Source organism: Stegodyphus dumicola, chromosome 11 (assembly GCF_044657685.1).
Source record: "Stegodyphus dumicola isolate Sdum_Otavi_A_Nest chromosome 11, ASM4465768v1".
In the NCBI taxonomy this organism is placed as follows: Eukaryota; Metazoa; Arthropoda; class Arachnida; order Araneae; family Eresidae; genus Stegodyphus; species Stegodyphus dumicola.
In genome coordinates this window covers 69,643,701-69,932,058 of record NC_140778.1, presented here as the reverse complement: position 1 = coordinate 69,932,058, position 288,358 = coordinate 69,643,701, and the positions used below count along the sequence as shown (strand labels likewise).

Below are 288,358 nucleotides of genomic sequence, written 5' to 3'. Positions count from 1 at the left end.
TTCTAGAAGAATCTGGAATAGCTGCTAGGATTGTTGCAATGCTCTCAAAAGACACTTCTGAAATTTTTTTCATTTATGTCGCCTTTTGTTTATCCCAGGTACTAAACATAAAATTAAGATAAATATTTTCTCATTAACCATTTATTTCTTTGCTAAACAATATACAAAAAGAAGTAATTTTAGGATTTGCTTTAAATACACAAAAATAAATGAAAGAAAATGGTATTTAAAGAAGATCGATGTGCTTATTTTTTGCTATATAACAAATGAAATCTTAGTGTAGTATTTGACACTGTTTGACATAAAGCATATTAAAATTTAATAATAGTTTAATTCAATATGCATTAAAGCTGAAAAATCACTTCACGTAAGTATGTGATGCTGAATGGCAAATGAACATTCAGAAATTTTCGAAAAGTCAGTTCCAGCTCCAATCCAGAATACAGTCTAGGATTTTTGTGGAAACTAGTTCTAAATTTTAGTGACTCGAGCTCAATACGTTCCTCTTATTCTTTATATGTAAGATGTTCAATCTCATTAATGTTGGTCAAAATATTCTTATTTAATCCAAGGTATCTTTTTTAAATCAAAATTTGATAACAGTTATTTGAAAAACTGTTTCTGTGTTTTTTAAATGAATGTAAATTTTGCAGTTACTTTTTTTTTTTTTCCTCAATAATAAAATTGTCAACAGTTGAAAGTATTTCGAATGAAACATTTCCCATCCTATGCTGCCAAATGTTGATCATTTTAATAAAATCAATTTTATCATTTGAACTACATATATTCTTAATGTTTCCTCAAAGAGACAAATTGAAATAATTTAGTATGTAACTCAAAATTGTCTGACAAAATGAAGTACATATATTGCTAATTTTTCCTGGAATAGACAAGTTAAAATATTTTAGTATCTCAAAATTATCTGAAAAAATGCACAGGTTTGATAGCCGTGAATTATTTTCAAATAGAGCAGCACGATCAGTTTATCAAATAGAGCAGCACGATCAGCACGATCAGTTTATTGTTTAGTTAAAAATACAATAATTTTATCTTTTAATTATTTTAATCTTTTTAAGCTTCACCCTGTTAACATTCGTCTTACTTCTGCATGTAATAACAATAATTGTTTTTACATTCCATGTCTTTACATAATTTGAAAATAAGCATTTGTTAAGGGCACTGTTATTTGTTAAGGGCCTTCAACTTCTTGGTATATGTCATCTCTTTTTGTGTTTTTTTTTTAATAATTAGGAAATAATAATTCTTGAATGATATTTTCTTTATAAATGTATCTGACTTATACTAACAGCTGAGCTATGTTTGAAATATCAATCGTTTCATCCAGATGAACTGTAAATTTGGGTTTTCTTTAAGCCCAGTGTAAGTTGCTTGAATAGTCGTGCTAAGTTGCTTGAAATGTTGTTTGCTAATTTTAGAAATTTTATTGGAGTCATTTGATAGAGGAACCTTGAGGAATTTTATATTATATTTACCAATTTAAAACAGCAAGTAATGCAAGATCCTCTCCAATGGCTGGTGGTTTAGACCTCTCTATACCTGTAGTTTGACTTGGTTTGGATTTGGTCCTGAGGGAATGGAATGGGCTTTCTGCATAGTTTAGTAATAGCATAGTTAAATAGTTAGTATTTGTGTTTTTTGTTTTTCATGTCTAATCAGTATCCTGTTAACCATGCATAGCGTGAATATTGTTAGGAAATTACAAGCGCAGTGCTCTCCTGCAAGGCAGGTGTGGCGACACACTGCCTTTCTGTGGCAACCCTAAAGAATGTGCCCAGATGCATCATTACGTCTACGTCTGCTTTTCTGCTTGATAGTTAGTTGCACTTAAGAATTTGTAGAATTAGAAATGTCGTGAAAATAAATGTTGGTGTTTTAAAAAAGTGTCGGCTCAGATTTTCGAACCTATGATTCACTTCTTAAGCAAAAAATTTGGCGAGCCAGCCAGGATGAATGTCACAGGGTGACATTATCGATTTCGACACTTCATAATTTACGAAAATAAAAGAAGTTCCTAGGTGCAAACATGGATGATTTAGAAACACTAAAACAGAAGCGGAAAACAATTAGGAGTGTGTAGGGTTTATATTTATTTTAACTAACATTTATTTTAAGTTTAAACTATCTTTCCTGTCAAGCCTTACTTTCCCTTGGAACTGCCAATGCCAGAGTATGTAAATTTTAGTAGAACGCGCAAGAATTCAAATTATCAGCGGAAGTATTCTGAGTTAAATAGAAAGGAAACGAGTTCGAGATGTGCTGTTCTTACTTCACGAGCGCGGAAATAGTTAGCCAAAAATTGAAGAACCCCGCTTTTCGGCCTGTGTGCTTGCCTTGGAGAATTGTTAATCGTTCAACGTGATATTCAAAGTTTGCTGAATTAGCAGCGGTATTGTAAAACGCGGTGAGGTTAGTTACTTTTAGAGAGCCTCGTAATTAGAGTCTTGTTATTATTTCTTTTCAGGTTCTTATTTTTATTTTACCGCCGGGACGGCGTAGTTTGTGAGCGTCAAGAGCACCCAATTGTAACTTCTTAAGTTGAATAAAAAGGGACTTAAACCCTTAGCAAGACTCTGTCTATTTTCCAGTTTCAACAGTCACCTCTTGGTTGCGTGCAAGTTGGAGGCGCGCAACTCTACAAGTGTATTTACGAAAACAGCTAATAAGTTAGAAGAACTGATACGATCAGATTCTCCGGATTTGGACGATTTAGAAATTTATTCAGATCAAATTTCAGAGAAGTATAAAACTTTCCGAAATACGGATGACTCTTTTTTGGAACTTCTACAGAAAAAGGCTGTATTGAAGAAGAATACGAAAGAGAATTTAGTGCAGCTCAAGAATATTACGATAAATTATCTACGTTGAAAGTAAAAGCCAACAGGAAAAAGGATAAGTGTTCACAGCCTTTTACTGGTTCACCGAATAGCGGTTCTTCATCAGGAATAGTTACGGCCGCAAAACAGAAATTGCCAGAGATCGAACTGGTGAAGTTCGATGGAGACTCCCGAAAGTGGTTGACGTTTTAGACAAGGTTCAGTAAAATAAATGAAGATACTCGCATCGACAAGAGAGACAAGTTTCATTATCTACTGCAATCTACGAAACCTGAGACTGCGCCTAGAGCAGTAGTGGAGAGTTTTCCTGCTACGGAAGAAAGTTACGAAAAAGCCGTGGAGTATCTCAAAGAACGATTTGGAAATGAAAATGTTTTAATTCAAATTTATGTTAGAGAGCTATTAAAACTGGTAATCAATGACAAACAAAAGATAGACTTATTAACTCTTTATGACAAGTTGCAAACTCAACTACGCGCATTGGAATCACTCGGTTTAAGTAAAGATAAATTTGCAGTTGTTTTATTTCCTTTAGCGGAATCAGCACTTTCTGCTGATTTAATACAAATTTGGGAAAGACAACGAGGTATGTCTCCTGAAACAACAGGTAAGAGTGATTTAGAGTCATTAATTGATTTTCTAAAAAGGGAAGTAGAAACTGAATTTAGAGTTAAACTTACACGTGATGTTTTGGGTTCTAATAAAGTAAGTAATAAGAAAAATAAGTTTTTTGACACAAAACCTGTTGTTCCAACTGCATGTGAACTAATTAATGCAAATAATAGTAATAGAAGTAAGTGTAATTGTCATATATCGGTCCTTTGATCAATTCATATTTGTCGGTTCGTTTTCCATCCACTTATGAATGTTATTAGTCAACTCTATTTGCAGGAAATAAACTGGGACACTTATGCAGGTTTAAGAATAACATGAGCTATATTTTTCATTTTTGTAAATACACATTAACTTTTCACAAAGTATTGCTTTTATTCACATTTACATCAAATGCACAAGTAATACATTGCATCTCTCAGTTCTTAACAAAAAAAAAAAAAAAAAAAAAAAAAAAGGACAAACTCTACTCTCGGAATACAGCCAAACTAATTTTTAAATTTTTTCTCACGAGCATGCCGTTCTTCTCGCATCAAGCACGTTTCTTCTTCTCGTTGCCAGATATTTTTCCCTCTCCTTTCAGATAAACTGTTTATTCACACGAGCATGCCGTCCTTCTCGCATCAAGCACGCATCTTCTTTTCGTTGCCAGATTTTCTCCTCTCTCCTTTCAGCTATAAGTCGTTGGCTTTCAGCTATAAATCTGTTCTTCCGGCAGGTTTGGTCGGTAGCATAGAGTATGTGCATGACAGTAATGATAATTTTCAAAAGTATAAAAAGTCTGATACTTGTATTTTTTGTGAAAAATCCCATTTGTCTGAAAGTTGTAAAGATGCATCTTTAATGAGTTTAGAATGTAAGAAAGATATTATTAAGAAAAAGAATGTTTGTTTTGTGTGCCTTAAGAAAAACCATAGAGCAAATCAGTGCAGAGCTAAACATAGGTGTACCTTATGTAAAAATCGACATTTTGTGATTATGTGCCCTGATTTGCCTTCTAACAAAACAAAAAGTGTCACAAAGTTAGGGAATGACGAAAACAAAACAAGAATTCTTAATAACTATGTTAAGGTATCAGATGTATATCTTCAAACTTTAATTGTAAAAATTCAGAATGGTTCTAAAGAAATGTTTGTACGAGCAATTTATGATAGTGGTTGTATGAAATCATATTTATGTAATGGTGTTGCTCAAAGGTTAAATTGTAAGCGTATTTGTGAATCAAAAATTAAGCAATTCCTTTTTGGTGGAGTTGAGACTTCAGAAAATGTATATAAAAACTATGTTATTGAAGTAAGAAATGTATATAGTAAATATAAGTATAAATTAGAGGTACTTGGTCAAAACAAAATTTGTTCTGAAATTAAGCAACTCCCATCTGGTTCGTGGTTACACGAACTTAAGTCACATGGTATCAAATTAAGTGATTTAGAAAATGGTACATGTAAGGTAGATAAAGAGATAAAATTACTAATTGGTGCGGATTTTGCTGGTAAGTTGCTAACTGGAAAAATTGTTCCCCTTACGTGCGGCGTCAGCGCGGTGCATACGCATTTAGGCTGGACTGTTATGGGTAAATTTACTGGCACTGAGCCAACTACGATAAATACTGCATCCCTCCTAATTTCTTCTCTGTTAGTGAAGGGTCAATGTATTAGTGATCTCTGGAAGTTAGATGTTTTGGGTATTAGTGAACTTTCCGTAAGTAAAACCAAAACTCAGTTACAGGAGGATACGCAAGAATATTTTGAAGAGACTCTTACGGTAAATTCAGAGGGAAGGTACGAAGTAGCATTACCGTGGGTGTCGGATAGCTCGCTTTCACCCGAAAACAAAAGGATAGCAGAAAAATGTCTTGTAAGTACTAAAAGAAAATTAATGACTACGGGAAATTTTGACGCTTACGGAGACGTTTTCCAGAACTGGTTAGCATTCGAGATAATTGAAAAAGTACCGGATAAGAATAAATATAAGGGTGTACATTATTTACCTCATAGAGCAGTTGTTAAAGAAAATAGTAGCACGAGTATAAGACCGGTGTTTAATGCAAGTTCTCATTCGCCTGGTTACCCATCATTGAATGATTGTTTATCTATTGGACCAAATTTAATAGAAATTATACCTTCGATTCTTAATCGGTTTCGCAAGAATTACGTTGGTGTCACTTCAGATATAGAAAAAGAGTTCTTGCAAATATCTATAAGGGAAAAAGATCGAGACTTTTTGAGATTTATGTGTTTCAGTAGGGATAATAAAGAACAAGTTGAACTGTATCGGCATGGAAGGGTAGTTTTTGGTATTACGTGTAGTCCGTATTTATTGGCCGCTACAATACAATATCATTTGAGTGTAGTTCCCGAAAGCTTAAGTCATACAGCGGAGATTTTGAAATCATCCTTTTACGTAGATAACTGTGTGGCTAGTATGAATTCAGAAATAGAAATGAGAAAGTTTGTAAATGAATCACAAATAATTATGGCTTCGGGTCATTTTAATTTAAGATTCTGGAAATCCAATATAAGAAGTGTTGTGCCAGAGGAAGATTCCTCCACGGAAGGAGATGTGTCTGTTTTGGGCCTTGTATGGCATACAGTTACAGATACTAAAGAATTACAGATACTAAAGAAGTTACAGATACTAAAGAAGAAATTATCTTGAAAAATAAGTCAAGATATAAAATTGGATGACCCAGTTACTAAAAGACTAGTTTTAGCAGTAGCTCATCAGGTGTTTGACGTTAAGCCGTTATCACATTAGCTGTTTGTTGCCGGGACAAAACGTTTGTAGCTACAGTTCTGAGAAAGGGCCTTTGGCGAAATAGGGTTACCATCTTCACTTGGCAAATAGGCTGAAAGCCAAACAAGAATCAGTTATCGCTCAGATTGGCGAAAGTGACGTTTCCTCTCAAGTGACATTCACTTCTTCGTGTTGTTTTGAATCGCTCACACGCTTTTCGTTTTAAACTTTATTGTTAGTAATGGAAGATAATAGAAAGGTGATTGCTATCAAGTTAATCACTTTGATCTCCACTCTGGCACTTCATGTAACAGATAAACACACTTCTGGTTATAGCAATCAATTACATCAGTAATAGCCAAATTCTGTATACACTCTAAGAATAGTTTACAAACATGTGCTGGATAAGTCTATTTATCACACATCGCTTATGTGTATTTTCTGTTGAGACAGAACTACCAGTGTTCAACGACGCTTCGGCCACTAGTAGGCCCGTGCACTTAATTGGAAAGTGCAATTCATTATGTAAACAGACATGAAGGTGATAATCAGTTGAGCGCTGTTTTAAGTAATCAAATGTTATAAATGCACAGCTGTTACATTTCTTATTATTTATTAGTCATGTTTTTATTACGTAGATCATACGTATGATATAATTATGAATTAACCCAATAACAAAATGTGTACACTCTTTAGTACTCAAATACTCATCAATTATTTTTCAACTGATTATTACATACCCATAATAATTTGCAAAGAACTGATAACTATATTTGCTGCCAATTACATAATCGTTATCTGAATTAAAAGTAACTTCAAATAAACTTCTTTGCAATGTTCATTTTTGTATTCATACATACATATATATATACACATCTAATAAGTCATATATTTACATACAGATAAAGAGATGCGATGTTTTAGAAGTTGTTAATATGTATTTATTAGTATTAGTGTAATGAATAAGATTTATATTAATGAATGTATATACAAATGTTTTTCATCATGCATAATAATAAATCCATAAATTTTCAATGTTTCAATATGTAGCATTTCCAATAAAAGTATAGTTTCTAATGTATTTATAATTCAACTAACATGAAATAACATAATTAATAACATGAAAATAATAGACAAATTTAATGAGTATTCTCATTATTACATAAGCTATGCTTTTCTTTTTTATGCATCTTTTATGCTGTTTAAAATGTGTCACTGATTATGTAGTTAACAATTTAAAAGATAAGTAATTAGGAGAAAAGCCGCGCATATACAAACGGATTTTAAAAAATAATTCAACTTAAATTTAAGAAATAAAATTCTATTATATAACAGTGTTATAATACACGATCAGCACGAAATACGACAAATTTGGCGAACTTTTGGCTACGAACAATTTGTAAACAAATCCGAAATGCAAGAACGTCGTAAAATAATGTCAACTCTGAAATTTCCACGAATATATATTTAATGAATATATACACATTTAAAAATGACTCAGGCAGTTGTATTACAACAAAACAGCAATAATTAAATCGGCCTCTATTTCCACCGTCCATCACTTCACAGTGAGAGCCATCGCCATATTGAAAGTTACCCGTGATCCTTCAGAAGCTGACCTTTCGTCTGATTGGTTGAACGTTCGAGGAACACGTCTCCAGCCGGAACATTTTGGGAAAAGTTTTAAAATGTTGCTCGTAGCCGGGACACGTTCCTCCTAGCTAGACGAAACATTTCTCGGAAGCCTGCCGCTTAAAGCCATACTACTAGAATCTCGTTTCTCGGAATTGTCCCGGGTAAGCGCGCGTGTCTATAGATGTGATAACAGCATTATAGGGTATACGGCTCCTGTAATGTTGATTCCAAAACTAATTTTACAGGAAACTTGGAATTTAAGGCTTAAATGGGACGATGTTCTTCCCGATGAATTAGTCAAAAAGTTTAGGTTTTGGCTTAAAAAGTTCTACTTGCTATCCAGTATCCAAATACCTAGATGGGTAGGTCTCAAATCTATTAATGAAGCTGTGAGTATACATCTATTTTGTGACAGTAGTAAAAGTGCATATGGTGCATGCGTCTTTTTAAGACTACAGAGTGGCAAAAAGGTGAAGGTTAGTTTGATACACGCAAGATCGAGAGTAGCTCCTTTAAAACCTATTACGATTCCTCGATTAGAACTTCTTGCTTGTAATATTGGTTCTAGGTTATTGTCTTCAGTTGTTAATGATATTGGCCTACATGAAGTTCGTATTCATTGTTGGACTGACTCCTCGACGGCTTTAAGTTGGATACGGCGAAATCAACGTTGGAGGGCATTTGTTTTTAATCGTGTACAGGAAATCAGGTCGTTGACCTCCCCCACTGTATGGCGACATGTCCCTGGTAGTCTCAATCCTGCTGACCTACTTTCTAGAGGTTGTTATGCATATCAATTAATAGAACGAAAATGGTGTGAGGGACCTGATTGGTTTCGGGAAGATGAGGCAAATTGGCCTAAATCTAATCAAGAATCAGATGAGGATTTGGTTAATTCAGAAATACGTAAGACAGTTATTGTTACGTTGGCAAAGAGTGATAATTGTATTGGGTGGTACTATAAGTATTTCTCATCATTTAAGAAAATTGTAAGAATGTTATCATGGATATTCAGATTTTATAATAATGTACGTAAGAATAATAATAATAACAACCATTCTAAGGATTTGACTGTATCTGAAATAGAAAGGGGAGAAATAGCTTTAATGTTATTAATACAAAAAGAGTCGTTTAATGGTGAAACAGATGATAAGCTAAGACGACTCAGACCATTTGTCGATAGTCAGGGTCTAATAAGAGCTAAGTCTAATGTTGCTTATCGTGACGACTCTAACAGCTTTAAGTTCCCCATCATATTACCTTCTGAGCATCCAGTAGTCAAATTATTGATATTAAGTGCACACAAAGATTTGTTGCATGCAGGTACTACATTATTGATGTCGCATTTAAAAGAAAGATACTGGATCTTAAAATCACGTAAAACTAAAAAGGAACTGTATAAGAAAATGTGTAACATGTCAGAGATTTAAGGCTAAAAGAGGTGAGACAGTCCCAGGCGTTTTACCAAATGATAGGGTTCGTGATTCAGCCATTTTTGAAATCGTAGGGTGTGATCTTCCCGGACCTTTGCATTTAAAGGATGGACGAAAATCGTATATTGTGCTCTTCATCTGTGCGGTTTATCGTGCTATCCATATGGAACTGGTTACCTCATTAACAACTGAATAATTTTTTCAAGCCTTAAGGCGTTTTATCGCACGTCGTGGACGCCCTACCACCATATATTCCGATAATGGGAAAACTTTTGTGGGTGCAGAGAGAGTTCTGCAAACCATTGACTGGGACAGCCTCTGCTCCAAGGCTACTGAAAAGAGAATACAGTGGAAATTTAATCCTCCTTCCGCCGCTTGGTGGGGTGGATGGTGGAAGCGTTTAATACAAATTGTAAAACAAATATTAAGAAAAATTTTAGGTCGTGCTTCTCTTGGTTATGAAGAGTTATTCACTGTCTTGTGTGATTGTGAAAGAATTGTCAACTCAACAGTCATGAAACTCCACAGTCGGGTGTACCTGATATTGACAATGTGGACAAAGAAAAATTGAGTAGAAGAGCGAAGTATCTCCAGAGAATGAGAGAATTGTTAAGAGATTTCGCTCTGAGTATCTAGGGCAGTTAAGACAGCAGTCTACCAGAAATTGCAAAAATAAACCTCTCTCTGTAAGAGAAATTGTCTTGCTGGAGGATCAAAATAAAAACCGTGCATATTGGAATTTAGCACGCGTTATTCGGGTGACCCCTGATCGAGATGGCAACATAAGAGTTGCTCTTGTGGAAAGTAATAATTCAGAGTTCTTGAGACCAATACAGAGATTGTTTAGATTGGAACTGGATAATATAATAGATAATACTCAAAATGATCAAGTTCCTTTCACCACCAGTAGTGGTAGAATTGTAAAATCACGAATAATGTAATTTATGTCTTTGAGTTATTATAATTTAATTTTTTGTGCTATTATTGTTGTATTATTCCTCAGTATTAATTTTGTTTTCAAGTAATATGATTTAAGTATTAAGTAATTTTCTTTGTTTTATATAACCATCATTTATACTGATGTAAGTTTTATGTTTTGAGTGTATAGCCATCCACTCAAAAGGTGGGAGAATTGTGGCGACACACTGCCTTTCTGTGGCAACCTTAAAGAATTCGTCTGTCACGAGGATCACGTGCCCAGATGCATCATTACGTCTACGTCTGCTTTTCTGCTTGATAGTTAGTTGCACTTAAGATTTTGTAGAATTAGAAATGTCGTGAAAATAAATGTTGGTGTTTTTAAAAAAGTGTCGGCTCAGATTTTCGAACCTATGATTCACTTGTTAAGCAACAGCAGGTTTAGGGTTATTAAATAGCAAGGGAAGGCAGGGTTGCCACATTTGGCGATAAATAGCCTATTTGGCGACAAAATTGATGATAAGCAATGGACGAATGGAGAACCTTTTGGAGCAAATTCTTACCGGTTTAGCCCAGAATCTTCTCAAACACAAGCCAAAAGCTATATAAACCCTGCTGGTCTGCACTTAGTTAGTGAAAAGCTAGACTCTTCCCCTTAATTGCTCAAAACAGTGATAGATAACAAATCCATAGATAACAAATTGCTCATTTATAAATCCATTTTTGCGTCCATCACTCTGTTATGCATGCCCTGTTTGGGCTTATGCCTGCAATAAATATAGAGGGAAACTTCAAATTGTCCAGAACAGTATGCTCAGATAAATTGTAAATGCCCCATGGTACATTAGGAATCATTGCATACATGAGGAACTTGGGGTATGCATGCTAAGGTCTTTCTATTATAAAATAGCAAAAAAGTTCCATGAAAAACAAAGTACCTTGGAGAACACAGCTATTAAAATTGCTACATATGGTTACAATAACCTCGATAACAAGGATAGGCCATTGGCTATTTTAAACATCTGGATCATGTAATTACTGTCATACATTTACTGTAAATGTGTTTTATGTGTTTTTGTATATTGTTACTGTATCTATTTATCTGTCAATGTATTACATTACCTCATTAATACGCTTACCATTTGTGTTTCCACACTTGATTATGCTCCCATTATTGTACTACTTGGCACCAAAATTCTCACACTTTTTTCTTGTGTATTAACATCGTGACTTTCTGGACACATTCACCAGCTCGACTGCTTTCTGGCCTGCTGATAAACAAAAATTCAAAGATTAATCTTTGATCAACCAAGTAAGTCATTCTCCTTAATTCAAAAATCTGTATAATAAGTAAAAAATACATATTCTTGTAACATATATATACTCACTATTTGAGTTTTTTGGCTAACCTTAATGTAATTCGCAATGTCTTAATTATTCTACATGGGGAAGTGCCTTGGCACAGGTACCCAGGTGTTCAGAAGCACCCTTCCACTGGAGTCACTTAGTGTGCCGCCACGTCTAGCGAGTTAATAGTCAGTCATTGAGCGAGTGTCTCGAAGTCTAACGCCGAGTTGGTCGTCAAGTGCATCGAAGAGTCTCTTAGTGTATAGCGGTTAGTGCATCGTCGAGAGAATGTGTTAAGCTCCGGGAACGACTGAAGAGTCAGGAGCTGTGCTCTGTGTGTCGTCGAGTACATCGCGAGTTGTAGCGTGGAGAGTCTCGAGAGTACGTGGAAGTCTAAGAAATTTCGAGCAGAGTCGGGAGCTGTACTCTGGGGCTTTGCAGCGAAGCTGTCTTCACCATTATTGCCTGACAGTCTGAAGGCTGTGTCGCTGATTGTTCCAGCATGTTTATAGTAGATCTTCGACGAATGTAAAAGTGCTTTGGAGCTTTCCTGATTAATATTGGTAAATAAAGTATGCTTCGATACTTCATCAAGTGTCGTCGTAATTCACTCCAAATCTACGAACCCCGTACGAACGTGAAGGAAGAAAATAACGTAACAATATTTTCCTGTCACGGAAATGGCTCACACTAGCCAACTGGTAAAATTGAGAAATGCTGGTCGCTCGACTTAATTACAAATCCCAGCAAATGGATTGACTGCATAAGAGTTTTTGTGGCTTTTCCCATGTGTAACACGTAAGCGAGGAATTTTCCTTATAAAATCTTTCACAAAGGCATCCCTCTTCTAAGGCAAATAGCTGTTCAGTCCTTTGTTATAATCTAAGTAATACAGTGTTAATTTGTAAATATAATTATGATCCAAACAGAATTTTGTAATTTTAGAAATAAGAATACTTTGTTTACAAACTGTAAAAATTATGTTAAATATCAAAAGTGCAAAATAATTTCTTTAAAACACGCGGTATCATACACTGCTGCCCACCTAAATTGTAGCACCAAGAAAGACGAGATATCACAACAAAATTTATTTAGTAGATAACATGTTGACCAAGTATCAAATGATTAAATTTCTAGACTTCTGTGAAGTGTGGTTCCTTCCAGAATCAGTAGCTGCCATTGTTGGAGATAACCGCTGCCTCGGTATTGATTCAAAGAGACTTTGGATGTATTCTTGGGATACAGCAGACCAAGCAGCTTCCACACGTTGCCAAAGTTGATCTGGTGTGGCAGCTTGGGATGTAATCTGGGTCAGTCGTTCGACAAACATGGACTACATGTTTTCTATTGGCAAAAGATCCCGAGAGCGAGCCGGCCAGGGAAGCAATTCAATCTGGCGATTGACGAAGAACCCTTGGACAATGCCTGCCACGTGTGGTCGCGCATTATCCTGTTGAAATGTGGCTGTGAGCAAGCCTTGAAGGTAAGGAAGGACAACTGGCTCCAACACCTCGGAGATGTAGCACTGCCTGTTTAAAGTACCGGCAATGCGTACTAGAGGAGTTCGAGAGTGATATCCAATACCACCCCATAATACCCAGTGCAGGACCAGTGTGGCGGTGCATAACGCAGCTGTTCAGCATCCTCTCTCCACGGTGTCTCCAGACTCGAATCCGACCATCATGGTGTTGCAGACAGAAGCATGACTCGTCAGTAAAGACAATTTCATTCCATTCTACCGTCCACATCCTTCTTTCATCGCACCATTGGCAGCGGAGACATCCGTGGTTCCGCGTCAAGGGTAGATGAAGCAATGGACGTCTTGCGGACAGACCACTCAGCTGTAAACGGCGTCGAATGGTACGCGCAGACACTGGGTGATGCGTTACAGACTAAATGTGCTGTGCTATTATTCGTGATGTGACTGAGCGATCCGTCAAAGCCATGCGCACAATGTTCCTGTCATCACGTGAAGTGGTGCACTGAGGAGGATGCGATCGAGTCGGTCCGTCGTACCCTCCTGCATCCAACGGTCACATATCCGTATTAAAGTTGTTTGGTTTCGTCCAACATGACTATCGATTTCCCTGAAAGATAATCCACACTCTTGGTAGGCCACTATCCTTCTTCTGTCGAACTCGGATACTTGATCAAACGATGATCGCTGTTTACTACGATGCATAATTGATCGTTTTATTGAAAAAAAAAAAACCACAAGAAGAACAATTGTTGAACTTGAAATCGTTGAATACTCCAAGCCTTAAGTAGCGCTTTGAAGTGGCGCCACAGGCGCGCGTGATGTGCGTCTGCGCTGAAATTCTAATCATTTGCATATCTCACCTCCGTTAATGCATGTTGTAAATTTCATGTTATTTGCATGCTTCCTGCAGGGTGTCGCATTTACGATGGCCAGCAGTGTATTTCCGTCCAGAATTTGTACTGTATAAACAGTAATGCAATAGTAATCTCTACATATAATAAAAGAAAGAGTCTGCCTGTGTGTGTGTGTGTCTTTCGTTCGCGCTCGCGTAAGCTAATAGACCCACGACTACGAAATTTGGTACATAGGTGCATCTAGACAAGAGCCAGTGCACCTCGAAGCGATTTTTTCGAAATTCAAATTCGAATTTTTTTTTATTTTATGTTTTGTGACGAAATCGTGTCATTTTGAGACATAATGGGCTATAGGAAAGCGAGATTTTACTCTGCACACTCCCTTTCCACATCGTCATGAAACGTAGGCACTTAGCTATTTTACGAACTTAAAATAAATTTCGTGTTCCAATAAATCGATTAAATACGAATTTATTTAACAAAGGGAGCTTAACACCTTTTCAACAGGATTTTTTCTAAAAAAGTTTATTTTTAAAAATGTACAGTTTATTTTTCTTTGATTTTTGGACACGTTAAACTTTCATCCTTGCGACTACTTTTACAAAAATATTTTTGGAAAAATAATAATATTTTGTATTTTTAAAGAATTTTTTAAATGAAACTTTTGAGTATACTTCTCACATCTTTAAAAATGTGATTTTGGCAACAGTCTTATTGTTGTTGATAGATTTTTGATGAAATCGCATCATTTTGAATAGTTTCATTCTTTTAGAAATATGGTTTTGGCAACAATTTTTCATCGTATTTCTTAGGTCACTCTTTTTAAGAGATTGGCATATTTCATTGTCATTTTTATATATATATAATGCATTTTTATTTTCATTTATTTATTTATTTATTTATTTGATAAAGTGGTGTCCGCCGATAACATCGTGGCAAAAACATCGCGAATGAAAACGTCGCGGAGAAAACAACGCAAGGTGAAAACGTCGTGCTACAAAACATCGTGGGAGAAAACATCGCAAAGATAAAACATCGCAGTCTTAAAACATCGTGGTACAAAACATCGTCGTCGAAAATAAAGCAGTTCAAAAACTTCGCAGTTTAAAAACATCGTTGTCGAAAACATCGTGATAAAAAATAAAGTATCTACAAATCATCGCATGACGATAACATCCCAGATATGCTTTTTTCAGGCTTTAATAACTGTAAGTGGAGATATGGTTCTCATAAGGATTTGTGAGCGCAAGATGTAAAGAAGGATAATTTTTACTTTCACAGTTTTTTATTGACTAATAAATTTTTGTTGAAAAAGTAAGAAGGAAACTTAAGCATAGAAAATTAAATGCAACTTATAGATTATACTTTTCATAAAAAGTTACCAGTAAAAACTTTATTAAAATTATTTATTTATGGCCTTTGTTAGTTAACTATGTCGGTTTAAAATTCTATTGAGTGCTATAAGTTACATTAATTTTCTATGCTTGAGTTTCCTTCGTATTTTCTCAGCAAAAATTTATTAGTTAATAAAAAATATGAAAGTAAAAATTATCCTTCTTTCCGTCTTGCGCTCACGAATCATTATGGGAATATCCATTAACAGTTATTAAAAGTCTGAGAAAAAGCATGTCTGCGATGTTTTCGTTATGCGATGATTTGTAGATACTTTATTTTTTACCGCGATATTTTCGACGACGATGTTTTTAAACTGCGAAGTTTTTGAACTGCTTTATTTTCGACGACGATTTTCTCTTTGCGATGTTTTCTCCCACGATGTTTTGTAGCACGACGTTTTCGCCTTGCGTTGTTTTCTCTTTGCGATGTTTTCTCCCACGATGTTTTGTAGTACGACGTTTTCGCCTTGCGTTGTTTTCTCCGCGACGTTTTCGTCCGCGATGTTCTTTCCGCGATGTATTCGGCTGTAACCGATAAAGTTGTTCTGCAGAGTGAGATTCTGCACGGCATTTTATGTTTTTTGAGTTGTTTTCATGTTACTTTCTGCTTATTTCACTGTTTGTAAGATATTGAAAAGTTTTGCATGATTTTTTTTTTCTTCAACGGAAAGTTGGTTAATTTTTTATTGGGATAATTAATATTTGTATTAAGAGATATAGCTTATTTCATTGTAATTTTTTTCTCTTGAAAATATAAGATAAAATATCATTAATTATACTTTGCTTTTCAGAAGTTTTTGTTTTTTGTATTCTTTTAAGTTATTTATTGCTCATTTCACTGTTTTTAAGATATTGAAAAGTTTTGAGTGATTTTTTTAAGGAAACAAAGTTCTTAACAACTTTTATATCATTTGAGTTCTTAAGATTTTGCAAAGGGAAGTTGGTTAATTTATTTATTAGGATAATTAATATTTGTATTAAGGGATATTGCTTATTTCATTGTAATTTTGTTATACGTAATAGCTTTTTTTATGAAGTTGTTCTGAAGAGTAAAATTCTACGCAGTTTTTAAATTTAACGTCTGGTGTTTCCTTCAGCCATTTTTCCGGTACATTTAAAAGCCAGACGAAGGCTAGCAGCGAAGCTGCTAGTCATATAATAAAAGAAGGAGTCTGTGTGTCTTTCGTTCGTGCTGCGAGTAAGCTAATAGACCCAGGGCTACGAAATTTGGTATATAGGTGCATTTAGCCAAGAGCAAGTGCACCTCGAAGACATTTTTCAAAATTCGAATCAGATAATTTTTTATTTCATCGTTTCGATTTTATCGTATCATTTTGAATAGTTTTATTCTTTTAGAAATGTGGTTTTGACAACAGTTTTTCATTCAATTGTATACTGAACGCATGTTCCTAAAACGTACTCGCCGTACCCCCTGCTGTGACAATGCTGAATCACTATTGGCTGACCTACTTGCTACGTAAAAAACGTCACTTGTTTTGTCACGTGACAAGCCGATTGCATGGATTCTGAAGTGTTGTGAACCGCAGCTCAGCGGTAACGAGCGCGGGAAAAAATCGCAGGTTTCTAGTGTAATTTGTAGTTTGCTGTGTAAGACGTAATAAATTTTGTATGCATATACAATTCTGAATTAATAAGAAACCACTAAAAGGTACAGCTGGTAAAGAATATAGAACACAAACCTCTTCAGACATAACGCTTGAAGTATTTTATTTGGACGGCATAAGATATGTTTACTAGGAAGACAAATTTCGGCAAACAAAATATATAATTATGCAAAAGAAATTTCGTTACCGGAGCATAATGAAGTGTCTGGTGTGCAAATATAGAAAAATAACACTTCTCTGACTCTTATGGAACCAATATTTTATTCCTTACGATGTTATAGATTCTTATTCATAAGATTTATTTACATTTTACATGCACGTAGCATCGCGTGACAAAAACTCGAAGTTTACTTCGTTCTTCGCGGAGACTAGGTGTTGCCATTCCGCTTTAATTAAATTTCATTAGAAACTTAACGGAACTGAAGCGACACTACACAACCCCTTCCTAGTGACAGCGATTATGGAAGATAGTCTTTAAAGTGACTGGGGAACTTCACATGTCTGCCGGTTCTAGTAGTCTTGGTTTTATGATGAGTTTCTGAATTTTCTTCAGTGTTCTTGAGTGCAGGTGTTTCCCCAAGTTCCGCTTTCTTGGAATGGGAGTTTTGAAAAGGAATATCAGAATCTTGCACTAGGAAACATGGCTTTAGTCTGTCTATAGAAACTCTTTTAACTTTTCCTTGGATTTCAATATCGAAGTACTTATCCTTTCTTGCTCTTACAGGATACGGTCCAAGATAGACAGGCTGTAGCGACGAATTATTAATGTTGTTGTATAGGAATACGTGAGAACAGTTGGAATGATGTTTAGAAACAAAGACTGTTCTATTTCCATGGGTGGTGGTAGAACTTGGCTTCATAGCTCTTATTATTTTCTGAAGGTTTTGAGAAAATTCAGACTGTTTCATATGAGGTACTGTTGAGAAGAATTCACCAGGTAATGCTAAAGGGGTTCCGTATCCAAGTTCTGCAGATGAGCAACCTAAGTCTTCCTTGATGGCAGATCTTATGCCTAAAAGAACGAAAGGCAATGCTTCCAGCCATGATTTTGATTCGAGTAGATGACATCTGAGACTTGCTTTTAAAGTTCGGTGTTGTCTTTCGATCAGGCCATTTGCCTGTGGATAGTACGCAGTTGTAGTGTTTGTATGAAAACCAAGATATTTTCCTAAAGCTCGAAAAAGTTGGCTATCAAATTGCCGACCTTGGTCAGATGTTATGCGGTTCGGAATTCCAAAGCGTGAAAACCAAGTATAAACCAAAGCTTTAGCAATAGATTCTGCTGATTGATCTTCTAACGGTACCGCTTCGATCCATCGTGTATAATGATCGATGATGGTTAGAAGGTATATCAATCCTTTGCAAGGAGGTAGCGGACCCACCAGATCTATGTTTAAATGCTGGAATCTGTGTGGAGGTACTTGAATTCTCCCAAAGATGAATGTATATGTCTGTGAACTTTAAATCTTTGGCAAGATAAACATGCTCTAGTCCATAGTTGGCAGTCTTTATTCATATTGGGCCATATGAAACGTCGTGTTATCAATTTTATCGTGGATCTTATTCCAGGATGAGATAAATTTTGGATTGAAGAAAATATTTTCTGCCGAAACTTTGCAGGGATGTATGGTCGATTATAATTTGTAGAAGTATCACAGTAAATTTTCTTGTCGCTGTCCGGTATAGGGATCTGTAGGATTTTTAAGTTTGGGTTGTTTTTTAGTGTCTCCAAGTCGTCATCTTCTTGACAGTCTACTATAGTTTGTAAGTCTATTGCAGATGGTACAGAAATGGTGTCTATGCGAGAGAGAGCGTCAGCGACGGTATTTTCATTCCCTTGTATGAATCGGATATCGGTTGAGAACTTATATATGATAGTTGTCTAGCTTGTCGTGGCAACGCTTTTTCCAAATTTTGTTGAAAGGCAAATGTTAGTGGTTTGTGATCCGTGTATATTGCAAAAGTTCACCCTTCTAAGATGTATTTGAAATGTTTTACTGCTGTATAGATGGCTAAGAGTTCTCTGTCGTAGGCACTATATTTTTGTTGTGCTGATGTCAAATTTCGGAAAAAGAAACTTAAGGGTTGTTTTGCATTATTCACAATCTGATATAAAACGGCTCCAATGGCAGTATCGGAAGCATCAGTTGTTAGCGATATTTCAGCATTTTCGGATGGGTGAGTTAAGTTTGTGGCATGAATAAGTGCATCTTTTAAGATCTGGAAGGCGTTTCTTGTTTCTGCCGTCCAGGTTATTTCTTTTCTGCAGTTCTTTTTAATACCACTGTGCATTGTTGTTAAAGGTTGTTGCAGTTTTGCACAATTTGGTATAAATCTGTGATAAAAATTCACCATACCTAAAAATCGTCTTAAACTAGTAAATGACTTCTGGGAAATTTTTGATGGCATCAACTTTCGTTGAAAAAGGTTTAAGTCCTTCAGCTGACACTTCGTATCCCAGGAATGCAAGTTTTATTTCACCAAATTTACACTTTGCCGCATTAATACACAGGCCATATTCGTTTAGTCTCTCGAGGATTGCTCGTATATGTTTTCGATGAGTTTCTTCATCTGGAGAAGCTATTAGAATGTCATCCAAATAGCAAAACACGAATTCTAGTCCATTCAACACACTGTTCATGAAACGTTGGAACGTTTGGGCCGCATTTCGTAGGCCGAACGTCATGAATGGGAACTCGAATAAGCCAAAGGGAGTGAGAATGGCCGTTTTCGGTATATCTTCTTCGCGAACTGGAATTTGTTGGTACGCTCTAATGAGGTCTATGGATAAGAAAACTCTTTTTCCAGCTAAAATCGAACTGCAATCTGTTAAAAATGGGAGAGGGTTTCTATCAGGAATCGTGACGTTGTTTAACGCTCGATAGTCTCCACAAGGTCTTCAATCACCTGATTTCTTCATAGGGAGATGTAGTGGGCTCGACCAGTTACTTTTGGATGGTCTGCATAAACCCATTTGGAGCATAAATTCAAACTCCTTTTTAGCCGCTTTGAGTTTCTCAGCTATAGTCTCCTGGCTTTAGCGAAAACTGGTGGACCTCTGGTTTCGATATAATGTTCGATGTTATGATTTTTAACTTTATTATTAACTACATTCAGTTTCAACAAATCCGGAAAATCTTTAATGATACGTTTATATGGATCATTTACGGCATTTAAAATCAGAATATTATTATTGTTATTTTGAAAACAAGGAGTTCCATTGGTTGTTAAGAATGTAGTACCATCAATCAACTTGCGATTTTTAGAATCCACCAAAAGGTTAAAATTTGCAAGAAAATCCATGCCTATTATCGGTTTGTTTACGTCCGCAATTACAAAAAGCCATGTGAATGATCGTCTGAGTCCAAGATCAAGCTTGAGTAATTTTTGGCAATATGTTTTAATTTTCGTACCATTTGCAGCAAAGAGTTCTACTTTTGAGATTTTTTTTTATTTGCAGGCAAGGGAGGAATGACAGAAATTTCTGCCCAAGTATCTATTAAAAATTGGGTAGCCGATTCTTTGTCGCTGATGAAAAGACGACTCAGCTGCACCCCTTGTCCCTCCGTCGTCAATGAGAGACGGGGAGCTGGTTTTCCGGACTATTTGTCTGTGATGTTGATGAGTAGTTGCAGGGTTGTTTACACTTAAATGACTTATCACCGAATTTTTTTATGATAGTAACAAATAGATCTGTTACCACTGTAACTCCTATCCCGTGATTTGGATCGGTTACGACAATAGGGACGACTGTGGCGTTAATTGTTTAAAGCAGAAACTTGTAAGCTAAGTTCACTAACCTGTTTTTGTAAACTTTCAATCACTTCCGTTTTTACCGTTATGGATGATGCAGCAGCTATTTGGGGAGTAACAGGGTTTAATTCCCAAATCTTATCGGCCATTGTAGCCACTTTTGACAAATCTTCACTACTAACAGATATAATGCTACGCATATTAACGGGTAAACGTTGTAGCCACAATGTTTTTAGGAAAGTATCTGTTACTTTATCGCCCGCCAAATTACGCATCTCACATAGCAATTGAGATGGCTTTTTGTCACCCAGTTCTAACTCAGTAATTTTTGGGTTTTTTGAGTCTCTGAATCAGCATATAATGAAATTAGTCTATTTTTAATTGCCTCATATTTATTATCTTGTGGTGGACTTAGCACAATATCAGATACCTGTGACAAAATATCGGGTTCAATGGAACTTATAACATAATCATATTTTGTTTGATCTGCACTAATTTTTGCATTTCTAAATTGTGCTTCTAGTTGAATAAACCATATTTTAGGATCTTCCAAAAAGGAGGAACTTTAACGCTTACCTTAGCGACAGATGGAGTTGTTGCTTTAATTTCGGTTTCGTCTTCGTCAGCCATTGTAGAATTCGATCACGCCGGGATACACCAGTGAAGTGTCTGGTGTGCAAATATAGAAAAATAACACTTCTCTGACTCCTATGGAACCAATATTTTATTCCTTACGATGTTATAGATTCTTATTCATAAGATTTATTTACATTTTACATGCACGTAGCATCGCGTGACAAAAACTCGAAGTTTGTTTACTTCGTTCTTCGCGGAGATTAGAAGGTGTTGCCATTCCGCTTTAATTAAATTTCATTAGAAACTTAACGGAACTGAAGCGACATTACACATAAAAGTATCTATTATTGTACTTTAGATTTTCAAATATCAGAGCTTATGATATAATGTAAGAGAATTTTGATTTAATATTAGAGATTCAATTTTGAGGGAGTTGGAGCTTGGCATGAAGGGATTTTTTTATTTATTTTATAATAAAACAAGATTGGTTTTGTATTTTTGAAAATTTTTGGCAGAAGAACAGTTTAATCTTTTAATATTTCATTGGTATGTTAATATTTTCTGGAACTAAAATTAAAAAATGGAGGACTGTTAATATTTGCAGTAATAACCGATATTCTGAAAAAGAATATCGTTTTCGATTATTTAAAAATATAGAGCAAGTTCTGATGATGTCCGTCTTTTAAAAAGGTACAAAAAGGCAAACTAGAACACTACTTTGTCATTGTCACTAGTAATGTATCAAAAAACATTGTTTTAGTTTTGGATGTGGGTATTCAGTTGCATACTAATTTATGTGAATCACAGGAAAAACATAAGCAGCCAGGATTGTTGTCTATAGAGAATGTGGATTATCGTTCTGTGATATCGCCCGTTGCACTAGTCGACATCCAACCGCTGTTAAGCGAATATGGCATGTATGAAATGCTGAGGATTATACTGAACGGCATGCAGGATCTCATTGCCGTCCCATGATTAATACCCGAAAGGACAGGCATATTGTGAGGTCAGCCCTCCAAATTTACAACCACATCACAGACCATTAGTCAGAAAATGGGTATATTTGCAGCATGCCCAGTATCTGCTCGTACGGTGTGTCAACGTTTGCATCAGCATGGACTATCAGCACAGTGTCCATTACTTTAGCTTTTTTTGACAATGCAGCACAGAGAGAGATGGCTACTGTGGTGTGTCCAACAACAAAGCTGGATATAGGAGGGGCACAATGTCGTCTTTTCAGACGAGTCCCGTTTCTGTGTGCATTATTCTGATGGTCGTATAAGTGTCTAGAGGCTCCAAGGAGACCGCACATCGCCTGGTTGCATTCAGTATCGGCATAGGAACCCTAATGTGATGGTATAGGCAGCCACTGAGCACATGGTACACACATCTTTAGTTCGGATCGATGGTAATTTGAATGCGAGATTGGTACATTTGTGACATCTTACATCCAGAGGTTATGCCCTATCTTTGAGGCATGCCAAATGCAATCTTCCAACAGGATAATTCAAGACCACATGTTGCACATTGTGTTCTGACCTTCCTCTGTATGCAGTGTATTTGATTGCTGCCCTGGCCTGTATGGTCTCCAGATCTGTCACCCATTGAAAATACCTGCTCATGGTTTGCTGAGGACTGGCCTAGAAAACCTCTCCATCTAATACGATTGATGAAGTGTGGCATAAACTTGAATCAGAATGGAATGAGATGCCGATTTCTGTCATTCAAGTGAAATTCTACTCAGTGCCTAACTGGATAAGGGTCGTTTTAGCTGCCAGGTGGAGCAGTTGTTTCGACTGATTTCGCACCCTTGTAAACCCCCAAGCTGCTTACAAATTTAATCATTTTGTCTTCATGCTATACTATTTACGCACAACAAATATTTTTTCTTTATTTGCTTCCCTTCGTGCTATAGCAATTTTAATGGCTATTAGCGTATTATTGATTAACAGTTATCTAAGAGACTTCAAGAGTAAGTACTTTACATAGTTTATAAAACTATTGCATATTTCTGTATAAAAAATTATTGATGCAGGATAGATAGCACCTAAAGACTTCATGCAGCCGTCAATGGAGTTGACAACACATTCATATTAGATGATTTTCTTTTATACTTTTCTCAACCACCAGTAGATTGCAAATAAAAAACAAAGCGACTTACAATTACAACATAGCTAGACTGTCTTGAAGTAAACATTAACATTATATACAAAGCCAAAATAATTATATTCGCATAATATGTGCATGACACTTTGTTACTAATAAATATCAGAGCGTCTTGGATCAAATTAATATTTGAAGAGATGAAAAATTAAGTTTGACACTATCATAAGCAACTGCAGTTTTTCATTATCATAGTGGCAGGGATATCTTTGAAGATATAATTAATAGCATCATTACAACATGGTGAAATATAGTAAAACCACCCGCTACTAGACAATTACAGGATTGCTATATATGTGTACAGTGGTTCTCTGCTTCGAAATCAGGAACTCTCTATTTAATGGGGTATATCTGATAATATGAAGTGTGCATTGCTGGAGGCTCGACTTACATTATCATCATGTTGGGAAAATATTTTGCATCATGACATAATTTATGTGCATGATAAGATACATAAAACTGTTTTGAGTGACATCAGCTGTAAATTTAGAAAGGCACTTGGTACACTCCCTTATTAAAGTGGCTTTTATTAAAGTGGCTTAGGCATTGTTTAAGATTACATAAAGCAGTTAAGTTGATTCGTGATGAATTACTAACTCTATCTCAGATTTTATTATACTTATGAAAGCTACAGATCGTGTTTAATAAAAAGCACCAGAAATAATCACTGTCTTATTGACTATCCATTTAGTCGCTCTCATACCATTTGCCATTGTGCATAATGATATAAAACTAATGCCTTAGTAGCATTGCTCAGTCAACATCATGATATTCGTGAAATTTTCTAAGGGATAAATCAAACAAAAATGTAAGCAAAAGTCTTCTAAAAGATTATCTTTCCTAGAAAATACCAGCCAGATTTAAGACAAAAATACAGCATGTCTTATCAGGGTCAATGTTCCTTCTTACCTTCTTCGGGAACATACAAGGACCTGACTCGGAACAGAGAGCTTACTAAAGCTATATTCACTAATTGTGGTAAGTAGACAGGATACAGACGAAGGGTATACAAAACCCTTTATTTTTCTCTATATACAATAACTTCCGTACTTCGGAATACACCGACCCGCTACTCGGGGTCTAACGTAAAAGTATAAAAATAAAACTAAACTCTAATTTAACTTTAGAATAATAAACGTGGAAGATTGGCCTTATATTAACAGGAAGGCGTATGTAGTACAGATAACTGAGAACACTAGAATACGTTTAAAAGTTATCAAGAGGATTAAAACCTCTGGCCTGGAAGGCAACAAGCAACTGCGTAACTTCTAAGGTAAGCGGCCTGCTTCGAACTCACTGCTTCCTCTCTCTCGCTTGGCAAAAGGCCACAACTTAAATACTTGGCGTTCGCCAGACAACTTTGCATAAAAACCTTAACGCTTATAATTCTGGCCGGAAGTAGAAAATAAGAAGTGATAGTAAAGATTTAAAATAAAAATAAAGGTTAGTAAAACTTAAGATCCTTACAGTCTTCTGAGAAGAAAATAATTACTTACAAAATCATGTTTCCAACACTAATAAAGCACCTAATTATATATTAAAATTTCAAAAGATCTACACAGTTGATATTCAACTAAGTCTTGCATATCTATTATTTGGCTTCATAAAGTAATATGTTGTCTAAAATGAAGTAGTCATATAAAAACATATTAAAAACAATATATTTTTCTTAATGATGGTTATATAAAATTTCTTAATAGAATGGTTTTTCTGAGTAAATGAATTAGAGTTTAAAACAATAAATATAATAGTGCTGTAATAAAGCTTCGTAGGACTAAGGCTGGATTTCCTGCTAATTCGTACTTTAGATTTTTTTTTCTGCTTTGTGGAACTTTTCTCGTCTTCATAACATCATGCTTTTAATGTACCTTTAAAAGCTAATTAATTAATTTTGACAAGTATTTTGCTTGAGAGATGCTCTCATGTAAGCTACTAAATGATATTTGTCTCATACCTGCTTTTCTGATTAGAAAATACATGAAAGACCAAGCCAGCCCTGACCTGCCTGAGATCAGTATACAAATGTTTTGTGTCTTTAAATATGAAGCTAGGTAAAGTGATGTATGTTTAGTAAAACTCTTAATCTTTATAATAAAATATATCATAAATATATTATACCTACGTAAATATGTATCACAGAACATTTGCTTAGATACAGCTAGGATAACTTCTCTTGTTAATGTTATTTTGCACAGATTTTTTAATCAAAATTGTCTCTAAAGTAATGTGCTATAGATTTGTTTTGAGATTTAGAATGATGTCAGATGAAACTGGACAAACTTTATATTTTCCTAGATCCAAATTTTCCAAATTAATGGAAATAATGCTTATTCATCACATGAAGTAAAATTCTGAGAAGGAAAAAAAACTTCTGAAAGCATTTTAATGAAAAATTAATAACAAACAGCAATACCGGTTTCTAGGAAATGATGATTTAAGTGAAAGAAATATTAATTAGAAAATATGTAAACTGACGTTTAACATGTATGTTACAAAAGTGCATAAAAGATAAGTTAAGTAAAATGTGTTTCATCAAAGAGTAAAATCTTCTATTAATGATTTACTATGAATAAATTATTAGTAGTTATGTGTACATTTGAGAAAGAGTATGAAAATCATCAGTACAGCGAATATGTTCTACTGATATTATCACTTAACGCAGTTACCATTTGACTGTTAATAGACAGAAATATAAAAATTTTCCCAATTTATTTGCAGAATGAGTGTGGATGAATCTAAACAACATAGGAACATTTCTTTAGATCAGGGGTTCTCAACCGGTGGTATACAAAGAAGCAAAGTATTTTTAACTATTAAATTAAAAATTAAAACCCAACATCCTGATTGAGTTTTTTTTTCTAATACTCGTAAATTTATGTGATTTGAGCTTTGTTCAGGAGTGGTGGTGGTATTAAAGGTTTTCAATTTTTGTTTAGATGGTACGCGTTAGTCAAAAGGTTGAGAACCGTTGCTTTAGATTAAATATTAGAAGAAAATGATAATTGTAGTTTGTCTAATTTGTAGATTTCCACAATGATTTAATATTTTGGGGGGTTAACAGTAATATAAATAACTGCTGTAATCTTAAAACACTGATGGCCCTTAAAAGCATAACATTATTGAAGACAGGAGATAGATTCATATTTATTATACAAATAAATTTTAATACATGGTTTAACTGTACATGTGTAAGCAAATCAGTTAGACTTAAAGTACATGGTTTAAAAAACAGTTAAACTGTTAAAAAACAGTTACCACCTCATACAGCCATTGCATAAAGATAAACAGATACTGGATGTGCACCTAGAATATGTGAGAAAAATAGATTTCAGTTATTACCAGTGTTCAGCTGATGTAGCCATGGGTAGACTGTGGTACGTTAGTTTTTTTATAATCATAGGCCAGATATATTCAGTAGATAACAAATCTGATGAAATCATAGATCAAGGGATTAATAGATCAATAGAAAAAATGGTGGGAATTTAGGAATTTTTCTCTGTTATGTGCCAGACATTCCTTGTTGATCACTAGTTCTAGACAACCTCTAAAGATAGACAGCAGTGAGCTTCCAAAACATCAGAGTAATAATAAATGATTCATCACATTTTAAAAACACTGCCTTTTCAAAAATAGTGTACATACAATAATCAATTTATAGAAATGAACTGGAAACTAAAAAATTACTTCGCATGCTACATACATTTTATGAACATTGATCACATAGCACACTTCCAAATGGCTATTGATTTCACATTTTTTGTACGAGTTTCCATGCTGCATCATCTATCACATTTGAAGTCTTCCATTGGGCAAACATTAAGGAGTGCATTTTTGTACATAATGTACTGTTAATACATTATGTACAAAATGCACCTGGTGCTCGCATGGTATTTTTGTACATAATGTAGCTAGTGCTCACATAACATACACAGCAAAACATTTGTTGTACGTAAAGAAAATTTGGATAATTTCTCATTCTGTACTTGGATTCAATCATTATAATATGCATAATATTTTGGATATTAGAATTTTTAAATCTGATAAATCATTTACAGTAGCCTTAAACAATGGCGCCTGTTCAACTGCACATTAAACATGGAGGCTGTTTTTTTTGGGGGGGGTGTTTAATTTATTTGATTACAGTATAGTAACTTGGCTAAGGGTAGAGATACTTTCATGGAGTACTTTCAAAGAAAAATTAGCTTATACATATTTCATATATGCGGAAAACAATGAAAACACACGTGCAGCCAACCTGTTCGCCAGAATGTAAATTCAGGTCGAATTATCAGTATTCAGCTACTTTACTGCTTGGCTGCTAGCGAAGCCAGAGCTAGATATTTTATCACCTAATAGAATAACTGCTGCTTGCAAATTATGCCTTCCAGTTCCTGATAAAATTCTAAAAATTTTGACGCTCCTATGTCTTGCTGCCCATTGCACTCATACAGGTTGCCCTGGCCACCGATGAGCATTAAATGTGAAGGCAACTGGAATATAATGGACCATACGATTACACTTGGTTTCAGACCTGTATGGGGATGCATAATGCATGACATAATGTGGCATTTTTTTTTATGCAGACCCTGGATGTGATCCTTGATGGTGTTGATGTATTAAGATTCATCTGGAAAAAATTAATTTATATTATTTATCCTTCTATTTGCAAAGTTCTATGCACAACTATAGCTGTAGTCACTTATAATGTTCTAACGAGGGTTTGGTTAGGTTACTTGAACATGGCAAAGCATCTAAGGGCTGCTTATTTTTTCTACCAAAGTTAGCTGAAACAATGGTCACTTTAAAAAAAACTACTTTAACTTTTTGCTATGTAGCACTTACTTAGTTCTGAACTGAAGAATAATATAACTGTAACAGCCATACATACAGATTATGTTACCTTAATCAATGAGTCAAACTAGTGAGTTCATTCACCAGCTCAGGTAGGAAAACCAGATCAAGTATGACAGTGCTTTTTTTTTAACATAATTAAGTATCAATGTGCTTTAAAAATGATAATTCAAATTGTGACAAAGGTATCTATTTATTATTAATACATCTCAGATTTTTAGAGGTAGTTATTTCCCAGCAGTGATGTCTGTGCGTTTTCTTTGGTGGTAAAATAAAAATCTCATAGATTGAAATAATAATCATTCCAAAAGCATATTGCAATAGTAAAGTTCTGATATATGCAAATAAATCATTATGTGGAAGAAAGGAAATTGGTTTGAGGGAAGGACAGCTTATTAATTTTTGTTCATCACAGTTCTTAAAGTGTATAACTTACTCAAAATAATTTTAAAATGATGAATTTTGGTACTTTCTAATTTTCTGAACCTCACCAGAAAGCTGTGAAAAAGTATTGATGGTCTAAACCATGCTGCGAAGAAAAATTTATGTGGCTACACATGTCACTAAAAATCATTTATATGGCAACCCAAGTATACACATAGCATTCTCCCAGAGAGCACTTCTCCGGATATTTTTATCAGTGTGGTTGCAGATTATGATCCCTCCTATGGGAATTTCAGTACTTCAGCATTCGGGTGGACCACATACCGCAGTTTCTGTTGTCTCTGGTAAAATCTTTGGCGATGTTGCTTTCTGCATGCATACAACATAAAAGGCATCCCATGCCTCTCTTTCCTTTCTCATTTTAGGATTCTGGTGCCAAAATTTTGCAATTTTCTGATTTTTTTTATTAAAAAGATTTATAGGGAAAACAACGGTGAAAAAAAGCCTAGAATTGTGCGCGTCTTGTATTGAAGATGAAGAATGTAAAACAATAGGTGGTGGTGGATGCATCGTTGAAATAAATTTAAAGATATGCAAACAAACATCCCTCTCCTAACTCACCAACAAGTTTGCAAATGCTCTTCAAAGTTGCCAATGAGTTCATAACTTACCACATCTGTGGTAAGAATGTAAATTCCATATATTTTATGGCTCTTGTTAAAGATGGAATTAAACACAGGAATTTTAATTTAATAACTTATATTATTATATTTGTTTCCCTGAATGGGAGAGCAAACATAAATATTGGTGCAAAATGTAGTTTAAAATATTAATGGTAAATTTAAAATACATTCAAAATGCAATTTGTCAAACTAGGTCATCCATCATCTTTAAAAAAAAGAGAGAGGTTATGAAGTAGAAATAGATAATGGAAATTACACTGTGTATTTTAAAATATAAATGAAAATTTAGGATAATTGAAGCAATGTTTGTGTGTCTAAAAAGTATATTCCTTACTACCTAATGCATACTAAAGGTTACTGATAGAATTAACTGACAATAGTTACTTTTAAAACAAGAATAATATTAAGAGCGATTCAAAGGTTATATTTAATTTAATGGACAGTAGGCAATGTAGGCATATATGTTTTGCTGTAAATTGATTGGCAAATGTTATTCAGTAAAGGAAAAGATCCCACGTGTGCTTTCTCTATATAACTACTTTGATCTAGTCCATCGTTAACAATATTTTTCCTGGGATTCCATCTCAGAGTGAAAACAGATAAATTTAGGTGTATAATTGTAAACTTTGTAATATTGTTCTTAAAAATGTGGTTGTATCACGATAAAAGATTAATAAATTATGTTAAATATTGTTTTTCCAACATTCCATTAGCAAAATGCAATATGGATATAACCCTCTCAAGCAAATAACCCATTTTCCTTCGTTTGTAATGATCCGGTATTTCTCAAGTGTGTATTGCATAAAGTGAAAATATATATTAACATATGAATTAATTCAGTTGTACATAAAATCACCTCTGACTTCTTAACTGATTTTTTTAAAGGATTAAAACTTAACCGCCGTACGCAATCCGATAGTAACAAGTATGGTTGGAGTACGAGAAGCTTTACCACGTGACAAAACAAATGACGTCGAAAGCTTTATGTTACGTCTAAATTCTTCTAACCAGTAGCAGCGAAGCAGCTTTCACAGCAGGAGGTACAGCGAGTACGTTTTAGGAACATGCATACTGAACAGCTTATTGTTGAAAATCAGCACTGTTGCCACTTGGAAAAGTGAGGACGATAATTCTGTGCATTTTTTAAATTTAATGTTTTCTTGGATACTGGACGTTTGTTGAGAGAAGGCGACGGGAAGTTGGTTCATTTATTTATTAGGATAATTAATGTTTGCATTAAGAGATATTGCTATTTCATTATAATTTATGCAATATTTTTTTTTTTTTTTTAAATTTGTTGTGTGTGTGTGTTTTTTTTTTTTTTTTATGAAGTTCTGCAGAGTAAAATTCTGCAGTTTTTAAATTAAACGTTTGCTGTTCCCTTCAGGCATTTCCCCGGTAGATTTAAAAGCCTGACGAAGGTTGGTCGTGTAGCTGCTAATATTAAATACAGTAAAAATTGCTTAGCAGTACATAACAAATTTTCCAAGTTTGCTCTCGGACCTATCACATAATTGTAGATCTTTAGTTGCTAGTTCACAGTACGATTTTCATACCTTAGAATTAATAAAATATGATTTAGTTATGGAGATTTCTCATGAACTATCAAACAGAAGTATTTACAGACAAGATAATTCATGCATAGTGCAATAAATTCTGAAGAGACTGATTGTCTGTTTTGTTACATTATTTTATATAGGCTAGTCAAGATTAGATTACAAAAGGGGATATAATACCTGTTTCGCACGTATAAAATTTGAGGAAATTCTTTATATACCGCAAGACACGTTTTTGCGGAATTTTTTATAGTGATTTAACTAAAAATATTTGAAAACCTTAGTTCTACCTTGGCACCAAATTGCTGTAGAAATACATGCTGATTGTCTTTCAATGTATATGCCAGTTACCCCACTGTCATTGTGATGCATGTGCTGTTGTTAGTGATAGTTCATTTGAACAGTTCTTATAAATATTATTAAACATTATTCATTGCAAATATTCATGATTAAAGTTACATTTTGGTTTCCACATTCGTTGAATATTTTATATTTAAATGTTGAAACAGTCTTGGATTTCTTTTCTCTTTTGTGGCTTTGAATTTTTTTTTTTTTAATAAGAAAGAAAAGAAAATGCATTATGCATAAAAATTGTCATATAGCAAATTATATAATATATTGGTTTGCTGATTATGGCTATGTCTATTAAGATATAATTTATGCGATGGCGAAAATAAGAGTATGCAAAGAATGCCCTCGCATAGGGGCCCAAAGGCTTAGGGGGCCATTGAATGTCCTCCAGAACTACATTTATATGTTTAAACTTAAAAGACGATGAATTCTTATATATATATATATAACAGAATCCGTCTTCGTTTAAATTTCCAGGGGCCCTCTGAGTTTTATGCACAGTTAGGGGGCTCTTGGAAGCAGATAAAAATGCTGAATTCAGTGCTACACAGACCAAATTTTCAACTGAATATGAAGTAGAAAAGCTATATGCTATATGCTTCTATTTTGATTCCCTTCTAGAGGAGAGCTTTCGCCGCCCAACTGGGTATAGTGGTTAGCGTCGCTGACTGTCGTGCCGAAGTGCCCGTCTTCGAATCCCGGAAATCGGTGCAGGCATGAATGTTTGTAAATGTATAGTGTCGGTGCGGCATTCTAAATATGCGGCGAGTCAAAAGTCCTCTCGTGTAGTTTGATGGAAGGGAAGAGGGGTGGAAGACCCTCGAACCCCCTGCCCCCCGAGGGTAATCTAGCAAAATTGGGGGCGGAACTCAGCAAATTCGCACTGTCACCTGTAAGGTGCTCAAGTCTGTTGCCAACGACAGGCGTAAACTAGCGCTCCTTGCCACGAGGTACTGTAAGGCCACTAGGGTCTACATCCCAAAACGGCAGCCAATGAGAGAGGCGATTCTATTATTTTCATCGGGGAGTTAGAATGGTTTTCTGAGGAATGCAACGGCAGTGGACTATATGTTCGCTTACATTTGGAAGTTCAAAAAATTGTTAAGGTGGATTGCCTTAGTTTCTACGGTTACTTACAGGGAAATATTAGGCAGCTTTTTCGGTTTGCGGGCAAATAGACAATTTACCTTTATAATCCGCGTTTATCTATTTAAACTTCAGAAGATTTAAGATGAAGCGAATATATTTAACATAATGGAGCACAATCTTAAGACTTGTAAATCTTTTAAAAGACAACAGCAAATTTTTAAACATTACTGTAAAAAATATCTTCTCTTCTAATTATAATAAATAATGAGATAACGCATGAATGAATTGTTAATTATATGATAACTATGCATTTATAAAATGTTTTTAATAAGGAACTATAAATAATATTTTTAATTATCGATGTATTGTTTTTAAGATTTACAAGTCTTAAGCTTGCGTTCTGTTGTGTTAAATATATTCGCTTCATATTAAATCTTCTGAATTTTAAACAGATAAACGTTGATTTATAAAGGTAAATTATCTATTTGCCCTCTATCAGCAAACCAAAAAAAAAACTACTTAATATTTTCCTGAAAGTAACCGCAGAAACTAAGGCAATCCACCTTTGCAATTTTCTGAACTTCCTAATGTAAGCAAACATCGTGCACTGCCGTTGGCGTTCCTCAGAAAACCATTCTTACTTCCCTACTCCCCGATGAAAATAATAGAATCGCCTCTCTCATAGGCTGCCGTTTTGGGATGTAGACGCTAGTCTGTACGGCCTCGTTCAGACGAGGGCGTAAGGGGCATAAGTGGTTAAAGCCGAACTCCGTAAGGCAACCAGTCTCTGCTACGTCACAGAATCTGGTTTACGGCTCGTGGCATAAGGTTCAAAGTTTTTTACTTTACGCCGAGTTTGGGATAAACGTCGACCAATCAGAGCGAAGCTAAAACGAAGCAGCTTTCTTTAGACGATTTCGCTGTTACATCAAAGGCGACGTTTTTTTTTTTAATATGGAACACATCGTATCCGAATGAGTTGTAATAGTATCCGAACGAAATAATGAGTTGTAATCGTATCCGAACGAAATAAAGAGTTGATCTCGCAAGAAATCTACGATGATGACATGCATTTTTTAATGAGTTTTTCAATTTATATTGAAAAATATGGATGAAACTCGTAAAGCGAAAGTTAAACTCAGGATTATGCACGCTGTGTATGATCCTGTAGATGATTGATCCCATCCAATATTTTTCATTTTATTGTGAAAATTCTTTAAAAAAATGCATGATTGCAAAAATTTTATTTTTTCTGTGTAAATTATTATTATTACTTTTTTTCTGTCTATAATTGTAAAAAAATTATTACTATAATTTTTTATTATTAAATTATTACTATAATTTTTTTCCTGTTTAATTATTTTTGAATTTAAGAATAAATTTATTGAAAAAGCTGGAAATATTGTATTGCTTTTTGCTTCAAATGCTGATTTTCTTTCCAAACAAACTTCATGAACTAATTTTACTAAAACATCAAATCAATATCAAGAATATGCTGTTTTTTTTAACAGTAAAAATATTACTTTAAAGAAAAAATTATTTTCACTCATTTAAGAATAGTCACAATAGTAAATTCAATAGTGTAAGCTTTGTATAAGTAATAAAAGATTAATCTTTTGAGAAAATGCTCTTATGAATTCCCAGAAGGAGAAAATGTAGTGAAATATCCTTAAAACAGTCAAGAGTCTAGACAGTTTTGTCTCCTGTTGAAGTTCTGTTCTGTTTTTTAATTACGTTCTCCATGAAAGGAATTTACTTTTAATGAAACTGAATAGCACACATAATTCGTAACATGGACTATAATTTAATGAATAGTATTTATTATTATTATCCATTCTTTATTACTATCATTTGAATGGAATTTTGATCATTAAATTCATGCTATTTCTCTGGTAGAAATTCCTGGATAACGTATGAATGTTTATAATTTTGATGTATTTGAAGACTTGGGTACCTAAAATTTGTCAATCTGAAATTACTTTTGAGATTTGGTCGTAAATAGAAATGACAGCATATGTTGAAATTAAATTCAGGGGTGCGGCTTATACATGCAAATTATTAGAAATAGGTGTATACAAACAGCTGGTAAGACAGCAAAATGTATTTAATGATTGAGCATAAAATACATTGTTGGATGAACGTTTCCTAGTATTGTACTAGTTGTGTTTGCTGGTCATTGTGACCAGTTGTGGAATACTAGTACTAGTGATAATTGATACTGGTAGTGCAGCAAACTATTATAGTGATCGACAGGGTCAGTGAATAAGGAGTGCTAAGCACACATGTTTCACTGTCATAGAAACATGTTCCTTTTGATTGAAAATAAAAAAATAATAATAATAATAATGTAAGTACTGTTTTTAGCTTAACTGCTTTCACACCTGCAAAATGGAAAAATATTATATACAGGCTATTTGTTAGTTATCCTCAAGATTTTTTTTAATTAGGCATATTTAGAATATCGTATTTCTCCTAAGAGAAATTATATATAAAAATTGAAGGTTTTATATACTATATAAATATGTATGTGCATGTTTATAGTATAGAGAATACTACAGTACAATGCAGAAATATTCCATACTGCTTTGCACAGAAATATATGTGCCAACCAAGTATTGGTCTTGCAAAAAAATAATCTCTCGACAATTTCGTTCTTTTTCGTTTTTCCTCCGTTGCCTCTTGGCTAATGAGAAGGGCAAATAAGAGATCATTCTGTTGAGCCAGTAAAACTTTGTGGCGAGCTGAAAAAACCATTACTCAACAAAAAAAACAAGCAGAGCGAACGCGGGAAATCTATCGAGTGGGAGACCAGCGCGGGAAAGTTGTAGACATTCCACGCATGCGCAAATTTAGCTTCTCTCATTGGCCACTGCTTACACCTCGTTCTCGCAGGTGTGAACCGGTCTCCCGTATTTTATGCCCTTATGACTATGCCTCTATGCGCTTTACGCCCACGTCTGAACGCACCTTAAAGGCCCTTATTTTCGCGAAAATGAATATATCTGTGATTTCGCGAGTTGAAAATTTCGCTAATCTTATATGAACAGAACCAAAAGTTGAAACATTTTAAAAGTACCTAAGTAAAGTTGAGAAAGTTGAAAAATTCCAAAAGTACATCTTTTGCATAAAGCATTTTAAGAAACTTCCTTTTGTCCGAAAAGTTCGTCCCCCCCCCGTTCCGACTAAATGGCGAGTTCAAGCGTTTGCTCAAGAATGAGTTCATTGAGTGGTATTCTAATGAGCTTCAATTTCTAGAGGAAAAAGAATCTGTGGACTTGCGAATATTACGACTAAAACCGATTCACGTTTCTTGGTTTGTGCGCGTATTTAACGGTATTGAAGCCAAACATGAGGTAATTTTGAATGGCTTCAAAGAAGCTGGTTTAAATAATATTCTAAGTGATTCTATTAATTTTATTGCTTTATATTCGAGAAATATAGTTGTATATTATTCAAAAAATAGTTATAAGAAAGAAAGTTGTCAAGAAAAAACTTGTAACTGCAATAAATCATTAAACTTTGGGTAAGTGAAAAATTTCTGATATTTTATTATTATTTGAAGCGGGAAAAAAAATATTTCGCGAGGCTTAAATTTTCGCGATTACGACGGGCTCGCGAAAATTAAAGCCTCGCGAAAATAAGGGCCTTTACAGTATTAAGTAGGCTTGGGTTGATGTTACGGCAACTGAGCCGAAGTAACAACAACAGTAGGAGAGCTTTCAAGTGATAACTGGGAACAGACTGCTCCTCGAGTTTATTGTGAGCACAAGTCCTTAAATTTTTGAGGCCAGCATGTTAGAAAGATGGCAAAAATTAAGGACTCTTGAAGTCCACTAGAATTCTCACTTTTTGGCAACGATTTTATATTGTAGCCACATGTCATATTTTCTCGTAAATACAAAAAAGAGTGAGTTGGCTGAGGGTAAGAATTAATACTTTTCTTGCGCACTGTAGACTTTACACCAATTATTGTTTTAAAGATTGGTTATAATTAATTTATTTGCATAAATCTTACGATAATGGTTTAATCTCGAATAAAAGTTTGAAATCAGCTCTCCTCTTTCTTGCTTTCTATTCATGTTTCCTATTTATTCACAGTTTTGAACTTTTTTTCGTTTGTCAGATTGATATAGTTTACAACTTTGACGCGCATTAATTTCAGAGCTAGCGTTCGTGTACATAATTTTATGATAATGAAATCTTATTCGAATATTTAACAGGGTTCATAGCCACATTTTAGTTAAAAAAATAAGCACCTATAAGCACTTTTCAAGCACATTTTAAGAAAAAAAATAAGCACCTGCCTAATTACATCATACACAACTGCATAACCTTAAAAATTAGACTTGTAATTTAAAATATGAGAAATGAAGTACTTATTAAGAGAGAATAAGCATTACCTCAACCATGGAAAATAATTACTTTTTTTGGTTTTTAATTTTAAATAATAGTTCAATTTACAGAACTAGTTTAGAATGAGAGAAAAAAACTATGAAGAACTAAACTATATTACAAGATTTAATGATGAAATTTCAGTTCAAAATAGAGAAAATAAATAATAATAAAGCATATTTATTGTATTCGCTTGGAACCTAATATTAAATACAATTTATTTTCCCACTCATATTGCTATTTAAATAATTTAAATCTAAATTCTGAACATTTTCTAAATTTTCATTGTATATCAGTTTTCTCTTAACAGATATTGCAAGCAAAGTAATTTAAGTAAAAAAGAGGAACATTTCTGAAATCAGAAGACAGAAATTTGCTTCATGCAGTCATCTTTAACAGTAAAAGCTTAACTAACTCGCATACTTGGAAATTGGCGAATATTCGGACAGTCGAGCGTAACTTGAAGGAGCGGAGGGGGGGGGGGTAGACTGTAGCCGCTCTTTACATTTTTCCGCTAAATAAATGCTTTTGACATTTCAATATGTGCATCATATAAAAATAAGCCAACCAAACTAAAAAATATTCCGTTTAGTAAGGACAGTAAAACTCTTTTAAGTGCTCATAAACAAATCTCGGACTGAACATCAAAATTAATTATCTCTGCAAAATATCGCAAACGTTATTGCCCAATACGTGCGCCGTAATTCTTCCCTACGTGATATTACGCAATCGGAATCAACAACTGCCGGTATTGAGAGAAAAAAAGAACTAAATAACTGGAGTGTTTTTCATTCTAATTTTCAACAGACGGCGTTAAAATTCCGGAATAGAATCATTCTTCGCTTGGGTTGGTAGACCGCAGAACTTTTAGTCCTATTCAATCGAGATTGGAAAGTGACCTCCCCCCCCCCCAAAAAAAAAAGAAAGGTCCGTTGCTTGTTTTGCAGCGAACTGTAACAGTTTCAATATTCAAGATTTTGCGGAGACAGGGGAGACATCCCAACCTTCGTACTGTTTAATGTATTGGCCAAAAAATATGAAACTATTTTGACTATTCGATTACTTTCCCTTTATTTAAGCCATTCCGAATATTATTCCTTAGAAAGCTAATCTGTGTTAAAACACAACCATTTTTGGAAGTTTACTATACTTCAGCAGTTACTGCAACTATGTTGTTATAAACATTCATACATATGCTCATAATATAAGCATAACGATCATAATAAACACGAATATGAACTGACCAAGCAGAACGAGAATGCAAATCTTTTTAAGATCTTGATATAAATTCAAACGTGTGTAGTATTTGGGTGGGAGGAAAAGAATGCCAAATATAGCGGAATTTTCTACTGCTTTCGCAATTCTTTGACCAATAGAACGACGGGCATCTGTCTGTACTCTTCGTGCACACCAAAGTTATGTTAATGCAGAGAAAGGGGGAAAAGCTATTTCCGGGAGTATGACTCACCATCTGACATTCCATATTAGGAAGAAAAGTTGTTTATTTAATTTCGGCTTTGTTACGGCGAAAATAGCACGTTCATTAAAAAAAAAAAAGCACTTAAAGCAAAAAATAAGCACTAAAAACAAGAAAATAAGTGCTTTAAAGAAAAAGTAAGCACCTATAAGGGCCTTTATATTTTATTTTCAAATATAAGGACTTATAAGCACTTATAAGGACCGCTACGAACCCTGTTTAAGCAGTTAATATTTGTATTTAATTTTTTTCGTTTTACTTATAAAGTTTATCCGTACAAATGTTATGTATACTAATTATTAAACTTTTTCATTATTTTAAAAGCACTTTCATGTATTATAGCTTTCCTCCAGCATCGTGTAAGATTTCCTCAGCATCAAATAATAAGAAAATTAAAAAATCTGATGTGTACACCACATGACTTCCTTATACGGAATATTAAATTATACGCATTTTTTTCTTGCATTTCATTTAAACTTATTGGATTGAATTAAATCTACTTCGACGACAGCGCATAAACCACAATAAAATAAATGCATTCTTTAAAATTCACTTTGTTTACCATAGCGACACTCTGGGGCTATGTTCACTTAACAGTATTATATTTCGTTCATATTATAACTCAGAATGCACAAAATTTATATCATTTAAAGAATTATCTAATCGTTGCCACATGTTCTATTCAAATACTATAAAAAAGCTAGAACCATGTATAAAAGAAATTAAGCAAACAAAACAAAAAAGAAACAGTTTTTCACAGACGATTAAGTATTTGTCATTCAATTATTACAGTTCTCACTTCGCAAGAAGGCAAAAATACATAAAAACTCAAAATATCTATATTAAAAATTACGAAGTAAATCTTAAAAACTTATTTCCTCGAAAAAATTCCAGAAAGGATTAAGCATGATTTAATTGGCAATAATAAATGAAGGCGTTATCTTTGTTGTTGCGAAGCTAAGTTTCTCTAGATTGGCAACAAATCCACTAGTCAGCTGTTTCAAATGTAAACAATCAATGGCCGCCATAAAAAAAGGCTTAGTGGCTCTTAAACAACTTTAAAATTGTTGATATTTCTAAAAATATTGCATACAGATTTACTAAAGGAATAAAAACCTTAACCGGAAGATAAAAACAACATAATTCAATAATTTTTAAAGCAAAAAATGTACAATTTACAAACATATAAGAGTAAAGAAACTGAGATTACTGAGCCGGGTAACAGAGTGGATATTTATATAAATATATTTATATACGTTTGGTGCGGCCGATTGCAACCAAAATACGAGGTGCACATCTACATGTTATAGCAGTCCTATATACAAAATTTCAACATTCTGAGGCTACTCCTTTTTGAGTTATGTGAGATACGTACGTACGTACATACGTTCGTACAGACGCCAGGAAAAATTCTCTTCAGAATTAATTTTAAGGCAGTTTTAAAATTTTTTTGAAGGAAAAGAGTATTTTATTCTGTCCTTACGTACAGATATCACGCAAAAACATCGTTAAATTGCAGTCTAAATGGATATTTTCGTTGAAATATACTGCCTGAAACTTTTCGCGATTACAATACTTCCTTTTTACTTCGTACAAAGAAGTAAAAATGAAACGGCGTGAAGATTCAGTATCGGCGATTAGCATGGAAGACCGAACACAACAAATCTTATTTAATCTAACAATCTGGTAATGTGGCTTCGAGAGACAGAACTCGCTCTTAGACCTCATCTTAAACACATGCGAGCTAATTTGCATTCTGGCAAGGAAACGGAAAGAAAGAATGACAGTAAAGGTCTAAATCATAAAATAACTAATTAATTAACATAAAGGAATTCTAGGACTTACCTAAACAGAAAAAAATAATATAAATTACGTATTAAATTTATATTATTATTTCCTGTCTAATCCAATAACTGATAGGTAAAAATGCTTCTAGCAAAAGTTAAAAACTGCAGTACGAAATTTAGTTATAGTATAGTTCATTTCTGGAGAACATTAACATCATATTTTGTTTTACGAAGCAAAATTATTTGTGCGTTTATTTAAACAAAAGCATGAAGTGTAATTTAATTCACTTCTAATTTATGGCTTGTTAAATTTCAAATAAAATTCTTATACACATGTTTTAAAGCTGTGAATGATAAAAAGAGCGATTTCTACTCTAGATATTGTTGTCCTTATAGACTCACGAAGTTGACATAGTGTTTGTTCATAAGTCAATTATATAAAAGGGCGAGAGAGCTGTCTGCTTAGTGGAAAGAATGGTCTCTGAAAGTGGTGTGGTGTATTTAATTATGGCAAAGCACACTAGGGCTATCTGCCTAAGGGGAGGGATGCCTTCGTGGAGGACTTTCTAAGGAAAACTGGCTCGTATACACGTTACACATGGGGAAAACCACGAAAACGCCCATGCAGCCAGCCCGTTCGCGGGATTCGAACCTCGGACCGAACGACCAGTGTTCAGCGACTTTACCGCTCGGCCGCTAGTGGGCCAAGGTCTCTGAAAGAAAGTATCTCGCATTTACTTACATAGGAAAAACTATAAACATGTTTATGGAATTAGGTCATTTCTCTAGGTTTCGTACGTAGGATGAGCTAGTACTGTTTAGTGGTCTTAATCATTTGCTGTATTGATGAGGCAGTCTTAATTTTAGGTCACGCAGATGATAGGTAACGAAATGTTATGAGTAAATAAATTATTTAAACTAATATTTAGGTTTCAAATGAACGTAAAGAAAAATATAAAATAAATTGCTTATCATTTTAAGAAACGATACAGAATATACTGTTTTAAAATAGGCATAAAATACTGAATGATACTATTAAGCTGCTGTTCTTAATTTATTAAAATATGAATTAAATGATTTACTCTACTTATATGCCTTTTTATTTATAAACTATCACATTAAAAAATCTTATAACATGGAGAAAAAAGCTTTAAATGGGGCGCAAAAAAGAAGGAAGTAAAAAGAATTATGCAATGCTTTTGAATGTGCAATGAAGAAAATCAAAACTGCTGATAAGTACTTCCGAGTTGGAAATTCTAGTCAAGAAGAATATCAGGCATCAACTTTGAGCTCACAGAAACAGCCATCAGAAATTTGCGATTATTTAAATGCAGCATCAGACTGTTCGAATATAATTTTAAGAATTAAAAATGTACCAGAAAATATTTAGACTGAAATCATCGAAGAAAACGAACTATCAGAAAATATTTCAGCTACGGTCATAAACAGTTATGAAAGGTCAGACAATATTCTGACCGTTTTTGTTTTAAATGATGAAAAAATGTTTTAGCTTTTTCAAATTTAAAAAACATAATTTTCGACAAATAACGAAATTTAACTTTTCATTCGGCCTCCCGGTTCCTATGGGAAAACCGGGTTCCCGATTGGGAAAGTTTTCTACTCGTTACGAAAAAATAAATTAGAAGACGTTTAACTCTCGTAAGACAAAAAACTGACTGGGGTATTTAATTCAAAATTTGCAATTTTTGATGTCATTTTCAAACTGCCTTGAAGGATCGGGTAATTAAGTTCAAATTATTCGAGGAAACTACTTTAAATGAAATGCAGCAAAAAGTGTGTATAATTTAATAGGCGATTATAAGGAAGTCATGTCTATCCATATCAGATTTTTAACGATTAAATCCTGATCTGATAAAAATCATTATCAAAATGTGCTCCTGGAAACCTCGACTTTGGGGTGGGTCAGTACTGTAAATTTATTGGGGGAGGAAGCTCAAGAATATTTTTTGCATATTGGTCCTAGAGTTCTAGTTCCGCCACTGAATTTATGTCTTTAAAACAATTTTTTCCTGCATTCTTATATATCTTTAGCAATTTACCATTGCAAGCAAGCATCTTACTTTCTAATAATCTTTTCAACTAAAGAAAACTAATTCCATCTATACATACGTGAGAATTAAAATACAGTAAGACCCCGCTTAACGCTGTTTCGTTTACCGCTGTTTCGGTTTAGCGCTCTTTTATTTCAACCCGGGGATTCCACGAAATCGCTCGCAGCATACGGGGATTCCCCAAAATATTATGCAGCGATAGGTTTCAAATACATATCCGAAAGAGTGTACTTGTATTTCTTGTTTGGTGCGGTATTGTACAGACATATTTTGAAGGGGTAAATGTGGAAGATGTCGAAGAAATAATTCAAGAAGCAGCGGCTAGTCTTTCTAATGATGAGCTCAAGGAATTAACTGAACAAGAAGAAAACAAAAATGTTGACAGCAGTGATTCAGAAGAAGAGCAAAAAGAATTTTCGATGGCGTTTGTAAAAAGGAATTTGTCTACCATAACTGAAATAATGGATCAATTCATTGAAAATGATCCGAATTTTGACAGGAGCTCAAAAGTAAGGCGTGGTGTTAGAGATGCTCTATCCGTTTATGAAGAACTTTTAAGAAAACAACGCAAAAGAAAAAGGCAAACAACATTAGATGCTTTTGTCACAAAAAGGCAGAACACTGAAAACGCGGAAGGCTAACTAAATATGACTGAGAATTTTATTTTATTATTTTTTTTTTTTAAGAATATTCGTTTTGTTATTTATATTTTGTTTTTATTTTTGCAAGAAATAATAATGTGATATTAATTCGGGCTTTAAGAAATAAATGTTTGGTTTTATTTTTATTAAAAAAACATACTTTTTAAATTTAATACCTAACCAATTTCCTAGCCATCTTCCCTAACCCCAATATTTACATGTAAAGATAGCCTCGTTTAGCGCTGTTTCGCATTACGCTCTACTTTGATGGAACGTATCCACCGCGTTAAGCGGGGTCTTACTGTAATAGATAATACGAAATCAAGTTCAATGACAGAAATGGTAATGATGAATGATGAAAACACAGAAAGTAAAATGAACTTTTGATATTATGTGGATAAAAAAAAACATTCCTGGCACTGCCAAACATTATTTCGCAATTTGGCAGCACCTGCATTTAATTTATCTTTCATAAATCAATCGCCTATGCGTTTGGTATCCCTTTTTTTTTTAACATTCAGAAATGCAGTGTTCCATAAATGTATAACAAAGGCAACACTGCGAAACAAAAGTGTGTTGAAGGCCACATATAAAATCTGATATTTATTAATTTCTTCAGTTTCACTCATATTATTAAGATGAATTTTTGATTAACAAACTCAACGAGTTCAGAGCGAGCACTGTACGGAAAATAACAGTTTTATCTCCAGTGAGGAAATTCTAAAAATATGCTGTTTTCAAATGTATGTGGTTTACGGCCGAAGAACATGATATTCAATAAATATAGGTAACACACAAAACTTTAAAAAAAAAGTTCCTTTTGGGCGTAATATAAAATCTGAGTGCTTCTAGATTTTATTTTAGCTTTTTTTTTTTTTTTTTTCCCCGTCATTACGCTCAGAAAATTTTATACTCCGAATTTTATGGATTATTGAAGTAACTAATCCACTTTAATGTTAATAATTTAATGATGATATAATCAAATAAATATGATGCTTTTGTAATGCTATTATAGTTTGGAAAATCACTGCCTGAAAATGTTCATTAAATTTTTAAAAAAATTTATCAGATTTTGTTTAATTTTACCTTATTTATTTCAAAGCATCACGTACTATCAATCTTATTTAATTTACTCTTACTTATTTAATTTACTTTTACTTTAAGTTCATAAATTTTGTGATTTGAGTTTTCACCGTTTTACCAAAGTAAAGATGTTTGTACGAGAATTACGCGTGAAAAAAATGTGCGAAATGCACTGAAAAGTACTCTAATGAGATACATTAAATCCTATCTGGAAAACACTGTGGCTTTCATAACCTCATCACTATACAACGTATCACATTTAATAATTAAAAAGAGTTATGTGATACAAACGCCATAGGTTTCAGTGTTAAAGTAAACCAGATCGTCCCTACTCTTTCTCGCCGACATGTCGGTGACGCGCGCTCCGCCCACTGGGTTAGTCTATCTCTTATAAGGTCCATGGTAGGCCTCGATACAGTCGGCTATGACGCAAAAAGTCAGGACCACGTGACCTCCCTATGCGTTCAGGGATTTAGCGCCGACCACTTGTTCTTATGCCTGCTTAAATTTCTCTCACTGCCATTATCACCATACGTGTTCAGCAATCCGACAGTCTCGGTATGGATTGGACTAACACCATATGAATTCTGCGTGAATATTTTAGTATTTTGTAATAAGTTTTTTATTTTATAGCAGTAAATAAATGATAAAATAGACTAAACAACTTTTTATGCCTTATGGCATAATACATCAAGTATTTAAAATGTGTTTATATTTGTAGGCTATACGCAGTTTGTCTACTAGTTTACTATAGCTTAAGACCTATAAAAAATGTTTCATTTATTGAAACAACAATGAACTAAAACAAAATCCCTTATAAGCAAAAATGCAGTTTAGATCTCAACTGCATATCACATTTGAGCACGATTATACTGATTTAAAGCCTATCATTTTGCCAGTAATTGAGTAAAACCTGCATTTGAAGACGTCTTTCTTTTTAGAAACTGGTGGTTATTTAATAGTGCCTAACTCAAACGCTGCTTAAATAATGATCAAGATGCCATTATGGATTACCTCTAAACTATATTTATGTTCATGTTAAACATGGGTTTTCTGATTAGCTAATATGTACAGGTGGGGTAGGAATATTTTTTGTAGAAAACGTTTTAAGGAAAGTTATGTTAAGGAAGTTAAAGTTCTTAAAGTAATTTATGTTACACATAAGAATAACCATAAAAAGTTTGTGTAACCAGTCTGCTGCCAGGATTTGAATGTGGGTCGGACTTGAATGGTCTTCTCCATGGGTGAGCTCATTAAATACGGGAGAAAGGGACAGCTATCAATAGGCATTAAGCCCACCTACAGATGTGATCGGCTCCGACACCGTGGTGGAGGTGTTAAATATGTCAAGCGGTCTCCCACGGACAATTCCAAAGGCTTTGAAATTATATGTACAAATGTAAATATTTCTGTATTTTCTACATTTAATATAAATATTAAATGTAGGCAACGTTAGATTCTGCGCAGTTTATAATCCCCCTGACATATGCATCACAGAAGACCTGCAATACTATCTCAGTAATCAAACCCCCATAATAATTGGAGGTGACTTCAACACGAAACATGTCGACTAGGGATGCACCAAAATAACGCAAATGGGAATGTAATTCACCATTACGGTGGAAAACGAACCTATTTATATGTTTGTACCAGATAAGCCGACCTATTGTCCAAACACCTTCAACAGACGCCCTGATATATTGGAAATCTTCAATTCAATCTTCCCTTCTCTATGGAAGTAATTACGGATCTATCTTCGGATCACGTACCTGTACTAGCAAGACTCGGTGTTAACAAGCCCAATTTCAGTCGCCCAAGGAAAATAACAGATTGGAAGCATTTCTATAATATTGTATTGACATCACCAATTAATATTGGGAACCTAAGGACTGCAGAATATATTGACACAGCTGTGGAAACACTTCTCAGAAAAATTGAATGATTTCATATTTCAGACCACAACAGAGAAAATCGACTCCTACACTTAAGGCACCCTCTCCTCACACCTCGGATCAATCATCACCCTCAGAAATAATACCAGGAAACAATTTAACTGCACTTGGAACACTGTTTTAAAAACTAAAATTAATAGACTGACCAAGCTTATCAAAAGAAAATTCCAGGATATTGCACTGAAACTTTGAAAGAAAAAATTGAAAATTTAAATCTAGAAGACAGTTTATTCTGAAACTATCTAAGAAGAATCAAGAAACCCTCACACAACATCCCACCAATCAAAAAACAGACGGCTTTGCCTTCACAAATCAAGATAAAGCTTATGATTGTTTTCGCAAGTCACTTATCTGAGCAGTTCGTTCCGAGCGATACTCTTTCCGATCAAGACTCGAACGCCGCAATTACTAGTCACGTTAACAACTAGATAGCAACTCCTACTTTGCACAAGATCATTAAACTTGCTACTCCCAGAGAAGTCTGTGGAATTACAAAGCACTCTAAAAGCAGTAAAGCCCCCGGGCACGACAGAATTACAAATAAACTGGTGAAAAACATCCCACGCAGTGCGATCTGCAACGCGTATCTTACTAACTCGCATTTCCCATCAGTCGGGAATCACGCTGATATCTTTCACATTCCCAAGCCCCCCCCCAAAAAAAACCCACCGTAAAAACCTTCAAGTTATCCCCCTATAAGCCTCCTTTCCTCAGTGGGAAAGATTCTCGAAAGTCTCATCTATAACAGACTACTACCACATCTACGATTTCTCCCAAATGAACAATGCAGTTTCAGGGAGGGTCTTTCTACGATGCATCAGTTAATCAGGATTTCTGAATTTATTGGCTCCGCCTTGCAAAACAAATTCAGTATTGTACTACTCGTGTTGGACGTGGCAAAAGCATTTGGCCGAGTCTGGCATGGAAGTTTGCTTTACAAGTTCATCAAACTTCAAATTCCTCGTAAAGTGATACTCATTGCTAAGTCTTTCCTGGAACATCTGACTTTTTCAGTGAGGCGAGGTGATATCAGCTCTGATCGTGCTGAAAATCCACAAGGAAGCCTTTTAGGTCCGATATACTACGTCACTTATGTGCACGACTTTCCTAAGTTCTCCAGTGATCACAGTTTCCTGCTCGTATGCTACGCAGGTTATACTGCCTTCATCCAAAAATCAAGAACACCCGACAATGCAATCCGCCAATTGCAAGGGAAAATGACAGAAGTAGAAGATTCATGTCAGGCGTGGAGAACACACATAAATCCTGATAAGTCCCAGATCCTCCTTATCAGAAGATACATGCGCAGGGATACTATTAGTAACTCGGTTTATCTCTTCGGAAAACAAGTTCCTTCCATAAGCAGTGTCAAATATCTGGGTCTCACCTTTAATAGATCCTTCACTTGATCAGCGCACATCAGTACTACCAGGGGAAAAGTCTACGCTATCATGCGGAAACTTTATTTTATGCTCTCAGAAAACTCAGGACTCAGCATGAACAGGAGAAAGCATATGTATACTACCATCATCTGTTCCATCTTTTCATACGCCTTGCTTGTCTGGACAAATGCAAAACATTACAAAATTTAAAAATTGCAAACCATCCAAAATAAATTTTCACGACTAACTACTGGATCAACTTAACTCATCAGAAAAAAAAAATCTTCATACAGATCTGAACATCGACTACGTTAAAACATACCTCAACAAACTGAATGAAAATTTCTACCAAAAAGCCATCCATAACCACTTTGCTAATTTTTCTAAAGTGCTAAACTATATAATCATCGACGATGACTACTTTGCTCGACCCTTGACAGCTCATGTCTTTAATATTTTAAGTCAAAATAGTTAAAACTATCTCATCTCACTTCGGACGCTTTCTACAGAAAAGTTCCTGATCTGCTTCTAGTCACTTCATTATTTTCCCAAAGGTCGAGCATCAAGAGAGTACCGAACGGATAAAGCATCCACCTACAGATCCGCAGATCGTCAGTTCGATATGCAGCGGTTAACGACTTTTGGAAATACTAATCTTTTCAACTTCTACTGTTTTTTTGAACTTAATTACATTATTACGACGTTCTGAAACTGAATCTGCATTTTCCCTGCCACTTGGATTATTGTTATTAAATTTTAAATAGACTACTCAGCATCCCTTTCTCAACTATGGCACCGTCTATTAGAACCTAGCTATATTCATCCTAGACACTATTATGTGCCTCTGAAATTTCCTCCAAGTCCATACCAGCTGATTCTTCACTTCCCCATGCCATGGCTTTGGGCCATTTTCTTTCTTTTGAATGCTGATTTCCCATCTCGGGATCTACTCATATAAACCTCATCACCATGCCCATCGTGGAAACACCTCAGGTTGCAGGGAAGTACTGCGGTGCATAATCACGTTCGTATCAAAGTAAGCATTAAACCAGCTTCTTCCACTGTCTGGAATTGTTGCCAAGGGAGAACTGTGAACATTTTGCAATTTTTTAGTCATTCCCCCACATGGAAATTTATGGTTAGTTGATCTAAATATATTTCTAAATAAACATATTTGGATCAACTAACCATAAATTGCCAATTTTAATTCAGGAAAAGATATAATTCATAATTATTTTTTTTCTTTTTTGCAGAAAATAAAATGTTTTTTTAACAGAAAATAAAATGTTTTTATGTTTTTTTAATAAAAATCTTTAACCTGATTGCTTTAGCATCATGGAGTTCAACTTTTTTAACACACGGGATGTATTAAATGCTCAAATAATAGATTTTAGATAATATGTTAGATTATGAAAATTGCCCATAACTTCTACCAAGTTTTCATAAATATCAGTTCAATGGATTTTACTGATTTATTGAATTCAGACTTTAAACATGCATTTAGGAATTTTTTGTTTCAATAACAATTTAATTTAGCATATCTGTATCCGTACAATATGTTTAATTAATAAGTATGCAATTATTTTGCATCAATAAATATAAACCTTGACAGCATGATAATAAGCAGTTTTAATTTCTACAGTTACAAAAATTGATTGTGTAACATTAAAACTGAAACTCCCTTTTACAATTAAAGGACTATTTTATTTCTTAATTCTAAGACTCAAAATAACCATGAATAAAAACATGCACTACAAGAGCTGAAATACTGTTTAAAAAATCACTAATTTTTATAAATTCAGGACGAGAGGGGTACCCCACATAAATAAGATCATATAAGTTATGCATTAAAATATATTGCAGAAAACAAATTAAAATGTGAAGGAAGCAAAAGCAATAAAAATATTGAAATACATTGCTGAAAGAAAATGTAATTATTTCTAAACATTTTAATTATTAATTGTATTCTGTTTGTAAAAATATTATTTTGTAGTACTATGTAAAATTCTAATTCTACAGTTTTATTTAGTATAATAACAATCCATTTAACCCATCAAGTGAATTTTACATTAAGTTTTTGAAATCCTGTTTCTTTTATTAATGTATTTAATGTTAGCATTAAAAGCTAAAAAATATCTGAATTTTCTAAGCAACCAACTTATGTATATAGTCAGGAATTTTTTCATAATACTTTTGAGTAAGTACATACACATTCATCTTGAAATGTGTGCATTAGGCAATATATCAGAAAGAAAGGAATCTTGGTTCAAAGCAGTGGGGGCATTTTGTAATTATAATCAAGCAAATATATTTTTCTCCTGGCATTTTTGTAAAATTCTGTGCTTGGGTAACAAATTCTTGGCAATTTGGAGAATTAAGAAAGCTTAATGAACTTGAAAAAGACAAAGCAGCTGATAAAATTACAACAATACTTGATAACACAAAATGGGCACATGCCCTTTTTAAATTTTTGGTGCATTTTCTAGCCTTTTATTGGCCATTATGACTCTCTTTGCTTTAGGATTAAATAGAAACTATATAAATAAAGACATGGTTTATTGATCAATGATAATTAATTTGATATTTACTCAAATATATTCCTAGTTCATATGAATTAAAGTTTAAGAATGAAAATAAAACAATATTACAGAATATTTAATTTTTCCTGCTATATATACACTAGAAATGACAAGGAACAGAATTCACAGTTTTATAGTTTATTATATAAAAATTTTAATAGATGTTTAACAGAAAAACAAACATTTTCATCTTTACTTTTACAAAGATATGCAAAGATATACCTAAATTATTGAATATGTTTTTAAAAAGTCTGTTTAACCCTTTCAGGACGGGCATCCCATATAGCCATTCCCTAAGAACGTCTCTTACAGCCGGGCATCCCATCCACGCATCACTCGAGACTGCATTCAGAGGACGGGTGATGCGTATATGAATTTTTAGCTGGAATGTTTTTCTGAAGACCACTAGATGGCATCCTATGTCCATTACTTTTGAAATGAACACAGTTTTAGGTTCCTGACCTTGAGTTCGATATATTCTGCCTGAGTCTGGTATTTTACTCATCAACTGTTGCGAGAGTGTGTGTGAGCGTAAACAGAGGTGGGCTCTTTAAATTGCCGCATGCTAATACAGTCAAATACCGAAAATACGCTGACCTGAAATCCGCGTTGTCTCTCGGAATATAAACATTCAGTTTATAGGTTCTGGAAACTGCAACATTGAGTACAAAATATCGAAAAAAAAAATACTTACCGAATAATGACGTCATAATTACCAAATAATAATGAGTCAAAACAGAAATACTAAATTATTGATATAAAAAAGTAAAAAAAAATACGATAAGTTTTTTCCCTCTAATCTGCATCGAGGTAAAAAAGCAGACGATTCACTCAACTCTTTGTTCAAGTTTACGATTCACGTTGTTGTATTTTCTGAGCTTTGTTATTTCATTTCATGAGATTGTTTAGTGCTGCCTTTTTTTAATCCGGATATTTTGTGGATAAATTAAGAATATTTTTAATTTCAGCCCTTTTTAATACAATGACAGATAAGAAATGCACTTGTGATTTTACTGCTTGCAACTTTGAAAAACGTAAACACGTTGCATTGATGGTAACGCAAAAAGTGCAAATTCTGCAAAAGATGGAAGCAGGTGCTACTCCTCGATTTATAGCAGAATGGTATGAAATTGCTACACGATTATGTATGATATACCGAAAAATAAAGAAAAGCTGTTGAAATTTTACAGCAACAGTGATTCTAACACCGGAATTCTTTGTACGATGTGAAATCAGCAAACCTCGATGCTGTGTACATATAATACAATGAATAATATATTCAATTTATATATGTAATAATAATTTAATGCATATAATAAATTACTGCATGCATTAAATCATATAATATAATAAATTATTGCAATAATGTATATAATAATTTAATTAAATGTATCTAATACGCCTTATTCATTTTGCACTTTTAGTCCGAATATTATGCTTTATCTTTTCTGTCCTGAAATCCGCAAAATCCGAACAACCTCTGGTCCCAAGCTTTGCGGATTTCTGGAATTCTACTGTATAAACATTCGCGTGTCTGATTTATATCCAATTCCTTTTTTAATTCTATTTTTTCCCTCTACTATGTATGGTCTTTTAGGGTTACTATGTGAAGTTCCGTTACATTTTGCATTGCCTTCAGATATATTTCCATTTCTTCTCTTTTTATTTCAGAAAGCCTCACCTCCAGTCTATTATAGCAGGAAGGCGTTATTTATCAGACGAAGAATACCCTTGTATGGTTAATGAACCATTTACTAACACAGATGCAAGTGATGATTCATTTTCTAAAGAGTCAGAAACTGACACTTTTTCTAAGAGTTTGAAAGTAATACTTCTCCGTGCTTCGAGAGTTACTATATTCAGTCTTCATTTTAAATTAACCCTTTCAGGACTTTAAGATTTTAAATTAACCCCTTAATTTTAAATTAACCCTTTTAATAAAGCAGTAGTCTTTATTGTACTGCTTTATTAATTTTAAACTTTATTGATGGATTTATCAATTAAAACTTTGGAATACTTTGAATAGCGCTTACGAAAATTATTTTACAAGATAAGCAATTTTTTAAGTATATTTTCATGTAAAATAAAGAAAAAAATCTGATGTGTACACCACATGACTTCCTTGCATTGGAATATTAAATTATACGCATTTTTTCTTGCATTTCATTTAAACTTATTGGATTGAATTAAATCTACTTCGACGACAGCGCATAAACCACAATAGAATAAATGCATTCTTTAAAATTCACTCTAGTATTTGTTTACCATAGCGACACTCTGGTGCTAGATTCACTTAACAGTATTAATAATTATATAACAGTTAACTTATATAATAATTATATAACGGACACTAAGTTAACTGTTATATAATCCAATAATTATATAACAGTTAACTTATATATTTCGTTCATATTATAACTCATAATGCAAAAATTTATATCATTTAAAGAATAGAATTATCTAATCGTTGCCACATGTTCTATTCAAATACTATAATAAAGCTAGAATGATGTATAAAAGAAATTAAGCAAATAAAACAAAAAAGAAACAGTTTTTCACAGACGATTGAGTCTTTCTCATTTAATTTATTCAGTTCTCACTTTGCGACAAGGCAAAAATACATAAAAACTCAAAATATCTATATTAAAAATTACAAAGTAAATCTCAAACACTTATTTCCTCGAAAAAATTCCAGAAAGAATTAAGCATGATTTAATTGGCAATAATAAATGAATGCGTTATCTTTGTTGTTGTGAAGCTAAGTTTCTCTAGATTGGCAACAAATCCACTAGTCTCCTGTTTCAAATGTAAACATCAATGGCCGCCATTAAAAAAAGGCGTAGTGGCAATTAAACAACTTTAAAATTGCTGATAATTCTAAAAATATTGCACACAGATTTACTAAAGGAATAAAAACCTTAACCGGAAGATAAAAACAACATAATTCAATAATTTTTAAAGCAAAAAATGTACAATTTACAAACATATAAGAGTAAAGAAACTGAGATCACTGAGCCGGGTAACAGAGTGGATATATATATATATAAATATATTTATATACGTTTGGTGCGGCCGATTGCAACCAAAATACGAGGTGCACATCTACATGTTATAGCAGTCCTATGTACAAAATTTCAATGTTCTGAGGCTACTCGTTTTTGAGTTATGCGAGATACGTACGTACGCACATACGTTCGTACAGACGCCGCGAAAAATTTTCTTCAGAATTTATTTTAAAGCAGTTTTATAATTTTATTGAAGGAAAAGAGTATTTTATTCTGTCCTTATGCACAGATATCAGGCAAAAACATCGTTAAATTGCATTCGATAGCGGTCAAAATGGATATTTTCATTGAAATATGCTGCCTGAAACTTTTCACGATTACAATACTTCCTTTTTACTTCGTACAAGGAAGTAAAAAGGTTATTAAGTGCTAATTTTAACATATATAAGTAATAATCTAAAATGATACCAAACATTATGATGCTAGAAGTTAAACTTTTTTTTTTTTCTGATTTTTTTAAAAATAAATTTAGGCTTAGCGATGCAACACCTCCATCATGTACGGTGACTGCCTTCAATTCCCTTCCAACCTGCACTAGCGTCTTAACAAAGGCACGCCGTGGTGAAAGGGTTAATAAGACTATCATATGTGTTTGTATGTATAAGTGAGTCACATGCAATAAGCTTCAAAACCATACAAAACAAATAATTGCTTCTAAAAATTATAATTTTAATAAACTGTGTTATTCATTCATGCACTAAGTCTCCAGTTGTTTGAACATAAGCTAGCATTAAACTCAAATTTTGTATTTGTTTAACACAGTGGTTCTCTATCTATTTTGCCCACACACTCCTTTCAAAACAACTACAAAATCATTCAGACCCTCGATCGAGGGCTCGATAAATTAGAAGATTGCAGCATAGATCTTATCTGTGTCATAGTAACTTGAAGAGACCCCAATGCATAAGTTCGCAAAAAGAAATAAAGGATACAGCTTTCAAGAAAAGAACACACTAATTTATTTTTGAACTTTCTTGCAATCCAATGCACCCCACAATTTTTGCATGTAGTAGCTTACATCTTAACACTGAACAGAGCAAAGCACATTTGCTAGCACCAAGCAAGGTGGGGAAAAAAGGTATGCACAGTTCATTGCAGTAGTATTTATAATAAAAATTTATTTAATCTGACTTTCTGAGATTTAATCGCATTAAAGGCATAATTTCAAGACCAGGTTAATTTTGAAAGACATACTTTAGAAAAAGTTATAACTATTTTTAGTATCGAGAGGGAAGTAACTAAATTAAAAAGAGGAATTAAGAGGCTATTGCTAATTTAACCCTCTGAGCGTTACGGGTTTAGCCCTGAAATTTCAAAGTTCCTCAAAATGTCATGAATAAATGATATTTTCTTGATTTTAATTAATAAATGACTCTCTCATTTTGTACTTTGATTCCTTTTCTTCCAATATACATCCAAACCGAAATCAGATACATTAAAAACTAGCAGAAATTTTCATGTATAAGGAATATAGAAGGCAGCCTTCTATGCTGAATTTTCCAGCCGTGACGTTGGGAGGGTTAAAATATAATTTATAGTTACATATTTTTTATCTTGTATCGATATTTTACATAAATATAAATTATAATTGAAAATAGCAACATTCCCTTAAAGTTCAATTTTAATTTGAGTATTTCCCCTTTTTATTCTGAAAATAACAATAACTATGTCCGGATTGCATTAATTCTAGATCAATCCATAGATAAGACTTATATAATGCTAATGATGTAGCTAATTCAGAACTGAAATTTTCTCTTAATAAGCTGCCATTTTGAATAACTGTGCAATTTTGTTTCTACCTCTGTTGCTGCAAATACTGCTGCTTACTGCCTTTCCTTCTTCTTCCACAAAGCAATATAAAAAATGTAACTGTTCTGGAACGGGCAGGATTAATATGCCAAGTATTTGCAGCCAGAAACGTCAGTTGAAATAAATGGAATATTTAATCTACTTCGGCTGCCTAGTTTGCACTAGCGTCTACGGAGAGAAGGCAACTTTTGGGATCGTGATCTGATCCTCCCGTGCGCATCTCAATTTGCGCATATGCTGCCGTGCACTTCGTGAAGTTTTGTTTATTTACGTGAAGTACTTTGTGGTTTTGAAATTTGCGTCATGTGTTGAGAATGGATGAAATTGTATTACATCTGTATTTGATCTACAGTGAAATACAGTTCAATTAATAAATCGGTGTTTGTTAAAAAAATTAATATATGTTTGGAGATAAAAAAATAAAATTTTTGCTAATGAAAGTTATTAAGTAGTGCACTTTTCATTAAAAAAGTTTATTTCTTTTTATACATTAAATAATAATGAAATATTACCTATGATTGTTGTTAATTAAGCATGCCTATCTTCTGTAAATTATTGCTAAAACATGTGCAAATAATGAGGAAATATACGTTATGCTAGTTTATTTCTTAGCAGGTAATCACAGGACCATGATAGAGAGTGTCTATTATTTGTTCCTGAAATTTCTTTTTTGCTTATACTAAGCTTATGCGTTAAAGTGTATTAAAAAGCTTATTTACGACACATATGAGCACATTCTGTTGCATCAGCTATGTGATAAGTTGGTGTTACAACTGGCATTTCAACTATGAATTAAATTATTGACATTTCATCATCTGTACAAGAGCAATGAAGTGCACTGTTTTTCCATATATCCTGACTGTACTGTATTTTAATTATATCATTAAGTCGTGCATGTGAGACAAATGCATTAAATTGTTATTACAATAGTGTGAAAACAAGAAAATTAAAGTCAATTTCTTTGAAAAAACTGTTACTTTTCGGAAAAAATAAATACTTTAGACATTCATATTCATCATGTTATTCTCAATATATTTACAATGTCAAGCTAATAATACCTAAGTATTATTTGTGATAATTTATCATTTTAAAAGAGGTATATTATATGTCAAGGACAAGGTTGACAAAGAAAGTATAAGAATTCTTTCTGTAACTAAACATGATTCACTACTCAGTACTAAAATAAAGAGGTTTATCAATCCATGAATAACATGTTTTTATGTACATCATCTTACTGGATGGTTGCTGCCAATGAATCGACTGTCTGTGTAACAGCTGGAGAACAAGGTGCTCAGAATTATCATTGATGCTCTGTGTTTTGTCTTAATGTTAGCTATAACATTCTACCTGAACTGCCTACAGTACTTCGATCTTGCATGTATTTTCACTTACTGTCTCCAGAGGCAGTATTTTTTGTTTTTACATCCAGAGCTCTTTGATAGTGTTTTTTCCACACATGACAGTTCAACACAAATCGAAAACGGGGGACACTTCTACATAAAAGAAACATTCAATTGTTGGATGGATAATAGTATTTTGTACAGTTTGGTGGCATTTATGTAAAAATTATGTGTTGGTTATTTTTCAATAACTTGCAACAGTGATTTTGATTATAAATTTGTTTTAGGAAATTCTTAGCTACTGGATAACAAAAATATAGATTTTAGCAAAATGTTCATGTTATGCGTAAAGAATGAAAAATACCTTAAGATATATAAAATTATTAAAAATGATATATAATTATAAAATGATAAGATATATAATTATAAAATGTCAAAATTTCGGAAAAATATAACACTCTTTAAACCTCAGTTTCCTTACATCTAAATAGTATTAAGTGTGAAAATTTGTATAATTTATATATTTTTAATTACTTGTATAATGTATGCATTTGTGAATTCAGATCAATTAGTTGTTTTAACTGTTTTAAAAAATGAAGCAATATTATGCAGAGTAAGGAAATCAAGATTGTGATCCGATGACAATGAGATTAATGTTTAAATGTGAAATGGAAAGTTGTTATTTATTATATTATCAGAGAATTATTAAACTGGGCATAATCGCCAAGGAAGGTATTGAATGCTACACGAAAATATGTTTACTAAAAAATTTGAATTTCATAATGAATGTATCCAAACACATGTTTTGAGTCAAAAGTTTGAAACTTGATGGCTGAGTGTAAATATAAAATTATGGATGTTTAAATACTTTGTAATTAGGCACATAGGTCAGGTTAATCTTTTTAAATAAGGTAAGGAATGCAAGAGCTATATGCCTAAAGGAAAATATGCCTTCATGGAGGAATTTCAAGGCAAAACTGAAGTTTGAGTGCATATTAAAAAATAATACATCTAATTTTCATTCAATTTATACATATTTCATATGTAAAAAATTCTGATATATGCTACATTACTGTTAATTACTTTAGTTGAAAAATATAGTAAATACACAGAAATTTAAGATTTGCACATTTCGAAAAATATTAAATATATGAGTATACATTATCCTTGTAAAAAGCATAAAATACATAAATATTTATTAAATTATTATAAATGTATTTGGAAATGAAGGATTTATTCTTTCATAAACTCCTGTTAACTTCAGTGATTCCGGATTAGGGGTTTTTCCAGATTATAGATCATAAATTTAAATCTGGTAAGATGGCATGCAGAAATTATACAATTAAAAGTATGAAACCATAATTTCTGTGTTGATGCATGTGCAGAAAGTTTGTAGCTTTGAGGTCTGGATTATAGATCATTCCGGATTATGGACGTCCAGATTAAAGACTTTTGACTGTAAGTATCAAAAGAATTCTTTCCTTACATTTTGTAATAAATCAGTTACAAGTTTTAAACGATATTAAAAATAAACTTTTTTAATCCATTTCAAAAATACTCATAGAAAGTTAAGTACATGGAAATCAGTAGCAATATTTAACGTATTTTACTATGGAAATAACAGCTGCTCTAATTTGAAATTAACCGAACTGAGCATTAATTATAAAGTAACTCTGATTTTTAAAGGATGCCTCAGAAGCTAAAAAATCATTCTGCATTTGAGAAGGTATTTCAGGAAGAAGCTCTGTAAATAGGAAAGAAATAATGCATAATTTTGATTTTAGTATTATAATAAACTTTGATCTTAATTTTTGTAATCATTAACCAAATAAAATCAAATTAACTTAAAATTTCTTTGTAATGTAATTAACAAGAACTTGTGAAAATATTTCATTCAAATTAAACTTTTCTGGGAAAGTATAGCATTTAATTCCGCTCAGAATAAAACATTGTTTTAAAATATTTTCTTTTTACATACTTATGACTTTGAAGTATTACGGAAAAAGAAAATATATATATTTATATGCATATTTACGATGTAATTACAAAATGTTTACCGCCGATTATGTTAAAACCTATTGATCTTAATGGATAGTCACTGAATAGTTTGGTTTCCACGAGAGGTGCACTACTGCTTCAGGGCAGTACACGAGGAAAACCAGTTAAGACCTCTCCTCTTATTTCTACCTCCATTATTTAAATTGAGGATTTTGGATCTTTAGAGAGTGTTTCTGGCATCTGTGTTGGATGGTCAGATTCTTCCAGCTCTAGTATAATTAAAAGTATCAGCTTTGTGTTCTCATGCCACCGATACTTTAATCTGATGTGCCAGTAAATTAGTGGCTAGCTTAATAATTAACTATGTAGTCTTAGACTACTGATCAACATTTTTCATTTATTTGATTGTTCACATTTATTTGCATCGCCACTAGCCGTGGTTATGCTCTAAGTTCAGGCCATGCTCTGTTTTGTTAAAAGTTCAGTTTAAATAAAAAGGTTGTTTTAAAATCTTTCATAAAGCTTTGTCATAATATCTCAAGTGATAATTATATTAGGGTTATAAGACTAAAATTCCATTATTAGACCAAGAATAACCTTATAACTTAATGGAAGTTTAAGATATTCATAATGACTAAATGTGTAAGTTTTTTAAAAAGTTAATAGAGACAGAGCTTAAATTGCACCGGAGCCTGGCTCCGGTACTTCTTAGTTTTTGGAATAAATCATAAATATATCCGGAGCCCTAAATAAGAAGGCTCCGGCACTTCTTTTATGCAACTGAACAAAAATTTGATCTCAAACATTTAATTTTTTGCAGTAAAACTGTATTATGAATCGCTTATTAAATTTTAATTTATCTCTTTATATTTTACTTAATTTTAATTACTTTAATGATTTAGCTTTTTTGATAATAATTTATTTAATTAAATAATAATCATTAATTAAAAATAATTGATAATTATTGATATTAATTAAATAATAATTTTAAAAAGTTAATAGAGACAGAGCTTAAATTGCACCGGAGCCTGGCTCCGGTACTTCTTAGTTTTTGGAATAAATCATAAATATAGCCGGAGGCATAAATAAAAAGGCTCCGGCACTTCTTTTATGCAACTGAACAAAAATTGAATTTCAAAAATTTTATTTTTTGCAGTAAAACTGTATTACAAATCGCTTATTAAATTTTAATTTATCTCTTTACATTTTACTTAATTTAAATTACTTTAATAATTTAGCTTTTTTAATAATAATTTATTTAATTAAATAACAATCATTAATTAAAAATAATTGATAATTATTAATATTAATTAAATAATAATGAATTAATTTGGTATTAATTAACTATTTAATTTTTAAATTATTAATGATTGTAACAGTCATTTTATTTATTTATTTACTTTTCTTCCCCTTTGCTGACAGTTTAGCATAGGGTTCTGGCACTTCTAAGTTTAGAAATTAAGTCCTGAATAAGGATATTTATTAATTATAGGAACTTGATAAGTAACCTTCACCAGCAATTTAATAGCCAGTTGATTGTGTTGTTGCCAAAGTAATTTTGTCATGATTTGAACATGGTTATCTTCCACTGTTGGGGCCGTTCCTAGCGCGGTGCAGCTGTAAAATTATGCAACAGCTGAACACTCGCGATACCACGACTAAATATTTTTAATTCATTGTACTTGTCACATGTAAATACTTTTTATACAATTTGTCACATATAAGTACTTAGTGAGTATGAAATAAAAATTCAACTAATCATTAAGAATTTTTTTTTTAAATTTGGGCACTATATTCTTAGGAAAGTACACAGGCAGCCAATGGCCTAGGGACGGCCCTGTCCACTGGTGTAAATCTGTGGTGTTAGTCCAGCTGACAAGTATTTCATATTTCTGGTGTATAACTCTCAAGCTACGTTCTGCACTAGAATTGCGTAAAAGTAAGAATGAAACAGGGATAACACATATGTCATTCATTTGCTGCACAAAGTATAACTCAAGATATTTGAAGTTAAAGCTCAGTTATATTCACTGCATTGCAACATGTCGAGAGAAAGGCAATTTTTATCCTTACCGTCCTACACCAGGGATGGCCAACACACGGCTTTTACTTTTTATGCAGCAACTACTGAAAAGTATATCATTTTTAATAAAATTCCCAGCAAGTCTGTAAATTACTTCCAGAGAACAGGCTCTAAACAATAATGATATTGCTAATACGAGCTCTAAACAATCATGCATACTGCTTTATTTCAAGCCTTTCACATTAACTATTACAGACTTTGATTTAATATTGAAGCAAATAGACATAGAAGATATGCAAATTCTAGTGATCTGTTTGCTCTAATGCGTACCAATGATGGTGATATGTTACTTAGGGTTATCATGTTTTAGGTTTGAAAATGCTAGACTGTAGGAATCTGCAGGAAACGGGAAAATGAACACTTGCCCCCTCCTCCAGAATTGAGTAAAAAATATATTTTTGCATCAATATAATATTGTATATTTCATAATCTGCTACAAAATCTTCAAAATGTGTGCGTGTGATTATGGCAAAGCCTCGAGGGCTATCTGCCTAAGAAGAGGGATGCCTTCGTGGAGGACTTTCTATGGAAAACTGGCTCCTATACACATTACACATGGGGAAAACCACGAAAACGCCCATGCAGCCAGCCCGTTCACGGGATTCGAACTTCAGACCGAACTACTAGTGTTCAGCGACTTTATCGCTCGCTCGGCCGCTGGTGGGCCCAAAAATCTTCAAATTAAGTAGTTAAATAACAATGTGTTGATTTGATTGTTGGAACTGGAATATGGCAAAGATCATGTGGCGGAAGAAATACCTTCATGGAAGACTTTTTAATCAAAACTAGTTTGTTGGTTTGGTTTATTTTATTATGGCAAAGCACTTGATGGCCATCTGCCTAAGGGGAGGGATGCCTTTGTGGAGGACATTCTAAGGGAAACTGGCTTGTATACACATTACACATGGAGAAAAACATGGAAATGCCCATGCAGACAGCCCGTTTGAGGGACTTGAACCTCGGACCAAACTACCAGCGTTCAGTGACTTTACCGTTCGGCCGCTGGTGAGCCAAAACTAGCTTGTATTCATATTCATAAATACTTCGGGTGTTAACTGACATACTTTATCTTTCAGATGTGCAAAGAAAACAGACAAAACTTCCTGCTCAGTTCTGTTTGTAATAATAAATGCACAGGGAAAGCCGTGAAGCAAAGCATCAAGTAAAAGCAGTGTGATTAATTCAATTCTGTAACCGTTCAACCTATGTGTACCATTTATACATATATAGTCTGATCCCAACTTCTGAAGAAAGTGCCTCTGGGAGTCATTCATTTTCATTAATGTGAAATCATCATTTTAAAATTCAGGATAACTTTCTAAAATTCTATTTTAAGGCTTATAAAATAAAATAGAGTTGTTATCCTCACTAGTAATTTCATTAACCCCAGGCATTTCATTAACATTTATACAATCATTTTTATGCCTTACAGCATTTGATTGTGGATTATAAGAATTTTCGGTACACTTCTGTTACTGGGACCAGATTCAAAAATGTATACATTCATATGTACACATATATATGCATACATGAACACATCCATCCAGCCATACATGCATACATTTCTGATTCTGGTTCTGATAACGGAAGAGTACCGAATTTTCAATATTCCATAAATCATTCTTTGTCAAAAGATGCAGTATCATATGCAGAATCTTGAATTTTATCTAAAATTTCATCAAAAGATACTTTTCCAGCAATTTAAGTTACATAAATTAACATTAGAATGGTATAACTGCCGTTCTAATTTTGTAAGAGACAGATGCCCTATACCATTTCTATGACTTACAATGGGTTTTTCTATATAAGCAGTACATTTTCCATTATTAAACTGGCTTACTGGGCAATAAGAATTAATTTTGTTACTCCTTTGTATTTTTAAATGTCCCATGCCTTGCACTTTAGATATAAAATAATGTCCTGAATGATGACATACAAAATAAATATCTTTTACATGTAATGGGTCATGTTTCTTTGTAAATTAAAAAAATTTAGATTATGTTTCCATTTCAAAATTCTCCTTTCACAACATGAAATCATTAAACACAGAGAAATCTCTCTCTTCTTTTTCAATGACTATTTCATGTTCCATTTGCAAATGTAATGAAAAGTTTTCCTGTGGAAAACCTTCATTACATAATGTGCATTTATATAATTTTTTAATGATGAACACTCAAGGGCAGTAAATGCACTATCTGATTGTGAAAATAATAAATTTTTATTATTGTTGAACTGACGACTATATAAACTGCATTTAAATTGGAAAACTTTATTTTTACTTGCTTTGAGTAATGTTGTTTGTTGTGATATATGCAATTTCATGCAGTGACATTTTAGATTGTTACTTGAGAAACATTTTTTTGGAATCAGGGCAGCTAAAACTTTTTTGACGTTATACTGGATTTTGAAGCAAAAGTATATGAAATCGAATTACCATTGACGACTTTATAAAATGCATGATCTGAATTGGAATTAAATATTTAAGCAGTAGAAATATGCTTTTTATTGGAATGTATGTTCTTCAAATGATGCTATAAATTGCTGGCATTTGAAAAACACTTTTTGCAAATAGAACAGTTGTAAGATTTTGAAATTACAGTTTTCTGAAAGATGTTACCAATCGTAATCAACGCGGAAATGTGAATTTCAGATCTATTGTCTTGAATGATCATTGATATCACCACCCAGCTCATTTAAATTGGTGCTATATATTCTAATATTCTGAAGCAGAATCCTCACAATATTCCTAAGTATTTGGCCGTGAGAAGGGTCTTTTATTGAGAGATTCTTCAGTTCATTATAAATATGTGAAAGCAAAATTCACATACTAACGAAGCATAAAACGCACGAAGTCAAATGCAAAATGTAAACAGACACATTTTTGACGTATCTGTTAACGTCACATGATGCGCAAACTGAGATGCGCGTAAGACGGGAGGATCAGATTCATGATCCCAAAAGTTGCCTTCTCTCCGTAGACGCTTGTCTAGTTTGCTCTTTATTATGGATCAACATCACAGTATCTATGCAATTAACATTACTACATAATTATACCTGTTTCAATGCATATATATATATATATATATGTTTAAGATTTAGACTATTTTTTAACAGATTTAAAGATTAAATAACAAAACATAGAGAAAATGTTAATAAATGCCAAAACAAGAAGTTTTTTTTTATACAACAGCTAAACAAAAGCCTGACTACATTCTACACTGAAACTATGAAATACTCTCCCCCCTTATTTTAACACTTTTCAGCAATTTACAGTATGTTAAAATAAACTGCCGCATATTCTTATAAGATCAGTATATGAGAATCCATGTCCAGAAGTCATAACTTCATTTTTCTGAAATTCAACTGCATCTGAGAATATATATATTTAAAATGGGATTAATTGTTAATTTGGAATAAAAAATATATATAATACTGTCCTTATTTAGTTATGTACTACTTATATGTGCTATTGCATTGTGTCTGGTAAACTTTTCTCAAGAAACGTTTGAGTAAACATTCAGTTGCAAAACTGTTAACCAGAGTTGTTTCTTAGGAACAGGCAGCAAAATCGGTTTGGTGTTAAACAAGTTTACATAAATCCCAGGCCATGAAGTTTCCGTTGTTTAGCTAGATAAGAAAAGGCAAAACTGGTCAGTGACCACAAGGCATTCTTTTTCTTACTCATTTATAAAACTACTGTGCTTATCACAAGAAAGGAAAATTTTTCAAGAAAGTAAAATCTGTTTCTTTATTTAGAAATAACCTAATATGCACCTACATATAAAATCTGCATATATCGTTAACTTTCTGAGCTAAGCTATCATAAAAATGTAATACTTTTTTTTTTAATCCTTGACATATATACATATACACAACAAGACTATGTGCAAAAACTCTATATAACAATAAAATTTAACATACTTATAATTATTAGTTATAATCATTAATTTTTTTCATTAGGATTTTAGATAATAATTAGTCAAGATTCACAAAACCACAGTTTATTTATTTCTTATATTGAAAATTCTGCATATTTTAATCTGAAAGGTCAAAAATCACACCTCTTCTGCTTACAATACGTTTAGGAGCAGTTTTACGACGCTTAGCTTCTTGGTCATCAGAATCATCATCAGATATGTCCACACAATCATTAGTTCCATTATGAAAATAACTACTTAGGTCAGTTTGTCGACTGGCATTTCTACTTGAAGCTGTAGTTCTTCTACGCTTTCCACCATTTTCTTGTACATCTGCTTTTGGTGCAGCTGTACGGGTGTTTCTTCTGGTTGAAGTATTTGCTCTCGTAGAAGTGCTAGCTCCCCTGCCACCTCGGCTCCCACGCCCTCTACCTCGACCTCTAGTCTTAGCAACTGGAATTTCAACAGTTTCATCATTCATAAGGTCATCATCAATATCACTTGAATTATGCTGAGTCCTACTACCTGTTGATTTTATTACAGACTGAAACTCTGATGACTCTTTTTCAGAGTTCTTCCGCCTTTCTTCTCTAAATTTCAGAAGTTCTTCATCTATCACAGAACTGTCTTCAACATTTTGTTTTAAGTAAGTTTCAGTTTTCTTAGCCTGATGTTCCACAAGAGAAACTATTGCTTCCTTAACTTCTTTCTCTACATATTCTTGCACAGCAAAACTCACACCAACTTCTGAAAGAACTAAAAGTCGCTTATTTTCATCTGTCTGTTCAAAATACTTTTTCACTAAATCTTCAACTCTTTTCTTATCAAATCCTTCTTGTTTCAAAATTGTTTTCAGCATATCAGAGTCTATTTCTGCAGCTTTTGCTCGTTCAGCTTTTTTTCTGCTAAACAATATAATGTCTTTACTATTGGCTACTTTGGAAACATAACTATGACCAAAGCGCTGCACGCTAAAGGTATCAAAATTAGACGGATAAAATACACGTAAACGTATAAGAGGTTGAGTTGGCTGTTTAGAATTTCCTGCAATAAAATAAACAAAATGAAATATTTTATACAACACTAATAAATTATGAAAACGCATTTGACTTGCATAGGTTTGAAAAATGCATTTAATTTACACACTTTACATCATTTTGTTGCTCATTAAAAGTTAAAAGTTATAGACTTATAATTTTTAAACACCAACAAAATGAAGTTACTGTATAGCTTAATCTAATAAGAACTTAATCTAATTTTTGATTTCATAAGAACTTAATCTAATTTTTGACAAATAACAGAATAAATAAAGCAATAAACATAACAGCATTACAAATTACTTATTTCTGTGAAATAATAATTTTTATTTTAAGTACATAAATTTTAACCAATTCTTTATTTAAAATAAAAATTAATTGAGAATTAATTTTGATACCTAAATAAAACTAATTATTCACACTTATGGCCTAGAAAATAGTGGCCAAGAAATATAATGACCTGAAAGATGAAGTATATATCTTAATATTAAAATTATGAATAAATAGTCATAGTGTTTGCAGGTTAAATGGACTGTTACGTCTGCCATACTGGCCATAGCTTTCTTTCCTCTTTTTGTAACACAGCTGCAATAATTGCAAAACCTTAAAGTCTTATCTCCAATGCAGAGCTTTGTATCTCACAGGGTTATTTTTCTTCTTCATTATAGGTCATTTGAAAATTTTAAGATAATGCTAATATCTCTTTCTTCAAATTTTTAAGAAAAAAAAATTTTTTTAGTAACCTGTATGTTCCTCTTCAGCTTTTTGGAGAAACTGGTCTACTAGTTCTCTGCAATAATCCATCACTTTTTCACAGCTATCAGGTTCATTTAAATTCAAGCTGATATCTTCTAAGTCAACATCTTTGATATAGAATTGACGGACTGTTTGTAGTGGAATTTTAGTAATTTGAAATTCTTTGCCTCGAACCTATCAGAAAGAAATGCATTTTAAATAATACTTGAATATGAAATAACAAAATTAAGGATTTTAATATGATCAAATGGCATAATAAGTAGTACCAATTAATTGAAAATTAATAAATAATTACACTGATACATTAAATAATCTATTACAGCAAAAAAATTATGTAGTGTGAGACCAGATAATGTGCGAGAAGACTGGAGATATCAGACTATAAAATAAAATTTTTTAATTTTAATAATGATAAAAAGAAAGAATAATGATTAAAAATTAACTCAAAACAAGTACACAGAACAATTTTTTAAGCTTTTTATACAAAAAAGAATATTAAATATACAGCAATGCCTCACATAATCTGATATGGAAATTTCAAAACAAGCTAAAGCTTTACTGAGTAAAATATAAACAAATTCTAAAAAAATGAGTATGCAAATTACTTTTTTAATAAGCAAATTTTCAGTTTCTCCCTCTTTAAAAATTAAATGGCGCATGCAATTCAGATGAAGTTCAAAACGAAATAAAATACTTTACACTGATAAACTGGAATCACATTTTAACATAAATAAAAATGTAGAGGAGCTTTCGCGAATGGCCCATCTGTTTCATCAACCCAAAGTATTTTAACTAATTTTTCATATCAACTCTCTTTTTGTACAATATTACTTTTATGTTGTTTTAAAGCCATATGATGCAATATGTATTTTAATATTTTGCTGCACTTATTCATAAGCTGTGAAAGCTACAATAAGAGAAAAAGAAACCTACTTTAATGGAATTTTGGAAAAGCTACAACATCAGAAACATTGCCAAAAATATAGGAAAAGCATGGCATAAATTAGTGTCAAACAAAACGAGGGCAGAACGGAAACATATCACAAGTTTTGCAAATGTTTTCAGTGTATCTGAAACTCATTTTGCTAAAGTGACGGACAATATAGTAGAAATTGGAAAACGACTTGGTTACAACGAGTTAAAATCCAACAACGTGAACAAGAGCATCAAATCAAATACTAAGATGACAATGAAATACTTATTAATATAGATGAATGATGGGAGAATAATAGTTACTAATAAAAATTGATTACATGAAAATGTCTAAACAACTATACAAATTTAATAGAATGGTTAAAACCTTGTCAGAGCATTTTATAAAAGTGGATTCCAATATTAAACATAGCCTTACAGTGATAAACTATGCAATTCACTGCTCCATTGAATGTTTGGAAAAAAAAAAAAAAAAAAGATGAAACACATGCACATATTAAGAATGCAATTTTTAGAGAATAAAAAATGAATCATGAAAAACATGTATTTTTAAAAAATTATTTGCAACAAAGACATTTGAATTTATAAATACTCCCTCTGCCCCATAGTAACAGTAGCAGTTGATCAATTTAATTTATCCCATAATAAAAGTAACAAAAGAAAATAAATATAGACACATTTCTTATTAAAAAATTAGCTTAAATTAAGCAATTAATTAAAAACACAGAGTATCCATAATTTGATCACGGGATAACAAAATTAAATTCAAAAATAATTTTACGAAGTAACAGGAAATAACTTATATCAATATAATCTCTTCAGACCAAGAAATTTCATTTGCTCTAATTTAAAAAGAGCTTGTTTATTTGCAGACAGAATCATGTTATGTATTGAAAAAGCAATCTATTTTCCATGCTTATGGGAAATGAAATCTCCAAAAGCAATTCAAGGTAATTCCAACATTGATTTAATAAACCTTCCCTAAAAATTAATTAAAAGAGAGTAAAAACAGTTTCAGGAGACTGGACATACTTTGCACAAAGGAAGTGCAGGTAGGCCAAGTATTCAGTGATAGAAATGTTTCTGGTATTCGAGACGTGTTTGCATATAGTCTATTTGCCATGCCAGCCTGCAAACAGAAATTTCAGATCAACTGCTCATAAAATTGCTCATGAACGGTTGAAACTGACTACATAAAAATTGCAGATTTGTCAATAAATCAAATCTAATGATCAAGTCATTCATAAGGAATTTTCTGAAGAGATTCTTGACCATATCATTAATGATAGTAAATTTCTTAATTAAAATCATATTCAGTGACAAAGCAACATTTCATGTTTTAGAAAAGGTCAACTTAAATGCAGTATTTAGGTGTCAGAAAAACTCGGAATTTTGTGAGCGAAATTGAGCAAGATAGCCCTGAAGTTAACGTTTGATGCACACTAACACATAAAAAGTAACTGGTTCCTTCTTTTCTCAGAGTCATAAACTAATTTAGATGATTACTTCAACATGTTGAGATTGTTTTCGTTACAATTAAAAGAAATGCAGCCAAGCATGTTTTCCCAACAGGATGAGGCCCACTGTTATTAGGCTATACATGTATGCATTCCTTGATAAAACATGCCAAGATTGTTGGATTGTTAGAGCTTGACAATTTCATAACCACTTTATTCTTAGGACATCACACCATTCGACTTCTTTTTCTGTTGATACCTGAAGAATTAACTTTATGCTGCAGAGATTCACAGTATGAAAGTACTAAAAAATCAAATCATCACAGAAACAGCTACTGCGACTCCACAAATGTTTAATAACATCTGGGTGGAATTCAAAAACAGACTTTATATTCTCCGAGTAACAAATGGTGCTCATGTAAAAATGTATTAATATAAAATTATTTGAAGCGTTAAAATTCAGTCAGTCTTATTTCCCTATCTATATTCTGTATTATTTAAACATATCTTCATCCCGTAAATAAAATATGAACACCCTGTATTATTCCTAATTTTTATTTTAAATGTTAAGTAGTTTGTGGATTTTTCAATAATTTCGCCACTGCATTTTACATTTATAGGCAGGATGCCTCTGAAACTTTGTTTTCTCTACATGGATGAGCTTAATTATTGGAGTTGTCATCCTTCATTGTTTCTAGCAAAACTTGTTGAAGTGACATCAATTTATTTGTTGAAGTCCCAATATTTTGGGAGATATCAAAGACTATTCACTATATAGGACATTCTATAGTGCATCTTCTAAGAAGAATATGTCTATGCTTTTCAAGTTTTGTTTCATAATCTTTGCATTTACATCCACAGTTTTTTTTTTTTTTTTTTCAAAGCATCAACATTAGCATAAAATTCATCTTGACAATTATTTTTGGAACCATGTTTCCAAATTCTTGATATGGCCATTCTATTGCATTAAATTATTTTGCAGCTAATGTACTTGCATTTTTCAGCAACTTTTCATTTTTCTTTTGATGCTCCAAAAACTGGATGACTGCAACTTGATCTTTGCCTGAAAACTCTCTCTCTTTTTTTTTTTTTTTTTCCCCCCATCTTACTTTTACAATGGATTGATATTCAACTGAAGTAAAACAAATGAATTCGATCAGCAGATGAAATTAGAAAAATAGTTATAATGCTTAATAATTATGTTGACCTAAAAATTGAAAGACGTGTCAAACAAATGTCATGAAACATTGATCGGAATTGCAATTTTGCACTACAACATAACTTACAGCTGTATTTGCCAATAATTCTTGTTTAAATATTCACTTGCTGCTATTATTGTGATACACAGGAAATATGTTTTACTTATGGAAAAATAGACTACACCTTTTTAGAACCAATTTTAATTTTTTACAGGTATTTAGCTCTTTATTAGTCAAGATTCAGAAGTCTAGGATACAGGCAAACCTGATTGCTCAGACTATGTGAGGTATTTTAGCAGTTTAATTTTATACAAAAATGAACTGGGGATAAAAATCACACAAAAAATGAATTTTTTACTTTCTTCAAACATCAATTTACAAAAGTTTGCATTAAAATTTTAGAATATTTTAATTTGACTCCTTCTCCCCCCAAATTATAGTTATTATTTACACATCAGTCACAAAATTTTGATATTCTAAAGTCATTTTTTTCACTAATAATACCCACAGGAAAATCATGACTTTATTCACAACCTGCCAATTCTATCTGAAGTAAAAATACTATTTTTAATTCCAACCATAACAGAATTTAAAAATTCAGATACTTATCATAATTAAGTTTGATGCAGTCGTAATCAAACGCAAATATTGGTATAAAAATGCAACTGCAAATAATGGCGGCAACCCTAATGATATAATTAAGACCCATCATTGCTCAATAATATAATCATGGATCTTTGGATAAAGTCTCTCATTACGTTTAATTCTTTTCCCTGGAATAATTCAATGGGAGACACTTCATTATTTGGCAAATGCTTAATCATGAAAATTGATCTTGGTTCCTTTGCCAAAATTTTCATGAAAAACATGTCTAATCCAAACAGAGAGTCACAATATTTGGCACAGTTCACAGTGTAAGGTTGGTATTTTAGGTAGGCTTATGAATATTTTTATATAAGGACATTAGAATTCAACTTATTGCAGTCCTACTTGAATTTATAAGTTGAGTGAAAACTATTTTTAATGTCACCAAATATTATTCTCAGTGGAAAAGGAAATTTCAACAAGCTTAAAATAATTTTTAAAAAATATACTTTTATCACTTAGCCGGTTAAAACTTAATTGCAATTCTGTCAATAAAACACAAAGCAAATAATCAAGAAAATTTTGAAAAGTTTACCTCAGCTGCTCAGGAAAAATTACATAACGAAATATACTAGAAAAATTACAGAAATAAGTTTTTTACATTAGTTGTATCATTCACTAAACTGCTTAATGTTATTGTTCATCAACTGAATTATCAAAAATGTATTTTTAAACTTTTCACTTTTCAAAGCTATGAACTGCATATGCATCATTTTTTTATATAAAAACTAAAGATTATAATTTACATTAAGAGCATTTAAGACAGCTTTGTTGAATATAAAAGTATATGGATATACAGTCAAAAGTCGTTAATTCGGACACCCATAATTCGGAATGATCTATAATCCGGACCTCAAAGCTAAAAACTTTCTGTGCATGCACCGCATTGACACATGCGCATAGGCATTTATGTGTGCGCGAAAGACCTTTTACGACTGCGCATATGAGTGTGCGCAAGCGCAGAATACGTTTTCGCGTCCGCGTTTTATGTATAACGGACGGTATAAGCTAAAATTATCTAATTATCGATTTCAGTTAATGTTGATGATTGCGTTGTTCCTTAATTTTCGAATTGGATCCGACTTATTATTTTTTGCAGACTGTAAGAGCAATACTATAAAAGTAAACTTGAACTTTCGATTATGTCAAATAGAATTTCCGATTCTGGAGAAACAAAAGTATGTTTCGATGACCATCAAACAAAAAGTAGAATTGCCGCAAAAAATGGATAAAGACATGAAGAATGTGACAGAGAGGTTAGTGAAAACGAAAAAATTTCGATTGACAAGTTAGTCGGTATTCTCGGCACAGCAATTAACGGGACTTGAACAGCGGAACTTTGTAACTGAACAAGAAATTATGTCTGTTTATAGAATTAAAGAGAAAGTATTATCACATAAAACGAAGCAACTTACATTGAAAGAAATGTTTAATAAAGTAAACAAATAAATATTAAGCTTTTTTTTTTCGTAAATTTTGGTACCCTTTAGATCATAATTGTTCTTTATTTCATAAATTACGGTTTCATATTTTTAATTTTAGAATTTCTGCATGCCATCTTACAAGATTTAAACTGATGATCTATAATCCGGAATCGCCGAAGTTCCGACGAGTCCGGATTAATGACTTTCGACTGTATTTAACTTTCAATGAAGATGGGATATGCATTTAGCTTTTTGTCTCAGGTTAAGGAGCATCATGGTACAACTCTCATGTTTCAACTTCAGTTTAACATCTAAAACAAACAAAATTAACAGGGAGAAAGGAGCTAAGAGAGAGAGAGAGAGAGGAGGCAGAAGAAGTAGGATTTAACCATTACCTTCCACATGCTACTTTTTACAATTCAAGTATTCTGCTACAGAAAAGTATGTTATGACAGTACAACATTTTGCAAATGTCACACGTAATGATATTTGTTCATCATGTTACTCATCATGTTCATTTACTAATACTGCATCAACAGTATAGCATTTAGAAGTGGTTACCAGTTCCAGGATTAGCTGTAAAAAATTTTTACAGAGAATACTGCTATTGCTTAACATAGAATATATCCAATAAGAATTGATTTATAGTCCTCTATATAAGATGAAAACTGGTACTTTCAGCATGGTATGGCTGTTATTCTTTATTTCCTCATACTTATTTCTCTAAGTTATTATATAGAGAAAATGTATAATATTTCTTCCAACACCAATATTGTAATTACTGTTTTGCATATTAGTATCTATATTTTTAGGTTTAGCATGACTTAAGTTTGCATTACACATCATCTAGTTCTTCAAGTGTTTTAAAGCTGTTTCATGTGATTGTTTGTATCAGAATTTGTATATATTTCATATTTTAGACACATTCTGTAATAGTTGGACCATTCAATATATTTTCATTCATTACATTTGCAATAATTTATATGCCTAAATTACTGCAGTGTTAATGTATATTTTATTTTGTTTTAATTGTGTATTTTATAATTGAAGGTATGGATATAGTTTGATATTAACCTAGAAGTACCCATATTCTGCTATCAAGCATACCAGTACATTATTATGTGAATTTGCACTTGCATATTTTGCTCTTAAATCCTGTACATTGCAGTTAGCAGCAACTCTCTTATTTACACTTAGTTGTAGAAAGATCTGCATAATATTACATCATATACCTTTTGTTTTCTCATTGTGTACCCTTCTTCATACCCAACCTTGACAAGAATTACTGGGCAAAGCACTATGTCACTAAAGCAGGTAACCCGAAATTATAGTTCTTCTTTGTTATAATGGCCCCAAAATTTAATCGCCAATCCCTGAGATACCTCGCCACGTAATCGTATATTAGCATTATGCTGCATTTTTGCTTATGTTGCGTATTCTTATATTCATTTCTAATGAGGTTTTTGAATTTGCATTGTTTATTTAAAAACATATTCATTGCTTTTTTGGGGAAGGCGGGGGTAAATATGACATTAACAATCTTTAACTCACCAAAGAATTTAGTGAATGCATATAATTTTTTCAAGAATGAGTATGCGAACAAATGAGAAAACAAATGAGTATGCAAAAATGGCCACAAGGGAAACTTTATATTTATGATGAAATTGTTTAGAGGTGCAATGTTAAAAATTCCAAAAAGAGGATTGGCTTCTATGTTGGAAATTGGTTCAGCAGTACCAGAATATCATTCATCACTGCTATTAGATTTATGTATTCTCGAGCAGAGGAGCTGACGTCCATGAAATGGTGTAACAAACAGCTTAATATGTGTGAAAGTGCTACAGTTGACTGGAACAAATACATGCGATAAAATAATAAGGATAAGGATTCTTAAAAATATTCTTATGAAATGACATGCAAGTATTATTGTTATTGCATATTGTGTTGTTTATTTTTACTTTCACGGTCCATGGACTTGGCAAAATAACTGAGACCTTGGCACAAATATAAAATTGCCAAGTATAGTCGGGGGGCCGCTATAACGAAGAAGTACCGAAAATGTATATGGCAACCTACTTATGGGTGCGCACGCATTATGCACATGGTTTCTGCTTATTATGATTAGTGCATGGAGACTTTTCCTCTTGTAATAAATCATAATGCCATTGTGGAGTTTGCTTGCAAATGGAAAAGGTGTTGCATTTTTGCCTAGTAGTAGAGAATATTTTTGCCTAGTAAAGAGGATATGAAAAAGGTGTGCCTAGTAGCAGAGAATATAGGAATGCACATTCAGGAAGTCCATTTGTGCAATTCTCTATTTTTTTAAAAGTTAAAACAGATTAATGCTTACATGGAGGGCAGTGCCAAGTTGCTATGTGGATGCAAAGAATTCTGCAATTCAATACAATTCTTTTTAATTAAAACAGATCACTGTGCACATGAGCAGAAGTCTGAGAAGAAAGGAAGTTGACTATTATGCATGTTTCAGCGCACCACTATTTTTTAAAATGGTTAATGTTTTTCATATGTTAGGTTGATGAAAAATTAGTCGCCAATAACTGTCATAGGTTGATCACAGTACCAATAATTTAATGCCAGGATATAGCAAAACTGCAAGTATTAAGCTACAAAAACAGTTCAACATATTAAGATATTTATAAGTCATTACTATATGCAGGTTGCAATTTTTCAGAAAAACTATATGATACACAGTTGTAAGTTTTAAGCTAAATATTCATGGTAAACCTCTTAGTTTAAGGATGAATCGCAGGGTAACCCAGAAAATCATACAATTAAAATAGGTCTTTGAAACAGCAGAGTCGAACATTAAAAGAAATTGTGGTACTCTAAACTCGACAGCAGCCAAAAATGTCTGCAAATATAGTAGTGATACCAATAATAGCAACTACACACCACGAGTTGTACCAAATTAGGGAGACTAATAATTTTCAATACAATATAAGGCATTTCTATTGCCTTCTAAGCATGCCTTCGTGGTGTAACGGCCAGCACTCTCGGTACACATTCGAGAGGTCCGTGGTTCGAGTCCCAGCGAAGGGATTGCTCATTTCTTCATCTCTCCTACTTTAAAATTTAAAAAAAAAAAAAAAAAAAAAAAAAAAAAAAAAAAAACTTCTAATGTCTGTACAACAGAAATGCGTTTGTGTGAGATTCTGATTCACAGGACTTTTGACGAAGGAACAAAGATGAATTTTACAAATCAGCAATTGCCAAAAGATGAAAGTCAATAATAATTCTTTCAAGTAAAAGGAATTATTCATAGTGAAAAACTTTGTTCAAATAACCAAAGATGAAGTTATATTCTTATGCTAATGCAACACTAAAATGATGCTTCAGCTAATAATTATGTTATGAGAAGAAAGGACTGTGACCCCGAAATGAGCAGTTGAATTTATATACTAAAACTCTGTAATATTTTTTCAAATATTTATATACGATTATTTTTCCAGCAATGCTGCTTCTTGGGCATACATTTCTGAATCCGGTTCCGATAACAGAAGAGTGCTAAATATTTTGGGGGCTTTCTGATTATCCGCACTCCCACAGAAATGTTGTGAAAACGCATTCATGAGGCAAAGTAGTATGTTACCAAAATAGTTACATGGTACCATAACAATGTCAGAAAAAGTATTTACATGGCAAGCCAGTTATGTGCATAGCATATATTTGCTTTTATCAGTGTGCAATGTCAAAGTTGTACGATGCCATATTTATGCAATTATCTGACCATAAGTGCTGAGTTTGTGCAATTATCATATATCATAAGTGATTATACACATGCCTACAGAAAAGTTGTGAAAAAGCATTAGCTAGGCAAAGCAATACGTTGCCAAAATAGTTATGTGGCAACACACAGTGTGGGGAAAAGTGTTTATGTTGCAAGTCAGGTAATGCACATAGTATATGCCGGTGCGCAATGTCAAAGTTGTACAATGTCGAGTTTGTGAAATTATCTAATCTTGTTTAAGTGATTATGCACATGCCCACAGAAAAGTTGTGAAAAAGCATTTGCGAGGCAAAGCAATATGTTGCCAAAATAGTTATGTGGTAACACACAGTGTGGGGAAAAGTATTTATGTGGCAAGCTAGGTATGTGCTTAGCATATATTTATTTTGGCTGATGCAAAGAATGTCGAAGTTGTGAGATGCTTAGTTTGTGCAATTATCTGATCTTTTTTAAGTTCAAACAGATCACTATGTATTTGTAGATAATAAAAGTGTAAAAAAGAAGATTTCTCAGAAGAAGTAAGCACTTTTTTACCAATGTTTCCTGTTTATTCAATTATATTAATTGAGTGCTCTTGTATGAAATTCTTGGTGTGCTGCCATTTTGAAAATGGCTGTATCCTTTTGTGCATTAGCTTGGTGAAAATTTAGTCAGCAATGAGTTTGCAACTTTTTGTTGTGGATGCAGATAATCAGAAAGTACTATATTTTCTGCAAGGTGAATAAAAATGCTTACTATTTTATGATAACATTTTTACATTTTGCACAATGAAAATAATAAATATGATTTAAAGTGTTAAAAATGACACAGTATGTCACATTACATGAATAAATATGAAAAGCAAATAAAACATGATACATATTCACTGAAACAAAGCATACAAATATCAAAATCTACATTACCTGTAAAATGCCAACATGTTTTGGTACCGCTTCACCATGGCATAAAGATGTAGCCACCGAACTGCCAGGTTGTGTTACATAAAATGCCTGCTCGCCATTCCATTCTTGATCGATACGGCATTCATGTTCATGTCCCCATACTATGAGGTCAAGAAAATTATCTAGGAATTGTTCTGGAATGTAATTCTTTGCTCCATGCTTTGCTCGGTTTTGATGCAAAACCATTACATTGAACCATTCATCACATTTTTCTCTAGGTCTTAGCATAGATACCTTTCCATCAAGGAACATTCTATGCAAACGTTCATCTCTGATGGATCCTAGACCATACAAACATAGTTTAGTTTTACCCTTCTGCAACATTAAGGGACAAATATTAATATTTTCTAAATCTGTACATTTTCCAAAATAGTTTACTAAACCACAGGCACTTAATAAATCCAAAGAGCAAAAACACCCAGAGCCAGCTGGGTCATCATGATTTCCGTGTATAGAGAATATTGGTATAGCTATGTTAAGATTTGGATCTTCATAGTTGACCACAGGAAATGCACTATGCTTGAAGTTCTCTGACTGGTCACTTAGGAATTCAAACTGTATTGGTCGATCTCCCATGCAGTACTTCCTAAGTAGTGTTAGACAGCTATGTAAGACTTTACGTGAAGGCTTATTTTCATGGAACAAGTCACCACCAAAAAGTATAAAATCAACATTTTTTTCAACAGCAATATTCAGAATCTCCTCGAAAGTTACTAAAGAATCAGAACCTATAAAAAAGCAAAATAGTTATAACATGAAAGAAAAATGAATAGCTACTAAAAATTAATTTTAAAAATATTTCATTACAAGACAGATTTGTTTCCTATATAGATGTACACCTTGCAAAAAAAGGAGGGACAATTCTATTTCTCCCATTTTACTGGACCCATTGTCGAAATTTATCTTGCATTTTCCATGACTTGGTAAAAATATATTTACAGGTACACCTTGGCGAAAATAGGTGGTTCATGGATACCGAGTTTGTGCAATTCTTTATTTTGTCTTGTGTAGCTACACAAAGCCAAAATAACAAGACAAAGAATTTCACAAACTCGGTATCCATGTACACAACAACCTATTTTCACTTAAAAAAACATAAGAGAATTGCACAAACTTGGCACTGCATACTCCCTTGACTTTAACCATGTACATATTGACCTATTTTCACTTAAAAAAAATCAGAGAATTGCACAAACTAGCCATTGCGCACTCCCTTGAATTTGTCCATGTATACATATCGAACTATATTCACTTAAAAAGTTAAAGGAGCAGCCAACAAAAAAATATATAAACTCAATAAACTACATTTTGAATCAAGCAATGAAATAACATAAAAAAGGAAATTCACCTTTGCACTAAACAAAGGAAATATCTACTTACCTTATTTACAAATTAACATGTTTTCAGTCAAACAAAATTCCTAAAATTATCTGAACTAGAATCTGTATACTGGTGTCGGCACATAAATTCACAAAATCAGAGTAAAAAATATCCTCCGTAGTGCCATTTATCCGTCTGACCATACGCATTTCCTTCCTACAAACAGGACATTTAATAATGGCTACTAAGTAAAACTTCATTTAAACACCAGTCGAGTAATGCTCTTTTAAACTTTCTTTCCAAATCATACAGAAACTTCAAACTAATCTTACCACATTCAGCCATTTTACCATCTAAACCATAAAACAAGCAATACACTTTCTAACCAACACACACACAAGCCTTTACGAATTTACCGCAATAATGCAACCGATTACATCATAATAGGATTTTGGTACAACTCTGATGTACGCCCTAATTTCACCAAATGTGGCAATATGTGTTCTGTGCTGGTTTTTGGCGCGATTGCGTGTTGTATGGCAACCCTGTTGACGTTGAAAAATCTTTTGCTGGAGCCTGTTGTTCGCGTCATGCTCGTTGGTTCACGTCTGTGTCTGAGAAGATAGGGGGAAAAGATAAAATGGTGGAACTTGTTGAATTGAAGTTCGGCAAAAAGAAATATCAATGTGGCCATCCTGTTGATGGGCAGTGGGTATTTGGAGGTGTAAAAAGAGGGTCTCGGAGATTATTTTTAGTGGCTGTGCATGATAGAAGTAGGTATTTGTGATTATTTGTGATTTTATTTATTTGTGAACCATAGTATGAATTTTCTGGATAGTGTGTCTCGCTGTCATATAAATACGATAGTGATTACGCGGCGGCATGAACTTGGTATTTCAGCTGTTCGAAAAAGCATTAATTCATGGTAAGTGCATTTTACTTTACTCTTATTTTGTAGAATGTTATGCTCATTGTTTTCAGTATGAATTTCTGTCATTATTGCTTTTTTTCTAATTGTTTGAAATTTATTTTAGTTTATTTTGTTGATTAGTGCGTAGTGTCTAGATCGTGCAATTCGTAGATGTTTTTTAAAGTTGAAACAGAACGCTGTGTACATGGTATTCTTTGAAATTTACTGTTGTTATGTTAATTTATTAAAGTGAGGTGTGCGTAGTTCGTAGATTCGTTTGTTGCCTAGATTGCGCAATTCGTAGATTTTTTTAAGTTTAAACAGGATGCAGTGTACATGGTATTCTTTGAAATTTGTTATGTTAATTTATTAAAGCGATGTGTGCGTAGTTCGCAGATCTGTTCGTTGCCTAAATTTTGCCATTCGTAGGTGTTTTTTTAAGTTAAAACATATCGCTGTATACATGGATTCTTGTCAAATATTTTTGGTTAGAAACTTTACATTTTTGCTACCTAATTTTTTTTTTTTTTTTGTTTCGGATTTTTAGCTTAAATTGTGTGTTTAAAACATAGTTTTTGCATGTGCGAAAATCACGTTTTGGAGACATTTTAGGCTTAAAGTTCGAAATGTAGAGAAAAAATTTAGATAGTAAAATGGCAGCGTAGAGTTTCTCGCCAAAAATATTTGGCGACTTGAGGGAGCATATCAGAGTAGTTCCAGGATTTCCATAACATTCAACTACTCAGGCTACCATAAATGAAACAACTTGGCGATAAATGAAGCAACAACTTCACAATAAAACAAGGGGTACAGTTTTCTCTACTCTAACACATGACTCGAAAGTGCAACTTAGAATATATATTACACTTATCTATAGCATTGTTCTAAGTATTTTGACACAAAATCCGACTTTTCTGAAATAACATAACAATTTTTTCCCATTTTTCGATTTTAAGACTCAAATTGTGCCTAGATCTTAAATTTTGTAATTTTTGGTGAGAAATTTATGGAGAAATATAAAAATTTATATTGGCACATTTTTTTTCAGTTTTTACCAAGAAAGGCCAACTTGGCCAATGTCTTAATTTAAAGCAACCTATTTTCCTTTTCTTTTTTTTTTTCTATTGTATATGAGTGGGAAAAAGTCATTGTTCCTACTTTCAAATAATTTTAATAAGTGCCTAAATCACATTTGCGTCATTATTGCTTATAACATTTTTTTTTTTCCAATGGCAGATTGTGAACAATTACAAATGTAACCCAGTCCATTTATCTATACAAGGACAGATGTGGTGGTCTCTTTATTATGGAGGCACCTAATAGGTGGGCCACCATCGCCTTTCCTATGAAGGGACGGACAGTTACAACCATGCCTTCTCTGGGATTCGAACCCAGGCTCTTCGGCATCGCAGTCAGCTTCCCTGACCACTATACCGACTGGGTGGCTTATTGCTTATAACTAATATGCCAAACTTCAAAATGCACCATTATATAAATTCATGTACACCTTTGGAAATTTTGAATACATAACTTTAATTTTTTGCCGGTATGTTTAGAAACACTTTAAGATGATGGTACAAATTTTACAGTTTATAATTCAAATTTTTTTTGAAAAATTTAGATAAACTATTTAAAAATAAATCATACAAAATGGGTGAATTTTATTTGGAATGAACCTAAATTTCAAAATAAAAAAGGAAGAATCAAATAAGTTTAATAAAAAAAGAGATATTAATAAATATATACCAAATTCAATTAACATGGAGGAGCTAAAATTTTGAGAGCTAATTTTTTAAAAACTACTCATGTGATTTTTACAAAACATGGCATCATTTGAGTCGTAGAATTGAAATATGGAAACAAATTGTTATGTCATGTCAGAAAAAGTCCGATTTTGTGTCAAAATACCTAATGCCATATAAAAATCTAACATAATATCAATGCCAATTGGTGTCGAAATACCAATGCTATATATAAATCTAACATATATCCTATGTTGGCTTTTGAGGTATGAAAAACGGACGTTCAATTTCGACAATCAGTCCAGTAGAATAGATATAGAACTGTTCCCCCATTTTTTTTTTTTTTTTTTTTCTGTGCAAAGTGTACCTATTTTTTAGAGTGCATCTTATTAAATCTTACAGAAGTGATGAATGCACTGAAAGTAATATTGGGTCATTTGGAAAGTTCTTTGATTTTCAAATCAAAGCACGTTTTTTTCTAATTATCTTGTTACTGGACCTTGATCAACGTATATGTTTAAATAAGGTCTTTTCTGTTCATGTTTTTTAATTCTAGCCTGTATAGTGGAATAATTTTTGTTTCATTACAATGTTAAGAATGGGAAACTTCAAAGTTATTTTTCACCATATTAAGCTCTCATTTTTAAAAAGAAAAAACTACTAGTCAAACTGCTTTTGAAATTTATCCTACATATGAATGAACTGCTGTTTTTGATGACACAGTGTGAAGGTAATTTTAGAAGCCTCGAAATAGCCTGGAAGAAGGCGTCCACTCTAAACGACCACGCTCTGTAAATAAATACCTATTAAAAGAAGCTATCACTGAAGATTCACACTATACACTTTCAGACAGACTAAATATTCCCAAAAGTACAATACAAATCATATGAAGAAGACTGGGTATGTAAGTTACTATGATGTATCAGCACTTTGTACTTAAGCAGAGCAGAATATGCAGACTCGAATTTCGATATGGAATCATTCGTTAATCCCTTTTAACATCCAATGCATTGAAAAAAATAATGCTTTATACATGGTATGATTATAAAGGAATTGTGTATCAGGAGTTGTTGCAACCAAATTAGAAAACAAATTTGGAAAATACTGTTCCCAAATGGCAGTTTGAAAATCAGAAATCAAAGCAAAGCATCCAGAGCTTACCAACTGTCAAGGCACAAAATCATCATGATAATGCTTAGCCTCAGATTTTGATGAACATCAGAAATCATACTTATGTTTCATTCCCAATTTACTATATTTTGTTCTCTTAGACTTTTCCCTCTTCAGAGCACTTTAAAATTTTCTGAACAGCTGAAATTCACTTCTTTGGAGATTGTCAAACAGCATCTCAATAACTTTCACCCCTGCATAAACTCTTTTTTTTTTTTTTTTTTAGAAAATAATTTTTCCAGCTATTTAGAGATGGCAAAAATGTGATACAGCAAAATAGTGCTTAATGTGATTCAAAGAAATTTTAATAATGATGTACTATGCAATCTATTACTTTTAGTTAGTTTTTCTTTTAGATCGCAAACTAAAATTGGTGGTTGTTTTAATCATTCCTTTTTCCCACAATTTTATTGCCTGTTCACACTTAAAGATAGTGTTAATATAAGAAATAACTAATTAAGTAAACGTGATAGATCATGAATTATATGATTACTGAAATTTTATGATGTTTTCTAAAGATTCATTTCATTTATCATCATCACCATCAACATAAAAAAACAGCAGAAGCAGAACTTTCCAGATGACATAATACATTTATGAGTTATCACCTGCTTACATGAAGAGAGACTATTATGCTTAAGAACAAACATTTGACACAAAATTCATATGTCATTAATAGCATTATTTCATTTGATATACAAATTTAGTTTTCAGACAGCTGCCCTGATCAGTATAGTAGTTAGCATTGCTAGCGGTCTTATTGTTGGGCTCAAGCTTGGATCAGAAAGAAGGCTTTGATGTTTGTAAGAGTGTAGTTACTTTTTGTAATGTGCACGCAAAAAATAAATGATAAGCAATAAGTCTCCTTGAAGGGTTTGATGGTAGGGGAAGTGGGGAGACTATTGGATCCACACTTTGTGTAGAACAGGATTCATCTGTCATTGGTATGTGTCAGCACCTTATGGGTGACAGTTTAACTTTGCCTAACTGTGTCCTAATTTTGAAGGTGAACCATAGATAAAAAATTCATTTTCTATATTTAAAAAAAAATTCTATATTAATTACATTAAAAAGGGGGGACTTTATTTGGCATAGATTTTGAGGGCGATCAGATATATGTCCTCCTTCTTCAAAAGTATACAATTCTTTTTTTCTATTGAAGAAGAGAGACCTACGTTTGATTGCGCTCAAAACCATAATAATTTTACTTACAACCTAAGCCAAATTAAGACTGCCTTTTTTGCTTAATTTCAAATTTTATACTGGCCTGCTTCTCTTCCAATTTGATTAACTACATAATACAGTATTATTTTATACAGCTTTTTTAAACTTTACTTTAAAAACTTTACTATTATATTATGTTTCTAAAAATTTTAATAAGCTTGATAAAATTCATTAAAAACTATCTTACGACTAAATGGGGAATACCAAAACAAATAATATGATAAAATAAAGGAAAGAAACATTACGTTAAAAGATGCACATCTGTAAAATTTTGATTGTCTAGGAATTTTTCAAACAAAAAGATTTGTCTAGCTATAAGAACCAGATCTGACATTTTACTATTCAGTTTTTAAAGCACATTTTTAATAACCTTTAAAAGAATATTCTCCAAATTATTATGAAATAGAATCAAATATAAAATATGAATCTATGCATTTTGATTAAAAACCTTGCATACTTTGTTAATTTCTCAAAAGAACATTTTAAAATCATGCTGAGCAATTTATATTAATCTTTTGATCAAAGTATTTTAAGTACACTGATTACTTTTTAAACTTTGAATCCATAATGATTAAACATTATTTTATCCAGTAACAAATTTTCTAGACTTTTTGTGTAAATGAATCAGATCACTGCAATGTTTCTATCTACTACTATTTTAAAATTAACATATAGGCACTCTTCTGTTATCAAGACTGGATCTAGAAATGTATGTATAGGCATATGTGTTCTTGTATACATGTAATAAAATTGCTCCATTATTGTGATAAGACTGCATTATTATTGTAATAGGATGACTTGGTAGAAGTAAGTTGCAATGGATTGGAGGTGCTTCTCTGCATCAGAACTTGAAGACAACTTGATTGCGCAGTTAGAACGATGTATGGATAAACCAAAAAAACTTGAAGACATGGCCCAAGTTCCATAAATAATTTTATTTCTGGATAATGCACATTATCACTGTGGGTGCGCTATACGCCCTCTAATTTTGTCCAGATTACATCTTCTTAATTCTCTGAGCGGTGCAGGATCTTAGATATGTCATGTAGACCAGTATTTAAACAGCATTTAATAATTCAGTTAGTATAACTACTTATTTTAGTCTGTATTTTCAAAAACCTACATTCATTAAGATGATATTTACATTATTAAAGAAAGTAAAAAAGCAAAATATTTTAAATTATAAGCTAATATACGCCACGTAGCCAAACTTCTGATGACTGGATAAAGTCGGTCATACCACTCAGAGGGTTAAAGGGCGAAAATGAGAAAAGTAAACTCTGCATGGATAGCGGTAAGGCGACACAAGTGTCTGGAAGCAGAAGGGAAGACAGAAGAGAAAGAGAGCAAGAATTGCGATGCAAATAAGATTTTATACCGAATTCCATTTCAGATCACATGACAGTTTAATGTGTAGGTGTTGGATTCAGATTTCATCGGTAAGTGCACAATACACATTAAATGATGGATCTTTTTTGCTTAGTTAGAATGTTATTGCTCTGTTATTTAGAGAATGAAGACAGGAGTTTAAGGGCTATTAATTTATTACTTTAAAGGTAGATTTTATATTTTACATGCATGTATACAGTACAAAGTCTTTAATCCGGACATCTATAATCCGGAATGATCTATAATTCGGACCTAAAAGCTACAAACTTTCTGCACCTGTGCATATGCGTTTACGCATGCGCATAATACGTTTACGCATGCCCATTTAATGTATAACAGACGGTATAAGGTAGGCTAAAATTATCTAATTCAGTTAATGTTGCAGATTGTGTTGTTCCTTAATCTTCTAATTGGATCCGGCTTATTAATTTTTGCAGATTGTTAGAGCAATTTTATAAAAGTAAGCTTGAACTTTCGATTATGTCAAAAAGAGTTTCCGATTATGGAGCTGAAAAAGGATCTACAATGCGAAAGCATATTTCGATGTACCGCTTCCGATAGTGAAGAAAGTGACAAAGGGGTTATTGAAAATGAAAAAATTTTGATTGACAAGTTAGTCGGTATTATCGACACAGCAATTACGGGACTTGAACAGTGGAACTGAACAAAAAATTATGTCTGTTTATAGAATTAAAGAGAAAGTATTAGCACAAAAAATGAAGCAACTTAAACAACTTACATTGAAAGAAATGCTTAATAAAGTAAACAAATAATATTAGGTTTTTTTTTTTTTTTTTTTTGTAAATTTTGATATTGTTTAGCCAGATTTAAATTGATGATCTATAATCCCTAATCCGGTATCGCCGAATCTAAACCCCTAATCCGGAATCGCCGAAGTCCTGATCAGTCCGGATTAAAGACTTTGTACTGTATATGTAAGCACATATGTACAGTCAAAAGTCGTTAATCTGGACTCGTCGGGACTTCAGCGATTCCGGATTATAGATCATCAGTTTAAATCTCGTAAGATGGCATGCAGAAATTATAAAATTAAAAATATGAAACCGTAATTTATGAAATAAAGAACAATTATGATCTAAAGGGTATCAAAATTTACAAAAAAAAAAAAAAAAAAAAGCTTAATATTTATTTGTTTACTTTATTAAACATTTCTTTCAATGTAAGTTGCTTTGTTTTATGTGATAATACTTTCTCTTTAATTTTATAAACAGACATAATTTCTTGTTCAATTACAAAGTTCGGCTGTTCAAGTCCCATTAATTGCTGTGCCGAGAATACCGACTAACTTGTCAATCGAAATTTTTTCGTTTTCACTAACCTCTCTGTCACATTCTTCATGTCTTTATCCATTTTTTGCAGCAATTCCACTTTTTGTTTGATGAACATCGAAACATACTTTCGTTTCGTACGATCCTTTGAGAGCTCCAGAATCGGAAATTCTATTTGACATAATCGAAAGTTCAAGTTTACTTTTATAGTATTGCTCTTACAGTCTGCAAAAAATAATAAGCCGGATCCAATTCGAAAATTAAGGAACAACGCAATCATCAACATTAACTGAAATCGATAATTAGATAATTTTAGCTTATACCGTCCGTTATACATAAAACGCGGACGCGAAAACGTATTCTGCACTTGCGCACACTCATATGCGCAGTCGTAAAAGGTCTTACGCGAACGCGTAAATGCCTATGCGCATGCGCAGAAAGTTTTTAGCTTTGAGGTCCGAATTATAGATCATTCCGAATTAACGACTTTTAACTGTATATACATACATACATACACATGCACATAAGTTTCTGAATCTGGTCTCAATAACAGAATAGTACCAACATATTCTCTCCTGGAAATATAAATTGGAGATCTCTAGTTCTAAAGTTAGAAATGTGTATTATCCTATCTTTCATCTCATGTAGAAACTTAATTCAGGACTTGCATATTATCCCAACCGCCTTAGTAGAAGTTGTCAACTTTCCACAATGAGCCGAATTCTGGCAATCATAATCAGTTAAGCAACATCACCACTTTTGTATGCAATTTTTTGTACTCCAGAGTTCCAAAAGTTTTTATCAACAAATCATGATATTTTGGGTACTTTTCCATTTTGCCGGTGCAATTGATAAAGTCGTAAAAATGGTACAACCAATGCCAAACAGAATATCCTCACCGGTAACCTTTTATGCCTTATTTTCAAAACAAGTCGAAGGATTTCTTATCAGATTGATTGTTCCTTTCAATACTGGCATACAATTACATAGAATTTTTACCAGATAGTTCAGTTTTATGCTCCAAGGCCATTCACGGTAATTCAGTGAATCAGGGTGAAATCACACCGCTCACCCGAAGGCGAAAATATAGAAAAGGCAAAGTCAAGGATTAAAATTCATCAATTCTAATGAGAATGCACTAGCGAAGTAAAGCACTGCGGTTTTACATAATTTCTGAGTAAGCTATTCATACGAATTAAAATAATTCTTGAATTTAAACTTGTATTCCAAATTAAGATTTAACTTGAAATTAATGTAGGGAATTATATTTTTGTAGCGTAGTTTACGTGAGATGAGATCACTTTAGGTCACGTGATATGAAGCGGCAAATCAGGATGTTGAACCAACAAAGCATAGTAAATTCTTAAATTAATGTATTTTTACAAATTTTTTGTATTTACTTAGTTATTGTGTTTTTACAAAATTTTAAACGATATTAAAATGCTTATGCCTTCAAAATAAAAATTTCTTAACATTTGTTAATATTTTTTATGTATATACTATGTGTTGTCGGCAATAAAGTCTGCTTGGCAAGATCTGCGCTGGCGAAACGGAAAAGTACAATATTTTTTTTGTCTTCAACTCTATTTTAAAATTTTGCTAGCGGAATTTGCCAGCAACGGAAACTAAGGTAAAAGTTCATCAGGAATACAAAATTTTGCCATAAAGTAACTAAAGGGAACAATGATGGCATGAGTATGGTAGAGAGCTGGGATGTATTGTATTTTGTGCAATTCTGTGATTAAAAGAAAAAAACAACAATAATAATAAAAAAAAAAAAAACAGATTATTGGGTATATCTGAAGAACAACATTAAAAAATTAGAGAAATACTTTGCTAAAAGTTTTATTTTTTAATACACCATAAAACCTTTATTTAATAATTAAAATTTGTATTTTAAAATGTTTTCTTTTGATACATTGACAACGTTTGGCTTCTTATGATAAATAAAACTGTTTGGGAATTGGAAAAAAGAGAACTCAAAATTCACTAACTTGCATCAGATAAGTGATGTTTACCTTTTCATCCATAAAAGACTGCCAAACTGCATCAAGGTGGTTGCATTAATACACTAAGTACCTTTAATTCTATCTTCACCAACAAAAAATTTTATCTCTGAAATGCAACTCCATGGAAAAATTTAAATTTTGTCAAATAGCATTAATTATGAAAAAAAAACTTCTTTCTCACTTTTGGCAATGAGTTAAAAATAAAACATTTAAATTACATACATAATGAGAATCAAAATATTAATTCTACAAATTTTTCTTTAAAATAATATAAAAGTACCACATATACCTCTCACTGCATCACTTTCAAGGTATCCTAAATGACAATCTGTAGCCAAAAGAATTTGAAAAATATCTTCTTCTCCTAAATTTGCCATTTAGAATAACTGCAAATAAATTACTGAGTGTCACAGTTTTGCAATCTCACATAAAATACAATCAGCCCTTTCTATGATGATTATCATGGTTTTGGAAGATCTTGTTTGGTTACAGAAGCCATCATAAAGAATATTATATGTTATTAAAGATTTATATAGCAGAGTTCATTAGAGTTACGTTATAAAAATAATGAAATAAGAATGTGACATTATATTTATTAATTAATTATGAATTAACTATAAACATAAATAGTGAAAAATTAAAATAACTTGAGAACTGTATGTAATTTTTCTGAAAAGCTACAAATAAATAATATTTTAAAACAAAGGAAGGAAATCATTATATACTGTTCACACAGAGGCTTAAAAAAAAAAAAAAAAGAGAGAGAGAGGCCAAAAAAAAAAAAAAAAGTGCAGAATCACCCACTGCATGGCATGTTTTTAAGAATTGCACAGACTCAGCATCCATGTATACATCAACCTATTTTCACTTTAGAAAACATCAGAGAATTGCACAAACTCAGCATTGCGCATGCCCTCGACTTAGTCCATGTACACATTGATCTATTTTCACTTAAAAAGTTAACAGAAATTGACAAAAATTCAATTCTTCTTACTCTTGTAAAAAGCGCCAAATAAGTGGGCAATTCTGCACTTCACCCAAAAAATTTACATTCTAAATTCTACTTACTAACTTCAAAAACATTTTCTGCTTCTTAAGCTATTCCATTCAAAAAACATCTGCAATTTGAATTTATCTTTGGAGTAATCTTTCTCATTCCTAAAACTGTTTAGACATACATATCGGTGGTTTATTAATTTAAAAAAAAAAAAAAAAAAAAAAACTTTTTTATTAACCAGTAATTGCACTTTTCCCCTAACTTTCTTTTTGTCCCTTTTTACTTTTTTTAAAAATCAACTTCAATAACTATTAATTAAGTTTCTATATTGACTGTTTTTACACTCTATTTTGCAAATATCTTAATCTGAGGCTCTCAGAACAAATAATTTTAAAATTCAAAAGTAATCATTTAAACTTTATGGAATGTAAAATTTAGATGGAAGACGAAGAAATAGATACATACAACTGTCAAGTTAAAATCAGCATGACAGGCTGTACACCACATAAAGATATGAACTGTTAACTGTTGTGGTACCTTCTGAATACTAATTTGTTGTATGTTACTAGATGTACACACAAAAAAATGAGAAAATCTGTATAAATAGTTGGCAAAATAAAATTCCATGAATCATGTAAAAGTACTGAATAATAACTGTTTGTATGAAATTTATGATTCAAAAATGAGTAACAACTGTTTTCTATAAAAATTAGTTGGCTAGTATATTGAAAAGTAGATGTATAATTACGTGATTTATTTGTCCAAAGAAATATTCTTTTAGATAGCGAAATTAAATATTTTGGTAGTTGCCTTAACACATATTTGATAGTCTCAATCCAGTTAGGAAGCGATCGCCTGAGGAATTACTATAATTACTTTCTGATGCGTATTTATGCTCTCCAAAATACTTGCCACGAAAGGGTTCATGGTATTTTAATATAAAAGACAGATAATGATAAATCAATTGATAGTTATTACATATGAGTATTACGCTTCTTGAAATTCTTTACAGTGTATTAAAATGTTTAAAAATCCATTGCGAACTCGTATAAACAGAGAACAAACAAAATATAATTCTGTGAAAATTACCGGTTGCAAAATCAAAATTAAGATCCCGACCACATTAAAATTCACATAAAATTAGTTTTTGCACTAAAAGGTATAAACACCCGTTCTTTGAAAATTGTGGATAAGTTATCTCAAACTTTTCACACTATCTACAACCTTACGTCAAGTTGGATTCATAATCGGCTCGATAAATCGTCAACAATCGCGCCTTTGCCTCAACATGCTCCCAAAATAAGCGAGTTTAGTTGTCAATTCTCTTCATTTCGTTTAATTTTATTATTTATTTAGTAGAGATTTGCTATATTTAAAATTAAATTAACGGTAAGAAATTTTTCATAAATTTAATATTCATTACAAATTTGAAATTTTACAATTTTCTGAAACATTACTTTTATTTTCGGATTCAATTATTCAACGGTTAAAAAAAAGAAATAACTAAACCGTTATAAATCATTGAGCTCTGAGCTGCTTATATACGAATGAGAGCGCTAAAGAGTGGTTGTGGATAAGTTGCGATCCGTGGAAATCGCGTAGTTTTTTTGTGTTCAATGAGCTAAGTTTTTGCATTTTTCAACTGAGTTTATATAAGTATTCAAACTTTTTGTGTGCACTGAAATGCCGTACGCAAATCAGCCGTCTGTTCATATCAGCAAAATAACTGATGAGAATGTCATATTCTTCATCGAAGATACTGATTTGAGGTAATGAATTATTCCATAATTATCATAATTTTTTGAAAAGTAAAAGAGTTTCATATTTGAAGAATTATTTATTTACATTTCAGTGAATTATATGACGTACAAGATTCTTTTCAAATAATAAAAAAAGGATCTGTTATCGAATGCTTTTGCATTTGAAATATTAAAAATTTATTAAAATTAAAAATTATTTTATGATTTGAATATTATAGCTTATATGTGTAATTTTGAAGGTTGATGTTTAATCTTCAATACATTAATTGTGATCTAAAGTATTTAAATTGTGTTTTGCAATGTAGATTTGTTGTTGTAGTATATGTAGCACGTGTTACTCTACTTCTAAGAGGCGGGTTGTGCTATGCAGTAATTATTAGACAATGAACCTTTCTTTTTGCATCCTATTTGAAGCATGCAACTTTTAGATTGAACTATTTTAAAACAAGATGTAAAAATGAGAAGGCCTTTTTTTGTGTGTGTGATAGATAGCATGAAGGAAAGGGAAAAGAAAGAGTTCAGTGTGTTCAGTTCAGATATCAAGTAGGAAATGAAATATTGCCGCAGAAGAAAATTGCCATACATTTACTTTCTTGTTGTATTGTTATGCTTTTTTCTCTGTGGATAGTCAAAAGTACCAAAATTTATTTTAACAAGTTGTTTCTGTATTGCTAATAATACATTAGCCCTTGGAATGCCAAGGCTTTCACTCATATACTTGCTGAAATGCCATAAATTCCATTTGAGACTCATAACAGTTCCTCCTTCCTATTCATATACAAGCAAAGAGATGTAAAGTTGATATGGTTTGTAGTTCTTAACAAAGGAGCTTCTAATAGTCCCTGAGAATGTACAATGTCACCTTTAACTTGAAGCTTAAGTACCCATAAAAGAACTCTTTCTTGACCCAACTGTCTACACCAGAGCTTCTTAAAGTTTTTTGAGTTGCGATCCCTTTTTCTCACTGACATTTCTTTTTGTGACCCCAGGACACCCCCTAAAATATTTACGAAAATTTTGTGGGATCCCATAAGCATGGTGTAAATTCGACACATGTGTGAGTGAAACTTTCAATTTTTTCACTTGTATTGTAATATACTATTGCAGTTTTACATCATTAACTTTAATTTCAAGACATAGAGTAATGAAAATTTTAAATAAATAACAGATGAAATGACAGCGTGACAAGCAAAGCAAGTAAAATGATATATGTATTAATGATGTTATAAAAAGAATGCGTCAAAACATTTTTGCTTTTTCTTTGTTTGTATTGTCTTATGGCTAATCTTTGGAATATGGTAACAGGTAATTTGGCGACGTTTTGGTAAGGCAGTAAAGGTTACTAGTTAGGACTTTAGCAGTGTACATGGATAAAGTCAAGAGTGGGCGCAGTGCCATTTTTGTGCAATTCTGGGATGTTTTTTTAAGTGAAAATAGGTCGATGTGTACATGGATACCGTGTATGAGCAATTCTTAAAAACGTGGCAAGCAGTTTGCGATTCTGCACTTTCTCCCAATTTCGCACCTAATCTTCATCATGATTAAGCACTTTTGTTCCATAAAAGTTCTAGCATAAGAGTAATTCGGCTCGCAGATTGTTGGAAAAAAATATTGAGTAAAAAAAAAAAAAAAAAAAAAAACATGCCTTTACTTTGTGAAGACAAAATAGCGTCCAAACAAAAACTAGCAGGTTGCTGTAGCAGGATTCGTCGCCAAAAAATCGCCAAGTTACCATAATCCAAAGATTAACCTGTCTTATTTTTATCTATTTTCAGGTACATTGTGTAAAAATATTTGGGAATTGTAAAATAATTATAATAAGTTAAAGAAATATCGAAACTGCTAAAATTTTTGGTGACCCACAGTTTAAGAAACTCTGGTCTATGCTAAAGATGAACTGATAAAGCGGATTTGAGAAAACTGCACCTTAGGCTGTTTATGCACTTTAGGCAGAGGTAGACATAGAGCGTGTCATCTTGGTCATTGGTTGTGTGAATGAAAGGCTGTCTGGGACATGTTAGTCAAGAAAGAGTTTAGGGCTATAGAAAAGTACTTAATGCTGAGTGCTAGAACCTTTTCTTTGAGGGCTTTTGCTATCCCAAGCTATCAGCTTTGAATTTATTATGGGGCATAAATGCTGGACGCTTTCACTTATTACTTGTACATTTTGTTAATTGTTGTTTCAGAAGAAACGTAATGTTTTATCGCACACTGCCATGTAGAAAGGAAAGATGGACAATTTTTCATATAGTGGCTAATTTCCAATGTAAAGCCTATTCAGGGACTTTTTGTTTTATATGCATTAAATAGCAGTTTTGCATCCATTAGAATATTTTAAATTATAACTTCATGTGTAATAATCTACATTATGCTTTGTCACATTGAATTGTTGTTCTAAAATATTATAGTCATCTTATAATCTCCCTTGTTTTGAATATAGTAATTACGTTTGGTTGGTCAGACCATGTAACAGGGTTGGCCAAACTTCATGTCAGTAAAAGCCACACGTTTGAATTCAGGAATGTTCGAGAGCCGCATCTAGAATTTCTGAAAGCCACAAGTTCATATTTACATCATTATAGAAGTAGTGGTGGAGGTTTTAAATAGAAAGAAATCCCTGATAACTTTGTAAAAAGGGTATAAACTAGTTAATTACTTCCTTTTGGACACTGAATAGTTTTAGCTTAAGATATTTCATACATATATTTTATATGCATGAGCCGCACAAATTGCCTGCGAGAGCCGTATTAGGCTGGCGAGCCGCACTTTGGCCACCCCTGCCATTATAACATTCTCAATAATTAAATTTGACAAAATATTAAGGCAAATTAATTTGGACCAGTTTTTGCACTGTACAGCAGGCTTTCACCAACGTAAAGGAATTGTGTTGCACTGATGGCTATTAAATACTGTTGCGTGCGTACGGGTTCGTTATGAAATGAATGCACAAGTTCGATGAAAAAGGAACAAAAATTTATTATTATCACAACAAAAATTCTTAAATTTTCTCAAATTATCATGCAGTATTACAATATCTCACAGTAGTTATCTTTTAACTACTCAAATGTCCAATAGAACGTAATTCAAAACAGCTAAAGAACGCTAATCCGCAAATTCGCTACAATCAACAAGAGCAGTTTTCTAAATAACAACAAACTAAGCAACTACTACAAACTGAGATGTTTTCCTCCTTTTATAAGATTTTAAAATCACGCGCTAGAATTTTCCAGTACTTTCTCGAAATCAAAAAGAGATATTTATTTATTTAATGCACGCGCTCTTGTATTTTCAATTTTCCGGCTTAGCTTTCTTTTAATATTCGTCACGCGCTGCACTGCGCGAGAAATAAAACCAATTAATTTATAATTGAACTAATATTAGCTTTTTAAATACCAATTTCGTAACACTGCCCCCTTCCCAAGGACTGCACGTCCCGGGCAGTACAGTCCCTGGACAGGAAGCTAAATTTACAACTGTGGCATAAATGCATTAATAAGCATTACATTACAATAATAAACAACATGAACAATAAATGCAATACATAAAACAAATCAAATGCTATCAAATTCAAATCAAATACTAAATGCAAATCAAATACTAAATACAAATCAAATCAAAGACACATTTAAAAACAAAATGGACCATGGTCTTATACTATTTACAATTATTTACATTATGTACTATGGCCATAGTAATGTGCTAACCTGTCGTAATGAACGACTTTAGGTTTAGAGTTCGAAGACTTACGAATCCGAACCACGACGTCATTCAGCCTGTTTAGGACTGTGTAGGGGCCATCCCAAGGTGACTGTAATTTCGGACAAAGTCCTTTCCGTCGAGTCGGATTCCACAACCACACCTTGTCTCCTTCGTGGAATTGATGTTCAGTAGCTCTTGTGTCGTATCGGGTCTTCATCTTCTCCGTCGGCAAGTTGATTCGCTCTCGTGCAAAGTTGTGCATCACTTCAAACCGGGCCTGGAGATCTTGAATATATTCCTCAGACGATGAAGGAGCATCCGGAGGGCGGCCAAACAATAGATCACAAGGCAGACGAAGATCACGACCGAAGAGCATTTGTGATGGAGAATAGCCAGTAGTCTCGTGGACAGCACTGCGGTAAGCCAGTAAAAAGAGTGGTAATTTCTTGTCCCAGTTCTGTTGGTTTCTGGAAACCACTAAAGAGAGGTTATTAAGGATGGTTCGATTGAACCTCTCTACCATGCCGTCCGACTGGGGATGCAATGGCGTCGTTTGAGTTTTGTCAATGCCGAGTAGTTTGCATAGTTCTTTGATTACTGCCAAGGCAAAATTCCTTCCCTGATCGGAATGTAACTGAAGAGGCACTCCGAACCTGGAAATCCAGTGCTGTATCATTACCTCAGCTGCTGTGACAGCCTCTTGATCAGGAACAGGGTACGCTTCAGGCCACTTGGTGAAGTAATCAATGACAACGAGCATGTATTTGTTGCCATCAGCAGTTCGTGGCAGAGGTCCTAAGATGTCAAAGGCGATACGTTCAAAAGGCGCCCCTACGTTGTAACGTTGCAGCTTGCCTCGGCTGCGTCTCTTCGGTCCTTTCCGACCTGCACAGGCATCGCAGGATCGGCACCACTTTTGCACGTTATCCTTTGCATTATTCCAGTAAAAGCGCTCACGAACTCTCTGTAAGGTCTTCATTATTCCAAAGTGACCTCCCGTAGGGCTGTTATGTAGTTCTTTAAGGACATCAGGAATGCAGGATCTTGGAAGTATCAGCTGCCATCGGAACGTCTTCCCATCATCCGATTCAAATTTCCGGTATAAGACGCCGTTTCGAATGTGAAGTGAATCCCAGAGTGCCCAATACTGTTTGGTTGTAGGACTACAGATAGAAATGTCCTGCCAGGTAGGTTTTCTGGTTGATGACTCCATTAAATCAATTATCGGTTTAATGTCGCGGTCTTCCAGCTGGTCTTTCCTGACTTCATCATCACTCCACGGTTCTCGATCAGCCGATGTTGATGATGTAATTTGTCTTGCGACCGGAGTCAGCAGCTCGTATTTCGCTTCCACCCTGGAACAATATTGGCAGCTTTCTTGGCAAGGTCTTCTAGACAGGGCGTCGGCGTTTCCGTGTGATGATCCCTTACGATGACGGATAGTGATGTCATATTCTTGGAGTCTCTGTATCCACCTGGCTATTTGACCCTCAAGATTCTTGAAATTTAAAAGCCAGGTCAATGATGCATGATCGGTGCGGAGCAGGAATTTTCTGCCATATAGATAGTGATGGAACTGTTCTACGGCTTTGACTATGGCGAGCAACTCTTTCCTGGTGACACAATAATTCCTCTCCGGTTTAGACAGGCACTTGCTCCAGTACGCCACTGCACGTTCTTGGCCGTCTATTTCTTGGGACAAAACAGCACCGACACTTTCATTGCTCGCGTCGGTGTCAAGAATAAATGGTCGGTCGAGCTGAGGATACATCAGGATTGGAGCAGATGTTAAAGCCTCCTTTAAGTTGTTAAATGCATCCTCGCATTCTTTTGTCCACAAGAATCTTTGCTTGCTCTCTGTCAGCTTGTGAAGGGGTCTTGCGATGGAAGAAAAGTCTTTCACGAATCTCCTATAGTAGGTGCAAAGCCCTAGGAAGCTTCTCCACTGATGGACATTTTCAGGACGTTTCCAGGATTTAACCGCTGATACCTTTTCAGGATTTGTGCGCACACCTTCTGCAGAGATGACATGTCCCAGGTAAGTCACTTCCTTTCGGAACAATTTGAATTTAGCGGGACTCAGCTTCAGATTGGCTTCTTTCAGTTTCTGAAGCACCTTCCTAAGATTTTCTAAATGTTCTTCAAAACTCTTTCCAACGATAATGATGTCGTCCAGGTATATCAGGCAGGCTTCGTAGGAAAGACCTTTCAAAACAGTCTCCATAAGACGTTTGAATGTTGCCGGCGCATTACACAGTCCAAACGGCATCACCTTGAATTGCCAAAGCCCTTGTCCCGTAGTAAATGCCGTCTTTTCTTGGTCTTCAGGCTGTATTTCTACCTGCCAATACCCACTCTTTAAATCAAGTGTTGAGAACCACTTGCTTCCAGAAAGAGTGTCTAGAATGTCGTCAATTCTAGGAAGAGGGTAACTGTCTTTCTTCGTAACCTCATTCAACCGGCGATAGTCAACGCAAAATCTTGTTGAGCCGTCTTTCTTTCTGACGAGAACGATGGGAGATGCCCATGGACTCGCTGAAGTCTCGATGACATCGCCTTCTTCCATATCTTTTAACAGTGTTCGCACCTCTTCCTGTTTAGCAAACGGTAGACGTCTTGGATGTTGCTTGATCGGGGGATGATCGCCGGTATCTATTCTATGTTGTGTCAAACTAGTTCGACCCACGTCAGAAGACGAGCGGGAGAAAACAACTTGAAGATCTTTGATGACGCGATCGGCAGCATTCTTCTCTTCATCGTTCAATTGCGCATTCTGCAATAACTCCGATGTAATGCTCTCTGATGAGGACACGGATTCTTGGATATTGTTCTTTCTTTCAACGCTGGTTACTGGAGTACATGCTGCAACCACGTCGCCTTCTCAGTTACATTGGCAACTCTCACCGGGATAACCATTCTCGATAGGTCGACGAGTGTTGAGGCTACTAGTACTCCTTTCGGGCTATTACAGTTATTGGGATATTCTATGATGCCGTAGCGGAAATCTCTGTTTTCGGCTATAGATCCAGGGAGTAAAATTTCTGTTCTTGCCGGTATTGTGATATTGTCTTGTGCTATGATTCTGTGGACAGATTTAACTTCTTCATTATTAATTCCAAATAACGTTATGTCCTCAGACGCAGAATGCAATTCGTTACTTTTAAAGTCCAAGGAAAAATTGTATTTCCTTAGAAAGTCCAATCCGAGTATGCAAGAATCAGTGATCTCTGCTACATATGCCGTGTGATGGTAAGCGGCACTTCCAAACGTGATGTTAACATTTACTTTCCCATTGATGTCGATCTTCTCACCGGACACAGTCTGTAGGGTAACGCAGGGCGGCGTCCAGATAAGTTTGCTTTCCAGTTGTTGAGCCAAATCTTTTCGGATGATGGTATTGTTGGCTCCTGTGTCTATCGTCATATTGCATGGGACTCCGTTAATATGTCCTATTATGAAAAGTCCATTACTGCCGCCTCTCACTGCAGAAATCTGAAGCGCTTTAAACTGGGGCTTTTCATTATCTGGCAACCTCCGCCCCGCGAGATGGCCACTAATTAGTTTCCCTGCTGCTTGTTAGAAGCGGTCTTAACATCCGTACCCTGGGGTATTCTGCAGTTTCGTCGTATGCGTCCTTCAGCACCGCAGTTCCAGCACTTAACGGTCGGTTTCTTCTCACCAATATTCCGTCTCAAGGCATTCAGTTGTCTAGTTAAATCGTCTAGACGAGTGGTGACTTGATCCCCTGGCTCCTGGACTTGAGCAGCTCTGACTGGGTGGCGGTCTCGACGAGTGGCTTGCTGGGCTGCCTCGAATTTCATGGCATACACTAGAGCGCTTTTTAAATCTTTTACATCCGCCATTCGTAGAGCTTTTTGTATTTCAGTATCCCGGATGCCATCGATGAAATATTGCAGGGACAGGATTTCCCTTGTTTCTGTCGGGCACTCCGAAAAGGCGTGATGTGACAGCCTTTCAACATCCGTGGCGAGCTCCTGAAGTGATTCAGTGGGCTTCTGTTGACGGGATTTTAATTGAAGCCTGCTGTAGTCTTTTAAACAGTTCTCGCCAAAGCGCCGGACAGAGCTTCAAAAATCTAACCTTTTGTTTTCGGGAAGAGTCTGAAGGATATCCGCTGCGTCGGCTCTTAAAGAAGCGGCGAGATGACAGGCCTTAGCTTGGGAATCCCATCCATTCGCATCCGCAACGATAGAAAACTGGGTCTTGTACACTTGCCAGGATGTCTTCCCATCATATGTGGATAGCTTCAGAAATGGACGAGCAGGCATCGGTAAGAATTTAAAATCATCATTCTTGCTCCCTGCCGTCGCTACGAATTTCTTTAAAGTTTCCATTTCTTTGGCAACTGCAGAAACTCTCTCATCAATTTGTTGTTCGACTTGGTGTTGGACGGCACAAACTCTTCCTTCAATTCGTTCCTCCACAGCTGAAACTCTCCCTTCTATATGTTCTTTTACAGAAGAAACTTTTTTTTTTTATTTCTTCTTTCACCGAAGAAACTCTTTCTTCAATTTGATCTTTTACGAAAGAAACTTTTTCTTCAATTTGTCCAACTTTATTTTCAACTGTGTCAATTCTGCCTTCCATAGCTTCAAATTTATTTTCTATTATGCAGGTAATTCCTCTTTTCATTTCTTCTTGACATGCTTCAATCTTTTCTTGACCAGCTTGAACGGCTTTCATTGCGTCCTTAACGGATTCCTGGCCCAATTTCATTTCTTCTTTAAATGAGGCAAAGGCTGATATTAACTGCCTTAATTGCTCTTCCATCGCTCTTGTTATTGGCATTCAAATCCCACTTCTGACACCAAAAATTGTTGCGTGCGTACGGGTTCGTTATGAGATGAATGCACAAGTCCGATGAAAAAGTAACAAAAATTTATTATTATCACAACAAAAATGCTTAAATTTTCTCAAATTATCATGCAGTATTACAATATCTCACAGTAGTTTCCTTTTAACTACTCAAATGTCCAATAGAACGTAATTCAAAACAGCTAAAGAACGCTAATCTGCGAATTCGCTACAATCAACAAGAGCAGTTTTCTAAATAACAACAAACTAAGCAACTACTACAAACTGAGATGTTTTCCTCCTTTTATAAGATTTTAAAATCATGCGCTAGAATTTTCCAGTACTTTCTCGAAATCAAAAAGAGATATTTATTTATATAATGCACGCGCTCTTGTATTTTCAATTATCCGGCTTAGCTTTCTTTTAATGTTCGTCACGCGCTGCACTGCGCGAGAAATAAAACCAATTAATTTATAATTGAACTAATATTAGCTTTTTAAATACCAAATTCGTAACAATACAGTAAATGTTTTTCTACAAATGTTAGTCAGTTTGGTTATTGAAGAATTACACAGTTGAAACATCATTTTCAAGAAGCATACTTATCAAATACTTGCATCATCTGACTCAAGGCAAAGTGTTGCAGATGAACTGCAGATTATGGGTTATGTGCTGGTGTCTCTAGGTTGCAAAAATTCACTAGATCTGACAAGATCATTTTCTTAGTGCAACTTATTCTTCAGTGTTTTAATCTGTTGTTTATACTGCGTAACTAGACATTTTGAAATCATCATTTTAGTGTATTTCTCTTGATAGTGTGTGCAATGTGGCTGATGCTGAACATGTGAATTTTACATATCTGATTATGTTGCAAGTTTTCTAAGTTCAGACCATAATAGTGATTTAGAGGTAATTAAATAAAAGTGAAACATTTTACAAAATAATGATTGAACTTGCAACAAATTAACAGCAGCTAAATCAAAAATGTGAATATTTGTGAATAATAATTTTTTCTAAATATGTCTTTTTTACATACTGCATGTATGTAAAAAATGAATATATGCAAAAAATACTAATATGATTTGATGTTTTTATGCCATTTTTTTATATTCTTATTTCTGTATAAAAAATACTTGGATCAAATCGTTATTGAAAAGATATATTTAAACTATATAGATCTGGACTTTTTAAATAATATGTATTTGTTGTTAGACTTCTGAATTAATATGTATATATTTTAAAAAATCTATTTCAGTGTTGCCAACAGCCTTCGAAGAGTTTTTATTGCTGAAGTTCCTACATTAGCCATTGATTGGGTTCAGCTTGAAGCAAATTCAACTGTTCTTCATGATGAATTTGTTGCCCATAGATTAGGTCTGATTCCTCTTACAAGTGATGAAGTTGTAGATAAAATGCAGTATTCTAGGGTTAGTATCATTATTAATTTAAAATTGTGATACTTTTCTGGCAATAAGGCACCGAACACAAAGGTTGGTGTAAAATATAATACGTGGGGGCAACTTAGCAGTACTTGAAGCTTTGTAAAAAAATAGCTTATAATAACAATGTATCATATAATATATATAGTCGTATATAGGTCAATTTGCTTTTACTCAAAAAAAAAAAAAAAAAAAAAAATCAGCATCATGTACATTAACTCTTTGAGTATTACAGGTTTACCCCTGAAATTTTTTTAAGTTCCTAAAAATCTCTTGAATAAATGGTATTTTCTTGATTATTATTGAGAAAACACTCTGTCATTTTGTGCCACGAATCCTTTTCTTTCAATATACATCCAACTGGAAATTAGATACAGTATAAGCTGACAGAAATTTTCATGTGCAATGAATAAGAAAGCTACACTTTTATACAGAATTTTGTATTTATAATGCTGAGAAGGTTAAACACTGCACAGCTATACAGGATGCAGTATCCTTTTAAACAACTGTGCTCAGTTGCAGCTGCGTAGGTAACATGTATGGTCTGTTCTGTGTCTTTAAAATGTTTGAGATTATTGAATTGGCAACCCCGTGCAAGATACAGTCAGTGATGTGCTCTTTATCATCAAGAAAACTGTCTACTACAGACATCCACTGGCAGATTTGTGAAGTTTACGGAGCTACTGCCGTGACTTCACAAATCTGCCACATGTTGTTATGGATTTAACCACATGTCATGAGATTTAACCACATGTTGGTTAAATCTGGTCGTAACAACATTCATGATGAAGCCTGTTCTGGTCGCCAATCTATGATCACAGATGATATGGTGGTTTTAGTTGAAGCGAAAATTCTTGAGAACAGAAGCTTCACCATAAGCACTCTTTCAAATGAATGTCCTGAAGTGTCTAGGTCAGTACTGAACAATATTGTTTCTGAAAAGTTAAGGTTTAAGAAACTGTGCTCCCATTAGGTCCCTAAATGGAGGACCTCAAAAACAAAAGATTTAAGTGTTCGCTTAATTTTTCAACTCGTTATAACGAAGAAAGTAACACAATGTTGAGTCGGATCATAATGGGAGACGAAATGTGGGTTCCACATGTTATGCCTGAATGGAAGCAATAGAGCATAGAGTGGAGATCTACACACTCTTCTGTAAGGGTCAAAGCCAAACACACTCTATTCTAGTGCAAGATCAATGGCGTCCATGTTTTGGGATAGGCATGGCGTTTTGTTGGTCAACTTCATGCAATGTGGAACCACCATAAATGTGGTAGCCTGTGGGCCAAACCATGCAAAAGCTGGGCAGAGCGATTCCAAACAAAAGATGTGGCATGCTGACAGAGGAAACTTTGCTACTCCATGTCAATGCAAGGCCTCGTACCGCAGCTCAGACCCGAGTATTACTGGACTCTTTTTGGGTGGGAAGTTTTGCACCACCACCTCTACAGCCCAGGCCTTACACTGAGCAATTTTCATCTTTTTTGCTATCGCAAACATCATCTCGGCAACAACCACTACAACGATAACGAAGACATAGGAACGGCCATGTTCTCTTGGTTATTGGAGTAGGCAGCAAATTTCTATGCAGAGGGTATTCAAAATCTAGTTCTAAGGTATGATAAGTGTTTAAACAAACTTTGGCAGCTATGTTGAGAAATAGAGAAACGTGTGTAGAATAGGAAAATAAATTTGGGTTTTGAAAATTTTCTTTCGTTCGTTTTCATATTTTCAAACAGCCTTTACTTAGAAAACACATCGCATATATAGCCCAGTTAGAGGAAATAATAGATGGAATGTTGTTTAACCATAAAATATATAGAAGATGCAAACAACCTAACATTGTCTGAGGTTTCAGATCTTATCATATCAGCTGGCTTGGAATTTTTTTTAGATGTGAAAAAGGTGACCTTTGCAAGCTTAGAGGTTACTAGGAAAAGAGGAACACCTTGTACAAGAGGGATAGACTCGGTGGAGGAAGATCATCTCAGAAGTCTAAACATCAAAATCAATGATTGGCGGACCATAGTGACTAATCGGATTCATTGGAGGAAGCTTGTTGATATGGCCATGGCCTGTGACAGGTTGTGGTGCAACCGAAGAAGAAGAAACCGCGACGGGAAAATATGTGAATAACAGTATAATTATGTGGTTACAGTAAGAACATTACAAATAAGAAGTAGACATGAATAAACTACAAGTAACTATCACAATATTATTTCTTTGAGAAATGTACATTCCAATTAAGAGCACATAATAATATTGGTTAATAATAATATTACAATATCTAATAAGGTATCTTCATTTCTACTTTCCTGTGACTTGAATCTCCTTGTAAGTCTGCTACTCTTTATGTGACCTTTGCAAGGTCAGAGGGTACCACAAATCATGTGTAAATAATTAAAAACTGCGAATTTGCTACTGGCTTTGTGAAATTGTAGACTGAATGTCATTTCATGTTTGTTTTGCTGCATTTTTAGGGTTCTCGTATCAGGCTGGCATAAAGTTCCGCAGCTAGAAGGGCAAGTTTCGGCATAACCTTCACAAGTAGTTTGCAATAGTTTCTTAATCAGAAAACAATAACTACATATACAAATTCATTTTAAAATTAAGAGAGCCCATTCTCGAAAGACCTTGATGAAGAGGAAAAGAGGAAAATTATTCAAATATTTTTTAAACTTTCAGAACCTGGTGTTAACAAGCTAGGGGGAAAGTAATATGGTATTATAAATCCTTTTAAATTTTACGGCAGTAAAAGTAGATGAGATCACAAGTTGTATTTTCTGCCACAACATTTTTTATTTGGACATTTGGAGTAACACTGCTTTTTTTTTTTTTTTATTTTTTTTTTATCAAATAATGTTTTGTAATTTATCTTTTAGAAATAGCATAATAGTATGCTTCCATTTTTTCTAATGCTGTAATTAGCAATGGCAATTTTAGATTCCACTATTTCAGTCTAAAGTGATTATGCATCATTGCTTTGAAGTCATTAGCTAAGGCAGATTATATAGCGTAGACGTAAAAATAATTAAAAAATTTAATAATAATTTACTTTCCTCCTTAAAATATCCTATTCTGTTGTTGCTTTTTCTTACAAAAGAAAATTATTCACAAAAATACATCTATTAAATTTGATTGATTTATTATTTCAAAGCTGCAATATCTGCCTTTGACAAGGTGTTTTTGTGAAACATTTTTATAGATTCTTTTTATTCTATGTATAGTCATGCTGTAATATCTGCTGACATGTACATAGTTGAAGCCCCCCCCCCCCGAAAAAAAAGGATGCATTCTTTTATCATAAATTAATGCTATGTGGACACTTTTTCAATTCTTTGATAAAGAAAAGGCTCAGTTATTCAAGGTTATGCTATTCTTTCACAGGATTATTTGTGCATGAGGCTTGCTTCAAGTATTTCTTTAAAGTGAAAGTAGCAATAATGTCTGGTCTGCTAATGAAATCCATCTAATTGGGAACAATTTTACCTTCTTTGAACTGTTAATAACTGAGAACAGTTATAAAAATTAATTGAATTTTAAAAAAAAAAAAAAAAATTGTTAGGAATTTTCTTCCAATTTTTAACTATCAAACAGTTTTTATATACTTTTAGACTAACATTTTTAATTGTATTTTGTTATGATGTAATGAATATTTTTAGTTTTGTATTTATTTATTCATCATTTGACTTTTTTTTTTCCTATATTGTTTAAAAAACATTTATAGGATTGTACATGCATTGACTTCTGTCCTGATTGTTCAATTGAATTTACTTTGGATGTCAAGTGCACTGAAGAACAGACTCGTCATGTGACTACTGCAGATATGAAGTCAAGTGACATGAGAGTTGTCCCGGTAATATATATATATATATCATTTTTATATTTTTTATCATTTTTACATATTATATATATTATGTAAAAATGATTGTATGGGCAATCAAAAATCTAGCAATAATGAAGCTAAGATTAAAATAATTGAATTAATAAAACTGTAGTTATTAAATGAGGATAATTTATGGAAGTAAATGTGTGTGTGAAAAAACTATTGTAAATATTATCATTATCCTGAAAATTAAATTCAATTAAATGAATTAAAAATGCATAAGGAAATAATTAATTACTGATGATTTAATGATACAATTCTAATGTTAACAGGGGATGTAACCCTTTTTTCATTAGACTTTTCAATAATGAGGGAATACTAATTAACATTTCTGTCTTTATAGTCTGTTTAAAGTAATTTTTAAATTTTTTTATGTATCTATACCTCAAATAGCTCAGGAGAATACCCCTATGTTAATTTAGTCTTTCAAGTTTAAAAGCTGTTTTCATTAAGTAAAAATATTAAAATGAAGTAAATAAAATATGAATAGAAGGTATAAGTTGAAATACAAATGATAATTGGAAAAATCTAAATGTAAATCATGTTAAAAAATGAGGAATAGATAATTTCAAATTGTTGCTTACTATAGTGCTCCTATTTTTTTAAATGTTACTTGAAAGAGAAAGGTCTAATTTGCCTTGTAATGTCAGCCTTATTTCTTAGTGCCTCGTAATGTCAGTAAAGCCTTGTAATGTGCCTTGTAATTGTTTTTTCATTAAATTGTCAATAATTATTTATTCCTTCTTGAATTTTAAATTAATTCAAATGAAAATAATAATATTTAGCCTAAATTAAATTTACAGTAGTTGTTTCACATACTGTTATTTTCACCAATAGTTTACAAATAATAGTAATCTGCAATTTTTTGAATTAAATTAGTATATATACTCCAAGAATTTATGTGTGTATGTATATAAATATCTTTTATATACAATATTGATTTAGATTTAAAAATGTTTTAAAATGAATGATGCACATTTCTTTGTAAAATGTAGTGCTCTGTAATCCCAGTGAATACCGTAATTTCCGGAAGAAATGCCGCCGCGTTTACGTGTTTAAAACTTAAATTTTCAGCAGGTGCGGCGTTTAGGTGTACTAAAAATAAAATACTTCCTATGATGGTCATTATACGTAGTTTGAATAACTTTGTCATTGTACATAGTTTGGATGGCCTTGTCATTGTACATAGACTGGTGCTGTTCCCATACAAAAGACCACTCATTTGCTTTTTACGAACGTTATTTTGTTTACATTCTTTCCCTTGAACGGAAGTACATGCCTTATTCACCCTAAATGGGATCTCAGAACAATAACATTCTCTCCCCTTTCAAATCAGCGTTCTCATCATTATGAATAGTCTCTCTCCTCTGCCATTCGATGAATCTTCCAGGACCTATCCTCTCCCCACCCCTGCCTTTTCTGCAGTTTTTTTCGAAGGCGGACACGACTCCACCTGCCTGGCAATAACGAACTCTGACGTATTTCCTCTTCAGCATGAATCGATTTTTCTTGGCATTCTGCCAGATACATATCCCATCAGTTTGGGTACAAGTATATGTTGGATTGTTTTTAAGTAAGAAGGCAGCGGAAAATTTTTTAAAATGGCACCTAATCGGCAGAGAAGCTATGCTGCTGGTTTTAAGCTTAATGTAATTTCACGTGCTGAACAAATTGGAAATAGAGCAGCTGCTCTAGAGTTTGAAGTTGACGAGTTCAACGTTGTAGAACTGAAAAAGAACTTAAAAATATGCCACAACAGAAACGAGCCAAAAGAAGTGTAAACTTCTGTACAAAACAAAAAAACTGTAAGGTGGCCCAATCTAGAGGACGAACTTGCAAACTGGATAAAGGAGCAACGAGGAAAGGGAATGGCAATTTTGACTGTAAAAATTCACTTACAAGCAAAATTTATAGCAAAACAGATGAACATAAATGATTTCAAAGGAGGGCTTTGCTGGTGTAGCAGATTTATGAAAAGAAAAAATGGTTAATCTTTGGATTATGGTAACTTGGGGAAAATTTGGCGATTAACCCTCCTGCAGCAACCTGCTAGTTTTTGTATGGACGCCATTTTGTTTTCACGAAGTAAAGGCTTTTTTTTTTTCTTATTCAACATTTTTTCCCAACAATCTGCTAGCCAAATTACGCTTATGCTAGAACTTTTATGTAACAAAAGTGCTTAATCATGATGAAGATTAGGTGCGAAATTGGGACAAAATGCAGAATCGCCCACTGCTTGCCGCATTTTTAAGAATTGCACATACACGGTATCATCCATGTACACGTCGACCTAGCAAACGAAACTGGTGCAAAAACTGTATCTGTGCTTACGACGGGGCATGAAAGAACGTCATTTACATTAGCTTGTGCCACAAACAGTGACAAGCTAAAGCCGATGATCATTTTTAAATGAAAAACTATTCCGAAGGAAGATTTTCCTAATGACGTAATTATTTGTGCAAACGAGAATGGCTGGATATGAGAAACAATCATGCATGAGTGGCTACAAAAAAGTTTGGCAGTGTCGTAAGGGATCTTTTTTCCAACCAAAAGGGTTACTGACAATGGATTTGATGTGTGCTCATTTACTTGATCAATGAAAACCAGATATAAAAAATTGTCTACGACCGTAGCAATAATTCCTGGTGGTTTGACACAACTATTAGATTTGTCAGGTAATAAATCCTTCAAAGCTGAAGTCCGAAGGCTTTGGAGTGTTGGATGAGTGAAAGATTGCATACGTATACCAAAAGTGGTAAAATGCGTAAAGCATCTTATGAAGAAGTTGCACAGTGGGTAGGAAGTTCATGGAAATCGGTAAAAAAAACATCGTCAATAATAGCAGGGTTCAAAGAAGCGGAAATTATATCCTTAGATAAAGAGACTGTAAATCAAGAGGATGAATGTGATGATCTGGAAGACTTGGACTTAGATCAGGATTTACTAAATCTTTTTAATTCAGATAGTGAAGAATCAGATTTTGATGGCTTCATATGATGTATAGTTTGCTGTAATTCCTTTTGTAAGTAAAATTTAAAATTTCCTTTTGTCATTCAAATTTAATATTTCGTTGTTGCAACATTTTTTATAATATAGTCTGAATATTACATATATAGACTTCTTTAGTGAGTAAATATAAGTATATTCATGAATGTAAATATATTTTCAGCATTTCTTACCTTTAATATATTTTTGAGTTATGGTTTCATTTCATGCATTTTTCCTAACTGATATGTCATATATCAGGACATAGGTTGAGATTTTGCAACTATACGGCCCACGACGATGTCACGTGCAATTTAATCTCTTGTGGCATTTCTGTGTAATTTTAATTTTCTTGAGTGCGGCCTTTCTTCCGGAAATTACGGTAGTTTTCTGGAAGCACATATCAGTTCAAAATTATAATTAAAACATAAAGAAGCATACACACACACATGATTGAGATTGGTTCAATGAGATGTCTGACGTATAGATAGCCTTTCAAATGTATATAATATTATCAGTTTATTCTAAGTTATTTTCATTTACAATTCCTATTAGTGCCTTAAAATTGCAGGTACTTACATATTAATGCAACCACCTTAGCATGATTTGGCATTTTTCTACAGATGAAAAGCTAAAAGTTACTTATCGGGTGCAAGTTGGTGATTTTTGTGCCTTTTTTAAGAAAGTTTTTGAACTGTGAGTGTTTATTGTAAGTCAGTTAACATTTAAAAGACAAATTTGAATTATTAAATAAGAATTATTTAATACATTAAATCTGGCAAGAAAGGTGATTGAGACATGATAAGAATATGTTTATAATCAAAGAAATTGAAACTTCTTTGCTGAAAATGTAGCTTAATACCAGAACAGTTAAAAGATGCTTTGACTTCATTTGCATTACATCTCCATTTGACCTGTCCCAAATGATGCTACATCATGCATTTCATCTACAGAGATTACACCATTTTCTAACAGCCATATTCAAGTATTGCAGATTTAACATATATGATATGGTTTAATTGAACAGAGAGGTATATCATGAGGACAAATAAATACACTTGTGAAACATTTTGCTCAGAAATTGGTTCTTATATTTGACATAAGAAATTATGAAAATCTTGTAGTTATTCAGCTCCACCAAAAAATATTTGATATAACTGCCAAATTTAAGTGATTTTTTTTTTAATCACAATTTAGCTGTGTCATAGAAAACATTCTTAACCCAGGTCTGAAAGCATGCTGTCATTCAAATGCTCCCCCACCCAAAAGCTAAATTGAAAAACTGCTAGGTGGGTAAAAAGTAGCTTTTTTGAATTTCTGTTTCTGGTGATGAATGGACTGAACTTTCGGCAGTTTTCCTTTTTTGAGATAAATATGATCCAGTTTTTCTTAGGATGCCATTCATGAAGTCGGGATTTTCTTTAAAAGAGTTATGAATGTGTTTTTTCCCATAATTATTTTATCACCATTGCTTTTCCACAGCATAGCTGTTTTCCCATACATCTTATGTCTTTGTGAACTGAAAAAATTTTGTGTGTATTAAATTGTCCACATTGCTAATGTATTGTTTTCTAATCTTTTCCTTCCATTTTCAGTTTCTTTTGTGAAATTGTTCTTTTGTGTACGTATGAATAGAAAATAGTAGACTATAGTGTTAATTCTGTGTCTAGTATGTGTATGTCCTCATTAGTAATCATGAGTGAATCAGAGGATATGGATTCAGCTTCTTTATAAAAGAATTCCACTTGACAAGGCAAAAAATAAATGATAATTGTATAATAATAAAATATTTAAATTGATATATATTTGTCCATGTAAATATGTAAATGGATATTTAATGTTAAAAATTCTTCATAGGTTACTTCAAGACACAGAGAGGAGGACACAAGTGAATATTGTGAAAATGATGGTAATGTATTTGTTAGTTAATATTGGAACTGTTTGAAGATGTATCACAACATTCTTTTGCATAAAGTTTAGCATAAATTATCCTTCTCTTTTGAGTCTGATTAAGTTTTTTTTTTTTTTTTTTTTTTTTTTTTTTGTAAGTTGAAAATAATTTGTTATGGTTAGTATACTATTACTATACTTCAACAAGAGTTCTGTACATTTTTAATTGTGAGTTCCATTAACTAAGTTAATGATTGAGTTTAAATTTTCCAATGTATTCATACTATTCAGTATATGTATTCATACTATTCAGTATTCTTACCAAAGAACCCAGTTCCCCCCCTCATATTAAGTATCTGTGCTAGTAGCAACTCCAAACATTTATGAAATGCACAATTCGTTAATTATTCAGAAGTTTCTGTACTGATTGCCTTAATGTCCTAAATTTGCTCAGATTTTGATTTCACGAAACCAGTGATTTCTTGTTGTATAAAAGAAGCTATATTTTTTTAGAGAAATAACAAGATTTGTCACAAGGAAGAAGACAGATAAGGCTTTTTAAAAAATTGCTTTAAGCACTGAAATTTATTAAAAGCTAAGGAAAGGAAAGATTTCAACAGAGGTTATAATCTTATTTATTGTCTTTCCAACCATAAAAGCACATCCAAACCAGTTTAAAAAAATTTTGAATTTTAATATATTGTAGGTAATTATTAACGGGGGTGATACTGAGCAGTCTTCCTGTAGTTAACCCTTCTATTAGTTACAGTAATCATTACTGAAAACAACCAAGGTCTGATATAGAAAGTATAAATTTCTGATGAGAATTAGAATTATTAATTTGCAGTATACTAAATCTTATGAAAAGGAATATCATTTATGAAATTTCACATGAACTCTGTAATGTAATTGCGATAAATGTTCAACAGGATTAAAGCAAATTTTCTTCAAGTTATCCATTTGAAATTGCAAAATAGGTTATTGCATGCCAAGAGTGGCCAAATTGCATGTCAGTAAAAACCACATATTGGAATTCAGGAAAGTTCGAGAGTTGCAACTAGATTTTCCAAAAGCCATAATTCCATATTTACAGCATTTTGAAAGTTGTGAAACAAGTTTCAAATGGAAAGATAAGACTAACTGTGTAATAATTGATAACTTTGTAAAAAGAAATGAAAATTATTTTTATTTGGTCAAGAAAGTGTGTTAATTTACCATATTCCATATGTATGTGTTATTTGTATAAGAGCCGTACACGATTCAGAAGTTGCAGTATGGCAGCCTTTGCTATATGCAATAGAAAAAATTGTTCTGTTTTTCAGATTGTTTTTACAATGATATGGGTTCAATTTTATAATTCTTTTCAAATAATTTTTTTTTCTATTCTTTCTAAATCATTATGTTATTTTGCTATTTTTAATTATTGATTATACCAAACCTGCTTAGATCAGCAAAATGTCTCATTTGATTTTATGTGGCAATCTGCTGTCATTGTCGACATGAATTTGCTTCACAGTTTTTCAAGACAATGCTGGCAGAAAATAATTTTTAGAAGTGATTGTTGCTTTTGGCCACCATTGACCAGTTTGTCTATTAGCATAGTTCATTGCTTAAAGAATAAGGTCAAGTTCCTGATATGGTACTTGAAAGATATTCAAGTCTTGAACAATCTTGGTTTGTATTTGCCACACCTCAAAATCTGTCAATTTATGTTGCTTTTGCCTTCACATGAATAATGCCTTAATTGAGCATAATTCAATCAACTAATGAATGCTAATTAGTCCCAGACTTGCACAGTCAATCAAGCCTTAACTATGAATCTGTGTCACAAGTTTTTGTATATCAGTAAACTTGTGCCAAACACCATGCTGTCTAGGATGGCAAGTTACTGTAGCTTTTAATGTATGAAACTGTAATGCTTGGTGAAAATACTATTAAGAAGTCTGCAACAAAAATTAGTTTTTGATGTAATAAAATTATAACTCTAGATATAATTATTGAAAAGTGCATACTAAATATAAGCAATTTATTCAAATATTGCATATTTAAACTATACAGTAGTAGGTGGATGCCTGTGTAAATTTGAAACTTAAAACACTGTTCTGATTATAAAGAACTTAAGTTGCATTTCTTTTCTTATGATTAAGTTTATGGTGTCATGATTTGAGATACTGAAGACTTCCATTATAGTATAATTAGAAATTACAAGATGATCACAAAATACCCTAATTGCTTTTTTAATTTCAGAATAATATGATTCTTGTAAAACTGGTAGACAAAGATTTAAAAAAAATAGATGTCATATTCTAATTCAGCAGTGTAAGTCCCAAAATAACTCCCCCCCCCCAAGAAAAATGACACAGAGTAAAAGAATAGTGCTTTTAAATACATTTTTTAAAATCTCTATTGTTGATTCAACATGTTTTTGGTGTTTTTATTTTATATATTGTTATTTGAGTTTTTAATAGTTTTATGTATTAAAACTGTTAATATGAATATAATTTATCTATTATTTACAGATATACTCATTGTAAAATTGCGGAAAGGACAAGAGTTAAAAGTTCGTGCTTATGCTAAAAAAGGCTTTGCAAAAGAACATGCCAAGTGGAATCCAACCTGTGGTGTTGCATTTGAGTATGATCCTGACAATGCTTTTCGGCATACCACATATCCAAGACCAGAAGAATGGTTTGTATTTTTCCTTCTTCTTTTTCCATGTGTTCTTGATTCATGCACTTATTATTTTGTTAAATAGTAATATTCAATTTCTTTTCATAATATCCATTAATAGTTACTTTTTTTCTTTGTGTTCTACTAGATAAAAGTATATGCTTTTTAATAATTCAGAGTTTCCCAGGAAAATTTCCCTCCAGGGAAGATTTTTTAGTTTTGGGAGGATGCAGTCAGTCTGACACCACCCATTTCCTTCTGTGCTTGCTTTTGAAGATGATCTAAATAAATATACATATTTTTTGTAGGTTTGGAAATTGGGAAAGGGGGGAATAGTCTTCTAGCAATGATGAAAGTGGTGCATCGGGCAAAAAAAGGGTTGAGTATCCTTGTATTAATTGCTTTATGTAACTCAGAGCTGTGAAAAGATAAAACTTTTTAAAATAAGAATCGCACAAGAGCTTTATGTGCATTTTAAAATTAGTTATGTATTGTATTTGACTTTCATTATTGTTCATGGTTTCCTCCCTCCATATTTATATAGTTTAATATATTTATACTGCTCGACATTGAAAATGCAACATCCAAAAAGAGTGGTCAGAAAGTGATGAAATTTGGAAAAAATACAGACAGCACACAGCAATAAGTGATCTTTACTTCAAAATGATAGAATACAGAGCGAAAATGGCGTCGGCTTAGTAGGATGTACGACCACCACGGACAACGATGCATGAAGAAACATGTCTAGGCATAGAGTCAATAAGAGTGTGGATGGTGTCCTGAGGGATGGCTCTCCATTCCCTTTCAACCATTTGCCACAGTTCATCTTCTGAACAAGGCAGGGGCAGAGTCTGCAAACGGCATCCAATCACATCCCACACATGTTCGATTGGTGACAGGTCAGGAGAGTACGGTGGCCAGGGAAGCATCTGTATACCTTGCAGAGCATGTTGGCAGATGTGAGCACTGTGTGGTCGGGTGTTATCCTGCTGAAAATTGCATTAGGCAGCTTCTGATGGTAGGGGATTGCCACTGGCCGCAGTACATTATCCAAGTATCGTTGGGCTGTCGTAGTGCCCTGAATATGAACTAGAGGTGATCTGGAATTGTAGGCAATAGCGCCCCAAACCATTATGCCACGTTGTCGTGCGGTGGGGCGTTCCACTGTTACTGCTGGATTAGATCTGCCTCCACGTCGACGCCACACATGTATGCGGCGACTGTCACTGGATAAAGAGAAGCGTGACTCATCTGAGAACATGACGTTTCACCATTCTGTCATCCACATCGCTTCAGTCCGGCACCATTCTAAATGTTGGCATCTGTGCTGTGGGGTCAATGGCAGTCTTAACGGATGGCGTGAGTGCAGGCCACGTTCAGCCAATCGACGGGAAATGGTTCTGGTCAACACGGTAACATCCAGGGTATCTTGCACATGCTGCAGAATCTTGGTACAAGTGACTTGCGGGACCGCCACAGCTTGTCGGCGGATGCGTCGATCCATGCGTGCTGACGTCACTCTGGCTGCACCTGCACCCCTCCTTCTTCCCACATTTCCTTGTTCGAACCATGTTCGCTATAGCCGATGCACCGTGCTCGCATCGATATGGGTATCAGCTGCGATTTGACATAGGGACCAACCTGCCCTTCACAGTCCAATCACCATACTCCTCATAAAATCGTCTATCTTCTGGAAGTGCCTTCGTTGACGGCAGCTTGGCATTCTCTCCTATTACACGTATCTTCCGGGACAATCACCAACTTTCTTCGATAATTCGTCTGGCAGAAATAATGACACGAATATTGCCCATTCTGCACATTCTTTCCCTTATATCTTGTGCCTTCTTCATGTGCGTCGGAGAGCTGCGTATTTCACATCATTCGCATGTACTCTTAAAATTTGCATAAATTTCTGAGCACTCCTTCTTGGTGTTGCATTTTCGATGTCGAGCAGTGTATATAGTTATTTTTTTTATTTTATTTTTACATTTAAAATGTAACTATTTTTCAGTTAAATTTTAAAATGTAGAAATTTGGAACAGACTTTGTCCCTGAAGAACTGTTGTTTTCGTTTTGCGATTTTGTGTTGAATCACTATAAATGTGCGTTTCACTTTCCAAACTGTTGACACCAAATGTTAGAGTCCTGCATTATATTTAAAGAAATTAAATAATGGAAAATCTGCATAAATGTATGTATATTTCTCTCATTGTGATAAAACAATGGTATACCATCTAATTTTGAATGACATAATCCTCCTACGAATATAGGCATGTGGAAGACCGAATTTGAAATTTAGAGTTTGTTTTATTATCGGTTTCATATTTTGTAAAACTTTAAAGAATTTTTTAGTAACAAACTCAACGATTTAAAAGCGAGCAATGGCAACACTATAGGGGGGGAACCTTTTTATCTCCAGCAGGCGCGAAACTGGGTATCGGAAATACTAAAGATATGCTCATTTTAAAATTATTGTACAACATTGCTACTGAACTGAATTTTATGATTTAAGTGCGAAGAACATGATATTTAATAAATAAAGGTAACACTCAAAACGTTAAGAAAACACCCCTTTGGGCATAATTTAAAATCTGAAACTTTTCATAATAACCATTAATACCAGATTAATAATAACCATAACCAAATTTTTTTCCTACTTTTTTTAATGTGGTATTTTGTAAAACTTTCATGAATTGTTGATTAATGAACTCGGAGATTTTCAAAGCGAGCAGTGGCAACACTGCATGGAATAAAACGCTTTTATCTCCAATATGCGAGACTATGTATCGGAAATTCTAAACATATGATGTTTTTAATTTTGATATTTTTTTATCATGTAAATATACTGTATATTTCCGCAGATGAGATTCTTGGTTATGTGACTGCAAAACTTATCCCACACCAACAAACTGTGTTGATTTTATAGAATACCTGGTCATCTCTACCACACATTTTCCATCCATAGTTTTACTATTGCCCAAAGAAATTGTGTGATAAGGAGTTAGAGCATTAACCTTTTCAAAAAGGCTAAATGTCACTTGAAAATGGTTATTCGGGATGTTCATTAAACAACACAACCCAGAAAAATGCTGCAAAATTATGTGAAATCATATTAAAAATATCATAAGCAAAAGATTCATTATGTGAAGTTATCAGAAGCATATTTTAATAAATTGTGTACTTTTTTAAAGTAGCTACTGTTTTGGGTTGCCGAAATTGGCAAACTCAGTTATCAGGTAAGCTAAGTGTAGATTTCAAGTATTAGTAAAGCTTATGCATTGCTTGCTTTAACTCCTTCGAGCCGGGTAGCGGAAACGTGCGCTTATTGCGGAGGCCGGCAGTGTCTTACGCAAGCGTCTGTCTAGGGCCGGGGTCTTTTTTGCTACTAAGCCTAAATCCATGAAATTTCCGAAGTATCAACGCATTGTTTAATAATGCTCTATAAAGTATTTAAACGGCTTATGCTTTATAGATATTTTTATACTATATACTTTAATTACCTTATTTCTTGTTTAAATGCATATTTTACACATTTTATTTTCATTACTCACCATTTTAGACTTATGCGTATGAAAAATTAAATATGTTACGTAAAATTCTGTTTTCGTATGAAAAATTTGAAAACAGGGATCTACACACAGTCCTACGTTACATTCCTTGAACTCGTAATAACTCATTTGCAGTTTTTGAGGATTTTTCCGGGAATGTGAATAAACGAAGCATTGTCGTCTCATTTTCTTATCAGTCTCTTCTGAACAAAGTTTTGGAAAATGTCTTTCAGAATCAATATCAGAATATCTGAATTTCAGAATCAGTATCTGAAATATTTTGCATCATTTCTGCTATTTCATGCTCTGTTAAACATTTTCGACGCTTCGACATTGCAATGGTAAAAACAGAAAGAATTCACGTCTAACAAGATCTAATTATTTTTTAAAAACTGAACTGCAAACCGAAATACCCAACGCTTTAGCGCAAATAAAACTTCTCTACTTAAATAAACAGCTACCACGTGCGAATAAAGTGCGATTTAAAGAGACGTCATAAATCACGCCATTCGGAAACATTTATTTCCCCTTTTGTTTATATGATCAAAAACACGTGTATGTGAGTCATGCTTCTCTCATTTCGAGTAGAAGGTCTAATGTACATGTATCTGAAACCATATGGACATACAGTGCCATCTTGTGGCAGAAATTTTAGTTTTTACAACGTTCCAGGATACTGGCACAAATACGTGACAGTCGGTAGTGAATGGGAAAATGCTCTGGCACGCCTGCGTGTCGGCCGGGAGGTGAGTGTGTTCGTTGCTGACACGTAGACGTGACAGTTGGTGCGAAGGGGTTAATAAGGAAGTGCTATAAATTTTGGTGGATGCTCTGATAATGAAAAAGCATCGATCATGAATGTAATTGTTATGCATCAGCTTTTGGTACCATGCAACATAATTGCACTTTATTCTTCTTACTTCACAAAATTTAGCATCTTAGCATTTCTTCTTTATTAAAATGAGATGGGAAAATTAAATTAGCTTCTAGTGCTCAAGAAGAACTCTAGGTCAGACTAAGTATTGTAATAAAACGCAACTTAATGTATACTTTCATGTTTCTGAAGGAGATGGGTGAAATAAGTGCAGTAATACAGTGGAACCTTGAGATACGAGCACCTCTATCTATGAGAAATTCGAGATACAAGGAAAGTATGAGCGAAAAATTTGTCTCTAAATATGAGCATTGACTCGAGTTGTGAGCACTGAGCCAGACTGTTGGTATTTGTGGCACCATTTCCCATTCCGGCTCGACTCGGAGAATCCCCTTGTCAGGTGTTTGTGTGCTTGTGAGTCAATTATGTATTACATTTAACATGGAAATAACTATTTCACGATGCCTCCTAAGAAGATTGTTGCCTCAGATAGTACTGCAAAGAAAAATAAGGAAGCCCTGACCATTGAAATTAAGAAAGAAATCATAGGTAAACAAGTGTGGTGTAAGAATGACTGAATTGGTGAAGCCTTACGGCCTTGGAATCTTTTGACATTGACAATTTGCACTATTCTGAAGAAGCAGGAAGAAATTAAGAAACTTGGTGTAGCCAAAAGAGTTGCCGTAACTTCCAAGCACCGCTCAAAAGTTCCAGAAGATGTTGAAAAGGTGGCCTTATGGCCTTGGAATCTTTCGACATTGACAACTTGCACTATTCTGAAGAAGCAATAAGAAATTGATATAGCCAAAGGAATTACTAGTACTTCCAAGCACCATCCAAAACTTCTACAAGATATTGAGAAGCTGTTGTTGATGTGAATTAATGAGAAGCAGTTTAAATAATGAGTCAGTGTCAGAAGCTATCATAAAGGTAAACTATGGTTATATTATTTATCCTTGTTATTTATTAGAAAAATTTATTTTTATGTTGATATTTTTTTAGGTGCAGAACAGATTAACTGGATTTCCATTATTTTCAATGGGGAAGTTTGTTTCTAAATACGAGAAATTTGCTATACGAGCTCAGTTGGAACGAATTAAACTCGTATCTCGAGGTTCCACTGTATAAGTTAATAAAAAAATGCTTCTAAAGAAATTCTATTAACATTTGGGTGGAACTTAAATCTTAAAAAACTTGTAAAATAATTTTGCTTGTTTAATTTTTCAGGCCGAAAAGTGAATATTCGACAATTGATGAAGATAAAGGTAAGCTATATAAATTCATAACATTTATTTAATTGCTGTTTTCTGTATTTCTAAAACTATGTATGTTTTATTGGAATATTTTTAATTTGATTGACATTTAAAATATTCAGCGTCAAATCTCTCTTTCCCTCTCTTCTCTTTAGATTTATAACTATTTTTAAAATAATTTAAAAACTATTTAAAGGGTGTGAATAAAATTTTCTGTAATTACAGAATATCAAAAACATTTATGGGAAAGTTTGTGTTCATTAAATACTGCATGGAAAAACTATAAATAACTGATATGAAAGAAAAAGCATACCTATCAAGTGATCAGTATGAGCACTTTTTGCTTCATGATATATACAGCTAAGCAGTTTACTAAATTTGGGCACATGTTGATTGATATATCTGATGTGGCAGTGCACACAGGTGCAGCAGTTATACACTTTACTCTTGAAATAATTAACTCAAAAGGAGTAATCACATGTAGTGATTACTTCCTTTTGATGTTTTCCTTCTGAGCTTGAGGCAGATAATCGCTTAAAAGAATAAGGTGGGTACAAATCACTAACAAAAAACCTTAACTGGGGAGTTACACCTTTACACTTTTTAAAAAAATGCAATTTAATTTTTTGCATAGTTAAGCACTGTGAACATTTCTGAATCTTTTAAAACAAACCGTGTTATGATATTCAAATTAGAACCTTTGAAATTATGAGATAAAGGAAATAAATAGTTGCAAAATAAACATTGTCAGATCAGCCATTTAAATCATCACCCAATGTTTGTTTACATTTGTATCCGCAGCTGCTTGTAAATATTCATTTGCAAATTGCTTTAATTTTTATTTATAATTCCATGTGTATTATTTTACCAATTATTCTATGGATAGGATTCATACAACTCAACTTTTAAACTGTGTATTTGATATTTGAGTATTTTATTTACAACTGACATGCTAAAAAAGTGTTTGTGTTTTGACTTGCTTATTGCTCTTATTCTTTATTTTGCTTGTATAAATTTAATGCAGTTTGTGATATGATAATTTGTAAAAATAATTACTGAACAAAGCAAACAGAAATCTGGAAATAGATCTAAAAATTATAGATTCCAGGGTAACCAGTTTGTTGAGAACAAACAGCTCAATACTTCCTCCAAGACAGCTCAATACTTCTAGTAAAGTATTGGATCATTTTCTGGATATACAGAATATAAATTTTACAGGTTTTTTATTTACAGATAAAAGTATTGTTTTTAAAATAATAGAAGATTATGTTATATGCAAAATTTGTGGTGGAAGGGTAATCGTATTATCGAATATTGTAGGTGAACTTTCTGTAAAAATTGGTATTTCTTGTCATTGTTGTGTTAAACTATGAGCGTTTCAAAACTCAGTAGTGATAGGTAAATGAAAAAAAAAATAGCAGAAACAAATTAGGTTTATGTGTGTTATGCTTGCTGTAGGTCAAGGACTATCGAGTGTAAAACATTTGCGGAATAACGGATTTGCCTCCACCTATTACACTGAAAGTTAAGAACTCTTTGAATAAACTAATAAAAGCATGTCTCCTGCTGTCAAAGAAGAGATTAATTGTAATAATGATAATTCAAATTTCACTGTCAGAAGGTACCTGGAAGTATGCATACCTCTGGAGTGTGTACAGTGATAGGAGTATTGTGTGGAAAATTGATACTATGGATGTGCATTCTTCATTTTGAAAGGTGTCAATTATTCAAAAGATGAAAAATTTTAGAGAGCAGTATGAAAAGGGGCAGGCAGAACATTTCAGTGATGATGTAAGTTACTGGGTTGCAGCAAATTTTTCATCCTTCCAGAGTTATAACGTGCAGTATACACAGTATATTGATGATGCAAAAACATCCAGTGTTATTTAATGATCAGAACCGTATGGAGATTTAGTTGTTATTAAAATAAAATTGTCAGGCACATTCTGAAAAGAATGGGTACTAGATTGCAAAAGCAAAAAATGAAGGGAAAGAAGCTTAGTAATAGTAAAACTCTCAGTGGAAAAGGTTGGCTTATAGATGATATAATAAATAAATACAGAATTCATTATGGAAATGCCATTTAAAAATATTTCAGTTCTGTAAAAGATACAAAAGATATGCAAAAGGCAGTGCAGGCAATATCTTACCAAAGTCAGTCGATGGATGTTGAAAGTACTCATAACTTTTGCCCCGACAGAAGAGATTTCCTGCTGTATATATCAAAGAGCGTATGTGAGTGGAATTCTGAAATCATATAAACATAAAAAGCCGCCCAAACGGTATAGTGGTTAGGGAAGCTTCACTGTGATAACGAAGGGCCTGGGTTCGAATCCCGGAGAAGGCATGGTTGTAACTGTTCGTCTCTTCATAGGAGGTAATGGTGGCCCACCTATTAGGTGCCTCCATAATAAAGAGACCACCACATTTATCCTTGTATAGATTAATGGACTGGGTTACACTTGTAACTGTTCACAATTTGCCATTGGAAAAAAAAATAAATAAATAAAAAACATAATACAAATTTACCACCTGTAAGAAATGCTATCAAAGGTATATGTTCAAATATCTTAACAAGCCATTATTACTAAAAAAGGTGCTTAGAGGACATACATAGAATCCAAATGAATTGTTGAATGCTTTGATTTGGGAACTGTGTCCCAAACATTCTTGCTGTGCTTATATACAGGGTTTTTCATATTAAAGGAGACATAAAGAAAGCATACATGTGAACACTGTAATTATTTTATTTTGATATATCAAATTTATGGCAGAAATATAGTTATCCAAGTTTCTATAGAGAACAACCACTCTGATAGCATATCTTGGTAAGTGCACCTGTTAATCGATTTTTCGATAAAGAAAAAAAGGATCAAAAACACAACTGTTAGAAATGGCGCAGAAAACATGTATCTTGGGAGACTCGCAGTCATGTTCCATTACAGCATGTGGATTTTCCATGCCCCAGAATCATAAATTATGGGGATTAACTGTGCCAGAAGCACAAAAAGTGGCTTTATCCTAAATACAAATCTGTTTGCAAAACCCTCTACCTCCAGCTTATCTTGCAAATTCTCACAGCTTTACATAATGGTTTGTCGCAAGGTTTTTTAAAAGGTGTATGACCGAAAGGGAAGACGTCACCGTAACACATGCCACACTGTTACATGAGCCACATTGTGTTAAGCACTCGCACAGTGCACTGATGTCATTGGACTTCGTAAAAACATTTCACAAATTTTTTCAGCCACTTCAGTTTAGGCTGCTGTTCATTCTAGGCTGGTTTTTATTACACAAGCAGCCTGTGTCCTCAAACTGCTTCACCCACCATTCGATGTTGTGCTGATGTAGTTTTTTTATATTCTTTTTGTCTCATTCAGTATGCAACATTCTGTATATTTCATATATGTGTATTTCTTTTGTTTGCTTTACGATCAGATGAAGGAATTTTTTTTATAATTTTAATTACTTTGTTGTATTTTGTAGTAAATATGTAAAATTATTTATTTGCTCATATTTAATTGGGTAATTATTTAATTATATTGGATTACCAAAATTAAAAATTAAATTTCAGTAAAAACATTTTTTAATTCATTCCATAAAGTCTGTAACTGTCAGGGGTTCTCAACCAGGTGGAAATTTTATAGTTTCAGTAGGGAATGCAGCCAGTGTTTTATTTACCTGTTAAGTATTTAGTTTTATTTTATGAATGTAAAAAGTTAGTTAATTCAAGTTCTAGTACTTATTTGGGTACTTATCAAATACAAGTATTTATCCAAGTTTTGGTACTTACATCACTTGAATAAGTTTGATACTTAGTTTTTTGTACTTTTCTTGTTTAATTTACGAAGCACATTACAAATAGTCTAAATTTAAATAAATATCTATGTATTTTTTGAGTTTTGGAAAAGGGAGGTACGAGGCGTATTCGGAAACTAAGTACCGTTTTGAAAAAATAATAGTAAAACAATTTTTTTGAATCCAATTTTATTTTTACATGAAAATACATGTCTTAAACTATTTTTCAACATAGTTTCCGCCAATGATCAAGCACTTGTCATAGCGGGTGACCAGTTTTTGTATACCATTGTAAAAGAAACTTCCCGCCAGTTTCGATAACCACGACTCCACAGCATTTTTCGTGTTATCGTCAGATCCAAAGCGCTTGCCACCAAGCCCGCGCTTCATGTGCAGGAACAAGTGATAGTCTGACAGCGCCAAGTCCTGGCTGTACGGCGGGTGATCGAACTGCTCCCAGTGAAACTGTCGAATTAACGATAGAGTGACACCAGCAGTATGGGGCCGAGCACTGTCATGGAGCAACACAATTCCTTTACTGAGCATTCCTCTTCGTTTGTTTTGAATGGCACGCCTTAGTTTTGTTAGAGTCTCACAATATCGTGCCGCATTAATGGTTTCACCTCTGGGAAGAAATTCAGTAAGCAAAACGCCTTTCCTATCCCAGAAGACAGTGCACATGATTTTTTGTGATGACATTGTCACTTTGAACTTTTGTTTTTTTGGAGAATGAGTGTGTCTCCACTCCATCGATTGTTGTTTCGATTCTGGTGTGAAATGACACACCCAAGTTTCATCACCTGTCACAATTAGGTTTAAAAAGTTTTCTCCCTCATCACTGTACCGCGTGAAAAATGTCAGGGCACTACCAAGTCGCTTTGTTTTGTGAACATCAGTGAGCATTTTTGGAACCCATCGGGAATACAGTTTGCGATAATTCAAGCGGTCAGACACAATTTCGAACAAAACAGTACTTGAAATTTGTGGAAATGTCTCTGAAAGAGTTGTCATTGTGAAGCGTCTGTTCTCATGAATTGCTTCATCAACTTTCCTTACCAAATCATTGGTGACAACAGAAGGTCGACCCTCGGTTTGGACATTTGTTGGACCTGCATTAAACATTCTTACCTACTTTCTCACCATTCCATCACTTATCGCGTATTCACCGTAAACTTCTGTCACTTGACGATAAATTTCGGCCAGTTTAACATTCCTCACATTCAAAAATTTAATCACGACATGAATCTCACAGTCAGTGGGAGAACTAATTGTCTTAAACATTTTGAATGTGCACAGCAAACTGAAAACACAAGATAGAGCAACCAAAATGGCGACAATTGAAAGTCAGTGAACAAGAAAGACTAGTGCGCATGCGCGGGACGCCTACCACAGCGCTGCGACGGCGCTAGAATGAAATGGTACTTAGTTTCCGAATACACTACATATTATCATCTAGCACTGCTGAAAGGAATTCCAGGGGCAAAAAAAATTGAGAAGCACTGGCTTGTACAACTGTCTTGAAGAACTTACTGTTTATACATGCTAAATATGACACGAACTAGATTATCTTTAGATGTAGTTTTCTATGTTTGTTGAAAGCACTTCTAATATCTCTAATGCATTTTTCTGTAATTTTACTTGGGGATTGAACTTTCTTTAACCGAGTTGCAGATGGCCATTATGTATGTATAGTTACATTAAGTAGAGCTTCTCTCTCTTTTTTGAAGGGTTAAATATTGTCTTGCATACTAAAATCTCACCATTTTCTATATTTTGTGTTAATTTTGTTGATATGTGTATTGAGATTTTTTCCCCCTTAATTTTATCACATATTAACCAAAAGTTTCTTTATCTTTTTTTTTTTTTTTTTTTAAATGTAGCTGAGGCTGATTATATTCCTGATGGAAAACCGAATAAATTTTATTTTAATGTTGAATCTTGTGGAGCCATTAGACCAGAGAATATTGTCCTCACTGGGCTGCATGTTTTGAAGAAGAAACTGAGTGATCTGCAAACACAACTCAGTCATGAAATGCAAACTGATGCTCTGTCTATTTAATTTGTGCTGTGAAAAATGTGGTCATTTAAAAGAGTGGCTTGAATACCAATCATTATGTACATTGTTCCATTATTCACTTTTGTTTTTAATGTGAATTTTTTTCCCCTTGTATAATAATATGTCCAAGCATACCTTACTGTTATATTCAGGCTTTACAAATTTTAATAAATTAGTTTTGGATTAAGCTATGTGTTTATTGTATTTCTCAGTGTTAAATTATTGCATAAAAACAGCAATAATGTTGAAGCTTCCTTGTTTACAAAAGTTCTAAGTCTATTTCAGTTTTAATTTGATATAGTGGCTGACAAAGCAATGGTTGGCTGTCTGTTTTAGTTTCATACGTAAATTCAGATTATTTTTATTTATCATTTTAGCACTACATATGACATATGATCTCTAAAACATGTTATATATTTTTGAAACACTTCCTGCAGTATTTAAAAATATTGTAATATTCTTTTTAAGCAGCTTTGCGAGTCGAGCAGTGTAGAAATAGAATGTAAGGCAGATGAGTATATAATTTTTAGAAGGCATGATATATACTAATTCTGTGTGTTAATTGGAAAGTTAACGGAAGTGAAATAATTTTAAAATTTTAATTTACTGCAATCAAACTATTCCTGTACCCTTCCAACATGTAGCACAATACTGATATACAATAAGAAATAAGACTTACAAAGGCGAATATAAAATTGAAGTTTTAAGAATTTGTATCAAAATTACTTAAATCAATTTATTTTAATAAAGAATTCTGAATAAATTTTATCTTAATAAATATTTGTTGAACTGATGTGGGTACAATAATTTGTTTTATAATTTCTCGCACTTTATTTTTTAGAGATAAATGAATATTTCTTTTACATAGTTCAGTTTTTGTTATTTCATTAAAAATGATTTTCTCCATTCAGGATTTCACAGCAGTAATAACATACTTGTAAAAAGTTAAAATATACATGAATTTCTTTAAAATAGATTTTGCATATAAGGTAATTATGAGAAAGTATAAAATGTTTGAATATTAACCCCCTTGGGTATGGATTTATTTGAGAAAATATTTGCATATGGAACAGAGATAATTTTTGGTTGCGATTCATCAATAGCTACTTCACTATCAGGAGTATAAAGGTAAAAAAAAATATTATTTAGGTAATCCATTATATTTCTAATCTTTCTTATTCTGTCATCTTTATTTTCCTTTTCATTATCCATAAAATGTAGAAAGCTTGAAATATCAAAAAAACCTATCGCGTGGCATAGTGCTGGCAAAAATTGGAGTACTTATTGCATATCTTTTTGACCAACACATATGCATTTTTGGCTTCTTCATTTGCGACATCAAGATGCATAATGCAATGTAAGCTTTCATTTCATCAAAACTTACAGGAAACCACCTTTGGGTTGTTTTTGTGTGTGTGTTACACAACCTTCTTTTCTATCACTTGTCTGGCATATCTATTTGTCTCTTCTACTATAGTGTCCCAAAAATCTTCATTCAAGACTTCTTTCAAAACATCTAAAGATGTAGGATTGCCACCTAGTCTATGCAGGCTCAAAGAATTAATTCCAGATATTTCAGAAAAACATTTTATATCAGCTACATTTTCTTCTTCTTCCCAAATCCATTCCTCTGATACTGGTTCACGAGAAGATTCACTATCACTGCTTGATAGCCGTCTTGTGCGTCTTCGACACCTTGATATTATATTACAATTGTCATCATTTTCTAGATCAATATCGTCTTCGTCACCTTCGCTTTGTATTTCATTATATTCGTCAATTTCAGGATCACTAAACAATTCTTTAGAATTCTTAAAGTCACTATCACTATCATAAAATATATTCCTTGTTTTTGACATAATGGGGCAGTTTATCGCAAATAATGTTCACCGAATTACTGTAATTGCCTCTTCTATTATTATGACTGATACAAGCTACAATGAAATGAACAGAATTGTGCCTAACCTCAAGTAACATTTTAGACACGTCATCTGCTCCTAGGGAAAACAAGTGAATGATGTCTCTCAGACGTCAAATGTACCCAAGAGTTTAATTTTTGGTTTGACATTAGACACGTCATCCGCTCCTGGGGGGGAGTGAATGACGTGTCTCAGACGTCAAATGTACCCAAGGGGTTAATCATCTTGGATATATTTAGATTTATGAATAATTGAACAGATGTGTATGTATTGTTTGTTATATTTACACAATATTGAATTGCATAGACAGCATACTACATAGTTTCATTTCCTGAAGCTCAATCAGGTGTTACTAGAAAAGTTGGAAAATGTTACATGTAAAAATGGCAGTTTTCAATTGAAATCTGTTATTCCTTTGTAACTTTGCAGCCAAATAATATTACTGTAGTTTTTTAAATATCAGTAGATAAGTGTGTAAAATGGGATTTTTTAAATAATATTAATTAATTTATAGGCAGTACATGGATTTAAGTATTATTTTAGTAAAGGGCAAATGATAATGGAAAAACAGTGAAGTGTGATAACAAATTTAGGATGGTTTTAGACAAGGGAGCATCATTTTCAGTAGAAAACCTCATAAATCTAGTTCTTAAACAATTTCTGATTTCATCTGTAATCCTGAGTTAAGGTTTTTATTCTTCATATCTATGTGCACATTATTTTTATCTGACTGCTATTTTTGATTTTCTAACACATTATAAATAACCATTTTCTCATTTTATTTTAAATCTTTGATCTATAAGCGTGACTGTAATATTTCATTGCTGCCTAGACAGGAAAGTGGTTAGTGACTCTTAACTGCCATACCAAAGGGCTCGGGTTCAAATCAAGGAGAAGGCATGCGTGTAATTTGTTCATATCTTCATAGGAAATAATGGTAGCCCATGCCTCCATAATAAAGATACCACCGCTTCTGGCTTTAGTAATAGCCAACACCTATAAATTGCAAGACCACCACTGGGGGCAGGGATATTTCATTTCTAATTACTTTAGCTATCTTTATAGTATATTTTCAGCATAATTCTTTGCTGTACCTAATTTTGTCGCTCACTGTGTCAGGCTTTTTTAAGTTTGATTTATATTAAAGTATTGTTTTTTTTTTTTTTTTTTTTTTTTTTTTAAATACTTAACTTCCATTTAAAAATTTCTGGATTTCTTTAATTGTTATTATAATAAGTTCTTTTATTTCTGGATTTAATTTCATTATTGTTTTGCTAAAATTTTCTATCCTTATTGTTATGTAAATGCTTGTAAGTAGTTATGTGAATTATACTATTTCAATATGTGATTATTATTTATTAGGGTTATTTTGCTTCTGTAAAGATTTTCATTAATTGCTCCATATATTTCAAGAAATCTAAAACAAATTTCTTGTTACGTTAATGTTGACATTGTTTTGTTGTTATGCAAGATTAATTTTTGATCACAGATTGTTATCAAATTCAAATATGAGTCATTTTTGTTCCACAAAAGCAGGAGACACTCAAGAATACTACTTTGTTTATGTAGTGTTGCTTTAAGTCATGGGTATCTGATTATCTGATCTTTCAGCTTCTTTTACCACATAAAGGTGATATCAACTAGTAATATTGGAAATTCTAAACGCACTTCACACTAAATCTGCATAGCTGCCTTTTGGATTAGTGATTTGTTCAGATGAAATGCCTTTTTTAGGTCTAAGAACCAGTGCCAGTAATAGGATTTTATCATTTTTAAGAGGTGCATACACAACCTTTTTTTTTTTTTTCCTATACTTCATCAAGATGTAGATGAAGCCAGGAGCATTATTTTCTACTTTTCAAAATAATTACAGTACAAAGTCCGTAATCCGGATGTCCATTATCTGGAATGATCTATAATCCGGACCTCAAAGCCACAAAATTTATGCATGCACGTAATGTATGCTTTACGCATGCGCACATTGAAAGAAATGTTTAATAAAGTAAACAAATATTAAGCGTTTTTTTGTAAAATTTGATACCCTTTAGATCATAATTGCTCTTTATTTCATAAATTACGGTTTCATTGTATAATTTCTGCATGCCATCTTACCAGATTTAAATTGATGATCTATAATCCGGAATCGCCGAAGTCCCGACGAGTCTGGATTATAGACTTTGTACTGTAATAAAATAATAAATATAAAATTGATTTCTTTCCAAAATTTGTACATTTGTTTTGCAGAAAATATTTTGTGTATTGCTTCAAAAAAGCTTTTGTGTCGTGTTTTTGTATTTGATTTTCAATGTACAAGTATTTGTCACCTATTTATTCCTCTTAATGCACAGAGTATTTCTAAGTGATAGGCCAAATCCGCTTTTAATTTTTTAAAAATAGATTGACAAACTAAGAATGCTAGTTTGTTTTTGTCAGACAAGTTTTAAGCTGCTGCAGTTTTTTTTTTTTTTAATTGTTTTTTAATGGATTTTGAGATGTGTAACATGAGTACAAAAATGTTTCACTTAGAAATTCTTCCACAAAAGCATCCTTTGCCTTAGGGAGATATCTCTCGTGCTTTGCCATGTTCAAGTATCTATAACCAAAAAGAAAGCTGACTGACTTTTTACTTCTTTGTACAAAGTAAAGGAAAATATTGTAATTGCAAAAACTTTCGGGTATCATATTTCAAGGAAGATATCCATTTTGATTGTTTTTGAATCTATTTGAATACTTTTTTTGCATGATATCTGTACATACAAAAAAAATAAAATAAAATAAAATAAAAAATAAAGGACTCTGTTTCCAAAAAGAATTGTAACATGGATTTAAAAGATACTTTTCAATAACGTCTGTTCATACATAAATATGCACCTCTTACAACTCAAAAATGAATAGCCATAGATTGGTGAAATTTTCTAAATTCTACTATAACAGTGTACTTTCTTTTTTCATTGCAGTTGCCGCAGCAATGTTTATATATATATTTTCCCACCCTATTACCCAGCTTGATGAGCTCATTATTTTTATTCTTATTATGTTGGTAAAGTGTGCAGTTTTTTTTTTTTTTTAAGTGTTTGAATTATCTTGTTCTTATATTTCAGTTAAAGTTTTCATGTGATGTCTTTAGTTAATCTATGTGCAATAGTTGTAGAATTTTCAACAGTAACTTTAAATGATGTTAGGCCTAACAAGACCACCATTTGTTTTCATTTGAAACTCTTAGTAGAATAGTGAATTAAGTTAGAACATCAATTTCAGTGTCTTTTTGCCCACTAAAACCAAAAGCTAGTTTTCGGTTTTGTGCACTGAACATTTGATCTTTCTGCCTGTTGGCTGAATTGCTTGTTTTGTCTTAATTATTAACTATATTTGGTACTCTAGGCTTTTCTATATTTTACAATTTTTAATGAAGATGTTTTGAGTTTTTGTGTATTTTTACCTTGCTGTGGAATAAGAAATATCTCTCGAATCAAATTTTGGAAATATGTTTAAATGAAGTGCAGCATAAAGTATGTATAATTCAATAGTTCGTACAAAAAGTCGTGGTGACCACATCAGATATTTTGCTATGTTTTGGTTTAAAATTTGTAACATATATATAAATTGCATAAATACCAATAAACGTTATAGCCATATCTAGTTGTAGGCCTGCTTCCATTCTGCTGGTTATTGGTATACCTGAAACCAAATAGGTAATAAATGTGATTAATTTTTCTTTCAATACCATAGTCAAATATTATATTTGATTAGATAGCTTGCTTTTCATAGCATTCGCTAAGCAATGAATTGTAATCAGAAACAATCTTTTGTCAAATATTCACCTACATTTTTATTTCTTAAAATGTAAGGAGGACTCTTATTTTTAAGCAAATACAGTAAGTATTTATTTTAGTAATGTTTAACAATTCTTATTTTTAAAAATGTTTATGAAATTTCTCTTAGTTCTTACACCATTGTGTATCATTCCTCAACATCAATATTTTCACATGGCTGATAATTATATTTTCTTAAGTTTATAATATTGATGAAAAGGATTGATGCAATCAAAGCAAATCATGTAAAGAAAGCTGAAAAGCTTTGCTGATTATTTGTAATAAATCCTGCTTTAATTTTGTACATTTCGAAAAATGAGCTCATTTAATTAGATACGACAACAACTCCACAACCGCATTACTGATAAAAATTTGCATATCTTATAAAAGTTTTAATAATGCAGTTTGAAAATTTTTTGTTTCATTATCTAAACTCGCTCTTTGCAAAGAATCAACACTCATGAAAGAATGATCTTAGCTCTAAAGGGACATTGGTTACGAATGGGATATTAGTCTTGAAATGGCATTTTGAATTGAATTACTATATTTGGTGTATCACTTTTCAGATTGTTTCTGCCAAATATTATCATCTTGTATTATATTTAAAGGAATTCAGTAAAGAAGAACTTGCATGAATGTATGCATGTTTCTCGCACTGTGACAAAACAGTGGTACCTAGAGTCATCAAATTTTGAATAACGTAGTCCGTCACACAAATATGGGCACCTGGAAGCCTGAATTTGGAATTTATTATCTATTTTATATATTTTGAAACTTTAACCCATTTTTGATTAACTGAATGGTTTCAAAGCAAGCAGCGACAACACTCGGGGCCGGATTTACGTATAAGGTACACAAGCTATAGCTTAAAGCCCCCATTTTCTTGGGGGTCCCTCAAAAAATTAAAATATAGTATAAATAGTATTAAAATATGTTATAATAGACTTATAAAGGCCCCCATATCTCAAATAGCTGAGGGCCTTATCAAGTCTAATTCTGGCTCGGACAACACTGTACGGAAAAAAACATTTTTATCTCCGGCATGCGAGACTGTCTGTCGGAAATTCTAAAGATATGTTGCTTTTAAATATTTTGTGGTTTTGCTGTTGAATCGAATTTTATGTGATATTGAATAAATAAACATACAAAGCGTTAATAATGAAAAGACAAAAAAAAAAAAAAAAAAAAAAGTTTTATAAAGCCATGCTACTAAGAAAACTGAACATTGATAAGATGAACTGAGAAAGATAGAAAAATACATGCCAAGACTGAATACTGCATCAAGAATTCTAAACTTATACTGCTATGTTGCTTTTAAAATTTTTAGAATTTGGCTGTTGAATTGTGTACGGTGTAAGTTCGATGAAAATGATGCTTAATTGTAAAGCTGAAAAAGACAAAAGAAATGTTAGTAAGAGTGAGTGTAACAGCAGAGAGGTAGACTGCGAGATCAGCGAGAGTGTAAAAAATCTGAACAAAACCCTTTTGGGCGGCTATTAAAGTCTGAAACCTCTCAAATTTTGTTTTCAATCCAAAGGGGCAATTTGCCCTGAAGGACTGCTAATTTCATTTTGGCATTTTGCGTTGAAAACTAAGGGCGAATCACTTTTCAAATTGTTGTTACTAAATGTAGTGTCGCTTCAATTCCGTTAAGTTTCTAATGAAATTTAGTTAAAGCGGAATGGCAACACCTAGTATCAGCGAAGAACGAAGTAAACAAACTTCGAGTTTTTGTCACGCGATGATACGTGCATGTAAAATGTAAATAAATCTTATGAATAAGAATCTATAACATCGTAAAGAATAAAATATTGGTTCCACAGGAGTCAGAGAAGTGTTATTTTTCTATATTTGCACACCAGACACTTCACTGGTGTATCCTGGCGTGATCGAATTCTACAATGGCTGACGAAGACGAAACCGAAATTAAAGCAACAACTCCATCTGTCGCCAAGGTAAGCGTTGAAGTTCCTCCTTTTTGGAAGCCAGATCCTAAAATATGGTTTATTCAACTAGAAGCACAATTTAGAAATGAAAAAATTAGTGCAGATCAAACAAAATATGATTATAAGTTCCATTGAACCCGTTATTTTGTCACAGGTATCTGATATTTTGCAAAGTCCACCACAAGATAATAAATATGAGGCAATTAAAAATAGACTAATTTCATTATATGCTGATTCATAGACTCAAAAAACCCAAAAATTGCTGAGTGAGTTAGAACTGGGTGACAAAAAGCCATCTCAATTACTGTGTGAGATGCGTAATTTGGCTGGCGATAAAGTAACAGATACTTTCCTAAAAACATTGTGGCTACAACGTTTACCCATTAATATGCGTAGCATTATATCTGTTAGTAGTGAAGATTTGTCAAAAGGGGCTACAATGGCCGATAAGATTTGGGAATTAAACCCTGTTACTCCCCAAATAGCTGCTGTATCATCCATAACGGTAAAAACGGAAGTGATTGAAAGTTTACAAAAACAGGTTAGTGAACTTAGCTTACAAGTTTATGCTTTAAATAAGCAACGCCACAGTCGTCCCTATTGTCGTAACCGATCCAAATCACGAGATAGGAGTTACAGTGGTAACAGATCTAGTGATATTTGTTACTATCATAAAAAATTCGGTGATAAGTCATTTAAGTGTAAACAACCCTACAACTACTCATCAACATCACAGACAAATAGTCCGGAAAACCAGCTCCCCGTCTCTCATTGACGACAGAGGGACAAGGGGTGCAGCTGAGTCGTCTTTTCATCAGCGACAAAGAATCGGCTACCCAATTTTTAATAGATACTGGGGCAGAAATTTCTGTCATTCCTCCCTTCCCTGCAAATAAAAAAAACATCTCAAAATTAGAACTCTTTGCTGCAAATGGTACGAAAATTAAAACATATGGCCAAAAATTACTCAAGCTTGATCTTGGACTCAGACGATCATTCACATGGCCTTTTGTAATTGCTGAGGTAAACAAACCGATAATAGGGATGGATTTTCTTGCAAATTTTAACCTTTTGGTAGATTCTAAAAATCGCAAGTTGTTTGATGGTACTACATTCTTAACAACCAATGGAACTCCTTGTTTTCAAAATAACAATAATAATATTCCGATTTTAAATGCCGTAAATGATCCATATAAACGTATAATTAACGATTTTCCGGATTTGTTGAAACTGAATGTAGTTAATAATAAAGTTAAAAATCATAACATCGAACATTATATCGCAACCAGAGGTGCACCAGTTTTCGCTAAAGCCAGGAGACTATAGCTGAGAAACTCAAAGCGGCTAAAAAGGAGTTTGAATTTATGCTCCAAATGGGTTTATGCAGGCCATCCAAAAGTAACTGGTCGAGCCCACTACATCTCGCTATGAAGAAATCAGGTGATTGGAGACCTTGTGGAGACTATCGAGCGTTAAACAACGTCACGATTCCTGATAGATACCTCATTAGAGCGTACCAACAAATTCCAGTTCGCGAAGAAGATATACCGAAAACGGCCATTCTCACTCCCTTTGGCTTATTCGAGTTCCCATTCATGACGTTCGGCCTACGAAATGCGGCCCAAACGTTCCAACGTTTCATGAACAGTGTGTTGAATGGACTAGAATTCGTGTTTTGCTATTTGGATGACATTCTAATAGCCTCTCCAGATGAAGAAACTCATCGAAAACATATACGAGCAGTCCTCGAGAGACTAAACGAATATGGCCTGTGTATTAATGCGGCAAAGTGTAAATTTGGTCAAGAAAAACTTGCATTCCTGGGATACGAAGTGTCAGCAGAAGGACTTAAACCTTTTTCAACGAAAGTTGATGCCATCAAAAATTTCTCAGAACCAAAGTTATTTACTAGTTTAAGACGATTTTTAGGTATGGTGAATTTTTATCACAGATTTATACCAAATTGTGCAAAACTGCAACAACCTTTAACAACAATGCACAGTGGTATTAAAAAGAACTGCAGAAAAGAAATAACCTGGACGGCAGAAACAAGAAACGCCTTCCAGATCTTAAAAGATGCACTTATTCATGCCACAAACTTAACTCACCCATCCGAAAAGGCTGAAATATCGCTAACAACTGATGCTTCCGATACTGCCATTGGAGCCGTATTACATCAGACTGTGAATAATGCAAAACAACCCTTAAGTTTCTTTTCCCGAAATTTGACATCAGCACAACAAAAATATAGTGCCTACGACAGAGAACTCTTAGCCATCTATACAGCAGTAAAACATTTAAAATACATCTTAGAAGGGCGAACTTTTGCAATATACACGGATCACAAACCACTAACATTTGCCTTCCAACAAAATTTGGAAAAAGCTTCGCCACGACAAGCTAGACAACTGTCATATATTGGCCAGTTCTCAACCGATATCCGATTCATACAAGGGAATGAAAATACCGTCGCTGACGCTCTCTCTCGCATAGACACCATTTATGTACCATCTGCAATAGACTTACAAACTATAGTAGACTGTCAAGAAGATGACGACTTGGAGATACTAAAAAACAACCCAAACTTAAATATCCTACAGATCCTTATACCGGGCAACGACAAGAAAATTTACTGTGATACTTCTACAAATTATAATTGACCATACATCCCTGCAAAGTTTCGGCAGAAAATATTTTCTTCAATCCATAATTTATCTCATCCTGGAATAAGATCCACGATAAAATTGATAACACGACGTTTCATATGGCCCAATATGAATAAAGACTGCCAACTATGGACTAGAGCATGTTTATCTTGCCAAAGATCTAAAGTTCACAGACATACACAGTCATCTTTGGGAGAATTCAAAGTACCTCCACACAGATTCCAGCATTTAAACATACATCTGGTGGGTCTGCTACCTCCTTGCAAAGGATTCAAATACCTTCTAACCATCATCGATCATTATACACGATGGATCGAAGCGGTACCGTTAGAAGATCAATCAGCAGAATCTATTGCTAAAGCTTTGGTTTATACTTGGTTTTCACGCTTTGGAATTCCGAACCGCATAACATCTGACAAAGGTCGGCAATTTGATAGCCAACTTTTTCAAGCTTTAGGAAAATATCTTGGTTTTCATGCAAACACTACAACTGCGTACCATCCACAGGCCAATGGCCTGATTGAAAGACAACACCGAACTTTAAAAGCAAGTCTCAAATGTCATCTACTGGAATCAAAATTATGGCTGGAAGCATTGCCTTTCGTTCTTTTAGGCATAAGATCTGCCATCAAGGAAGACTTAGGTTGCTCATCCGCAGAACTTGTATACGGAACCCCTTTAGCATTACCTGGTGAATTCTTTTCAACAGTACCTCATATGAAACAGTCTGAATTTTCTCAAAACCTTCAGAAAATAATAAGAGCTATGAAGCCAAGTTCTACCACCACCCATGGAAATAGAACAGTCTTTGTTTCTAAACATCTTTCCAACTGTTCTCACGTATTCCTATACAACAACATTAATAATTCGTCGCTACAGCCTGCCTATCTTGGACCGTATCCTGTAAGAGCAAGAAAGGATAAGTACTTCGATATTGAAATCCAAGGAAAAGTTAAAAGAGTTTCAATAGACAGACTAAAGCCATGTTTCCTAGTGCAAGATTCTGATATTCCTTTCCAAAACTCCCATTCCAAGAAAGCGGAACTTGGGGAAACACCTGCACTCAAGAACACTGAAGAAAATTCAGAAACTCATCATAAAACCAAGACTACTAGAACCCGCAGACATGTGAAGTTTCCCAGTCACTTTAAAGATTATCTTCCATAATCGCTGTCACTAGGAAGGGGGTGTGTAGTGTCGCTTCAGTTCCGTTAAGTTTCTAATGAAATTTAGTTAAAGCGGAATGGCAACGCCTTCTAGTCTCTGCGAAGAACGAAGTAAACAAACTTCGAGTTTTTGTCACGCGATGATACGTGCATGTAAAATGTAAATAAATCTTATGAATAAGAATCTATAACATCGTAAAGAATAAAATATTGGTTCCACAGGAGTCAGAGAAGTGTTATTTTTCTATATTTGCACACCAGACACTTCACTAAATGTTATCGCCCTGTTAAAATTAAATTAATTAGTTAAAGAAATTGAATAATGAATGTATGTATGTTTCTCGCATTGTGATAAAACAACGGTACCTAGAGCCATCTAGTTTTGAATAACGTAATCTTCCAATGAATATGGGCATCTGGAAGCCAAATTTGAAATTTGGAATTTGTTTTATTATGGATTTCATATTTTGTAAAACTTTAACGCATTTTTGATTAGCAAACTAAACGATTTCAAAGCGAGCAATGGCAACACTGTACGAAAAAAAAAACATTTTTATGACTCTATGAGAAATTCTAAAGATATGCACATTTTAAAATTATTTTGCGATATTGCTGTTGAACTGTGTTGGAAAATATAGCTTATTTTAAACCTTTTACTTTTTATCATCTCTCCTCCTTGAAATTTTTATTAAGTTTAGTTCTTATTTTAATGTAATATAGTAGTTACTTCTACTTCTTTTTCTTGCTGCCACTGTTTGCATTGAGAATGGACTGTTTCAACCTAATTTGAGATGCAAAAACGAAACGTGATGTTACGTCATCTGAAAAGCCGATAGCTGATTGGTTGTCCAAGATGTAGCAGTACAGGAGCAAAGTGCTCGTTTTTTTTTTTTTCTCTCTCCAGCACACTTCTACCTCCACGAGAGAAAATTTTTTTCAGGTTTCTACTCTGTCAGGCCCCACATGGGATCACATCAGGAACTGGCAAGAGCAGGACTTTAATTTCCTGCTTAAAGCCAGTATAACCCCAAAGTTCCAAAGACTCAACCCTTCTAGTTCCTGCTTTCCTGGCACTTGAGTGAGCGGTTTCCAGCCCCTTCAGAAGGATGCATGCAGTCCGGTGAGCATATTTCACAAGTGCACATCTGTGTAGCCACCGAAGGAGTGGCTTCTAGGGTGGACCAATGAGCATCCAGTAATATTTCTGTCATGTCATATGACCTTTCTCCCACGCTTTAAGATTTAAGCAAGATTTTTGAAAATATTTTGCCACGCAATTTTCTGCACAAATTTCTGTACATCGTCTATTTCTTCTGAAAATGTTCATTACAAAGCTAGATCAAATATAAGCAATTGGAAAGATTTCACTACCCGGTTGAAAGAATTTGAAATAAATACAAACACATGTTGGATACTCAGCAAAAATATTCATGCGAAATATTACTTAATAAGTGATAAATAAGACGAAATAAATATGCGATACACATCTGAGCCCAAATGCCATCTTTACATAAAACTATACATATAAGAAAAATATTTACACCAGTTATATATGTAAATAGAAGTCAGCACTTTTTATTGCAGTCTATATGAAAACGATGTTCTACTATACTAGCCAATGCATAATTTTTATTCAGAGTTTTATTCATTCATTCAATTCACTAATTTGCATTTAGTTTGTTAAATTTCACATTTAATAACTGCTCACTCTTAAATATACAGAATGAATTTATCTATTCACAACGATTATATTCAATTAATTCTCATGTAACTTTTAATGTTAACAACGGATGTAATCAGATCATACACAATATGTATTCTGAATCTTACACTTTCAAAATCAAAAGAATGCAAGCACTGAAATAAGAAAACACTAGATTCATTGTAACACTTCCAGTCCTTCTCAGTTCAATAAAAAATAAAAATTAAATTAAAAAAAAACTATACACATGAATTCTCTTAATTCACATTTGTTAGTAAATGTATAATATTCGAGGCTAATTGGAGCCTGAGTAATTTTCTCGATGTAAAGAGCGATAATATGCCGTGAACATAAATCCAAATATCAATGAGTGATAAAAATCGCGAAAGTGAAATGTCAGCGATTAATTAAACTCATAAAACGAAAGCACAACGAGATTTTCTACTATTACGCAATACAATTATAACTGCGAAACGAATTCAAATTAAAAGGAAAACAACATACGCTCACATGCACGAAAATTCAGCGTCACAAGAGCAATAGAAGCTCATTGGTCCATTTTCGAAACCCCTCCCTCAGTGGCTACGCTGATGTGCGCTTGTGAAATATGCGTCCGGTGAATAAAGTGCCTTGGTTCCGATTTGCGGGATGGCTGTTCCTGAATAAAGTTCCTTGGTGCCTGTCCGCGGGATGATTGTTTCGGAATGAGTTCCTTGGTTCACATCCATAAGATGATTATTCCAGAATAAAGTTCCTTGGTTCCAGAGGCTACCATATGAGTGACTGCTGTGGGCGGCATCCATGTTCTTCAATAAAGGCGGCGTTTAAAACACGTGAGCGGCGATTCCTCGTGCAAACGGAGTTAGACCAGTTTTGAGTGCTTTCAAGAACTTCATTTAAATTTTTCAGGAGTTTTTCTCGACCATTGATTATGGACTTATTGAATGTGTAGCGTTTCATTTTTAGGCTGCATAATTACTGTTTAGGATATTTTGTTTGTATAGAATGCCAGTGTTTTTGGAGACCAGGTAAAAATATTATTTGATGAATGATGGTTATATTATATTTTTCCTAAAACTCTGATATTGTTGAAATTTATTTTCCGTGTTTTTATTCTTTATTATATTGTTAATAAATTGGTTAAGTTCAAAATCTTTTATTGTCTTCAATGTCTGCACAACATATCTCAGGGAGCTTTTATTGCTACTACTGCTGAAAGTTTAATTTTTTTCAAACTTTAAACTTTGCTTTAGCATCAAATTGAATTTTATGGTTTCAGTACGTAGAACATGATATTTGATAAATAAAGGTAACATACGAAACGTTAAAAAAAACGCCCCTTCGGACGTAACTGAAAATCTGAAAGCTTTCAGATTTTTTCAAGATAATTTTGCAAAAGCTGTTTTCAGCTAGGAGAACAAAAAAAAAAAAAAAAAAAAAAAAAAAAAAGTAACATGTTTAAGTGTATAGAATTAATTTAATACATGAAATTTTTAGCTACAGTTATACTTGAAAAACTGACTTTGAAGTAGATTTTACATATACTTCCTATTCTTTCACGTTTTATTCCTATAATTCTTTTCTTCTCTTTCATTCATAAATATAAAATATGTAATGAAAATGGAAGATGTAGTTAAACATACTTATTTATTGCCGTAGACAATCTAACTGACTTTTGTTCTACAGATTTAGAGAATGAAGAATTAAGCCGAAATAATATCGATTTAATGCTTGTTTTGGATTAATGCCATAACCGTTACAGCGGATTTACGACTACGGGATCAAGAAGACTTTCAGCTGTTTATCATTCTAATGCCATTTCTGAAATAGGATTACAAATATTGAAATGAAAGATTCCCTCTCTAATGAGATATGCTGATACAGCCGTCATTCGTCATCGCTTTTATTTCGGCAAAGAAAACAAATTGCATACACGAAGTTATTCACCGAATGTCGATGGGGAAAGAGTATTCTAATGTATTCTAAGATCATTGTATCTTTGATCGTCTGCACGTAAGAGCTCTTCACAGCTTAGTTTCCAGAGCGTTCTTAAATTTGTTCCCCATTAAAAGTAGGTCGAAAATTAACATGATTATTGGAGAAGTTAAACAGCAAGAATGAGCGTAATGTTTGTAAATTTTGCAGGTTTAGTTTCGATGGTTTAAACATTGAAGCAACTTCTTCGGCTGCCAAAGTGACAAAAATTAATAAACAGTACGCTGATTCTTGTTGTTTAACTTCTCCAATAATCGTTATTCGGCTTGTTATTTTAACCTAAATTCATATGATTATTTTGATGACAGTGTTAGGTTTCTCTGTTGATGGGAAGAAATGCTTTCATGAAGGGTTTTCTAAGGAAAATTTGTCTATATTTACATTAGACTTGAGTAAAACTACGAAAATTTCATGCAGCTAGCTTTTCTCCTGTTCCCGGGCAAACTACCAGTGTTTTGAGATCACTGGTCAGCATCAAAAAGTAAAAAAAAACATGGTTATAAGATTTTACATTTTTGCCCCCTCTTAATTACTGTTACATCGTCGATTCTGTGATTCTCTAATGAGTTCGATTAATGTAGGTTGTAAAATTTTAACTTTACTATATCTGCTTTCATTTCAAACGTATACATTTGAACTAACAAAGAACTAAAAAAATAATCTCATAATCGATCTGGATCTCCAAGGATTATTTTTTATTAAGTGATTCTCTGTATGCTATGTATCTTACATCCAGTGGTTGCACCCATATCTCGCATGAAAGCTATGGAATTAAAGTTTTCAAGTGGCGGTTTTCAAATTTAGAAAGTTTTCTATTGTTCAAGGTTTGAATACCATTCTGATTTTGAAGTTCGGAATCAAAGAAATTCATTTGTAAGCAGCTTGTTGAAGGCGCGCCTTCTTAATGGCATCCCTTAGTACCGACGTTGTTTGTACAAGTAGGCTACTCTTAGCGAAGGTATTGCCTGCTGCACCATTTGACTTCCTTGTACCAAATATTAAATTATACGCATTTTTTACTGCACTTCATTTAAATTTATTTTCTCGAATTTTCACTAGAGATATATTTCTTATTCAACTAATCCATTTAGCCATTCGCGGCAAGACACTCAATTCAGTTCTCACTTCGCGGCTGCTTCCTGAGACCTAGAGACTTTTAAGACCATCTTGTTTGGTGGGAAAGGAGCATTAGGTTCGGCACACCCAACTTGCTTTTCCATTTTCGCTCGTCGATATAGTATATACATTGTAGTTTGTTATGGTCTATCACAGTGGTGTTCAACCTTGTGCTCACCGATCGTTTTGTATGTGCTCGCCAGCCCGATTAGGTACTATGAACAAAAATTATTTTAAAAATAACCATTCATTTATATTTCTTATTTGTTAAAATATGGTAAGCATTTATAGTCATAAGAGATATCTTGCAAGACGTTATCAAATAATGGATTGCTGACTGATGAACTCGATAGTGAACATGGAATCTTATTGCTTCATTCCGATGTTAGATGGCTCAGCAGGGGAAAAGTACTTCAACGATTTGTAGAACTTCTTTTGCCAATAAAGCAATTTTTGGAATCCGGAAACGGAAGTTATAAAGAATTGGACGATGATAATTGGTTATCCGATCTGTATTTTCTCACGGATATAACAGCTAAACTGAACGAAGATCTCCAGGGAAAAGGAGAAAAAAAAAAAAAAACTTTTTTCAATTGACTGGGACGGGACTGTAACTGCTTCAGATAAAGTTAAATTTGTGAGTTAATCAGATGAAAGAAAAAAATGTCACCCATTTTCAGAATTTATCAAGCCATATTAATAACCACAAGGCAATTGAAACAGAGAAATACTCGGAAAACCTAAAATGCACTGAAAAATAATTTTGAACTCTGCTTCTCTGTTTTACAGAAAGTTCAACAAATCTTATTATTCATCTCCAACCCATTTGCCGAAATTAATATTTCAGATGTATCACATAAGATTGAAAATATGTTTATCAAAAATGTTGATGTTTTGGAGATGTGCTCGCGAGAAGCCAAAGGTTGGGCGCCACATCAGTCTAGGGAAATTAATGCAGTTCTTCTTTGTTGTGCGTCATGTTTGGATGAGACGGTAATTCATAATTATCTGAATCTAAATACTGATTTCATAGCACGCAACTTTTCCTTAATGAGAGCACCGCTGACTTTAAGAATTCGATTTGAGCTATTATATGGAGCGGAGGGATTCTTGCTAACACGCATAACGCTGCGTTGGCGATCATCATAGAATGAGCATAAATTTCAGATCCGTATAGATGTCCAACGGTGTAAAGTGTCCCGTCACACTCACAGCCCCATTCAACAATTTAACCTTCCAGCAAGACGCTTTGATCATGTGCACTTGGTTGGCCCATTGCCTCCTTCAAATGGTTACACTTACCTCCTCACTTGTATTGATCGGTACACAAGATGGCCTGAAGCCATTCCTATTGAAAATATATCCGCTGAAACTGTAGCTCGAGCATTCATCTCCCAGTGGCTTTCAAGATTTGGCATGCCTACCACCGTCACTACTGACCAAGGCCGACAACTTCAATGTCACTTGTTCGCATCCCTCACCTCTCTTCTCGGCATTCGCCATATTCGCACAACACCATACCATCCAGCTGGAAATGGGATGGTGGAACGCTTTCACCGATCTCTCAAACAAGGTCTGAAGTGCCACAGTAGCACACACTGGACAGAAGCCTTACCCCTAGTCTTGCTTGGTCTTCGCACAGCATTCAAAGAAGACATTGGTAGCACTTGTGCGGAAATGTTATATGGTGCAACCCTCCGTCTGCCAGGTGAATTCTTTCACCCAGAATCTAGTCCAGTTATCGACCCTCCAACATTCCTTCAACGTTTACGTGAGACCATGAGCAATATCTCGCCAACCCCAGCATCTTCGCATAACCAGCCAAGCTATTTTGTACATCCTGCGCTTGAGACACCTTCGCACGTATTCGTGCGCAACGATGCAATTAAGCCAACTTTAACACCTTCATATGATGGTCCATTCAAAGTTGTCAAACGAACACCAAAACATTTCACCATCATCTGCAATGGCAAGCAATCAGTGATTGAAATCCATCGTCTCAAACCAGAATTTCTAATGCAAGATCTAACAACTTCCTCATCAACATCACTCCCGGAAGAAAGCTTACATCCTGTTAAAGAGCAACCTAAAACTACCAGATCTGGAAGAAAGGTTAAATTTAACCCAAAGTACTTATAACGTACCGATGGTACTTGGGGGGGAGTACTGTGGCGTTCCGACAGATACTTCAACTTCTATTCATGAGATGGCGCCACGTGTAAAATCCAGTTCTTAATCGGAGCAGCAAAGCGACGTCATTACTCACTCAGACTTCTCGTCAGACAACTGTACGCGACGGTAGCATGAACTGTGTTCCGAGCTCTGTGTTGATTTCTGCAATGTAATTTAAATTGTAATTTAGTACTTAATATATTCTTTTGTTATAGGAGATTGTCTACCCTTATTTTCTTTAATTATATCATGCATTAAGCACACGACCACCAAATATGTGATTGTGGCAACAGTCAAGAGGTTACGATTGGTGTAAAAATTGTACGGAGGAATGCGTCAATATGCTTTGCATCTTACCTTGTTCACAATTCAAAGATTTATGATTTTCTTTTACGGTATGTAGGGATTATTTTAACTTTCTAATAGCTATTTTTAATTTTGAAAGACCTTTGCTTTAAATTCTTGTTTTCCACCTACAACTCCCTGCCAGATTGAGATTTCAGTATTGCGTTTATGTAAATGAAGTAGAACCGTTATTTAATGGGAAGTTGAGTGACTTCCAGAGAAGAGTTCAGAGGCTGTCAGTAGAGCGTGTTCTGCCTTCGGGCCACGTCATTGCTTTAAGCCTATCTTACTACGTTCAGCCGTAGTTTTAGGCAAAGCCATATTGGTCTTAGGCTGCGTTCAGACGACGAAGTAAATGTCAGATATTCACAAGGAATAAAATGCGGGAGTTCCGTTCAGACCTGCGACACAGGATCTAAGCCACACCCACTTAGAGAAGCTAAATTTGCGCATGCGTAGATGTGTCTACAGTTTTACCGCTCTGTTTTCCCATTCAGGTTTCGCGCGTTCGCTCTGACTAGTCGGCGCTAATCCCAAGTCGGCATAAACTTGAAAACTTCGAACTTTGTGCCAAGAGCCCTTAACCAGATTTGTAATGTTGCACAAACTTGTTGCTTGGCAACGCAGCTCCGCTTAAACCACTTATACCTTTTATACCGTCGTCTAAACGCAGCATTATATTACTGCTATTATTCGTCGGTGAGGATTACGGACCAACTCCGTTAGTTATTTTGTGCAACTTTGGTTAATGTTTAGCTAGTTAGAATTAGTTTAGTTCCTTATTTTCTATTTTAAGTTAAAGCCCAAGAGGAAGCTTTCCTCTTGAAAATTAGAGAATCTTGATTTAGAAAAATTCCAAGTTCTGAGAAGGGATCGACTGTATTATTTCTGTGACTGAATAAAAGGGTATTTTAACCCTTCTTCAGACTCATCCTTATAGTTGTAAAAAGACCAGCGAACAGTCACTAGACTCTTCATTAAAGGTCTAGTAGCCAAGGACACGTAAATTAACTAGAACTTTATAGGTATAGTTTTCATAGCTTACGAACTATAAATTCTTCCATTTATAGATAAGTAACAGTAAATGACAGATGAGCATTTATTATTTTTGTGCACATTTTGATTTTATTTTTGAACTTTTAATATACAATACACTTTACATTCAGAAAACATCTTCCACAACAGTGATCTTCAAACTATGTCGAAACGTCGAACTCACAGAAGCCTTAGAACTGTAAGGTTTTTCTGGGGAACCCCGTCCCCAATTTAGAAAAATATATCGCACAATAATATTTAAAGTAAAGTAATGCGTTATAAGTATTTTATGTAAAGACAATAAAAGAGAAGTATTGTAATTTTCATTCAAAATTTTAGGTACTTACGTACTATCGCAACCATCTTAGTAAAAGTAGCCAAATTTCCAGAAAGTGCCAAACTCTGCAACCATGCGTATAACCATTCATCCGGCCACCATGTTCATAGCAATCGTTTCATTTAAGCACAGCCGCCATCTCCGTATGTGTTCTGTTTTGTTATATTCCAAGTTTCAACGGTTTTTATGCACAAATCGTGATGTTTTTTGCCTTAAACTTAGTTTTAAAATATGAGCTTGAGGAATTCGCCAGAATGGAAGAAACTGCTGTAAAATTACGGCAGCAATACAGAATTTTGCTGAAAATTTTCTAAAGGGAACAATGACGTTTTCTAGTTAGCCGCTTTTGTAGAAGATTTCATGAAGCCGAGTCTCTGCAAATGTCTGATGTATTTTTAAGTGAAAACAGATCGCTGTGTACTTCGGGTGAAGAATAAGGGGAAAAAAATAGAGAAAGATTCGAAGAAGAATGCAAATGTTTTATTTTTTTAAATGTGTGAGATAGTCCTTTTCAAATTTGTTAATTTTAAATTGCCAAAGTATGTTTGCTTTTCCTATATATATATTGTTTACCAAACTTACTATAAATATCGATACTTTGGGAGACTTTCTAAAAAAAAGAAGGCAGCGAAAACCATCAACTTGCCCATGTTAAATAACTTTTACATTTTCATCCGTAAAAAATCGCCAGATTTCGCCAAGGTGGTTGCATTAGTACGTAAGTACCAAATTTTACCACAAAATCAATATAATTTACTCATTAGCTCGTTCTCCAGGTGTAACCTTGCATTATATTCAATGGCAGGGATGTGCTTGCGTTTTTTTTTTTTTTTTTTTTTTTTTTTTTTTTTTTTACACAAACTGTTCAAGTTCTATTGATATTGTCTGCAATCGCATTTCATATTCTGAATTTAATTCGTTTCTGTATTTTTTCCCCCCACTTACGTTGGGAAAGATTTTTTACTTAAATACGTTGTTCTGAAGGGTATTAGAATGTTTACAGCTGTGTGGGGGAAATACTTCTTCAATTGAACAAGTAATATAAAAAAATAATTTACAGTCAATTCTTAGGCGAACAAAGAAACATTTTAAAACTACAAAAATAAATATGTGAAATAAATGTATTACCATCAAGTGTCATCCACTACAAGTTTAAAAAAATGTATTTGAACTTGAGTGGATGAGTAAAAAGTATTTTATTAACGATTGAAAATTAATTAATAATTCATTAAATAAACTTTTTATAAATTCCTACTTAGGTCAACAAAGAAAAATTTTAAAAATAAAACTTAAAAAATTAAAAATACAAAAAAAATTAAAATAAAAAATTTTAAATATTTATAATATGTGAAAAAAATGTATTACCATGAAGTTTTATCCACTACAAGTTTAAGAAAATGTATTTGAACTTGAGTGGATGAATAAAAGGTATTTTATTAACGATTGAAAATTTGAACAATATATAGGGAGAGTGTGAGCTAATAGTGGGAATTTAAAAAGGTACTATTTTGTATAATTTTTAACTCTGTCCTCTAAATTCAATTAATTTTCCATTAGAAAACTGTTTGATTTTGCAAAGTGATGAACATAGGATGATCACATACTAAGTTTTAAACCTAATTTATTACTAAATGTAAAATATCTTTACATTTTTTAGTTAATAAATACTTGTCAATTAGTGTAACCGCTTTATAAATTTCTTTTCAAATTTTTATTTTGACTGGAGGAAAAGTGGGGTTTGACTCTCGTAGGCCAGGGGATCCACGGAACACAGTTTGGAGACCACTGTTCTAGAGTAATAATGATGACAGTTTTGCAGTGCCCACTGCAGCTAAAGAGTAATATAGAACAGAATAGAAACATATTCAATATATACAATTACTATCACAATATTAAAATGTTCTATGAGATGCTTTTAGTTTCTGAGGTTGATGGTAATGGAAAATTGATTTCAGGCGCTGAATTAGCTAAGGCAAGCTGGTCTTCAATGTTGTTTGCGCTGTATTTTCTTATGTAAAGATACATTATAGAAACTCCGATGCCGACGCCGATGAAAAGCATTGCCACAGCCAGCATTCCAAGACCACCTGCAAGTAAAAAGAGGTTCATTAGACAGAAGTTTCCTGGTAGAAAAATCTAACACACGGCTTATTATCAAAATTGACTACCGCTTGTTTATTGGCTTCTCTCATTTAATGAGAAGGAAGTGATTTGATAGCCTTCCATGTTTTTCCTGCATATTAAAGCATTTTTTAGATGTTACATATGGAACAAGGATCATCATTTTTTTTTTTTTTTTTTTTTTTTTTTTTTTTTTCCTTTCCTGGAGAGAGTAGTCTTATTAAGAAGTTCAGAAGTATTATAAATCGACGCGGAATTCAGTCATTGCTTCATGAATTTCTTAAAGTAAGAGCCTCGAGCTTACTAAGTCCTATCGTCACCAAACTTTCCACCATTCTTTTTTGGAATCCAAAAAATATGTAATCTTAATAATCTTCCCCCCCCAAAAAAAGCTAAAAATCAGAGATATTAATTAAAAACTCTCAAAACGCTAATTTTCGCAATCATTACTCCGAGTGGCAACAGTTTCGCACGCTGGAGATAAAAATCTGGTTTATTTCGACAAGTGTTGCCACTGCTGAATTTCAAATCGTAGAGTTTGTTAATTAAAAATTTCTAAGTTTTACGATGAAATCAAAATAGCATTGCCAAACATTAAATACATTATTCCCGATTCCAAAAAATTCATGGGAAGACATTTCGACTGTTCCCATTTTCGTAGGACTTTAATCAGCCGAGATATTAATTAAAAACTCTGAAAACAGTAATTTTCGCACTTATTTTTCCTAGTGGCAACAGTCTCGCGAATTGGACATAAAAATGCTTCATTTCGAAACGTATTGCTACTGCTCGCTTTCAAATCGTAGAGTCTGTTAATAAAAAATTTGTAAGTTTTACGAAATCTGTATATGTAAAGAAGAATGTGTGTTTATTTGTTTGTTCACTTTATTGATTTCCGATCAATTATGAACAATTTTTGGCCACATTTAATCGACTAAAATTGAATATAAGGTGAAATATTGGATGGGAACTTGAAATTTTACGACCATTTGATGAGAAAGACGAAAATTATTAAAACCTGCGTGCTATTGTTGCCGATATAATGAGAGAGAATTAGTTAATTTTTCTATCGAATTTTTTATGTGGGTTTCATATCGCATCAGACTGAAAAATGAATGACTAGGAATTGTTTTTTTTTTTTACGTTGTTATTACAGAAGGATTACAGCGGTATCGTTCTTTCTGTGGTTAGATATATTACTGTCAATCTAACTTAACTGGTATCAGGTACTTCCGCTAGTACTCATAAAATGAAAAAAATAAAGTTTTATAAACTGAAAGCAAAAGTCTTATACCGAGGTAACACGATATATGCCGAGATTAACATGAAAAGTTCGTGCTGCGTTCTGGCTGTCAGAACTCCGTGTCTCAAAGAAGGACGCTTCAAGCAGAATGAGAGAACAGAAAGATAGGATAGAAGATGGCGAAGGAGGAAAAAAAATGGCTCCGCATATGGCGGAAGTTGAAATCAGTTGATAATATTCGGCCTTTGATTAAGTAATTAACTTGTTGAATCGTTTGCGAGGTTGAGATTTTGCCAACCAGAGATGTGCATTTGAGTGTTTGCCGTCAAACTCTGAGCTCGAATTAACACTCGAACGCCAAGTTTTCGGTTTTATCCGTTTTGCGCATTCTCTGTGAGTTTTTCACTAAACTAATTGCGCAACTTTTGGTCTCGTTCATTCGCTTTCCCAACACTGTTGGAAGTTCAGGTTGGAATTATAATATTCCTCTTTTCTGTCTCTCAGAGTGGAATGCGACTCCATACTCTATGGTAATTATTGCCCATCTGGATGAGTACTATCAAAAACAATTTAGAATTATCTTCTATATATTTATATACTTTTGGTACTGCCGATTGCCTCCAAAAACAGGGGTGCAGAGTTACATGCTATAGCAGTCCTGTATACAAAATTTCAACGTTCTGAGGACACTCGTTTTTGAGTTATGCGAGATACATACGTACGTACAAACGCACGTACAGACACCACGAAAAAATCTCTTCTCAATCTATTTTAAATTAGTTTTATAATTCGCTTTGGGAAAAAGAGTCCTTTATTCTGTTCTTACGTACTGATATCACGCGAAAACATCGTTTAATTGCATTCGATATCGGTCAAAATGGATATTTTCGTTGAAGTATGGTACCCGGAATTTTTCGTGATTACAATACTTCCTTAATTCGTACAAGGAAGTAAGAAGCTTTTTTGTTGCAGATTTGTATAACGTATTAATATTTAATAGAGGCCAAAGAAATCACGAAGTCTGAAGCGAAAGAGTGTCATTTGAAATAGTCACACCTCTAATGTGCGTTAACGTATGGGGAGGAGAGCAAATTGCTCTGAAACTGGAAAGCCATTTCGGTCGGTTCGGTTAACACAAGCTTCGGTTTCCTAAGAGTTAAAAGCAATGAAGTTTTAATTTATAAATTGTGAAATGTATCCGAACCTGGTGTCATTCCTTTCTCCTCTTTTTCTTCTTCCACCTCTCCGTCATCAGCGTTCTGGAGAACATTTTCACTTATTTGTGGTAATATTTGAACTAAGCCATCAACTTCATTGGTGTCTTCAAAATCTGGAACAGGCTTCTCTACGGCTTTTAAGTCTCCAGTAGAAGTCAGCACGTACAGGCTACGAGGCCTGGCTGCGACTAAATAGTTCTGGAAAACAGACAATGAAAAATGTAGGTAAAAGTGAATAAATTCTAATAAGTGTATGGTAAATGAATTTTTGGTATGAAAACTGTTTAAAAAAGAAGCATATTACTTATGGTGAGGCGTAAATAAAAATTGTGGGATGGAAAATTAAGATTTCTTCGTATTAAATGAAAAATGAATATTAAACAATAAAAGAAATGATTTTACTTGATATATTTAAAGTTAAATATATGAATGTTATAAAGTATTTCTACCGCCTTCTTAGCACTCCTTCGTGGTGTAGTGCCCAGCATACTAGGCGCATATTCGAGAAGTCCGAGGTTCGAGTCCCGGCGAGGGCATTGCTTATTTTTCATTTACTTCTGCTTCAGAAATACCTTATGTCTCTACAGTGGCGCCCTATCAAAAAATGGTGGTGGATGATGATTCTCCACCACCAGGATATGGCGAATGGGTTCCTTAATTCCCAGTCGCCCATTAAAAGGGGGGGGAGTTCTCGCCTTCTTAACATGCCTTCGTGGTGTTGTGGTCAGCACACTCGGCCGGTATTCGTGAGGTCCGAGTTCCTTCGAGGGCATTGCTCATTTTTCATGTACTCCTGCTTCAACAGTACCTAATGTCTCTACAATATAAATAAAGCATATGCGTTTAGTCGTAGTATTATTTGTTACGTTCGAAACTTTTGCCAAAATTATTAAGTATCAATGAATAATAATTAACATATAATTAAAAATTACGTCTCTTACAATATTTTATATACATATATAAAATATACATGTATACAGCATGTGATTTTCATGAATATGAAAATATGCTCATTTGATAACTGTTTGAAAAATATAAATATCTGGTGTGGACACCACATGAATTCCATGTACGGCTTATTAAGTTATGTACAGTTTTTCTGTTTTTCTCTGCACTTCATTTAAACTTAATTTCCTAAAATTTCATTAGACATGTATTTCTCACTTAATCAATTTAGTTCTCACTGCAAGCAAAGCAAAGATATATAAAATTCAAAACATCTTTATTAAAAATTGCAAAATGCAAAAAAACCTAACACACCAAATACAGGTTAAAAACAGTTTTTTTTTTTTTTTTTTTTTTTTCCAATTTAAATTTGAGTTTCCACTAAAAACAAGTAATTCGGCGCAAACGGGCAGGAAGATCAAATCTTCGGTACACAAAATAGAAAGTTAACTTCTCGCGATACAGTCGACGATCAACTCAACACTAGACTGACGATCAACTCGATTGACAGCGAGACTGCTACTCCGCGTACGGGCAAGGTTTATATAGTTTTTGGCTTGTCTTCCAGTACATTCTAGGCCAAACCGGTAAGATTTCGTTCCAGAATGTTCTCTATCTGTCCATGGCATATCGCCAATTTTGTCGCCAAATGGGCGATTTCACGTCAAATATGGCAACCCTGCCTTCCGGTGCCATTTTCTGGAAACCGTAAACCCTCGTTGCGGGAAAAGCTGTTTTACCGCAGCTGGGCATTTCGTAACAATATATACGTTTCGTGTGGTCGATTGCAAGAAAAAGGGAGGTGCACAACTAGATGTTACAGCAGTCCATATACGAAATTTCAACGTTCTACGCCTAATCGTTTTTGAGTTATGATAGACACATACATACGTTCAAACGTATTACAAACGTCACGAAAAAAAAAAAAAAAAAAAAAATCCTTCTGAATCCATTTTACAATTCGCTTTAGAAAAACGAGTCTTTTATTCTGTTCGTAGGTACAGACGTCCCGCAAAAGAATCATCCAGATGGATTCGGGAACGGTCCAAATGGATATTTCCGTTGAAATAGGAGACACGAAATCTCTCACTATTACAATATTTCCTTTATTTTGTACGAGAAAGTAAAAACTATTTTTATTCAAGTTTTGATATTTGTCAAAATTTTTAATAGCTTTTCTTATTTAATTTATAAAACACATTTAAATAATTTAAATTTAAATAAATATTTGAGTTTTGTAAAGGAGTGCAATGATCGGCTAGAAGTGATGAAAGGCGTGTATACAGCAAAAAAGTGTTAAGAACCATTGCTCTAGAGCAGGGGTTCTCAACCGGTGGTACGCAGGAGAAAAATATATACTCAAAGAAACAAAAGAATTTTTAACTATCAAATTCAAAAATTAAAACTCCAACATCCTTATTGAGGTTTTTCTCTAACACTCGTAAATTTATGCGATCTGGGCTTTGTTCAAGAGTGGTGGTGGTGGTAGTGGTACTTTGTAGTGGTGGTACTAAAGGTTTTAATTTTTTTTTAGATGGCACCCGTTAGTCAAAAGGTTGAGAACCGCTGCTTTGGAGACTTAATCCACCACAGTTCTACTTATTAATCAAGCACTTCCCTGTATGCAATCTCAAAGATTTCAACTGAGCAATCATTTGAGTAATCAATGATAGTAAAGGTCGCAATGACTGGATTGATTGTGACTTGGAATTTTCACATGACATATCGATATCGATGGAGGAAGGAAAGGTAAACAAAGGAGGGAGAAAGCAAAATAAATGCCATTAATATCAGCAAATGAAAATGTTTAATTATTTATTTTTTACGAAAGCATTACGTGTGACATACGATTGTTAAAATCGTAGAGAGAGAATCGTAGAGATATTAAAAATTAAAATAATCGTAGGGATTAAATAAAATAAAATTGTAGAGTAAAATAAAATAAAATAACATGAAATAAAATATACATAAAATCGATAGAGAAAATCTGAAAAAGGAAAAAAAAATCGATGCACACTTACTGCTGTTCAAAATTAAAAAAGAAGGTTGGAAAACAATACTTGTCTTTTTAACTATAACTACTGATTATACAAGTTAACCTTCTGATCTTAAGATCCATGAAGAGCGCGTTCAGAAATGCTTTTATGACCGCCATTCTCGTGAAAGACACTTCAGCTTCAAATGAGGTTCCTTGGAGATGGTATATGGAAAGTTTTATTATAAATTATTATGAATTATATATATGCAATATATTCAGGAGCAGGATTTTTGATGGCGTAGAAGTGTTAATCCATAATGACTAGGAAATTGGAAGCGAAGGCAGATTAAATCTTCAGTTTTATTTTCAGCAATATGTTACGGCTACACACAAGTCGGCATATTAAATGTGCCTATTCCAAAAAGTTTACATATGCTGCTCACTATCCAGAAAATAAATACACCAAAAGAATGGACCGGGATGGTTCGAAAGCTTTTACCAATTTCAGTGCCACAGGACGGAGTCGAAAGTGCAAGAAGTGATTCCAGATTTCTTTGCTCCGAGGCCAGCTCTACCTAGATATTCTGCTAGGCCATTTCAACCAAATCAGTATAGGCCTCAGCCTCTTCAGTATCCTTACAGGCTGCTTAGTTATCAAAAATGTAAGCCCTTTGAAACAGGCACATTTAATGTGCGAACTTGTGTGTAGTCGCAACAAGTTGCTGTAAATAAAACTGAAATTTAATCTGCTTTCGCCTCCAATTTCCTGGGCATTGCTTCTGAGTTTGAATATATTACATATATATATATATATATTGCGTCATAAGATATTTTCTCCCTCCTTTCCGCATGCTTTCATGGTGCAATTAGAAGCATACTGGACTCGTATTTGAGGGGTTCACAAAATCGATATTTCCGTTGAAATATGATACCGGAAATTTCTAAGAAGTTCTAAAATTTTATTAAGAAGAAAGTTTTAAAGTGAAATATGGGAAAGTTGAGTGAAAGGAATGTTAATATAGTAATTAATATTATTAAACCGAATAAATGAAATGTTAAAGATTTAATATAAACTTCTTTTAGCTGCGAAGAATGTAAACCTTCTGTTATTCGATGTCATGTACTACATTTTGCTAATTATTACTAAGAAACAGAGTTAAACGTTGTAACGTTGTTCCGTTATTATTATAAAATGCATATATTTTCTACATTGCCAATAAATTGCTGAATGAATTTACTTCAGAATTACTGAATGAATTTATTTCAAATTGCTGAAAGAATTTATTACATATTTCAGAATTGCTAAACGAATTTACTTCAGAACTGCTCAAAGAATTTATTTCAGATTTCAGAATTACTGAATGAATTTATTTCAGAATTGCTGAAAGAATTTGTTTCATATTTAAGAATTGCTAAATGGATTAATTTCAGAACTCCGGAATAAGTTTTATTTCATAATTGCTTAATGAATTTATTTAAGAATTGCTGAATGAATATATTTCAGGATTGCTGAATGAATTGATTTTAGATTTCAGAATTGCTAAATGAACTTATTTTAGAACTGCTGAAAGAATTTATTTCAGATTTCTGAATTACTGAATGAATTTATTTCAGAATTGCTCAAAGAATTTATTTCATAATTCAGAATTGCTGAAACAATGTATTTCATATTTTAGAATTGCTGAATAAATTTCACTTCGTAATTGCTTAATGAATTTATTTCAGAATTGCTGAATGAATTTATTTTAGAACTGCTGAAAGAATTTATTTCAGATTTCAGAATTATTGAATGAATTTATTTCAGAATAGATGAAAGAATTTATTTCATATTTCAGAAATGCTGAATAAGTTTTACTTCATAATTGCTGAATGAATTTATTTCAGAATTTCTGAAAGAATTTATTTCATGTTTCAGAATTGCTGAATAAGTTTTACAGCATAATTACTTAATGAATTTATTCGAGACTTGCTTAATGAGTTTACTTTAGACTTGCTAAACGAATATATTTCAGAATTGCTGTATGAATTGAATTTCAGAATTGCTGTATGAATATATTTCAGAATTGCTGAATGATTTTATTTCAGAATTGCTGAATAAGTTTGTAGAGTCATTAGGGTTATTTTGAAACAGGGAGACGTGTAAAATGTGCATTGACTTGCCGGACTGGAACCCAGACCTCTCGAATATGCTCCTAGTGTGCTGTCGTTACACCACGAAGGCATGGAAGGAGGGAGAAAATACCTTATAAGTTTACTTCAGAATTATTGAATACCTTATAAATTATCTTCAGAACTTCTGATACTGTAACTAAACTGCTTAATGAGTTTATTTCTGAATGATATTTTAATGTCAGTTTGTGTTGATTAAACATATTTTATCATACGAAGCTCAGTAAAAAGTTAATAATACGTAATAATAATAATAGTTAATAATTAGTAAGTTCTGTGTTAAATAAGTTAATAATGCGAAACTTAATAATAATATAAACTTAATAATTAAACAAAAGAAAAGAAAGATAGAAGATAAAAGAAGGAAACAACACTTAATTGGAGGTTAATATTTTAAACTGAATATGCGAATCGAAATAGATTACATATATTTATTACATATAAAATATGAAACCATTACCTCCTTGGAGACGGGATGAATAAACTGCAGGGCAAATCCCCCTCTATTGATGAGCGTGTATAGAGATATAATTGCTTCCTCCAAGTTAGCTCCTTTCTGTCCAACTACAACATTCGTTTTCAGTTTAGCCTTATCAACAAGCGTGAGCAATAAAACAGTTCGCGGGTCGGTTAAAGAGACTTGTCGAAGCTATAAAACAATATTTTTCATTAATTCCACAGTAACAATTATTATGGAAACATGTTTATACTAAAGCACTTCCTTCTTATTTCATATCACAGTATTAGAAGTATTGGCTAATCTTTAGAATATGGTAACAGGTAGTTTGGCGACATTTTGGTAAGGCGATAAAGGTTACTAGCTAAGACCTTATTGGTTTGGTTTATTAGATTACGGCAAAGAACTCGAGGTCTATCTGCCTTAAGGAAGGGATGCCTTCGTGGAGGACTTTCTAAGGTGTTGGTGTATTTAATTATGGCAAAGCACACTAGGGCTATCTGCCTAAGGGAAGGGATGCCTTCGTGGAGGACTTTCTAAGGGAAACTGGCTCGTATACACGTTACACATGGGGAAAACCACGAAAACGCCCATTTAGCCAGCCCGTTTGCGGGATTCGAACCTCGGACCGAACTACCAGTGTTCAGCGACGTTACCGCTCGGCCGCTGGTGGGCCCGCTAGGACCTTAGCAATAATCTGAGAAGTACACAGTTCGAATCACAGATTATTTTGTCTCAGAGAAATGAAAGATTATGAAACATGTAATGTGACATTTTCCGGGCTAATAAGCACTTAGAAACAATTTCGCTGCTAAAGTGCAGAATCGCCCACTTATTTGTTTGGCGCGTTTTACAAGAGTAAGAAGGATTGGATTTTTGTCACTTTTCTTTGACTTTTTACGTGAAAATAGGTCGATGTGTACATGGATAAAGTCAAGAATGTGCGCAATGCCATTTTTGTGCAATTCTGGGATGTTTTTTTAAGTGAAAATAGGTCGACGTGTACATGGATACCGTGTATATGCAATTCTTAAAAACGCGGCAAGCAGTGGGCGATTCTGCACTTTCTCCCGATTTCGCACCTAATCTTCGTCATGATGAAGCATTTTTGTTGCATAAAAGTTCTAGCATAAGCGTAATTCGGCTAGCAGATTGTTGGAAAAAATGTTGAGTTTAAAAAAAAAAAAAAAATCTTTACTTCGTAAAAACAAAATGGCGACCAAAAAAAAAAAAAAAAACTAGCAGGTTGCTGTAGCAGGGTTAGTCGCCAAAGTTTCGCCAAAAAATCGCCAAGTTACCATAATGTAAAGATTCGCCGAAGTTTTATTCAGCTTGTACCAAGAATTTCATCTTACATTTGCCCAGAACTGTAAATAGTTAGAAACAGCTTTATTACACAGGCTAAATCAAAAACAATCATCCTTTTAAAAATGATTATAGAAAACAATTTAATTGACACGTATAATAAACGGAGAAAAAAAAAAGCACTGTTCTATATCTCCCGTTCTACTGGGCCAATTGAAGAAATTCAAATTGCGTTTTCCATGTCTCGAAAGCGCGACTTGGGACATATATATATATATATATATATATTATTTTTATAAATAGCAAAATTCTAATGTGGGTATTTTGACACAAAATTGACTATTTCTGAAATGGCATGCCAATTTTTTTTCCATATTTCGATTCTACGACTCAAATTATGTCGAGATATTAAATTTCATAATTTTTGGTGAGAAATTTCTGGAAAAATTTAAAAATTTCTCTTGGCGCATTTTTTTTTTTTTTTTTTCAGTTGCGCTAAGAATAATTCACTTGGCGAACTTCTCAATTTATAGCAACCTATTCTCCTTTCCTTTTTTTCATTGTAGACGAGCCGAGAAAATGTCATCTCTCATATTTTCATATAATTTTAACAAATTTGGCGTTAATTTTATAGTGCCTAAACCAAATTTGGCGTTATTATCGCTTATAACCAATATGCCAAATTTCAAAACGCGCCAATATGTAAATTCACGTATATCTTGGAAAATTTTGAATAAAAAATTGCAATTTTTTGCAGGTATGCTCAAAATGGAATATCATTTGTACATCCTACCTGCACATAATAGTGCATATGTGAAGACATATCCTAAGCTGTACAAAATAGACTGTCTTTGAAGCATAAAAGTTCATTGCTGTACTATAAAGCTTCATTTTATGAACAATCTCAGACTGGACTCATTATTTATAGACATCCTGCATGTTTTGAGATACTGCGGGTTTAATTCAGCTTCAACGCAATAAATCACATCACATAATTTTTTTTTTTTTAAATTTCCATTTGGATATAAATGTTCGCTCAGCTTAAAATTTACCATAAGCCATGTAGTTTTAGGCGTGTCTCGGACTGCGTACAGTCGTATTCACTAAGATATTCCTTTCAGCTGTTTATTTAAACAAAATGGAATAATGCCGATGTCCCGCTATAATGATACTGGTATTTTTATACCACTCGCAAGTGTAGTTTTAACTGTTCCTTCTATTAATATAGAAACGAAAATCCTACTTGCAGAGCAGGGTCCCGGCGTAAAAATGCACGCTGCTTTATTTCAACTTTAAATTTACTTGTAAAAAAGAACTACTATTTGTATAACAGAGAGATAAATAGAGGTAATCTTAACCATCACAACCCCCAATAACAATTTTTTTTCCTTATTTCTTTCTTTTCCTTTATTTTTAGTCCAATACGGTAATTTGTCCGTATTGGACTAAAAATAAGACTATTAATTTCGTTTTGGCATTTTGCTTTGAAAACTATAAACGGCGAATCACTTTTCAAATTGTTGCCACCAAATATTATCGCCCTGTATTATAATTAAAGAAATTAAATAATGAAGAATCTGCATAAATGTTTGTATGTGTCTCGCATTTTGCTAAAACAACGGCTCCCATAGTCATTAAAATTTGAATAACGTAGTCTTCCATAGAATATGCGCATGTGGAAGCCCTAATTTGAATTTGAAATTTCTTTTTTTGTCGAATTCATATTTTATAACACTTCAACGAATTTTCGTTTAACAAACTAAACGATTTCAAAGCGGGCAATGGCAACGGTGTACGCAAAAAAAATCAACATTTTTATCTCCAGCGCGCGAGACTCTGTATCAAAAATTCTAAAGATAGGGTCATTTTAAAATTATATTGCGATATTGCTGTTGAATTGAATGTTATGGTTTGAGTATGTAGAACATGATTTTTAATAAGTAAAGGTAACACACCAAAACGTTAAAAAAACGCACCTTCGGACGCAATTTAAAATCTGAAACCTTTCAGCCCCCCCCCTTTTTTTTAATTTTTATTTTTTTCTTCCTTGCACGAAGTGAAGGAAGTATTGTAATCTCAAAAAATTACGGGTGTCATATTTCAGACAAAATACCCGTTTTGGTCGTTTTCCAATCCATTTAGATGCCTTTTTTGGGTGACATTTGTAAATAATGACAGAATAAAGGACTCGTTTTTCACAAACTAATTGTGAAATGGATTTAAAATAGATTACGAAGAGATTTTTTTTTTGTGAAGTCTGCACATACGCACGCATGTGTGTGTCTCGCATATCTCAAAAACGAATGGCCATAGAGCGCTGAAATTTTGTTTTTTTATTAGTATATACTGGTACATAGGGCATTTTTTGTTTTAAAAGGGATTAAATTATGTTGTTCTTACGTTCCAGTTAAGGTTTTTATGCCTTTAGTTAATCTGCATGCAATAGTTGTAGAATTATCAAGAATTTATAGTTTAAGTGTCTCTAGGCATAACGTGGGGGCTGTTTGTTTACGTTGAAGCTCTGAGTAATATAGTGGATAAAGTCGGTTGGTGCACCAACTTCAGGGCCTTTCTGCCCAGTGGGACGAAAAGTTAAATTTCAACTTTGCGCACTAAAATTTTGTTGTCCTATCCGCTGGTCGAATTGCTTGTTTTTGCTTAGAAATTCTAATTCTAATTGTAAAAACTGTTTTTTCTTACTCTATTTGGTGTTTTAGGTTTTTCTGTAATTTACAATTTTTAATGAATTTGTTTTTAAGTTTATATGTATTTTTGCCTTGCTGCGAAGTGAGAAATGAATTGATTAAATGAGAAGTATATCTCTGATAAAAATCGAGTAGATAAGTTTAATTGAAGTGCAGCAAAAATTGTGTATAATTTTATAGGCCGTACAAGGAAGTGATATGGTGTCCACATTAGATATTTTTACAAAATAATTCGAAAACTATTTCAGCATAAGGTTTAGTACCTTCGTCAGATTGCTGCTTTAATATACTCCTACCTCCTCCTTCCCGCAAACAAAAAGTGATATGGAAACCATATGATTTTTTTTTTGTACGGACTATTTAGATTATACACATTTTTTGTTGAACTTCATTTAAACTTATTTTCTCGAATTTTTGCAACTTGAATAACCGACTACTTAAGGCAGGGGTCGCCAAAGTGATCTATATAGACCCCTAGGGGTCTATTTAACAACAGTAGGGGGTCTATCTAACACAAGGGGTCGAATGGGGGTCTACTGGGACTCAAGGAAAAACAGTTCTTAATACGCAAATCACACATATCTAACTGCGTACGTAAAAATTTAAAATATTTTTATAATTGACTTAATATTAATATTGTCCGATCTTGAAGCAAAAACGCTTATTAAAAATTTGACAATACATAAATTTTGGACTAATATAAATATAAAGCAAAAATATGTGAAACTTTATGAAATGGCTCAGCCATTTATGCTGGCGTTTCCAAGTTCGTGTATGGTTGAAGCCGGTTTCAGTCACGTTAATTCAATTTTAACTAAAAACAGAAATAAATTAAATGTGGAGCTTCGAGGGGATTTACGGTTAAAATTGACTAATTTAGAACTCAATATAGCGAACCTTGCCAAGAAACACCAGGCACACTCATCTCATTAAGAAGTAAAAAATCTGTAGCTACTTTACTTACTGTTTCTGATTTATTAAATATTTAGACTAATATATAGTTTTATTTTAATTACCTGAAAATTACCTTTGTGGGGGTCTATGGAGATTTCGAAAAATTATATAGGGGGCGATGATCAAAAAAGTTTGGCGACCCCTGACTTAAGGCAAGTTGAAAATGACATCAAAAATTGCAAATTTTGAAGTTAAATAAATATCCACGTCAAATTTTGTTGTACTAAAGCCAAGCTTCTTATAATTTTGATTTTTCATAAGCGACTATAAAAATTTTCCCAAATATAAGTACATATGGGAAACTACTTTAAAATTTGATTTTGTTATTTGTCAAAAATAATTTTTTGAAAAATTTGATATTGCCAAAACAGGAATATTTGCATGATTTAAAACACTTCTGTTATTAGAAGTACTCACAATCATAATCACAACGACCAACGATGGCAATAATGAAGGTCGTGTAAGGACTTTTAAGCCGGTTAAAGGGATGGTTCTGTCGACTGTGATAAGAAAGATGCACAAATGGATGTTATAGCAGTCCGTAATACAAAATTTCAACGTTCAACGGCTAATCATATCTGAGTTACACCGAAATACATACATACGTACGTAGGTATTTATGTATCTCGCATAACGCCTATACGCAGCTCTGTTCGTGATGTACGGATGTCACGAAAATATCGCTTTCAAGTCTATTTTAAATCCATTTCAGAATGTTTTGGAAAAACAAGTTCTTTTATCTATCCGTATATATAAGGTTCATGCAAAAAAAATCTTCCAAATGAGTTCAGGAAAAATCGGAATGAATATTTCCGTTGAAATATGATACGCGAAATGTTTTACAGTTGCAATACTTCCTTTACTTCGGACAACAAAATAAAACTCTGTTTCTTGCATTCGAACAAAAAATAAATAAATAAATAAATAAATAAAAAAATAAAAAAAATAAAAATAAATAAATAAATAAATAAATAAATAAATAAATAAATAAAATAAAATAAAATAAAATAAAATAAAATAAATAAAAAAGTAAAGGTATACAAGTAATAAAAAACACAAGTTCTATTCTTGCAAACGTGTTGGTATGCTTTAAAAGGATATAGCCTTAGTTACTTATTTAAAGCTTTTCTACCGTGATTTCCCTTTTTTGAATCCTAATTCTTTTTTCACTTGGTTTATCTTTCTCTGAATACTGATGATTTTTTATTAATTTTCTTTGAATAGTAATATTTTGTATTATCTTTCTCTGAATACTAATTTTTCTATTACCTTTCTTTGCATATTAATTTTTTATTATCTTTCTTTCAAAATTATTTTTTTAATTCTTCTCCAAAAGCAGGTTATTTTTTTATTTTATACGATATATTATCGTATATATATATGTGACGTACCAGCTTGTGTCCGAAATAAATAGGTTGCTGAAGAAATATAAAAGTAGTCGTAGATTAAATTATCAGACGATAAGTTTAAAAAACAGGATCCATTTATTATTGGTCAGGGGAAATAGCAGTTACAAATATCAGATATCCGGAGTAAATCAAAAGAATTACTAATAACTTTTTGTATGAAGTTTACTGTATCGTGACATTTAAGAAAAAGCCCCGATATTCCTTTTGTCTTTTTATAGCTTTATATATCTTATTATATTTTGTCTATTTATTTTGAGTCTTTTTATAGCCTCTGGAAAAGCGGAGCCTCCAAGAAATGACGTCAGCCTCGTCAGCCATTCCAGTTCGCTTAAAATACTTCCAGAACATTCTATAACTGTACGTGTAGAAAAAGGCGGGAAAAACAACTTTACTACGGGGCTGCGGATTTAATTCCACGTACTTTCAAATAGGAGAACGTCGCCATTAAAAATAAAAAGAACATAGTTAGAACTTTAAGTGTAATCTTGACTATGGAATTTTATTATTACATATATTTATATATATATATATGTTTCCTTAAATATCGATGCCTTTATTTTCTTTATATTCATTATCACAATTTTCAGTATTCATATTTCAGTATTAATATTATAGACAATGCAAGAGAAATAGTGGTAACAAGTTGATCTTATGAACACCAAATGTTTGGTCTCATGGGGGGCAACAAACGTGATGTTATGAATGTCAAATGAACAAGAGATATTTTCGCTGATGTTTATAATTCACTATTCTTTTATTTCTACATCTTACACTTAAGTTTATTAAGCCAAAGAGTGTGTACCTTCCACTAGGGGAAAAAAAAAATCTGAAATGTTTTAAATTTTAAATTACGTTTAAAGTTTCATTTTTTTAACATTTTGTGTGTTACATTTATTTATTAAATATCACCTTCTTCGCACTTAAACTATAAAATTCAGTTCAACAGCAATATCGCAAAATAGTTTTAAAATGAGCATATCTTTAGAATTTCCGATACAGAGACTCACCCGCTGGAGATAAAAAATGTTTTTTCTGCATAACATTGCCATTGCTCGCTTTGAAATTCTTTACTTTGTTAATCAAAAATTCTTTAAAGTTTTATAAAATAGGAAATCGATCATAAAACAAATTCCAAATTTCAAATTTGGGTATTCCACATGACCATTTTCGTAGGAGGATTACGTCTTTCAAAATTCGATGGCTCTAGGTACCGTTGTTTTATAACAATGCCAGAAATATACATACATTTATGCAGATTTTTCATTATTTAATTTCTTTAAATATAACACAGAGCGATAATACTTTGTCGCAACAGTTTGAAAAGTGATTTTCCGTTTGTAGTGAATCGGCGCAAAATCGAAAAACTATTTAAAATTAAATTATTTTATTAATTTTGCGATATTGCTGTTGAACTGAATTTTATGGTTTAAGTGCACAGAAGTGATATTTAATAAATAAAGGTAACAGACAAAATGTTAAAGAAAACTCCCCTTTGGAGGTAATTTAAAATTTCAAACCTTTCAGAATTTTTAAAATTTATTTTCTTAATATTCCTTCATTTTTAAAATCTTGATCACAGTGGTCACAACACACATATATGAAACTAATGCAGATGTAGCTAGCAGTAAATATCATGGTAATAAAATATAAATTGCAATTTGTGTCAAAATTTAAAAAATAAAAATAAAAAAAAAAAAAAAAAAATAAGACTATTTTTAGCGCATTATATCCTTTCCTTTGGTTTAAGTAGTTTTAATTCTGCAGGATATTGTTAGGATCGAGAATGGAATACACATATATACGCATTCCATTTACTGACTTGAAATAATTTTATTTATATAAATCTGATGAAGCTTTGAAGCAGTGATTTTAGAATAATAGTTATTGTAGAAAATAAAATAATACCTACATGTAACCTTTGAATTCTGAGAGGAGTTATCACTTTTGTAACTTCTGTTAGGTAGTACTGCATAGCGTCCAAGAAGTGAAATTTATAGTTAAAAATCACCTTCTTTACATCGCCTGAGACTAAATAAAAATAAAAAATAAATACTGAAAAGAGCACAGCGATTTATAATATTTCATAAAAGCTGAAAAGAAAAAATCTGACCCGGAAAAGAAAAAATCTGATGTGTACACCACATGACTTCCTTGTACGGAATATTAAATTATACGAATTTTTTCTTGCATTTCATTTAAACTTATTGGATTGAATTAAATCTACTTCGTAGACAGCGCACAAACCACAATAGAATAAATGCATTCTTTAAAATCCACTTTGTTTACCATAGCTACTCTGGCGCTAGGTTCACTTAACAGTATTATATTTCGTTCATATTCTAACTCAGAATGCACAAAATTTATATCATTTAAAGAATAGAATTATCTAATCGTTGCCACATGTTCTATTCAAATACTATAACAAAGCTAGAACGAGGTATAAAAGAAATTAAACAAACAAAACAAAAAAGAAACAGTTTTTCACAGATGATTGAGTATTTCTCATTCAATTCATTCAGTTCTCACTTCGCGAGAATGCAGAAATACATAAGAACTCAAAATATCTACATTAAAAATTACGAAGTAAATCTTAAACACTTATTTCCTCGAAAAAATTCCAGAAAGGATTAAGCTTAACTTAATTGGCAATAATAAATGAATGCGTTATCTTTGCTGTTGCGAAGCTAAGTTTCTCTAGATTGGCAACAAATCCACTATCCTGCTGTTTCAAATGTAAACAAACAATGGTCGCCATCAAGAGAAGTATTAGGCTTAGCGACACTTAAACAACTTTAAAATTGTTGATAATTCTAAAAATATGGCATAGAGATTTACTAAAGGCATAAAAACCTTAACCGGAAGATAAGAACAACATAATTCAATCATTGTTAAAGCAAAAAATGTACAATTTACAATGATATAAGAGTAAAGAAACTGAGATCACTGAGCCGGGTAACAGAGCGGATATTTATATAAATATATTTATATACGTTTGGTGCGGCCGATTGAAACCAAAATACGAGGTGCACATCTGGCATGTTATAACAGTCCTATATATAAAATTTCAACGTTCTGAGGCTACTCGTTTTTGAGTTATGCGAGATACGTACGTACGTACACAGACGCCACGAAAAATTCTCTTCAGAATTCATTTTAAAGCAGTTTTATAATTTTTTTGCAGGAAAACAGTATTTTATTCTGTCCTTACGTACAGATATCACGCAAAAACATCGTTAAATTGCATTCGATTGCAGTCAAAATTGATATTTTCGTTAAAATATGCTGCCTGAAACTTTTTGCGATTACAATACTTCCTTTTTACTTCGTACAAGGAAGTAAAAACTGAAGTTCATTTTATATTAATCATCTGACCTTAATTTTAAGTATTTTTGAGCTTTCTTGTTAAGTGTGGGAACTTTGTTGTGTCCTTTGTTTCAGTAGACTATAAGGTACTTCTCCCGCTTTCCTAGCGTGCCTTCGTGGTGTAGTGGTCAGCACACTGAGCCGGTATTGCAGAGGTCCGTGGTTCGATTCCCGGCGAAAGCGATTGCATATTTTTCCTCTCTCTTGCTTTAAAAAAAATCCTAATGTCTCCACAAGACAGTAATAAAAATTTATTCTTTACTCTTTAGATTACAGTTACTGTTTTTCATATAACTTATAAAGTATTTTTCCAGCCTTCGTAGTGTAGTGGTGAGCACACTGGGCGCCTATTCCAGAGTTCCGAGATTCGATTCCCGGCGAAAGCGTTGCTCTTTTTTCACTTCTTCCTGTTTCAAAAATAACCTAATGTTACGGATTTGGTATTTAAATAGCTAATGTTAGTTGAATTATAAATTAAATCGTTTTATTTCTCGCGCAGTGTAGCGCGTGATGAACATTAAAAGAAAGCTAAGCCGGAAAACTAAAAATACAAGAGCGCGTGCATTTAATATTTCATAAATAAATATCTCTTTTTGATTTCTAGAAAGTTCCAGAAAATTCTCGCGCATGATTTAAAATCTTATAAAAAGGAGGCAAACCTCTCAATTCAGTTATTATTTAGTTAGTTTGTTGTTGTTTTAAGAGTTTGTTTAGAAATCTGCTCTTGTTGCCTGTAGCGAATTCGCGGATTAACTTTCTCTAGCTGTTTTTAAATTAAGTTCTCTTGAACTTTTGAGTAGTTAAAAGATAACTACAGTGAGATATTGTAATACCGCACGAATATTTGGAGAAATTTAAGCATATTTGTTGTGATAATAATGAATTTTGTTCATTTTTCATCGGACGTGTGCATTCCTTTCGTAACGAACCCGTATGTACGCAACACTAATATCTCTACAGTGGCGCCCGAACTGAGAGGGTGGGGGATGATGATTCTCCACACCTAGGATTTGGCGATTGGCTCCCCTAAAAGCGCAGTCACCCTTTAAAAGGGGAAGTATATAAGGTATTTCTCCCGCCTTCGTAGTGTAGTGGTCAGCACGCTGGATGTGTATTCCAGAGGTCCGTGTTTCGGTTCCCGGCAAAGGCGTTGCTCATTTTTCACTTCTTCCTGTTTCAAAAATAACCTGATGTCTGTAGAAATCGACAACGGTTTTATTCATAATCTCAGTTAATTTAATCTGTAATGTAAAGTTTATTTTAAAAAATATGATTTTTTAAAAAAATAATTCGAATGTATTGTAGGGTTTCTTTCTTTTAACTATTAACTAAGTGTTGAGGAACCTGGTGAACAGCTAAGCGAATAATCGCTTAAGTTCAGGAATAGAAACGTAGACTCAAGGAGGATTAATTACCCTTTATTGCTCACAATAAAGATATAAAGATATACAGTCGGTCCCTTTCTCAGGGCGTACAGCAAAGCCTCCACTTTGGCTTAAACTCAAAAGTGCAAGAAATAAAAACTTACCTAATGACTAACTAAAGAGCTTTAGCCGAAGCTAACATAAATTTAAACTAGTTGGCCCCTAATTGAATTATCTAGCGGAGTTATAAGGGCACGTAATACGACCGAGCGTAGTAATAGCTTAGAGAGACGTAGACAAAAGCCAAACGCGCGCTATTCAGAAACTCCGAGTGGAACTTCGACTTAAATACTACTCCTTCTCATTTGTATAAAACGCGATTCTAAAAATTCATTCTGCTAAGGAATTGTAAGTTGAAATTAAAACAGATAGGAAAGGGCGATAACTTAAAAATAACTGTTATAAACTTAGGATAAACCTTACAATGTTGTTACCAAATGTCTAGGCACGGTAAGATAGCTTTCCCGTAAGCGTAATGGCAAACCGCACATTGAGTTGATCAATGTTAAACGAATTTTGCATACTGCGCATGCCCAGAAGAGAATTTGGCGCAATTACGACTTTGGCCCAATTCTAAAAGAAGACAAATACGGTGTGTGGTTTATATCCTGTTATTGGGTCGGAGTTTTAAAACTTTGTAAGTTGCTTCATTACTTAGAGTGTAAATATAGATTGTAAACTATGCAAATTTTCGGTTAAAGAGTGATTACAAAACAGAAAACATTACAAGATATATTAGCTAAATGTACTCTATTCATTATATTTCTGAGGAATAAAAGCAACTGATTATTTAGCATACGTTTCAATTGTATATACTTTAACAAATTAAGGAATATATCCAGTTTAAATTACTGAATAAAAGTCAAAGACATTATTATCATGCTTTTGAACAAAATAAACCAAAATTAATGAAAAGAAGCAAATGCATTGAACAAAATTACATAGTATTGCAATTGTAAACAGTCGATAAGACCTGCATGACGAACAGGCTTGTAGGGTTGTTTCTGCTTAGCCGCCAGTATTTTCTCCCACGTCAACGGTACAACACTGAGCATGCGCAGTAAGCGAAATTCGTTAACATTGATCAACTCAATGTGCAGTTTGCCATTACGCGGAAAGCAGGTTTAGGGTTGCCAGAAAATGGCAAGGGAATGCAGGGTTATCGCATTTGGCGAGAAACCGCTCATTTGGCGACATTTGGTGATATGCCACAGATGGATGGAGTACCTTCTGGAACGAATTCTTACTGGTTTAGCCCAGAATGTTCTCGAACACAAGCCGAAAGCTATATAAACCCTGCTGGAACGCGGAGAGTCAGTTAGTTAGTCCGTGCGGAGTCAGTGAGAGTCCATCAAGTTGACAGTCAGTCAGTGAGTGCCGAGTTGGTCGTCGAGTGCGCTGAAAGAGTCTCTTAGTGTATCGCGAGTTAGTGCATCGTCAGATTTCACCTTAGAGTGTGTTGGCTCCAGAAACGACCGAACCGAGGAGTCGGGAGTTGTACTCTAGTGTATCGTCGAATGCATCGCGAGTTGTAGCGTGAAGAGTCTCGAGAGTACGTACAGTTCCGAGAACGACCGAGTAAATTCGGGAGCTGTATTCTGGTGCTTTACCGTGAAGCTGTGTTCACCGTTATAGCCTGATTGCCTGAAAGCTGGGTCACTGATTGTTATAACGTGTTTATAGTAATTCTTCGACGACTGAAAACGTGATTTTCGAGTTGTGTTGAATAATACTGGCGAATAAAGTGTGTTTTGTTACTTCATCAAGTGTCGTCGTTATTCACTCCAAATCCGCGAACCCTTCTGTACGAAAGGAAAAAAAAAAAAAAAAAAACGTAACAATATATTGATTGAAAACTGTATAGTATTCTGTAGATTATATTTATACTAATATAAGGTATAACTTATTCACTAAGGTATAATTATACTAATATAAGGTATAATTAAGGTATAATTTATTCAGAATTTACCAGCAGAAGCCGTGCAAAAACGTTGAAATTTAGACAAATAACTCGATAAGATTCATTTGAACGGAACGAAATTTATTTATTTCAAAGGTTTTATTTCAGAAAATGTTATTCTGTTTTGCTAATTCGCTTCAATATCATCGTTTTACTGCGACGAGGAAAAAATTATCAGCCCAAGGGAGCGTTAGCCAGAAGGACTATTATTCTTGATACGGCATTTTGAGTCGGTTCACTACAAACGGTGTATTACTTTTCAAATTGTTGCCACCAAATATTACAGCCATGCATTATATTTAATGAAATTAAATAATGAAGAATTTACATGAATGTATGTATGCTACTCGCACTGTGAAAAAACAGCTGTACCTAGAGCCATCCAGTTTTTAATAACGCAATCCTCAACCCGAACACGGGCAGCTGGAATCCAGAATTTGGAAATTCAAGTTGGTTTTATTATCTATTTTATATTTTGCAAAGCATTTACGCGTTTTTGATTAACAGAACGATTTCAAAGCTAGCAGTGGCGGCACTGTACGAAAAAAAAAAAAAAAAATACCTCCAGCACTCATTTTGCTGTTGAATCGAATTTTATTTGGCATAAGCGCCAAGAACGTGACATTTAACAAATAAAGCAAACACACACAACGTTATTAATAAAAAGGCAAAAAATTGTTTTGCAAAGTTATCGTAGTAAAAATCTGAACATTAATATCATAAGGTATTTCTCCCGCCTTCGTAGTGTGGCGGTCTGTACGCTGGGCGCGTATTCCATAGGTCCATGGTTCGATTCCCGGCGAAGTCTGCTCATTTTTCATCTCTCCTGCTTCAAAATAACCTAATGACTCTATAATATAATAAACAGAAAAGAGACAAAAAAATTCCGAAAGCTTTTAGATATTATATTACGCCGTACTTTTTTCTTTCACGGGGGTTTCACAACGGCATTTGAAATGTGATACACGCATTCAAAGTCATTCGATGCAAAATACCGTTAGACATTGTAACCTCTTCGCGTTGCTTGCATAATACCAGTAAGAAATATAAATAAACGTCGCGCATAAAATATCCGTTCTTGAAGCTGTATGCGATGTTAATTTTAATGGGATGCTTTAAAATCGTTGAGTTTGTTAATCGAAAATTACGAAAAATTTTATTTCGTAATCGTAAATTTAATTCGTAATTTAATAATTGGGTGGAGACGTAGGTTATTCAAAATTTGATGGTTCTAGGTATTGTCGTTTTATCACAATGCGAGAAACTTACGTACATTTATGCAGATTCATTATTTAATTTCTTTAAATATAATACAGGGATGTAATATTTGGTCGCAAAAGTTTGAAAAGTGAACCTGCATTTAAACTTTTCAACGCAAAATGCCAAAACGAAATTAATAGGTATTCTAGTCTAACGCGCTTTGGGCTAAAAAGATGGGTTAGTAGGGGTGAGTGTAACAGAAGACTTTGTAGATTGCGAGATCAGCAAAAGCACAAAAAACCTTCACACACTCTTTTGGACGACCGTTAAAATCTTATACCTTTCAGTTTTTGTTAATAATATTTATTTTATTCGGCTGGTATGACAAGCAGATAGTTTTAAAAAGCAAATGAAATTTTACTGTTTTGTCTTAATCCGCGCATGATGAAAATGCTCACTTTTTGCTTATTTAATTCATCAAATCAGTTCAAACTATTTCCACTTCTGTTACATGCTTTCAGATGAGCACACGCGCTCACATAAATATACCCGATTCCTTCTTCCGTATAAACATGCTGTAAAAACATATAAATTTCTGATCGGGACAGAGGTAATATAAGCATTTAATGCTTTCTTTTATTTGCCTTCTATATTTTGTCAATACACCAGATAGTTTCTATGGGGCAGATGTTTAAACACATGTTCGTGACGGTTTAGAAGTGTTGCCGTATTTAACACGGAATGATTTTCTCCGTTCGAAAGCACTTCTTTTCTTTGTTTGGTGTCTTTGATAGAGTAACTGCATTAGTTCTATTTTTATTTAGTTTTTCTCAAATTTCTGACATTATGTAGAAATTCGATCACGAAACTTCTCATGCTTTTTGTAATAACGGCTAAATTTCTTGTTTTATTTCACTATTTTTTCAAATTATTGCGGAACAGATGGCAACACTTCATCGCCTGCATGGTTGCCCGTCTGGAATTTATTCACGCAATAAATTATATTCGCTTTTCAGAAGTAACAACGTGACCTCGAAATTCACCCATGCCAGTCACCTTCCTGTGTGTTTTTTATTAAACCCGCTAAAATAAGCTACCAAACTATCGTAAGTTTCTGACCAGCCAATCTTGCATTAACGCTTTATTCTCGATAAAAGTTAGGATGTAATATTTGAATCGTTTTATTTATGAAAGTTGATATGCATATCTGAAAATCTGTCTCGTAATCAAAACCGTTGTTTTGCTTCACATGCGTCGATCTATAGAGGTAACGATCAATTTGTTGCATTACAAATAATCCTTACAGAAATCCTTAGAGGCTTTGCAGAAATCAAAACGTTTTAAGCGATAAATATTGCCTTAAAAGTTAACTTTTGGTTAATTTGCAATATATGACAACTGTGACGCCATATAAAGGACGTTTACCTATTTTTAACACGCTTTAGTAACAACTATTTTGTGTCTTATATCAATCATATAATTTTAAATTTCACAAATTTTATTTAGTTGCGCAATTTTTAGCCCAAAGGGGCATTAGCAGTAATGTTCTATTAGTTTAAAAAAAGGCATTCTGCAACGAATTACTATAAACGTCGTTTCACTTTTCACTTTGTTGCCACTGAATATTATCGCCCTGTATTATATTTAAAGAAATTAAATAATGAAGACTCTGCACGAATCTATGCATGTTGCTGGGCACTGTAAAAAACAACGATAACTAAGAGCCATCCAATTTTGAATACCGTAGTACTCCACCCGAACATGGGCACTTGGAAACTCTAATTTCGAATTTATTTTATTACCAGTTTCTTATTTTGTGAAATTTTAACGAATTTTTTATTAACAAACTCAGCGACTTCCAGTAATGACAACACACTGTACGGAATAAAATATTTTTATCTTGAGCACGCGAGACTGTCTATCGGAAATCCTGACGATATCCTGTTTTTAAATAATTTTAGCTCAAATGTTCTCGAAACGTGTATGTATGTATAAATGGGGGGGGAGAATAAAAAAGCTCTTTTGGGCTTAATATAAAATCTAAAAACATTTTAGAGTTTTTTATTTTTCTTTCTTTTTTCATATATTTATTTACTTATTTTTTTTTTTTTTTGTGTATGTGTATGTCTGAGTGTGCAGGAGAAGAATAATGTTTTATTCTCATACGTACACAGATTCGCAAAAGTTTTCGAAAATAATATGAAACTTTTTAGACATATAAAATTTTATAAAACACGAGTTTGAATGAAATGCGCTTTACCTAGACTTCTTTTCACTCTAAACATTTTATATAGAATGGAATGTTGAACAAAAAAATAAACTTTCTTTCAAGCAAGAATATTGTTACGAAATGTCCAGGCGCGGTAAGATAGCTTCCCCGCAAAACAGTTCAGGGTTGCCATAAAATGGCAAAGAAGGCAAAGTTGCCACATTTGGCTATATTTGGTGACGAAATTGGCGATATGCCGCGGACGGATGGAGAACTCTTCTGGAACGATTTCTTACCGGTTTAGCCCAGAATGTTTCGAGTTATATAAACCCTGCTGGTATGCAGAGTGTCAGTGTGTTCCGAGTTAGTCAGTCCGAGCGGAGTCCATCGAGTTGACAGCCGGGCAGCGAGTGCCGAGTGGGTCGTCGAATGCATCGAAAGAGTGTCTTAAGAGTTTCGCGGTTAGTGCATCGTCGAGAGAGCGTGTTGAGCTCCGGAAACGACTGAAACGAAGAGTCGGGAGCTGTGCTCTGTGTGTCGTCGAGTGCACCGCGAGTTGTAGTGTGGAGAGTCTCGATAGTACGTGGAGTTCCGAGAACGACCGAGCAGAATCGGGAGCTGTACTCTGGTGCTTCGCAGTGAAGCTGTCTCCACCGTTAAAACCTGATAACGTAAAGGCTGTGTCGCTGATTGTTCCAGCGTGTTTATAGTAGATCTTCGTCGACTGTAAAAGTGTTTTGGAGCTGTCCTGATTAATATTGATAAATAAAGTGTGTTTCGATACTTCAAGTGTCGTTGTTATTCGCTCGAAATCCACAAGAACCCCGTACGAACGTGAAGGAAGGAAACAACGTAACAACTGGTATCGGAGAAAAACGCAACAATATTATAACACCAAAGTTTCGGATATTATACTGGAAACAATATCGTTTGTTAATAGTAGAGCACATAAAAATATTCTGACATTATTTTATTTTAAATTAATGACATCTAAAAAAATCATTTACTTCAATTCTTAAAGAACATTTTTCCAGATCTGTGTTATTTCGACGTTTTGCTGTTATGGCTGCTTCTGAAAAGCATAATTGATTAGAAATTCAAAAATTATCTCTTAATTTTTAACTAAAAATCCACTAGAAAATTTGCTGTAATGATTACGAAGAAATAAACAGTTTTTTGACCGAATCAAAATGTTACTCGAAGCACAATAGCATTCAGAATCATAATGATAAAAAAAAATCGGAAAGGTTTCAGATTTTAACGCTCGCCCAAAAGGGTTTTTTTTACGCCTCTCGCTGAGCTCGTAGTGTACATAGTCTGTTGTTGCACTTAATGCTGCTGACCTACTTGTTCTGTTTTTTGAAGCTCCATTAATAAGCATAATTTTCTTTTTATCTTTTCATTATTAATGTTTTGTGTATTAATTTTATTTACTAAATATCCCGATCTTCGAACTTACGTCACTCAAAATTCAATTCAACAGCAAAATCACCAGATATTTAAAAACAGCATATGTTTAGAATTTCCGGCTGACAGTCTTTCCCGTTGGAGATAGAAAAGCTTTTTTCCGTACACTGTTGCTATTGCTTGCTTTGAAATCGTTGAGTTTTTTAATCAAAAAGTAGTTCAATTTTTACGAAATATGAAGTAGATAATAAAACAAATTTGAAATTCAAAATTAGGTCTTCCAGGTTTTCATGTTCGGATTGAGGTTCTAAGTTATTCAAAATTTGTGAGCTGTAGGTATCTTTGTTTTCTCAAATTAATAACATAAGATAAGCGGAGAAAAATAAGGTTATAAATAATAAATAACTAGTTGAATCCATGAAAAAATTTAGCTAGATATTTGAGAGAGTTAATTCAATAAAATAATCGAATAGTTTAAAGAAATTTAAAAAAAATAAAAATTAAGAAAAAATTTGAAAGTTTCAGATTTTAAATTACTTCCTAATGAGCGTTTTTTTTTTAACATTTTGTCTGTTACTTTTATTTATTAAATATCATGTTCTTCGCATTTAAACTATAAAATTTAGTTCAGGAGCAATATCGCAAAATAGTTTTAAATTGAGCATGTCCTTTAGAATTTTCGATACACAGTCTCGCCCGCTGAAGATAAAAATGTTTTTTCTGTACAACGTTGCCGTTGCTCGCTTTGAAATTCTTGAGTTTGTTAATCAAAAATTCATTAAAGTTTTAAAAAAATAGGAAATGGATAATAAAACAAACTCCAAATTTCTAATTTGGTCTTCCACATGCCCATATTCGCAGGAGGATTACGTCATTCAAAATTCGATGGCTCTCTGTACCGTTGTTTTATAACAATGCGAGAAATATACATCTATTGATGCAGATTTTTCATTATTTAATTTCTTCAAATATAATGCAGGACTCTAATATTCTGTGGCAACAGTTTGAAAAGTGAAATGGACATTTATGGTGATTAAACGCAAAATCGCCAAACGAAAACAATAGTAATTCAGGGACAAAGCCCCTTTGGACTAAAAATATTTGATAGAATCATAAGTGTTGGTGTGACATAATTTTTCCATTTAAAAGACGAATTAATTTTTAAGCTCAATGATTTTTTTTTGGAAATGTATTTAATGGCACAAGGATATTAAACTCATATTTCAAAGAAAATCAAGTTTTATAGAATCAGTTTAATGCATTCAAAATTATTAATATTATTTAGGAAATCATAAGCTTTCAGGTTCTTTTGTGAGACAGAGTACCGAATTATATTCGCACGCAACCTAAAAACATTCCAACTATTGAAGTTTAGAATAAAGTTTGCGGGTATATTCTTTACCAGGCACAGTTGCGTTTGTAAGTAATGCGATGCATAATCTTATGATATATTCAAAATGAGTTTATTGTTACTGTTATCGTTAAAACCACTTTTCAGTCTGCCATATTAAAAGACAACTATACTTATTGGTTTGGAAAAGAATCAACCGTATTATATTCAACAAAGTAAAATGGTAAATGTATTTATTTTCGCTGCTCAGATGAACAATGCATTTCACTTTCTCGTAATTCAAAGCAGAAAGCCATGTGGTAAAATTGCGTAAAATTTTCACCTTGAACTCGTACGTAGCGAGAAGAATTGCTGAAAACTGACTATTTCGTAACGTTCTCTGAGAATACGTGAATGGTAATAATACGTAAATACTGCATGTGTAGTATATATAAAAATAAGATTATAAATGAGATATTAGGAAGACGCGCAATGCATTTCCCTTCGCATGTACACTCAGCACAAACAACAACAACAAAAATGTCTGAAAGCTTACAGATTTAATATTACGCCCAAGGGGGATTTTATCTACGTTTTGTGTGTTACCTTTATTTATTAAATATCATGTATTTTGCACTTAAACCATAAAATTCAATTCAACAGCAATATCGCAAAATAATTTTAAAACGAGCGTATCTTTAGAATTTCCGATACACAGTCTCGCGCGCTGGAGATAATTTTTTCTCCATACACTTTTGCCATTGCTTGCTTTGAAATCGTTGAGTTTCTTAATCAAATATTAGTTAAAGTTTTATAAAATATGAAACGGATAATAAAACAAATTCCAAATTAAAATTGTGGGCATCCAGATTACTATATTTGAGTCGAGGACTACGTTATTCAAAATTTGATGCCTCTAGGTACCGTTGTTTTTTCAAAGTGCGAGAAACATGCGCACATTCGTCCAGATTCTTCATTATTTAATTTCCTTAAGTATAATTCAGTGCTCTAATATTCGGTGGCAACAATTTGAAAAGTGAAAATCCGTTTATAGTGAACCATCGCAAAATGCCAAAACGATATTAATACTTTTCTGGGCAAATGGCCGCTTTGGGGGGGGAGGACAGTTCTATATTTCCCGTTCTAATGAGCCGATTAATGAAATTTAACTTGCAGGTTTTCCTGTCTCGAAAGCATATTTCTAAAGGAAAAACAACGGTTTCGTTTGAATAGTGCTTCCCAAGAGTACCCTTTGCGAAGGTAATCTATCTTTGCTCCTTCTTCATTAATCTGTCTTTGCCCCCCGTATCTTATCTTTGCACCTTCTTCCTGGTGAATGTACTATCCTTTCTATGTTAGTACAGTACACCAAGGAGAAGGAGCTCCCAGACCTTGCTTAATATGTCTTACACGCTTATAACGGCCTATCTCTTAGGGGCGATCCGAGCAGGCATACCTCCCCGGTCAACTCAGGAGGATAATTTTGATCCACACAGTCTGGGAATAAGAACACAAGTCAATGGTGATCGGCAAGCAGTCACCAACAAAGATAACATAGGTACGTCGTAGACTGTCTGCCCGTGTTGACCAAGGGAAACACACCCCCCAAGGGCAACCTTCGATATCTAACCATATACTCGTTTGTGGTTGGATTGGGTACAGTACTTTTGCTCATCAATCCAACCACAAACGAGTACATGGTTAAGTATCGAAGGTCGCCCTTGGAGGGGGATAACCGACTCGTTTGGCTGGGCGAGCTGGGAAGCGCCCACTTCAGGTACTTCAAGCACCGAACCATGTACCGTCCCCACAACAAAGGGCAGACAAGACAGTACCAGTACAGTCCCTGCCGAGCTTGAATCTATCATAGAATAAACGATAGTTCTAGCAACTGTGATGATTGAGTACTTACTCCAGAAGTCATGTCATGTTTAGGTACAGGTCCTAGCTAAAACGCCGAGAATTGCCGAACCAGTCGACATCCGAGAGGATCCATTCTAAGAACAGACAGCTTTACGTCATTTTTTCGCAACTAATTAATTCAACAAGCCGTGTGAGGCTTGGACATCTCTTCTGTCTTTTGGAGTGCAACATCAGTCAATTCTTTGTGATATATAGTGTTACGAAATGTCCAGCCGCGGTAAGATAGCTTCCCCGCAAAGCAGGTTTAGAGTTGCCAGAAAATGGCAAAGGAATGCAAGGTTGCCGCATTTGGCGAGAAACCGCTCATTTGGCAACATTTCGTGATATGCCACAGATCGATAGAGAACCTTCTGGAACGAATTCTTACTGGTTTAGCCCAGAATATTCTCTAACACAAGCCAAAAGCTATATAAACCCTGCTGGAACGCGGAGAGTCAGTTAGTTAGTTCGCGCGGAGTCAGTGAGAGTCCATCGAGTTGATAGTGAGTCAGTGAGTGCCGAGTTGGTCGTCGAGTGCACGAGGTTTCATCTTAGAATGTGTTGAGCTCCGAAAACGACTGAGTCGAAGAGTCGAGAGCTGTACTCTAGTGTATCGTCGAGTGCATCGCGAGTTGTAGCGTGGAGAGTATCGAGAGTACGTGGAGTTCGGAGAACGAGCAAGCAGAGTCGGGAGCTGTAGTCTAGTGCTCTGCAGTGAAGCTGTTCTTCACCGTTACAGCCTGAAGGCTGTGTCGCTGATTGTTTCGGTGTGTTTATAGCAGTTCTTCGACGACTGTAAAAGTGTTTCTTAGAGCTGCCTTGAATAATACTGGCCAATAAAGTGTGCTTTGATACTTCAGCAAGTGCTGTTCTCGTTATTCACTCCAAATCCACGAACCCTTAACGTACGTGAAGAAAATAACGTAACAATATCAAACAAAATGCTCTGTGATTTGACAGCGATATAGCCATAGTTTGGGTGGGTTTGGACTGGCGGGCATTTAGCCGTTTGATGAAGACTGCCCAATTGGCAAGAGTTCGCCCATTAAAAGTCAAATGCATTTAAATGGATATGGGAAGAATTCTATTGCAGGTATTTTGAAGTTATGAAAAGGAGCATTAAATGTGATAAGGTAATTTAAAAAAAGCTGAAATTTCTCCCACATTTTCCATGTGATTTTCATTAATTCTGATCTTGAAATGTGCTATTGTTTTGTTCTTTAGTTAGTAAAAAATAAAAAATTTTCAAGAGATTTAGATGTCTTTGGTGTTTCATATGTCTATATCATTCACTTGGAATGAAATGAAAAATTTAATACTGTATTTATTTCAATAAATATTGTTCGATAGGGGAAAATGGACTCTGTATAGTTAGTTAACTTACCTGCAAGTAAAATAGCAAAATCTTTATGATCTTGAGTTTCGATACAGTTGCTTACGTCGAAGGATCTTAGATACGGTGCCTTGGCTTTGAATTTCAGGAAGTTAGTTGATCGCACACCTTCTACCAGTTCCCCAGCCTAAAGCAAAAAACAAAAACATTAGTTTAATTAAAAAACAGCATTAATTAAAAAAAGCAAACAAAACTTAAGTTTTGTTAAACAAAAAACTTAACTCGTTCAAAGAAGAAAAATAATGCATTTCTCAAACTCACCAATTGTTTTCGCAAGATCGTATGCTGTACAGGAACACCATATTCTAACATTTCATCTGCTTCTTCATGCCAGCCATTCTTTAGAGAAAGTAAAACAGAGATACTTTATTATAACGTTTAATAATCTTATCCAACAGGAAAATAGTATCATCAGTGTATGTATCAGTGCTTTAAGTAAGCGTATTTTTCATGTTAATGCAACATGAAGGTCTAAAGAAGCGAGATTTTGCCGGAAAAGTAAAAACACAGGGGCAACTCTACTGACACTACTACTCTAAAACTGAGTAAACGGGTGGGGTCTAAGCGGCTTTTGGTTAATCGACACTCTGACATGCACATGTTTTCTTAGCTGTGGGAGGGGTCCAAGCGGCTTTTGTGACTGGTTCATCGACACTCTGACATGCACATGTTTCCTTAGCTGTGGGAGGGGTCCAAGCGGTTTTTGTGACTGGTTCATCCACACTCTGACATGCACATGTTTTCTTAACTGTGGGGAGGGGTCAAAGCGGCTTTTGTGACTGGTTCATCGACTCTGTCATGCACATGTTTTCTTAACTGTGGGTAGGGTCTAAGCGTCTAAGACAAAGTGACTGGTTAATCGACACTCTGAGATGCACATGTTTTCTTAACTGTGGATGGGGTCTAAGTGGCTTTTGTGACTGGTTATCGACACTGTGACATGCACATGTTTTCTTAGCTGTGGGAGGGGTCCAAACAGCTTTTGTGACTGGTTCATCGACTCTCTGACAAGCACATGTTTTCCTAAGTGTGGGAGGGGTCCAAGCCGCTTTTGTGATTACTCGCTCGAAGTGATTACCCTCGAGCGATAATGGCGGTATTAATGTACAGACTGTGATCTGCCTCTGTGCGTTAAATGTTTCAGACTGTACCATACTGTCAATGACATTTGTAGATCGCAAAATGTCGTAAAATATCATGAAATGTAAAATTACGATTTATAGATCGTAAAATAAATTGATTTTTACTTTAGCTCTTATTACCTATGCTAATATCTAGAATACAGTTCTGTATTACTTTCGGCTAGATTGTGTTTTTTTTTTTTTTTTTTTTTTTTTTTTTTTTTTTTTTTTTTTTTTTGGCTGCTTCATTGAAGTCCGAGTTAACTCGTTATGTACCATAATAAATATATAGTATTTTCTCGAAAAAAATTTTTTTAAGCTTACTGAGCTACATCTAGTGAGGTATATCTGTAGATAATACAAATTGCATAAAAAAATCAGAGATTTTCGGCATACTTTTTATTATAAATTCGGTCATTAAGCGGTTAAATCTACTACTACACTCGGCCGTATGGTACGCGCTTGTTGATAATCGCCGGCTAGGTTAAATTAGGACCAACTATGTTTGGTATTTGCGCCTAGCTTCGGCTAAGTCTGTTTAGTTTAGTATTATATTAGTTTCTTATTTTCTTATCTTGATTTAAAACCCGCAGTGGAGGCTTCGCTGTAAGCCCGTGAAGGAGCCATCTGTGATTATTATTAGGGAATGAAAGGATATTTTAACCCGTCTCTGAACTCTGTAGTTAAGTACTCGAACTCAGCGATAAGTCACTACCCAGTTCACTAGGTTCCTCTACGTTGAGCAAAGACAAAGTACCGACGAACATTATGCATTGCTAGCATCACCTTAGTGCAAGTTAAGATTTGCTTCTTAAAACAAGTTAATGGAAAGAAAAGCGAATGCATGAAGACGGGACAATTTTAATGTCGTGAACAGTGAAACAATTCTCTTCACGAATATTTTTGCAAACCATAAAATTCACCTAAAATTTAAAAAATACTCATCTGCATTCATTAAGAGAAAAATAAAAATTTTCTTCGTTTTATAGAAGGAAGGAAATATGTATTTTTCACCCATTAAAATTTACAATTATTATGATTTACGATTGTTTGATTAAAATTTGATCGATCGACAAAATTTTTATCGAAATAATATTCGATTCTGCTACTTATATGCTCATCCCTAATTTTTTTTAAATATCAATGTCTTTGATTTAAACACTTTATCATCCAGTAAAAAAATTGGCAATTAACAAGCATATGATGCTCAGGGGCCAATGTTTTCGCTACGAGAGCACAAATTTCCCAAAACTACTATTAGAACAAATTATTTTTCTGATTTTAGTGTAAACACTCTCTTTGTGTTTCATACCTGGATTTGTGTACTTTTGATATATTGCCTTAATTTCTTTAACATAGCATTTTAATATGCACGTATATATACGTTCTTACAGATATCACAAAATATATTCTAGGCCGTATATATACGGCCTTGCCGCTTAGAGGGTTAAAATAGAAAAAAAAAAGAAATTCGTATTGTAACAATTTGAATTTGAATACTTACAGTTGAAAAGAAAGTTTCTTTATCATATGTCGCATTAAAGTTTGCATCAAAATATCTGCCGGCAAAAACATCACATTCGATGTCTCGAACGAAAGTCTGAAAAAAATTTTTTTTTAATTAATGCTTCCTTAATTAATGATAACCAGTGCAGTTACATTATATAGTCAGGGTATAAATAGTTAGATTCAGGTTTTCTTAAAATGCATTGCTCGCTTTTTACTATAGTCATTACCAGTCAATATCGGTGGTTTAGCCTTTTTCTTAATTTTAAGGAAAGGTTTCTCCTTTTGGCGTCCGCCGAAATCATCGAGGAAAATACATCGCGGAAGACAACAAGGCAAGGCGAAACTGCCGTCGTGCAAAACATCATGAGAGAAAAGAAAGCAAGGAGAAAACATAGCAGTTCTGAAGCATCTTCGTACAAAACATGGCATCAAAATTAATGCGGTTCAAAAACTTCGCAATTTAAAAACATCGGCTTCGAAAATATCGTGGTTAAAAATAAAGTGCGTACAAATCATCGCATGAGGATAACGTAGCATACTTGCGTTTTAAAATTTTAAATTCGCATAATGATTTGTGAGCACAAGAAGGAATGAAGATTATTTAATTTTACGTTGATATTTTTGAATTATACGTTTTTGCTGAAAAAATAAGAAGGAAATTAAAACATTTAAAGACTGAAACTGAGTGGAAAAATAATTATAATTATTAGTTAGTGTAATTTTAAACTTTTATGGTTAACTAACAAAGGCCATTTGCTAATTATAGATTTTTATAAAGTTTCATTGGTAATTTTTCACGAAAAACATAGTCTAAAAATATTAGAATAAAGAAGATGAGTAACTGCATGTGCTTACTATCATATTATAAAATTATATTAACTGTTGTAAGCAGCATTAATTTTTTGCTCAGTTTCAGTTTCTGAATGATTAAGTTTCCTTCTAAATTTTTCAACAAAAAGTTTATTAATAAGTTCAAAAATATAAATGCTAATTCCTCATTCCTTTGTTGCACTTATAAAACATTATCCAAATATGTATTTACAAATTTTAAAACCTGAAACACACATGTCTGCGATATTATCGCCATACGACGATTTTGCAGGTGCTTTATTTTTACCACGAAATTCCCTCCCTGGAGTCGACGTACTGTCTGTCTACGAGAAGAACAGATCCCGCCTTAGTGTCTGGCCAGTGGCGGTCGCTATAACAACAAGGATATATTTCAAATAGGTGGAAACCTAGAGTTGCTTTATTGTTATTTTGTTTTTGGCGACTATTGGCTAAGTGGAAAAGAGTTATCATTCGTCTTCAAGACACCCCCATCGAAAATGGGACAAAGCTCGTTTCTATGGCAACAGACAGCTGCATGCTAACTGGCGAGAGCTTTTCTTATGATAGACAAACTGTAGAGAACTCTGCGAAGCTACTCGCTAGGATCTGTACCTAGGCAGTATCGGAGTACACGGGTGTATATTAATTACGAACCTAATGGTTCTGGAGGCCCCGGAAAGGTCACTTATTGGCCGGCCTGTGGGTCTGGCACGTCCTAGAGCAGAAGGCTCTAGTAGCTTGGGGTCCGAGTCCCTGGTTTTCTGGGTAATGTCCCTTCGCGACGGGCAGCCCGAGAGACTAGTAGCTAGTAAATAGACGACCAGCGTCGATGAATGGCCGCTGGTGTCGGTCCTCTCCAAAGTGAGCGGACAGGGGTTGAACCTCGGTCCTTGTTCTGAGGGTTGATTGGCCGCGTAATGCCAGCACCTAGCATGTCAGAACGTATTTGTAATTATCGACGATGATGTTTTGTATTATGATGTTTTACAGCTGCGGTATTTTCTCCTTGCTTTCTTTACTCCCACGATATTTTGTACAACGACGTTTTCGCCTTGCGTTACTTTTTTCACGACGTTTTCCTCCGCGATATTTACTCTTCTAATCCCCTTTTCTATAGATTTTTGGGTATTAAGAAATTCTTCTAAAACTTTTGAGATAAAAACAAAGTAATTCTTTTAGTAGATTATGGTTTTTAATTTTAGAGACTATCCGTTATTGTTGAAAGTGGTAAAACACTTACTGTTCCCTTGTACTCCATTTCATCAGCCTGCATCAAAAAGATTTCTTCCGGTGTGCCCATTATAGTGTAGATGACATTTTGTGTAGTTTGGAAGAAGTCTCCACTGATCGCTCGAATGTAGCAGCGACCTGATGCCTTGTTAGTCACGTATAAGAGACCTAAAATTTTACTTACTATAAATCTGCATCAATAAAACAAAGAGAAAAGAAAGAAAAAATGCTGAAAATGGAATCTTTAACATAAGCCTACAAATATTTTAATTCCGGGTTTTTAACGAAAGTTTCCCGCCACCACAAATATCGTCTGCGCAAACAGCTCGCGTTGGCATGTTTAATCACATTTTGTCAAACGATTTTTGGCATTTGAAAGAAAGAGACTTGCTTTGAAACACTATGTTGGGAAATTTGTAAAACAGTATCGTTCTCATTGAGAACAAGATGTCTGATATGGAACTACTACGCTACCTGATTAGAACTATCATTTACTTCCAGTTCTATCATTGAAAGGAGTTGTTATTGAAGGGTTGAGGTGAATTCTAGTTCTGTCGTACTAATGTTGTTGAAGGTCTGGTACCAAAAGTAAAAAAATAAGGACTATGACATTCAAGAAGCACAGCGTTCTGGTCGGCCTAGTGATGTTGACAAGGCCCGCCTGCGAGAACTTGTGGAAGGAGATCAGTATGCAATGGAGAGTTTGCTAAGGAGTTATACGTTAGTGCCATCTCCATTAGTCGTGTTATGCATCGCATAAAAGAGGCGTACAAATTCAATCGCTGGGTTCCGCATGAGGTGACTCAAGCAGATAAGAACAAATGTGTTCTGGCCTGCAGTAATCTGTTCTATCAAAGCAAGGGCAAAATTCTAGACTGGATGTCACTAGGGATGAAAAGTGGATTTACTTCAACAACACAGGCCGAAATGGGGTTTGGTCTGCGTCCGGCAGCGTTGCCAAGCGCAATTTGACTAACAAAATGATCATGTTTTCTATGTGGTGGGAGATAGAAAGCACGGCCACGTGGTATTATCCACAAAGAGTGTCTGGGAAAAGGTATAAACCTCGACAGTAAGATATGCAGACCGTTGGGTTGGCGAAAAGGTCAAAGTTCACGGATTTACACGTGGAAAATCATTTAAAAAATAATAACTTGACTTCTAATTAACTTATCGATGAAAGTTTACAACTGGGTCTCCCTTGGTTTTTGGCGATTCTTTTTCGACGCCAAGATCGGCGCCAGGAAGGTACAATTTCAAGATGGCCGCTACACAAAACCAAAATAAGAAGTAAAAAAACTGCACAAATTCTGTGTCCATGTACACATCAATCTGTTCACACTTAAAAAAGATCCCAGAAATGCACAAACTAGGCATTGCACAATCCCTTAAATTTGTCCATGTACACATCTGAGTTCCGGCGCAAAAAGATAATGTTCCATCGAGATAAAGCAAGACTAAGTGTATCTGCATTCACCGGCTGGACTAAGTACAGACTCGAATGGGATCTTTTTACCCAACACATAGCCCCGACATCCGTCCCTTCGGATTTCTTCCTTTTTTTTCACACCAGCAACTACCTCTTGCTGGTGCTATCTTCGATTCTGCACAGGACGTCCAAAATGAGGTTGATTTGTTATAGAACTAATTGTATAATTCTTTCAGTTAATTCTGAAAAACTAGATTACATCAAGTGACAGACTATTGAGGATTCTGATGTAATTTAACCTGCTAGTTATTCTTCGATATGCAATATTAAATATATTTATTTTGTTTCAAATGTCTATTTTTTAAAGAATAAAAAGAAATTCTAGCTGACCCTCAGCTGGCTCTTAGGTTGCAATAAATTTACTTAATACTGTCCGTTATTAGAAAAGAGAATTAGACAAATAATTTTTTTTTTTTGAAATTCTGCTGCGATGTAAAATAAGATGTTTATTTTTTTAATAGAAGAATTTTTAGTGATGTCCATTTTTGTAACTATATGACATTTTTCTTCATATCACTTTGAAATCTTTATTTAAAGGCAGAAAATTTTATCATATGACAGAATATTCCTGCACCGAAAGTATTAGCATTTATAAAAAGAAACAGAATTAATCACGAAACAAGCTTTACAAGAATTATACTGTTTTAAAATTTCAAAGAGCCTGCTTATCAGTTGGAGGAAAAACAAATTCGCCTGGAAAAACTAAAAGTATAACCAAAACTACCATAAACAAAAGACTCAATTGGCCTTTTTAATTAATTTTAATTAACAAAATACAATTAACATAAAACATTGCAATTAAGGGCGTTATAGTTACACATTTAAGTAACAAAGTAAATCTCGAGGAAACACCATGCTTAGTTCATGACTCCCGAACATCGACTGCTATAGTCTTTGTTGGCCGGTGTTTTGTCCCGGCGGCCGCTGGGTGGCGCTCGTTGAGCCGTGGAGTTACAAAGGTACAATTATAAAACCTCATGTAACGCGAAAGATTTTGCAGTTAAGAACATGAAACTTGCAACAAGATCTTTATTTTGATACCTGATATACATTTAAGTTATACAATTCTGAAAATTTCGGCAAAATACTCCCTATTTCTACGAGAAATAAATTTAAACAATAAAATACGAAATTTGATGTATGTTAGGGTAAAGAAGTAATACACAAACGAAATTAGTAAGGTGTGTGGAGACGCAAAGGACTAAATTTTGCAGGAGTTCCTGCAATAACAAAGTCTATTCACAATAAATAGTAGCGTCTAGTCCTAGCATGGTTTACGCTTCGCGCATGCGCAATAGCCGTCGCTTGGCCAAAGAACAAAGAATGTATGTTTGGCTTGGCGATGAATTCAAAGTTCAGACTTCAGCGATGCGTAAGTGAAGTGCCGCGGAATGTGTGAAATTTGCTCACTTTGTGCCCAATTATGCGAGCAATTATTTGCCGGGTACTTAAAAAAGCGTATGCGGTGAGTTTTGTGCCCAAATAATGCGAGAATTTATTTTCTGGAGACTTGAAAAAGCGTGTGGGGAAATAGACGTTATTCTTTGTTCACTCGTGATGTCTATGAATTGCTTAAATTAATGCCGTAGGTTTTTGTAACGTGCAATAATCAATTAACTTAACCGTATTTTACATTTATTTCCAAATGTATTTTTATTTGATATTTCATCTTATATTTACTGTTATCATAAAATTTCTTCTCAAATTCATGCTTTCCACAAAGGCATATCTCATCTTAGGCAAATGATTCTTGAGAGCTTAACATAATCAATTAATTTAACCTCATTTTACAAATTTGTTTTCTTTTTTCATATTTACAGTTATCATAAAAGTTCATTTTTTAACGGACATTCAGCAAAATAACATACGTTGGTCCTTTCTTTTCGTATCCTTACAAATTTGTTTTTTATTTCATATTCAAAATAATCATAAAGGTTTGTGTTTTAACAGGCATTCAGCAAAATAACATACTTTGGTCCTTTCTTTTCGTATTCTTGATTACATTATCTTACGTTGTAATCCAAAAGGTTATCCAAAATAGGTCTTCGAGTATTCCAAATATACAAAATTACCTTTCATACTAATCACGCGAAATAAAATAAATCAGTAACCGGTTAACATCAACACTTCAAGCTTTTTATTCAGGCTTAACCCCGTAAGAGCCAGCACCGGGAGAACGAAGCGCAGTCACGGGATCGGCCCCTCTGAAATGGATCGTCGCCACCGTCCCGCGCATTTTCAGCAGTTAAACCTAATTTTACAACCACCCCCCCCCAAAAAAAATATAAAATCAGCATTTTTATATTATGATTTCAATTTTTGAAGTTGCATATTTAATGTACTTGTTTTTAATGTGTATTAATATAAAGAATATCACATTAATAGAAATAAATCAAACCGGCAAAATACTAAAATCATAACTATACACAGAGAAATAAATACTATAAACATGAAAAAAATTACAAATATGAAATTAAAAAAAAACTAAATAAGAATTACTTGTAGAGAATTAAATTCCTGTTTAAAAATTCTGCTGTGTGTAAAATAATCCAAAACAAGAATCGACACACAGTCCTACATTGCATATTTCGCATTCAAAATACGTTGTTTGCTTTCGCTTTTCTTTGGTTTTAGCGCACACAACACATCTTTCTCCTACCTTTATTACCTCCTCCGTCAACGTAAATTTTCAGAAACTGTCTTCCAGTTAGACGGAAAGGTGGAATATCCGGTGATTTTGGACAAATTTTTAAGTTTTTAGGTAAGGTCTCTTAGCCATGGCTAACGGAATGACACTGAATATAACCCCATCACATGTCACAAAACTTCAAAAGACACTCAGAAATATTTCATCCTCAAACCCTGTGTGACATCAGGTTTATATTAGAAGACTTTCTGTTTCTCTAAATCGAAAACAGCGTCCACAATTACAGGAAAGTGATCAAGGAAAGACCCCCCACTGGCGAGACATCCGTTACTGATCACGTCAATATATACATTATATATAATTACATTATATGTAAAGTAAATACCAAAATATAACGCCTGTGTCATTATATATAATGAGCATTCAAGGTATTATATATAATGACCTATTAAATCGAGTAAGAAAATCAAAAACGCTGACTCTTTCCTGAGAAATGCGAGCAAGACGCATTACGCGTCAAGAAAGCTGATAGTCTTTCTCCTTCTGTAATAATGTTGTAATGTTATTTTTCAATTAAGCAAGGAATCTTATGTTAAGTTTCAAAATAAATAGGAAAACAAGAAAAATAATCCTAACGAAATAAACAAAAACGCCCTTTAATTCACAGCCGTGATTTCCAGTTTGTTTATTTCAATAAATCTCTCACAGCCAGAAGCACAAAACAGAAACTAATGCCAGGATATGAAGGTCAAATGCCGCGTGAATCAATCCATATGAAAACAATTACCGCTTAGCTCCATTTACTGGCTTTTAAAAATTCAAATAAATCGTTCCGTTTTGATGTCGCGTTTACGCGACGCTGGGCTCGTAGGAGCAGAATCGTTGCGTCGCGTATACTGGACGCTGGGCTGGTAGGAGTGGAATCGTTGTGTCGCGTACACGCGACGCTGGTCCTGAACAGGTTAATTGTTGCAACGTGACAAAAATTTAGTGGGGTAACAACATGTCTTAAATTGCCAATCTCATGATATATCGCCAATTGTGTATAACGGACGCCAGCCAATATCGCCAACGAAGCTTGTCATTGAGCATGCGTGAAGCATAAATCATGCTAAGGCTAGACGCTACTACAATAAATAGCACCTGGGTGTTCCTAGAGAAGGCTAGTTGGAGCTGAATCGATGCAGTTGAGTCTTATTGCATTTCCTATTTGTTTTATCGGATTTAAATTCGAAGAACGTGCAGGCAATTCTGTCCGCTGGATTTTATCGCCCTCAAGCTAATCTAACCAGTCACTAGCGCAAGGAAAGGGGACGAGCGTTATCGATCATTAAGAGGAATTTATTGCCAATTGCACCCCTAAGGAGCTTGAGATAATGATCAAGAACCTCATTTCTGTATATTTTAGCATTCATATCTGGGCTTGTAATGGATAGTGGGTAGGTCAGTATGGTCATTTACAGCGATGCCTGCCCATACCGTTCATGGATGTTTTCAGGCTTACTGCATGTGTTTTTCTTTCTCTAGATGGCAACACGTATAAAATCAGTCGCCGCCTGTATAGTGTCGGTGCGCCATGGCGAGCCGAAAGTCCTCTTGTGCGGTTTGGCGGAAGAGGAGAGGGAGGGGAGACCTTCGGACCCGTTCTCCCGATGCGTGAACGAAGTTCAGGTGTGAGTGGGCTCCTGGCTTAGAAAACCCTCATCCCAGTCGAATGCATGGGTCTGTTTCCGAACTTTTGCTGAACGTGAATAAAACAAGGAATAGCAATTGAAATGAGGCATAAGTTCCTTTTCATGTATGTTGTAGTAGATCTTGAGATTCAGTTCGAGTCTGGGAAGCAGGATAAGCAATATGGCAACGGGAACGTCGATTAAGGATGGTTACCATCGGAGAGTGTCGATCGAAGGAGCTCGCAGGCAGCAGTGGTGGTGGCAGAAGGCTGAACGAGTTGAAGTCAGGAAAGCATCGAAGTTAACCAGGAGAAGAGCGTTGATAGGAGTGCGATAGTCATGTGTGCTAGGGGGGAGGGGCTAAGGCTCTTTTCAGTCCATACTAATTTTGAGGGGAGGCCGAATGGTAATGGGGGAGGATTGAGGGAAGTCTGCTGGACTTAGAAAGATAAATGGATTTTTTTTTTTTTTTTTTTTTTTTTTTTTTTTGTAGGCAGTCGGCTAAATTTTGTTTCAAATGAGTTAAAGGCAAAAAGCTTTAGTATTAACTTAGGGAGCAAAGGATAACTAGGTTTTTATGCAATTGGATAATACGTAATTCAGTTAATTAAATAACAGCGAAGTTATTTGCATATATAAGTTTTTTTTTTTTTTTTTTAATTCGTGTTCAGGTTTGTTGAGCTCTCCTATGATAAGAAATAGGATGTACATTTTATCCATTTGAGTTTCTGCGGATCTAAGGTTATTGAGATTTTTCTTGAGTAGATTCGTTAATTTTGTAATTTGTTGCCAGCCGAAAATAGATTCAATTTCACGCATGACTTTGAATAATTCAAGGAATCCGGACGTGTTGGGCTTGGTTTATTTTTGAAATTAATTGAAGCTGAGGGTTTGTTTGAAAGAAGTTGTTCTGTTTTATGGCTGTAAGTGGAGGCTGGTTCTTGGTTGGTTGATAAGATAGGTTGTACAGTATGCGTTTTTGGATTTAATATTTCCGAGTAAAGTTTTCTGGGGCCTTGTGTAGTGCTATTTCGTGGTTTGGGGAATTTTACACACCCCCTATAAGAGGCAGGATGAGAATTTTGACAGTTGGCACAAACTGGATTTTCGATAAAACCTTTATTGGGGCATTCTGCAGATCTGTGGTCCCCGGCGCATTTAACGCAACGGGGAAATAGAAAACAATTGTCAGATGAGTGATGCCATTTCTGGCAGTTATGGCATTGAGGGATGAGGTTCTTATTTATATATTTTTCAATTTGTACAATAAAAAGTGACATGTGGGTGATATTGTAAATTTCTTCAATGTTGGAAGTAGGTAATAATTGGATTTGGAATAGGGGCATAGGCTGCCGAGTTCGGTTTTTGGTCATTTGTGTGATTTTGTGAGTTTTGAATCCTCGTTCAGTAAGAATTTCTTTTATCTCTTTTGTGTCCATGTCAATGGGGAGACCTCGAATTACCACTTTTATTGGTTTTAAGCGTCTAGCGTTTATAAAGTAATGTTCAATATTTTTTCTTTAAGAAATTGTATCAAAGTACGATGGTCATCTGGTGAGTTTGGTATAATTTTTAAGAATTCGCTGTTAATTCGGCCTAGGAATTCAGCTTGTGATTGCTCTGCAAGTTGCTTCAGGTATGTGTTGTACTTGACGTTTTCTGGTGGTTTCACAGTAACGGGGGGAATAGACTTGGATTGGGGGGGAGTGGGTGTTCGCGGGGAGGAATTATTATCTTGGTTACTAGGAGTAGTATCAGATTGAGATGGCATGTTGGTATTTGCATTATCCAGTGGGCTAAATCTGTTTTTAGTGGTGATGTGGCCAGAAGCATCTTTAAGGTTAGCTGATTTTTTAATTTGCTTAAAGGATCGGTTTGGTTTAATATAACCGTCGTTTGTTTCACTGCAGTTGTCTGAGTTTTCAGAGGTATCATGTTGTTTCCTTTTTGCATTAATATTATTGTCATTATTAGCCAAGTTATCAAGTTTATTTTTTATAGATTTAGCTGCAGGGATTTCTGAGGGATTCCTAGCACACAAGGACATGAAATAATCGCACTTACCCTTGAGGTGCTCCATTTCAGACTTCATTCTTCGGATATTTTGTAGCATCAGTGGAGTATAGTTATCAGGGTCCGAAACTGCTCTGTTGGCATCCATTTGCTTCTTAATTGTCTTGGTTTGCTCAATTTTGGCGTCTAACTCGTGGATTTGTTTTCGAATCTGCATGACAGCTAATTCCGGTTTTATGGCCATCAGTTCCGTTTCCGAAGCGGTCGATGTATCCATAGTGTCTTGTTCTTCATCACAAGATATGCTCCAGTCGGTAATATGTTTATCCGGCGGGATAGCGGCGCCGGCAGGCGCTGGATCATGGGCTGAAGCCATAGGTAAGAAAAAGCGTCCTTCACCCACGAAGGCTGAAGGCGGACGGACCCGTTCTCCCGGGGTGCTCTCCAACAAAATTGGGGGGGGCGGAACTGAGCTAAATTGCCAACGGCAGGCGCTCCTTACCACGAGAAGTTTCGTGGGCTTGGGCTGAGGTTACTGACAGACAAGTGAGCATAACTAAAAACACCAAGTAAAAATATAAAATCAATTTGCAAACACAAGCGAGCCTCTTTAGTACTGAGACCTCGGCTCCAGATCATAGTACTCCAGTCACTATGACCTCTGCACACTGCAATTGGGCGCTTTTTCAGCAAGAGGTAATGGGACACATGTAATGGTTTTCTCTCCATATGGGCCTTCCTCTTTTATGCAGTTGCAACTCAAAGTGTATCTGAACATTTTAGTTCTTGCAACTGCTTTGCAATCTGTGTTGATGTCAATGTTTATTCCTTTTAACAGTCGTTCTGAATAATGTGCCTGAAAGTCCTTCACTGGTTGTCTGCACATATCACCAGTATCTTTAAGCTGTTTCTTGATTCCTCATATGGAGCTTTTGGCTACTTCTAGGGCCTTACAGACATATAACAGTGTCTGTACTGTTTCCATTTTTCCAATCATGCATCATTTCTCACAATCCGTGAAATGCTTTCTCAACGATATGTCCTACCTTTCACATACGAAGGTTTTATCCAGCGAGTATAATCCTTGAAATTAAAATCTGAAGCTTAGCTTTCGTACCGAAAAAACGAGGGTAAAAATCTGCATATTTTTATGCAGTAACGGTGAATCCCATTGGTTTATTTGATAACGATACCTTTACCAGTACCTTTTATCGGACTTCAGTTCTTCAAATCAACTTGAAGCAATTTTGAAAATTATTTCTTTAATTTTTTTTTCCGTCATGTTACAAAGGAACTAACAACTAATTCTGTAGTGAAAAAGGCAGCTGGGGACTGAAATGCAATACTTTTTCTCACTTTTACCTACTGTTACTGAAGAAAATGCCTTTTTGAGCCTTCGAAACAGCTTTAATATCTTCAAGTTTAATTATGCTTGACAACTTGCTAATACTTTAAGACTGATTTTAGGTAAAGTCAAAGAATGTTTATCGTCCCATGACGATACCATTGCACACATGCATTTTTCGGATTTTAAAAGTAAATGCATGTTCGCATAAGGACTTCGGAGAGCAGGAAGGAAAGAGGGATATTTTTTACTTCTGTATTTCATATTTTTGACTGAATTAATAACTTTCTGCTGAAAAAGTAAGAAGAAAACTTATGCATTTAAAATCTGAAAATGGAAAGGAAATTAATGCAACTTATAGCACTTAATTTTAAATTTACATAGTTAATTAAAAATTTTATTAATTCTTTTTATAAAGCTTTACTGATAATTTATCAGGAAAAATACAGTCTAAAAATGTTTAGAAAAAGGAAGCTAAATAATTGTATTAGGTAACCTCTATACAAATTTCTTAGTTAATTATCAAATTTTTTTCTTTTACGTTTGCTAGTCTGTTATTGTTTTAGTGAAAAATAATTAATAATAGTGAAAATTGTGTCTTGTTGTGTTTCCGTTTATTCTTAAAGTATCCTTAACATTTTCACCCTGTTAAGATGCTATTATAAATCCGTATCGAAATGGTATTTTAAATACGTGTTGTAAACACTAATAATGTACAAAAGGTGCTAAGGGTTTTATTGTGTTGCATATTAATTGTTGATCTTAGACTTATAGTTCTGATTCGGAAGCTTTCTAAAATAAGAAATCAGCATTATCTCTTATCATATAAGTGATAACAGTTTTTCCCAAATGACTGACCACTGTAGGTTATAATAGTTGTGCCGTTTAAAAAATGTTTTTGTAAAGCAAAATTCCTAATTGCAGGTAGTAAAGTTTATATTTTAATTAATTAAATATTTAATATATTTAATTAATTAACATATTTAATTATATTTTAATTAATTAAGAATAAAAATTTCCAAATTTTTACTAGCAATATAGTGATATACTCAAAAACGAATTAATTTATTTGATAATTATTTTCATGCTTAAATTAAATTTCAAGTTTTCTGATTTAGGAATCAAATACGAAATAAAATATACCCGTTTTGGCAACGATCGTTTCATGCCGGTTAAAACAGCTGCCGATATTAAATTTACAATTCAACCCTTCGTTTTTGGTAAAAATTTTATTTAACGTCCCACTAATTTTGTATCCAAAACTATGAAACACACTGTAAAATAATTAAAGAATGCTGATTATTTATTAACTAGACCTTTTATTTTATGAGGCCCAATTAACTCTTTTATCCGTAATACTTTATTTTTTACCTATGATGTTAGGACACTTTTCACAGAATTCTGCATGCTATTTTAAAAACTCTATAATGGGCTATATAAAACTCTATAATTTAGGACAATTAGTATTTAGCGAAATAAAGACAATCGCCATATTTTGGAGCCCTTATATAACTCTACCATAATTATTCAGTAAGTTTGAAAATAATTCATTATTTCTATTTACATGTTTGAAAATAATTCATTATTTCTATTACATTATTCTATGTAAATAGAATATTGTTGTTTTGCCATTAAATGAGAGTAAAAACGTGGATTTTTGAGTTTACCTGAAATAATTTGCTGGATTGTTACGCTTTCATCAGATATTTTAAAGCTTAAATCTAGCTAATCTCTTAATTTAAACAAAGGCAATGATGCATTTAGTTTGAGAGGGGAAAAATTGTACTATACCTTCGTTGAAATCGTAAACAGTTTTGACAGGACCATAATTCTGGAACTGTGAGTAAATTTCTTTGTCATGTTCTGAGGTAGGATCCGGTGTATAATCTCTTCGGGCCAACTTCTTTTCATAGTAATAATATATCTAAAGAAAAAAAAATATAGAAGAAAGCTCGTTAACCAACCTATGTGTTACAATACAATTGCTTACAATATAGTTGCTTAATATCTCACGCTAACTGAAAAATGCTTGAATTGAAAATGGGTGAAACGAGTGCATTTTTTAGTTGTTCATACATCTTGACTGTTGTGTCAACGAGTCTATTTTTTTCAACACCGTTTCCATTAGTATCTAGACATCCACCCTGCGGACCATAGGATGAACATCTAGCTTCAACTTTACGTGTTCATACTCTAGAAAGGATATAGTAAAGGGCATATCAGCCAAAAACTGTAATGGTAGCCTCTGGCTGTTACCCTAGCCGATGCCCGCTTAAAACATCGCGGACGAAAACGTCGCGGAGAAAACATCGCTAGGCGAAAACATCGTAGTACAAAACATCGTGGAAGAAAAGAAAGCAAAGCGAAGGCATCACAGTTTTAAAACATCGTGGTCGAAAATAAAGCACTTTTGAAACTTCTCAGTTTAAAAACATCGCCGTAAAAAATATCGTGGTAAAAATAAAGTAACCGCAAATCATCGTATGACGATAACATCGCACACATGCATTTTTCGGATTTTAAAAGTAAATGCATGTTCACTTAATGACTTCGGAGTGCAAGACGGATATTTTTTACTTCTGTATTTCATATTTTTGACTGAACTAATAACTTTTTGCTGAAAAAGTAAGAAGGAAACTTAAGCATTTAAAATCTGAAAATGGAAAGGAAATTAATGCAACTTATAGCACTTAATTTTAAATTTACATAGTTAATTAAAAATTTTATTAATTTTTTATAAAGCTTTACTGATGATTTTTCAGGAAAAATACATTCTAAAAATGTTTAGAAAAAAGGAAGCTAAATAATTGTATTAGGTAACCTCTATACAAATTTCTTAGTTAATTATCAAATTGTTTTCTGTTACGTTTGCTAATCTGTTATTTTTAGTGAAAAATAACTAATAATAGTGTAAATAGTGTCTTGTTTTGTTTCCGTTTATTCTTAAAGTACCCTTACCATTTTCACCCTGTTTCCTTTTTGCGGTATCAAATCATTATGCGAAACTGCATTTACAGCTCTTAAAATCTGAAAAGCGCATGTGTGCAATGTTATCGTCATGCGATGATTTGTAGGTACTTTATTTTTACCTTGATATTTTCGACGACGATGTTTTTAAACTGTGATGTTTTTGAACCGCTTTATTTTCGACCACGGTATTTTATACCACGATGTTTTAGAACTGTGACGTTTCCTTTTTGTTTTCTTTTCTCCCACGATGTTTTGTATTGCGACGTTTTCACCTTGCGTTGTTTTCTCCTTGACGTTTTCGTCTGCGATGTTTTCGTCTGCAATGTTTTCGGCTGTAACCATCCTAGCCTTTGGTATTACCACAGAATTTCAAGTAAATACCAAACAGCCTGAATGGCAAGTTCTGAGCAGCTTAACTATTACAAATTCAGATACTTGTATTAGTTTTAAGGCCACTAACTATTAGCCAGACTTGACTAAACTGACATCACAAGTTCAGCATCAAGCGATCAGCGATCTCGAAGAGAAAAATAAAGTTCATTCTGTTATGTTTGCATTTATAATAATTATTAGAATTAAATTAATGTTTTTATTTTCAAGAGTACTGTATTCAAGAGTTTTCTCAACAAAATTTATCTTATTATTATTATTCTACTCTATATCGTCAATATATATAAATTTGTTTTACAACTTTGTTCCCCCCTTTCACGTTTTAGTTCTTTTCTTCAATAGCGAGTATGTCGTCTCAAAGTTAGAAATACTTGCGCAAAATAATTTTAAGTCGAAATGTAATTCTTCGAAACTATAACGAATCTGATATCTATTGACATTAACATCGAAACGGACTTAATTTAATTGTGTATTCAAAATTGATAGCGCGTTTGATCAGCTGTGCCAAGCTTCAACTGAGCTGTAAGCAAGATATATATAAATATATATTATTTGACGAATTTTATAATTTACGTTTAAATTTCGATTAACGCCTAATTCACAGAAATTATAAGTATTAAATTAAAATTTTGTAAAGTAAATGATTTGACAAATCTAGTTTTAATTTTTTTGCTATATTCCACCAACTAAATATCTTTCTACTTTTAAATTAATAACTACTTTCTAAGAACTTTTGAGCTTTTGGCATTACTCATTTTGCTGCTGCTGTCTCGTGGCAATCATTTTTAGTAACGTTGAAAAGCACTGTTCCAAGAGTGCCTCATTATCCTTTAAGATGGTAAATGACTCTGCAGGTCGAGTTGAGATGTTGGGCGCAAAGACCCGATAATATATCCCAATGTAAAAGTGCTATTCGCTGTCGATATTTGGGTGTTTCCTGGTACAAGCGCTCATTGGTTACCCAGCTGTTTAGAACTACGAAAGAAACATTGCATAACTTCCTCAAGCTGGCTATTATGGGCATAGGAGGGCGGATGCACTAGCAGAAGATGCCACCCTGGGGATTGGGACCCAAAAGGGTTATATGCAAGATTAAAAAAAGAAGATATGCACACCGCGCAAAAAAAAAAAAAAAAAAAAAAAAAAAGGCAGTTCTGTATCTCCAGTTCTACTGGGTTGACGAAATTCAACTTGCGTTTTTCATGTCTGGAAAGAGCGAGTTAGGATATATATTAGATTTACATATAGCATTTTTCTAACATAGGTATTTTGACACAAAATCGGAATTTTCTGAAATGACATGCCAAGTGTTTTCCATATTTCGATTCTACGATCCAAATTATGCCAAACTGCCAAGTTTTGTAAAAATCGCAAGAGTAGTTTTTAAATAATTACCCCTCAAAATTTTAGCTCCTCTATGTTAACTGAATTTGATTTATATTTATTAATACCTCTTTTTTTATTAAACTTACTTGATTCCATCTTCCAGGATTCAAAATTTAGGCTTAATCCAATATAATCCAAATATAATTCGTACTTTTTTCTGTGATTTATTTTTAAAATTTGTATTTTTAAATATTTCTTATAGATTTTTCGAAAAATATTTTGTACTATAACCTATAAATTTTTAACATTATTCTAAAGAAGATGTATTTCTAGGCACACCTGCAAAAAATTAAGAGTTTTTTATTCAAAATTTCCTCTGATATACATGAATTTACATATTGATGCCTTTTGAAATTTGACATGTTTTTATGAGCAATAAAACATCAAATGTGGTTTAGGTACTTTGTTAAAATTATTTGAAAGTATGAATGATCACTTTTTTCCACTAGTGTACCAAAAAAGGAAAAAGAAGGAAGGTAAAATACTTTGCTATAAATTAAGAAGGTCACCAAGTGAATTATTCTGGGCGCAAACCGAAAAACAGGAGCAAAGATAAATTTTTAAATTTCTCACCAAAAATTACAAAATTTAATATTCAGGCACACTTTGAGTCGTAAAATTGAAATATGGAAAAAAATGGCATGTCATTTCAGGAAAAGTCCAATTTTATATCAAAATATCTTTGTTAGAACAATGCTAGATATAAATCTAATATATATCCTAAGTCGCGTTTTCAAGCCATGGGAAACGTAGTAGAACGGAAGATATAGAACTGCCCTTTTTTTTTTTTTTTTTTTTTGTGTGTGTGTGTGTGTGTGTGTGTGTGTGTGTGCAGTGTACCATAACAGAAAACAAGCTTATTAAAGACTGAAATAATCTGTGAATTCTCTCCGAAAGAAACAAAAGTCATCTAAGTTGCTTAAAAATTAGAAAAAAAAAATGAGAGTTTTGGGAGATATAGATGTCAATCAAATTCTCACTACGCATGGAAGGTTCTCTGCTTACTTAAAAAGGTTACACCTCCAGGAAAATGATATGTGTAATAATAAATTTAGCGATTGAAAGCACTTCTTCGAGGACTGTTGCCTGGCTCAGAGTGTGAGAGGAAAATATAAATTTGCAAAGATTGAAAATTTATTTAGTAACTATAAATTGTTTAGAGCATTTGCAAGAGGTATTATGCAAATTGTGAATGAAAATAAGAAGAATATTGATATCGAGGATACTTAAAAACAAATATAATTGAAAGGAACTTATAATTTAAGATGAATTTTTGATAATATGAAGAAATTTTGAATAATAATGATTGAAATTTAAAATTAAAAAAAAATGTTTTAAGTGTTTAAAAAAACTTAGGAAGGAACATAGAAATGGAAATGATACCTCTACATACTGATTTCACCGAGAGAGTTTGGGAGGTATAGTTTGACCGTCTATTGCGCAACCCTGGTTGGCATTCTGCCAAAACACATAAACTCGTCCAAAAGGGGCGGTATTACTTGCTGCGACGTAAAAGGTCTTCTCTTCTCCGGAAAGAGCTATGCTGGAGGAAAAGAAAGATCCCATCCTTCCACCCTATTTTGAGAATAATTCGGTCCGAATGGCGCATGCGTGTTTGCGCTCATGTTCGCGGATGAGGCAATCGAACTCTATGTATTTGTTTTATGTGGTGTGATTTTATTTCTTTTACAACCCTTTTTTCTTTATTTATTTAGAGTTTCTTTTGTTCGTTTTGTGTCTTGTATCATGTGGTGTTTATACCAATCACCAGATGTTTAAGTTTATTATTTTCCGCTATTTAACCATTTATTTTGTTATGTTTCGTTATTTAACGCTTATTTGTTTATATATTGGCCTTCCCCTCATAGCCATATGGCAGGCTTCGCTTGCTAGATGTGCTGGAGGCCAATGCTTAGAGCTAACGAACTAATTAACTAATTAACCCAGCCATTGCAAGTTGTACTAGATAGCAGAAAGAGCAAATTTTCTCAAAAATCTTTATACTCACCTCTTCAAATGATGTCATTTCAGTGGCAGTGTGCTTTCCATCCACATTTTGCTCAAACGCTGTGACTTGCAAACGTGTACTAAATGCATTCGGAAATTTTGGCATATCTAGTCGTCCCCTGTAATCTTTGCAGTACATCCACTTCGGAATCTGCCAAAAAGCATAAAATGTAACATAACATCTCAAATCGAGATTTCAATTAAAAGATATGCATTCAGGTTTTCATTATGTAAGAAAGATATACATCCAGGTTATAGGACCTGAAAGATTCTTTCAGAGATTGAGAAGAATTTAGTGAAATGAATAAATAAATTATGCTGTCAAAACTTAATAACTGTTCGTATGCTCCTTAAACGGGATTTCCAGAGGTTTCTAGTAGATGACTTCATCTTGCTAGACACTGATTTAAATTGGACTGGAAAACGTCTGATGTGTACACTGCATGATTTCCTTCTACGGAATATTAAATTATATGCACTTTTTTGCTGCATTTCACTTAAACTTATTTCCCCCAATTTCATTAAAATAGATTTCTCATTCAATTAATTCAGTTCTCACTTCACGACAAGGCAAAAACGCATAAAACCTCAAAACATCTTTATAAAAATTGGAAAATATAGAAAAATATAATACACCAAATACAGTTAAAGCAATTAAAAAACAATTTTTACAATTAGAGTTTTTACGCAAAAACAAGCAATTAGGCCAGCAGGCGAGAAGGTAGATTTTTCAGCGCTCAGCCTGAAAGTTTACTTTTGATCCCACACGGCAAAAAGACACTGAAGGCGCAAAAGCTGACTTAATTCACTGTTCTGCTGTTTCAAATGTAAATAAATATGGCAGCTATAGTAAAAAAAAAATAGCCGCAATTAAAAAAAAAAAGTTTTAATTTGCTAATTCTATAACTATTGCCAGAAGAATAACTAAAGACAAAAAACCGTAACCAGAAGATAAGAACAACATAATTAAATCATTTTTAAAGTAAAAAATGCACAATGTACCAAAATATAAGAATAAAAAAATCTGATGTGTACACCACATGACTTTTTTGTACGGAATATTAAATTATACGCATTTTTTCTTGCATTTCATTTAAACTTATTGGATTGAATTAAATCTACTTCGGAGACAGCGCATAAACCACAATAGAATAAATGCATTCTTTAGAATTCACTCTAGTATTTGTTTACCATAGCGACACTCTGGCGCTAGATTCACTTAACAGTATTATATTTCGTTCATATTATAACTCATAATGCACAAAATTTATGTCATTTAAAGAATAGAATTATCTAATCGTTGTCACATGTTCTATTCAAATACTATAATAAAGCTAGAATGATGTATAAAAGAAATTAAGCAAAAAAGGAACAGTTTTTCACATTCAATTAATTCAGTTCCCACTTCACAGTATTTCTCATTCAATTAATTCAGTTCTCACTTCGCGAGAAGGCAAAAATACATAAAAACTCAAAATATCTATATTAAAAATTACGAAGTAAATCTGAAACACTTATTTCCTCGAAAAAATTCCAGTAAGGATTAAGCATGATTTAACTGGCAATAAAAAATGAAGGCGTTATCCTTGTTGTTGTGAAGCTTAGTTTCCCTAGATTGGCAACAAATCCACTAGTCAGCTGTTTCAAATGTAAACAATCAATGGCCGCCATAAAAAAAGGCTTAGTGGCTCTTAAACAACTTTAAAATTGTTGATATTTCTAAAAATATTGCATACAGATTTACTAAAGGAATAAAAACCTTAACCGGAAGATAAAAACAATATAATTCAATCATTTTTAAAGCAAAAAATGTGCAATTTACAAACATATAAGAGTAAAGAAACTGAGATCACTGAGCCGGTTAACAGAGTGGATATATATATAAATATATTTATATACGTTTGGTGCGGCCGATTGCAACCAAAATACGGGGTGCACATCTACATGTTATAGCAGTCCTATATACAAAATTTCAACATTCTGAGACTACTCGTTTTTCAGTTATGCGAGATACATACGTACATACGTACAGACACCACAAAAAAATTCTCTTCAGAATTCATTTTAAAGCAGTTTTATAATTTTTTTTGGAGGAAACGAGTCTTTTATTCTGTTATTACGTACAGATATCACGCAAAAACATCGTTAAATTGCATTCGATAGCGGTCAAAATGGATATTTTCGTTGAAATATGCTGCCTGAAACTTTTTGCGATTACAATACTTCCTTTTTACTTCGTACAAGGAAGCAAAATTTGAGCTAACGCAGCCGAGTAACAGAACGGGTATATATATATATATATATATATTTATATACTTTTGGTGCGGCCGATTGCGACCAAAAAGGGAGATGCACAACTGCAGGTTATATAAGTCCTATATACAAAATTTGAACGTTCTGCGTCTAATCGTTTTTGAGTTATGCGATATACATTCATTCATACATACGAACGTACAGACGTATCTTTTGGAATCGATTTTAAATGAGTTTTATAATTCGTTTGGGGAAAAAGAATCCTTTATTCTGTCCTTACGTACAAATGTCATGCAAAAACATCGTTAAATTGTATTCGATAGCGGTCAAAATGGATATTTTCGTTGAAATATGGTACCCGGAATTTTTCGTGATTACAATACTTCGTACAAGGAAGTAAAAACGTAAATATAAAAATAAAAGAAAATTGCAATTTGATTTTTAAATTTAAATTCCGATATAACACTTCAATGAGTATTAAGCTAAATAGTTATGATAGGCCTAGTAAGGCAGCACTTAGTTCAAATAAATTTTAAAAACTGCAAAACCCATAAATAGAGTTATTTATAAATCCGTAACTCTATTTAATAACTAACTATTATTCACATAAAGTATATTTATGTTATGTATTATATACAGTTTTATATCCATTCCCTTGTAAAAAGAAGTGAACATTTAGTGTTAGGGCAATATGGGGAAAAATATCAAATTTAAATTCATAAAAGTCTGGAAGGATTCAAATTTTAACGTCACACCACAGTACTTGTTGATACTTTTTACGCTCTCGCTGAGTTCACAGTTTACCAGTCTGCTCTTAGACTCACACCTGCTAACACAACATTTTTGTCTTTTTACTTCCTTGTACGAAGTAAAAAGGAAGTAATCGCGAAAAGTTTCACTTTTTTCTTCCAAAAAAATTATAAAAGTGCTTTAAAATGAATTCTAAAGAGAATTTTTTTGTGGTGTCTGTACGTATGTATGTATGTGTCTCGCATAACTGAAAAACGAGTAGTCTCAGAATGTTGAAATTTTGTATATAGGAGTGCTATAACGTTGTAGATGTGCATCTCATATTTTGGTTGCAATCGGCTGCATCGAAAGTATATAAATGTATTTATATACATATCCACTCTGTTACCCGGCTCAGTAATCTCAGTTTCTTTACTCTTATACGTTTGTAAATTGTGCATTTTTAGCTTTAAACATGATTGAATTATGCTGTTCTTATCTCCCGGTTAAGGTTTTTATGCCTTTAGGAAATCTGCAAGCAATATTTGTAGAATTATCAACAATTTAAAAGCTGTTTAAGTGCGGTTGAGCCTAATTTTTAAATAACATGGCAGACATATTTGTTTACATTTCAAACAGCAGAATAGTAGATTGGTTGCGAATCTAAAGAGACTAAGCTTCGCAATAACAAAGATAACGCCTTAATTTATTGTTGTTGCGAATTAAATCATGTTTAATCCTTTCCGGAATCTTTTCGAGGAAATATATGTTTAAGATTTACTTTGTAATTTTTAATATAGATATTTTGAGTTTTTATGTATTTTTGCCTTGTCGCAAAGTGAGAAGTGAATTAATTGAATGAGAAATCTATTCTAACGAAATTCGAGGAAATACGTTTAAGTGAAATGCAGCAAAAAAGTGCATATAATTTAATATTCCGTAGAAGGAAATCATGCAGTGTACACATCAGACTTTTTCCAGTCCAATTTAAATCAGTGTCTACCAAGATGACGTCATCTACTCCAAACGTCTGGAAATCCCGTATACTGTAGAGATACTGAATCATTTGTGAAAAACAGTTTCTTTCTTTCTTTTTTTTTTTTTTTTTTTTTTTTGTTGTTGTTGTTGTTGTTGTTGTTGTTCTTTGCTTAATTTCTTTTATACATCGATTTCTTTTATACATAGATTTATTATAATATTTGAATAGAACATGTGGCAGCGATTAGATAATTCTTAAGATGGTATAAATTTTGTGCATTCTGAGTTAGAAAATGACTGAAATATAACGCTGTTAGGTAAACCTAGCGCCAGAGTGTCGCTATGATAAACAAATATAGTGAAGTTTAAAGAGTGCATTTATTCTACTGTGGTTTGTGCGCTATCGACGAAGTAGATTTAATTCAATCCAATAAGTGTAAATGAAATGCAAGAAAAAATGCGTATAATTTAATATTTCGTACCAGGAAGTCATGTGGTGTACACATCAGATTTTTTAACTTTATTGTTAAACATCACTTCTCACTTAAGCCGCAATCAGAATCTTTTTAAAAGTAGCATATGTTTAGAATTCCTAATGCAATGTTGCCACTAATTTTAACAGTCTATTCTTTTTTCCTCATATCAATGCTCATTTTTCTTAGGAGGATGACTTATATAACTTTTTATTGCTAACATTTCATCTTTTAACTTTATAAATTGGCATCACTCTTTTCGCACGTCACGAAACTTTCAAAAGCAAAATCACAAAATATTTGAGGATATCTCTAGAATTTCCCATGGATTTTAAGTGTTACTATGCATTATTTTTACATTCGATTACATTATTATTTCTTTCAAACTATAATACATGACACTATATATAAACTATAATACATCTTTAAAACTATAATACACTTGGTGGCTACTGTAATATCTTGTTATTTAATAAATAAGTATAATTATTGTTGAAGTGGCAACGACATATTTGTATCAAACCGTTACTCAGCAACGAGAGATGTTGTTAAAAAAAGATTAGTATTCTGAAGATTTTAACAGCTAGGAGTAGGATGAAAATTTTGCCACTTAAGAATTGTATAAAATTTGTCTATCACCGAGAACTAGAAATAAAATTTATGTTCTACTAAGAAGATTGTCTGGTTTGTAATTTACTGCAAAATACATTACACTACATACTTTTTATTTGTGTTCTTATCTTTATTATATTCACCTATATATGTTATCATTATGTATTATTTCTTTAAAATACATTATTTTTAATTTAATACATTATTTCTTTAAATTTTTTAAATAATTAAAATAATGTATTATTTGTCTAAATTTTTAAAATAAAAGTTTAAAAAAAAAAAGGTTAAATAAAGGATTTTGAAATTTTTTAAATAAACGGTTTTCCTTTCATTTTTCAAATAAATATTTTTAAAGAAATAATGTATTATTTCTTTAAAAATAATAAATGGTGATAATATTTTGTGTCAACTTCCATTTATTTGAAACATGACACGGGCAAAAAAGTGAGATTCAGGAGGGGGAAATTAATAAGTATGAATAAGTTTATTTTTATTTCAATTGAACGAAATTTGTTATCGGTTGTTTAATTTGTTGATTATGATTTATTGATCATATTAAAATATTTTATACAATTATGAATAGCTCTGATTTAAAATGTTAAAAAAAAACCGGTGCCATATGGTAGAAGGAAAAAAAATTTACTCCATGGCAAATAACACCATGTGGGAAATTTTCCAGTTATTCAATAAAAGAAAGAATTATTCAGGATGTAACTGCGTACATTTTTCATTGGATCGCTCGCACACTAGGCTTGCAATTTTTTCTTGCAGGTGAAAAAACAGCAATTTTTTTTTCCAAGTACGCGGTTTTCGCATAGAGATAACAATAAAACTTTCCACACAATATTTGAAAAATGTCTAAAATTTAGAATCAGAAAAGTAGAACATTTCTGAAGACCATATCTCTTTATTACTTGAAATGTATCCAGCTTGAATTCAGGTTCACCTTGAAACCAGAAGTAATTCATTGTCTTGTTAAAATACACAAGTTTGTCAGATAGATCATCGTACATGCTTCCGTACATGTCAGCTTTTACTGGTACGGGTAAGAGGCCGTTGTCTATCCCAGTTACAAAGCTTTTAGGTGTACCAGCAGATGGGGTTATGGCATCATCTACACAAAAGAAAATTAATGAAATCAATACATGATAGGTTTGGAATGGATGGGGGAGTGGGTAGCGCTATGTTAATTTATTTATATGGAGTGGAGATAGGAAATGGGACCAATGGTAGGCAATGTGACCAAACTTAAACCAATGAATTCAGTTTATCAAGCAGAACTATACGCATTGACAGAGGCTTTGAATTGGATTAAAAAAAAATTAACAGTTAGACGGTTTAAAATATTTACACTGATGCCCTAGCTGCGCTACAGCCACTCGCCCAACCAGATCATAAAAATCGACTGATTCATAAAATAAAAAACTTATTTTAAAAAGCTGAAACAAAATATATTGTTAAATTACACTGGGTTAAAGCACACGTGGAATTGTCGGAAATGAAAGGGCGGACATCCTTGCTAAAATGGCGGCACTTGGGGATGGAAGAGGTAAATGGCGGCACTTGGGGATAATTTTGATATCCAAGATTCAAGAAATAAGACCATTGCTGCAATGGAAAACTGAATTATACAGAATGGAATTTTTGCTGGCAGTCGTCTAATAAGAAGAGTTAATGAAAAATATAAACAAGAAGATGAATATTATAAATGATGTTGATATAAATCAGGTACTGACTAATCATGGGCGTTTCTCGGCTTATTTTAATCCGTTCTATCTACAGAATAATGATAAATGCTTAATATGTGACAAGTTTATGGACGCCAGGCACTTCGTCGATGAATGTACGCTTACCCGGAGTGCAAGAGAGAAATATAGAAAGCATTTTAAGGAAGATTTTAAAAGGAACTATTCATATTTGGAAGATTTTGCAGAGGCAATAATGAAAATTATAAATACTAAAAAAGATAGAATTGGAATTCAGCACTGAAACTCAGATCTTGAACTCTTTTTTTTTTTTTTTTTTTTTTTTTATTATATCTGTTCTTTCATGACCAGTCCCATTTTTTGATTATACTGCCGGCTAGGAGGATCGGGGCTGTGCCCTCATAATGATAGGTTTGGAATGATGTCGACTGGTGGTTTTGCATTAAAAATAAATGAAATTTTAATGCAAATACGAAAATAAATAGATAGTGATTTCACATTTAACCAGGTTTAAATACGTAATCTATTCTAAAAATAATAAGAAGGATTTAGGTGGGCTGCAAAGAAAGGAGAATAGGCAGAATGCAGTCAGGCATGTAGCTATTATGCAGTTTAACCCATCTCACTTAATTCCAGCAGATTTTCTAGCAGACTGTACTTTGGAAATATGCATAAAACGTTTGTGCCCTGCTAAGGGCAAAAATATAAAGAAGTATTGAGCAGTGTCGCACGATAACTTTATAAGGTATTCCTCCCGCTTTCCTAGCGTCCTTCGTGATGTAGTGGTTCTGCACACTGGGCCGGTATTCCAGAGGTCCGTATTTCGATTCCCGGCGAAGGCGGTTTGCTATTTTTCATCTTTTCTGGCTTCCAATTAATCCTAATGTCTTTACAACCTTTTGCATAAAAACTTGGAGAATCTGGTTTTGAAACATTGGAATTGTTGAGGACAATTTACGCGGATCCTGAAAACTTACGCCTACAGGCGAAGCCTCCAGGAGACGCAAATGTGAAGAACATGGGAGGGACAAAGAGCACTGAAGGTGAACAACGCGCAAGACGTCCTCCCGTTTCAACAACTGACAACATATAAGCTGGATACAAGTACAGGTATTTATCGGCAACTGTTGAAAAATGGGATTGCTGCAGCTATGTACAGACAAATGAGCTTTTGAGAAATGTGACTGGTGCAGGTACGTACTGGCAAATGAGCTTTTGTCGCCGGTATAGACACACATATCTACGAGCAGTCAAGGTTTTGAAGAAACAAGTTGTGCTTGAGCCTCATGAAGTTGCAAATTCGAAGTTGCTTCATATGACAATGCGTCAAGGAGCGCAGCATTGCCGGTGGAATAATCTTGAACTCAAATGAATATCACTACAAATTTCACATCAATTCTGCATCTACATCAGAGTCCTGACTTGCTTCCATGTGACTTATTTCATTCGTCAAGCTAAAATCTCATTTCAAAGAACAGCATTTTGGGACAGTTGATGATGCCCAAGAAGCAGCTATGAAGAATTTATACAACATTTTCAACGGAGACTTCTTCTTCTACTATGCAGTAAACCGCAAAACTGCAATAGCTATATTTGTTCACAAGGCATTTATTTGAAGCTAACGAAATGTACGTATATGTGCTCAATGGAAAAAAATTATTGTGAATTATTGTGCTCAATGGAAAATTAAATTATTATGCTCAATGAAAAAAAATTATTGTGCTCAATGGAAAAAAATTATTGTGCTCAATGGAAAAAAATTATTGTGCTCAATGGAAAAAATTATCGTGCTCAATGGAAAAAAATTATATGTGTGCTCAATGGAAAAAAATTATTGTGCTCAATGGAAAATTAAATTATTGTGCTCAATGGAAAAAATTATTGTGCTCAATGGAAAAAAATTATTGTGCTCAATGGAAAAAAATTATATGTGTGCTCAACGGAAAAAAATATTCTTGTAACTATTGGGGCATGTTACATATGTTCTTGAATGCACTGCTGGCAATAAAAATTACAGTACAATGTATAGGCAGCCCAGAGAGTTATGCCAGTTTGGGCTATAATATATTTTGACTCCGCTACTCTTTTAACTAGCTGATAATATAATGTCATAAAACGCATGACGTTAATCTACATGCCTGATCATACATTATAAATATAGTGTTATTGTTGTTACTGATCCTAATCCTGAGCGTTATCAGGATGAAACAACACTTTCTTGATATTCACCCATCGTGGGCGTGTTTTGATCAATTCTGAGTTTAGACGGCAAAGTTGTTCACTATAAACTTTTAAATGAATCGTTTGATTTGGTTCTAACAGTTCAAACCGTCCTGAACGGGGCTCATCATCAATGCTGCTTTTTCCAACTTTTAATTTTTTAAACCATTTCTGGGAAGTCCTTACACATTATAGTGTGTTCACCATGTACACTATTAATTTTTATCGCTGCATACCTGGCAGATTCACAACACGAAAATAAAAAATGTAAGCACAGCACGTTTGCACGGATTTATATTCATCTTCTATGGGTACTAAAATGCATTTGACATTTACGAAAGTTGGTGATGAATAATATGTTAGTGAAACGATGACAAATTTCAACAGGTTCAAAATTGTATTCTTTTAGTAAATGCGTCATAGTGAATTCCACGCATACTCTTAAGGGGGCTCATACACCTTAAATCCCTTATGATCTTCGAATATGTGACTGTTGCAAGAATTGGGATATTTTATTTATTTAAAAATCAATTATTTCCAACTTTTTACAGCTGACTACATAATATAGCTGCTTTAAAAACAAGTAACCAGAAAATTTGTGTTGCCACAAATATTTTTGTAATTTAATCCGCTTTGTGACAAAATGTTTCGTCACGTTTCCACCTTGCTCGCATGATATTTTAAAAATGGCTAATGATACATACTTGAAATTGGATGGAATTCTTTATATGGGCACTATTTTCTACCTGAACCAAAAATCTGATGAACACTTTAATATTAAAAAATTTTATGCACGAAAACATTACAGATTTTTTTAATAAAATAAATTTTTTAAACTCAACTCCAATTTTAATTTAAAATGAAATTCTTAGAATTTTGGGTTCACAGTAGTTTTCAAATATTATAAAAGCTCTACATTAAATATAGAATTAAATTATGCAACAGAATGTTTTAAACTGTGCGCGCAAGATGAAACTATGACGAAAAATTTTCACAAAGCGGATTAAATTATAAAAATATTTGTGGCAACACAAACTTAAAAAAAAGTTGTAAAAAGTTGGAAGTAATTGCTTTTAAAATAAATAAGGTATCCCAATTCTTGCAACAGTCACATATTCGAAGATCTTATGGGTTTTAATGTGTATGAGTCCCCTTAATGCGCACGAACTTATGGACTGACACGTTATTACAGATGTACATTATAATGGGAAGAGAGCTTTTGCGCAGTGAAGTCTTATCACAAATTATGAGGCCAGTTTTGCAGATGCTGGATAGAACTGCGACTGAAAGTCCAGACGCCTTTGTGGGCAGTGGAAGTGTAAACCTTAAGTTCCTCCTCAATTGCTATAAGCTCAGTCATAGCTTCTCTTTAATTTTCATGTTACAAAAGAAATACAAAAAATTTACTTATAATTCTACTAAAATTACCCATCTAAGTACAAAATTCATAACAGTATTTTTTTCTTTTTGTTTTTGAATGCAATATTAAAACGCAAATGGAGACTTTGCTTATTTTTCATTTGTTACTGCATTTAGTTTTTTAAATCGCTTAAATTAGCGAGACCTGTAAAATGGCCGAATAGTTTTGCTGCCCACAGTTTATTCTAAACAGAAATTACCGTTAATTTATCGAAAAACTCATACGCGGTGATATTTCCTTTTACGTGTTGGGTTAGAATACTTACTAGATTTTTTTTACATTTATTTTAAAAGCTACATATATATATCAGTTTATTTTAAAGAACCGCTGAGTCATTTTAAACAAATTTCTCAAAATTTCTTACGGGAGACCCTGTATGAAGCGATAAATTTATGTAACCAATTATAATAAACTATATTATTAGTGAATATGGTTTCTACCCTTCTATGATAACAAATTTTATGTCTAGCTCCACAGGTAATGCAGATAATACAAATTCACCAAATGTTTCAGAGAATTTTTTGTCATAATACAAAATCAGTCTTCATAAGCTAAATTTCTACATACAACAGATATTTCAGATGTCACTGTAACTTACTGTTGAAGGTATAATTTACAGACATCGTAGCATCCATGTCTAAATCATAAATGCATCCAATGAACTTGTCTACAAGAATCCCGCGATCCATCAGTCTGTACGTTCCATTAAAAGCGTAACTGTATTTTCCTCCGAATCGTAAAGCCTCGTTGGAGGTGTACATCTTTGGATACTTAGTTGCTTCATCTACGTAGCCGGTTACATATCTATACTCTGATTCGTCTATATCTATTGCAGTGCAAGTGTGAGAAAGAACATCTTTCTTGAATTCCACTAGAACAAAGAGATATAAAATATAAATACTGCAATAATATTATATAGATTTTATCGTTGCAAAAAATATGAGATACAGTAGAACTCCAATTATCTGAATCAGTTGGGATCGGGTTCCATTCGGATAATCAAAAAGTTGGATAATTGCATTTCTTCCGAAGAAAGGGTCTACTTTAACTAATTACTGTGTGTACTGTATGTTGAAAATGGAATAAAAAACTGTATAAGGTATTTCGCCCGCCTTCTTAGCATGCCCTCATAGTGTAGTGGTCAGCACGCTGGGTGCCTATTCGAGAGGCCCGTGGTTCGATTTCCGGCGGGAGCGTTGCGCATTTATCATCACTCCTGCTATAAAAATATCTTAATGGCTCTACAGTGGCGCCCGAACTAAAAGGGTGGTGGACGAGGATTTTCCACACCCAGGATTTGGCGACTGGGTCCCCTAAAAACCCCAATCGCTCTTTAAAAGAGGAGAGTATATAAGGTATTCCCGCCTTCTTAGCATGCCTTCGTAATGTAGCGGTCAGCACGCTAGGCGCGTATTCCAGAGGCCCGTGGTTCAATTCCCGGTGAGGGCATTGCTCATTTTTCAAGTCTCCTGCTTCCAAAAAATCCTAATGTCTCTACAACGGTGTTGGAACGAGACGGCTCCTAACCTAATGTAATGTCGACGGTGCCAAACAGGATTAATACCGCCCAGCCCTTGGATCAATCTCCATGTTGCGACCCCGCAGAGCAAGGGCGGTCAAGGCAGTACCGGTACGGGCCCTGCCGAGTCTTACTCTGTCCCGAGAGCCCTCAGGCCTTCTGTGAAGTCTGATTTTATACCCCTGTGGTTGAGAGTGCCTAGGTACAGATCCTAACCAGTACTTCCAAGCGTTCGCCTGAGTCAACCGCCGGGGGACTAATGTCTCTACAATGGCGCCCGAGCTAAAAATGGTGGTGAATGATAATTCTCCACACCTAGGATTTGGCGATTGGGTCCCCTAAAAACCCCAGTCGCCCTTTAAAAGGGGGAGTATATAAGGTATCTCTCCCGCCTTCTTAGCATGCCTTCGTAGTGTAGTGATCAGTAAGCTGGGCGGGTACCCCAGAGGTCCATGGTTCGATTCTCGGCGAAGGCGTTGCTCATTTTTCATTTTCCCTGCTTCACTGCTATTTTAGAATTAAGAAACTCAAAGTACTGTGAGAATTTCTCAAAGACACTGATGGCAGAAGCTAAGGAAATATGTGGCTTTATACTATGTATTGATATAATGCACAGATATTCTTCCGCTAAACACTTGCAGCTGCAAAATTAGCAGCTGTTAAATTGTTTATGCTTCGCTACTTTTAGGAATGAACATTCTACAGAAGAAATGGTACTAATCACTGAAGCATATCCAATGATTGACAAAGAAAAGCTTGAAACTGAACTAAAAGTACTCTATTGTAGGTCTGATATCCATGAATACTGCAAATTAATTGAGCTACTGAAATTTATCTTCGAAAATAATCTAGATAATGATCTTAGTGAAATTACGAAACTGATAAAAATTCTCTTGAGAGTTCCCATGACTACATCAGAGGCAGAACGCTACTTTTCAACATTGAAAAGAATGACAACTTTTCTAAGAAGCACTAGGAATTCGGAAAGACTAAATGCGCTTGCACTGCTTTCAATAAAGAAAAATTTCCCCGATTTTCATCCAGAGATCAAGGAGAAAATTATTGATGTTTTTGCGAAAATTACAAGAAGAATGCATTTCATTTTTAAATGAATGGACAAAGATTGAACTGTAACAATTTAGGTTAAAGTAATTAAGAAATATTTATTTTTTTTCTTGTAAGATTTCATAAAGTTTCAAAATAAATTTTCTTTTCATACATGTTTGTTTCCTTTTACACAATTTTAAAACAATGGTTAAATTTTTTTTTGAACAGCACCCCCACTCATTTTAGCTGCGAGCCGCCATTGCTTAATTCCTCAAGTGACACATCATCCTCGATTTTTCCTGTCTCTTCCCTTTTCTTTTCCTTCTATTCTTCAGTTAATTTTGAAAAATTTTGAAATTATTAAAGCGATTGGGATAGTCAGATTTCAGGTAATTGGAGTTGTACTGTAACATATTCGATTCTTACAAGTAACGTTTGCATAATGTATGCTCCATACACACATATTAAAAAAATGTGACAGTTCTATATCTCCTATTCTACTTGGCGACTGACGAAATTTAACTTGCGTTTTTCATGTCTCAATGTTTTTGAATCTAATATGTCTCATGCTTTTCAATCTAATTTATATCCTAAGCTCGCCTTAGGATATATATTAGATTTATATATAGCATTTGTTCTAACATAGGTATTTCACACAAAATCATACTTTTTCTGAAATAGCATAGCAATTTTTTTTTTATATTTTAATTCTACGAGTGAGTTATCCCTAAATATTAAAGTTTGTAAAAATAGGTGAAAAACGAACCGAGAAATTTAAAATTTTATCTTGACGCACTTTTTTCAGTTTGCGCATAGAATAATTAATTCACTTGGCGAAATTCTAAATTTTTTGGCAATCTATTTTTCTTTTCCTTTTATTCTGCACGGACGGAAAAAGAAGTACTTCTTTCATTCTTTCAAATGATTTTAACAAAGTACGAAAAGGCACATTTGGCGTTATTATCGCTTTTAACAAATATCTCGAATTTCAAAAGGCGCCAATATATAAATTCACATACACATTTGGAAATTTTGAATAAAAATCTCCAAGTTTTTGCAATTATGCCTAGAAATACATCGACTTTTAAGGCGATGGTAAAAATTTTATACGCTATAATTCAAAACTTTTTCCCCCAAGAAATTTATAAAAAATTATTAAAAGATAAAAATTTTAAAAAAATAAATAAGAAACCATCTGCACATTTTATTTGGATTGAACCTAAATTTTCAACTGTGAAAGAGGAAATCAACTAAGTTTAATAAACAAAACGATATTAAAGCTTGTGCACCAAATTCAATAACAACTGAGAAGCTAAGATTTTGGGAGCTTATTTTTTAAAAAAACTACTCGTGTGATCTTTACGAAACTTGGCACTCCGGCATTTGAGTTGCAGAATCGAATTATCGACAAAAAGTGGTATGCCATTTCAGAAAAAGGCCAATTTTGTGTCAGAATACGTCTGTTAGAAAAATGCTATATGCAGGTGTACCGTAAATGTTGCGACAAACTTCTGGGGGAGGTAGGGCACATTATACGGATTGAGAATTGCATAGAAATCCATGCATGGAAATTTCAAGGGTAAGAGGTAGCAAAGGCAGAAGATGGGAAAAGAAACAAGAATGTTTAATTTGAAACATTTATTGGACATGAATACAAATGGTGTACGACAGCTTGAATGTTACAACAGATGCTCGAAGTTTGCGCCATCAGACGCCAAACATGCCTGACACCTACGGACAATTGATTGCCGAACGTGTTCAAACACGCCGCGAGTTTCTTTGATTGTAGCAGCTGCGCAGGTGAGTCTTGCCACGAGATCCATTTCAGACACAACAGGATCGTGATACACAACACTTTTGATGGCTTCCCACAAAAAGAAATCAAGGCTCGATAAATCCAGTGAGCGTGGGGACCAGGGAACTCGTTCATCATACCCAGTCCATCGATGCCGGAATGATCTGCTCAAATAGCTACGAACATCCAGTCCAAAATGAGCAGGAGGCCTATCATGTTGGAATCACATGTTGTGCCTCGCATTTGGTTTGGTGGAACATCGTCAAGGAAATCGGGAAGAACTTGCTCCAGAAAGAGCAAATATTTCGCGACACTCAAATGGTCCTTCGGTGTCAGGTATGTTTGCCGTCTGATGGTGTAAATTTCGAGCATCTATTGTAACACTCAAGTTGTCGTACGCCATTTGTATTCATGTCAAATAAATGTTCCAAATTAATCACTCTTGCTTCTTTTTCCATCTTTTACCTTTGCTGTCACTTACCCCTGACATTTCCGGGTATAGGTTGCTATGCAATTATTAATCCTTATGATATGCCCTACCTCCCCTAGAAGTTTGTCGCAACATTTACGGTACACCCTGTATATAAATCTAGCATATGTCCTAATTCGAGCTTTCGAGATATGAAAAACGCAAGGTGACGTAGGTGTACATAAAAGTATAGAAAAAACTTACTTAAGCGGTTTTTTCAGTTAAAAACTGAAAACATTTAGAAAATCTGATTAAAGTCATAGAATCCATTCAACAGAACAATAGCAGGTTTACGAATAAAAGTAAACAGTAAAATGTCAACACGGAATACGTACTGCCAGGATGCAATACATCATACTGGACAACTTGTGCGACTGCGTAATCAAAAAGGAAATGGTGTTCGATGCCTTTCTGCATGTACATGTACTTAGCTCTGTAGTTGCTGTCGTCGAAATACAGCTCCTCGTACTGGACGTATTTCTTATTGTAGTCCACATGCTCTGCACGCATTTCGAAGTTCTTTGGAAGAACAGGTGGTACGAGTCCTACGGGAAAAAGTTCACATATAAACATATATAAAAATAACAGTAAAAAGACTAATATTAGCAGATTTTCACTTCCTCGTACGAAGTAAAGGAAGCATTGTAATGGCGAAAACTTTCGAATGTCATATTTCAGCGAAAATATCCATTTTGACTGCTATCGAATGCAATTTAACGATGTTTTTGCGTGATATATGTACGTGATAAAGAACTCTTTTTTAAAAAATGGGTTGCAGAAAGGATTTAAAATGTATTCAGAAGAGATATTTTCGTGGTGTTTGTAAGTCCGTATGTATGCATATGGCATAACTCAAAAACGAGCAGCCTCAGAACTTTGAAATTTTGTATATAAGACTGCTATAACATCCAGTTGGACACCTTCCTTTTTGGTTGCAATCGGCTGCACCAAACATATAAATATATACCCACTCTATTACTGGGCTCCGTGGGCTCAGTTGTTTTTATTTCTATATTGATAAATTGTGCATTTTTTACTTTAAAAATGATTGAATTACGTTGTTCGTACCTAAGATTTTCAAACTTTTAGTTAACCTGCATGCAATAGTTGTAGAATTATCAACAATTTAAAAGTTGTTTAATCGCGGTTAATTTTTTACCATACCCAATTTTTTTACCATAGCATCCGTACTTGTTAGCATTTGAAACTTAGCAAAATAGGGAATTCAGTCAGTTTATGCACCTTTAACGTCTTTTTGCGGAATGAGACCTAAAGTAAACTTTCAGTTTTGTGCACCGAAAAATCTGCCTTCTTCTCCGCTGTCTGAATTGCTTATTTTTGCATAGAAACTTTAATTTTAATAGTAAAAGTTGTTTTTTAATTGTTTTAACTATATTTGGTGTTTTATGTTTTTCTATATTTTTTAGTTTTTAATAAAGACAGTTTGAGATTTTATTTATTTGTGTCTTGCCGAGAAGTGAGAACTCAATTAATTGAATAAGAAATCTATCTCTAATGAAGTTCGAAGAAATAAATTTAAAATAAAATACAGGAAAAATTGAGTATAATTCAATATTCCGTACAAGGAAGTCATGTCGTATACACATCAGATTTTTTAAATAATTCAAATTATGTTATACAAGTTAGTTAGATAGGAAGTTCCCAGTTAGATTAGAAGACAGAAAATTGTTTTTAAAAAATTTGGAGATCATTTTATTACCTGTTATGAACATGGCTTAAAGAAGGTCGAATAATAAAATTAAAAAAAAAAAAAAAAAAAAAATCTCTGCATCAAATCAACAGATGATTTTATAAGGGTTTCAGAAGGAGGATAAAAAGTGATTGAAAATTTTTAACAAAAGTATTTAAATTAGGTCTAAAAGAAGAAAACACGTTGATGGATTGTAGCGTTTCACTATATACGTCGATTCGCTTTTCAGATGGTTGCCTCCAAATATTACCACCCTGTGTTACATTTAAAGAAGTACGGTACCTAGAGCCATCGAATTTTGAATAACGTAATCTTGCATCGAATATGGGCATCTGGAAGCCCTAATTTGGAATTTGAAATTTGTTTTGTTATTGATTTCATATTTTGTAAAATTTGAACGAATTTTTTATTAAGAAAATCAATGGTTTCAAAGCGAGCAATGGCAACACTTTACAAAAAAAAAAAAATTATCTTCAGCGCGCGACACTGTGTATCGGAAATTCTAAACACATGCCTTTAAATATTTTGTGATATTGCTGTTGAATTGAATTTTATGGTTTAAAGGCGAAGAACATGATATTTAATAAATAAAAGTAACACACAAAAGGTTAAAAAAACTTCCCTTTGGGCGTAATGCAAAATCTGAAAGCTTCTGTTTTTTTTAAATTCTTCTTCTTATTATTGTTATTTGAAGGATTCGAAAGCTTATGAAGAGTTAGGATTCATCTCAACTTTTGTACAAACCATATTATTATAGTTCTCAAGAGCAAAACAGAAGTAAAAATAACCCCTTAAATACGTTATTTAAGTTTTATAATTCATTTAGACTCAGTAGAGAAAACAAGATAACAACTGCCAGCATTGTAACCTCGTATCAATGGGTAACATCGCAGCTGAGGTAGGCGTGCCACACGGGTTTACGACCTAGAAATATGAGTAATATCTACCTGCTGATTGTCATGTGGTAGACAGATGCATCACATGCTAATCTCACGTTGATCACCTTCTTAGTAGGCAGCTGCAAATATAAATCGCTTTTATCAGTCCTTTGTTTAAATAGCCATCTGGTCAAATCATCGTTGCTCTTCAATCATATTGCGATGTGTAACAGCTAGTTGTTTGTTGAGATTAAATTGTATAATTCAGGAAAAGAATGGTAAAACAAACAAATAAATATGGCAAAATATAGTTTGCAAACTATATGTCAAGTTTTGTTTTCATAAAATGTGTTAAATTTTTATTTACAGATGCAAATATAATTTTTAAATTAAAACCCTCTAAGCGGCAAGGCCGTATATATACGGCCTAGAATATTTATTGTGATATCTGTAAGAACGTATATATACGTGCATATTAAAATATGTCAACGAAATTAAGGCAATATATCAAAAGAAAATAAATCCAGGTATGAAATACCAGGAGAGTTTTTACATTAAAATCAAAAAAAATAATTTTTTCTCATAGTAGCTTTGGGAAATTTGTGTTTTTTAGCGAAAACCCTGGCCGCCCAGAGGGTTAATTATTTTTTTTTTTTATTGTTAGTCCAAAACCGCGTTAGCCCGGATGCTCGAAACGGAATTTTTCTTCGCCCACTATGAAAGCCGAATCACTTTTCAAATTGTTGCCACCAAATATTATCGCCCAGCGTAAATTTACTTAATTTAAAAGAAATTAAAGTAATGAAGAATCTGTGGTATGTATGTTCCTCTCATTGTGAAACAATGACAGTACCTAAAGCCATCATATTTTGAATAGCGTAGTCCTCCACCCGAAAAGGTGCAGCTGGAAGCTCGAATTTTGTATTTCATATTTTGTAAAATGTATTAAATTTTTGATTAACAAGTTCAACAATTTCAAAGCGAGCAGTGACAAAAGTGTACGGAGTAAAAACATTTTTATCTCTAAATCGCGAGAACGTTTATCGGAAATTCTATAAATAAGCTATTTTTATTTATTTTCTGGTTTTGCTGTTGAATTGAATTTTATGCGGGGTAAGTGCAAAGAACGTGATCGATACATATAAAAATGAATGTTCGTTTGTTTTCCTTTTATACAAATCTACAGTTTAGTATCTTTGTAGAACTTGCCACACTCGACCTTCAAAACAAGAAGGTCGCTGCTTGCATAAGATTTCTCAAAAACCAAGCGCGTTTGATCCACACTCTTTTATATGCACTTATTTTACGTTATTTTAACGACCTTTTCAAAAACTTAGCTATTTAAAAGCTTTTTGTTGCCACTTTGCTAAGCGTAAGATATGCATGTTTCAGATTTAATCAGAAAACTCGCCAATAAAAAAAATTGTGTTGCCACTCGGGAAAACGTAAGTATATTAAATTTGTCTCGAATTTAATAAACTTGGCTACGTAACAGAAATGTGTTATCACTGCTCAAATTAAAATAATTTAAAGTGTGTTATCGTTCAGCACAGCGTAAAATATTTAATTTTTCACGCATTAAAACATGCATGTTATTGCATCAGACGCATTTTCTTTGCTTTTGAAAGTGTATTTGTAATAATCGACACAAAGCATTACTTTCGCTGTGAAATCAATTACGTTACCAAAACGAAAATCGATCGCTCGATCTACACCCCAAGCACAAAAGACAAAGGTATCACAAGCTTCAGAAACAAAGGAGCAACTGGAACCAAACCGGTGAAATGTTCAAGTACACACTGCTCAAGCTCGGTCTTTAAAAACCGCGGCGACAGGCGAATGCAGGGCCGGACACCCGAATGGCTTTATATGACAAAATCGGTGTCGTCCGGTACCCGCACCTGCCTAGAGCATGAGGGCTGCATCGCGAATTTCTTAATGCAGAATGTGAGGTTTTTTGACGCGACCAAACACGGGCGTTTGCATATATGCTTCAACGTACAATTAATAATAGTTTACATGCATAGGTACACTGCGCAAAAACAAAGGGGAGACAGTTCTATATCTCCCATTCTACTGGGCCGATTGACAAAATTCAAATTGCGTTTTCTATGTCTCAAAAACTCGACTTGGGATATATATTAGATAAATATATAGTGTTACGAAAGGTACAGGCGAGGTGAGATAGCTTCCCTGCAAAGCAGTTTTAGGGTTGCCATAAAATAGCAGGGAAGGCAGAGTGTTCATATTTGGCGAAAAATCGCCCATTTGGCGACAAAATTGGCGATATGCCATGGAGGGATGGAGAACCTTCTGGAACGAATTCTTACCGGTTTAGCCCAGAATGTTCTCGAACACAAGCCGAAAGCTATATAAACCCTGCAGGTCCGCAGTCAGCTAGTGTGTGCCTCGCTGAGAGGGCGAGTCAGAGTGTGCCTCGTCGAGAAGGCGAGAGTTAGTATCGAGTGTCTCGTCTAGCGAGTCAATCCCTGCGGAGTCGATCGAGTTGACAGCCGGGCAGCGAGTGCCGAGTGAGTCGTCGAGTGCACCGAAAGAGTTTCCTAGTGTATCGCGGTTAGTCCATCGTCGAGAGAGCATGTTGAGCTCCAGGAACGACTGAACCGAAGAGGCGGGAGCCGTGTTCTGTGTGTCGTCGAGTGCATCGTGAGTTGTAGCGTGGAGAGTCTCGAGAGTACGTGGAGTTCGGAGAACGACCCAGCAGAGTCGGGAGCTGTACTCTGGTGCTTTGCCGTGAAGCTGTCTCCACCGTGATAGCCTGATAACCTGAAGGCTGTGTCGTTGAACGTGTCAGCGTGTTTATAGTAGTTCATCGACGACGACTGTAAAACGTGTTTTAGAGCTGTCCTGACAATACTGGCTAATAAAGTGTGTTTCGATACTTCATCAAGTAGTGTCGTCATTATTCACTCCAAATCCATACGAACCCCGTATGAACGTGAAGGAAGAAAATAACGTAACAACTGGTGTCAGAAACGAAAAACGCAACAATCACATTGTTCGGAAATTTTGAATAAAAAATTGCAATTTTTTGCAGGTATGCTTAGAAATACATCTACTTTAAGATAATGGTAAAAATTTTATAGATTACAATTCAAATTTTTTTGGGAAATTTATAAAAAGTATTTAAAAATACAAATTTTAAAAATAAATCATAAAAAATGGGTGAATTTTATTTGGAACGAACTTGAATTTCGAAATGTGAAAGGAGGCATCAAATAAGCTTAATAAAAAAAGAGAGATTAATCAATATATACCAAACTCAATTAACATGGAGGAGCTAAAAGTTTCAGAGCTAATTTTTTGAAAACTACTCGTGCGAGTTTTACAAAACTTGGTAGTTTGGGGTAATTCGAGTCGTAGAATGGAAATAGACATTGGTTTGTTATCTCAGAAAAAGTCCAATTTTATGTCAAAATACCTATATTAGAACAATGCTATGTATAAATCTAATGTATATCCCAAGTCGCGCTTTCGAGACTTGAAAAACGCAATTTGAATTTTGTCAATCGGCCCAGTAGAACGGCAGATATAGAACTGTCCCGCCTTTTTTTAGGCAGGGTACATTGCCTGACATGAGTACATTGGATACATATATGCATTGGCCTGAGTAATTAATGAGATAGGCAAACAAAAAACATTTGTACATTAATAGAAATGATGGTTGTAAAACAGACAAGCAGCGGGAAGCAAGACTGGGAAACGTTCGAGTACACTCTGCTCAAGCCCGTTCGTCTGAAACAGACGAGCAACGGGAAGCAAGGATGGAAAATGTTCAGGTGCACACTACTTGATCCAGACGAACGCTGCACTCTGATTTAAATCTTGGTGCATTCCATTACGATGCTAATTATGATTACAGTCTTCATCTATATGTATGTATTGCTATATGTATGTATTGCTAACAAATATTAATATTTGCTTCTTACTTTTGAATCAGGCAAATTTAGGGAGAAGGGAAAAAACGTTTACTGAAATTACTAGTTTCCAATGTGTAAAACATTTCAAGATAGAGTTATTTCTCGTAACTCTGCAGTTTCGTGGCCACAGTTGTTCTGAGGTTAGCTGAAATCTAAGGTGTATCAATCAGATTTATCGGAACTGAAAGATGCCATGAGACGTAAAGTTATACAGATTGATCCTGCAGTGCTATGTTCGTCACTGTAGCCAACAATACCACGCATGCAATGCATTATCGTCTGCGAAGATGAGCACGCTGAAGACTTGTAATTACAATAAAAGTTTCTAATCTCTCTTCTCTTGTTTTGTTGCCGGTCCTTTACAATGCTCTTCTTCTCGAATTTTTTATGTTGGCAAATACGTGACATATGTGTATCGTTCCAAGGTTTTTTTTTTTTTTTAATGCGCTGATTAATATGCGCAGGTAAAAAGTACGTGTTGCCTTTTGAAAATTTCGAAATGCTTACATTGTAACCGTAACCGTGAGAGCTCTGTTAGTTTAAATTATCACAATCGCGAGTCCGTATCTTCAAATAACAACATCTGAAATGTCGTTTCGATGGGTTGAGCGGACAGACTGCTAGGGGTTCATATATCGTGGATGTTTTTTTTATGAGTACCCTTTACATACTGGTACGAAATGTCCAGCTGCGGTAAGATAGCCTCCCCGCTTAGGGTTGGCAGAAAGTGGCAAGGAAAGGCAGGGTTGCCAGATTAGGCAACAAAAATGGCGATATATAGATGGAGCGAGAATATTCTAGAAAGAATTGTTACCAGTTTTTCCCGGAATGTTCTCGAAGGCAGGTGAAAAGCTATAAATACCCTGTCTGTACGGTGAATAGCATTACACTGCTATTCCTCGTACTCAAGATACTCTCTCGATAACTCAAGAGTACCTTGAGTTATCGAGAGAGTATCTTGAGTTCAGTAGCAGAGTATATCGAGAGAGTAACTTGAGTTCTTGAGTTCAGTAGAGAGTATATCGAGAGAGTGAGTGAGTGAGCGCCACCAAGGAAGACCACTGACCTGGCCTTAGCCTCACAGTGTGTTATCTTCCTGGCAGAAACCATCTACTCTCTGCTCCATCCTGCTCCGGGAACGCAGCCGAATAGACGGCTAAGAGCCTCATAAAGTCTACATATAAGCTTGGATGTTCTTGTACGGGGAAAGAGTATCCTGTTAGGAACTACTTAAAATTAAGCAAAGAAGCAATCAATAGACTGTTAAGAATCGCTGTTAGAATAGACAGAAACTTGTGTTAAATAAAGTAAAGATAGAAGGACTTTGCCTGAAAAATTAATTGCCGTGGATTTTCTGGACTTGCTAAATGTCTACATGCGGGTGCTTATCGTGACACAACCGTCATATCTTTACGGGGCTTCTGTGAAATCGTTGGTCCTGCATGGAGGAAAGTTGTAACCTATTAAATTATTGCACATAGTAAACTTTAAAAAAAAATAAAATAAAAAATAAAAAAATAATAAAGAGAGAGATTAAAAGATGATTAAAAAAATCCTAGCGCCCAAACATAATTTAACGCAGTTTACTTTCCATGTGCCTGACTCTTATGTAAGAACATTTAAAAGATTGTGTACCTGTTATCACTAAGATAACAAATTCCTGCATAATTTAGTTCTTTGCGCATACTTAAACTGTAGTTGTTTTACAAATTGAACCATTCACCTACATTTTCTTTCGTAGTACTTGCAGACAGGATAATACATACATAAGTACAAAACTGAATATTAAAGTGAAAAACTAACATGATACTGAGTACAGAAATACAGAAAGCTGATCCCTAATGCCTGCATACATAACACTTAAAAATGCATACATAATACATGAAAACTAAAAATAAAACTGATAAGCATAATACATAAAACTGATCATTAAGTACTGCTATGTAGTCTAAATCCTAGCCAAGTACGAATTGGCCTTCATAGTACATGCTGAGAAGAAATAAATACAGACTTGAGTACTTTAAAGTGAACATAAACAGAAAAGTACAGCACCATACTCAGTAAAACTGATATCTGATTCCAAACACTTGAATACATAATGCTGATACATAATTACAAAGAGAAACTTACCTACATTAATTCCATAGTTAGTTTTATCACCTTAGAACATGCACATAATTTATACAAAACATAATTAAGCACGTAATGCTGATCACTAGGGAAGAGATTCAAACATGCAATTGATTACATAAATACAGATATTTCTTCCCTAAAATTTGCATAAAAAGTTGAATATTTATTAAAATTAAGAAGGCAAAAATGCCATACCAATAATAATATCATTCATAAACTTAAGTTGATAACATAAGTTGACCTTGCCCTTCTTGAACCTATTTATCACAAACTTGTAATTTAAAATACACGATTAGTAAGTGTAGGAAAAACTCATTGCTGTTGAAGATTTTACTGGCACGATCCGGTCTTGCGAGTCCTAGACCTGTACATTAATTGCAAAAGTAAACATTATAAAGAATATAGGCAGGTTGTTGCCATAGTCCTAATTATCTAAGTTAGTCTTGGGTTGAGAGGTTCGAGGTGTGTGCCCAGATTGATTTAGTGTGATTTATACATTTTATGATTCAGAGCGCTAAGCACTTGATTATTTCTATTTGGGGACACTTATCGTCGTATTAGAGAATACTCTCTCTGACAATGGCTGATTACCGCTTGTAGCTTTTTATTTGCTGTTTTGTTTGTTCTCATATTTGCCGCCCATTGTGGCCAGTAAGCTTGACTTGGCTTTCTTATATGGTATTGTGCCGTGTTTGTGCAGTGGAAGACGTAGTGGTCTGGATCCCCCACCTCTCCACATTGACACCTTTCTGTGTCACTCAGGCTGAATCTATGCAGATAGGTCAGGAATGGGCCATGACCTGTATAAAACTGTGTTTGACTACCACTATTGCAGTTTAACTCTAGCGTTGTTTTTGGGAAGAACATATACGTTCTCCTTCCTGTATCTGCTGTGTCCCATCTGGCTTGCCATCTGTCTATCAGTTGTTTTAGAGTGATCTTTTTGAGATGAGACCTAGGTAATTTATCTGGCAGTTCTGTTCTTGAGACCTCCTTTGCCGCTTCTTTTGCCAGGGTGTCTGCTTCCTCATTGCCTTTAATGCCCACGTGAGCCGGAACCCACGTGAGGCATGGCCTTTCTGATGGTGGAAGACTGAGGAGGATTTTTCTAATTTCTTGGACATACTGGCTTCTACTTTTTTAACCTTTGATTGCGTCAAGGCTAGAGGCAGAATCACTGTAAATAGTAATGTGGAGAAGTCTGTTCCTCTTCACATAATTAATTGCTGCTTTAAGTGCTGCGAGCTCAGCTTGGAATACTGAGTTCCTACTGCCAAATCTTCTTTTCCATTTATACACGGCTGTATTACCTTTTAGAACGCAGAAGGCACTGCCAGTACCCGTCTCGGTTTTTGAGCCATCTGTAAATATAGCTGTGTGGTTATCTTTTGGTGTCACATAGTGGCCTAGAATACACTTTTTTAGATGTGTTTCAGCCGGATGTCCTTGAGTCACTGGCTTGTGTTTTTCAAAGTCTTCAGCAAAGTGGTGTTGTTCCCATAGAACTCCATCCTCACCTAGCCTTAACAATCTTGCAATTAACGACTCCCTTTCCGCTTGCAGGTCTAGAGGAGGAATTCCTGCTAGAACCTGCAGAGCTGTCGTTGAAGTAGTTCTGTAGCCCTTGCAGATGAGCAAGAGTTGCAGCCTTTGCATGGACAGAAGTAATCTACGCATGCTTACGTTGAGTGTATTTCCCCAGATCGCTACGCCGTAGAGAACAATTCTTTCTGTTATTGCTTGGTACCACCTCTTAAGCACCCATGGTGGTGCTCCCCACTGCAGTCCTGTTGTGCGTAGCATTGTGTTTGTGAGTGCAATACATCTTTTCCTGAGTTTTTTAAGTGGGGAATCCAAGAGAGATTATTGTTGAGGGTAAATCCTAGGTATTTTATGTTTGAAGAGCGAAGAGCATTTTATTGAGCTACCGTTGAGTCTAATGGTAGGATTTCTTTTCATTACTCTTTTAAGCCCTATAAATAGCATGGTAGTTTTTTCTGCTGAGATCGTAAGTTTATGTGTTTGTGCCCACTCTAAGAACCTATTTAATGCATTTTGTGTAATTTTCTCGATATTCTTTCTTCCCGAAGTTACTAGAAGGAAATCATCCGCAAAAGCCTGCAGATGTATTTCGCTCTCCATCTCAAAAATTTGGAACGCTGAATTAGCTACTAGGTTCCACAGGGTTGGCCCTAGACAGGAACCCTGTGGACAGCCTTTCTCCAGTTTATGCTGGATTATTCCATCGTTTGTAGTTACTTGGACTTGCCTGTCTTCAAGGTAGCTCCTTATCAACTTTAAGATCTGAATTGGGCAGTTGATTGAATCTAATTCTTTTGTTACATCAGGCCACCAGACATTATCGAAGGCTCCCTTTATGTCAATAGATATTACTATTGAGTGATTGTCTTCCTCTCTGTTCTTTTTCAGCACTTTCAGGAGATCTGCTACTGCCTGTTCCGTAGATATTCCTTCACGGAAGCCATACTGTTTTTTATTAATTACTGAACTTTTATTCAGGAAATAATTTAGCCTCATTAGAATGATTTTTTCTAGAACTTTGCTAATTCTGGGAAGGAGACTTACCGGGCGGTAGGAGGTCGGATCCGAGGGATCTTTGCCCTTTTTGTGAAACAGAGCGATCTCTGCCAGCTTCATATCTTTCGGAAAGTGTCCTACTTTCCAGCATGCTTTGCAGACTGAGTGGATCAGCTCTGGAAACTCATTATGCAATGCCTTGAGTATTGTATCTACTTCTTAAATATCTTTATCTGCTTTAGTGATAATTTAATAGGATACTGATTATTTGTTTAACTCAGTTTGGCAGTGATTGGCATGTCTTTATAACCTGCTGACACTGTTAATTCGCACCTCGTGTTTTCCATTTGCCTGATTTGGACATTCTGCAGCTGGTGTTATAGCGAAGTTTCGTTTGTGTTCTCATACATCGCTAGATGGACGATGACGTTTGAACTCTTACTGGTTTACTCGATATGCTATAATTGCTTCTTCCATGTTGTTGGACTAACAACATGGAAGTGAATTAGGAACTCATATGTGTTCGAAAATCTTTAAGTTTGTTTACATTGGGATAGCGAAAGTCATCGCGGGTACCCAAGAGAGTCCGCATCGCGCCTGAACCGACTACTGTGTTGTTGTTGTTATTAATTCCCTTGAGACAAGAAAGCCTACACCAGGTTCCAGAACCTTGCCGCAAAAGTAAACATGGACCTTAAAGAAACAAAGGTCTTACAAGGTCCATGCAAGTAAATCACTATGACGTTCAGCAAACATTCATTCTGAGTAAAAGATCTGCATAGGCATCACCCTGAGACAGCTGTTTGCTGAGCGCAATGACGTGAGCGCTCAGCATTGCGCTCAGCAAACAGCTGTCTCAGGGAGACGCCTATGCAGATCTTTTACTCAGAAGTGACAGCGTTATACGTTAGCGGGAAAAATTTTCCACGCCATGTGTCGACAACTGTAAACTTGTGTTTGGAACTCTCCTGTGCAATACTGGCGAATAAATTATGTTTTGGTTCTTCATCAAGTGTTGCCGTCAATCACTCCAAATCCACGAACTCGCGTATATCTTCATGAAAACAATACGTGCAGATTTTTTATGAACAAGCAATACATGAACAAGCAATACATATATTATTTAACAAGCAATACGTACACATTCTTCGTAAAACAAGCAATACGTACACATTCTTTGTAAAACAAGCAATACGTACACATTCTTCGGAAAACAAGCAATACGTGCAGATTCTTCGTAAAACAAGCAATACGTACACATTCTTCGTAAAACAAGCAATACGTACAGATTCTTCATGATTTAATAATAGAGAAGAGACCGATATTAATTCAAAAAATTCCTAAAACGCGTGTTACGCGCCGTTTTATACCATTTAAAACTGCGGGTCTTCAAAGTGTGTTATACGGAGTCCCGGGAGTCAAACACTAGGGTTCGTTGAGTCAAAATAAAATTCACATAGAAAATTATAAAGCGCTCACAATAGTTCACTAGGGCCTATAAAAAACATTATGTCGATACATGACTTCCTTGACTTTATGTGGATACCGCATAACGGCCCATTAAATTATTCACATTTTTTGCTGCATTTTAAAATTATTTCTTCAAATTTCTTTAGAGATATATTTCTCATTCAGTTAATTCAGTTCTCATTTCGCGACAAGGCAAAAATGCATAAACATTCAAAACTTCTTCATTAAAGGTTGCAAAATACAGAAAAACATGAAACACCAAATACAGTTAACACTGGTCCAAAAATATTTACTATTAAAGTTAGAGTTTCTTTGGGAAGCAAAGCAATACGGCCAGCGGGCAGGAAAACACATTTTTCGGTGCACAAAACTGAAAATTTGGTTTTGGTCCCATTCGGCAAAAAGACAATGTGCAGAAACTGACTTAATTCACTATTCTACTAAGTTTCAAATGTAAACAAATAGCAGCTTCGCTAAACTTAGTACCACTATCAAAGTAACTTAGTAACTTTCAAATTGTTGATAATTCTACAACTATTACATGCACATTAGCTAAAGCCATAAAATCCTTAACCGGAACATAAGAACAACATAATTTAACCACTTACCAACATATAAGAGTAAAAATACTGAGCTCGCCGATCCCAGTGGGTATATATATACATAAAGAAATATATAAATAGGCTAAAACTTCAAATTAAAAATTCAAATAGTTTTTTTTAAACCCGTCGTGCGCTATACCTGCAGGATTAAAGTAGAATAAACTTAAAGCATTTAAATTAATTATTAAATTGGAGTAAAAGCAAGGGAATTCCTCTATAATATAATAATTGGAATCGTGTATAAGAGGTTTAAAACAATATCAACACTAAAACAATTAAAGAGAGAATTCATAGTAGAACAATCTCAAAAAATAAAAATGCGAATCACATTTAAAAACAAATGAAAAATAAAAATGCGAAATTGCGATATTTCAGTGACCATAATAGTAAAGTTCTGTTTTTTTTAATCGTCATTTTTGCACTATGTAGTGTTTTATTCTTTTTTACCAAGTGGTTTGAAAATGTGTAGGGAAAATTCTGGTACATTTGAGATTCGAGTTTTCGGTTTTATATGAATTTTAAAGTCTTGAATAATAATTTGATGAAATCTTTTTCGGATTTTGATCTCAAATGGACCAGGAGAACAAAACATATTTTCGAAACATATTAATCGACTTTTATAAAGCTTTAATTCATTTCCCCCTGATCAGTTCTGAATTGGAGTTTCAACAAAAGGAAATTAATTTTTATTTGTATAATTTTTTTATATTTTCCCTTTCGCAGTTTTATTTTTGGAGATTGTTCTACTATGAATTCTCTCTTTAACTGAATTAGTTTTGATGTTGTGTCTTTTACTTCGCACAAGGAAGTAAAAAGCAACTGCGTTTTGACTGTTGCCACAGAATTTTTAGTCCAAAGGGATTTGAATCCCGAAGGACTATTAGTTTCGTTTTGGCATTTGCGTCGGACTCATAAATGTCGGTTCACTTTTCAAACTGTTGCCACAAAATGTTAGAGTCCTGCATTATATTTGAAGAAATTAAATAATGAAAAATCTGCATAAATGTATGTATATTTCTCGTATTATGATAAAACAACGGTACATAGAGTCATCGAATTTTGAATAACGTAATCCTCCAACGAATATGAGCATGTGGAAGACCAAATTTGAAATTTGTTTTATGATCGATTTCCTATTTTTTAAAACTTTGACGAATTTTTGATTAACAAACTCAAGGATTTCAAAGCGAGCAATGGCAACGTTGTGCAGAAAAAAATATTTTTATCTCCAGCGCGTGAGTCTCTGTATCGGAAATTCTAAAGATATGCTCGTTTTAAAACTATTTTGCGATATTGCTGTTGCACTGGATCTTATGGTTTAAGTGCGAGGAACATGATATTTAATAAAGAAAGGTAACACACAAAATGTTAAAAAACGCCCCTTTGGACGTAATTTAAAATCTGAAACATTTCAGATTTTTTTTTTAATTTTAATTAATAATAAATTTAAATATATGAGAACCTGAATGATAACTATATGTCTCATACCCTTTCCTTTTTATTTCTGTCATAACGTATGTAGAAGTCTACAACATTTACATTATAGCTTCAGTTTTATCAGTGTTGCCATAGAAAGTGCAGAATGATTTTATCTTATCTTAAAAGAAAGAAAATATGAAGTGTTATTCAAGTTTTATCAATTGTGTTCATGTTTTTCATTATTCCTTTTTCATCGGATCTGCAAGATTGTCTAAGATAAACGTAATGGGTTGCTAAAAGGTTAAAACTTTCTATTATGGTTTATGTAAATGATAAAAATGATGCGAATTGATAAGAGAAGTTAATATTGATAAAAAATTAACCCTATGACCTAAATTGATAATATCTGAAATGAGAAACATTATTTATTTATTTATTTATTTATTTATTTATTTTTTTAGGTTAGTGGAAAAGAACAGTATTTCTACTTGAAATATGTCGATAATTATGCTCAAAATTCAGTAGAATTTCAGTTACTCAGACTTCGCTAGTCAGAAATATTTTCAGAGCTTAATATCTAAGATAGTTCTTTAATAATACTTAAACCTTATGAAAGAGAGTCAGGAAAGATAAATAAAAATAAATAAATAAAATAAAATAATAATAAAGAAAAAAATCTGAAATGTTTCAGATCTTAACGTTCGCCCCAAAAGGGTTGGAGTTGTTAATGCCTTTAATTATGCTCAAGTTGAACCCGAAGTTTATCAGTCCGCAGTTGTTCTCAAGCCTGCTAACCCATTTCTTTTTGTCATTTTAGCTTTATTTATGTTATGCATCATTTTCTTCGCACTTACGCCATATACAATCCAACAGCAAAATCACAAAGATTTTTAATAGCTGAATAGCAGTTTATGTTTAGAATTCTCGGTGAAGTGTGAAGTACTGGCACACTTTTTTTCTGTATTTGTCATTCTTTTTTCAGTTCATCACATCAACGTTCAGTTTTATTACTAAGATGGCTTTACAAAACTTTTTTTTTTTAACTTTTTATTATTAACGTTTTGTGTGTTTATTTTATTTATTAAAAATCCCGTTCTTCGAACTTATTGGAAATATCCACTGAATTCAACAAACTCACAAAATATTTCAAAACAGCATATCCTTAGAACTTCCGATTAACAGTCTCTCGCGGTGGAGATCAAAAATGTTTTATTCCCTACAGTGTCGCTACTGCTCGCTTTGAAATTGTTGAGTTTTTTAATAAAAAAATTCGTTAAAGTTTCACAAAATAGGAAATAGACAATAAAACAAATTCCAAATTCTAACTCCCAGGTGCCCATGTTCGGGAAGAGGATTATGTTATTCAAAATTTAATGACTGCAGATACCGTTGTTTTTTCACAATGCGCGAAACGTACGTACATTCATGAAGGTTCTTTATTATTTAGTTTCTTTGTATATAATGCAGGGCGGTAGTATTTGGTGGCAGTAGCTTGAAAACTGAATCACATTTAAGTGATTCGACGCAAAATGCCATTTCGAGACTAATAGACCTTCTGGGCTAACGCATTTTGGGCTAATTTTTTTTTTAAATTTGATAGCTTTCAGATTTTACATTACGCCGCAATGGACCTTTTTTTAACGTTTTGTGTGCTACCTATACTTATTTAATAACACGCTCTTCGCACTTAAACCAAAGAATGTCTATGTAAAGAAGGAAAGGCTCCATAGACGTAATGTAAACCAGTTTGTCTTCTACGCCGCTAGAAAGAAGAGGGAAAATTCGCCAAGGGATTTGGCGACGGAACCTGTTGGCGAGAATTCTCCCTGGCTTTTCTTCCTCCGCCACGTGTACAGGAAAGTGAGGAACAGGTGTTAAGATGACTAAGAAAATTAGGTGAAGTTTCACTTTCACTGGATTTATCCATATCGCAGTTTGGTTTCTGATTTTATATCCGTCTACATGGAGGAAAAAAATGGAGTCACACAGCTTTAAACTCTTGATAAACGTGACCATCGAACCTGTTCGAACTTCGACATCAGCTTCGAGCTTTGGCGCTTTTTCGCGACAGATGTTTCACGTTTGTGCTGCTGTTTCTCTTTTCCTTCGAAGGGAGCCACTCCTGCTGCTGCGGGCCCATCAGCGGCCGAGCGGTAAAGACACTGAACACTGGTAGTTCGGTCGAGGTTCGAATCCCGCGAACGGGCTGGCTGCATGGGCGTTTTCGTCGTTTTCGCCATGTGTAGCGTGTATACGAGCCAGCTTCCCTTAGAAAGTCCTCCACGAAGGCATCCCTCCCTTTAGGCAGATAGCCCTCGTGTGCGTTGCTATAATTAAATAATCCATCCAAACCCAAATCCTGCTGCTGCGAAGTTTTCCTTCTTAAAATTACATATTCTTTGTTTAAATCACATAAAATTCAATTCAGCAGCAATATCATAAAATGTGTAAAAACAGCATATCTTTAGAATTTACGATACACAGTCTCGCGCGTTGGAGATTAATTTTTTTTTCCCCGTACAATGTTGCCATTGCTAGCTTTGAAATCGTTGAGGTTCTTAATAAAAAATTCATAAATGCTTTACAAAATATGAAAGAGATAATAAAACAAATTCGAAATTTGAGTTTCCATATTCGGGTGGAGAGGTATGTTATTCAAAATTGAATGGCTTTAGGAACTGTTGTTTTATCACAATACGAGAAAAACATACATACATTTATGCAGATTCTTCATGCATGAATGTTTCTCGCATTGTGTAAAGGCAACGGTACTTAGAGCCATCAAATTTTGAATAACGTAGTCCTCCAAACGAACATGGGCACTTGGAAGACCGAATTTTTATTTTCAAATTTGTTTTATTATCTATTTCAAATTTTGTATAACTTTAACGAATTTTTGCTTAACAAACTCAACGATTTTAAAACGAGCAATAGGAACACTTTACAAAAAAAAAAGAAAAAAAGAAAAAAAGAAAAAAAATCTTCAAAGCGCGAGACCATGTATCAGAAATTCTATAGATATTCTTTTACCTCTTGCTTTCTATAGATTTAACAATACTGCCGTTGAATTAAATTTTATATGGTTTAAGTGCGAAGGACATGATATTTAAAAAATAAAGGTAACATCTAAAATGTTAAAAAAAAAACGCCCTTTTGGACGTAATATAAAATCTGAAAGGTGTCAATTTTTTTTCTTTTAAAATTTTTCACTTTAATTAGCAATTCTAGACTGATGAAATATAAAAAATATATTAAATAAAGATATTACTTTTTACAGCTGGCAACATCCCAAGAATAGCTAATCCCGGTCTCGTAGAAAATATAAATTAAATGTTTTATGTTTAAGGCAATGGCAACACTTATTAAGAAGATGGGCACTGAATGCATCATAGGATAACGCAATAATTTAACGTAACCGTAAAGTAAAGTAATAAAACAATCTCAAAATGTTTAGGTAAATTTCGCTAAAAAGGTTTCTAACATAAAAAAAAAAAAAAAAAAAAAAAAAAATTTAAAAAATTTAAAAAATTAATATATATATATATATATCGGTGACCCGCGAACTGAGGGTTACCAGGCGTGACAGTGGAGTAAATTTTAAAACCAGTGCCCGTCAAGGCCAATGTCAGAAATGACCTATGGGTTGATAGTCACCGATGTGAGACGAAACACTAAATTTAGGTAGGTTATTAATTATAAGATTTATGAAGTAGATTTTGGAGCCAAATAACTGTATACTGAAGTTGTTTCTGGAGCTGGTTTTCTTAATTTATCATTTTAAATCAAACAGTACAGTCCTCCTTCCCTACAATCATAGTAGATTTACCCTTTATGAGCCTTTTTTCCCGTTATCAATCTGCCCCCCCTAGGTTTTTCCCCAAAATAATATGTATTACTATACAAATTGTTGAATTTTAAAAACAGAAAAAGCAAAAGTTGCGTTAAGTATTATTAACTACAGGATGTTACCTTATTTTATTTTGCCATTATATTACTTGCGTATTACCATTATATTACTTTTTACATTTTTACATTACATTTTTTGCCATTATATTACTTGCGTATTGCCGCAACCAGCCTGGCGCAGTTTGATCATTTTTAGAAAGAAAAAGATCAATTAACTTTATGGTAAAACATTATATATTACGTATTTGCATATTATCGCATATATTATATTTTATGTTTCAACTGTACATTTAGACAAAAAAAGTAAATCTAATTAGAAACGATTTTTGTGTCTGTTCTGGTAGAAATTTCTCAGCGATCGCTTTGAGAGAAAGGATTTCAAGCATTGTTCCTTCAGCCACTTTGCATACTTTCCTTTAACGACTATATTCCTGCAGAAATTTTATCTCCGTTTCTTCTATAATAGAAAAATCCTACAAGTGCAAATTTTAAGATCAAGTTTAAGCCAAAAAATAATCATAATAAAAGCCTTGGAATAAGCGGGGAAAAAAATTGCATACGTAAATGGTAACGTCAAAAACTAAATATTAATCATGCGCATAGCTATCTCAGTAATTTTTAAGGGCGTGATTACCAGAGTTTGGCGTATTCTGAAACTTTAGTGATTCCTACTGAGGTTCCGATAATACGTAAGTACTTTGTTGGAATTAATATAACTTAGCTAACAGTTAATTTTTTATCTTAAAGCAACTTTTCCTCTATTCTGCTTTTCAACAGAAGCTTTTTTGCCAGAATTTTAATAAGCAAGTTCGCATGTATTGAAATGAAGTAGAAAGAAGTAGTATTTAAGGGAATGGATGATTGGAAGGAATTGGATGATGATTTTAGAGCATGTTATTCCTGCTTGAACGGTGCGTTGTTATCTTTATTTACTAGCGATTAGATTCCTGTGGCGTTGAGCGCCTCTAACCATTAAGGCTGTTATGACGACTTTTACGAGACAGAGCCATCCTACTTGTTAAATTCTCATGTGAGCCGTTAGGCTAAACTTACTATATTTAGTTTTAAGTTAATCGTTACCCTTTTTAAGATAAGACAAAACTGTTGGCTTCTGTAAGCACGTGTTCGTGCCATCTGTGATTATATTTATTAATCTCACTTTTTTACTAAATTTATTTGATTCTTCCTTTCACATTTCGAAATTTAGGTTCATTCAAATAAAATTCGCCCATCTTTATGATTTATTTTTTTAATTTGTATTTTTAAATAATTTTGTGTAAATTTTTGGAAAAGAATTTTGAATTGTAACTAATAAAATTTTTACCATCATCTTAATGAATGTAGATGTATTTCTAAGCATAACTGCAAAAATTATTATAAATATTCATTCAAAATTTCCTAAGGTATACATAAATTTACACATTGGCACGTTTTGAAATTTCGCATATTTGTTGTTATAAGCAATAATAACGCCAAATGTGCTTTTTAGAACTTTGTTCAAATTATTTGAAAGCACAATTTTTCCGCTCGTGCCAAATGAAAGGAAAATAGGTTATCACAAATTACGAATTTTGCCAAGTGAATTATTTTTGGCGCAAACTGAAAAAATTGCGCCAAGATAAAATTTAGTATTGCTGGATAGGTTTTTCGCTAAACTTTACAAAATATAATATTTAGGCACAATTTGAGTCGTAGAATCGAAATATGATATTTCAGAAAAAGTCCGAATTTGTGTCAAAATATTTACGTTATTAAAAACTGCTGCATATAAATCTAATATATATCCTAAGTCGCGCTTTTGAGACTTGAAAAACGCAAGTTGAATTTCGTCAATTGGTCCAATAAGATGGGAGATATAGAACTGTTCCTTCTTTTTTTTCCGTTGGGTAAATGAAGTTCTTTCTTTCACTCTCGATGACGGTTACAGCCGAAAACATCGCGGCAAAAACATCGCAGACGAAAATGTCGCGGAGAAAACAACGCAAGGCAAAAACGTCGTGCTACAAAACATCGTGGGAGAAAACGTCGCAAAGAGAAAACATCGCAGTTCTAAAACATCGTGGTACAAAACATCGTCGTCGAAAATAAAGCGGTTCAAAAACATCGCAGTTTAAAAACATCGTCGTTGAAAATATCGTGGTAAAAAATAAACTATCTACAAATCATCGCATGACGATAACATCGCAGACATGCTTTTTTCAGGCATGCTTTAATAAGTGTAAATGGATATTCCCATAATGATTTGTGAGCGCAAGATGGAAAGAAGGATAATTTTTACTTTCATATTTTTTATTGATTAATAAATTTTTGCTGAGAAAATAAAAAGGAAACTTAAGCATAAAAAATTAATGCAACTTATAGCACTTAATAGAATTTTAAACCGACATAGTTAACTAACAAAGGCCATTAATAAATCATTTTTATAAAGTTTTTACTGGTAATATTTCATGAAAAGTATAATCTATAAGTTACATTTAATTTTCTATGCTTAAGTTTCCTTCTTACGTTTTCAGCAAAAATTTATTAGTTAATAAAATATGTGAAAGTAAAATTTATCCTTCTTTACACCTTGCGCTCACAAATCATTATGGGAATATCCATTTACAATTATTAAAACCTGAAAAAAGCATGTCTGCGATGTTATCGTCATGCGATGATTTGTAGATACTTTATTTTTTACCACGATATTTTCGACGACGATGTTTTTAAACTGCGATGTTTTTGAACCGCTTTATTTTCTACGACGATGTTGTACCACGATGTTTTAGAACTGCGATGTTTTCTCTTTGCGATGTTTTCTCCCACGATGTTTTGTAGCACGACGTTTTCACCTTGCGTTGTTTTCTCCGCGACGTTTTCCTTGACGATGTTTTTGCCGCGATGTTATCGGCGGACACCCTCGATGACTGCTCAAACGCAGTTTATGGCTTTTTAAAGTGAGGAAGAAGACTCGGGTTTTAGAATATTACATACATTGATCTAAGTATAATTTTTTATTAATATGCAGATGGGAAGAAACCTATTAATTTTCAAATAAAAATTTCTTCTTTTATAAAACATTTTAAAAGGGAAAATCGTATCAAAATGAGATAACATTTACTCTGAAAGCAGGCGAAAGTACCAAGTTTAAAGTTAGTAGCCGTAGTTCACGTTTTATCAAGAAACACCGATAAAGGAAGTTATCGCTAGAATTAAAAATAGGAAATCCGATAAAAGCTTTCAAACCTGAAAGAACATGCATGTCACTTGCAAATTTCATAATGATGGAATATATCATACAGCTGCATGTAAGATCTTATAGTTTCTTTCTGTATGATGACGTTCTTTTTAGCTTTATTTAGAAACTAAGAAAAAGTTAAAATGCATTATGAAAATAAACTGCTTAGAAATTCGCAAAAGGTTTAAATGAAAGAAGAAAACGAACAAATGCATTAACTGAGTAATTGAAGATTTGCTTGATATCTATAGATTAGATTTGCAGAATCATGAATAATCATTTCAAAAGTATTATTGCAGAATAATAATATTTCATAGAAATAAAACTTTTACTAATTAGACCTGTTTAAAAGAAGAAAATGGAAGGGAATTCAGGTGTGCGCAAATAAAGCTAATGTCTTTCACATGTATCTAAAGCGAAAGTTCTCAAAGTTTGTTTCATTGCCATTCAGACGTCGGAAAATCAAAAGACAACCAACAAAACAAACAATTTCCCTACAGCATTAAAAAATACAAGATTATGAAAAGTTTTCAGGTAAGAATAATAAGGAAAATTGAAAAATTATTTACTTAACTGGAGACTAGCATTAATATTTTTAAAAACTTTGACCTGTTAATCATATAATTAAATAGACACATGAAAGATGTAAACGGTCTACATTTTTTTTGCGGACTATTTAATGAAAAAAAGCATTAAATTCTCTTCAAAAATCATAATATATTCTTTATCCTACTTGCATAATATTTTTTCAAATAGGGGGGAAATATTGTTAATTAACTATATCAATTAAATACGAATTTAAGCTTCTATTTTTACTGCATAACTTTTATATGTAAAATAAATTATATAGAAAAATTAATGTAATGCTTTAAAATCATCTAATATAGACACAACATCGTCTATTAAATCATGCACATTGCTGCATTTTATTTAAACTTATTTTCTCGAATTTCATTAAAAATGTATTTCTCATTCAATTAATTGGGTTCTCACTTCGCGGCAAGGCAAAAATGCGTGAAAACTCGAAACATCTTCATTTAAAATAGTAAAACACGGAAAAACATAGAACAGCAAATGCAGTTAAAAACAACAACAACAAAAAAAAAAAACAAAAAAAAAAAAAAAAAAAAAAAAAATTAGAATTAAAATTAGAGCTTGTTTATACGAAAAAATAAGCAATTCAGCCAAAAGGCAGGAAGACAGTTTTTCGGTGCTCAAAATTGAAAGTTTACTGTTGGTCGCACGCGGCAAAAAGACACTGAAGTTGGTGCACAAACTGACTTAATTCACTATCCTACTAAGAGTTTCAAATATAAATAAATGGCGGCTTCGTTAGACTTAGTACCATTAAACAACTTTTAAATTTGTTATAATTCTACAGTTATTGCATGCAGATTAACTTAAGAACTGGAATATGATAACAAAATTCTATCACTTTTAAAGCAAGAACTGCACAATTTACCAACATATAGGATTAAAAGAACTGAACTGATCGGGCGAGATAACAGAATGGGTATACATATACATATATAAGTTTGGGGTACGGCCGGACAGCTGCACAACTGCATGTTATAGCAGTCCTATGTACAAAATTTCAGTGTCCTGAGGCTACTCGTTTTTGAGTTATGCAAGATACATACATGGGTACGTACGTATGTACATATACGTATCACGAAAAAATCTCTTCTGAATCCATTTTACAATTCGTTTGGGGAAAAAGAATCCTTTATTCTGTCACGCAAAAAACATCGTTAAATTAGATTCGAAAGCGGTCAAAATGGATATTTTCATTGAAATATGATACCTGAAATTTTCGCGATTGTAATACTTCCTTTAATTCGTAGAGGTTAAAAAGCTCGTTGCTCAGAATCTGCAGTAGCTCTTTGCAAGTCCGTTGAATATAATAAAAGCACCTTTTATATTTCACACTTCTTTTTTTTTTAATGGTTTTTTAAATAAATGTGTTTGCTTCACAGAAAGTTTTAAAAAGCTGTCAAACTTCTAAGATTCTAAACATAAGATTTCGTTTTTCTAAACAGCTATCTTTTTGGTAAAGATTGAAAGTTTAAACTTGAATATATTTTTGAGAGCATTTAGATTTCTGCTTTATTATTTGTTTCTATAAATTAACTGCAGGTCCTAAAAGAAAGGAATTATTGGGCAAGGTAGCTTTAAATAAACAATTGCTTTTATATTAAAATTCAGTTGCTTGCAAGCCTTTTAAAACGAATCCCATGTAAAAATTAATTACAGAACCAAAATTATGGTAAAATATAATTCTAAGCTTTCGCCATTTTTTTTACCAAGGCCAGATCTTTTGCTGCATTCCAACAAAATCCTCGCATTAAATCCTTTGAACTATATATAAAATGTTTGAGTATAAAATTTAACATATATATGTGTATAGTTACAAATGATAGAAAAAGTTAGTTTATTAGCACATTTAAATCAATATATTTCTTAATTTTAAGAAAATAATGTGCTTACAAGGTAATTTAATTTTTCAAATAATATTTCTCAAATATATGATTTTCCTGGTTGTATAATTGATTTCTTTCAGTTGGTTGATTTGAATTGCAAGAAATTTTGATTATCTAAAAATACAAAGTGTCCAATTACTGTGCTGTTCTGATGTATGAACTTTTTTAGTACTGTAATTTAATTTGAAATAATATGAAAAGTTCGCCTCGTCGCTTTTTTCACTGTCTCAATAAAAAATACGATAATTAGCTATGCAATACTGAAAATAATATGTAAGTATCTATATTTACCAATTATAGATATATTTTTATATTGTCTATAATATTGAGAAAATAATGTACATTTTCAGGATTTGAAAGCAGTATCTTTAAGCTACGTTATTCTCAAAATCAAGTTATTCTCAAAATTATGACTTTCCTGTTTGCGCTCATGAAATCTCTCAAATTGTTGGCATGAATTTCAAGAAATTTTGACCCATTATGTAAACTCTATATAAACTATAAAATGACCAACTAGAATTCTCTCATGAAAACATCACAAATTTAATTTTATGCTGAAAAAATCGGTTTTCCTGAGTCTAAAAAAAGTGTTACACTTTTATGAAAATATAATTCGATTATTTTTTAATAGGTCATTTTAGTAACGCATTAGTTTTAGTTTCCCAGTTCGGGGAAAAAATCAGTTAAATAAAAATTATATTCACTTATGCATAACTAGCACAAGTACCCGATGCCAGTTAAGTTAGATTGACAGTAGTGTACCTACCAACAGAGATAACTATAACGCTGTAATCGTTCTGTAATAATGATGCAAAAATTACGATTCATAGTCCTACATTTTTCAGTCTGATGTGATATGGAACCCACATAAAAAGTTTCGATAGAATATCAACTAATTCTCTCTCATTATATCAGTAACAACGGCAGGCAGTTTTTAATGATTTTCGTCTTTCTAATCAAATGGTCGTAAAAGCTCAAGTTCCACCAAATATTTCACCTATATTCAATTTTAGTCGATTGAATGTGATAAAAAATTGATCAGAATTGATCAGAAATCAGTAACGCGAAAAAACAAACACACAAACAGACATTCTTCTTTATACTTGTATATATAGATTTTGTAAAACTTATACAATTTTTTTATTAACAGACTCTACGATTTGAAAGCGAGCAGTAGCAATACTTTTCGAAATAAAGCATTTTTATGTCCAATTCGCGAGACTGTTGCCACTAGGAAAAATAAGTGCAAAAAATACTGTTTTCAGAATTTTTAATTAATATCTCGGCTGATTAAAGGCGTACGAAAATGGGAACAGTCGAAATGTCTTTCCACGAATTTTTGGAATCGGGAATAATGTATTTAATGTTTGGCAATGCTATTTTTATTTTATCGTAAAGCTTAGAAATTTTTAATTAATAAACTCTACGATTTGAAAGCCAGCAATGGCAACACTTGTCGAAATAAAGCAGATTTTTTCCAGCGTGCGAGACTGTTGCCACACACAAATGAATCTTTTCAGAGTTTTTAATTAATATCTCGGCTGATTAAAGTCGTACGAAGATAAGAAAAGTCGAAATGTCTTCGCATGAATTTTTGGAAGCTGGAATTACGTATTTAATGTTTGGCAATACTATTATTATTTCATTGTGAAACTTAGAAAAAATTTTATTAACAAACTCTACGATTAGAAAACGAGCAGTGGCAACGATTTTCTTTCATCTAAAGATTTTCTTTCATCTAAAGTTTGCGAGGCTGCTGCCACTCGGAAAAATGAGGGCAAAAATGATCGTTTTTCCGAGTTTTTAATTAATATCTCTGATTTTAGGCACTTTTTTTTTTTTTTTTTTTTTTTTTTTTTTTTTTTTTTTTTTTTAAACAAGTGGACACCGACCTTTTCCAGGACCCAGAAAAGAACTACAAAAAGTTTGGTGACGATAGCTATAGTAGTGACGGTTACAGCCGAAAACATCGCGGCAAAAACATCGCAGACGAAAACGTCGCGGAGAAAACAACGCAAGGCGAAAACGTCGTGCTACAAAACATCGTGGGAGAAAACATCGCAAAGAGAAAACATCGCAGTTCTAAAACATCGTGGTACAAAACATCGTCGTCGAAAATAAAGCGCTTCAAAAACTTCGCAGTTTAAAAACATCGTCGTCGAAAATATCGTGGTAAAAAATAAAGTATCTACAAATTATCGCATGACAATAACATCGCAAACATGCTTTTTCAGGCTTTAATAACTATACATGGATATTCCCGTAATGATTTGTGAGCACAAGATGGAAAGAAGGATCATTTTTACTTTCATATTTTTTATTAATCAATAAATTTTTGCTGAGAAAATAAAAACGAAACTTAAGCATAGAAAATTAATGCAACTTATAGCATTGAATAGAATTTTAAACCGACATAGTTAACTAACAAAGACCATTAATAAATCATTTTTTGTAAAGTTTTCACTGGTGATTTTTCATGAAAAGTATAATCTATAAGTTGCATTTAGTTTTCTATGCTTAAGTTTCCTTCTTACTTTTTCAGCAAAAATTTATTAGTTAATAAAAAAATGTGCAAGTAAAAATTATCCTTCTTTACACCTTGCGCTCACAAATCATTATGTGAATATCCATTTACAATTATTAAAACCTGAAAAAAGCATATCTGCGATGTTATCGTCATGCGATGATTTGTAGATACTTTATTTTTTACCACGATATTTTCGACGACGATGTTTTTAAACTGCAAAGTTTTTGAACTGCTTTATTTTCGACGACGATATTTTATACCGCGATGTTTTAGAACTGCGATGTTTTCTCTTTGCGATGTTTTCTCCCACGATGTTTTGTAGCACGACGTTTTCGCATTGCGTTGTTTTCTCCGCGACGTTTTCGTCCGCGATGTTTTTGCCGCGATGTTATCGGCGGACACCAGTAGTGACTGAGTTATTAGAGGACAACCAAACACACAAACATTTTTCTTTATATATATATAGATGATGTGCTGTATAGATAACAGTTTTATATCGACGACGAAGATGATATTTTATTTAAAATATTTGAATATCTGGAACATAAAGTAAAAGAGCAAATGTAATATCAAGAACATGAAAAATGTGTACAAAATTTCACAGTTATAAATCACTTAATTATAAATGTATTCTTTTTAAAATGCGTAACACTTTTGGCATATTTTGGCACTTTAAAGGTACATAACACCTTAAACGGTCCTCCCCTAAGTATTATTATTTTGAAATAGAAATTTATTCAGCTTTCTGCGTCTTTCATTTACAATGTAAGTTTAACACATTTAAAACCTTCTCAATAGAATTTTCTCCTTAAAATAGCTTATAACAACTGTCTCTTTTTCATATTCCTTTTTTAATTAGGAGAGAAACTATGAATGTATTGAATGACTGAGTGAATTATAGGAAATATCACAAAAAAGATTTCGAGGAAATGTATTTCCTCGAATTGAAGAATTACAATGCAAAATTAAAAGAATGAGACATGTCAAAATAAAACTAAACGCATTTAAACTATTTCGTAATTTTTCCTATTGCCTTTCAAATAAAAACTTTCATGTAAAGGAAGAGTTTTTGTTTTCAGTTAAAGAAGAATAGATTTAAATTTTCAAAATTTACACGATAACAGACACTTCCGCTGATGTTGACTTGATAACGTTGAATTTTACACCTTTCTATAATTTCAAGTTGCGTTATTTTAGAAAGAAGGAAAAAATTCCACCTTTATCAGTTATTCATATTTTAATTAGATATTTTTAGGTTTATTTGGATGGTGCCAAACAAACGAGGGTATCTTAAAGCGATGGATGTCTTTGTGTAGGATATTATAAGGGAAACTGGATCGTATTCACGTTATACATGGGAAAACCCACGAAAACCATCAAAGCAGCAAGCTCATTCATCTGGGTTCGAACACGAAACGAACTATTAACATTCAAAGACTTGTTTTTACTTTTTTTTTTTTTTTTAAGCCCAAAAGAGACATTAGTCCCAAATGGGAAATTGGTCTTGAAACTGCATTTGTCGTCGAAACGCTTAAACGCGTTATAACACTTTTTAAACTCTTGCCATCAAATATTATCGCCCTGTATTATTTTTAAAGAAATTAAGTAAATAAGCATCTGCATTAATGTATGAAGCTTTTCGCAACGTAAAGGAACGATGGTACCTACAGCCATCAAGTTCTGAACAACGTCGTCCTCCACCCAAATATGGGCACCTGAAAGCCCGAATTTGGAATTTGGAAATGGTGTTATTAGCTATTTCATATTTAAAAAAACTTAAACAAATTTACTATCGACACTTCATTCACTATTTATTTTTTGATTTATTATTCACTATTTATTTAGATTTATATTTTTAATACACTGTTTATTTTTTGATTAATAATTCACTATTTATTTTTTGATTTATTATTCACTATTTATTTAGATTTATATTTTTAATTCACCATTTATTTTTTCCGATAAACAGTGTGTCGGGTGCTAGAAATATGTTTTTTTCTGTATAGTGTTGCCATTGCTCGCTTTTTAACTCAATGATTCCAAAGCCAGATATGGCAACACTATACAGAAATATACATATATATATATATATATCCTGCGCAGGAAACTGAACATATCGGAACTTCTAAAGATACCCTGTCTTTAAATATTCTGCGATTTTTCTATTGAATAGAATTTTATGTGGCCTAAGCGGGAAGAGCATGTTGCTTAATAAATAAAGTAAACATACAAAACGTTAATAATAAAAAGAAAAAGTTTTGTAAAGCCATCTTAGTAAGGAAACTGGACATTGATATGATAAACTGAGAAAAGAATATAAAAACGTTGTATAACAAATGCAGAAGATGCTTTGCATCAAATTACTGTGTTCTATCACCTTTTAACAATTCAGTCGTAGGGGATTCCGCCGGCAACGCAAAAGTAGCAGTAATTTGCGATTTCCGCAACTGATAATTCTGCCAATTCATGTCTATGTTCCTTTTTTTTTATCGTTTGCAATAATAAAGTTTCGTTACCCATTATCAAGCCTCTAGAAAAAAAAGGCAATGGCTGTATCCACTTCCTTTTTTTTTTTCTCCCTTATCAAAAATATGGCAGGAAATGAGCAAAGAATTCGTAGGATTTGTAACGGGAAGTAAGAATTGTAGGGAATTTTTAATTCTGGAGTTACTTCCCTGATATTGTTTGGTTTACTGATCTGATTTTTGATGTTAAAATCTTTTATAGCAGAGTCTTTTCAATTCTTTGGGGCCATAATGCTAGGTAGCGTTACAATGCGATATTCTATGAGAATATTTATCGATAACGCTTTTCGCAAATGATCCAATAGAAAAGCAATAAAATCTTTAAAAGAAAGAAAAATCTGAAGGCTTGTTTCTCTTACATTTTATATTACTCCCAAAGGGACATTTATTTAACGTTTTGTGTGTTACCTTTATTTTTTAAATATCATGTTCTTCGGACTTAAACCTTAAAATTCGATTCAACAGCAATATCTCAAAATATTTAAAAGAGCATATCTTTAGAATTTCCGATACACAGTCTCGTGCGTTGGACATAAAAATGTCTTTTTTTCCGTACAGTGTTGGCATTGTTCGCTTAGAAATCATTGTATTTCTTTACCAAAAACTCATAAATGCTTTACAAAATATGAAATAAATAATAAAACAAATTCCAAATTATGCCGATATTCGGGTGGAGACGTACATTATTCAAAATTTGATAGATATAGGTACCGTTGTTTTATCACAATGCGAGAAACACACATACATGCATTTATTCAGATTCTTCATTATTTAATTTCTTTAAATATATATTACAGGGCTCTAAGATTTAGTGACAATAATTTAAAAAGTGATAAGCCGTTTATAGTGAATCAACGCAAAATGGCAAAACGAAATTAATAACCCTTTGGCCTAATTAATTTTCAAATTAGAATTTTAGTTGCTTAACAACTACTTGAGGGCATTAAATTTACTTACCTTATTATTAAATAATAAAGAATCTATGTATATGTATGGATGGATGGATGCTCTTCGGATGGATGTGGAAAAAAAAACCACCACTTATAGCCAGCAAATGTTGAACACAAATAGCCCTCCTCCCAAAAGTGTGCGTTATTTTTTTATTTACTTCCCTTTTGTACAAATTTAAGGTATTAATAACTTAATGCTTTAAAAGAAATGCCTTGCGTCGCAGTAAAGCGTAAAATAATGATGCTTCAAATTAAATCAGAAAGCGTAGCAATATAAAAGAAAAGCGCTGCCATTCGGAAAAATGAAATATATTTGCCTTTCGAGTTTAATCAACAACCTCGTCAATAAAAATTTTAAAAAAATGTGTTGCCGCTACCCGAAATAAAATATTTTTATCCTCCGCGCGGCAATGTGATCTCATTACACAATGCGAAATTTATCTAATTTTTCTCAAATTTATTCTGTTACCAATTAACAAAATCAGCTTTTTAAAAGCAATAAAGAGAGATCTTCATTTTAATTATTTTTAATTATTAACTAGACACATGAAATTACATAGGTTGGATTCATTAAATTCATTATATATATATATGTAGAATTGAGACTAAAGATTTTGGCAAAGTTTTTTCAATTAATTTATAAAAAGTGTTTCGCATACAGTTTCAATTGTCTGTTTCGACGAAACGCGATATGGAGTTAGCTTGATTCGAAATTCATTAAAAATAATTTCCCTGAAGAGTTATAATGAGATTCGAATTAGGCTAATCTACCATTTACCGCTTCTTAGTTTTTATACTTTTGCTTAAATCAATTGTTCGTACTTTATTCTAATGTTTTAAATATAGATAAATACTTTGATTAGCATATTGCTTACTATTAGTATTGATTTTTATTTGCAAATATTCAAGTGTTTGTATTATTTAATCTTTGTAACACGTTTCATTGCACCTTATTTTGCTTATGTTAATATTTTCACGGAACCACAGTATTTAAGCAAATTTTAGCGTACGAACTAGGAATTTTCTTTTAACTTTTTTCTAAATTTTGCAGCACAATGCGCAAAGTTTTTGACCACATAAGTCTATTTTCTTTTGTTCTTTTTACTTTAATTAGTTATATATATAGACGTATATGTGTGTATTAATTTCTTTCTTATAATGACTATTTTAGGAAGATGAGGGCTAAAGCGGCTAGTCATAATAATCCATACCTTTATTATATTTAATCAACAGAATTTTTAATGTAAGCATTTGGTAATTTCATATGAATATTTAGGAGGCCCACCAGCGGCCGAGCAGTAAAGTCGCTGAACACTGGTAGTTCGGTCCGAGGTTCGAATCCCGCGAACGGGCTGGCTGCATGGGTGTTTTCGTGGTTTTCCCCATGTGTAACGTGTATACGAGCCAGTTTCCCTTAGAAAGTCCTCCACGAAAGGCATCCCTCCTCTTAGGCAGATAGTCCTAGTGTGCTATGCCATAATTAAATACACCACACACCATATGAATATTTATATCGTTATTGTAATCAATAAAAGAAGTTTCTAATTGTTTATTTTCTGCTTAGGTATCAAAGCTGAAAATAAACGTTTTATCTAACTTTTCCTACTTTGCTAGTTTTCTGCTATTTTATTAATAAATTTAGTTTTACTTATTAAGCTAAGGGGGAGGGAAGTATAGAGAAATATTTTAAATATTAAGTTTTGTGTTTTGTGCTCCCATTTGATGACCCTTATTTTTCACTCTCATTTTACACCGTAATTTTCTAGACAATAAAGTAAAGCCTTTTGTAGTATCGGGAGAGGTATTTTATCCCATTCCTCTTGAACAGCTTTTCAAAGTCCAAGGAGAGTTGTAAGTCGACGTTTGGACAATCCACCTTTTTAAAAGTCCAAAAGCGCAAACAAACCATGGCTGATACATCAGGAGATTTAGTAACGATATGAGTGAAGGATATAGCCTTGATACCCGTTTCTTGTTTCATATTTTGCAAGAAATTAACAGTAGATTTTGACGTGTTAATTTTTTCCAAGAAATTAACAGTAGATTTTCACGTGTGGCTTTGTCTTAATGCAGCTCTTCTGACTGACGACACTACGATGAAAGCGGAGTTTTTCATATTTGAAAATTGGGTATAAAATATGTTCCTGATAATATGTGGATTTGATCTGAACAATTTTCTTCGCTGCCCTTATTTTTAATTTGCCTTTTTATGGAAAACCAGGAACAATCATCTATTGCTTTGAAAAACTTTCTTTAGATTTTTTAACCCACGCTTTAAGGGGACGATGGACTTTAAAAATTAGTTTTTTAAGTTTTTGTGTTTTCAACAAGAAATTTTATACATATACATATTATAACAGAAATTTATTAAATATATGTTCAAAATTAAAATTTATTTTAAATTAAAAAAATTTTAAACAAATAATTAATTATTTTAATTAAAGATTTAAAATGCTTCTTGCGCGCTAATTTTCAATATTGTTTCCTAATTTTTTCTTTAAGTTAGTTATAAAGACTTGACAAAAGTTTTTGTGTATCCGCTATTGAATATAATGGATCCGAAATTTTTAAAAAGGATTTTTGTGAACTTAAACCCAGTTTTCGGAAAAAAAGTCACCTTTTGTTAAACATTATCACAAGTTTAAACTTCTTAATAACATCATATCCAAAAATCTATACACAGATCTACTGTAACATATAACAAGATAGTTTCTTTAAAATATAATTCATTTTTAACTAAAAATGAGACGCACGGAGGAGCATTTTCAAGACATACAATGAAAATCGTCTGAAAATGTGCGAACAGCTTCTGTGTCTATTCATTCTATTGATTTCCTTCTTCCTAATCTTCTATTTCCTAATCTTCTATTGATTTCCACAATTAAAAATAACTTTCCTTGAAAATTCATTTCACTTACTAAAAAAATCTAATGTGTATAGCACATGACTTCCTTGTATGGAATATTAAATTATACGCATTTTGTGCTGCATTTCATTTAAACTTATTTCCTCGATATAGATACATTTCTCATTCAATTAATTCAGTTCTTACTTTGCAGCAAGTCAAAGATACATAAAAATTGAAAATATCTTCAACAAAAATTACGAGGTATAGAAAAACGTAAAACACCAAATATATAGTTAAAACAATTAAAAAGCAATTTTTGCAATTTAAATTGCAGTTCCTATGCAAAAACAAGCAACTCGGCCAGCAGGCAAGAACGCAGATATTTCGATGGACAAAACTAAAAGTTTCGTTTTGGTCCCACTCGACAAAAAGACACTGAATGTGCAGAAAGACTTAATTCACTATTCGGCTAACTTGCAATTGTAAACAAATATGGCTGTTGTAGTTAAAAAAAAAAAAAAAAAAAAAAAGACTTAGCCGCACTTTAAACAACTTTTAAATTCTTGATAATTCTATAGCTATTGCATGCAGATTAACTAAAGGCACGAAAGCGTTAACCAGAAAATAACAACAACATAACTCAATCATTTTAAAGCAAAAAATTCACAATTTGCCAATATATAGGAATAAAAAACTGAGCTCAGTCAGCAAGCATCAGAGTGAGTTCAAAACATCTTTCAAAATAGAACTTAATAAGTATGGTTTCACTCTTTTAAGAAAATTCTACTATAATTAAACTTAGGAGATAATATAATCAATTAATCAATATTATTTAGTAAATAAATTATTATTAACTTACTTTGCAGCATTTGCGCAAGTAGTAGAATTACTTGTTTTTATAGTATTTTATTAGTTGTTGCACTAAATAAATTTAAGATCATACAACCTTATATATATATACTTTTGATGCTTGGTGCTGCCGATTGCAACCAAAAATGGAGATGCACAACTACATGTCATAGCAGTCGTATATACAAAATTTCAAAGTTCTGACTCTACTCGTTTTTGAGTTATGCGAGATAAATACGTATGTACGTACGTACAGACGCCGCGAAAAAAATCTTGTTGGAATTCATTTTAAATCAGTTTTATAATTCGTTTGCGGAAAAAGAGTTCTTTATTCTGTCCTTACGTACAGATGTCAGGCAATAAGATCGTTAAATTGCATTCGATAGTGGTCAAAATGTATATTTTCGTTGAAATATGAAACCGGAATTTTTCGTGATTACAATACTTCCTTTACTTCGTAGAAGGAAGTAAAAGGGGCGGAATGAAAAATAATTTATCTCCTTTTTAGAAGTTCATATCTCGGACTACGGAATGGTTGGCTGGAGTTTTCGTGAATTTCCTCTGACAAAGCCCACCACAAAGGAATTCTTTCGTTAGCTAGATTATTAGATGCTTTCTTGCTAGAATCGTCTAAACTAAACGAAATTTCCTTCTTCATTGGCTATAGCTATATAAATTTTTAGTCCTTATCAAATGCACTTGTTTTTAAAATTAAATTTATTTTTAATTAAATTTATCTTTCTCTGTAAAGTTCTCGCCAATTCAAATACCTTTTAGGTATTTGCTTCTGAATTTTCATGAAATCCAGGATTTAAGGATTTATTCGAATTTTATATTTATATTCTTTCAATTGTTAACTTTTATATTTATATTCTTTCAATTGTTAACTTTTATATTTATATTCTTTCAATTGTTAACTTTTATATTTATATTCTTTCAATTGTTAACTTTTATATTTATATTCTTTCAATTGTTAAATCTAAAAAAAATGATTCTTAGAGTTTCATTAATTAAAACAAATGTTTTGGAGGAGAAGAACGATAGTTAAAAGTTTTTCATATATAAACCTTTAACTGTTCCAAGTAAAAGCCAAATCTTTCAGTTTTTTTTTTTTTTTTTTTTTTTTAAATTTTTATTGAAAAAAGTAAATGAATTTACATCTCTATCTCCATTAATAGGTAATGAAGAATCTTTAATATTTATTTCAAACTGAATCTGTCTGTTATTGATTAACAAAGTAAATGATTTAAAAGCAATAATTTTCATCTCTATTAGTAATTAACTGGACCCGCGAAATCGTAGCAACCTGGAGTTATAAAAAGACATTTTTATTTTCCCACTGCTTTTCTGGCAATGAGGTATCGAATGGCATATGGGCGCCAAAGGGCCAAATATGGCTGTTTATATCACGTCATGAATATCTATGCAATGTTTAAGGTGCACAGTGCCAAAGCTATGCCGGATGCCGAATTTCTGTAGTTTCTAATACTTTTTAAACAGATCGCTATGTATATGCTTAGAACAATAATACCTTTAAGAGAAAGAGATCGCTTTAACCAAAAATATAGCCATGTACATTCATAATAATAGTTCCTTCTAGGAAAAACGATCGCTGTGCATATAGGAAGAATGACAGTTCTTCTACCTAGGTACACAGCGATCTGTTTGGGCTTAAAAAACATCAGATAATTGCACATCTTTGGCATTACACGCATTAAACGTAACATATACTATACTACTATATGATACATTACTATTATTGCAAGTTCATTTTTTATCAGGAAGCTTTACGTATCTTTAGGTTGCCCCTTTCTTGTTAAATTTCGTACCAATGTTTTTGATTGGCACTACGTGGCACCCCCTATCGGAAAGGCACTATTTTTTTTCTTTTTTTAAAGTAACTAATTTAGAATGCTAGCTACACTAACGGACTTGGATTAAAATTTTTTTATGCAACCTGGTGTGGAAACATACTGAAAATTTTAAAGCTTTGTCTTATTATTGCAATTTATTCATTAATAAATGAACAAACCAAAGAAGAGAGTAAATAGGAAATAAAAATTATTTAGAATAGCATTTCTAGACTGAACATAAAACTAAATAATGAAATGAAAATAAATAAAAATATTAATTAGAATAATTAAATTAAATTAAACTTGAATAGAATAAATAAATAAATAAAACCCCTGATATATTTTCTTACTGTCTTTTGTTGCCATTTCTGTGTTATTAAATTCATATTGCACTCACCATAACTGTCTTTTATAGGATCGCAGAGTTTAAAATTGAAATCAGCGACTACAGTTTCAGCTACTGCAGCCAGGAAAACGGTGCTATAAAAAAGAACAAAAACAAAAATAACAATGAGCACCTGCTACTTCAAACACACAAAGAAGCAATGCATAAACATCTACTCACTTTTTAAAAATTACTTTAAATAGAATGGTTAGTGGTAGTCTGTGTTATTGTATTCGTCGTGTTGGTATAAGAAATGTGTACTAAATTTTTATAGAAATTTTACGTAAACGAATAGCGTTTGAAAGTCTCTTCCATCACTAAAGCCCACCAGCGGCCGAGCGGGAAAGTCGCTGAACACTGGTAGTTCGGTCCGAGGTTCGAGTCCCGCGAACGGGCTGGCTGCATGGGCGTTTTCGTGGTTTTCCCCATGTGTAACGTGTATACGAGCCAGTTTCCCTTAGAAACTTCTCCACGAAGGCATCCCTCCCCTTAGGCAGATAGCCCTCGTGTGCTTTGCCATAATTAAAATACATCAACATCATCCATTACTAAAATGTTTAATAATTTTTCTTGTACAGATACGTTACGTTCTGCTGAATGGAAATTTCTGCTTTGACATGAAATTCAAGATTTGTAAAGGTTAGTTTGTCTATTAGTGGAATTCTTCGAAGATAAGGATGGGCTACGTGCAAAATATACTATTCCTGCATCAAAGATGAAAGGTATCTTTTATATGTTTACATTCCTACGCGATAGAACTCTCAATCTTGTGACTAGAATAAAAATAGGCCAATTCAGATTTGAATTAGGCAAAAAAGAAACTTTACATTGACGTAAATGTTGAATAAAATTCAACTAATTGTGACAAAAATCAGTTATACTTTTCTCTTTTTCAGAAGTGAAAAGAAAAAAAAAAAATCTGATGTGTACACCACATGACTTTCTTGTATAGAATATTAAATTATCCGCATTTTCCCCTGCATTTCATTTAAACTTATTGAATTGGATTAAATCTACTTCGTCGATAGCGCATAAACCAAAATGGAATAAACGCGATTTTTAAAATTCACTTCATTTAACTAAATTAAATTTAAAAATTCATAAAATTCATATTTATTTGCCATAGCGATACTCTGGCGCTAGGTTCACTTAAGAGCGTTACATCCAGTGGCGTAAATAAGGGTATGCAAGGAATGCAGTCGCATAGGGGCCCGAAGGTTTAGGGGGCCCATGAATGTCCTGCTGAACTACATTTACATATTTAAACTTAAAACATGTATAAAAATCATATATTCCAGTAGTTTAGTGTACCAAAAAGTTTTCTTAAAAGAAAGGGGGGGGACTTTACCATACATATTTTCTACAAATATTGTATGTTCAAATAGGTTTTTTTATTAAATTTATGATAAATATGTTTTATATTTAACAAATGTATAATTTACATTATAAAAGTTCTTATTTATGACTTGTATATTATTGCATAAGTCATGTTCGTAAGCTCAGTTGATCACAGAACGCTATATATTAGTGTAATTTCTTTTTTGTACGTTTACCTATCATGTTGTCTGTCAGTTTATAACATAACCAGTTATTTACTAGGTTGCTAAATTAAGCGGAAAAAACTTGAATTGGCGCAGATTTCATATAGAAACTCGAAATATACTTGCATGTCGAACCTACTGGATTTTTTTTAAAAATCTCCGCAAATCTTTACTTTCTCCCCCCTTTTTTTAAGCACAGTAAATTTATGGGGGAGGAGCAGGAAAATGTTTTGCACGGGGGCCCAAAAGTTCTAACTACGCCACTGGTTACATCTCATTCAATTTTAAAACTCAGAATGCACAAAAATTATATCATCTCAATTATCTAATCGTTGCCCCATGTTCTATTCAAATACTATAATAAATCTACAACGATGCATAAAAGAAATGAAACAAATAAAAAAGAAACAGTTTTTCACAAACGATTCAGCGCTGCTTACCTAATGCGCATGCGCTATTCGTAATCATTCTCCTCTGTCCGAAACAGACTGGTGACAGTATTTTCGGGTAATATGAAAAATATATTGCGTCGAATTTCATTAGAGATATATTTCTCATCCAATTAATTCATTTCTCACTTCGCGGCAAGGCAAAAATGTATAAAACTCAAAATATCTTCACTAAAAATTCAAAGATATAGAAAAACATAAAACACCAAATACAGTTAAATTTTTAAAAATAATTTTTACATTTAAAGTGAGAGTTTCTGTGAAAAAACAAGCAATTCGGCCAGCGTGTAAAAAAAAAAAAAAAAAAAAAAAAAAAAAAAAAAAAAAAAAAAAAAAAAAAACAGATTTTTCGATGCACAAAACTGAAAGTTTACTTTTGGTCTCATTCGGCCAAAAGACACTGACGGCGTAGAAATTGATTTAGTTTGTTGTGGACGCTATCCTGAGTCAATATATGGTATAATTTAATAGATTAAATGATAATTCCACAATGAATTAAGCATAATTTAATTCGCAAAAATAAAAGAAGACGTTACTTTGTTGTGGCAAAGCTTAGTTTCTCTAGATTGTCAACAAATAAATCCACTATTCTAGTAACTTTCAAATGCAATCAATATGGCTGCCGTGATAAAAATAATTAGGCTTAGCCGCACTTAAATAACTTTTAAATTGTTGACTATTCTGCAACTGTAACATGCAGGTTAACTAAAGGCACAAAAACATTAACTGGACGATAAGAACAACATAATTCAATCCTTTATAAAGCAAAAAGTGCACCATTTACAAACATATAAGAACAAAGGTAAAATATAAAAAATAGGACGGCTTTGCTCTATGCGAACCAGCAACCTTTAATTAAGTTTCCGCAATTTAGGATATTTCCCCTAGACCAGTACCTTCTAGAATTTGCTAGCCTGTTACGTAACCGCTACTATAAATAACGAATGCACGCCATTTTGCGGACAGAAGATACCCTCTCCCTGTGCTGGTAAAAACCTACGCTGCTGCTCCCATCTTCCTTTCCTCTATGGCGCATTAAACTTAAAAAATCTTATTTAGTAACGAATAGTGATCTGCTTCTGAAATTTAATTAAAGCTATGGAATAAAGATGTGTAATTAAAAGCTAAATCATCTTGTTTCGTCATTTGAATTTTGGCTTACCACTCTGCAAAAGCAATGCCTGAATTTTGATGCAGATCACTATTCGTTACTAAATAAGATTTTTTAAGTTTAATGCGCCATAGAGGAAAGGAAGATGGGAGCAGCAGCGTAGGTTTTTACCAGCACAGGCAGAGGGTATCTTCTGTCCGCAAAATGGCGTGCATTCGTTATTTATAGTAGCGGTTACGTAACAGGCTAGCAATTTCTAGAAGGTACTGGTCTAGGGGAAATATCCTAAATTGCGGAAACTTAATTAAAGGTTGTGTTGTCTAGAGAATTTGTCTGATAGCGTTATAAAAACTAGGTGAATGATTTTCTGATTTATGAAAATCTTAATTTTATTTGATTCTGAATTATTTATTTTAAGGGTTTAATTTTGGGGAAAAACAGATGCTTCTGGGAATATTATTTAGTTTAAAAGAATATTATTTATTTTCTTTTATTTGCAAATTTTGTACAAGCTTTGATTCATTGTGAAAAAAAGCAGGGAAAGGGAAGCAATTTTTGCTAAGTCATGATTTCGCGCGCTTTGTCCTTTAGAATGTTCTAGAAGGAATTTCATTGTGTAGTTGACCTTAAGAGAGGAAGGACGTGACAGAAAGGTCAAAGGTTGCTACTTGACTTTCGATGTAAGTCATTCAGGTTTTGGGGATTGAGGGTCCGGTTGTTGGCTAAGTGAAGAAGGGCGCGCATGCGCGATCACCCTTATTTCCGCATTCAGAGGTTGAAAACGCAAATTTTGCCAAAATTAAGGGGGCGATAATTGAAGCCATAGTGGGAACCCGCGTTTGTGAAGGAGACGAAGAAAATTTGAGTTGAATCACTTACTGGCTGGCTGAACTTACTTTTGGACGTTACTCTTGAAAACTGGCTTGAAAGCGATAGACAAGATGTAATTTACGAAGAGAGATGTTTCCCGGCGGGGAGCAAATATGCTCCCCGGCCGTGTTTTGGTTAAGAGGCGAGGTTGAAGAGGTATGAATGTTTGCTGAAAGATTTAAAGACTTTACTCACTTACTCTTGGAAAGACTTTTTGGTGTCTTTTTTTTTTTTTTTTTTTTTTTTTTTTTGCGCGAGACTTGGAGAGACTTACTGGCTTGCTGAACTTACTTTTGGAGGTTACTCTTGAAACTTGCTTGAAAAAGATGTAATTTACGAAGAGAGATGCTCCCCTGCCGCGTTCTGGTTAAAAGGCGAAATTGAACCGGGCGAGTGACTTAAGACTTTCAAGACCAGGCGGATAGCCGTGCTGGGCAGCAGTGCTCCTGTTTCTGTTTTCCAGAGTTAAAATAGCTTCGTCGTTATGAAAACCAGTTACCTGCGTGTTGACTTAAGACTTTCAAGACCAGGCGGATAGCCGTGCTGGGCAGTAGTGCACCTGTTTCTGTTTTTCCAGAGTTAAAATAGCTTCGTCGTTATGAAAACCAGTTACCTGCGTGTGTGTTTCGCCAATAGTGCCAGGACAGGACGATGTCTTCTGAAACTTCCATTTGTGACCGTAAAAATGAGCCCCGCCAACGTCAACGCTTATTAGGATACGAGTCCTCCACTTCAAGACGTCCTTACCAGATAAGTCTTTTTTTTTTTTTTTTTTTTTTTTTTTTTTGTGTTTGAACTTTAAGTAAGGTTTCAACGATTTCCCTGGAATGTAAAATAACAACGTCGAATCTTAATTTAATTCACAGGCTTTCAATTGTTTCCCTTTCCCCTTCTTACCAAGACAAACCTTAAGGTTTTTATAAGAATTTAAATGTAAAAAAAAAAGGTAACTGACCAATTGAAGAATTCCCCTTAGACTCTCTGATGAGGATAAGATTTTATTTTATTGGTGATGAATTCGAATAAACTAATTATTTAATCTGGAAACCTATTACAGTATGTTTCTTTATATATTTAATATGTTTTTCCTATATATCTTGTATATGTTTTTCTTATGTTTACGATCCTCTCACGGCGCGGTCCCGGGATGCAATTTTTACTACGCAATGCATTACCGTTTTACCTATACGATCACTAAAAGTTTGGTAATTGGCAAATTCTTAAGAGTTTAGTTTCCTCCTAAGAGGAAGTAGAAACCTCTCACGGCAAGTAGTTTCTTATTTAACAATGGTGCCGTGAAGTAAGCTTCATAACAGTTGCTGGTTCGCATAGAGCAAAGCCGTCCTATTTTTTATATTTTACCTTTGTTCTTATATGTTTGTAAATGGTGCACTTTTTGCTTTATAAAGGATTGAATTATGTTGTTCTTATCGTCCAGTTAATGTTTTTGTGCCTTTAGTTAACCTGCATGTTACAGTTGCAGAATAGTCAACAATTTAAAAGTTATTTAAGTGCTTCATCACGACTGCCGAAATATCACAGTGTAAGAAAAAGAATATGTAAAAGATTAAATTAGCAGCGTAAATTAATTTCCCTCCTCTATTCTAAAAATAGCAACATCTATTTGCGCTGTGTCATTTCGAGAAAAATCTATGTCACATGACTCTTACGTAATTCTGGACATGTAAATGGAACTAAAACTCAACCAGCCAATAGTAATTTTACAGCAATATTAACTATCCAATCAGACTGCATTGGAACTAAAACTCAACCAGCCAATAGTAATTTTACAGCAATATTAACTATCCAATCAGACTGCATTGAGAACCAAAACTAACTCAGTCTGACGAGATTTTATCCTGAACATTACGCACTTGCTTTCCACGCTTTTGCCTAGCTACACAGTTTTTTGTGTGCTCTGCTTTCTTGCTACAAAATTATAAAAAATGTAAGGAACTTTAGGAACGGGTACATTTGGTGTGCCGACTTGTGCGTGGCCGCGCCATGTTGCCGAAAATAAAACTGAAGATTTAATCTGCATTCGCCTCCAATTTCCATGTCATTATGGATCAACACGTCTATGGCACCAAAGTTTCTGCTCCTGAATATATCCTATATATATATGTAATAAATTCAAAATCAGAAGCAATGACCAGGGAATTGGAGGCGAATGCAGATTAAATCTTCAGTTTTATTTTCAGCAACATGTTGCGGCTACACACAAGTCGGCACATTAAATGTGCCTGTTCCAAAGAGCTTACATTTTTGATAAATTTAGCAAGAAAGAATCAACAGACAGCAGGGTAGCTAGACCAAAGCGTGGAAAGCAAGTGCGTAATGTTCAGGATGAAATCTCAAGTCAGACTGAGTTAGTTTGGGTTCTCAAAGCATTCTGATTGGATAGTTAATATTGCTATAAAATTACTATTGGCTGTTAAGCGTTTTTGTTCCGTTTACATCACCAGAATTACGTAAAAATCTTATGACTTGGATTTTTCTCGAAATGACGCAGTGCAGAGAGGAATTTTTAGAATAGAGAAGGGAAATTTACCTTGTTAATTTAATCTTTAACATATTCTTTATTTTCTTACATACCCCCCCTTTCAAGAAGAAAAAGGCGTAGCGACAGAGGAGCCTTTTTAAAGAGAAAGCGTTAAAGCACTAGCAAATGAAAAAAACATAAATCATAAAATTTTTGATCGTATAAAGTATAATTTATAAATATCAATTTTTTAAAAATAAATTTTAAGTTTTAGAGTCCTATTGAATTTCTCAGCATTTCAGTCCAAAAGTGTTTTTGTTTGAGAGTTCACATAATCATAATTCTTCAGGGAGGGTTCTTGTTATTATAGAATATCACAAAATAAACTTTTACATAATCATTACTTATATTTAATGTAACGCACATAAATATTTATGATACTAATTTCCATATTGATATAATTTATCACCATAAATATTAGGATTAAGATTTTCAGAAATTATGGTTTCATCCTTATCATCTTTCATTTACAATTCCTGATTATATAAAACTGGAAGGCCTCGCAATATTTCTAAACAAACATATCCATCAATAAGGCTGTCCTCTTGAGCTAACCAGTGTGTTCTCTGCACTAGTAGCCCAGGGTGCCTAGGCAGTTACTTGAAAAGGCTTCCGTTCCTTGCATATAAGGTAACTGGCCTTTGAGAACTGCACTAAAACATTCCATAATTTAAAAAAAAGTAAAATAATATTAAAAAAATTGCACACACTCATAAAATTTGAGCCTCCAACATTATCTTACATGAAGAGGGTAAAAGGAACAACTGTACAGAAGTAATTACAGGCCTCTGTTTAAGGAACCAGTACACCCTCATCATACTCTATAATTAACACACGATCACTCACAAATTTTAACATGCATTTACCATAATTTCATATTACTTATCTGTACTAATTTCATTTATTTTTTACATCTACTTCATTTTTAGAATAATTATAAAATTCGTATTCAAAAATTTCAACAAAAATCCAAAATATAATTATTTATCTCAATAACCTTCCCTAAAAATAACTAAAAATCTAAGAATTACTTATTTACTTTTCTAAATTATTAGAATTCAAATTTCTAATATTATTAAATTATATTTTTTGATATCACAGGGTTACATTCTTAATGTCCAAATTATTAAGAAAAATAACAGTTCCCAATGGAGGTTTAATTACGCAAATACAAAAGCGAAGATATATTTCTGGCACGTACTTACTTCAGTTGTAAAATTTAATCCAAAGAATATCCTAATTTATTCGCATAAGAGCCATATTAAGATACGCAGTTCGATGACCTTGAAAGCACTGGAATGATTGCATCGTTAGCACTTGGAAAACATTCATCATTTTACTATAAACAAACGCTGGATTAATTTTGAAAGGCTGGCTCCAGATTTCATTTTTAAGCACTCTTAGCAATTCTATGATTCGAATTTTTTTCCACATTTTTATATTACTGTTGAATTACATTGCACTTATTAAATCACCGCATATACGCACACATATTGATAATCTTGAAAATTAGAGCAAATATATCTTGAAGATTAGAGCATGAAGGCATTAATTAACTAGTTCGCTTCACAATCGTAGCCACAGTTTGGATGATAAAACACTTCTATGAAGAAATGGCACACTTTGAGGATTTAAAACACCTTTTTTTTTTCTTTTTTTTTTCTTTTTTTTTTTTTTTTTTCTTCTAAACATTTAAAATGTGGCTGCACACTTCGTTTTCACTTTCGTTAGAACTTTTGGACTTGCAGATACTCGATATACATTACACGTGGAATTTGAAGAGATGGTTGGTTATTGCAGATTATAACTAGATTAAAATGTAAACCAAATTCTTATCAAGGTAATATTGCGTGGACAAAATTGTTACCTCAAGTAACTGAAGGATTTTATAATAATACCCCTCATTCTGTAACAAAATTCCCACCATCGTACTTAATGTATGGAAAATTACCTTATGATTCCTTAATTGAAAATCAAGAATTATATCCACCAATAGAAGAAGCTAGAAAAATAGCTCAAAAAAGATCTGGTGATTATCATAATGTTAATAAAGAAAGATATGACACTCATTATAAGCCTAGTAATCTTAAAATAGGTTATTTAGAATGAGGTATGAAGAAGGTATTTAGGTATGAAGAATTTCACTATCCTAATACACGTAAACTTTCTCCTCCATTTTCAGGACCTTACAAAATTCTAAAACAATATTCTGAAGTTACTTACGAAATTGATAAATCTAATCCTCTAACTAAAAAGAAAACAGAAATTGTTCATTTTAATCCAGCAAGTGAATTTAAATTAACTGTTAGAAATAGTAGAATTCCTATCTCTGTTCAAAATTAATTTAATTCTAATTTTCCAAAATTCTTTCCTGATTATGCCTTTTAATACCTGATCTAGACTTAAACCCTAACTATGAAAAATTATTTTCCCGATTTTGACCTTTTATATTAACATAATTTTGAGTCAGCTATGGTCATGAAACTGGCTTGGCTTTTTGTATACTTTTTCATACCAGCCACGATCCTCTGATCATAGTTTACCACACAAATGCTACCACACACACACACACGCACACAACTCACTAACACATATTTTTCACATAATTTTTAGATTATTTTGTAACAGGTTTTTTTCTTTCTTCTTGTTGTAAGATAATATTCATTTCTCTTTTCTAATTGCTACAAAAGACTTTAACTTCATCACACAAGTTATTTGTCTTGAAATTTTAATTTTGCAAGATTTTGTATTTTAATATGTAGGATTTTGTATTTTTATAAAAACACTTTGATACAATGTACAATGCCAAAAACCAGTTACCTTTTATTAGGCAACGGAGGTTTTTACATATTTTGTACTGAGCACCTCCCAACCATCAGCAAGCTAGTCACGCTGATCTGTTGGCGAGGACATGCCAAAACTTTTGATTCAAAGTGTTAATGCCTTATTGTATCGTATCATTATTTATACTGAATTGTATCGTAATGTTTTGTATTGAATTCTTACATTATTTTAAAATACATCAATGTATTGTTAATTACCTATGAAGAGAAGAATGAATGCACATAATACATTATTCATAAATGGTATAAATTCTATATCTCCTAAGTTTTATATGAAAAGAAAATTTTAAACATTTTCTGTTCAAAAATTATTAATGAATCATATTTATTGGAAAAACTGCATAATATTTGTGAATTCGTTAGTGCACAAGATGAAAATAAGCTGGACTTACTGGCATCAAGAGACTTTTAAAAAGTATTTCATTCCAACTATTCTTATGAAAGGGACTGTTCAATGGACATTTTAAGAAAACTTGAGGACTTTTATGCTTATAATTATTTATTATTATTATTATTATTCCATATAAAATTTAGTTAGATGTTTAATTTTTATGTGGGTTCCATATCGCTCAAAATAATAGATTTTGTTCAAAATAATGATGCATTTGTTTTTATTTTTGCTTACCCAAATTGCAATTCCATATTTCATTTGGGTATATACAGGGTGATTCTAAATTGCTTTTACAAATTAAAAGGGGTGATAGTACTCATCCAGATGAGCAATAATGACCATATAACATAGGGTAGCATTCCACTCTGAGAGGCAGAAAAGAGGAATATTAGAATTCGAATCGGAAACTTACAACAGTGTTGGGAGATCGAAGGAACGAGACCAAAAGTTGCGCAATCAGTTTAGTGAAAAACTCACAGAGAATGCGCAAAACGGATAAAACCAAAAACTTGGCGTTCCAGTGTTAATTTGAGCTCTGATGGAAAACGCTCAAATGTGCACCTTTGGTTGGCAAGGTCTCGACCTCGCAAACGATTGCAACAAGTTAATTATGTAATCAAGGGCTGAATATTATCAACTAACTCCAACTTCTGCTGTATGCCGAAATTAGCATGAAAAGTTCATGCTGTGTTCCGTCTGTCAGAATTTCGTGTCCCATAGAAGGGAGCTTTAAGTAGAATGAGCGCAGCATAGTAAGTCCAAGAGGTCAGGGTAGAAAATGGCGAAGGGAGGAAAAAACTGCAACTTTGGATAAGTATCAAACCTTACCTTGAGTTCGAGTTAGTTGATAATATTCAGCCCTCGATTAGATAATTAACTGGCTGCAATCGTTTGCGAGGTTGAGACCTTGCACATGAATGATATGCATTTGACCGTTTTCCGTCAAAGTCTGACCTCGAATTAACACTGGAACGCGGTTTTATCCGTTTTGTGCACTCTCTGCGAGTTTTTCACTAAATTGATTGTGCAACTTTTGGTCTTGTTCATTCGCTCTCCCGACCGCTGTTGTAAGCTCAGGTTGGAATTTTAATATTCTCTTTTGCCTCTCAGAGTGGAATGCGACCCTATGTTCTATGGTCATTATTGTTCATCTGGATGAGTGCTGACACCCCTCTTAATTTGTAAAAACAATTTAGAATCACCCTGTATACCATACGATTCTATAATTACGTAGTCAGTTGTGGTGCATGTATTAAATATCACTTTGTTTCTTTGGCATATTTTACGCATTACAATGACGCAGCGTATTGCTTATGACGTGTAATATACTATTATACTAATTTTCAAATGATGTCATGAGTAAAATAACACATTACTCTCAATCTAACTTTGGCATCGGGTACATCCGCCAGTTGTCTTATAAAATTCTCTCTGTTCGTATTATACGAATTTTCAAATGATGTCATGAGTAAAATAACACATTACTCTTAATCTAACTTAACTGGCATCGGGTACCTCCGCTAGTTGTCTTATAAAATCGTCCCTGTTTGTGTATTTTCTTTGTTAAAATAATTTGTTTAATACGCCTATCAAAGTAATTAAATTTCATATTAAAATAATTTTATTTTGGTAAGATTGCAATCAATAAGTTTAATAGGATACATGCACATTCTGGTCTATAAATATTTCAATGCGGCGAAATATTGCTATCATGCTTATATCAACTGGAACAGAGATAAGTGAACTAAAATGTGCACCATACACTTTCTGCCGAAGCACAATTAATGAATGGAATCAAAGTGAAGAATGCCATATTGTTCTGTTATCAGTGCTGATAAGATTTCTAACGGTCGCTCCAAATTATCTCAATAATTTGAAAGTACCCTATATTTCGGCAGCTGTAATTTCAAACTACACTTTTTAATTTTCATGTAAATTCGCTGTATAATGCGCACTCTTATCTTTATGAAAAACCTGAAAGATACACGTGTGATGCTGTTATCTTTTGAAGTCATTCAATCAAAGATTTTTCGCAGGGTTTCGAACAACGGTATCCTGAATTGACAAACGATGAGGGGAATGATACGTACGTGGGGAAAGTGCTTGAGAAAGTAAATCTGAGAAAAAGAGTTAGTTGTATTCAATGCAACTGAGCACAAGAATGTTATTCTAGGGTTTCGAGAAAAGGGGGAAAATAATTTCGGATACTAATGTACTTCCGAATGAATTCGCGGAATAAGGAGACAGAACTTTTCTCTTTCTGTATTCATCGAAGGCTGAACATTGAAGGCTTTTGTAAATCGCATTTGCTTTAATTGAAATGCAGCTGATATAGTATTCCTTTTAGTAGTAAATGCGGCTCCTATCAGAAGCTGGTTTCAAATGCTAAGATATTCAGTTTGTGAAAGAAAATGGAAATTGTGCCAACCAAGGATATTTGGTATTGGTGAAAAGCTCCATACATGAGTGGAAGAAAAATGATGTAATAATTAATATGCCAAATAATGAATATGACTTGAAGAAAGGGTAACGAAATGCCCTATTCTAAAAGTAAGCGTTACCAGCTGGGTCCTAGAAAATCACCAAAATCGCTAGGAACAGCACTTAGGAACATGGTAGAATTTTTTTTTTTTTTTTTTTTTTTGCTCATCTTTTCCTTATTTTTTAAACCTTTTATTTTTATATCTGGTGTATAACACACACCCGTAAATTTAGATCTCATTTGTTGTATTAAATGTCTGCATTATACGCCAGAATATACGGTAAGTACAACACATTATTGTGGGTGCTAATTTTTGGAATAATTTTAGAAATTCTAGAGTTTGTAGATATAGAATGAGTGACGCAAAAATATATAAGTTTGCTTTACATCTGCAGGGCTAAATTAGTGAATCTTCTGAAAAATCTAGAGTGGCTAGATTTTAAATTGAATTTAAATAAATTACTGCGATAATAATGGAATTTTGCATATAATTGTCTCAAAGAAAAGTGCAATAATTTCATTAAATTAATAATACTGTAACATATTTTAACTATTGTCATTAAATACAGATATAAGAATTATTTTTCTAATGAAAATATTGCTGCTTGCAGATTCATTATGCTTTGAATAAAATTTATTTTATCAAAAGGAACTCTTCAGAGTTCTGGAATTTTCCACAAAAATACTCGTACAGTTCTTCTCGTTATCAAGGAGCACAATCAGAGTTGCCCTTCAAGCTACTAAAGACATTAAACACAACTCAATGCATAGAGCATCTAAAAGAGGAAGCTCTCACGGATACTCTGTAGAGTCATTAGGTCAATTGGAAGCAGAAAAGATGAAAAATATGCAACCGCCTTCGCCGGGAATTGAACCACGGACTTCTGAATTACCGGCCCAGCGTGCTTCCGTTACAACACGAAGACACGCTAGAGAAGTGGGAGAAATACCTTGTATACTCCCCTTTTTAAAGGGCGATTAGGGTTTTAGGGGACCTAGTCGCCAAATCCTGGGTGCGGAGAATCATCATTCACAACCCTTTTAGTTCGGGCGCCACTTGTAGAATCATTAGGTTAATTGGAAGCAGAAAAGATGAAAAATATGCAACCGCCTTCGCCGGGAATCGAACCGCGGACCTCTGGAATACCGCCACAGCGTGCTACCGTTACACCACGAAGGCACGCTATAGAAGTGGGAGAAATACCTTATAACTCTAAATTCAGCTCAATATACTCTAAAATATATTCTACATTCAGCTCAATACTCTAAATTCAACTCAATAATCTAAATTCAGCTCAATACTCTAAATTCAACTTAATAATCTAAATTCAACTTAATAATCTAAATTCAGCTCAATACGCTAAATTCAACTCAATAGTCTAAATGTACGTAAAATTCAGCGCAATATACTCTAAAATATACTCTAAATTCAGCTCTGAATTCAGCTCAATACTCTCAATATTCTAAATTTAGCTGTGAACTCACAGTTGGTAACTGATGCTCTCTTCGTACTTATTTAGTCAAGAAATCTCTAGCACCTTCCATTTCTCGAAATTACGAGAAGGCGTAAATGGTTAAAGGTACATCTAAACACCAGATACGATTACAGTTGCATATAGAGATCAATTACATTATCAATTAGTTTTACAGGAACCAGATTGAAATGTCACTGTGGCGACGTTTGACTATTTCTCGCCAAATTTTGAAACTTAAATTAGTCACAAAACCATCTCTAGGTTGGCGATATCTCGCCAGCTTAGCGAAGTAGCCATTTACTTAATGTTAAATTGGTTTGCCTGTGTAACTTTATTTTTCTGGCAGATTTTCTCCTCTTTCAAGAATTTCATATCGCATTATACAAAAAATACTCCAATTTCACATATAATTACAATAAAATTATTTACAATATAGAGTCATTAAGTTATTTTAAAACAAGAGACTTGAAAAATATGCAATGACCTCGTCGGGACTCGAACCTGGACCTCTAGAATACGCGCCGAGTGTGCTAACCGTTGCATCACGAAGATATGCAGAAAGAGGGGGACAAAATACATTATATACTCCCCCTTTCAAAGAGCGGCTGGGGATTAGGGAACCCAGTCGCCAAATCCTGGTGGTGAAGAATCATCATCCACTACCTTTTAGTTCGGGCGCCACTGTACAGACATTCGGAATTTTTGTAAGCAGGCGACGTAAAAAGTGTGCAGTGTCCTCGTTGGGGCTCGAACCTGGACCTCTCGAATACGCGCCAAGTGTACTAGCCGTTACACCAGGAAGGCATACAGAAAAGAGAGAGAAAATACCTTATATAGAAAATTTGTAACATTATTTATTTTTATTGTTTGATTTAGTTGATTGAGAATAAATTACTTCATTCAATGCCCATTCTAGTCCTCCCATTTTTTTAGTAGTTTCTGGAGGTTTAACATTTGTAAGATGCTTATTTTATAACTGTTTGTTTATCTTTTTCAAAAATAGCTTTCATCTATCCATTCATCCTTCATCATCACCGAAGTCGTTGATTGTTCAGAAACTATTGATTTAAAATGCTGCAGTTTCATCTACTAATATAACATCTCAGTTGATACAAGATCGCTGTTCCATTAAACCCGTATCAAGTAGACTGATGAGTAGGTTGACTGGCAAAGATGTCTACCGATCTATAGTCACCATGATACTAAAGTCAAACACTACAAAATACTATAACTCAAAGTCATACTATATTCAAAATGAAATATTAAAAAATAGTGCCTGCAGATGGGAGTTTAAATATATGGATTTTTCAATTTCGTTCTTAATAAGGTTTGTAACAAATATTCTGTTCCGTGCGCACCAGTTCGTAACAGACTGAATGCACACAAAAACAGTGATAGCTTGATAAAATTAACTTTTGCCAAAACAGATCTGGAACTTTAAAAATACTGAAATTTCGATATCTATATGATGCGCAATCTTAGTACAACAGAGCACAATCAGTAGTTGTACAGTTTTCCCCGGCCGCTGAGAAATCTCTAGTACCTTCAACTTCTTGAAATTACTGGAAGACATATGAGGGCTAAATACGGTTACAGATACATATAAGGATCAATTACGTTTGTTCAATCACACTAACAATTACAGCTGTACAGGGACCGACCAAAATGTCGCCAAATTTGGCGACACAAATTAGTAGCCAAAACCGTTGCCAGCTTGTGATATCTCGCTAGTTTAACTACATAGTCATTTGCCTCAATGATAAATAGACTTGCCCCTGTAATTTTATTTTTCCAGCAGCACTTCGTCTCTTTCAATCATTTCATGTTACATTATACAAAAAATACTACAATTTTACCTATAACTTCACTAAAGTTATTTACATATATACAATCCGTAACAATTCTATAAAGCAGTGGTTGCTAAAAGTGTTTACGACGAGGCAGTTATTGATGTGCCTCGAAAAGTTCTTAATCTTTGTATATATCGTTTCAAAAGAATGTAGTAAAGTATATATATATATATATAATTACAAAATAATTCTTTTGAAAACAAAACACAAACGTTTCATGCAAATAGTATGCTTTTCTGTTTCTTTGACTAAAAAATAAAATTAAAATTTTCCTTGAAATATTTTAACGTTTTCCTTTTAGTTTCAAAATTAAATTTACGTACAAGATTTTTAGCCTTTTGAGCGATTAATTTCTTGCCAAAGCTTTTTAGTTTCTCCAAAGAATCGCCTATCAGATTTAAACTAGAGTCTAATGAAAGTGAAGGGAGTTCTTAATTTCGTTTTGTATGTTCTAAATAAGTAGGTTCTAAGTAGGTAAGATGTAGGTTTTTCAACTACATTTTAGTTCATTGGATTTTCTGTTTAAAGATTCACATTTAAATTAAAAAAGTTTTGTATTTTCACTTTTGTTTTTCAATTTCGTTTTCAATTCTTTTAAAGGGATAGAATTCTCTTTATTGATTATTCTAATGTTTATAGTTAGAAATTGTTTCCCTTGCTTTGGGGAAGGGCCAGAATTTTCGGATGAACTATTATAATTATAATTTAAATACAATGAAATGGTTCATCGGCTAATTCTGGATACAGAAAACCAAGGATTTTTGTTGTAGAAGAGAGATTTCAATTAATTTCAAGGTTCCTCTTCCCTGATGAAGTGACATTGAGATTGATTGAATTCCTCTTTTGTTTTTGTTCATTTTTCTTTTAATTTTATAAATTTTGAAGAGGGGATTTTGATTGTTTGAAATGTTTTGGTTTTTATTGCATTTCTATGATTATTTGAAATTTATTAATTATAAATTTTTTTTGGTCTTTGTGAAATATTAGTTCTAAATTTCTTACTATATATATATATATAAATTTAAACAAATTTAAATTTAAATTTTAACAAACACGTATAAAAGTAAAAAAGCAAATTTAAAGCCAACATAAAGAAAAAAAGCCAAAATAATTTTTAAAAATGTGCAAACATATAAAAGATTTAATTCTCGAACTAAGCTACAATATCATTTAAATTCAGAAGCATAAGCAAATCAAGTGCAAAACTAATCCATGAAAATAAATTCACTAATTTAGCAAATTAAAATTAAACCAAACAATTTTTTTAAAATGCATAAGTGAATGACTGTTGAGTAGGCTGGAGACAGACTTATCAAGGGAAAGTTGCCTCCAAACCTAACTCTCCAATCATTCATTTCGTGTTTCGTCATTCATGCCGGCAATGGTAAAAGTCAAAACCAAAAGTAAAAAGAATTAATTTAATAATTTATTAGATTTAAAACTATTTAAAATTAATTTAATAATTTATTAGATTTTTCTTTACCTCTAAATATTTTTAATTTTAATTAATTAAATTAATAATAATTTAAATTTATTTTTTATTTATTTTAATTTTTAGCTGTTTTATTTATTTCTTCTTCTTTCCTTCCTCACAGTCTTCCATAGGGCTCCGGCACTTCTAATTTTAAAAATTAAGCCCTGTATATATATATATATATATATAATTTATTTATTAAATAATATTGATTAATTGATTATATTATTTCCTAAGTTTAATTAAAGTAGAATTATCTTAAAAGGGTGAATCCATACTAGTAAGTTATATTTTGAAAGATGTTTTGAAGTAACTTGAAAGTAAAATGTTAAGAATGTTTTAACGGGGACCGGAATTAAATCATCATGAAGAACAAAATTTCAATTGTAAAAGGAATAAATTAAAGGCAAGAATTAAATTAAACGCATGTAATTACCGTCATTGATTGTAAATTAGTTGACTTTTCAAGGGGAACAAACCAACTCCCCTTCAATGAACAATAATTAATAAATAAATAAATACAAAGGTGGATTCACTCTTTTAAGATAATTCTACTTTAATTAAACTTAGGAGATAATATAATCAATTAATCAATATTATTTAGTAAATATATATATATATATATCTTTGACTGAGAAGCGTACCATTTAAGAGGTCGCGCGAGGGCGGGAGAGATGATGCTAAAAAAAAAGAGGACGGTAAAAAGAGAGCCGTAACCTTAGAAGTGAAATAGAAAAGAAATATATATAGGATGGAGGAATAGAACTAGCATAAGTTTAAAGGGGAAGAAGCATAAGTTTAAAGTTGTTTTAATTTTTTTTCTCCATCTTTACAGTCTCTTAGAATTTTAGTCATACGGCTCATTCTTTAGAGAAAATTATGAGGATTCTAAATGGCAAATATATTACAACAAAAGATTTTTCAATGTATTTAAATTATTATTATAATTATAGTCAGAGAGCTAGAAAAATGACGGAGCAGAACGTATCTGTGTTGAAGATTTCCAGTGGAATAGCTGGCCAAAGGGTAAACTGTGACTGAAATTTAAAGGCGTTATTATCTACCAGGAAATTGTAATTCCTTTTAGATTTAAATGAATTATTATTATTAATTATCATCGAGCTTAAATTTTATGATTATTTTTATTCTCTGAGCTTATAGTAGTTTTCAGTTACGACCTCCAGTAGAGGCTTATCTGCTTTTATTCAATGTTTTTCTTTTGAATGAATTCTTGATTCATGATTCTTTCTCCATATTCTCAGCTGTTAGTAAACTTCAACGAATGCAGACCCGAAACAGATTAGATAATTATTAGGCGCCTGGAGTGCAGAAAGAAGGTGATTGTATATTCGATCTCTGCCAGTAAGACCAACAAACGATACCTTACACGATTTGCCGCCGACACAACGATTCAAAGAATTAGGCAGCAGTTGATGGATTCAGACTTTGATGTAAAAACCATGGCTGCTAGTTTCTTGCTCACATCATGGTGTTCGATTCCATCAGCAGTGACAGACTTGTTATCATGAAAAATAATCTGACAGTGAAATGAATATGTAACGAAATATTCGGGCTACCATAGTCAGTCTATATATTGAAAAACGTGCCACAGGTTGACCATACGTGCTTCAACAGTACTCTGTACTAGCAGACACGGCTAGGAAAACTCAGACATCGCGCGATGATAACTTCCAATACCATGTTATCCCTGATATCTGGCTTCTATATTCATCTGATTGAAATCCTATTGGCTATCATTGTGGTATTTGAATGCAGAATCACTCTTGAACTTGCCTGTAGCAATAAAGATGAATTAAAAACGAAATTCTGCCAGACATTTTAAGATTTGTAAAATTTCTCTTCTAAGATTATAAAATGTGCTTGTTTTTGCCTCCGAGTCCTCTGCAGGCTTTGTTCGATGTTAAAAAGAGCTTTTTTCATCAAGTTCCATGTGTTTTTCATGTACTTTACTCTTTTTACTGGAAGCTTCAGTAAATATTTAAAATTAGAATTTTTAGAGATTTTTTTTAATGCATTTTCTATTCTAATTTTGCTGGTGTACTTTCTATTTACGTACAATATTATGAATTAATTCAAGATTTTTATTACTTAACTCTTAAAAGCTGTATCTGTTTAATACTTCTTCGTGATTACATGGATCGCGAAAAGACTTGAAGTATATTTATAATTAAAAATTAATTTCAAATTACCAATTAATTGTTAATAGTTATATAAAGATATCTTTATTATTTTATTAAAGTACTGTTTTCTTCTGGCAATCTTCCTTTTTCCTTCAATTTTTTTTCTTCCAGAATAACTATATAACTAAATATCTCGTTAAGTCCCATCTAGATGCATTTGAGTAGCGAGATTAAAAGGTTTAGGAAACACCTTTTTAACGAATATATATTTACATATGCAGAGTCCATCTGAGAGGTAGAAGTTAAATCTATGGAGCTCCTTGATTTAGAAAGGCGTTTTAATGCATCAGAAAGCATACCAAATACATATACGGGACACAAAATACAAATGTAAAATAATTAAATCTGACAGCTTTCAGATTTTACATTACCCCCAAAGGGACGTTTTTTAACGTTTTCTGTGTTACCTTTATTTATTAAATATCATGTTCTTCGCACATTAACCATAAAATTCAATCCAACAGCAATATCGCAAAATATTTAAAAGAGCATATCTTTAGAATTTCAGATACACAGTCTCGCGCGTTGGAGGTAAAAATGTTTTTGTTCTCGTGCAACGTTGCCATTGCTAACTTTGAAATCGTTAAGTTTCGTAATCAGAAACTCATAAATGCCTTACAAAATATGAAATAGATAATAAAACAAATTCCAAATTTGGGCTTCCAGATGCCCATATTCGGGTGGAGACGTACGTTATTCAAAATTCGATAGCTCTATGTAACGTTGTTTTATCACAATGCGGGAAACTTACATACATACATTCATGCAGATTCTTCATTGTTTAATTTCTTTAAATGTAATACAGGGCGATAATATTTTGTGGCAACAATTTGTATCCATAAACAAGCGATTCGGCGAACGGACAGGAAGACAAAAGTTTCAGTGCACAAAATCGTCCCACTCGACAAAAAGATACTGAAGTTAGTGCACTAACTGATTTAATTCACCGTTCTACTAAGAGTTTCAAATGTAAACAAATGGCCGCCTCATTAGGCTTAGCGCCACTTAAACGTTTAAATTTTTAATAATTCTACAACTATTTCATGCAGATCAACTAAAGGCGTAAAAATCTTAACCGGAACCTGTGAACAGAACAATTCAATCACGTTTAAAGCAAAAAATGCGTAATTTATCGACATACAAGAATAAAGAAAAATATCTCACCAAGTCGGCAAAGAAAGTATATATATATACATATATACAGTACAAAGTCCGTAAGTCAATTTGATACAAAATGCCAAAACGAAATTAATAGCCCTTTTGAGCTAACGCTTCTTTGGGCTAACAGGATACGAATAGAAAACTACTGACGTCTTACATCTAACTATAAATTTTAATTCTTGGTGCCAACTCTGAAAGATATTCCAAATAACTCTAAATATGATTAAACTATATATTACTCTGATTTATTACTTTAACATTTTGTCAGTTTCTACATATATATAGTTATGCATTAAAATATTGCATTAAAATTGCTTATTTCACATTTAGTTCTAACACAAATCAAAGGGAGTCATTGCTTTTAACAAAATTACAGAAAATCTTATTTTAAAATTCAAATTTTTTTAATAGAATTGTAAGGATTATGTTAATTTTAATAACAGTTAAATTTTAAGTTAAAGTTCCTTAACTTCAACTTACTACTTCCGGCAAGAACGTAGTTTTGGAATCTTGCTGAATATTTAATGAGGAGGAGCGGTATTTAAACCACGAAGTTACTTACTGAGTCAGAGAGAATCTGAGTTTCTGATTTACGCGCGTTTGCCCTTTATTCCTCTCTTTCTCTCTCTCTCTCTCTCTCAAAGCTGTTATTACGCTCGGCCGTACTCAGGCCCTCGATAAGCTTCGTAGTCAAACAAGTTAAGGGGCCAACTCGATTTGAATCTTGATAGCTTCGGCTATATTTCTTTAGTTAATCTTAGTTTTAGTTTAATTCTTAGTCTCTTAAGTTCGAGCCCAAGTGTCGGCTTTGTTTGTACACTCCAAGGCGTCGTTTTGTTAAATCTTATTGGAATAATAAAGGGTTAGTTACCCTTCTATCTTGTTGTTTCTTGTCACCCGAACTTGAGCGATTATTCGCTTATCAGTTCTTAAGATTCTTCACTTCCAACATTAACTTAGAATTACAAAGTGAGGAACTCTACAGAATGATTATATAATCTTTAAGGTTTTATTTTAATTAGAAATTAAAGAGAATAGTTAAAATACAGAGCATTTGCTTCTATTGTGTAAATTTAGTAAGAAAAAAAAGTTAGGAAAAAATATTGGTTTTGTAGCTGAATTTAGATTAAGAGGAAAACTGCAGTGAAAAAATTAAACATGTGTTGCTATTTAAATATGTGAATAATAAATATGTGTATCTCTAAAGATAAGAAAGTTTATGAAACATGATTTTTAGGCTAAGATATTTTTTCTTATCTTTTGTTACTTTGTGAAATATTTTAATAATTACTATAAACAGTGTGAATCCTTTTTCAAAATAGGGCTAAATTACATCTTAGTTGTTACCGAAAATCATTCCAGTTCATAGAATTAAATAGAAGACAAAATTGCATTATTATTAGAGTTGTAAAATAATGTCTGTAAAATTCGTGTAACTGTATTTCACAGTTATTTGCACCAAAGACATTTTCATTGACGTGATTCACATTATCCACAAGTAACACGATCCAATTATCTCACAGGCCATGGGCGTTTCGGGATGCCATGGGCTACTAAAGTTAAAATATCTGAAGTGGAAAACCCATGACTTCCTTGTACGGGCCTATTAAATTTACATATTTTTTGCTGCACTTAATTTAAATTTATTTCGTCGAATTTCATTAGAGATATATTTCTCATTTAATCATAAATTCAATTCGCACTATGCGGCAAGGAAAACTGTATAAAAATTCAAAACATCTTCATTAAAATTTGCAAACTACAGAAAGACCTAAAACACTAAATACAGATAAAAACAATTAAAAAAATAATTTGTACAATTCTAGTTAGTGTTTGTATCGAAAAACAGGCGATTCGGCCAACGGACAGGAAGACAAAAGTATCAGTGCACCAAATTGAAAATTGAATCGTCCCACTCGACAAAAAGATACTGAAGTTACTGTACTAACTGATTTAATTCACCATTCTACTAAGAGTTTCAAATGTAAACAAATGGCCGCCTCATTAGGCTTAGCGCCACTTTTAAATTTTTAATAATTCTACAACTTTTTCATGCAGATCAACTAAAGGCGTAAAAATCTTAACCGGGATCTGTGAACAGAACCATTCAATCACTTTTAAAGCAAAAAATGCGCAATTTATTGACATACAAGAGTAAAGAAAAATATCTCACCAAGTCGGGAAAGAAAGTATATATACTACTTTGTACTGTGTATATATATACAGTACAAAGTCCGTAATCCGGACTTGTCGGGACTTCGGCGATTCCGGATTAGGGGTTTTTCCGGAATATAGATCATCAATTTAAATCTGGTAAGATGGCATGCAGAAATTATACAATTAAAAATATGAAACCGTAATTTATGAAATAAAGAGCAATTATGATTTAAAGGGTATCGAAATTTACAAAAAAAAAAAAAAAGGCTTAATATTTATTTGTTTACTTTATTAAACATTTCTTTCAATGTAAGTTGTTTAAGTTGCTTCGTTTTTTTTGTGCTAATCGCGCATGCGTAAAGCATACAAAAAAAGTTCGTGGCTTTGAGGTCCGGATTATAGATCACTCCGGATAATGGACGTCCGTATTAAGGAATTTGCACTGTATATACATATACGTTTGGTGTACGTATATGTATATACAGGCAACAAGTCTCGTATACAAATTTCAACATTCTAGGGTTAATCTTTTTTGAGTTATGTGAGATACATACATACATATGTGCAGACGTAACGAAAAAATTCCTTCTAAACATCAAATCTAGTTTAACTACTACTATGTTGTACTAGTTTACTACTACATCTAGTTTGTACTCTATTGTGTGCAAACGTACCCCATGCTTGATCTTTTCTTATTCACCCCAAAGCTGTAGAAGAATCACTCAGAACATTGTTTTACATCTCATAAGTTTCAAGTCCGATAGAATCGATTTTGCATGTCTGGCACCTATCAGACATGAGAGAAGTTCGAGACATGGAATCATAAGTTCTTTAATAGGGCTTACTCGGCTTCTCATGCTTACTAACTAGACCTTTACACCTTCGAGGGTTTCAGTTCTTAAAAATACACATGTGGCATAAGCTTTTTACTACCATCCCCACAAAAATGTGGAGAACTATCCTTCTGAATCTATTTTACAGTCCGTTTTGAATAAAATAGTAATTTCCCTCCGTACGTACAGATGTAATGAAAAAAAAAAAGGGGGGGGAGGAGTTTAAATGGATATTTGAGCAGTCAGAATGAATATTTTGTTGAAATATGACAGCCGAAATTTTCGCTATTACGTCGTACAAGGAAGTTGTAGACGTTGTTCGCTATTACGTTGTACAAGGAAGTTAGCCTTTACGTTTTACAAGGAAATTGCGCCTTTACGTTGTACAAAGAAGTAAAAATGAAACCTCTTACAGCGAACTAAACTGAAATTAAAATAAATTCATTTAATTTAGTCTAAGAAAACTACCTCAAAATAATTTCAGTAGAGTTATCTGTTTTATAAATGTTTATACCATTCATCATTAATATATTTAACGGAAAAAAAAAAAAGGCCTTGAGCATCATATGTAACATATTTAGTTTAGTTCTACCGTTTTGTTTATACAGCGTCTTTTTTTGTTCGTTACCGTTTTTAATCTTTAGTTACAATCAGAAATCTGTTTTATTTTTTAAAGCAAGGAAAGCCATCTTTTTCAGTTAGCGATAGAATCATATTTGTTATACATAGAAAGAGCTGCCAATCGATTTAAATAAGATTTAGCATGTACTCATCTGGTTTCGGTATTTTAAAAATGCCTTACTCATCAGCGTATCATAATTAATCATACAAAATATCAATTCATCTGATTTTTGTGAAACATATTACAACAAAATTATTTTACATCATGAGTGTCATAAATAAAGTTTCTAACTCTTCGTTAGCAGGTTTAACTGAAAAATTTCTAACAGTAGTTTTTGGATCACTAATCGTCTGCCCCCAAAACAAAATTTAAACCTATGTTGAGGTTTTATAACACCATACGTTTTGCAAATATTTATTATTATTATTTTTTTAATTTTGTTCAAAAGGTTTTTTTTCAGGAGGGAGAGGGGCAGGAAGAGTTTTGTTTATTTGTTTTCTTATTCTGACTTATGTTTAGTAACCAGTGTTGAAAGAAATAGAGCTTTAAAATTGCAGTTTAAGCCTAAAACTAAAAAGCCTCTGATAATAGAAATTTTTAATAGTAAAGCTTTTCTTCGAGGTATTAGATTGTAACTTAAAATTTTCAGAGAATGAAAGTATTTTAATCCAAAGGGACTTTGTCCCTGAAGAACTATTGTTTTTCGTTTTGCAATTTTGCGTTGAAAACTTTAAAAGGCTGTATCACTTTTCAAATCGTTGCCACCAAATACTATCGCCGTGTATTATATTTGAAGAAATTAAATAATGAAGAATCTGCGTAAAGGTATCTATGTTTCTTGCATTATGATAAAACATTCGTACCCCAGAGCTATCCAATTTTGAATGACGTAATCCTACTGCGAATATGGGCATCTGAAAGCCCAAATTTGAAATGTGGAGTTTGTTCTATTAGCGATTTCCTATTTTGTAAAACATTAACGCATTTTTGATTAACAAACTCAACGATTTAAAAGCAAGCAATGGCAACACTCTACGAGAACAAAAAACAAACAAACAAAAAAAGCTTTTTTTATCTCCAGTGCACGAAACTAAGTTCTAAAGATATGCTCATTTTAAAATTATTTTTCGACATTGCTGTCTGAATTTTATGGTTTATGTGCAAAGAACAGGATATTAAATAAATAAAGGTAACACACAAAACGTTAAAAAAACGCCCCTTTGAACGTAATTTAAAATCTGAAACCTTTCAGATTTGTTTTATTTATTTATTTATTTATTTATTTATTTTGGGGTTGGAGAAAAAATATAACTGTTATGAGTAACTGTTATCAGTTGGAGAAAAAATATAGCTGTTATGAGTAATATTTTTTTGTTGTGAAAAATGTTTTACGAGGAATGCTTTATATACATATATATATTTCATGAAAGTCATATACGTTCTCAGATGCAGTCTTTAGAATCTTAAGTAATACTTGAATTTTAAAATGTTGCTTTTCTGTTAAACAGCTGCTATGCTTTTTGACGCCTGTGAAAGAGAAACTACATACAGACCCAACCAACAATAGCACCGTCTGGGAACTGCGTGTGTGTGTAAGCAAACAAGAAGAATTAAACGCATACACATATATTATTAGAATGAAATGTATAAACCGAAATGCGCAGCAGGTGAATAACGGAGAAGTACCATTAAAATAATTCATTTCAGATTTCTGAGGCTACTACACCAAAAAATTCAAAAGAAATCCGAAACATCCAAAAATGTCCATTTACAATAAATGATGAATAATAACTTTTAATTTTACCAAAATAAATTACTTAAAAAATTAGTTTTTTAGCGTATAGCATTTAAATAAATTAGCTGGTTTTTATAGTCCAGTTTGAGAAATAAAAATTTCACTCAAATTTTCCCGTTTGTGAAGTTTGAAGGGTAAAGTATACAAAAAAGTTTCAATTTATATCATAAAAAATTTACTTCGTAGTCAAAAGCACAATCAGATTAATTGAATAGAAGTTTAGCAACGAATTATTATTGTATTGAAAAATAACAAACAGAATTTTTAAACTTACATAAACCAAACGAATGCCATCCTTCATTAATAACCATCCAGCAGCGCACACCCACCTGCTACTATGAGCAGATAACCGAACCGATGATGAATTCAGATTCTCACCCCCTATTGTTCTATGCCTATCGATTTTAACTCCATACATCAGATAATCATGATAGAATATTCTTTAGTCTAAACGATGAGAGATTAATCTTTTAAACTATGATAACAACAAGTTGGAAAGAATTTTTACACCATGATATACATCGGTGGATGCTTTTGATTATGCCTGGAGTTATTCGATTGTTTATTGTGTTATTGTTATCTGAATTTTCATGCCTTGCTTACTGTAATAATCAAAATATGCTCTTTCCAATGGATAACAAATATTTCTTTCCTTGTTTCCTGTTGCAAGAAATGGATTATTGGACTGTTGTCGTTTTATTCTTTCTAAGGATTTTCTGTTTCATCTCCTGGGAGAAAAGGAAAGATTCAGGTAAATAAGGAGCAAATACAAAAAAGAAAGGCCAAAATCTAGAGTGGGTTGTGAGGGAAAAATAACTTTTGCGTTTGTTTATTTTTCTCAGTTTGCGATAAAACCATAGACACTGTTGTCACCGACGATATATAAGATTTCAGTTTGTCTTATAACAATGCTGTTAAAGTGAGTTACTCAGTACAACGTAGGTAATCATTTAAAAAATTATTTTCCTGTATTACTTAATAATATTTTGAAGCAAGTGTTATTTTGTGGCAGGAGTGTTAAAAATAAAACTAGTTGAATGCCTGTAATTAATTAGTTGCCAACTTTCTTACTCTGCTTCTTGTTTAAGCTATCGATTGCATTCGGAATAAAATGTTATTGAATGATGAAAAGCTTTAGCAATATATAGATTGTAAAACTCTTTCTGTATATTTACATGTTTAGCCCAAAGGACGTTAGCCCAGAAGGGCTATTGATTTCAAAATTGAATTTTGCGTCGTCTCATTTTCCAAACTGTTGCCACCAAATATAATCGCCATGCATTATATTTAAAGAAACTAAATAATGAAGAATCTGCATGAACGCATGGAAGTTTTTCGCATTGTGAAGAAACAACGGTACCTAGAGCCATCAAATTTTGAATAGCGCAGTCGAACATGGGCATTTCGAAGCTCGAATTTTGAGTTTCAAATTTCTTTTATTATCTATTTAAAATTTTGTAAAACTTTAACGAAATTTTTATTAACAAACTCAACGATTTCAAAGCGAGCAATGGCAACACCGTACGGAAGAAAAAACGCTTTTATGCCCAGCGGCGCGAGACTATGTATTGAAAATTTTAAAGGTATGCTGTTTTGCTGTTTTTAAATATTTTGCGATATTGCTATTGAATTGAATTTTATGTGCTTTAAGTGCGAAAAACATGATACTTAATTAATAAAGGTAACACACAAAATGTTAAAAAAATCCTTTTGGGGGTACTAAAAATCTGAATGATCTCAGATTATTAGTATAAAGGGACAATTTGCCTAGAAGAACTATTAATTTCGTTTCGACATTTTGCGTTGATTCACTATAAGCTTTGTTTCACTTTTCAAATTGTTGCCACCAAATACTATTTAAAGAAATTAAATAATGAAGAATACGCATAAATGGATGTATGTTTCTTTCATTGTGATAAAACAACGGTACCTAGAAACATCGAATTTTGAATAAAGTAATCCTCCTGCGAATATGCATCTGGAAGCCTAAATTTGAAATTTGTTTTATTATCGATTTCATATTTGTAAAATGTTAATGAATTTTTCTTTGACAAACCAAAGGGCTTTCAAGGCGAGCAATGGCAGCATTGTAGAGAAAAAACATTTTTATCTCCAGCACGCGAGACTGTGTATCGGAAATTCTAAAGATATGCTCATTTTAAAATTATTTTGCGATTTTGCTCTTGAACTGAATTTTATGGTTTAAATGCGAAGAACATGATATTTAATAAATAAAGGTAATACACCAAATGTTGAAATAACGCCTCTTTGAACGTCATTTAAAATCTGAAACCTTTCAGATTTTATTTTTCTTTCTTTCTTTTTTTTTTATTTTATTCAAACAGCATCATACCTATTTTTAACATTTTGATATTTTTTTCTATTTATGCCATTGTACGTACGCTTAATAAAGAAATGCAGAAATAAATGCCAGAAGATTCAGAACGATAATTCTCGAGTTTAGTTTTAATATGATGCGAAGCTTATAAGTTGGAAGTAGTTGCTGTTATTTTTTATCTTATAAGGAAAGTAAAATACTTTTATGTTTTTCATATTTTTAACGTCTAAGATTTTTTTATGCAACATTTTTCTTCGGACTATGATTTGGCAAATTTCTCCAAGGACATATAACTGATGGATATTATCAAGGTGAATTTTATTCAATCATTAAAGTGAATTATCATCAAGGTGAATTTTATTAAGGAACGACGAATAATAAGAGCGGTATGATATTGCTTCTTTGACAACTGATGGGAAATGTTAATGTATGACGTAACTGAAATTTCGTTACGTCTTATAGCAGAAAATCATCTTGAATTGCTGTTTACAACTACATTCTGACAGACCTAACAAGAATGGTCATCTCGATACTTCGGTTAGTGTATAATTTGAAGAAATTCCAAGGATTAACAGACTACAATATTTGCCTTGCCTTTTTCAGCTCCCGATTACTTCCTGTTGGGAAATCGGAAGTAGCGCGTGGACATAAACTAATTGCACCCATTTGGGCTGATAAAGGGAAATATCCTTGCATAAATTCGAGTGTTAGAACATCAAATATTAACTAAAGTATTACAAAAAATACAATCATAAGAGCATGATTTTGTAAAATAGGAAAATGGAGTTCACTTGTTCTAAAACATGTTCCCCTCCATTTTTAACGTTCAGCAGTCACTATACGTCATATCTCTACGACTGGTTCATTAATAACATAAAATAAAGTAAAAAAGACTCATCCAAACCCTTCTGGGAATGTTTGACCGTCCTGCGTATCCAAAGCTTATAAAAATGGAAGTGGATATTTTTTAAGCCAACTGATGATTGCTAATTCACAATGAATGTAGCGACATTAGGTTAATTGGAAGCAGACGAGATGAAAAATTAGCACTTGCCTTCGCCGTGAATCGAACCTAGGACCTTTGAAATACCGGCTCAGTGTGTTGACCACTACACCACGAAGGCACGCTAAGAAGGCGGGAGAAATACCTTATATACTCCCCCCCCTTTTAAAGGGCGACTGGGGTTTTTAGGGGACCCAATTGCCAAATTCTATATGAGGAGAATCATCGTTCAACACCCTTTTAGTTCGGGCCCACTGTAGAGACATTAGGATTTTTGGAAGCAGGCAAGATGAAAAATTAACAACGCCTTCGCCGGGGATCGAACTGCGGACCTCTGGAATATTGGCCAAACCACCACTACACCACGAAAGCACGATAAGAAGACGGGAGAAATGCCTTATACGCGTCTTCCAAATAATCAGTTTACATTTAAATTTTTTTTCTTAAAGAATTGTCGCATTTCTCCTCTTTTTGTGGTATAACTGGTTAAAACGTTTAACTAGGAACTGAGAGATTCCTGCTTTAAATCCTGGCAGAACACAACTGATTTTTTAAATTTTGCCTGGTTCGTAATGAATAATAGTCTGTGGATTTGAGTTGTTGGTTCTTTTTTAACAGGAGACATAAAAAATGAGCAATGCCCTCACCGGGACTCGAACTTGGATCTCACGAATACGCATCGAGTGTGATACCGTCACACCACTAAGGCCTGCTGGAAGGAGGGAGAAAATAACTTATATAATCTCCTTCAACCCCCTGGGTATGATCGACTGAGTCTCCTCCGTAAATTTTTATGTGGGGGAGAATGTAAAGAATTATCACATTTCCTCGCATATTATTTTATCATGTAAGTGAATAGCCCATCTATCTAGAAATTGAAAGATTCATAGCTCAAATCCGGGTGAGGCACGACTGTTTTCTCGTATTTCTCACTCTGAAAATCCTGATGATCTGTAACTATGATTTTAAGTTTTGTTATTGTTAATAAACCTAAGAAACGTGATAACATATTGGTATACATAATAATGATAACATATTGGTGTACATAATATTTTTAAATAATAAATTTATCATAATATTTTATGACTGTCAGAATGAGAGGATTTGAGCTTGAATTCTTAAGCAGTATGAAACTGAAAGAAAACTAATTGTTCACAAAGCGATTTCCCAGCATGCATAACCGGAGTTACCGACATTCTGTGAAAGACTATGAAAGTGAAGTAATGAGATGTTTACAGTCTGGTCAGCAACTGTTAACAGAATAACCGTACAGCTCAAACGAACGACAGTTTTGTTGCTATCTCAGATCATGAATATGAAATCAACAGAAACAGACAAAGCGATTCATGGAGAATTTAATATTGTTGCGTTCTGCGGATTCGTGGATTTGGAGTGATTGACGACCAGCCCTTGATGAAAAATGAAAACACGATTTATTAGCCAGTATTACTCAGGACAGCTCCAAAAACACGTTTACAGGCGTCTGAAAACTACGACGAACATGCTGAAACAATCAGCAACACAGCTATCAGGCTATATTGGTTAAGACAGCTTCACGGCAAAGCCCTACAGTACAGCTCCCGATTCAGTTCGGTCGTTCTCCTTACTCAACGTACTCTCGAGACTCTCCACGCTACAATTTGCGATGCACTCGACGATTGCCTCAACGATGCACACTCTCGACGCACCAATTCGACAGTAGAACTGATGATAAAGCTAGGCAGACTACGAGACACTCGATAGACTCGCGATCGACTGACGAGGCACTAGACTATGAGACACTCGATCGATTTGCGATCGACTTAAAGAGTCTGACGAGACACTCCGCATACAGCAGGGTTTATATAGCTTTCGGCCTGCGTTCGAGAACATTCTGGGCTAAACCGGTAAGAACTCGTTTTAGAAGGTTCTCCAACTGTCTATGGCATATCACCAATTTTGTCTTCAAATGGGCGACTTCTTGCCAAATATGGTAACCCTGCCGTCCCTTGCCATTTTCTGGCAACCATAAATCCGCCTTGCGGGGAAGCTATCTTACCGCCGCCGGGCATTTCTTAACAATATTTATTTAGCGCCACAGTGTAACTTAAAAAATTTCTGCAGATAGAAAAATTAACGCTTAATTTTTAGTCCATCAGACATTTTTTAGGAAACAAAAAATTAATGTAAAAATTGTATGCATTCAGACTATTTTGTTCAATACCAGTGTGTCTAGTTTGACAGATATAGAGGCAAATGCAAGCAGTTTAATCAAAATATTCCTCTCAAATTTTTCTTGTTTTACTTTTCGTTCGCTTCAAAATAATAAACGTTCAACAAATACGAGTTATAAAAACCTATTTAAATATTGGGTTGTCATTGAAAAAACTTTCTCAATATAGGAATCTCTAATGGCCTATTGGCTCACATTTTTCCTGCGCAACTTGATCAGAGCATTGAAAAACCATAAATAGTGTTGGAAAGATACACATGTAATAAAAATTGCGGCTTAAAACATTTGCAAAGAGCAGTGTAAAGCCTCCGCAACCGGTGTGCCGCGGCACACCGGTGTGCCATGAGTAGGATACAGGTGTGCCGCAATCAAATACATGTATTTGACATTTTGCAATTTTTTATCATGTATTTAATACACAATGACAATTTTTTTCCCTTAATAATGTCTATTTTAAATGTTTTTATATATTTCACTGTTGTGTGGTTGTGTGCGGGATTGTAAGTGCGTCAGCATTTGAATTTTTTCGGCACTTCCTTGATAACTCGGAACTCTTTGGTGTGCCACGAAATTCCAGAAAGATTTTTTGTGCGTCGCAGGTGAGAAAAGGTTGCGGAGCACTGGTGTAAAGGACTAACATATATATTACGACTATGGCGATGTATTTAATATATATGAGTATATATATTTATATATTCATATATGTTATGTGAATATATAGTATTTATCCTTACTAATATTATAAATGCGAATGTGAGTTTGTTTGTGTGTTTGTTTGTTACGCTTTCACGCCTTAATTACTTAACCGATCGTCATGAAATTTTCCAGGAATATTTTTGATATATTAGAAAAGGTTATAGGGTATAAAATGGCTTCGTACGATTTTAATTAGCCGAGATATTAATCAAAAACTACTTTTCCCCTACGTTTTTCACTTACATTGTTGGATTTTTCCCTATTAAAGGGATTTAGCTACGCGCCAATTTATACTTTCACAAATATTTATAGAACAGCGGTTAGTTGAATTTCGAGACACATACTATCCGCTGATTACAAAAAATTCGTCGGAATCCATTGACACCATTCGCATCTTCGTACGACTTTAATCAGCTGAGATATTCATTAAAAACTCGAAAAACGCTAATTTGAATGCTACTCAATAGCGACATTAGGGATTCTTTCTTGAGTCTTTCTGTGTGAGTCCAATAAATTGGTGATGAAAATTATAACTTTTGATCTAATTATCCAAATTTCTCGAAATTTAGAAGCTTGTGTCGCTCTCTGAATGATAGGAACAATGGCGGTGTAACTGTTTTTGTCGCTAATTATTTCCAGCTTAATCACAGATGAAACAATACTCCGCTTGCTATTGTTAACTCTCTGTTGACAGGCTGCGTTTCGAAAGCGACGGAGGGGGAGCAGCTGGGATCCGGTCGACCGTTGGGTTGGCGAAAAGTCACAGTCCACGGATTTACACTTTAATAACTTCTAATTAACTTATCGACTTGAAACTATTATCAACATTTCGACTTTTGTGATATATTTAATGTTTTATTTCGTATTTTTTAAAGATCTATTCATTCGTGTTATATATTTCTGCTATTATTGTTTGAAAAATTCCATTTACATTTTATATTCTTTACATTTTACTGTGTGCGATAAAAAATTTTGTTTTATAATTTTAAGGCACTCGAATGTCCTTTATTTTGAAATTTTACGCGGAATGTATTTTTAAAATCCACGCGGAGTTGAAACTTATTTAAGGACATCAAGGCGAGCGAAGCCGCGGGTAAAGCTAGTATGTGATAATTTTGAATGAAAGACTAGATAAATTAGAAGATCACGGCGTAGATCTAGATAACAGCCGTCAAACTATGAGAATGTTATCTGTGTTATAATTACTTGCAATTACCCCATTGTATAGATTCACAAAAAAGAAAAGTAGGACAGCTTTTCAGAAAGAGTTTGTTAGTTTTTCATTAGTTATTCTTTAATTTTCCATAGTTTATACGTGAGTATTCTTGCGGTCCATATCATTCTTGTGCGCGTTAAGGTACACACACCTTTATGGTATGGTGGTGGACCAATTTGACGAGCCCGTATGTGTGAGGCCCCTCATGGGATTCCTTGATAATCTCTGGTAAGAGCGGAATTAATTCCCTCTGTAAAAACCAAAACATGCAACCAAAACATCAAAGCATCTTCTGCTCTTGATGCTCTCTTCAGATTTTTTTATACAGCAATTTACATATTAACAATAAACAAATTGGGAACGTTTGCTAGCAGCAAGTCAAGCGGGAGAAAAAAAAAAAGGATGCAGGGTTGGTAGCAGTGGCATCTCTTCTCTACATATAATAAACGAAAGAGTCTGTCTGTATGTGTGTGTGAGTGTCTTTCGTTCGAATAGACCCACGGCTACGAAATTTGGTACATAGGTTCATCTAGACAAGAGCCAATGCAACTCCAAGCGATTTTTTCGAAATTCGAATTCGAATTTTTTTTAATTTTATGTTTTGTGACGAAATCGTGTCATTTTGAGACATAATGGGCTATAGGAAAGCGAGATTTTACTCTATACTCTCCATTTTCCCATCGTCATGAAACTTAGGCACTTAGCTATTTTACGAACATAAAATAAATTTCGTGTTTCAATAAATCGATTAAATACGAATTTATTTAACAAAGACAGCTTAACACCTTTTCAACGGGATTTTTTCTAAAAAAGTTTATTTTTAAAAATGTACAGTTTATTTTTCTTTGATTTTTGGACACGTTAAACTTTCATCCTTGCGACTGCTTTTATAAAAAGAATTTTGAAAAATGATAATATTTTGTATTTTTAAAGAATTTTCTAAATGAAGCTTCCGAGTATCTCACATCTCACATCTTTAAAAATGTGATTTTGGCAACAATTTTCCTGTCTTATTGTTGTTCATAGATTTTTGATGAAATCGCATCATTTTGAATAGTTTCATTCTTTTAGAAATATAGTTTTTGCAACAATTTTTCATCGTATTTCTGTTTTTAAGAGATTGGCATATTTCATTGTCATTTTTACTTCCTTGTACGAAGTAGAAAGGAAGTATTGTAATCGCGAAAAGTTTCAGGCAGCATATTTCAACGAAAATATCCCATTTTGACCTCTTTCAAATGCAATTTCACGATGTATTTCCGTGATATCTGTATGTAAGGACAGAATAAAACACTCTTTCCTCCAAAAAAATTATAAAACTGCTTTAAAATGAATTCTGAAGAGAATTTTTCGTGGCGATATGTACGTACGTAAGTGCGTACGTACATATCTCGCATAACTCAAAAACCAGTAGCCTCAGGACGTTGAAATTTTGTACATAGGACTGCTATAACATGTAGATATGCACCTCGTATTTTGGTTGCAATCGGCCGCACCAAACATATATAAATATATTTATATATATATCCACTCTGCTACCCCGCTCAGTGATCTCAGTTTCTTTACTCTTATATGTTTGTAAATTGTGCATTTTTTGCTTTAAAAATGATTGAATTATGTTATTTTTATCTTCCGGTTAAGGTTTTTATGCCTTTAGTAAATCTGTATGCAATATTTTTAGAATTATCAACAATTTTAAAATTGTTTAAGTGCCGCTAAGCCTAATAATGTTTTTGATGGCTGCCATTGCTCTTGTTTACATTTGAAACAGCAGGACAGCGGATTTGTTGCCAATTTAGAGAAACTTAGCTTCGCAACAACAAAGATAACGCCTTCATTTATTACTTAAATCATGCTTAATCCTTTCTGGAATTTTTTCGAGGAAATTAGCGTTTAAGATTAACTTCGTAATTTTTAATACAGATATTTTGAGTTTTTATGTATTTTTGCCTTCTCGCGAATTGAGAACTGAATTAATTGAAGGAGAAATACTCAATCGTCTGTGAAAAACTGTTTCTTTTTTGTTTTGTTTGCTTAATTTCTTTTATACATAGTTCTGGCTTTATTATAATATTTGAATAGAACATATGGCAACGATTAGATAATTCTTTAAATGATATAAATTTTGTGCATTCTGAGTTATAATATGAACGTAATATAATACTGTTAAGTAAACCTAGCGCCAGAGTGTCGCTATGGTGAATTTTCAAGAGTGCATTTATTCTATTGTGGTTTATGCGCTGTCGGCGAAGTAGGTTTAATTCAATCTAATAAGTTTAAATGAAATGCAAGAAAAAATGCGTATAATTTAATATTCCGTACAAGGAAGTCATGTGGTGTACACATCAAATTTTTACATATACTATATAATACATTTTTTTTTTTTTTTTTTGATAAAGTTGTTCTGCAGAGTAAAATTCTGCGCGGAATTTTATGTTTTTTGAGTTGCTTTCATGTTATTTTTTTTGCTTATTTCACTGTTTGTAAGATATTGAAAAGCTTTGCATGATTTTTTTTTCTTCAACGGTAAGTTGGTTAATTTTTTTATTAAGATAATTAATATTTGTATTAAAGGATATAGCTTATTTCATTGTCATTTTTTCCTCTTGAAAATATAAGATAAAATATCATTAATTATACTTTGCTTTTCAGAATTTTTGGTTTTTTGTATTCTTTTATGTTATTTATTGCTCATTTCACTGTTTTTAAGATATTGAAATGTTTTGAGTGATTTTTTTTTTTAGGAAACAAAGTTCTTAACTTCCTTTATACCATTTGAGTTCTTAAGATTTTGCAAAGGGAAGTTGGTTAATTTATTTAATAGGATAATTAATATTCGTATTAAGGGATATAGATTATTTCATTGTAATTTTGTTATACTTAATAACTTTCTTTTATGAAGTTGTTCTGCAGAGTAAAATTCTACGCACTTTTTAAATTTAATGTTTGGATTAATGAACAAAACTCTTCAGCCATTTTTTCGGTATATTTAAAAGCCAGACGAAGGCTGGCAGCGAAGCTGCTAGTTTATAATAAAAATTTATTTGATCTAGGTGGCCGAGATTTCATCGCATTGCAGGAACGACTACATAAACGGATTTAATTTTCAGGTGACGAGCTTTAGATTCAAAGACAGAAAGGGGACGAAGCAAAACTAAAATTAGGAATTAAAAAAGCCTTTGCCAAATTAAGTTAGTTTAACTTCATTTTTATCTTACATTTATATACAGGGTGTATAACCATGTACAGCGGTGACAAACACATGTATAGCGGAGACAAACAGCAGATGTGTCCATATACAGCGGTGACAAACTTTCAGGAGAGATAGAGTACACCTGGACGATGGGACGATGGACATAGCAGTGTATGGTCGGAAACGCTTTCCTGGCGCAGTAGTGACGACACAAAACGCAAAAAAGGAAGGACACGAACAGGGTGAGAAAACATGTTTATTATGCTTAGTACAGCAGAAACCAAGAAATAAGAACAAAAACAGACAACAATTGTCATCAAAGAAGGTGTTCGAAATTACAGCCCCGGACCATCATGCAGGAATCGTATGTTATGCATCTTCCATGCAGTGAAGATGTGACGGCTGAACAATTCAAAGGCCTAATTTTAAATTACGAATTTGTTTATTATTTATTTCTTAATTTTGTGCGAGTTTAAGGAAATTTTTATTAAGAACTCAATGATATAAAATCTTTGGTTACCATTCCATAAAGCGTTAGATATATATATGTTTCAAATTTAATCAGAAAACTCAGCGACATAAAAGAAGTGAGTTGCCACTCTGCAAAACGCAATGTAGTTGCGTTTTGCAGAGTGCTTTCGAATTCAATTAACAAACTCAATGATTTAAAACAAATGTGTAGCCATTGTTCAAATTTGAATTTATCTTCCTCACTGCAGAGTGTTTTTTAGCAAAGCGTTAAGATTTAAAATTTTCCTTTCCAATTTATTCTGTTAATAATTAGCAAGTTAAACTAATTCCAAAGCAATTAAAGCGGATTCATTTCAATTATTATTAACTTCTAGCTTTAACATGAAATTACTTTAGCGGATTCATTAAAATCATTCTATATTTTTTCTTTCCTTTTTATAATAATTATTTTAGGCAGCTTGCTCCACAACTGGCTAGTTATTGAAAAAAAGCGATTTAGAAGGAAAAAGAGAATTAAAAGGTTTATAAAATCTACGTCATTGATTTTTGAAATGCCTATTAATTATTATTAAAAAAAATGCGAAACATACAGCAAATCTTATAGTTTGGTCATTTAAAGTTTTCACTCTAAATCTAGGCTGTAATCATTATTACTACATTAATTGGAGCTGGATTAACCATTAAATAAAACAAGCAATGCTTAGTAAAGGAGGAACCATAAAAATTTCCCATTGGCTGTTTTACCTGAAATATATGGTGCAGCTAAATCAAGACCGATAATGAAGGAATGGGTAAGGGGCAGCAAAATATTTAAGTGCTTTGGGCCTCTAAAGAAGCATTAATACGAAGGCTTTATGGTTATAAGTGGCATAAGCCGAATTTCGTTGCTAGGCAACCAGTCCTTGCCACATCACAGAAACTGGTATAAGAATTTTGCATAAATGTTCCAGCTTTTCAAATTTATGCTAACCTGGTATAAGAACCAACTGATCACAGCTAAGCAATCACTTACTGATATCCGAGTTGCACATTTATGTATGTGTAATTTATCTTCCTTGATTAGCTACGTCTGAAATCCTGTTTCATAGGTGTGGAGAGTTAATAACATCTACGCTTTATGAATATGATAAAAAGGAAGGGTAAACCATCGTGAGAATTCTGCGTAAAAGTCTTAATCCGGCTTTGTGCGTAGATCATCAGAAGACAGAGAGGACGTATCATAAAATTGAAATGTGCAATTTGATGTGAAATATGTGGATGGTTCTGAATATAAACCAGACTTCATTTTTGAAAAGAAGCAGGCAATAAAAGCATTGATTAATTACTTTCGGCAAAGCACTCGAAATCAGGACAAAGCTACTCAAGTCTGATAAATAAATAGTATAAGAAATATTCTATTAAAGAAATGCATGTCTAAAGGATATAACTGGACTTTTTGTGATGTCTAAAGAATACAATTGGGCTTTTGTTGCACTTTGCAAAAGTGGTGGTGTATTTAAATTTAATATAATCTTCGTTATTTGAAAGAATTAAAGAATTAAACGTGGATCCATCTTCTACAGCAGATTCATCGGTATAAAGATTTAATTTAGTAGAAACATTCATAATGACAATGTATAACACCAGGACTATGGTCCTTTTCTATTAAAGTCACAACACTAGGCGCATTTTTTTTTTTTTTTTTTTTTTTGTTTCGTTTTGCATTCTTCCTCCGTACTAGACAGCATTTGCTTGGTTTAGTTTCTTTCCTGGTGATGACTGGCTTCATAACCATCGCTTATGTAACGACGGTTTCCATTTAATAATTGTCGTTCTTTTATTACAATAGATTCACAATTTGGATTTGTCCACAATAGATGAGAATGTCCCGAATGGAACGGTTATATTTTCTGACTGTTGGTGTCACTTTGAGTATTCCGATATAAAAGATGCTTAATACAAATATTTCACAGCAAATGATTCATATCACTTCACTGATCCGGATACTGGGCCATATTTACTTTGTTCAGAGCTTTCGATGTAATATAAAATGGCGTAATAAACGCCAAAAGCCAGAGACCAAGATTCCTCAAGCAGAGGGAATTCCCCGCTGGGCGGGGGGAAATTTATGGTTTCGAGAAACAATGCGGTCATCCGTTTTTTACCAGTTAAATAATTAGTTTTAATTTATAAATAAAAAATGCATTCATTCAAGGTTTGATATTCCTCAATATTCTTCTACATTTTTTCTTGTGTAACTTATGAAACACAATAGAAAATAATCTAAATTTAAATATATATGTAGTTTTCGAGTTTTTTAAAGAAAATGAGGAAGAATAATTACCTACCAATGGTGAAAGGGCTGCATGGGGCACGAAAGATTGAGAACCACTGATTTAGACAATTAGTTAATTGAATACACGGGAACTGCATGCATTAAAAAGTTCTCTGCTATTCTCTGCCATTTTTAATTTTATAAGCCCTGTTTAATCCTATATGATACTTTTAAAGCAGTGTTATTAATTGCTGTTATTTTTTATTTTAGTTTTGCGTCATTAGATCATTTAGGTTACAATACATTATAACTACCATTTTCCTGTATTTGCTTTTATTTCAGATTTCTCCCTTTTTCTTTCCTTTTTTAAACGTAATTTCAGGAATGAAACCATCATAAAACAAGAAGGAAAATTTACAAACAGAATTTTAATAGAAAGGAAGAAAACTTCCGAAACGTAAAACCAAACTGTTTATGGAGACGTCCAGTGTCGTCTTAACAGTATTACGGGCCCTTGGGCAAACCAATTTCAAGTCAATTAACATACCCAGGTTAGCATGGGCTTCTATGCTCGTGGAGGTCCCCGGCAAGTGCCAAGAGGGCGCATGCGTTAACATGTCCTGGGAAAGTCTGAAATCAAATCGAAAGGCTTGAACGAAATAAGCCAAAATGCGCCAATATGGTGTAGAGTCTTTTAGAATTTTTCGAAATCATGAAACTGAAGAAATCTGCAATGAGATCACCAGGATTCGAATTCAGGACCTCTCAAAAACACGTCGAACATGCTTCTTCGAACACCACAAATGCATATGGAAATGAGATGGAAAATACCAATAATGGCATACAAAACGCTTCTTGTGCTTTTAACAGAAAAGTACCTTATAATCGTAATGGATTATAGAAACTAAATTAAGGTGAACAGAAACTCCTTATTCATTTCCAGCGATGTTAAAATTAGCTGTTGACAATTTCCTGTTGGATACTATCCATCACAACTGCTTTCCATTTTTGTGTTTAGGAATGAAATCAGTGGTTTATTGTAGGGGAGGCTTTGGCGAGAATTTTTTTGTCTTTTTCAGTTCCTCATACTTTCTGTTTGCTCATTTATTTATTCAAAGAAAAAATTGTGCCACAAGGCATAATCATATTTACTTTCTTTTACTAAAAGTTTTTTTTCTTGAACCTCTTGATTCTTCCTCTTCTTGAAAATTAGCGTCTCTTCGAGTTTCATTTAAGCTCGACCAAAGGCATTTAGGCCTAAATGTTGGAAAATGTCTCATGTTTTCAACATATTTATTACTGGGTATCAAATTTTTAACATCAGAACTATCGGCTGAAGTTCTAGTCTTTAATTTTCATTACCTTCTTTTATTGTACAACACATTTTAGATTTAATAACAGTCTTATCTTTCTTAAATAGGAACTCTTTAAGAGAATCTAATTCTAAACCTTACGAAGAAACTACTTTGAAAAATAATGT

General features: G+C 33.4%; 3 protein-coding genes across 6 annotated transcripts; 1 reads left to right on the top strand and 2 right to left on the bottom strand.

Moving 5' to 3' along the window:
* Positions 1-62,154: 62,154 nt before the first annotated feature.
* Positions 62,155-89,362, bottom strand: mre11 (double strand break repair nuclease mre11). Of its 4 annotated transcripts, XM_035366896.2 has the most exons (6): positions 89,152-89,362; positions 88,134-88,229; positions 87,355-87,451; positions 75,974-76,740; positions 65,653-65,839; positions 62,155-64,916 (listed from the first exon to the last, which is right to left on the bottom strand). In XM_035366896.2, the coding sequence occupies exons 3-6, from the start codon at positions 87,440-87,442 to the stop codon at positions 63,991-63,993; spliced, it is 1,968 nt and encodes a 655-aa protein (XP_035222787.2). In that variant the 5' UTR covers positions 87,443-87,451; positions 88,134-88,229; positions 89,152-89,362; the 3' UTR covers positions 62,155-63,990. The 4 variants fall into 4 exon arrangements, with proteins under 4 accessions (XP_035222787.2, XP_035222786.2, XP_035222788.2 ...); XM_035366895.2 differs by lacking the exon at positions 88,134-88,229; XM_035366897.2 differs by lacking the exon at positions 88,134-88,229 and having other exon boundaries at positions 89,292-89,328.
* Positions 89,363-89,592: 230 nt separating this feature from the next.
* On the top strand, positions 89,593-122,922 carry Polr2C (RNA polymerase III subunit RpII33). The gene is made up of 7 exons (XM_035366898.2): positions 89,593-89,831; positions 99,592-99,763; positions 103,503-103,631; positions 108,504-108,555; positions 111,056-111,224; positions 116,856-116,893; positions 122,560-122,922. The coding sequence occupies exons 1-7, from the start codon at positions 89,746-89,748 to the stop codon at positions 122,736-122,738; spliced, it is 825 nt and encodes a 274-aa protein (XP_035222789.1). The 5' UTR covers positions 89,593-89,745; the 3' UTR covers positions 122,739-122,922.
* A 19,750-nt stretch (positions 122,923-142,672) lies between these two features.
* LOC118195570 (uncharacterized) lies at positions 142,673-273,910 on the bottom strand. The gene is made up of 15 exons (XM_035366900.2): positions 273,770-273,910; positions 247,711-247,793; positions 211,805-212,014; positions 207,238-207,510; positions 202,208-202,407; positions 196,250-196,399; positions 191,287-191,419; positions 180,339-180,496; positions 178,263-178,358; positions 175,899-175,976; positions 175,629-175,764; positions 161,359-161,477; positions 153,080-153,268; positions 147,515-147,725; positions 142,673-145,033 (listed from the first exon to the last, which is right to left on the bottom strand). The coding sequence occupies exons 1-15, from the start codon at positions 273,787-273,789 to the stop codon at positions 144,849-144,851; spliced, it is 2,241 nt and encodes a 746-aa protein (XP_035222791.1). The 5' UTR covers positions 273,790-273,910; the 3' UTR covers positions 142,673-144,848.
* Positions 273,911-288,358: the final 14,448 nt, after the last annotated feature.

Coding starts and splice junctions, on each gene's coding strand:
- mre11 (XM_035366896.2), bottom strand. CDS start 87,442: ATGGCAAATTTAGGAGAAGAAGATATTTTTCAAATTCTTTTGGCTACA. Junction 76,741..87,354: donor TGAAAGTGATGCAGTGAGAG/GTATATGTGGTA, acceptor GCTTTTTTATAG/GTTCTGATTCTTTAGTAACT. Junction 64,917..65,652: donor AGCTGAAGAGGAACATACAG/GTTACTAAAAAA, acceptor ATTTTATTGCAG/GAAATTCTAAACAGCCAACT.
- Polr2C (XM_035366898.2), top strand. CDS start 89,746: ATGCCGTACGCAAATCAGCCGTCTGTTCATATCAGCAAAATAACTGAT. Junction 108,556..111,055: donor TGAATATTGTGAAAATGATG/GTAATGTATTTG, acceptor TATTATTTACAG/ATATACTCATTGTAAAATTG. Junction 111,225..116,855: donor TATCCAAGACCAGAAGAATG/GTTTGTATTTTT, acceptor TTAATTTTTCAG/GCCGAAAAGTGAATATTCGA.
- LOC118195570 (XM_035366900.2), bottom strand. CDS start 273,789: ATGGCATTCGTTTGGTTTAT. Junction 247,794..273,769: donor ATGGCATTCGTTTGGTTTAT/GTAAGTTTAAAA, acceptor TCTTTTTTATAG/CACCGTTTTCCTGGCTGCAG. Junction 212,015..247,710: donor TCCTATAAAAGACAGTTATG/GTGAGTGCAATA, acceptor TTTTTCCCGTAG/GACTCGTACCACCTGTTCTT.